This window comes from Scyliorhinus canicula, chromosome 22 (genome assembly GCF_902713615.1).
Source record: "Scyliorhinus canicula chromosome 22, sScyCan1.1, whole genome shotgun sequence".
Classification (NCBI taxonomy): Eukaryota; Metazoa; Chordata; class Chondrichthyes; order Carcharhiniformes; family Scyliorhinidae; genus Scyliorhinus; species Scyliorhinus canicula.
In genome coordinates this window covers 12,635,875-12,866,802 of record NC_052167.1, presented here as the reverse complement: position 1 = coordinate 12,866,802, position 230,928 = coordinate 12,635,875, and the positions used below count along the sequence as shown (strand labels likewise).

The window sequence follows — 230,928 nt, the reverse complement described above, 5'->3', positions numbered from 1 at the left end:
GGTGACCTTCCCTTCCAGATTGAGTCTTAAATAACATCTTTGTTGTACAAGAAGCTAACAGGTTGTTGTGAAAATGCAACTGGTGTACGAGTGTCCATGAGCAATCCTATAGTGCCACCTTTACCGTACCTGGTCTTTAAGTGACTCCAGTCCCACACAAGAGTGACTGATTTGTAATTGCCCCCTGAAGTGGCGAAGCAAGCCATTCAGTTGTATCAAACGTCTATAAAGGCAGCCCACTCCCCCACCTTCTCAGAGCAACTCGGGATGGATAATAAATACCAGCCTTTCTACTGTCATCTACATTCGGAGAAAGAATTAACAAAAACAGTATTCCTAACTATTCCTTCAGGGAATTTACTCTAATCAGGTCACGTTAATGGGTGATAATTTCTAGTTCTGATCTGCTGCCCTCTTTGAATTTTGTTAGCCTCCATGGGAATAATCCCTGGCGCCAAGAAGCTTTAAATATATAAACAAGAGACTCACTTGGCACATATTCCATTTCTATCAGCATCCTCACGTGGATGCTTTTGGAATGAGAAGGCCGGTCTCATTTGAGAACTTTCCTTCTTGTCAGGATTACATCTGCATCCATTTTTTAATAATGTTTTCAGTAGGATTTTTCTTTTTAATACAGAACAACGCAAAGGTGAATTTGAACATACACAGAAATACTGTACATCGGTTACCATTCATGTATCTCAGCAAGTACCGAGTTGTGACCTGGCCTCCTGATCCCAATTCCCTCCTTTCTTCCTGGTCCCTCTCCCCTTCTTGCTATCTGCCGTGTCTTCTTTGTTTGTTGGATCTTCTAACCTGGACCTGTTGGGGTAGCGAGGTGCTGCTTCGATTTAGGTATGGGTGGGTTCTGTGCCTCTTTGCTCCCCCCCCCCCCCCGTTTCCCCCACCTCTACTTTTTGTTTGTGTCTGTGGTTCTTAATCCGGCCTATTTGCTGTTGGCTACAAACAGGCTACCAACAGATTGGGTGAATGGCTCCCATGTTTTGTGGAAGCCCTCTTTCGACCCCTGGATGGTGAATTTAATTTTCTCCATTTGGAGAAACTCCGATAGGTCGGACAGCCAGTCTGCAGCTTTGGGTGGTGCTGCTGATTGCCTGTCGAGCAGGATTCTTTAGCGGATGATTAACGAGGCAGAGGGAAGGGCATCGGCCCCCCCTCCCCATAAAGAGTCTGGCTGCTCTGATACCCTGAAGATTGCCTCACTCGGGCACAACTCCACCCTCATTTCACTTCATTGCAGTGTTAATGTAAGCCTCCTTGTGACAGTAATAAAGATTATTATTACTACCATCGTGGACATTGAATAACCACTTTATTGGTCAAGAAGCTAACAGGTTGTTGTAAAAATCCAACTGGTGTACCACTTTCAGCTGTTCTAGACTTGGCCTCATGCAAGTGGAGGTGGAGTTGACCCTGTGCAGTGCTTCTCTCCAGGGTCCCCACCCTATTTCAAATCCTAGGTCCTCCTCCCATTTTTCCCTTGTCTTGTCCAGTGGAGAGTCACCCACACAGTTTCCCCTCCCGAGGATGTCCGCGTCTACTAGGTCTTCTAAAAGCGATGGTCGTAGGTATGTCTTTCGTACCCTATGTAAGAAGTCTTTAACTTGCGTGTATCTTAATTTGTTTACTGCCCCCGTCTGCTTCATGAATATGGAGAGTTCTTTCACCATATTGGAGATCCTCCCTATTTTGGGTTTGACCTGGGTGTTCGTGGGTCCTGTACACAATTAACGTCCCCCCCTCCATGATAAGTCGGTGTGTGTCGACATTGAAGAGTTCTGCCATGGTCTTCTTTATGAGCTCCGTGTCGTCCCAGATGGACACGTACACCTTCACCACGATTACCAGTGCCCCATCTAAGACACCACTGGCCATGCTGTACCGTCACCCCCGGATCCGTAACCGTCCTTATCACAGTAAACATCGTCCTCTTATTTAACAGTATGGCTACCTCCCTCCCAAGCTCTCGTCCCGTAGCAGGAATGGTAGGTCTGTCCCACCCGTCCTTTCTAACCTGCAGTCACTCCTTCTCCCTCGGGTGCTTCTTTTGGAGGGAGACGATGTCGGCTTTCATACTCTTCAGGTGGGGGAAGACCCTTTATTTTTTCACTGGGCCTTTAAGTCTCCTGACGTTCCAGGTGATTATTCTGATGGGGGTTCACCTAGGTGATTATTCTGATGGGGGTCCCCCCCCACCACCACTCCAGCGGATCAACCATACTTACCTTATGGATGGGCCCAGGACCACCTTTTGGATGGCCCCCTAACCGTTCTCAGCGTGAGACCGGATTCCTGCGTTCTGGGGCCCCCCCAATCGGCCCCCCTCCCCATAAAGACCCTGGGTGCTCTGATACCCTCTCTCGGGCATGACTCCACCCTCATTTAACTTCATTGCAGTTTGTCCAGGGGCCACTCAACATGGCCGCCAACTGTGGGTACGCCATCTGGGTGAGCCCCTGCACTCTGGGGTTTCCCTTTGTTCAGGGACCCTCCAAAGTTGCTGCTTGCGATGCCTTTATGTTCCAAGTTGCCTTGTGTGGCCTGTTGTAGCCAGTTTAATACCCTTTACATCCTTGTCCCTATGTTTCCCCTATTATTCTTTCCACCCCCTGTCTTCTCCCGCCCCCTCCCATTACTGTCTTCCCTCCCTACTCCCCTTTCGTCCTCCCACCCCTGTCTCCCCAGTGGTGTTGTACACACCCCCCGTTGCCAAGTGTTCTCTCCCCTGCGGGACACGCGGGGCGGCCTCCCTCATGCTTTTATCTCCTGGCGCTAGCTTTCCCGGTAGTGCGGCGGGCCCCCTCCTGGGGTCGGCTTGTGTCTGCCCTTCGCTCGCTATCTGGTTTCCCCTCCTGCCATCCTTCTTGCACTCTCCCGCTGCCCTCGCTCTTTCCTTCCTGCCCTTTCGTTCCCGTCTTCAGAGCGAGGTACTGCAGTCCCGCGCAAAGTGCCTCTCAGGTTGATTTAAGTCCCTTAGACCATTTTCTCACCGCTGTTTTCCCAGCCTATTCTCCAAGACAAATTTGTCCGCGTCCGCAGGGGTCATGAAGAAAAGCTCCCTGCCGTGGAATGTGATCCAGAGTTTAGCTGGGAGCAGCATCCCAAATTTTACTTTGCTTTTGTACAGGGCCGCCTGTGCCTTGTTGAGCTCCACCCGACGCTTGGCCAGGTCTCCCCCAATGTCTTGGTAAATCCTCATCTGGTGCCCTTCCCAGTTGCAGGTCCTTGTCTGCCTGGCCCAGCGCAGGTTTATTTCCCGGTCCTGGTAGTGGTGCCTTTTTGCAATTATCACCCTTGGCTACTCTCCAGCCTTGGGTTTTGGCCGGAGCGACTGGTGGGCTGTCTATTTCTAGCGGATTGGGGAAGCTTCACACCAGGTTTCCCAGTAAATGGGCCACATAGTCCGTGGGGTCTCTGCCATCTATCTCCTCTGGCTGGCCCTGGTTCTCCTAGTGCTCTACTTTCCCCTTCAGACTTCCCTGCGTAGCGACCAACCTCGCTATTTCTGTCTCCAGGGCGGCGATCAGGTTGCTCTGGTCGGTCGAGGCTTTTTCTAACTCTTTGATTCTGTTCCCATGGGCCTCCAGCCACCTCTCTGCCTTGCCCAGGGCTGACTGAATGGTTGCCGGGGCCTCGACTGCTGCCTTGACCGCAGCTTGGATCTCGGGTTTTATCTCTTCCCTCCGTTCTCTTAGTTCCCCCTCACTCGAGGGTGGACGAAGTTCCTCCGTCCGCCCTCGAGTGAGGGGGAACCCCGTGTGCGCTTTGCCTTCTCGCTCTGCTGTGGCCTGAGCTTTGTCGCCTCGTGAGTCTGCCCTCTCGGCCACTTGTTGCTTCAGTTTCTCATCTCCTTACGGCCTCTGGACTTACTGTTGTTCGCCATCCTCTTTTGCATTATTGCTAGCCAGGGTGAGAGGGCACGTTTTCCCTGTTTTAGCGGGCTATTTTGGGTAAAAGAGCCTATTTTTGGGTTCGTAGGAGAAGAGTGACCTGATGTGCGACCACTCAGCGCCCCCCCTGTCACCGGACGTTGTCCACCTGCATCCATTTTGACGCATACAAGCTTTAGTGCTAACGATATATTGCCTGACTACTGAGCATGGCTGGCTGGATGGGAAGCTGCCATTTAAAAGCTCTGCCCTACCCTGCAGGAATCTGACCAGCAGAATCTACCAGTCCTATATTGACCTGTGAATCCTAGCAGAGTGAAAGAAGATTTTTTTTAAATTATTGTTATAGGAACAACTAAGTATGACATTGAGTGCAGTCACTCAGAAAACATATCGTTTGCTGCCCAAAATGCTGCTGATTAGGTCAACTGAGAATTTCTAAACCGAGATGAATACAATTTTTGTTAGCAGGAGCACAGAGAGAGAACCAAGGCGGGGAGATGGAGCAAAAACAGATGGAACCACGATCTAACTGAATGGCAGAATAAGGCTCCAAGGCTTGGATATCGGTCTCCTGTGGCTTTGAACAGAATATATGGAGGCACGATCAAATCTGGAGAATACAAATAACACACAGCTAAATCAGGATAACTTTTTCTTCCTCTTCAGATCAAGTCCAAAGCAAAGCTTCATGACTAGCCTTTACTGGTTTGAAGCCTACTGCCTCTTGGATAGCCAAACTGCTTACCCAGCCGGTCCGTCTCAAATACAACTAATAGTGGAAAAGAAAACACACAAATGTCGGATATCAGAAATTGACCTTTATTCTTGTACTAATCAATTGCTTTACATTTGATACAAAGTAACATTCTTCTTTCAGCACAGGGAAAAAAAACATCAGTACCTGTTTGCTCTGTACCATTTCTGTCACTCTTTTACCGTGTCCTGCAACAACTTACACTGGCAGTAGGGATCAAGTCACCAGATCAGTGAGTTTGGATTTTCATATTGAGCCAAAACAAAAATTCCAACAGTATGAGTGGACACTTTGAACGTAAAAGGGAAGCTTCCTCACTGCCAGGCCAAGATATTGCAGAAATAATCGAATTGTCCGCAGAATGAATGTGAAGTCAAATTAATTTGAGCTGGCCAAATGTTAATTCCGGCCTCAATTCTAACTTCACTACAGTATCCATTTTGTTGTAAATCAAATTGTCAAAATGTGAAAACACTTTTTTTCGCTTCGAAATCGCGTGCAAGAAAACATCCCTTTTCATTGTAGAATGCAAAAAAATAAGCAATTTCTTTGAATGTACGGTAGGCTGTCATGCACCAGGCAATTTGTGAAATGTAAGGAGTTTTTCGAATGATTCAGTTGCATTGAAGTCTGGAGTTACAGTGGAGAACTGCCAAAAAGAAACATGACACAAACAGGAGGACCAAAAGCAACCCCGTGCTAGGCACACAGGATTCGCAAGTGCAATGTGAAAACAGAGGATATAAGTGGCGACAATTTGGCACAATATACTGGGGGGAGAAAAACATGACATAAGCATTGCATTGCAGATTCAATGACCAATTTCCAGACAGTGGCAACACTACAATTATTTACTCTGCCTCATAACTACATTTACTCAGGCAAAAAACCTCCAAGCAAGGGAAATAGTTTTTCAAAGTTAAATAAATCTATCTGACTCGCTACACACTCTGAATTTTACTTTTCTTTTTTAAAAAAAAACTGCTCACATATACTGCAAAATTGCACCAAGAATGAGTTTCTTCAATATTTACAGCTTTTAGAAAGTGTCATATCAGCATGCCAGGCCTAGCTAATAGCTCATTACCCCTTGCTACATTTCATTAGGCCCAACAATTAATGTATTAGTTTATATAATATGATCAGATACATTATGCTGTTTAAATATCAAGATCCATGCAGAAAAATATATTTTCGACAGACAAAAAGAAACAAACAAAAAATGCAGTGGTCTGCCCCTTACAGGAGTACACAAAAAAAATCATATTCACTCCAAACAGTACCAATCACAATACTTTTCCCAACTACATGATCACTCTGTACCAATTTTATTAGGTTTAACCTGCCAGTAGAATCACGGGGCGCTATCACGTAACCAGGTAAACACGTCTGTACACATGCACAAACTCCACCCCATTCAGGAGAGTTGTTTTATCCAAAATACAAAGAATAAGAAATAAGGATATAAACATTCAAGTAAACATTTAAAACAAATACTCAGGAAATATTACGTGTAAACGTGTGTTTCTAAGTTTTAGTTGCAGCATCACTTTTTCCAACTTTTATCTTTAGGAGGGAGGGGGAAGAGAAGGCGGAATAAAATATATATATATATATATATATTTTAAAAATCAGTCCTGAATATATTCAATTTGAAGGGTATTTTTTTAAACATTGCAGGAGTATAGTAGATGCTCGGACAACGTGTAAGTCGCATGTTTAACGGCGTTTATCCAACACTCTCAGACTGAGATATTTTCCTGCTCACTCTGTCTCATCTGCAATCTTCAGAATCTTTTACTGTGTACTCAATACAGCAATAATCAGCTTTAAAACCGTTACAGGTGCATTTTGTGAACTTTGAGCTGCCCAAGGGGGGGTTCTAGAGAGTTCCAGCTGGAATCCACAGGACTTTGTTTTGTTCTTGATCAACAATTGTCATGATCTGAGTGCAAATGTAGGGCAGGCTGCCTCCCTGGACAATACCTGCAAAAAGACACAGGATGATTAATAATGAGGAAGAGGCTGTTCATTTTGTCAGCTTTTCTTTGATCTCAGAAAGACACAAAGTAATGATACAAGGTTAAAATTTCCAGAGGCCATGACAAGCATAAAACCTTTTCAAAACCTTTACTTTCCGCCGGGTTATTAAGCCTATTACTCAACTTCCCTGCAACATATTTTTAAGCCATGCGATGAGATCGTTCCTATTCATTATTTGTATTTCGGAGGACACCACGGTGGCGCAGTGCTTAGCACCGTTGTATCACGGTGCTGAGGACCCGGGTTCGATCCAGGCTCCAGGTCACTGTCCGTGTGGGGTTTGCATATTCTTCCCCTGTCTGCGTGGGTCTCACCCCCACAACCCAAAGATGTGGATGGTAGGTGGATCGGCCACACTAAATTACCCGTGAACTGAAAAAAAAATTGGGTACTTCAAATTTAAAAAAACAAAAGTTATTTATATTTCAAAGGGACGTGATAATAGAAAATAAATGATGCAAGGAAAATGTAAAATTTCACAAGAATATCACTAGAAGTCCATCAATATAATCTTTACTTAAAAGGAAAGTAACTATCAAACATTTTTAAAGCTCCAATGTTCTCCGATTTTTGCTCTCTTCTTCTGAAGGCGATGATTCATTTGGCATTGCTCTGCTGTTACTGTGCCCACATTGCCCTTCTGTTACGCAGGAATCAATTTCAGGCAATTTTACAATGGGAGGCCCCACCAGGTCTTCAGGCAAAAAGGAAAAATGGCAAATGGAATGTAAGCTTTTATTGCAAAAGGACTGGAGTATAAAAGTAGAGGAGTGTTGTTGCGGTTGTATAGGGTGTTAGTGAGAGATCTGGAGTATTGTTTTGTTCTCCTTATTTTAGGAAGGATGTGGTGGCATTGGAGGCAGTTCAGAGAAGGTTCACCATATTGATTCCGGGGATGAAAGGGTTGATGTATGAGGAGTGTTTCTCTTAGAGTCATAGAGTTTTACAGTGCAAAAAAGAGGCCCTTCGGCCCATCATGTCTATGCTGGCAATCCAGCACCTAACTATTCTAATCACGTTTTCCAACACTTGGTCCGTAGCCTTGTATGCTCTTCTTGCAAAAATGTAGATTAAATCCATTAAAACAAACATTCTCATACAGAGCAAACATTTTGTAATGAAAACTAATTGTTACACATGAAGAGATTCAAAAGTGAAAGCATAGTTTAGTAGTCTGGTGTTGCAATAGTAACACATTGTGCTCGTGAACAGATTTAATTCTCTCCTTCCTCTCCATGATATTCATCGTTAACACAGTAAATCACATCAAGTCTGCCCAGTGCGAAATTACTTTCAACATTACTGCAGGAAGCATTACATGTCTGTGCAGGCAGAATATGGCACGGTGTCACAGTGGTTAGCACTGCTGTCTCACAGCACCTGGGACCTGGGATCAATTCTGGCCTTGGGTGACTGTGTGGAGTTTGCACATTCTCCCAGGTGCTCCGGTTTCCTCCCATAGTCTAAAGATGTGCAGGTTAGGTGGATTGGCCATGATCAATGTGCGGGGTTACGCGGATAGGGTGGGGGAGTGGGCCAAGGGAGGGTGCTCTTTCGGGGAAGTCGGTGCAGAATCGATGGGCCGAATAGTCTCCTTCTGCACTGTTGGGATGATTTTATAGAACCTAAGGCTATGCACCCTTGAATTACTACTGTATGTACCCTTTGTTTTTATTTTGAACCACTGAAATCAATATGAACAATTATTGATTAAACTTTATTATCTTTAAATGCCTGATGCCTGCATTTTTTGTTTCACAATACTCTAAAGCTGTGTACTGTAGTTGGAAATTTATAGCAGAATGGTATTGGGCACTGCCATCTGGTGTTACCATACTGTCTGTGCAGAGAATATGCAGTAGGCTAATCAAAAGTGCCCACAAAAAATGAAGGAGAAACAAAAATGGTTTAGAACTTAACTTCAGCCTTTGGATTGGGCTATGCCACAAGCAAGAATTAAACAGCCACATGGATGGTCTGAGTGTTTTGAGTCACTGCTTAAATAAAAACTTGTATTAAATGCAACAAGAAACTGCACGACAAAGGCCTTACATTTTCAAATGATTCTTCATGTGAGGATAGGATATCTCACTTAGCTTTTTTGTCACTTTACGTCTGGTAACTACATAAGCTCACTGTGCTGAAAGAAAGCAATGTCCTTATTTCAGTAATGTTAGAATACTAAATTGAGATAATTGGAGATTTTAAAGTCTAGATAATCCAACTCATTCTTACAAACCAGTGAAATTTAGCTCCATTTTATTTAATCCTTCCTCGGACAATGCCTGTGATAATGATGATGTGGCGATGCCGGTGTTGGACTAGGGTGAGCACAGTAAGAAGTCTTACAACACCAGGTTAAAGTCCAACAGGTTTGTTTCAAACACGAGCTTTCGGAGCACTGCTCCTTCCTCAGGTGAATCATTCACCTGAGGAAGGAGCAGTGCTCCGAAAGCTAGCGATTTGAAACAAACCTGTTGGACTTTAACCTGGTGTTGTAAGACTTCTTACTGTGATAATGATATAATATGGATTTCGATCGATTTTAAATTACAGATTAAGGGTGGACCCGAATGCTAGGTCTTGTCAAGTATAAAGCGGCTATTTTAAACTGAATGCGAGAAAAAGGATTCAAAATATCCAAATGAACAAACGCCAGAAGTAACCTGAAGGTAGAATTGAGATCATGTGTTGTTGACCATTTTGTAAATATTGATCAGGTCATAGTTTCAAACTGTGTAACAACTAATTGCCACTATGAGTCCTTGAATTTGCTCTTGGACCTTTAGAGAGATTTGGGACACTAATTGGTATTGAATTCCGATGCTGAAGTGTTCCTTGAAAAATATTTTGTACATTGAATTTTAATGCCATACAGAATGCTTCAACATGCATGGTGATAAGGTGTCATGCCAGACCCTAATTTGAAACTGGACCAGACCCCAACAATCCTGCAATTTGTCAAACTGTGGGGAAAGGATACTTTGCCCCAGGAATAATTCCACTGACGAATGCTTACCTGTGAAAAACTTGCTGTACTCCTGTTCAATCTTCTGAGCAGCCTCAAACTGTTCCTTGGAATGTTTTTTTTGTGTACCTTTATCCCGCAGAAAGATTGGGTCCTTTTGCTCTCTGTAAATAACAGTGCAAATCATTGGAGTTTGATGAAATCAGTGTAGTGGAATTCTTAAAAAGAACGAGGACATACACATATTCTTACAATGAAACAATATTTGTTTTTGGTGGTTTCTTTTAATGGGATGTGGGTGTCGCTGGTAGGCCCAGCATTTATTGTCCATCCCTAATTGTGATCTTTAGCTGCTGCAGTCCCTGTGGTGTAGGTACTCCCACAGTGCATTAATATTAATTTGACATGCCGTTGTAATTTCCTTTACTCAGGGAAAACAATAATGAACAGCACAATATACTGTATTAACAAAACTGATGGAAACACTCAGCAGGTCAGGCAACATTTGGGGAGAGAGAAACAGAGCTACTAATACCTGACTGGCTGTGTATTTCACTGTTCTCCAATTTTGCACCATTTACTCTATAAAAACATAGAATTACAGAATCTTTACAGTGCAGAAGGAGGCTATTTGTCCTTTTGTGTCTACACTGGCTTTCTGAAAGAGCATTCTACCTAATCCCAACTCCCCAGCCATATTCCTGTAACTTTATACATTCTGTATTTTAATGAAAGTAGTCTAATTCCTTTTTGAATACCTCGATCGAACCTGCCTCCACCATCCTCTCAGGAAGTGATTTCGAGACTCCTACTGCCCTCTGGCTGAAAAAGATTTGCCTGACATCAATTTTACTCCTTTTGCCAATCATTTTGACTCTGTGCCCTCCAGTTCTTGATGCTCTCTTGAGAAGAAACGGTTTCTCACTATTTACCTTGTCCATAACCCTCAGGATGGATTAAGTCTCCTCTCAAGACTTTTCTCTGAAGAAAACAGTCTGAACCTCTTCAACCTATCCTCATAGCTACAGTTCTTTATCCCTGGGATCATTCGCCTGGAATCTGCTCTGTACTCTCTCCAATGTCTACACATCCTTCCTCAAGCATGGCACCCAGGACTGGACGCAGTACTCCAGATGAAGCCAAACTAATATCTTGTACAAGTTCAACATGACCACCTTGCTCTTGTACTTAATGCCCCTATTAATAAAACCTTGGATACTATATACTTTATGGCTTGTCAACTTCAATGACATATGTACATTTACACTGAGGTCCCTCTGTTCCTGCACCTCCTTTAAGATTTTTCCCCTTTATGTTATATTGTTTTTCCATTCTCTGCCTGCCAAAATGAATCCCCTCACACTGCTCTGCATTGAACTTCATCTGCCACTTGTCTGCCCAATCCACCAACCTGTCTGTGTCCTTTTGAAGTTCAAGACTACCCTCATAGTTGGCAATATTTCCAAACAGCCAAGTATTATCATAGACCAATCCAATGGAATTCTATTGTCACCAACACCCTCTTGGGTACCTCAAAGGAGGGGGGGCAACTTTCCTCAACAGCAACGATTACCAAAACGCTTTCAAGTGCTCTTCTGTTTATTCTACAGTCTTATTAGATGTGAACAAAGAAAAATTACTGCACGGAAGAAATCATTGGGACTTGAAACGTTAATTCTTCCTCTCTCCACAGATGCTGTTTTTCTAGAATTTTCTGTTTTTATTTCAGATTTCCAGCATCTGCAGTCTATTGCTTTTAAGAAAAGCTACCTAGTCATTATGTTTTAAATAATTGACTCTACTCACTTGATTTGCTTCAAGTTTTTGTACCGTATGAATATGACAATTGGATAGATGTGAATTCGGTGTAGACGCTCAATGGCATGGGGCGCAATATCAAGCAAGCAGTGGCAGTCCTAGGAATAAAGTCAAAAACAAATGAAGGAAAACAAACATAATGGCAGCTAGTCACATTTTATATTTAGAACTGTCTGCACAGGGATTAGGTCTTGGCTCAGTCATAACTGAACACAGAATCCAGATTTACATCTCAGTGCAATACTGAAGGAGAGCTACACTTTCATCTTTCAATTCATTTGTTAAAGTATTCTATGATTCTATTAACATTCAAGGCTACGGCCCAAATGCTGGAAAGTGGGATTTGGTGGGCAGGTCAGGACTTTTCATGCATCGGTTCAGACTCGATGGGTTGAAGGGCCTCTTCTGCACTAGTATTCTAACTGAGGTCCCATCTGTCCTCTCAGGCAGATGCTAAGAATTCCCAGGCACTTCTTAAAAAAAAAGCAGGGGTGTTCTGCTGGTGGCCTGAGCAATATTTACATTTCGACTGACACCACTAAGGTTGGTTATCTGGTCAACAGCCTCACCACTGTTTTCAGAACCGTGTTATGTGCTAGGGAGCTGCCACATTTACTTATAACGGTTGTGAAGTGCTTTGGGACATCCTGAGGATGTGAAAGGTGCCATATAAATGCATGTTCTTACTTTTCTTAATGTCTTCAGGAAATTTAAATCATAGCTGCAATTACATTTTTCTTAAATTTCAGAAAAACTGCTAATTAGAAACAGATGTTAAGCACAGGACAAAGCAGAGTTTGGAACATCCAACTTTATAAATCATTAAGACATAGAGATGGCTCCAAATGGTTCTATATTACAGTAAAAAATGTTATGGGGAAAAGTTAAGGAACAATGACTCGATCACAAAGAATTGATACTGTAGATCAAATGATACAAGCAGCAATGACATCACAACTGTACTACATATTGTCAGCCGCCACCATATTTTAATGTATAGCAAAGATCTTGCAAGCGTTCCCTATCTAATATATAATAGCTATTGTGTGAGATATTTCTGGAGAGTGGAATGTCAGTTCCAAAGCATTCTGAGAGTTATCAACTAGCAGTCAAATTGTGTGTGCTTTCAAAGGCCTCATTCAGAATCTTATCAGATAAAAGTTCATTTAAAGAACTAATATAACCTTAAATAGTTTGCTTTACCCCCCCATTACGATTCGATAGTGGACTAATTTAATTCTGTAGCACATGGTGAGGTGCTGGTTGCCAGATAACTCAAAACTGCACTAGATGTAGGAACTGGGTGCAAATAATATATTGCATTGAAGTAACGAGAGAGGGGTTTCCAAGTGTAGTTATATGTAGCGCTGTCACATCAGTTTGGGGGTTTGTCTAAACTTCTGCTCTTAACATATGTGTCTTTTTCATGTGCTTATTCCTTTATGTCATGCATGATAAAATATTCGGGGCTTGAGACAAAAACAAAGCTTTCTTCAAATGTTTTTGTCTTGCTGTAAACACCTGGAAAGGAGGTTCTGGGTGTTCATAGAATCATAGAATTTACAGTGAAGAAGGAGGCCATTTGGCCCATCGAGTCTGCATCGTCCCTTGGAAAGAGCACCCTACCTAAGCCCACACCCCTACCCTATCCCCATAACCACACCCAATCGTTTTGGACACGAAGGGCAATTTATCATGGCCAATCCACCTAATCTGCACATCTTTGGTCTGTGGGAGGAAACCGGAGCACCCAGAGGAAACCCACACAGACACGGGGAGAACGTGCAGACTCCGCACAGACAGTGGTCCAAGCCGGGACTCGGGTCTGGGACCCTGGAACTGTGCTAAGCACTGTGCTACCATGCTGCTCCCAAACTTGAATTGTTCCTTGCGATTTCAGTGCTGGTCGATGGTACTGAATTTACGTTGCTTTGTTATTTGGGGAAAACATTGGCAGAATTCAGAGGGTGAGATAGTGAGAGGAGAATGGAGAATCCAAAACTACAGCACAGAAGGAAAACCGCATTGTCATTTCTTGGTTCTTCCGTATTGCTGCAAAAATACATTTTGTCAAAGATTTTCACCTTGTACTCACCAGGGCAATCAGAAGAATACCAATGTCAGGAGAAACAACAACTTTACACTGTATCAATTTATTCCCCCGACATTGGCATTCTTGCGATAGTCCTGATAAGTGCAATACAAAAAGCTTCAGCAAATGTCTTTTCTCAGCAATACTATACTACCAAACAACTACTTGTTTCTTTACCTTAGTTAGGCCACACTTGGAGTATGGTGTTCAATTCTGGTCGCCATACTACCAGAAGGATGTGGAGGCTTTAGAGAGAGTGCAGAAGAGATTTACCAGGATGGTGCCTGGTATGGAGGGCATTAGCTATGAGGAGCGGTTGAATAAACTCGGTTTGTTTTCACTGGAACAACGGAGGTTGAGGGGCGACCTGATAGAGGTCTACAAAATTATGAGGGGCATAGACAGAGTGGATAGTCAGAGGCTTTTCCCCAGGGTAGAGGAGTCAATTACTAGGGGGCATAGGTTTAAGGTGCGAGGGGCAAGGTTTAGAGGAGATGTACGAGGCAAGTTTTTTTTACACAGAGGGTAGTGGGTGCCTGGAACTCGCTGCCGGAGGAGGTGGTGGAAACAGGGACGATAGTGACATTTAAGGGGTATCTTGACAAATATATGAATAGGGTGGGAATAGAGGGATACGGATCCCGGAAGTGTAGAAGATTTTAGTTTAGACGGGCAGCATGGTTGGCTTGGCATGAGCTTGGAGGGCTGAAGGGCCTGTTCCTGTGCTGTACTTTTCTTTGTTCTTTGTTTAACTGAAACGCTTTATTCCTTCTTCATGTGTCTACCCGTTCTCCACATCATTTTATATTCTTTTCAAATACTTATCCAATGACTTTCAAATCATTATGTACTCCACCTCAAAATAGCTACTTGTGACATGGGATGCAAAGTTCTAATTACCCTGACAAAAATAATCTTCTAATTTCCTTCTTTGGTAATAATATGGAGTTCATGCCCTTTTGTTAATCAATGAGTGGAAAGATGTTTCACTATTTATCCTCTTAAAACCAACCCTAATTTAAAAATGTTTAATTCCCACAAAGCCCAAAAGTATTAATAGGCGGGGAAAACATTGAAAGAGCTCTCCAAAATCAAAAGTAGAAAGTAACTCTGCAGTGATAGCATTTTTGCAGAGCTAGTCACTGATGTTGACTGCGGCAGGAGAGAGTATTAGAAAACTAACAAAACTAGTCTTTCCAGCAGTCGTAAGGGCAAATTCATAACAGCAATTCTTCCGGTTGCATTATGTTACATGCAGAATGTTTGAAGTGCAAAGAATAAGGAATGACGCATATAAGATGACAAAAGTTATGGATAAAGCGGACGTGGAGCGGATGCTTCCGCTTGTGGGGGAATCTAGAACGAGAGGTTAGTCTCAAGATAAAGGGTAGGAAATTTAAAACAGAGATGAGGAGAAACTACTTCTCCCAAAGGACTGTGAATCTGTGGAATTTGCTACCCCAGAGTACGGTGAACGCTGGGACAGTTAGTAATTTGAGGAGATAGACAGATTTTTAATGAGTAATGGGTTGAAGGGTTCCGGAGAGCGGGCAGGATGGTGGAGATGAGGCCATGAATCCTATTGAACGGTGGAGCAGGCTCGAGAGGCTAAATTGTCTACTCCGTCTCCGAGTTCTTATGTTCTAAGAAGGAACAATCCTGTCTAATTCCACCTTGGGTTTAATGCAGAAAAGTGTGAGGTGATTCATTTTGGAAGGAGTAACAAGAAGGCAGAGTACTGGGCTAATGGTAAGATTCTTGGTAGTGTGGATGAGCAGAGATATCGGTGTCCATGTACATAGATCCCTAAAAGTCGCCACCCAGGCTGAGAGGGTTGTTAAGAAGGCGTACGGGGTGTTAGCTTTTATTGGTAGAGGGATTGAGTTTCGGAGCCATGAGGCCATGTTGCAGCTGTACAAAACTCTGGTGTGGCTGCATTTGGAGTATTGCGTGCAGTTCTGGTCGCCGCATTATAGGAAGGCTGTGGAAGCATTGGAAAGGGTGCAGAGGAGATTTACCAGGATGTTGCCTGGTAAGGAGGGAAAATCTTATGAGGAAAGGCTGAGGGATTGGCTGTTTTCGTTAGAGAGAAGAAGGTTAAGAGGTGACTTAATTGAGGCATACAAGATGATCAGAGGATTAGATAGGGTGGACAGTGAGAGCCTTTTTCCTCGGATGGTGATGGCTAGCACGAGGGGGCATAGTTTTAAATTGAGGGGAGATAGATATAGGACACATGTCAGAGGTAGGTTCTTTACTCAGAGGGTAGTAAGGGTGTGGAATGCCCTGCCTGCAATAGTAGTGGACTCACCAACACTAAGGGCATTCAAATGGTCATTGGATAAACATATGGATGATAAGGGAATAGTGTAAATGGGCTTTAGAGTGGTTTCACAGGTCGGCGCAACATCGAGGGCCGAAGGGCCTGTACTGCGCTGTAATGTTCTATGTTCCAGTTCTTAGTCTGTAGCCCTGTAGGTAACAGCACTTCAAGCACAAATCTGGTTTATTGATTAATAAGGGGATTTCTTGATTAATAAGGGGATCAGGGTTCAGGGGAGAAGGCAGGAGAATGAGGAAAGAAATTGCAGAGCTCACGCAATGGGCTGACTGGCCTAATTCTGCTCCTACATATTATGGTCTTATAAGTAATCCACCCCCCCACCCCAGAAATCTGCATTCTTCATTGAACAAACCACTTTGGAGAAGGCTTGCAAAGACAGAATTTGTATACCAAATCCGTTTATGCAAGGCACCTTGCAGAAACTGGCCTGAAAATGCAAACTGATGCTATCATTATATTTCCTTGCTAAATCGTAGGTGGAAGAGCAATAAAAAAAACAGAAAGAGATGATGACAATTGTTGAAGAGATAGAAGAAAAAGAAAAGTTCTCCTCCTGGCCATACGTTTGTCAATTTGCCCTATTATATTGAACAGCAATTGCTCAGAATATCGAAGATCGAAGTCCAGTCACAACAGTCGGAAGAGAAAGGGGAAACCAAAGTTAACAAGAAACTTTGTAAAATAAAGTTGATGAAAATGGAAGGTGTACAAAATGGAAAGGGTTTATGGCGCCTACAACATGTAACACCGTTGGGATCATGATTCTGGTGCATCAATGTGATCTGACACTGCACCCCATACCTTGATGTGCCATGTTATTAGAAACAATCTGCTTTCCAATTATAACAACACTGAGGTGTATTCCCAACAAGTGGCTAGGCTTTGCCATGTCACCTTCAACTTTTGATTTGCTATAACTCAACTTGATATCTCTCTTGAACTGTGATGCCAACCTGAAGTATAAATGATCAAGTTATATAAATCGTAATAATGAATAGAGAGAGGAACCTTCTCAGTTATTTCTTTAATGGAGGCAACAGTTGTGACGTCAAAATGGCCACTCCTCCTCTTGTAATCAATGAAGAGATAGTCTGCCACTCCTCGTTCAATGGCTTGCTGGGAAGCCTTCATAACCTCTGAATTAAAAAATGGAAACACAAATTAGTACGTGGAGCTAATATATTTGTCTAATACCAAACGGCTCATCATATAACGTAATCTAGTCAGCTATCGCCAAGGCTTCGCTGACATCTGAACAACTAATGAGATAGCAAAGCTAACAAGCAAGTCAGACATGAAAATGTTCATTACTCCTTCAAAAGAATACTCCAATTCAAGCACCAACAAGGTGTTAAAAAAACTGTGTTGAAAAGCTGAAATAAAGAACCAACTGTGCAAAAAGTCAATCAATATATTTTTTTAAACTTGTGACAGCCCACAGATTTCCAGCACAATGTGTCACAGTGAAATGTAAACACTCAACCTTGGGGTTACAAGTGCAACATTATTTACTATGGTACCAGTTAGTTCTCATGAAAGGTTATATCTGAAATACTGACATAACTTTATTTTTCAAATGCTGGAGCCTCCTGTGCATTTCCTATTAATATGTACTTTAAACTGCAGAATGATTGCACTGTTTTCATGTGGTAAATGAAATTACAGTGAAATTATACAAAATAATGACTACTATTATACGATCAAGACTTTTGCAAACAGCAGGGAAAAGTCAGTTGAAGGAAAAACTTTTTGATCTGATTTTAATGTAGATTAAAAACTAGCAATTTAATAATAATAATCTTTATATTGTCAAAAGTAGGCTTACATTAACACTGCAATGAATTTACTGTGAAAATCCCCGAGTCTCCACACTCCGGCGCCTGTTCGGGTACACAGAGGGAGAATTCAAAATGTCCAATTCACCTAACAAGCATGTCCTTCGGGACTTGTGGGAGGAAACTGGAGCACTCGGAAGAAACCCACGCAGACACGGGGAGAATGCGCAGACTCCGCACAGAAGCGACCCAAGTGGGAATTGAACTCGACAGCACCTTCCAAATCCCAAGACTTCTCCCAACTAGAAGGACAAGGGTGGCAGATGCAAGGGTACACCAAAACCTTAATTAGTTTCCCTTCAAATCGCACATCATCCGGACTTGGTCAAACGTTGGAGCACGCCCACTAACTACAGTGTGGGCAGACATTCACCGCATGGACGGCAGGAGTTCAAGAAAGTGGTTCCCGTCACCTTCTCAGGGGTAATTGAGGATGGGCACCATACGGATGCCCACATACCGCAAATGACTTTAAAAATTGTATTCACAACTTCAATTTGCAAACTGGTGGTGCTAGTACAATAACAAAGTGAAAGGACCACAAAAATTGAAGCAAGGTCAAATATGAACAGTAACTGATTTAAAAAAGTCAACCCGTGTATAATCTGACCTCATGGTTAGAGGCTAGCACTTCATCTGCACCCTTGCTGCTTATCAAATCATCCGAGTCTCCTTTTAATTAGATTAACATCTTGCAATAAATCTTAAGTGTCCACTCAAGCCTCCAGATATATGGGCACTCCCAAGTATTCTTTGCCCAGCTATATAATGAACAAAAGATCCTAAAAGGAACTCTTCGGGTTTAAAAAAAATGGCCAAATCCCATATTGATACAAGATAAACTTATTGAAAGGGGCTCAAACTTTGGGTTTGAATGAAAGGTCGCAACCTGAAACATTAAATTTGTTTCTCTCCCCACAGACAGCCAAATCCCGCTGAGCACTCCCGCACGATCAGCTTTGATTTCGATTTCTAGTAATGTCACTGTACCTCAACAGTTTCCTTTTCCCCAGCTGTTGCAGAGAGCACATTTTCAATTAAGTAATGCATCAATACTTTGAGGTATGAATGAAGACATTCAGATAAATCTCCGAAGAAACCACAAGTAAATATTTGAAAATTAAAGCAAATCTGTTGATTTACACTTACCTAGTGGGCATCTGCAGAACTTTCCAGAGGAATCTTTCACTAGCATGTCCTTCACAGCATCCACTAATGGTCCCAAGATAAGCACAGGCCTTGGCGAGATGCATTCTATCTTCTGCACTCTTTGATAAGCCAAACTTCCACAATCTAACAGCGAAAATAAATTCCAATATACAGTCAGCCTTAAAAAAAATATAAAATAGCAGTAATAACTGACAAATCAGAGCTGTATTTAGTAAGTGAGGCAGAACAACTAGATAAAGAATAGTTTGGTAAAATATGATCATCTTACATCTTTGAGAAGAGGCAGACTTTCAATAAAACACACAGCGCTGTAGTGCAGGGCATCAGCCAATACAGAGAGGTGACTGTCGTGGTGGGAACACCAATCACAGCCTTTGTAGCTCAAAATCTGCAGATTGCTCAGCAGCAATACAGTGGGTCCTGACTGGCGGACTCCCCTTCAGAACAGGAAAACCTTGCCAGATGTTGAGAGGCGAGGAGAGACTTAGATCAGTTCAGACACAGATCTCCTGAATTGTGAAGTGCCTGAACTTTCATTGAGTAAAGGTGCAAAGCAGTAGCCAGATTTCTGGCATCCGATCTGGCAGGCAGCCTGAGGCAAAGGTGAGATCACCGACCTAACATTGGGGTGCGGTCCTACCACGCCTTCAGTGAGGTGAGGAGAAGGTGATGGCCAACGGCTATTATGGGGAGACTTTTGTCCTCCAGGCCAGGGCTGAGCAGTGCGGGTGAGCAACCAAAATGAACAGAGACTACCTGGCCAAATAGCCAGCGGCAGCAGCCAGCCAGGAGCACATGTGGTCGTCGAGGGCCGAGGTCCAGCCATCCGAGCGAGAGGCCCATCCTCACACCAATTCTTCTCACAATTCCGGTAGACTGCCCCCTACAGCTCACAAGCTTTGTTTAATTTGTCACTGAGCAGCTTAGACAATCATCTGCTTTTTCTTAAGGAGGCTTCACTTGACAGAAGATTCTTTAGATTTATTGACGAATCGTTGAAATCAAGACCTAAATCTCCAGTCAATGTGGAGAGACACAATGAATCTGGAAGTCAAAAAAACGCAGAGGTTGAAGACGAGGCAGAGGATGAAGCTAGGCAAAAATACAATTTGGCACTTTACTTTAAAAGGTTTGAAGCATTGAGCAGTGAGAAAACTGAATATTGATCCTCAACAACAACATCCATAAAAGGTTTTGGTGACTTGTCTGATGTCATCGACCTGCCGATTTCCGGAGACAATATCTCTTCAAAAACGTGAACAAGATGTGGACTCTGAAATGGAACTACAAGATACTGCTCAAGCTCTTTGTCCTTCTGCTGCTGAAGTGAGGGGCTAAACCTACGCTGAAAACACTGCCTTATGGTCAAAATTTGTTCCACTGGGTATGATTGAATATGTTGTAATAAATAGACCAGAGAACATAGGTAACATTGAAAATTTGAGAAAAGATTTTGAGGTTCGAGGCCAAAAGCAGTTTAGAAGTCTTCATGAATACCATTTTCTGAGGGTGAAGAAATATGGTGTGACAGAAAGGACAAATTGTTTGATTTTTCAGTCGACTGATTTGTTTGCAAATTATTCCCTGACCCTTGTAAAGGGAAACAATCATTTGTTGACGGGTACTCAAACTGGAGAAATGTTGAAAGAGATATTGCTGATCATGAAACTTCCAAAAGTCATACTAAAACAATGTGTGCATTCCTTCAAAGATGTAAATTATCTGGAAGAATTAATTCTGCGTTATTTGAAATGAAGTATTCTTATTGAAGTAAAGTGCTGGGACGTGTTGTTGTCACAGTCAAACTGCTACCTTCCTTGGGACTACCTCTGAGAGGACATGATGAGTTATCAGTGTCAAGTCGAAGAGGTAATTTTTAAAGCCTGCCTTGAATATCTCAGTTAGGGCAGCACGGTAGCATTGTGGATAGCACAATTACTTCACAGCTCCAGGGTCCCAGGTTCGATTCCGGCTTGGGTCACCATCTGTGCGGGGTCTGCACATCCTCCCTGTGTGCGCGTGGGTTTCCTCCGGCTGGTCCGGTTTCCTTCCACAGTCGAAAGATGTGCAGGTTAGGTGGATTGGCCATGACAAATTGCCCTTAGTGTTGGGTGGGGTTACTGGGTTATGGGGATAGGGTGGAGGTATTGACCTTGGGTAGGGTGCTCTTTCCAAGAGCAGGTGCAGACTCGATGGGCCGAATGGCCTCCTTCTGCACTGTAAATTCTATGAATTTGATGAGCTTCTCAAAAAGCATTCGAAAACGTATCAGTTTTGTGACTCAGTGAAGACCAACTTTTTAATGCACTGAACCTACGATCACTTCATCACTATAATGACAGAAACCAATTCACTAATGAAGCCAAAGATGCCAAATACTATTCCATAATAGTACTTCAACATCAGATGTGAGTTACGTGGACCGATTAACATTAATTGAAAGATATGTGACCAGCGATGGTGAAGTTGTGGAGCGATTTCTGCAGTTACAAGCCTACACGTCTGGGTGCCTGAAGACTATGGTTTTGGATATCATTTCAAGTTTAGATTTGGACACCAAAAATTGTCTTGGGCAGGGCTTCGATAGTGCTGCAAATATGGCAGGAAAAAGTTCAGGTCTACAAGCAATATTGAACAATGGAAGCCCCTGTGCATTGTCCATCCCATGTTCAGGTCACTTCTTGAATTTAATCGGCAATGCTGCAACTGAATCATGTGAGGCAGCTGTGCATTTTCTTTTACTTTGTTCAAAACATGTATGCTTCTTTTCACCCATCAGTGGAATATGCAGCAATCACGCTTGGAGCAGGGACATGGAAAACATTTGATGGTCAAAAGAATTTGTGACACCAGGTGGTCCGCTCGTGCAGATGCTATTTTGGGTTTGAGATTGAACTTTGTCGATATAAAAGAACGCTTCTCAAACATAGCCACATCAAATTCAGCGAAACCGTGTACGAAAGTTGCAGCGTAATCCTTAGCAGAGAAGTCTGAAAAGTACACAATTGCAGTTTTACTGTTTTATGGAATGTTTACTTCAAAGAATTAACGCCACCAGACAATTGCTGCAAAATGGTGATACAACTTTATTGACTGTTTCACAATTGTTAGCCTCAGAAGCTTTGTCATGGAAATTTGAAATGACCATGCCTCAGTGGAAACAGAGGCACGGACATCAACAAAGAATATAGGTCCCTCTGAAGTTGAGAAGACACTGGAAGTTATTTTTTGGTGAAACTAGAGACAATTAAATCAATTTAAAAGGGAAAAAGATCATCATTGAGACTGTCAATGTTATTTATGACACAGAAATGAAATGAAAATAATGGTGCAAATGCAGGGTAGAAGTGAATCTCTGAAGAGGACCGTTGAATAATTTTGCCTGTTTTTTGATGTTGGATGAGAATGCCGAGAGCCGCTGCAGTATGAAGTTCTTGAATTTTACCGGGAGGACATAGACACAAATCTTTCTAAAGCTGAAGTGAAGCAATTCATTCATTTCATTAATAATTATGAGCTCTGTACTTCCAGATCATTAGCTGATTTGTACAGACTTGTACGTGATGGTTTGGAAGCAACCTTTCCAAATGTGGAAACCATTCTGAACATCTTTTTAATACCTGCCACAAATGCTTTCTTGTTGAAGAGTTAAAAATTATCTGCGAAGTACAGTGAGTCAAGACCATTTGAGTAGTTCAGCAATACTGACAATTGAGAATACATCCTCACAAGATTTTTCCTACGATGTTGTGATTGATGATTTCGTGAACTTATGAAAAAGTGCAGAATAAAAGCCTTCTAAGTTGCTATGCATTGCAAACAACTAATGAAGCAAGAAAATCTAAAAATGTGTCCTTCCACCATGTTCTCCAGTTAAACTCTGCCCTTCAAGAGAGGATGTAAGCTGGTCTCCTACTGTGGCTGATGGCCTTATGCAGACAGTCATAACAGATGAGTAACCGCCAACCTCCATGGCTCTATACAAGCCTTAGGGAGAAAATCTCTTATTATTCTTCTGCACAATTAAAGAATGGAATCCTGCCAGATAGTTGCCAGCACAGCCACTGATATTTGACTTGAACTGCACATCCCACTTTGTTGGGTGCACTGGAATTTTTCTGGCTCATTCTGTACTGTGCTCTCCTGCACTGTGCTGCAGTTATCATCGGCTAATTTCTCCACCCTGTTGCTCATCAGCCAGCTCATATTTGCTCGTCTCAAGACACACAGATCGCAATACTGACCATCTCTACTGCCATGCTGATGACAGGTAGGACTGGATTTCAATTTATCAATTAGTACAGGTTTGTTGTTGTCATAAGTTAAAGAGCACCACATCAGTCTGATAAGCAGTGATTTGGGGTTTCTGTGCCTTCCATCATTTGAGCTGAGGGTGGGCGGGATCAGGAGGGCATTAATGTCATGGTGGGCGACATTTTACACCATTGGGGTGCGCAACATAATTGGAAGCGGGGAGCGGCATCATTGGGGGCAGGCTGCCACATCACCAGGTGCGGAGTGTGACCCCAGCAAAGATGGAGGCGCGTGGGAAGCCCCCAAAAATGTCTTTCTTTGAGACTGCTGCTCAGGGTCCACCACAGTGAATTAAAGCTGATCCCACTTCTCACAATTCAATGCACTTGGGTGGCATGGCTACCAACACTCCCTCAGAAGTTGGGCTTTCCCAATCTTCTTTTGACATAAAGCCATGGCTCACGCTTAAGAGCTGGTTGCTCATTTCTCGATAAAAAATTAACAAAATAAATACCTTCCAACAAAGGGATAGAATCAGTGCTTATGGCATCGAGGGCCAACATCTCTTTTCCATCTTTTGAATTATTCCTTTTATGTTTCTGCTTTCGTCTGAAGAATGACCTTCGGGCCGCCGCTGACAGAGTCTTCACTGAGCCATTTTCATCCTTGACCTCTGACATACTATGTCTTCTGCAAAATTCCTGATCCATCCTGCCAGAATACAATTTAGCAGCATGCCATAGTTAAAAACTGAAATGAGAACTCTAAACAAAGAAGTGAATCCAGGGGCACAGGAAAACATCAAAAATTATTCTATTCTCCCTGTGTTTGCGTGGGTTTCGCCCCCACAACCCAAAGATGTGCAGGGTAGGTGGATTGGCCAGGCTAAATTTCCCCTTAATTGGTAAAAATGAATTGGGTACAAAGGTCACAGCCTACTTCCCTCTGGATTACTACAATTATAATAAAGGTCGTAACCTTCAAGGAGCCAGAAGCAGAGTGGGTGCACGCGAAAGAGGCCTCCTGCACGGGGACCTCCCTCCGGGCCTTCGCCACGGCAGCATTCCCATCCCCACCCAAAAAAACACTCCAGCAGCCCGGTGGTGATAGCCACCGTCCAATCCTGGAACCAACTACGGCAGCGATTTGGCCTGACCAAAATGTCAGACAAAGCTCCCATCTGCCACAACCATAGGTTCACACCAGCACTGACTGACGCCACCTTCAAAAGGTGGGGGCAGGATGGAGGGACACTGACAGTCAGGGATCTATACACGGACGGCAGGATCGCAACACTGGACGAACTGAGCTAAGGTATCTACAGCTCAAAAACTTCCTACGAAAGGAGACAAGGACGTACCCACAACCGCCACGACAGACACTACTGGAAGAACTACTGGACGCAAGCATATTAGATAAAGGAAACTGTAGTGACATGTACGCAACAAGAAAGAAATGGGAGGAGGACCTGGGGATTGAGATAGGGTGGGGACTCTGGAGCGAAGCACTGCATAGGGTCAACTCCACCGCCACGTGCGCAAGGCTCAGCCTGACGCAGCTAAAAATGGTACATTAAGCCCACTTAACAAGAACCCGTATGAGTAGGTTCTTCCCGAAGATGGAGGATAGATGTGAACGGTGCCAAGGAGGCCCGGCCAACCACGCCCACATGGTCTGGTCTTGCCCCAGACTTGCAGGGTACTGGACAGCCTTCTTCGAGGCAATATCCAAAGTGGTGGGGATGAGGGTGGAGCAATGCCTGAAAGTGGCGGTCTTCGGGGTTTTGGACCAGCCAGATCTATTCCTGGGGAGGAGGGCGGACGCCCTTGCCTTTGCCTCCCTGATCGCCTGCCGGAGGATCCTGTTCGTCTGGCGGTCAGCAGCACCACCCAAAGCTGCAGACTGGCTGTCCAACCTCTCGGAATCTCTCCATATGGAGAAAATCAAATTCGCCATCCGAGGGTCAGACGACGGCTTCCACAGAACATGGGAGCCATTCACGCAAGCGCGAGACGGCAGCGAGATCCGTCCAGGAGAAGCAAGCGACAACACCAACACCAAACCCATTCGAGTATTGCCCACTGTAATTGTTTCTCCGGCACCCAAATGTATATTCACCTCCCCAGTCTCCACCCCCCCTCCCCCCACCAACAGTCGCCCACTTATGTGTTGTAAATAATTTTGCCAGGTGTACAGAGTTGCTGCTGTTGAGCTGGTGCACAATACCCTACCAGTTAATCTATTTTATTGTATTTCTTTTTTTTTAAAATTATTTTTATTATTTACTATATTCTTTGGTATGTTTGGGTGTGCCCTTCTCTTCTATATATGTGTATATATATATATGTCTCTTATCCGGTGTACATAACGGTAAATATACTTTGTTCAAAAACACAATAAAAAACATTTATAAAAAAAAATAAAGGTCATAACCTTAAAATCAATACTGAACAAGGTGTAACAATCCTAAGTGATCCAATCACACACAAAATAACAACACAAAATAACAACAATCTGAAAGATTCTGGCATTCAGGCCACCATTACTGAAATCTTTAACAATATTGAAATGATCCCTGGCACGGTCTTTCACTCGAAAGAACATTGAGCACTCAAGACTCTTGCTTTCTTCTTATTCATCGTTAAATTCTGGATATGGTAATAATGTAATGTGTACTCAAGTTTAGCTGAAGGGGGCAATCACCTCCCTATTGGTACCACTTTATGTGGTCCCAAATCACGTGCCATTAAAAGCAACACAAAATTTTATCATTAGCCAATTTATCAGAATATTCCACTGGGATTTTACCTCTGGCAAACAATGTGTTTAGGCTGTACAATGATGATGTAGGTTGGTGTTGCTATACGCCTATTAAGCCTCAGGAACTATGTGCAATATTGTCAGTCACTTTTTTGACTGGATACTAAATTTAAAATGGCAAACTGGGACATATTTGGCACAGCATGCCCACAAACCGAACAATTCACCTTTCTACGATTTTAGCAGCAGTAAAGATACATGCTTCCCACCATATGCTTTCTGAATAAGCAGAAACCATCACGCACGCGGTGCATGTAACTTGAGCTAAAATTGAACTTTTAAAAAACACAGCCACTCAACGCCAAATCATCATTCACCGGGAATTTGAGTCTAGAGAGCTTGTGCCTTTTAATCATCCTACAAAATCATGAGAATGCTGTTTAGAAATCCAGGTTTCAATCTGTTATCCTACTTGCCAAGTAACAAATTCATACAGAAAGGTACAATACAAAAAATGTGACAGATTGAAACTGGCTGACATAGGATCCATTGTACTCAGCCAGGAAACCTTTTTTGTAGAGTGACTCAAAGTAACAGCCTTGAAAACATGAGGCATTCCTAGTACTGGGGCTAAAGCTTTATTTACTATCATGTCCAACTGCTGGACTGCATTGAAGTGCTTCAGTCTGAAATGCATTGTGGTCACAGACTCCGGGAACTGAGGAGACACCAAAAGATAGCAGCTTGTACGGACAGCTTTGGCCCCTGGAATTTACTTTAAATAGGCAGCACAAATAATTGCATTGATATAGTGCCTATTACATTCTCAGATTGTCCCAAACCACTTCACCTTCAATGTTCTTTTTAGATGAAAGAGTAGGGACGGTTATCATCTTAAAAATGTGGCAGCCAATTTGTACAAGGCAACACAATAACAGAGATAAATGTTTGCACCCTCCATTTTTTGATGTACTGATTGAGTGATGAATATTGGCTCAAACACCAGATAGCCCCAATGTTTCTTTAAAAAATGGCAATGGGAACTTTTACATCCATATGAACAAACAGAGCCTTGCCTTTAATATCTCATTCAAAAGTCTGCAACTCATAACAGTGCAGCACTCCCTCTGCCTAATTGTCAGACTAGACTAGAAGATGACCCCTGAAGCGACACTTACCACAACCTTCTGACATGGAAGCGTGATGCCACTGATACTTATATATTTTTAAAAACACAAGCAAAATGCAGTGCATTTCTCATTTTCAGAGTAAGCATTTAAAAAAAAACTTCTTTATTCACGCTCTCCTTTCAGCCCCTGTCATGCTTACATGTATTTGCTGGGGATTTGCCCTCTTTCCAGCTTCTGAGCATTTTCGTCCAATTGCCAGGCCATCCAGTAACCAAAATTTCCTTGTGGCAGAGTATCATCAACGTAAAGAATATCATCCTTCTTAAAACTTAGATCGTGTTCCATTTCTGCAACTCGATCATAAAGTGCTCTGGAGAAACAAGCAGAGAGAAATCCCATGCAACTCAAATGATTGCTGCCAATCTACATTATTCAGACACATGAGGGATTAGGTTGATGAGTAAAATTAAAACATGAACATCGGGTTTTCAAAATAAAGTAAAAAAAATGAAGAGATAAGACAGCTGAAGATAAAACGATTGTCAATTAAAACCCCACCACAGATGTCCCTGTGATTATACATTTGTACGAGGTAAAGTATTTGAAAAATAATACATAATTTTTTCAACATAGAAAAACTGGAATTAACATTGTTCTGTGTAAAATTATTGCATGTGTACAGAACTAACACGAAATAAAAGTGACTTAATGGCTGCTATTGCTACGTTACTTGACAGTCTTACTGTTACTATTGTTGCCGCTCAACCCTAATCACTTCTATGTATTCAGTTATAATTTTTGCTTGTCTCTACATCCTTCAGAATTTGTCCATAAAGTGCTGACTTTTTCCATGTGATGATTGTCAGAAACTTTCAGTTGACTTCCTCAAACAATACCTGATATAGAATCCATCTCCAGCTTCATCTCTGATCTTGTTGAATTCCTCTATCCTGTACTGAGCCTTCACAGAGATTGCCTCTGTGGGTTTTAGCATTTCAACATAGGCCTGTTCAGCTGTCACATTTCGCATGTCAGTGCCATTGTACTGTAATGAAAATGAAATATAATTACAATCAAGAATTAACATTGGCTTCAACTGAAATCCAGAAAATAGGGTGGCAATAAAACTTCCTGTGTCATTTTTTTTTAAAAATGGTGCATAAAACTGTCATGGTTGCTTGAAACTTCTCTGAAGTTGAATGTTTCAGTTGCCTCGCCAGCTCTCTCATTTCCCTGGGTTGCATACTGTTCCCTTGCTAATGCAGTACGGTGGCAAGAGTGGACTGCTCCTGCTCCAAATCATCTTAACAGTCACGATAAGCATATTTTCATGAGGTTGTTCCGCAAAAAGCCAAACTTTTATTTCACCACAACTTCTAGTGCTATGGTCAAACATTTAACACAAATATGGATTTAAACCCGAAGCAAAGGGAAACTTACACTTAGGAATATTGTTCCTATCCAGCTTTGATGCACTATTTATTGCTACTGAAATATACACCCCCAGAAAATAGTGAGTAATTCTATTGGCTGTGAAATTATGCCAGCAAGCTATTTAACAAAACTAGGTGGCTGTTATCATTGTACAAACAGAAAATATACATTAAATAGACAATTCCCTCCACCTGAGCCCCCCCCCCCCCCCCCCCCCCCCCCCCCCAGGTTGCTGCTGCTGACACTTTACCGCACCCCTAGAAAGTCAAGGAAAGGTTGCCACCGCCTGGAGAACGCCAGCAGGGACCCTCTCAAGGCAAACTTTATTCGCTCCAGGCTGAGGAACCCAGCCATATCACTAACCCAGGTCTCCACTCTTGGGGTTTCGGGTCCCTCCACATTAACAAGATCCGTCTCTGGGCTACCAGGGAGGCAAAGGCCAACACCTCGGCCTCGTTTGCTTCTTGCACTCCCGGATCCTCCGACACCCCAAAGATCGCTATTGTTGGACTCGGCTTCACCCAGGTAGCCAATATCCTGGACATAGCCCTTGCAAAGTCCTGCCAGAATTCTTTAAGCGCCGGGCATGCCTAAAACATATGGACATGGTTGGTCAGACTCCCTGCACATCTCGCGCACCTGTCCTCCTCCCCAAAGAACTTGCTCATTCTCGCCGTCGTCATGTGAGCCCAGTGTACCACCTTAAACTGAATTAAACTGAGCCTGGCACATATAGCTTGTGGTGACAAGCTATATTTTCAGTGGTGACAAGACTTTAAACACATAAAACTGTACGGCTGTATCAGAAAGACAACTGTTAGGCAAAATGCAACTGCAATCTATGAACTGCTATGTAGAATGACCACTTTTTTCTCAGCAAAAAACTTTAGAAATAAGATTTTTTCCTAACTATATGGTAAACAGAGGCCAACTACTTTTTCACAGGACATTGCCACAATTACTGCAGTGACCAAAATCAATATATTTGTCATACCTTCTCTAAGGCCTTTATGTTGATCTCACTACAAACAATGACAAACATAAACAAAAGGAAGGTATGAATAGTGCTATTAAAAAAAGCTGATAAATGCGCTGATATTGAGCAATGCCAACTGCATAACTTTACAAATTATTCATGCAGTTAAATAATCACCAAATGACGTCTGATAAAAATAAAATATCTAAGGCAAATGAAATTATGGCTTTGTCTCGGAATTAATCAAAGATGATAATAAATCACTAAAACGGAAAGCTTTAAATGTGCAAAAACAAGCAATGCGAAAATTAATCATTCTAAAGGGTTATGTCAATGTAGTATCAAAGAGCCATCTGGCCAGGCTACCAAGCGCTCACAGAGTGCACACAAAGACAGGTCTAATATCAGAGTGCAAAGTGAATAAATATAATTGTCCGATCAGTAGGCAGGACACACTGCTCCACAGTTAAGTTTTTTTATTTTCGGGAAAGTTATGTCTTACTGCCCCCCTGTGGACTGTACGGCCTGTTGTCAGATTAAGTAGAAGATATTTTAATGCATGAAAGTTGTTCATTCCAGGCACATTTTGGGCATCTAATAATAAGTCATAATAATCTTTATTATTGTCACAAGTAGACTTACATTAACACGGCAATTAAGTAATTGTGAAAATCCCCTAGTCGCCACACTCCGGCGCCTGTTCGGGTACACAGGGGGAGAATTCAAAATGTCCAATTCACCTAACAAGCACGTCTTTCGGGACTTATGGGAGGAAACTGGAGCACCTGGAGGAACCTACGCCGTCACGGGGAGAACGTGCAGACTCTGCACAGACAGTGACCCAGCCCAGGAATCAAACCTGGACCCTGGCGCTGTGAAGCAACAGTGCTAACCACTGTGCTTCCGTGCCGCCCATCTCAAGGAAGGGCAAAAATTACAAATATGGCAGTCCTCTCAAAAGTGAAGCACCCAGGTATCTTGACGCTCAACATGCAGAAGCGACTTGGGAGGCTCAGGCATTTTCACAGGATGGAACACAGTCACGTAGCTAGGATTTTTGTTTGGCAATGTGGCCAGAATGAGACGACCAGTAGGATGCCTAAAGCTCCGCCTCACGGAAGCTTGCGAGTGTGACATAAAGGCCCTAAAAATTATCCTTGCATCTGGGAGACACCAGCTGACAATAGAGGAAAATGGTAGCATCTCTTGCGGGCTGGCATGTACCACCATGACAATCAGTAGCTACACCAGCAGAGCAGCAAGTGCTAACACCGCAGACAATCTATAATGACACCTGTTAGCCACTTCCTACGTGGCTGAGCCTGCCTCTCATGGATTGGTCTTTTGAGACATCAGCAAATGTGCAGCCTATGAAGCTACCCTATCCCCCAACTGCATGTCCAACATCTTACACAGATGGAAGGATGTTGCCGACGGCAGATTTTAATGCATAAATTAAGTGTTCATACTTAAAATTCAAGTATGTTTATTTTCATTAAACATCTTTAGAAGCCCTTCATCATTTTTTGGTGGATGCTGGTGCAGGATGTGCCACGATAGCTTGCAGTGTCTATTTATTTATTTAGAAGTTCTGTGTATCCATGGTTGACACAGTCTGTTACATTGGGAATGCAGTGACTTTGGTTATGTAGGCAAATGCGGCAGCTATACTGTTGCAGCCTTGATGGGAGTTGCTGTTGTTTCACTTGAGGCAATATTCCTTTCAGAAGTTGTTGCATAGGAACTAGGGTAATCTTCCCCAATCCACAAGACAATGAAGCCTCACTGATGTGCAATTAACACTTAACCAGTGAGAGGCACCAGGGAATACTCCAAGTAAGAAGACTGATGCACAACAATAAACATGTACAAGCAGCATGAAGTCGGTGAAAGAAACAGGACAATCCTGAGGGAGTTTTGCTGGTGGAGGTTTAACCTTTTGAAAAATGAGAGTATTGATAGTCTCAAATTTTAATAACTTTCTCATTCATTCATTCAGTTTTCACTAACAAAAAGGAAATATTCACTAGTATAAAAACTAATGGAGCATTCTGATGACCTGGGCTCCATGCCAGCTTGGAGAACAATAATAGCATTGCAGTACATGCCCCAAGCTGTCTGAACAATAAGTCTTAGTAAAAGCACATTAATTGTCAGGTGTCTGCCTCGCAGGTGTCCGATGTAGGAGGCCCCGACATAGAACAGAATCATAGAAAGTTTACAGCACAGAAAGAGACCACTTGTTCCTGCGCCAGGTAAGCCCAAGAGGTGAAAACTAGACACACTAAATTCCAAAAATGTTGTAATGGGTGGTATTCAGCAGCAGAGGGGGTGAACTTCGCTAAGCAATTTACTAATCTCTACTCAGCGATGCATTTACTTAAAATCTTGTGCCAAAAGGAAGGAGACCACCGCATGGAGTACAAATAGAAAATGCAGGGAATCCAAAAATGAAACGCATGGGACATTCCCGAACAATGTCTTTGATACAGACGGCAAGATTATCACCTGGCTCATCAGAAGTTATCTTCTTCATGGGGAAGTGCCACAAACCGGTTCCATGTTGCTGTGATAGCATGTTCTATTTGTATCCGAAGAAATAAACCAATTATATTCTCTTGGAAAATAAACTTCAAATTATGTCTCAAGAGATACTGCTGTTAAACAGAACACTTGGAATGAGAGATATTGAGTTTGTTACTTGATAGTTAACTTAATGAATTTGTTCTGTTACTCCTCTGGGTACAATCAACTGGTTAAATATGAATTTGTGGACTTTTCTTTACCTCTTTTGTTGTAGGTGGGCATCGCAGACTAAGCCAGCATTTTTATTGCTCACCTTTAGTTGAGAAAGTGATGGTGATCCACCTTCTTGAAGCACTGCAGTCCATGTGATGGAGGTGCTTATAGGGCGGGAGTTCCAGGATTCTGATCTCGCAATAGCAAACGAACGGCATTAATTCCAAATCAGGATTCTGTGAGGCTTGGAGGAAAATTTGTAGGTGGTGGTATTTACCATGTATCTATTATCCTGGTCCTTCTAGGTGGGAGAGTTCATGGGTTTATAAAGTGCTATTGCAGGAACCTTAGTGAGCTGTTGTAGTGCGTCTTGTCGGTGGTACACATCTGCTGGTATTGAAAGTTGTGTAGAAGATGCCAATCAAGTGGGCTGCTTTGTCCAGGATGGTATCAAGCTGCTTGAGCGTTGTTGGAGCTGCATTTCTCCAGGCAAGGGAGAGTATTCCATTGCACTCCTGACTTGTGCTTTGTAGACAGGCTTTGGGTGTGGTCAGGAGGTGAGTTACTTGCAATAGAATGCCCAATCTCTCTCCCACTCTTGTAGTCACAGTACTTATACAGCTGGTCCAGTTCAGTTTTTGGCCAATGGTAATGGTCCAGGCTGTTATTTCATTATCTCTTCTAGCCTGAAAATGATATCGATCTGCTAGCCTAACCAAATTTCCAGGGCAACAGCCAAATTTCTATCCAATCATTCATATTTCTCACATACATATATATTAAACAGTAAACTAATCAATTAGATTCTGTTTGGTATTAAACTGATTGAATTGTTTGTAAAATGGAAATGTTCATGAGAGCCAATTGCATAAACAACCAGATAATCTATTTGGGTGATATTGAACTGGAGTTAAATGACAGGTCTCTGCCTAATTAATCTGCAAACTGCCCCAGGTGCACTCTGACGTAACTTGTTTCCGCTGCTTTCTTGTCTTGCAAGAAAAATAACTGAGCATTGTACCAGATTGATTTTTTTTATGGCAGCACAGCCACATTTATGATAAATAAAGTAAACCCACTGTGTTATCCACTTTTTGGTACCTAGCTCTGAAATCTCAGGTAACTTATTTTTCATACAATAAGGGTTTGCAAGGTAAGGAGGCAAGGTGCACTGTCCAGCAAAGCAAGCCAGGATCAACATTTCAACAGAGGAGTTATATAACACAGCAGAATTAATGAAAGAATAAGAACATTGATAAGGTTCAGGAGTCATTTGTCAAGTTTGGGGGAAATCTTTTGAAAGCATGCTATGCTATTTAGGAGGCAAGATAGTGCCTGACTGCATAACATTTTTAAGTGCTATTCGACACACTAGGGGTTAATGATAACCCTGATGAGAAGGGATAATCTATAGTTGGGTGAGGTCACCTCACTTCTTGGCTCGATGCACCACAAATGTGCAGTGTTTAAATGTGACCACTTACAAAAGGAAACCAGAGTGTGAAAGGTAAAGGGCAATTGTCACTTGGCTACTGAACTAAAATTGTTACACTCAAAAGTGTATGCAGTGTTATCACAACAACTCCATTACTTTACTGACTGCGTAAGCAACCCACAAAGCTCAAAAGGACCCATTTTGACACTGTGTAGAGTTGGATAACATCAGCTGGCTAGAATTAGCCTTTTCACTCCGAGATGACTTGAAGTTTCATCATTATTGGCTTGAATTTCATCCTTCCCATTCCCTGGTGAAAAAGCCTATGCTCTAACTCAGGGGTGGGCAAACTTTTCCGTGCAAGGGCCACATTCAGAAATTCACAATTCACAAAGGGCCGCATAGTATATTAAGTAAAATAATTACTTCACCCGGTTATGATTCTGGGCGCCTCATATAGAACATAGAACAGTACAGCACAGAACAGGCCCTTCGGCCCTCGACGTTGTGCCGAGCAATGATCACCCTACTCAAGTCAACGTATCCACCCTATACCAGTAAGTAACCCAACAGCCCCCCCCCCCCCCCATTAACCTTAAAAAAAAATTTTTTTTTTTTAAATTAAAATTTTTTTTTAATGACTTGGTGGGCCGCAGAAATATGCGGCCCGCGGGCCGTAGTTTGCCCACCCCTGCTCTAACTGCTCATGTGATTCATACGGGAGATTTTAATGTTCGAAGAATCATGGGCATTATTAAAAATCTGAAAAATTATGGGAATTTTGAGTGAATCGTTGGCGCTGAGTAATGCTGTAAATCCTTCTGCCTTCTTACCTCCAGTAACTTATCCCCAGGCACCAGCCCATCAGGGCCACTTGCTGGACTCTCATCTTCCACCTTTGCCACAAAAACCCCGTACAAATTTCCGCCACAAATTTGAATGCCTAATTCCATCTGAGTTTTCTTTAGGAAAAGAAATCTTGGCTCGGCAATTTGATTGGTTGAATCAACTGACTTTCTGTTGAATTAAAAGTACACAAAAGAAAAATAAGGAACATGTTTATCTGCAGGCAAATGTTGACACACGTAGAAGTAACTTGCCAAGAAATGTATGGAGTACACAATGATTTTTAAAAATCCTTTTGCCCAATATTAATTTTTCACTTTATATTTATTTATTGCAGATTTTTTAAGAGATCGCTTTCTGAAAACTAGCAACAGAATCACAGCAAGGTAGCTGTTAATCCTATGTAAATTCTTTACATCTCATCTTGTCAATTTTCTTCTTGCCTTCTGTTGAAAGACAATGGTTGCTTACTATGATTTTGCTCAACAGATTTGTCAGCAATTCTCCATTGACAATAGCAAGGACTGCGACACAGTTCCACACACATTCCCGTTCAACTAAGGAAAACACACAATCCAGCAAGGACTGGTGCAATAGGGCAATAGTGGTCACTCTGCTTGATTTACCCTCCTTTGATTAGCTGTACTGACTCCAATGGTCCTACTGCTCCAGCTGAGATCATTCAGCATAGAACTGAGATAAATCTGGGATATCCCTGGTCAATGTGGATCAGTTTATTTTGCTGGAAAAGAATAACAAGCCATTTTCCCATAACTTTTGTGGACCATCAAGTTCATCAATGCATTTAGCAGTATGTTTTGTCCCTCCCTCAATTATTGCCCCTATACCTAGAATACCATGTACCACGATAGGGTCCAGTTACTGGCACCGGTAGCCCCCCAGTATCTTGATCAAGGGGCAATTCTTAGTGCGAGCCTGGACAGTAAGGATTAATCATGGAGGCATCACAGCCAGGCCATGTCCCGTCTTCACCAAACGTCCAAACATTCAAAACTCTTTGAATATGATCTCTTCCTCCGGAAGAACGTTACCAACCAGGCGGAGTTTCCTTCGTGGAACAGTTTCATCGATCTTAATGAGACCACAATATTGAGTTGTCCAAAACTGAATCTAGATGCCTCTCACCAGACGAGAAAAAACAACAAGCTTTGCAAGGTAACTTAGACAAAATCTGAACTATAAAAACAAACCCGGGTTTAAAATAGAAAAATATGACATTAGCCACGGATATATAGAGCTGCGGAAAATATTTAGTTTTTCACTTAATGAATGCTGAATGAAAAGTATGGCACATTCTCTGCAATATTGTGAAAATTAATTGTTTTGAACCATAAATTTGCAACATTCAGCCGATCACGTCTGCACCGGCTCTCGGCAACTCACCTGGTCCCACTGCCTTTTACCTGTAACCCTGCAATTTTTTTCTCTCTCCTGATAACTATCCAATTCTTTTTTGAAAGCTACGATTGAATCTGCCTCTGCCACTCTCTCAGGCAGTGCATTCCAGATCCTACCATTCACTGTGTAATAAACGTCCTCCTGTCGACAATTCTTCTTGTGCCAATTACATTCAATTGGTGTTCTCTAGATTTCTATCCTGCCAGCAACAGAAGTCGTTCCTCCCTATCTACTTTATCCAGATGCCTCATAGCTTTGAATACCAGTAAATAATGCCCTGTTTAAACATTTTCTTGTTGTTTTGCTTGCCTAATGCCAAATCTGATCATTCTCTTCAAAGTAGCACAACTATTCTAACTGTGGTTCACTGACCAGGCAAAAGAAATAGGTGCATGAAAGCTCACAGAAAATCCACTTTGACCACAGTCAAAATCATCTGCGTTATCCGAATGCAGTAAAAAGGCCAAGTTTTATTGCTGCCCACATCTCAGTCATAGTGCCGTAGAACTGTTCTGTTCACAACTGACCTGATTGAGTTACGTGGGCTAGTCGTTGGGGTGGTTTGCTTTGATGGTGGGGTTATTGTTCCTTCATCCTGTTCACTCACAGCGTCAATTATGGAGTGGTTGTCGGGTGTTGTTGCTCCACTGCCTTGGGGAGTCGTCTGGTTGCTTATTGGTTCCAGACGAGAACTAGCAACACAAGAATCATACAGGCATCAGCTATCGGTCATCAAAATATCTAGAAGGGCTTAAAGGATACCAGCATAGAAGACTAGCAATAGTTATCGTACACATTCACAAGTCCCACAGTTACTAATCAATACCTTGGCCGCAATGAAGTGCAGACCCTAGCAACACCACTCCACAGTAAATTTCTCTTTCTAAAACCCACTGAAAATTACACACGGCAAATGGGCAAAAGCTGCAGTATCAACTTGGAAACAAAATGAGGGACAACATCCAATGTCAGTAGCATAATTAATCCATAAGCAGTATTTGTATGAAATATGTCATTAATACTCTAATTCACGTTATTTTATGACGCAAATTTCAGAAGAATGCACAAAGAACAAAGAAAATTACAGCACAGGAACAGGCCCTTCGGCCCTCCCAATTTGTGTCGATCCAGATCCTTTATTTAAAGCTGTCGCCTATTTTCCAAGGATCTACTTCCCTCTGTTCTCCGCCCGTTCATATATCTGTCCAGATGCATCTTAAATGATGCTTTCGTGCCCGCCTCTACCACCTCGCTGGCAAAGTATTCCAGGCACCCACTACCCTCTGCGTAATAACCTTTCCATGCACATCTCCCTTAAACTTTCCCCCTCACCTTGAAATAGCTTGTTGCTATCCACCCTGTCCATACATCTCATAATTTTGTAGACCTCAATCAGGTCCCCCCTCAACCTCCGTCTTTCCAATGAAAACAATCCTAATCTACTCAACCTTTCTTCATAGCTAGCACCCTCCAAAGCAGGCAACATCCTGGTGAACCTCCTCTGCACCCTCTCTAAAGCATCCACATCCTTCTGGTAATGTAGCGACCAGAACTGCATGCAGTATTCCAAATGTGATCGAACCAAAGTCCTATACAGCTGTAACATGGTCTGGTCACTCTTGTACTCAATACCCCATCCGATGAAGGCAAGCATGCTGTATGGCTTCTTCACCACTCTATCGACCTGTGTTGCCACGTTCAGGGTACAATGGACCTGAACTCCCAGATCTCTCTGTACATCAATTTTCCCCAGGACTCTTCCATTGACCGTATAGTCCACTCTTGAATTGGATCTTCCATCTGCTATTTCTCTGCCCAACTCTCCAATCTATCTGTATTTTGCTGTATTCTCTGACAGTCCCCCTCGCTATCTGTAACTCCACCAATCTTAGTATCATCTGCAAACTTGCCAATCAGACCACCTATACCTTCGTCCAGATCATTTATTTATATCACAAACAACAGTGGTCCGAGCACCGATGCCTGTGGAACACCACTTGTCACCCTTCTCCATTTTGAGACTCTCCCTTCCATCACTACTCTGTCTCCTGTTGCCCAGCCAGTTCTTTATCCATCTAGCTAGTACACCCTGAACCCCATGCGACTTCACTTTTTCCATCAACCTGCCATGGAAAACTTTATCAAACACCTTACTGAAGTCTATGTACATGACATCTACAGCCCTTCCCTCATCAATTAACTTTTTCACTTCCTCAAAGAATTCTATTAGGTTTGTGAGACATGACCTTCCCTGCACAAAATCATGCTGCCTATCACTGATAAGTCTATTTTCTTCCAAATGTGAATTGATCCTATCGCTCAGTATCTTCTCCAACAGTTTGCCTACCACTGACGTCAAGCTCAGAGGTCTATAATTCCTTGGATTATCCCTGCTACCCTTCTTAAACAAAGGGACAACATTAGCAATTCTCCGGGACCTCACCCATGCTCAAGGATGCTGCAAAGATATCTGTTAAGGCCCCAGCTATTTTGTCCCTTGCTTCCCTCAGTAACCTGGGATAGATCCCATCCGGACCTGGGGACTTGTCCACCTTAATGCCTTTTAGAATACCCAAAACTTCCCCCTTCCATCTGTCGACTTGACCTAGAGTATTTAAACATCCATCCCTAACCTCAACATCCGTCATATCCCTCTCCCTGGTGAATACCGATGCAAAGTACTCATTAAGAATCTCGCCCATTTCCTCTGATTCCATGCATAAATTCCCTCTTTTGTCTTTGAGTGGGCTAATCCTTTCTCTAGTTACCCTCTTGCTCCTTATATACGAATAAAAGGCGTTGGGATTTTCCTTAACCCTGTTAGCCAAAGATATTTCATGACCCCTTTTAGTCCTCTTTATTGCGCGTTTGAGATTTGTCCTACTTTCCCGATATTCCTCCAAAGCTTCATCAGTTTTGAGTCGCCTAGATCTTATGTATGCTTCCTTTTTCATCTTAGCTAGTCTCACAATTCCACCTGTCATCCATGGTTCCCTAATCTTGCTATTTCTATCCCTCATTTCCACAGGGACATGTGTGTCCTGCACTCTAATCAACCTTTCCTTAAAAGACTCCCACATTTCAAATGTGGATTTACCCTTAAACAGCTGCTCCCAATCCACATTCCCTAGCTCCTGCCGAACTTTGTTATACTTGACCTTTCCCCAACTTAGCACTCTTCCTTTAGGACACTCTCGTCTTTGTCCACGAGTATTCTAAAACTTACGGAATTGTGATCGCTATTCCCAAAGTAATCACCGACTGAAACTTCAACCACCTGGCCGGGATCATTCCCCAATACCAGGTCCAGTATGGCCCCTTCCCGAGTTGGACTATTTATATACTGCTCTTAAAAAAAAACTCTCCTGGATGCTCTTTAGAAATTCTGCTCCATTTACGCCTCCAACACTACATGAGTCCCATTCAATGTTGCGGAAGTTAAAATCTCCCATCACGACCACCCTATTGTTCCTACATTTTTCTATAATCTGTCTACATATTTGTACCTCTACTTCACGCTTGCTTTTGGAAGGCCTGTAGTAAAGTCCCAACAATGTTACTGCATCCTTCCTATTTCTTATCCCCCGCCACATTAGTTTAAAACCTCCCCAACAGTGTTAGCAAAAGCACCCCCAAGGACATTGGTTCCAGTCCTGCCCAGATGTAGACCATCCGATTTGTAATGGTCCCACCGCCCGCAGAACCGGTTCCAATGTCCCAAAAATCTGAACCACTCCCTCCTGCACCATCTCTCAAGCCACGTATTCATTCTGACTATTCTTGAATTTCTACTCTGACTGTCACGTGGCACTGGTAGCAATCCTGAGATTACTACCTTTGAGACCCTACTTTTTAAACTTATCTCCTAACTCTCTAAATTCTGATTGTAGGACCTCATCCCATTTTTTACCTATATCGTTGGTGCCTCTATGCACCATGACAACTGGCTGTTCACCCTCCCCCTTCAGTATGTCCTGCAGCCGATCTGAGACATCCCTGACCTGTGCACCCGGGAGGCAACATACCATTCGGGAGTCTCGTTTTTGACCACAGAAACGCCTGTCTACTCCCCTTACGATTGAATCCCCTATGACTATAGCCCTGCCAGTCTTTTTCCCGCCCTTCTGTGCAGCAGAGCCAGCCACGGTTCCATGAGCCTGGCTACTACTGCCTTCCCCTGGTGAATCATCTCTCACAACAGTATCCAAAACGGTATACCTGTTTTGGAGGGAGATGACCGCAGGGGACACCTGCACTGCCTTCCTGCTCTTTCTCTGCCTTTTGGTCACCCATTCCCTGTCTCCCTCACCAATCCTAATCTGCGGTGTGACCAACTCATTGAACGTGCTATCCACGACCTTCATGCGGTGTAACAGGAGCTGCAGCTGGACACACATCCTGCACGTATGTTTTCAATATTCTATAGAAACATGTCGAAAATTGAAGAATATGATTTTTTAAAAAAAATTAAATGTTTTTGATAATTTATACATCAGTTTAAGTGAATTGGAAACGTGCCTGATTAAAGTGCACTAAAATCACATAAAATGTTTAACGTTCATTTAAAACCTGGCTGACCTGGCAATAGCTGAAGATGACCCAAGGTGGGAGTACATATTCAAGAAAAGCTAAACATGTCCATTTCTAGTGCAGCCATTGGGAGTAAACCTACTGAATTGCTCAGAGAAATCAGTGTACACGTCTAGGCTCTAGTTCATAGGATTGAAGTCTCACCTGGAACGTGAGTGGTTACCCAGTTGATACATATGTGGGTTATATTGCGCCAAGATGGTGATAGTCTCGCATGGCTCTGTCTGTCCAATAATTAATCGGGCCTGTTGCTCCGTGGCATTCCTCAGATTAATACCATTGTACTGTTAAAAGATATTAAAACATCACCTCCACTGCTATGTATGCAACAAAGAATGCTTTCTGAAAACCGAACAGTCGACAACAAATTACAAAAACAGAAAGAGAAAAAGAACCTTCTTTTTGCTGCATCTTTCATGAAGGCATCACGATGCACTTCACAGACAATTAATTACTATTTCCATCAAGTAGGAAAACTTAGCAGCCCATTTTCATATAATAAGATACCACAAGCATTAGTAAGATAAATTACCCTGGGATCTGTTTTGCTGGTTGAAGATAAATAATGGCCAGATGATAGAAAGACAATATCTGGGATCATTCAATTCATCTGAACAGGTGGATGTGACATGAATTTAATCATTCTTTAAAGACAACTTTTAAAATAGCACACCTGCTCAATGAAGTTCAAAGTTTTGGTTCGAGGTTATTTGCAGTGGTGTTTAATCTTTTGCTCGATGGTACGAGTGTGACCACTAAGCCAAACTTACAGAACAATAATAGGAATGGTATAATTCAGAGTATTTGGAGCATCAACCCATCCTGCAATGGCAAATACTTCAAGCCCCTGGCCATTAAGCAGCCTGTTTCTGCTGAGTAGCTATGGGAGATTGGAAGAAGTAAAATCAGCAAGTGGAATGGGCCTAGATAGCTCAACAATATTGGTAATGCCAGCCAAAGCTCTTGGCTGGAGATAGTCTGGAAACAAATTCATAACCCCATTTTCTAGCGATGGCTCTGGGGAAATGTGCGGAAGCACAAAGTGTTTGGGAAAACAGGAAAATAATTGCACTGTAAATCAGACTTGGTCTCATGTGATTTTAAACATGTTTAAAGGGAGCACCAATACCATATTCGTTGAACCATCAGTACAAATTAGTATCTTTAAAAGCTTTGGAGGAATATGGGGTAGACAGTGAATGTGACTGTCATCAGCAAATAATGATTTCTGCAAAACGCCTGGTAGTGCATCCAGGAATTTTCTCAATAGCAACTTAGGAAAACAAAAGAAAAGAAAGGAGATGCAGTTCCATGCAATGTAGCAGTATAACCTGAAGCAAATAGAGATAAAGTGCTGTGGGAATATGGCAATCGGAATAGGTTATGTGCATCTTGTAATTGTAATTGCAAAGAAGTAACTACACAATTTGGGCCACCTTCATTGAGATCCCACTCACAAGGAACATCTCAACAACCCTAATAAAAGTGAAGATAATTTAAAAATGAGAGTCCTGTCTTAAAATTCCAAAATGAGTGATGACCCAGGCCAAGAGGACCCACCTGTCACCTTTCACTGGTGGCTGCAAAAATCTACTCCAATCCCACAAAATGGCAGACACACAAGCCCAGCCAAAACATTGAAGGATACACAATACTCTGTCAATATAATGCAAACTGACTGAACGGAATCGCAGTTGGATGTTGACATATACTGGGACGATCCCCTTCCCCACACATGTAAAATCTATGCAAAACAATAAGACTTCAGATGTATAAGATTTTCCTTATTCTCATCAGCTAACTTTGCTATCAGAATGAACCAGTCAGATGCCTTTACCTCAAGTAACTGGTCACCATATTCAAGTCCTGCTTGATGAGCGATGCTGCCACCAATTACTTTGGAAACAAATATCCCTCCATTTTCTCCACTTACAATCGAGATTCCAAGGGGCTCAGCTCCTTTCTGTACTGTCACATGACGGGGTTCATGTAGATAGGGCCTTTAAAAATAAAACCATTTTGAATTCCATTAAGTATAACATTCAATGAAATCTAAAGTTTTTATGGGAAATCAAACAAGGTAACAGAGCACCTGCATGTCAGTTCTATTTGTAAACTGATGACAAATTGAACTGGTATTCAAAATGGGATTTTAATCTGTGCCAGACGGACAGGAGTGCATTACAAGCGGAAAGGCTAGCACAGAAGGCTACATGACCTATTGTGGCATTGTTGATTAGAACATTAGACCTGAGGTAAACTGTACGGGAAGGAATTTTCTCATGTTGCAGACTTATGTCAATTCCCCAGGAGCAGGCAGGCGAAGCTGCATTCTTCACTCATATCACTGGAGAATGCCATGAAGGTAGCGGCACTACCAGCTCCAGTGAACAGAAGCAAGTCTGCTTAAGCAGCACTACTCAAACAAATTTCTCTGTTCACAACTTTTTTCATCCAATCGACTTAATTTTAATAAGCAGGAACGTACAGAAGAAAATGCTGTACATTCTGTACTTGGTTAACTTTTTAATGAGTTGAGCCCAAGGTAAATTGAACAGAATGTATACTGCATAGCACAGTGACAATCATGGTGGAAGGAAGCCGCGAGAGCAACAAATGTCATTGAGGTATCGGTGCCTATCCTGACAGCAGCCAACAGGGCAAAGTTATACTGGAAAATTTGTCTTCCACCAACTTCCAGCACAACCAATTTTGTTTAAAGTACATTATGTGCAACTCAAAGTTGCCATTTTGGTCATGTCAGTTCCACACCAGAAAGAATCAAAATATGTAATAGAACGAGAAGAAAAGCTGGCAGCTGATGCATACAATGCCATTCTCTTTCCAGTAGTAAAACCCTGAAAGATTTTAACATGTTTACGGGCTCTTTCAAGCTTTGGAACCAGCCTATGTAATTTGTGGTTGTGTGTATTGATATGCAACTCTAAAATAATCCAATCAGGCAATAACGTTTTTTTTTACATATTAAGTTAACTTATTTGAAAACGTTGATGTTAATAAGTTAATAAGCCAAAGGTTTTTTAAATGGCATGCACTGCCGGAAAGTCGTCAGCCTGAAATGTTAACTCCATTTCTTTCCCCCACAGACACTGTCTGACCAGCCGAGTATTCCCAACTCCTCCATGTGTAAATGCAAATTAAATTTTGCTTAATTGCTTTTATGCATGGCCAACAAAGTCAGAATAAATGTAGAGTTGGAAACGGAGCCACTAAAGAATATTCTGTGATTAATACAGCATTAATGCTAATTTATTTGGCTATCTGTTCTGTTTCAGTGCCTGCTGTTTCTATCCAACATATGAATTATGAGGTCATCCTCAAGTCCACTTACAAGGCATAGCAATATTTGCCTTTTGTTCCTCGTGCCTGTTATATTACTTGAAGTAATATGTGTTACTCATTTGTTTACGTCAAGAAGTTCTTAACTTTGATGATGATGAATACTTGAAGTCGTCCAGTGAAAACAAATAATTTATTGAGTAACTAATCAATTAACTTGTGAGTTTGATTCTTTAATACTTTTACTAGCTATTAAATTAAACAAGGTGGAATTTGATTAAACCATGAATATTATACTTGCACTCTGAGCTAACTCTACACTGTTCTCTAGTCACAACACACCCGAGGAGAGCGGTAAAACAGATTGAGCTTGTATTTATACCCCCGTTAGTGTTGCCCTCTAGTGATCATCTGACTGTACTGACTACACATTAACCCTTTATGTATATACATATGCAGAGATCACTACAGTGTCCTTGTATTATTGGGCATAACGACAGAATTACAGAAGTCACTTTTATTCACTTTCCAGACATTTAAATGTTCAATTAGCTGCTGTCAGGCAAACAAAAGGGCCTCAAGCAAACATCAACCTTGCATGGGATTAAAGGTGCCATGCAAGAGCTTCCAAAGCAGTCAGAGCGAAATGGGAAATGACACATTGAAAAAGCAAATCTTGAGAATCACAAGCAGGAAAGTAGAAAGCAAGTTAATTTGTAACAGGCCAACCTCAGACTCCGCAGTGATGAGAATCGAGGCCTAGAAGTGAGAGGAATTCTCAGAAAGGACCTATTACGGAATAGGTATCTAGAAAGAAGGGTCAGAATTAAAGAAAAACAGTCGTAGAGAAAGAAGTGTTCAAAAAGCCTAAAAATTTCACGCATTAGAAAGTTGAGTAAGAAATGAGAAAAATATAAGAAACAGTAATAAACACAAAGTTATTCTAAATTACAAACTTGTCCAACTTAATCACCTGGTAAGAATATGATCATAAAGTATAACTTTGGGACCTATTTAATGTCGTCTTTCAAGTAATAAAATTAACCTCAGGGAAGTAGCAGATTAACAAACACACATCACTATCCATAATACTTCTGCTTCTGAGAATCACAATTCACTTTGAAATTATGCCCATAGATATAAATGTTACAGTATTAACAAAATTAATTTACTCAACACCTCAAAAAAATCCAAATTCATGGTCTTTGCTGTTATTAAACCAATTCATCAAAACATTAGCATTGGAAGCTAAATTAGAATATTCTGGAATGCTGTAGACATAATACAACCATTACATTAAGAATTCTACTCATAGTTTCCCTCATAGTTGTGGATAAATCACACAATTGCTGCAATCTAGAAATCTGGATGTACTATTTAGAGGATATATCTAAACATTTCCATATTAAGCAACAAACTAATAACATAATTTGACTTGTTCTCTTGTAATTCAAGGAAGTAGTGGCTCTTTTGCTCTGTGGGTGCTGGACAAGTAGAAAGAAGATATTGTGTGCTGCCATGTGAGAGTGACTATAATCGTGAAGTGAGACAATATTTTTCAAAGACCGACCGCACGGCTTTGCTGCAATGAAACTTATATCAGTGTCATTAAATACAGGGAAAACATTAACAAACCTTTTCTGCTGGCTCTGGACAGTGATAAAAAATGATTGACTGAAAATAGAGGACATTAATGCTGCGTACATGAAGGAACCTGGAAATAGGGCTGGGCTCAAGTCTGAAGCAGGAATTTAAAGCATAATTCCACCACTACAGGTGGTGGTAAAACCTTTAGGCAAAGTATTTGAAGGTTTCAATAAAAAGTGTTCTTTCACTATTTTCAGATCGTGAGACATGCTGGCCTAACTGTACCAGCAGTTTATTTATATGTCTGAACATTTGGCTCAAACATATATACTGAAAACCAGTAACATCCCACAGTTTAGTTAGAATCACCATCAAAACAAGGAAAGGGAGGCACTTCAACTCTGCAATTACTGACAAACCATGTTTGTCAAAAACATGACGGTCCTCACTGCAGTCTCACTTTGTCACCTGATGTAGGTCAGCAACAGTTATCCACATGCGATTGTTCAATGTTTGATATAGGTACAGAGTCTGGTCCTTGCAGTGTCATGATGCCAGTTTGGACAGTGAAAATAAAACAAATACAATGGGTTTAATTCAAATCAGTTAAGTTTCTATTTGTAAATGCCAATGCTAGGATTTAATTTAGGACTCAATTAAAGTCCGAACCGAGGATGGTTTTGTCAGTAACATACTTATTTTATCTGAGTTACTTTTCGCAGCGATGGACTGACTTTCCAATCATAACACTTGTCGTCAGCCGTGCATTTTGATGTGCTGCTATTGAAAGGTAAGGCTGTAATCTCTTGGCAAAGTCAATTTATGTCACACACAATCCTGTGCTTACAATGCTCTGTGTATTTCAGTGAATACTATTAAGTGCAACCACAATAACAATAGGAAGGAAAGTCTTAAAATTTGAAAAACAAAATGCACAATAAGGACACACCATCCATACCTGTCTTTCCTGTGTTCTCCTGTTGCTACAGGGCTGATAGAGATCTTAGTTAGAGAAGAAATTGAACTCTGTGACTGGCTGCTGCCAAATGAAGATGTCTCCAGGTTCATTGGTGACTGTGGTGGTGTAATCAAACTGGGGCTGCTGCGCTCTGAACCTGATTATAAACACATTGACACGGGAGTGGGTTATTTAGAAATCCACTGTTTAAAATATAGAACAAGTTTCTCTATGTTCCTTGCAGTAATTGCCGAGCGAGATATTCAATTTAGTCTCAAGCACGTCACAAGCACCAACTCAGTTGAACATCTGTGATAGAAAATTTACGCAGTGTCTTCAACAGTTCGAAACACTTCTCAATATTTGAAAAGCAGCAGCCCTTCTTTTCTGTCAGGTTTCCGATTTGGGATAACAGTTTTTTTTGTGAAATAAAAAGGCAACTAAAATTTTAATTCTTGGATTCCTACAAAAGGTCACCTGAGGGTCAGTTTGAGATTTGTAACTTCCGGAGAGTGGTAATCGCCGGTGGATTTCCACTCTCGATAATTTGATCCTCGCTGGGATTCTGAAACTCCGTCTCGCCCAACCTTCCTCACTCAGGCTGGGTGAGACAGGATCAGCAAATTGCACCGACGGCAAGATCGTCGTGGAGTAATTGAGGCGCAATGAGTTAAGCCACTCCCAGTTTTATGGCATTAGCTGCAGTAAAGGAGAGGTTTAAGGATCAATTGAGACTGGGAAGGGCAGAGAGCAGGGGTGAGGGTGGGTGCTGGTTGGGCCAGGTTTGGGCCAGGGGAGTGGGGGTCAGGGATGGTGGATCATGTGTGCAGAGGTGTACGTGTGTATATAGAGTTACCCTGGAGTTAGAAGTGATTTTATTCCTCTAACTCTCTCAGAGTAACTATAAGGGCAAGACTGGCAGAACCATCCGAAGTTAACAATTTAGATCGCTTCTGTTGCATGGTTCCCAGCCCACAGCATTGTCCAGAGGAATTTAGCACTTCTGGGCAATTGCCGGGTAAATCCTTACATGGGAACTTTCGAGAGGGAATCCCCAGCCCATCGGTGTGGTACCCCCTAACTCCGATGCTAGGAACCATAAAGTTATGGGCCATTAAGTATTATGAACTCTTGAGTGACAACAATATCGGCAACTTTTATCTTTAAAATATTGTGCCATATTGCAAGTCAGAATCTACCAAACAAATAATAAGCAAATCAATCAACATCCAACATAGCACAACTGACTCTTCATTATATGTCAGTTTTATGAAGTGTTTTGTCATCAAACTGCGTTGCAGTTCTGGGTGGGAGGGGATGGTATACCTTGGCGGGGGGAGCCACCCGCGCTAGCTAACTAAAGTCGGCTAGTGAACGGAGATGAGGTGAGAGGAGGGCTGCGGACATTGGAGCCTGGTTAGCAGGTTTCAATGGGCCTATGAGGCGAGCAAGGGTGGGGGAAGGGATTGACGCTGGGAGATGTTTTTTTGAGAGGAAATGTAGGGGGGGGGGTATATGGGAGGGGGGGGAGGGGAAGGGGTTTGATGCGAATAATGGATAGGGGCGGGCCACGTTCATGGGGCAGTGCCCGGTGGTGTGATGATGGTGGATAAGAAGGGTTAGGATAGTCACGTGGAACATGAGGGGGGTTAGGAGGACCGGTCAAGAGGTTAAGGGTGCTTGCGCATCTTAAAAGTTTGAAAGCCGATGTAGCAATGCTGCAGGAGACTCACTTGAGGGTGAAGGACCAGGTGAGACTTAAAAAGGGCTGGGTTAGTCAGGTGTTTCACCTCTGGATTTGACGGAAGGGCTCGAGGCGTAGCGGTAATGGTCAGCAAAAGTGTACGCTTCCAGATGGAGAAGGTGGTGGCAGATCACGGGGGTAGATATGTGATTGTGACAGGGGCGCTGGAGGGGAGGTTAGTGGCGCTGTTAAGTGTATACGGTCCCAATTGGGATGATGTGGGATTCGCAAAGAAGGTGTTTGGGGCCATCCCCGACTTGGACACACACAAACTGATAGTGGGGGGGGGGGGACTGGAACTTGGTGCAGGAGCCAAGGTTGGACAGGTCACGGCCGCGCTCGCTGGTCCCATCAGGGGGGACGAAGGCGTTGGCTGGGCTAATGGTGGAAATGGGAGGGGTGGACCCTTGGAGGTTTCTGCACCCGAGGGAATGGGAGTATTCATTTTTCTCAGCAGTCCATAAGGTATACTCGCGGATCGACTTTTCCGTGGTGGGGAAGGCTTTGCTGGCTGGGGTTAAGGGGTCGGCATACTCGGCAATTGCAGTGTTAGATCACGCTCCGCATTGGGTGGATATGGTACTGGAGAAGGGGGTAGCGCAGAGGCCGGGGTGGAAATTAGATGTGCGACTTTTGGGGGACCAAGGGTTCTGTGACAAAATTGAAAAGGTAATTGAGGAATATGTAGGTTTCAACTGTACGGGTGAGGTGTCGAAGGCAGTTGTCTGGGAGGCTCGAAAGGCGGTGGTGAGGGGTGAGGTGATTTTGTTTAAGGCCAGGGTGGCAAAGAGGAGAGGTTGGAGCGACAGAGGGTAATAGATGAGATGTTGGAGGTAGATAGGAGTTATGCAGAAGCTGGGGACCCAGCAAAGCTGGAAAAGAGGAAGGAACTACAGGCGAGCTTTGACCGACTGTCTACCAGGAAGGCAGTGCGGCAACTGAGGCGAGCAAGGGGTGCAGTTTATGAACATGGAGATAAAGCGGAGCGTATGTTAGCAGGTCAACTCCGAAGGGAGGCAGCGGTGAGGGAAATTGTGCAGGTGAGGGATAGGGCAGGGAAGTTGGTGTTGGCTCCGGATCTGATTAACAAGGTTTTTGAGGAATTTTATGAGAGGTTTTTCAGGTCAGGGCCACCTGAGGGAGACCGTGAGATACAGGAATTTGTAGATGGGTTGGAGTGCCCGAGGTTAGGGGAGGGGGACAGGGCTACATTAGAAGGAGCGATAGGGGAGCAGGAGATAAAGGATGCGATTGGGAGGATGCAGTCGGGGAAGGTGGCAGGGCCGGATGGGTTTCCGGCGGAATATTATAAAAAATTCAAGGATAAGCTGGCACCCCTGATGGTGGGGATGTTTGAAGAGGCGATAGGGAGGGGGTTGTTGCCACAAACTTTGGGGCAGGCATCAATTTCCCTGTTGCTAAAAAAAGATAAGGATCCGACGGAGTGTGGGTCGTATAGGCCCATATCACTTCTGAATGTAGACGCAAAAGTATTGGCAAAGGTACTGGCGGGTAGGCTGGAGGAGTGCTTCCCGAAGGTGATAGGTGAAGATCAGATGGGGTTCGTGAGAGGAGGCAGCTCTTTTCAAACGTTAGAAGGGTACTGAATGTCGTTATGGCACCGGCAGAGGGGAAGGAAACAGAGGTGGTTGTGGCATTGGACGCTGAGAAGGCATTTGACCGGGTAGAATGGGGGTACTTGATGGTAGTTCTGGAGCGGTTTGTGATAGGACCAAGGTTTGTGAACTGGGTAAAGCTACCATATAAGGAGCCAAGGGCGAGTAGCCGCACAAACATCATCAGCTCAGGATTCTTTTCTCTCCACCGTGGGACTGGGCAGGGATGTCCAATGTCCCTACTACTCTTTGCACTCGCGGTTGAGCCGTTGGCCATCGCATTAAGACGTTCGGGGCTATAGAAAGGAATAGTGCGGGGGGGTAGAGCATAGGGTATCCTTATATGCCTATGACTTGCTGTTATACATGTCGGAATCGAGTGTGTCGATAGGAGAATAATGGAGCTGCGTCGAGTGTTTGGGTCTTTCTTGGGGTACAAAATAAATCTAGACAAGAGTGAGTATTTTGTGGTGTCTCGGCCGGGGGTGGGGGCAAGGGTGGGGGTTCTGCCATTCGGTAGGGCAGAGACTCACTTTAGGTACCCGGGGGTGCAGGTTGCCTGCCAGTTTTTTTGGGGGGGGGGGGGGGGGGGGGGGGCGCACTAATCACATTCATATGTTTTGGTCCTATCCAAAGCTAGAGGATTACTGGAAGGAAGTTTTTAGGGTAATCTCTAAAGTGGTGCACGTGAAACTGGACCCAGGCCCCCGGGAGGCCATATTCGGGGAGTTGGACCAGCCAGGGTTGGAAACCGGTGCGGAGGCAGATGCTGTAGCCTTCACCTCGTTGATCACCCAAAGGCGGATCCTGATAGGTTGAAGAGCAACCTCTCCACCCTGTGCCCTGGCGTGGCGGGGGAAACCTGTTGGAATTCTTGACTCTTGAGAAGGTTAAGTTTGAACTGAGGGGAAGGATGGAGGGGTTCTACAATTCAGGGGCATTATTCATTATGCACTTTCAAGAACTGGATAACATTGAACATTGGTTGGGGCGGGTGGGTGGGACGGTTGGGGGGGAGGGGGGCTGTGTGTGTTAATGGCGACTATGGGTGATCCTTAATTCCTTTTGTCATTTGTTTGCGTGAATATGCGGGCTAATATTTGGGGTTTGGTGGGATGATGGGATCGTTGTTATTGATATGGGGATTGACATATTTGTTCCTGATTATTGTTTATTGTTGTTGGGTTTACATTTGGGAGAAAATGCAACAAAGGAGAATTTTAAAAATATTTTTTTAAAAATGCGTTGTGGCACAGCAGATCTATTTAAAAGTATCTAGGCTGATTTTTTTTTCTTGCACAGGTGCCTTACGACTTATGTGTGATAGGAAACATTAGAAATGTTTATGTCATTACATTGGTGAGGCAAGAAGCAAAGTTTTAAGTCCGGGTCCAAGTTCTTAGAAGCCAAACATTGCCATAGCAACTCAAGACTAGACGTACACAGAAAGGATAACCAGTTATATCACATCCAATGAGAAAATAAAATGATTGTGAAGTACTAGAGAAGTAATTCCATTCCTTCCATGCACTGCCACTTGCACAACTTTAGAATTTGCTTCTGATGCACTAACAACCTCAGGGTTATCATTGACCAGAAACGGAACTGAACTAGCCATATAAACAGAGGGGCTACAAGAGTTCAGAGGCTTGAAACTCTGTGGGGAGTAAGTTACCTCCTGGTTCTCCAAAGCCGGTCCACCATCTACAAGGTACAAGTCAGGAGTCCACCTGCCTGGATGAGTGCAGTTCCAATAATATTCGAGAGGCTGGACATCATCCAAGATAAAGCAGCCTACTTGATTGCCACTCCATCCAACATGCTCAACATGCACCTCCTCCCTCCACCATTTGTGCACAGTGGCAGCCATGTGTACTACCTACAAGATGCGCTGCAGCAACTCTCGTTCAACAATACCTTCCAAACCCACAACTTCTACCACCTAAAAGGACAAGGGCAACAGGTGTATGGGAATACACCTGCAAGTTCCTCTCCAAGCCACGCCTCCATGCTGACTTGGAACTATACTGCCATTCCTTCACAGTTACTGGGTCAAAACCTGGAATTTCCATGTAACAGCACTGTGCGTGTACCTACACGACATGGGCAGTAGCTCTTCACCACTACCTTCTCAAGGGTAATTAGGGATTGGTAATAAATTCTGGCCTTTCCAGCGATGGCTAAATCCTGTGAAAGAATATTTTTTAAATATAGAAAAATTAAGAGTTAAATTGATTTAATTGATTTAAGGAAATTAAAATGCTTTCCCTATTTATTCAGACAAAATACTTAAACACAAGCATGTCCATCATCCTTCGGAGGGATAATTTAATTATTCTTAATTGACTAGGCTGGCAAGGCTGGAGGCCATTACTTAGGGCAATGGTTTGATGAGCACATCCAAATCATGGCAGCACGGTAGCATTGTGGTTAGCACAATCGCTTCACAGCTCCATGGTCCCAGGTTCGATTCCGGCTTGGGTCACTGTCTGTGCGGAGTCTGCACATCCTCCCCGTGTGTGCGTGGGTTTCCTCCGGGTGCTCCGGTTTCCTCCCACAGTCCAAAGATGTGCAAGTTAGGTGGATTGGACATGATAAATTGCCCTTCGTGTCCAAAATTGCCCTTAGTGTTGGGTGGGGTTACTGGGATAGGGTGGAGGTGTTAACCTTGGGTAGGGTGCTCTTTCCAGGAGCCGGTGCAGACCCGATGGGCTGAATGGCCTCCTTCTGCACTGCAAATTCTATAATCTATGCTGGACTGAGTCAGCCAAGTCACAAATCTGACTGAGCAAACTGGGTAGACAAAAGATCCTCAAGAACACTTGATTTAACTTGTTGCAGTTGATAACAATAGTACACTAGGAAGGTTATGAACATCTGGTGTAGTCCACACTGTATAGCTCTATTTATTTGGCAGACTCAAAGTAAAACCATTTCTGGAACATGTGCAAATAAACCTATTAAAATTAATTGAAGACTTTCAGCCTGAACCTACCCCTGGAGTGTTGCAGAGATATGAGCAAGCTGCCAATTGTCTGCAGTATCATAACTGAAGCAACATCAAAACAATTACTTTTAGTAATGCATGGTTTATAACCTGGGCATAATTCAAATAGCAAATTTACTTGCAATGAAACTCAAAATGCATCAATACAGACTTCTTTGGCCATAATTTCCCAACACAAACCCGTGGAAGGTGTTAGAAACTATTCTAGATGGTCATAGAATTACCGGATTTACACTGCAGAAGGAGCCATTCGGCCCATCGAGTCTGCACCGGCCGTTGGAAAAAGCACCCCACTTAAGTCCACGCCTCCACCCTTTCCCTGTAACCCCACCTAATCTTTTGGACACGAAGGGGCAATTTAGCATGGCCAATCCACCTCACCTGCACTGTTGGAGAAAACCAGAGCATCCGCTGGAAACCCACGCAGACACTGGGAGGATGTGCAAACCCCACAGTCACCCGAGGCTGGAATTGAATCTGGGACCCTGGAGCTGTGAGGCTGCAGTGCTAACCACTGTGCCACCATGCCACCCGGCAGTCATTTGCTGCAGTTGAAGAAAACGTAACCACACACACCATTCACTTGATATCTTACTCATTTCTGCTTCCTGTGCTCCAGAGGGAGCACGGGGGCTGGGAGTAAGCAAAATGACCAGAATGCGAACAGTTAAATCAGGCGTTACCTCTGTCGGAGCCTGTTGTCAATCGGGGGTATCGGGTATTTGATGGGATTCGAATCCGCCCACTTTTACTTGGAGCAAAAGCCAGGCTGTTTGATGAACCTGCTGAGAAACCAAGAGGGACGGTTCAATGGTCACCCTTCTGCAAAGAAATCTGGCAGTATTCCAAAAAAACAATCAAACGAGCAAGTGAAGAGTTACCAATCCGCGCACTGGCAGGCAGAGACTGAGTCCCGTGGGATGTTGTGCTTCTGGAGGACTCCGATAAATCACTTGAGTGTTTGTGATCTGGGCCAGTTAAGTCCAAGCTGTGATGGGCATGGTGTTGTGGGCTAGGAAGCAAAATAATAAGTTGAAGTCCATTCCCGTTTTTCATCAGCAAGTAAAATTGTTCAACAGTACAAACCCAAAACATTCATTTAGAAATGAGAATATTACATCAGTTTAACCGTCTTTTTGCAGTGTGTCCAAAGTCAATCATCATTCCATTTCTCCACCAAACAGTTCCAGAGATCTTATCTAACTGTTCCAACCAATTCTGTAGCTTCTGAGTAGCAGGAATGACCAGATCTCGTCGAGCAGAACTACTTCCTTGAATCGCTTCCCACTAAACTGTTGATCACTCAACTGTATCCCTGGCAACCAATCTAGTTGACATGTAAACAATTGTCCCATCTCAAATATTGTCCCTTCTCCCTTATAAGACTACCATCAACAGCCTCCTCATATTAGAAAGACTTCCTACCTTTGTCTCTTTGCACCTGCTGCTCAAACTCTTACCCATCGTTTTTCCAGTCTCAGCTATTCCATTGCTCCCTTCGCTGGTCCCTCATCCTCCATTAGATCCCAAAACAGTGAAGGAATGGCAACATATTTCCAAGTCAGGATGGTGTGTGGGCTTGCAAGGGAATTTGCAGATAGTGGAGTTCACACGTGTCCAATGGCCATGTCCTTTCACGTGGTGAAGGTCACAGGTTTAGAACAAAGGACAATACAGCACAGGAACAGGTCCTTCGGCCCTCCAAGCCTGCATTGGTCATACCAACCGTTGCCACTTTTAGAGGAGCTTGGCAACTTGCTGGCGGTGCATCTTGTGGATGGCACTTACTTCTGCCACTGTGTGTTGGTGGTGAAGAGGGTGGATGATTTAATGTGGTGTATGGGAGGCCGATCAAGCGAACTGCTTTGTCCTGGATGGTGTTGAGCTTCTCGAGCGTTGTTGGGAGCTGCACTCATCCAGGCAAGTGGGGAGTATTCCACCACACCCCTGACTTGGAGATGGTGGACAAGCACTGGAGAGTCAGGAGGTGAGTTACTCGCCACAGAGTTCCCAGCCTGTGACCTGCACTTGTTGCCACAGTATTAATAAAGCTAGTCTAATTAACTTTCAGGTCAAAGGTAAACCTCATCGCTTCCCCTCCCCCATTAAGGCCTTCCTTACAACCTCTTTGACTATGCTTCTGATCACCTTCCGTAATCTTCTTCAGCAATCATTTGCTTTTCGATTACATTTGTGAAGCAGCACAAGATGTCTTCAAGATTAAAGTTATCCTGTAAATCCTACGTTGTTGTTGTAGCAGAACATTCAATACTTTGTTATTTTAAGGTCCTATTTTAAAGCTGCTTCACACGATACACATTGTGGCATTTTAACTTTTTTGATAAGTCTGGTTTAGCCAGACCATACCTATACTGAACGTTTTAAGTATTCTCACCTAAAACTGTCAAAGGCATGCACAGATTCTGGGAAGCAAATTGCACTCTGAGGCCTATGCCGGGTCCGTGGAGAACCATTAAAGCTTTCAGTTGGTGAATGGTTCCTTGTTCTAATTTAAACAGGAGGAAAACAAACTGTAAGTGATTTTTAAAAAGTTTTTTTGACCCGATGTACAATACCTGTTCCAGAATTTGGTTCTAACGTGGTTTTTAATGTTGCACATGTCCTGCAAAAGGTTTGTACAATAAACTTCTCAGTTGCATATTATTTGAACATAATAATGGTTTCAAAAATTCCTGTTTTAAACTACTTACATTGAATTAAACCCTCAAATCTCGTGCCATAATCAGTGTTAAAATACACATATCTTTACCTAGTAAAGTTTCGCATTGCTGTACAGGCAGATTAACAGTTTCGTTTTTAAAACTTGTACAGAAGTACCCTTCTGGAATGTATGCTCGTTAGGAATCGAAAGTGCATTATTTGAGCACTTTCGTTATATTTCCTTTAACAAATTGCCCAGGGAATCTGGATTGCTAACTGAATCGATTAATACCTGTGCTGTGGATGGGGGTGGCACATCTGACTAGCCATGGAAGGATAGTTGCCACTGTGAACCATACGACTGCGAACCGTGAAGAAAGGAACATTTGGATTCCGCAGGACCGCTGTCACAGCTGGACAAGGCACAAAGTTTCGCTGCACACTGCCTGTGTATAAAAGGTAGAAATTAAATTTAAATGGCCACACCGCCAGAACAAACACCTTCATTTATATAATCGTAAATGAAAAGCAGGCGACAAGCTGAAGCAGAAGAAGTGAGCAATGCCCACAGGAAGCCAACAGTTCAAACATCCTGTTACTCAATCTGAAAAATATAATTACGGTACAGAAAGGGTGGCATCCTGTGAGAACTTAATGCTTGGTCCTCCTGCCAGTGGAAGAGCTTCTCCTTAACTCTATAAAACAAATCAATTACTTTGAACATCACTTGTCAAATTTTCCCTGCTCAAAGGAGTGCAATCTCAGCGTTTCCAGTCTCTCCCTGTTACAGACAGTCTTTGCTCTGGGCCACTTCTCGTAAATCTCCTTTGCACCCTATCGAAGGCTGTCACATCCACCCTGAAGTGTGTTGCCTAGAATTGGACACAATACCTTAGCGGAGGCCGAACCAGTGCCAAGTCTAACTAACTTGCTTCTGTACTCTCTGCCACTGTCTACAAAGTTGAAAATTCAGAAAGCTGATAACAGCCATATCCCCTTGTCCTGCCACCCTTAAAGAGTTGTGTACGTGAACCGCTCGATCTCTCTGCTCCTGCGCCCTCTTTCAAATTGCATCATTCAGATAATAGTGCTTCTCCCCGTTCTTCCTTCCAAAATGCATCTATAATAAATCTGCAGCAATAGACATTATTTCCAAGTTTTTTTATTTGAACTGAAATCCAGTTTCGCCTACTACATATAAACTGCTATAGGTGCAACATGTGCATCTGCATCAAAGGCTACAGATCTACTCTATCTGGTGATATTTGTTACGTACATTCCTTATCCAAAAGCCCCAATATTTTTCATCTCTACATAATTGCATTCAAACGGAGCATCCACTACTTTAACATTGGAACTTTGGCTTGCCAACAACATTTAGATTTGACAGAATAATTTTAATTTCCTGATCAACAATAACTCTCTGATCTTCAATTCCCTCTCCACAGATTTTGACGCCAGTTTAAAAAAAATGACATTTCAGAAAAGAAATGAATCAGGGATGCGATTCAAAATGCTAAAATGAAATAAATAAAAGAGGGAATAGGCACGTTTCTTAATATAGCACCAGATGTCCCAAATGTTTCTTTCTGTAAACCAACCTGCTGATGCTGGACCATTATAGACTGTTGACACATAGCCACCACTGTGCCTATGTGAGCGTTTTGGTGTGTACCGGTGCCATTCATGTAATTCCAAAGACAGGCACTCTTCACTTGTATTGTATTTGAGAATTGGTGAGCAAGATGCATGACTGTCATAGTGCGAGTGAGAGTCGACACTTTCCTGTGAATATCAATAACGGCACTCAAATTATCAATATAATTATCAGTATAACAATTCCTCATCAGACCACGAATGGGCTCCCAGGTTATTTTCTTAACTTGTTTTTTAAAAATATTTTACCTGCAGCTCGTTACCTTTTCTAGACTGCAAGTTCATCACTTCACCTTTCCGGCTCTCTCTCGGTGACACCAACGTTATTACCCTTCTAAAATGGGAGCCCATTCATGCCCGATGTCATTGCTTCTCTTCAACCAGCAAGTATGCGAGCATGACCCTGATTGATTTTACTCAGAATTACCCCCCCTTTCAATATTTGGAAGTTTCTGAACTTCCCCAGGCCTCTGGCCACTCTAGAGCTTAGTACAATGGAAGCCTATTTATGACATTCCTCCATCTTCCTCAACACCACTTCCATTACATCTTTGCAGCATGAATCCTTTTCTTAGTTCTTAAATGACCCTTTCAGAGAAGTTTGCCTGTTTCTTGTGCAGTTTTCCACCTGTAATCTCAGCTGCTTCCATGCTGCATTTTTCCAAGTTATTGCAACCAATTTGTATAACTTCATTTCAATACAAATCTTGCTGGCTATTGTCGTGCTTTTAAGTTGTTCTTGTGGGTAATCAATGAAGAAAGGGGTAATGAGTGACAAACTTTAAAATCCACCTATTTTTGCTCATCAATTTTTGAACAAGTATCAAGTATTGCTGATGTCATTGGGCAAAATAGTTACACAAATGTATGAAATATATCAATGTAAAGGAACAAAATTCAAACATAAAGCAGATATTAACTGCTTTGTAAAGCACTTAAGCTGTGGGCAATGGTGACCGTAAAGCTCCACTTAACTCAGCTCCTCTAGCTGCACTTAATTTTCTAGTTTCCCAGAAATCTACTTTTGACTTTCTTGAGGCCTCTCGCTCAAAAAAAAAGCCACGCTGTGCTTTAACAATTAATTATATAGAAATCGCTGCATATCTGAGAGTAGGTACAGCCTCAAAGGGTAGCTAGACAAGCACGTTTGAATAGGAGTTGCTATTTTCCTGTGGGATGAGGTTGCTCTTCCAGAGGGCATTGTGTTTATAAACCTCGTACAAAGAAGGGCATTGAATTTGTTTCAGTGCCAGTTTATCACTATACAGGGTACCTGTCGGTGGCACACAATTCTGAAGGCAGAAATTGCTTTATGGATGATTGGACATGAATGGATTACACTTCGTGTATTTCCAGCTCAGAACGCTCACTCACTGGTGCACAAACACATTTACCAAACTCTGGACACACTCAATTTTATTTTATTGCAAAAATACTTCATCACACCACATGACATTTATATCCCTGATTCTAGAGCATGAAGATAAACTTTGATAACAGGTCAGGTCGACTTCTACTGTTTAATCCTGCATCCCAAAACATCATTGTGAACAATGTGTAGAGTTAATTTTGAAAGTGAAATGAAAATTAAAGTTGCCATTGTGCCCGAGAGAGAGATGACTGGTGGTGGTTTAACCTGTGGGTTACCACATCTCAGTCGAGGGGCAAGGTTGAAAAGGTGGGACCTTCATGGATATCCTCAGCTGGTACGGGAATTGAAGCCAAGCTGTTGGCATTTCTCCGCATCACAAACAAACCGTCCAAACAACTGATCTAACCAACCCCCAAGCTCATTTCATACTCTGCTTAGATGGCAAAAGTTGTGTACCCTGCTGGAAAAATGTCCAGCCCTGATCTCCTGCTCGACTCTCCCAAATCCCTGCCATAATTTTAGCAGGAGATTGACTTTTAGGGCAGGATTTACCTCAGAAACCTGCTGCAGCGAGATGTGGCCCATCTTTGACCAGCTGCGGGATCTTCTGGCCCCACCATTGTCAACAGGACTTCCCTTTAAATGTACCCCTTGCCACCAGGAAACTCGCAGCAGGGGTGCGACATTGACTAGAACAGAAGATTCCATCAGCGTGAACGGCCAGAAGGTTCCGGCCTTAATTTTTCACTCCGCTTCTCCCGGTTATCTGATTTCCCACCACAGAATCCCTATGGAGGTTCTCGCAGCACACCTTTCACCTTGATCAGAATTAAATCCAAATATGTGAAGGTTGGGTGATTGGCCATGCTAGAAAATTACCCCTTAGTGTCCAAAGGTGTGCAGGTTGGGTGGGTTGGCCATGACTAACGCGTGTGGTTGTGGGGGTAGAGCAGACCTCTGTAGAGTACTCTTTTGGAGGGCCAGTGCAGACTCGATGAAGTTTTGCTAGATTGGTCCTGGTGTTTAAATAAAATGCCAAAATTCATTACCCAGACTCACAATGAATAACGGCTATATGATGAAGTACCATGGATAAATTGTACCTGTGGAACTGTGCCCCAACAAGGAATCAGCACTTTAAGGAAATGAGGTGGGGGAAGAACTTGGCAAGAAAAACAAATTATTTTGCATCTTGATCACATGTACGCATTCCTATCTCTTACAACAGCCCTTAAAAACTTCAAACCTGTCCAGGTATCACTATTAAAGTGATCAAAAAGATGTCAGGTACTATCCCCGAATGGTTCCAACACCACCTAGCTGTGCACTGTTGATGAAGCTCTTTCTTGTGCTTGTCACATCCCCTTAATTTGACATTGTCTGCAGTGCTCTTGATGACTTCAGTCTGAACAGCAACACAGATTTCTGACTCCATCTCCTCCAGTTGTTTCTGCATCTATACTGATCAAACTAAGGCAAATAGGTCAAATGCCCCTCTTTGGGGAAGTCAGTTCAAAAGTTTCCCAGGTAGATATTATAAATGAATTGTCTCTCATCACTGATCATTGCCAATGCCTTTACCCAAAAACAACACATGCATAAAAATAGGCCACATAAACCTATCCCACCATTCAATGAGGTCATAGTTGATCTGTAATCTAACTCTCTATCTACAACACCAACCACCCTAAGAATTTCAAATGTTCCCAAATTTTCACCTGATAGTAGCCATATGGCCTTTCTAGATGGGGATGAAATGAAAATCGCTTATTGTCACGAGTAGGCTTCAATGAAGTTACTGTGAAAAGCCCCTAGTCGCCACATACCGGCGCCTGTCCGGGGAGGCTGGTACGGGAATCGAACCGTGGCTGCTGGCCTGCTTTAAAAGCCAGCGATTTAGCTGGGTGAGCTAAACCAGCCCCTGTGTTTTGATTCTCGGTTTTAATTTTTCATCTAAACGGTTATCGATCACATTAATTAACTGGTTAAGATTACTCACCAAGTTTTCTTGTTAATTCACCTCCCCCAAATAATATAATATATTATGACACTCCTTTTTCATTATTTGGCAATTTTTTCACACACATGAAGACTCCACTCTTCTGAACGCTCGTAAGGAAATTGAAAATGGTTTGTCAGTGCTAGGTCTGACATTTTTTTTTATAAGGAGGCTTGACACCCAACATGCACCCCCTCAAGAGACATTAGTCTATCATTCAGGACATGTCTATACCAGTCCCTATTTCAATTATCTTTCCACATAAAACACCAGAATGGTAGCCTAAAAATGAAGATTGTGAATATCACATTTTTGACCACCTCCATTCATGGTGGTCTTTAGAAAGGCAGAAGTATGTAATTTAGAAATCAAATGCCGTTACGTACCTGAGGGGACAATCCAGAGATCAAGGGAGCAAGTTTGCTTGGTCTTAAAGCAGGAGCAGATTTTGGTCGACGTCTGTTCACTGGCTCTACTTCCTCAACTCTCTGTTTACCTTCCGCCTCCTCAGAAGTCCTTGAAGGCATTAAAGCGCTTCCCTCTAAGTACTGCGTAGGTTGATAGTGGCCTGCTTTTCGATCATGAGTTTCATGTGTTGTCTCCTGTTTTACTCTAACAGTGACAGGGGACTGAGGCCCCGTGGGGCTGGTTGGAGGTGAGCCAGTAGTTATAGTAGAGTCTGAGGCAGAGCTAGTTTGTTGTTTGTGTTTAAACTTGAATGAATCACTTCTCTTCGGAGGTGTGGGAGGCGTTGAACCGGATTCACCCTTTGAGGACTGTGAAGAATGTGTCTGTTTTTGTGTTGGAGAGAGAAAATCCATCTTTGGAGGAGTCTGTGGCCTTTTGAAGGTGTCTGAATCAAAGATGGGCTTTCTTTGTTTTGGCAGTTTGAATATGGAGAGTTTCCCAGGTTCAGAAGGTGAAACGTCCACCATTGTTTTTGGCCAGGTGCCACCACTGTGTTTAGAATTATGCCCTTTTTCTGCATCACTCTCTACCACCACACAATCCGTAACTGTCGGGTCAAAGGTGAAGCGTCTTTTACTGTGGTCTGCAATCCCATAACCTCGATCAGAGAAGATCTCTGGGCTAAAAGTACCAGCTTTGTGGTCTGAATAATTGTGGCAGGTATGGTCAGCTGTCCTGTGTGTATTTGGCTGCAAAGGACAGCTTGAAAATTGCTTGTGTTCACAATAAGTGCCATCTTCATGATCAGCTCTATCATTTTTGCTGTCAAGTATGCTTGAGTCTGTACTGAAAATGTCAGTCTGCGTTGAACTGTTGTGTTTCAAGTTTCGGGTATTAGGAACCTGTATTTCTGACTCATGAATCCTACAGTTACCAGATTTCTCAGACTCCTTTAGTGTTTCAAGTATATTCTGTCCACTCCAAGAGGAACTCTGAGGAACCACCTTCAAAGATGGAAAACGATAGACACACATTTTCAGTAATCCACAATACTCAACTAGATCCTCCTTTTAATATTTGTGCTCCAAAATGTTGCTTCAACAATTAAGGAGATTGCATCAGATATAATTAGATTAAAAATTAAGAGTAACAGAATATTTAAATGTAAATGCAGAAGGTAATTCTTATCTACTTGAAACTTACCAAATATTGCTATTGGCACACTAGTCTACCGAATGATACGTATGATTGCAGTTTAATCAGAATTAAAATGTTTACAATTTCTGAGTACAGATGGCACTGCTTATTGCCGGACCCTTAGTGTTAACGCCATTTGTCCACAATAAGTGCTGGACAATATCACTGGTGTTTCTAAACTTAATTAAAGGAGATACATAAGCTGGAAAAAATAGCCACGTGGTAATTCCTTCCGATCATGGCTAAATGCAACAAAAACGTTTGTTCTGAAGGAAATGACATCAAAAATATATTCTCAAAGCTCCACACTTCAGACAATAAATATCTAAAACAGTTTTAAAGCTCATATCCACATACAAGTATAAAATGCATGTACATACGCCAAACCAGAAGAACAACAGGTTTACTCTGCAGAAGTATTAAAACTAAGTACAGAGGATTGAGATAATCGCACTTTAGCAATCTGTAAATTTGACTAAAAAGCTGAGTCTGACCAAAATAACTGTTATACTTAATACATTGTAAGTGACGCCTTTGTAAGTGATTTCTACGACAATTCAAAACACTTATTGTTAATTGTCCCGTAAAGGCGATGGGTGGAATAAGCGGTGGAGATGGTACTTTAAAACAAAGTTACTGAAGTTCACAATTAAAGTTCCACAAATTTCAACTAAGTTACAATATGGAAGTTAACAGAATTATAATTTGTTCCTTGAAAAATTTGGTTTTGATGAGGAACTTATCTTTGTTACAGACAATTTAAATACAATGCAAATGATCTGTATAACCATCCAACATATAATGATGGCACACAACTGTGCTTTCAACATAATAAGACACATTACCTACGAAGGAGGGTCTTCCTTATTTTTCATATCAGTTCTTCACACATCATAACAGTAGTTTAGCTTGATAGTTTCTGGGGAACCATGTTCTCAGCAAATATACAGTGTTGCCTTCTGTTATATTGTACGCAGCCACAGGACCAACTATTGTTATATCTATTTACTCTGATCTAAAACAAAGCTGAAACAAACTACTACTCCAATGTTACACCCGTTGCAGGGTGAGACTGATGTATGCAGGACACATTCCAAGAGCAAAGGTAACCTTTCAAGACAAGCAATATATACTTTGTCTGGAGGCAGATTCCTCTTTGGTTGGAGAAAGGGTCCAAGCTTCCCTCGCCTCCCTCTAACTACAGGATAACGTGATGTCAAGAACAGGGGTTGGGGAGGGGAGGGTCTCGGAAATATATAAGGAATTGATGGAGTGGGAAGGGGTCCCAATCAGGGGGGTGAAGAGGAAGTGGGAGGAAGAGTTGGGAGGAGAGTTGGAAGTCGGACTGTGGGAAAAGGCCTTGAGGAGAGTCAATTCATCCTCGTTGTGTGCCAGGCTTAGCCTGATCCAGTTCAAGGTGGTCCATAGGACTCTTAAGACTATGGCCCGGATGAGTAGGTTTTTTGAGGAGGTGGAGGACAGTTGTGGGCGGTGTGGGGGAAGCCCGGCGAATCACCTACACATTTTTCGGACGTGTCCGAAGCTGAGGGGATTCTGGCAAGGATTTGCGGACATCATGTCCGAGGTCCTGGAAGGGAGGGTGACTCCGAGTCCAGAGATGGCAATATTTGGGGTGTCGGAAGATCCGGGTGCCCAGTGGGGGAGAAAGGCCGACGTTTTGGCCTTTGCTTTGCCTCCCTGGTGGCCCGGAGACGGATGTTGCTGGGATGGAGGGACTCAGAGCCTCCAAAGTCAGTGACATGGCAGGGTTTCTCAGGCTGGAGACGATTAAGTGGGCCTTAAGAGGTTCAATTCAGGGGTTTGGTCGGAGGTGGCAGCCATTCATAGACTTCTTTTAAGGAAAACTGACCGTCAGCAGAAGGTTGGAGGGGGGGGGGGGGGGGGGGGGGGGGGGGGAAAGAGGCATGGCATTGTAGAATAAGATAGAGATAGAGAAATACAGCACAGAACAGGCCCTTCGGCCCATGATGTTGTGCCGAACTTTTGTCCTAGGTTAATCATAGAATTTTGGACACTAAGGGCAATTTATCATGGCCAATCCACCCAACCTGCACATCTTTGGACCCAATAAGGATAAGGAATCTAATATACGGGCAGTCAGGAGGTAGGGCGGGGGGAAGTTGGGTATGTTATTGTGATGTTATTGCGGGTGTCGGACCGCACTGCTGTTTAGAAATGTTTAAATGTTAAAATTATAAATACTTCAATAAAATGTTTTCGAAAAAAAAGACACGCAATATATCTTGCATGGATCTTGCAGGCGGCACAGTGGTTAGCACTGCTGTCTCACAGCTCCAGGATCTCGGGTTCGATTCTGACCTCGAGTGACTGGTCTTCGTGGAGTTTGCACATTCTCACTGTGTCTGCGTGGGTTTCCTCCCGCGGTCCAAAGATATGCAGGTTAGGTGGACTGTTCATGCTAAATTGCTCCTTAGTGTCCAAAGGTTAGGTTGGGTTAGGGGAACTGGGCGGGGATTGGGCATAGGTAGGGAGCGCTTTCGGATGTTGGTGCAGACTCGTTGGGCCAAATGGCCTACGTCTGCACTGTAGGAATTGTATGAATTTGATAATTCAAGTGAGATGTTTGACATTTTCCACACAACTGAGCGCATGTTCAAGTAGGGTAGATTTAGAATGGGGAGACTCCTGCAGAATTGCTGTAACACCAGCTGTCAGGATTGATTTGCCAAAGCTTCAGTGATGCCTTATAGCTCAGTGTAGTAATTTCGATCAGTGTTTGAGAACTCCACCATCTACCAGCCTTGCATTTCCCATAAACTGGAACATAATGCCTTTTAAGCCTGGATTAACCTTTAATACACCTATGGTTCTTTGTTGGAGTTCTCGTTTCTGCACAGTATCCCCTCCGTTCATAAACCTACACTTGTATTTTTTTAAATAATATTTTATTGGGCAGCACGGTGGCCTAGTGGTTAGCACAACCGCCTCACGGCGCTGAGGTCCCAGGTTCGATCCCGGCTCTGGGTCACTGTCCGTGTGGAGTTTGCACATTCTCCCCGTGTCTGCGTGGGTTTCGCCCCCACAACCCAAAAACGTGCAAGCTAGGTGGATTGGCCACACTAAATTGCCCCTTAATTGGAAAAATGATTGGGTACACTAAATTTATAAAAAAAAAAAAAAAAAAAAAAAAAAAATAATATTTTATTAAGGTATTTGAAATTTGTTTTAACAGTAACATAAACAATGACATTGACATGGTAAAATAAACATTTCCCCCCCACTTCACGCACCTCAACCATACAATAACCCCCCCCATTGGAATACTGCATCTGCTGACATTTTAATTTTCCCCGAGAAAGTCGAAGAACGGCTGCCACCTCCGGGAGAACCCTAACATTGACTCTCTTAAGGCAAACGTTATTTTCTCGAGACTGAGAGACCCAGCCATGTCACTAACCCAGGTCTCTACACTCAGGGGCTTCGAGCCGTCTCCGGGCTACCAGGGAGGCAAAGGTCAAGACGTCAGCCTCTTTCGCCCCCTGAACTCCCAGATCTTCCGACACTCCAAAGATCGCTACCTCTGGACTCAGCACCACCCGTGTTATTAGTACTGTGGACATTGCCTTAGCAAAATCCTGCCAAAACCCTCTCAGCTTCGGGCATGCCCAAAATATGTGGACATGATTTGCAGGGCTTCCCACGCACCTCGCACACCTATCCTCAACCCCGAAGAACTTACTCATCCTAGCTGCTGTCTTGTGTACCCAGTGGACTACCTTAAATTGTATCAGGCTAAGTCTGCCGCATGATGAGGAGGTATTAACCCTGCTTAGGGCATCCGCCCATAGCCCCACCTCCATCTCTCCTCCTAGTTCGTCCTCCCACTTGCCCTTAAGCTCCTCCACCGGAGTTTCCTCCACCTCCAAAAGCTCCTTTAAATATCCGATGCCTTCCCCTCTCCCACCCAGGTACTGGAAACTACTCTCCTGTATCCCCCGTGGCAGCAGCAGCAGAAAGGCCAGCACCTGTTTTCTCAGGAAGTCTTGCACCTGCAAATACCTAAAACCATTTCCTGCTGGCAATTTAAATTTATCCTCCAAAGCTTTCAAGCTGGGAAAGCTCCCGTCTATAAATAGATCCCCCATCCTTCCAATTCCTGCCCTCTGCCAACTCCGGAACCCGCCATCTAGCCGGTACAAACCTGTGGTTATTATAAATCGAGGTCCAAATCGATGCTCCCTCCACTCTCTTATACCTCCTTCATTACCCCCAGATCCTTAGAGCCGCCACTACCACCGGACTTGTGGAGTATCGGGCCGGCTGGAACGGCAGAGGTGCCGTTACCAATGCTCCCAAACTGGTATCTTCACATGACGCTGCCTCCACCAACTCCCATGCCGACCCCTCCCCCACTACCCACTTCCTAATCATGGCGATATTAGCCACCCAATAGTAATTGCAGAAGTTCGGCTGCGCCAACCCACCCTCCCCCTGATTGCGCTCCAGCAACACTTTCTTCACTCACCGGGTTTTACTCGCCCACACAAAGCCCAAAATAATCTTATTCACCCGCTTGAAAAAGGCCTTAGGGATGAAGATGGGGAGGCACTGAAAGACAAACAGAAATCTGGGGAGGACTGTCATTTTCACGGTCTGTCCCCTCCCCGCCAGTGACAGCGGGAGCATGTCCCATCTCTTAAAGTCCCCTTCCATTTGTTCTACCAACCAGGATAGGTTTAACTTGTGTAGTACGTCCCATTTCCGGGCCACCTGGATTTCCAGATATTGAAAGCTCTTCCCTACCATTCTAACCGACAGCTCTCCCAGTCTCCTCCCCTGTCCTCCTCTTGCCTAGATCGCAAACATCTCTCTTTTCCCCATGTTCAATTTATACTTTGAAAAATTGCCAAATTCCCCCAAGATTCGCATTACTTCCCCCATCCCCTCTAATGGGTCCGAAATGTACAAGAGCAGGTCACCTTCATAGAGTGAGACCCAGTGCTCCACTCCCCCCCGAACCAGCCCTTTCTAGTTCCTAGAGGCTCTGAATGCCATGGCCAATGGCTCTATGGCCAGAGCAAACATTACCGGGGAGAGGGGGCTGCACCTGGTCCCTTGGTGCAGTTTAAAATACCCCGACCTCAGCTGGTTCGTATGCACACTCGCTACTGGTGCCTGATAGAGCAACCGCACCCAGTCAATTAAGCCCTCACCAAACCTTCCCAGCGCCTCCCACAGGTAATTCCACTCCATCCGATCAAAAGCCTTCTCCGCATCCATCGCTACCACCACCTCCGCCTCCTCTCCTTCCGAGGGCATCATAATAACATTTAGAAGCCTTCGAACATTGGTCTTGATCTGCCTGCCCTGAACAAATCCTGTCTCGTCTTCCCCTATCACCCCGGGACACAGTCCTCTAACCTTGTGGCCAGCAGTTTGTCATCTACATTCAGTAGAGAAATTGGACTGTAAGACCGGCATTGCTCCGGATCCATCTCCCATTTCAGGATCAATGAAATCGAGGCCTGCGACATTGTTGGGGGAGGACACCCTTCTCTCTTGCTTTGTTACATGTCCTCACCAGCAGTGGGCTCAATATCTCTGAAAACTCCTTATAGAATTCCAATGCGTAGCCACCAGCAAGGGCCTTGCCCGACTGCATGCCCTCCAGCCCCTTGATTATTTCCTCAATCTCAATTGGGGCACCCAGCCCCTCCACCTGGTCCTCCTCCACCCTCGGTAACCTCAACTGATCCAGAAATTGCCTCATCCCCTCCACCCCAGCCGGGGGTTCCGACTCATATAATTTACTGTAAAAGTCCTTAAACACCTCATTCACCCCCGCTGGGTCCAGGACAGTATTCCTGTCTCTACTCTTTACTTTACCTATCTCCCTGGCTGCCTTTCTTTTTCTGAGCTGGTGCGCCAACATTCTGCTGCCTTTTCCCTGTACTCATAGATCGCCCCCCTTGCATCCCTCAACTGTTCCACTGCCCAAACTCTACCTGTGACCTCCGCCGCTCCCTCAGTAGCCCCGCATCCGGGGCCTCCGAGTATCTCCTGTCCACCTGGAGTATCTCCTCCATGAATCTATCCCTCTCAGCCCGTTCCACCTTTTTTCTGTGGGCCCGTATCGAGATTAATTCCCCTCTGACCACTGCCTTCAAAGCTTCCCAGACCGTCGCTGCAGAGACTTCCCCCATATCATTTGTTTCCAGGTAGTTCTGGATGGACTTGTTAACCCGCCCACAGATCGCTTTGTCTGCTAGCAACCCCACATCCAGTCTCCACAGTGGGTGTTGCCCTCTCTCCACACTAACCCGTAGATCCACCCGGTGCGGGGCATGATCCGACACTACGATTGCTGAATACTCAGTATTCACCACCTTTGGTATTAGCGCCCTGCACAGAACAAATAAGTCGATGCGAGAGTATACCTTGTGGACATGTGAAAAAAAGGAAAACTCCTTAGTCTTCGGCCGTGCAAACCTCCATGGGTCTACTCCCCCCATCTGTTCCATAAAACCCTTCAATTCCTTTGCCGCAGCCGGCCTCCGCCCTGTCCTGGATTTTCACCTGTCCAATTCCGGATCAATGACTGTGTTGAAGTCCCCTCCCATGATCAGGTTATGTGACTCTAAGTCTGGGATCTTACCTAACACCCGCCTCATAAATTCCACGTCGTCCCAATTCGGAGCACATATGTTCACAAGTACCACTTGCACCCCCTCCAGCTTCCCACTCACCATTTTGTACCTACCCCCCTTGTCTGACACGATTCTCCCTGCCTCGAATGTCACTCGTTTGCAGATCAAGATCACTACCAGTCTTTGAGTCCAGTCCTGAGTGGAACACTTGGCTAACCCACCCCTTCCTCAATATCGTCTGGTCCGTAAGCTTTAGGTGTGTCTCTTGTAGCATTGCCAGGTCTGCCTTCAGTTCCCTCAAATGTGCAAACACACGAGCCCTCTTGACCAGCCCATTCAGTCCTCTCATGTTCCATGTGATCAGCCTGGACAGGGGGGATTCCAACACCCCATCCCCTGCCGACTAGCCATCACCCTTTTTAGGCCAGCCCCGAGCTCGCGTCCTCCGCTTCCTCGAGTCCCCACTCAGGCTGTCGCCATTCCCGACCTCCCATTTGTCCCCTAGTAACAGTTCCTCCCCTGTCAGCAAAGCAGCTCCGCCCCTCCCCCCCACCCCTTTAGCAACAGCACTAGGAACCCAATCCCCCATGTCAAGCTCCATCTTTATACCTGCTCACCCCCACAGCGCATCCGAGAGTCAGTTGGCCCATGCTGACTCGATAGTTCCCACCCCTGGCACCAAGCAGTCTGTCTCCCTATTGTACTCTCCTCTCTCCCCCCCCCCACATGAATAAACATTTTAAAAGCATCACATTGCCCAGTAAACAAACAACAGAAAAAAGTGAAGAAACAGTCACTTTAGAAAAACAGTCACCCATAAAGCAGAACTAAATTCAAAACCCATCCCCCCCCCTCTAACAAGGTCCTTGCAAGACAGATCAACCTTTAACCACCCACACAGCCCATTATTTCACATAGAGCTACTTAAATATATACAATCTAGCACCACAAATCGCTTCCACAGTACTTCTCCAAGGCTTAAGTGTCTTTTAACTCGCCTCCAGCTTCATTTCTTTAATAAAGGTCTATACTTTGTCTGGCATTTCAAAGTAGAAGCCCGTTCCTCATGTGTGACCCACAGACGGGCTGGGTACAGCATCCCGAACTTCACCCCCTTTTTTAAGAGGGTAACCTACACTTGTATAACTTCCGTCTTGTACAATGTATAGTGGATCAGTAAACAGTGGTTAAGTGGCCAAATGTACTAAATTTTCAGTCGAAATCTATAATTTGTCCAGAAAGACAAACAAGTCTATCGCTGGATGCCCCTAACTACTGAGAATGTATGAAAGATTCTCTGTATTAAACAAAAGTGTGGGTTGATCATTTGCCAAGGTGATCTAACAAGTAACTAAGAGACTTGATAGCTCTGTTACTTACCCAGGAAAATATTAAGCTGAACATGTAACCTAGTGAGTGAGCAGGTCAGGGAGGTCTACTGTGTAATGGAATTAGCTGTTGCTAACCTAGTCTTTCTATACCTACATAAAATAACTGATGTGTTAAATGGGCACTTCTATTTTCATTTGTCTTTGAGTTCACTTTTTCTGTACATCCACGCTGTAAGAGACACATCTGTTATGGCTGTAAAGGGCAGGAGGTTTAGAGGGGATGTGAGGAAAAACCTTTTTTATCCTGAGGGTGGTGCAGGGTTGGAATTTGCTGCCTGATAGGGTTGTGGAGGCAGAGACCCTCATGACATTTAAGAAGTATTTAGATATGCACTTGCGATCCCAGGGCATGCAAAGCTGCAGGAAAACGAGATTAGAATGGTGAGGTGGTTGTTTTTGATGGGCGCAGATACGATGGGCCGAAGGGCCTTTTCTGTGCTGTAAGGTTCTATGACTCTATTAAAAATTGCACATTGTTCATCTGTAACTACAAGGGCCAGGGTGAAGTCTCCTGACACGTTGAGAATTACATAGACTAGATTTGGTGAAATAGGTGGGCATATGAGCAAACAAAACCCAAGTAAATTAAACAAATCATCCTACAATTTTCATAGTATCACCTCTGCTGCCTTCTGAGAATCGGAATTTAAATAATTTATATATAATTCTTTTAGCTATACCTGAAATGGGTTGATATTTATTCTGCAGTGGCGTGCTTTACAAATAAAACAACTGAATGAATGAGCAAAGCAATGAAAGATAATTTACAGATGGAGCTTTTAAAAACAGCAAGTACTTCAGAAAGTACATTTTGGACCGGTCCAACATATCCCTCACAAAAGAATAAAATTAAAATAAATATTAAAAACTCTTCATGTGAACCATACCTTCATCAGTGAAAGACTGACAGAATCCCTGCAATTTCGCAACAAAACTTCACATTCTGTCAGTGACTTATTTTCTAGTGCAATACCATTTATCTGTGAAAGAAAAACATGAATTAATAATCAAGCACCGGGCATATTAATATCAACTGTGAGAGTCCACCTGCAGTTTACAACATGCAAGTGGTTCCACTAGCAGACAAATAATGAGAATTAAGTTAACGCATTAAGTATCCATGATAATTTGCCTGCTTCCTTCCATACCATCCCTTTATGTCTCAAGTCTTTCCTTAGCTTGTTCTCCAATGAAAATATGTTCAGAGTTGATTCTTTTTTCACTCTAAGGCACCAAATTATCCTGAATACTTTTTGCTAATTCTCTTTCTAAGTCATAGAATCATAGAATCCCCATAGTGCAGAAGGAGGCCATTCGGCCCATCGAGTCTGCATGACCATTTGAAAGACCACCCTACACAGACTCAATCCCCATCCTATCCCTGTAATTTCACCTAACCTTTGGACACTAAGGTGCAATTTAACATGGCCAATCCATCTAACCTGCACATCTTTAGACTGTGGGAGGAAACTGGAGCACCCGAAGGAAACCCACCAGACATGGAGAGAATGTGCAAACTAAATAGTCACCCGAGGCCGGAATCAAACCCAGGCTCCTGATGCTGTGAGGCAGCAGCGTTAACCTCTGTGCCACCGTGCGGCCCCAATCTAGATCCTCGGACACCGTACTCCGAAACTATTGTGTAGCCCTACTACACTGATCTGTACATTAGCTTATTAATAATTATCTCGCATTGACCAAATGCTTTCAGAGTGTGACAAATTATCACTTAAATCGTTTTCAGCTTCTTCAATGCAGACCGTTTGTGCTATGCACACATTGGTGATCATCTGTTGCTATATGTATTAGTCCACAAATATATTCCTTACCCTAATGTAGAGGGATGACTGACCTTCACCTGCTATCTCGCCCAGTAGCATACCTGAGATTGGAAACTTAGTGACATGAGGGAACAGAATTTGTGTCCTATTGCTTCCAAGGCACAGCATGTTGCAGCTCCAACAAGCTGTTGCGCCAGAGGGAAAAAACTGCATATATTTTAGACACAGTCGTAAATTTGGATTACTAACTGTAATGAGTCTATCTCCCACTGTTAAGGATCCTTCTCTTGCAGCAGAGCTGCCAGGAGCAACAGTAGCTACATATACTCCTGTCTCCAAGCTGATTCCAATGTCTGCAAAAGAGAAAAATGCACAATTAGTGCAGTATTAGCTACTCACCCGATATTCAAACATCAAAATAAGCCGTTGTACTTGAAATAACATCAAATGCTATTATCAAAAAACCCAACTTTCTCTTGTATATCAGCGGTCTCCAACCTTTCTTTGTCTTCATAGACCATTAGGCAAATGTTATGGTGACTCATAGGGCTCATAAAATATAACTGAATGTTCCCATTAATTTTCAAAGAGCTCCAGTTGGAGATCTAAAGATTGAGGCGTATTGATTTAACATTTCTCTAACAATGAGACAATTGCACTAAAAGCAGCCCTTCCCAACTTTTCAGGGCCAAAATCTTCAAACTGGACAAATCTGCAGGTAAGAAACAGAAGTGCAAATAAACCGAGTCATCAAAGGCTCTCGGACGAGATTGTCAGAGCTCATGGTGTGGAAAAGGATTAGAGTTTATAATTTTGACACCTCTGCTATATATGGGGGAGGCAGTGGCAAAACGGTATTGTCACTGGACTAGTAATCCGGAGAGCCAGGGTCATACTCTGGGGTCCCGGGTTTGAATCCCACCAAGGCAGATGGTGAAATTTGAATTCACTAAAAATCTAGAATTAAAAAGTAAATTAATCATGACCATGAAACCATTGCCGATTGTCGTAAACAAAACGTCTGTTTCACTAATGATCTTCAGGGAAGGAAACCGGACATCCTTAACCTGACATGTGACTCCAGATCCTCACAGCGATGCAGCCAACTCTTAACTGCCCCCCCCCCCCCCCCACTGAAATGACCTAGCAAGCCACTCAGTTCAGGGGCAATTAGGGATGGGCAACAAATGCTGGCCCAGCCAGCGACGCCCACATCTCAAAGAACAAGTTAATTTACAACATTTTGGCTGTTGGAATAATGTACTTTGAATTTGAACTGTTTACAACACAACAACTGGTCATTAGTATGTGTTTAAAATGAATCCTGCCTATTTAACATGTCCCAAGTCAGGGTTGCAAATGTGTAAATATATCATCAATGTAAACAACACGCATACCCTACTGGGCATTGTTCAGCAGCAGAGATACATCCCACTCCTGAAATGCACTTTAAGAGGTCTGGTTTAGCTCAGTGAGCCAGACAGATGGTTGGTGATGCTGAACATGGCCAGCAGAGCGGGTTCAATTCCTGTACCAGCTGAGAATTCTGAACTCTCACCGTGTACCCGAACAGGTGCCGGAATGTGATGACTAGGGGCTTTTCACAGTAACTTCATTGCAGTGTTAATGGAAGCCTACTGTGACAATAAAGGTTATTTATTTGTTGTGCTGATGAGAAAAACACAAATTTCAGGTAATGCAACTTGTCATAAATTTCATTTGCATTTGTTCCAAATACATGCTTAAAAACCACAATGCTCCGTCATCTGGATCAGCAGTTAATTAGCAATTGATGTGAGGTGGAGTTTTATTGGGGAGTTAGAAACTTCTTTGGACACAGACATCAACATTTAAATTACCTTTGTGACCCACGAGGTTGATATGAACTGAGGTGATGGCTCTACCGCCCAGGGATTTTCTCCTTCGAACTATCATATTAATGACCCCACCGCCATTTAGTACAGCTTTAATGACATGCTTTCTGTCCTTGTTGGTAAGATCTACGTCATTTATCCTGAGCAAGCAATCATTCACCCTAAAATAGAAATACAAAATATGCAGCAAACAAAAGCATGAAAAGGCAACTTTGGCACCATTTGAAATAACGTTGCTTTTCATTCAAAATGAGATCTTAGTCTCAGAAAATGAGAAATTAGGTAGTCATACCTTAACCTTCCATCTGCAATACTCCCTTTATCTACCTTAATAACAAATATCCCGGAGTCTCCAGGTAGATAAGGTTCATCAACCCCTCCAGCTACATCAAAACCTAAAGCCTTCAAATCCATGTCATCCTACACCAGGAAAAAGATTTGCAGTTTATTCCATAGGTCCTTGAGTTTACAACTACAAGATATGCAATGACAGATTCTTCAATACAAAAACATTCATCAGGACAGGGCAGAACATTTCCATCGCAATCATCTAGAAGGACAAGGGCAACAGATACATGGGAGCACCACTACTTGGAAGTTCCCCTCCAAGTCACTCACCATCCTGACTTGGAAATATGTCGCTATCCCTTCACTGCCGCTGGGTCAAAATCCTGGAGCTTCCTCCTTAATAGCACGGTCGGTGTACCAAAATGACATGATCTGCAGCAGTTCAAGAAGGCAGCTCACCACCACCTTCTCAAGGGCAATAGGGATGGGCAACAAATGCTGGTCTAGCCAGCGAAGCCCACATCCCGTAAAAATTAAATTAAAAAGTGCTGGATAATTCAAATTCATCTCCAAAAAACTCAGGTCAGATCCACAGCACACAGTTAATCATAATTCAGCACAAATTATACATCTCACACAGAGGCTATACTAAAAGGTCCACGGATTCAGTAGGGGCACTTCTCTCAGACATGTTATTTAAGCAGTTTTATTTTGTATATAGTGTGTCCATTCTAGTTTTTAGACTTGATCATTATTTGGTCTGGTCAGTAACGAGGGCAAAATTATCCCAGCAGTAATCGTTAAAGTCTATAAACACACCCTGTCCTTTGCAAATTCAACTACTTCGGTCTCCCATTCAAGGGAATCTGTGTCAATTGCTGAATCATGGGAATTATGAGCCATTAGTTGCCGAATCCGAGCCTCCTTCTCCAGCTGGGTTTCCATCTTCTCCCTGAAACAAAGGACGAAAAATTAGAAAATACAACATAATGGCGGGTTCAAAATATTAAATAGGAATTAAACAGGCTATTCCCCTCACCTCATTGTCTAAATACCTGTCACCCTGATGCCAAGAACTGTCTAAAACCTTTAACAGGTTTCTGTTTTGTGTTGTAGGTTTGTTGCATTGTCTGATGTGCAGATTTCTACATTTGAAATTATAAACTATGTTTATAATTATAAATTGTAAAATAATTGTAAACTATGATGCCAAAAGAAATGCACATCAGTTGGAACTTGCCACAACAGCAGAAAATTTAATTTGGAAATGTGGAAATTACAAGGAGCGAACTCCTGCAATGTCGAGTCCTCTCCTCAAATAGAAGAACACAAAATAAATCAAGTGATTTTTCCATATCGGCACCCTGAACAAGAGTCAAAATACGAAGGGAGTAACATTAACATAAGCTGTCCTGTGGGAACAAGTGTGGATTTGGTGAGAATCCTGTTTTACAGACCCATTGATTTCACTTTCCACTGAATGCAAAACAGGCATCTCACCTGAACCTGCCGGGTGAGTTAGATTTAAATTTCCCACTAATTCTCAGCAATAGAAAACTCTCATTTTACGGTCTCATCCAGCGCTAAATTATCCCTCTCAGTCCTTCATGCTGATATTACAATCCCAGGCCAGACCACAACAATGGCCAGGATGCTGGACATAAACTACAATATTTTATTTTATTTTGTAAAACTGTGAGGAAAGGTCACCTCACTCCAGGAGGGAGTTCACGCAAAACAGGGATATGGTGTACTAAAACAAACTTTATTACTAACACAGTATTAAAAGATCTTTGACATCGCAGAGAAATACAGTGCAATTAATTACCCCTTAAACAATGCTAATCAACAGTGACACAATAACCATTAACTGCTATCTTTATTCCCACTCAACAAAACCATCTCAGCTCTCAATCCACTTTCAAATATAGCTGAGATGTACAGAGATGTCTGGGTGTCAGTCAAATATTTCACTGGACTGCAGTGAGAGTAGATGCCTGACTTCTACTCACACCCCAATGTAAAACATAACTAAACTGCTTTTCTGCAAAATGCCTGGTACCGTAGCTCCTCTCGGTGATTACATCACCGTACCAAGCTGAAACACAGTGGACGGGATTGAAGCCCCCCGGGAGCAGGGGGGGCCCGCGTGCAAGAATCGTGCCACGCCGCCCTGACACCGATTCTCCGGCGCCCGCGGGATCGCCACCGCGCCAGTCGGGGCCCGCTGAAAGAGCCCCCCCCCCACCCCGGCGACATCGGCCGAGTCTTGCTGGCATAGGTCACGTATGGTCCCACATGGTGCGACTTCGGAGTTCTGTCTGCGGGGGCTGTCCTGGTTGGGGAGGCCTCCCGATCGGAGCCTACTGATCGGCGGGCGGGCTACTTCCGTGGGGGCCTATGTTCCTCCGCGCCGGGCCCCTGTAGGGCTCTGCCATATTGCCCAGAGGCTGGCGCAGAGATGGGAACCCACGTGCACGCGCGAACTCACGCTGGCCGCGGTGCTCATGCGTGGACTTGCAGCGGCAGTAGCGAGCATGCACGGAACTGTGCCGGCTGTGCCAAGCCGGCTGGAGCAGCTGAGACCACTCCAGCGATGACCCAGCCCCCTAGAAAGGGGTGATTACCTGACAATTGAGGACCGTTGACGCCGGAGTGGTTCGCGCCGCTTTTCACGCCGGCGACAGAACTTGGTCGCGGGATTGGAGAATCCCAGCCAGTGTATTTAATTAACCCTGAATGGAATTCCCTTAATCCAATCCATCAGTCCAAGCTTTAAAATGTTTTAATTGCACCTCTGGCTCCCAAAACCTTTCAAACCAGGATTCTTTAAAAACACACTGCAGCAGTTATACACACACTAACCCAGGTTTTTAACCCTCACTGCACCATATAATCATCACACAATATATCTGAAAATCCTACATTCATCACACTGATCTTGGAACTCCCAGCCACGTAAGAATTCAGTACTAAATCCAGATCTTTTTTAGCCCATGTGAATCACAATTTAAATCTAAAATAGAATCCCTTCTGCACTGAGGTTTCAGGTTTGATTTATGCAAAAGATTATACTTCAAAACAAGACCTGTAGCATAATGCAGATAATCAGTGTTCATTTTAAACTTTAAAATCAAAAAATACAACTTTGGTTATCACCTTTTCATGCATAATGTTTATATCTTGTCAGCTTCAATTGCTGAAATTTCACCACCCAGTCAGATGTTAGTGAGCGCAACTGCAAACCTGTGTTTGGATGCATACATTCTGAATGTGCAGCACTGTGAGTGCACCTACACTACAAGGACTGTCGCAGTTCAAGAAGGCAGATCACAACCATCTTCTCAGGGGCAATCTCGGATGGGGAATAAATACTGACCTTGCCAGTGAAGCCCACATCCTTCCAATGAATATTTAAAAAAACGAATCAGCAGTGGAAATTGACTTAAGATGTAACAGGTATATAAATACTGTGTCTACAAAAGCAGGTTGGAGGTTGAATATTCTGAGCTGAATAACTCGTTTACAAGGCACAAGTTAGGACTGTGATGGAATACTCTCCACCTGCCTGGAAGAGTGCAGCTATAAAATGTTCAAGAAGCTCAACAACTGGCAGGTCAAAGGAGCCCTCTTGATCTGCATCCCTTGAACATTTAGTCCCTTCACCATGGCTGAAGTGTGCACCATCTGCATGACACACTGCAGCAACTTGCCAACACTCCTTTGGCAGTACCTTCCAAACATGAGATCGCTACTGCCTGGAAGAACAAGGGCATCAGATGCATGGGAACATTACCGCCTGAAGGTTTCAATCTAAGTCACACACCATCTTAACTTGGAAATATATTGCTGTTTCTCCATCGCTGCTGGGCCAAACTCCTACAGTGTCCACATCTCAAGAGCAAATAAAAGAAAATCAGCAGGTACTTTTCTCTTTCATGTCTGCTATGAAGGACTAAGACTATATACAGATATGTTCATTGCTATTTCTAATATTTTAAAACTGAACAAAGTCTTACAACACCAGGTTAAAGTCCAACAGGTTTGTTTCAAATCACTAGCTTTCGGAGCACTGCTCCTTCCTCAGGTGAATGAAGAGGTAGGTTCCAGAAACATATATATAGACAAAGTCAAAGATGCAAGGCGATATTTTGAATGCGAGCATTTGCAGGTAATTAAGTCTTTACAGATCCAGAGGGGTAATCCCAGGTTAAAGAGGTGTGAATTGTCTCAAGCCACGACAGTTGGTAGGATTTCGCAAGCCCAGGCCAGATGGTGAGGGGTGAATATAATGCGACATGAATCCAAGGTCTCGGTTGAGGCCGTACTCATGTGTGTGGAACTTGGCTATAAATTTCTGCTCAGCGACGCTGTCGTTGCACCTCTCTTACACTCCTCAACCACCTCGTACACCAGCTCTACAGCAGACACCGCAACCTGGAAACCAAGATAGAGTCCATATTCTCAACTTGCGCTCAGGACGCAGACGACCAGTTGCGGAACATCGCCAAACAGATGGGACAATGATACTACGCCACCTATATGCACACCAAGAAACCCGGCATCACCACCTGCAGCAACCAAGCCTCCCCCGGTACCACAGTAGAAAACAATACAAGGAAATCTATTATCAACTTGTCGGACTACACCCTTCAACCAGACGAAATTGAAGTCCTCAGTACAGGGCTCAATTTCTGCACCAACACCAAAAAAATGGACCCCATCAGTCATGCGGCAGACACGGAGGAATTCATCAGGCGAATGAGTCTCCGGGGGTTCTTCCACAGACCGTAAGAGGCCGACAGCGAACCCAATGAGACGAAGAAAGGGACCTCGCACAACTAGATCACCAATTATTCCTTTCTCATTAAACAATACCCAGTCTAGGATGGCCTGTTCGCTTCTTGGTTCCTCAATGTATTGGTCCAGAAAACCATCCCGTATTCACTGCAGGAATTCCTCCGCTAAGGTATTGTCACTAATTTGATTTCCCCAATCAATATGCAGATTAAAGTCACCCATAATTATAGAGGTCCTAATTTCCTACTTAATGCCACCCCAACATCACTACTACAGTTTGGGGGTCTATATAAGAACATAAGAACTAGGAGCAGGAGTAGGCCATCTGGCCCCTCGAGCCTGCGCCGCCATTCAATTAGATCATGGCTGATCTTTTGTGGACTCAGCTCCACTTTCCGGCCCGAACACCATAACCCTTAATCCCTTTATTCTTCAAAAAACTATCTATCTTTACCTTAAAAACATGTAATGAAGGAGCCTCAACTGCTTCACTGGGCAAGGAATTCCATAGATTCACAACCCTTTGGGTGAAGAAGTTCCTCCTAAACTCAGTCCTAAATCTACTTCCCCTTATTTTGAGGCTATGTCCCCTAGTTCTGCTGTCACCCGCCAGTGGAAACAACCTGCCCGCATCTATCCTATCTATTCCCTTCATAATTTTAAATGTTTCTATAAGATCCCCCCTCATCCTTCTAAATTCCAACGAGTACAGTCCCAGTCTACTCATCCTCTCCTCATAATCCAACCCCTTCAGCTCTGGGATTAACCTAGTGAATCTCCTCTGCACACCCTCCAGCGTCAGTACGTCCTTTCTCAAGTAAGGAGACCAAAACTGAACACAATACTCCAGGTGTGGCCGCACTAACACCTTATACAATTGCAACATAACCTCCCTAGTCTTAAACTCCATCCCTCTAGCAATGAAGGACAAAATTCCATTTGCCTTCTTAATCACCTGTTGCACTTGTAAACCAACCTTCTGTGACTCATGCACTAGCACACCCAAGTCTCTCTGAACAGCGGCATGCTTTAATATTTTATCGTTTAAATAATAATCCCGTTTGCTGCTATTCCTACCAAAATGGATAACCTCACATTTGTCAACATTGTATTCCATCTGCCAGACCCGAGCCCATTCACTTAACCTATCCAAATCCCTCTGCAGACTTCCAGTATCCTCTGCACTTTTCGCTTTACCACTCATCTTAGTGTCATCTGCAAACTTGGGCACATTGCCCTTGGTCCCCAACTCCAAATCACGGATCCCTGAGGGACACCACTAGCTACTGATTGCCAACCAGAGAAACACCCATTTATCCCAACTCTTTGCTTTCTATTAATTAACCAATCCTCTATCCATGCTACTACTTTACCCTTAATGCCATGCATCTTTATCTTATGCAGCAACCTTTTGTGTGGCACCTTGTCAAAGGCTTTCTGGAAATCCAGATATACCACATCCATCGGCTCCCCGTTATCTACTGCACTGGTAATGTCCTCAAAAAATTCCACTAAATTAGTTAGGCATGACCTGCCTTTTACGAACCCATGCTGCGTCTGCCCAATGGGACAATTTCTATCCAGATGCCTCGCAATTTCTTCCTTGATGATAGATTCCAGCATCTTCCCTATTACCGAAGTTAAACTCACTGGCCTATAATTTCCTGCTTTCTGCCTACCTCCTTTTTTAAACAGTGGCGTCACGTTTGCTAATTTCCAATCCACCGGGACCACCCCAGAGTCTAGTGAATTTCGGTAAATATAAACACTCACTAACATTTTTTGCTCTTTGTTGTTTCTCAGCTCTACCCATAGAGATTCTACATTGTCGGTGCTAATAGCCTTCCTCAATATTGTGTTAATTTCCTCTTTAACCAGCAAAGCAACTTCACTGTCTTTTCCTGTTTGTCTATCCTTCCTAAATACGGAATACTCCTGGGTATTCAGTTCCCATCCCTGGCCATCGTAATCTCCGTAATCCAGACTATATCATATCCGTTTGCATCAATTTGCGTGATTAATTCATCCGACTTATTGTAAATGCTCCACACATTGAGGCACATAGCCTTAAGGCTCGTCTTTTTTAACATTCCTTGTCCCATTCCCATTATTTTTTCAGCGTGGCCCTGTTGGATTGTGGCCCTTCGCTGCCTATCACTTTTCTTATTCCCCTTTTTGTCTTTTGTTCTTATTCTTGTTTCCGCCTCCTCTGACTCCTTGCATAGATTCCACCTCCCTGCCATTTTTGTTTAAACCGTCCCCAACCACTTTAACAAGTGCCCACCACAGCAAATCAGTCCAGCTCTTGCCCAGGTGCAACCCATCCAGTTTGTACTGGTCCCACCTGCCCCGGAACTGGTCCCAATATACCAGGAACCTAAAACTCTCCCTCTCACACCATCTCTTGAGACAAATATTTATCTGATATATCCTATTTGTGCCCTGACTAGCACATGGCACTGGTGGTAATCCTGAGATCACTAACTTTGATGTCCTGCTTTTCAATTTACTGCCAAACTTCCTATATTCTGATTTTAGGACTTCATCCTTTTTTAAAATGTATGTCATTCATACCAATGTGTATCATGGCCACTGGCTGATTACTCTCCCCCTCCAGAATGTCCTATAGCCACTCTGAGACATCCTAGACCCTAGCACCAGGGAGGCAACATACCATCCTGAAGTCTCGACTGAGGCCACAAAAACGCTTATCTATTCCCCTTGCAATTGAATTAGGTAAGATAGGGAGAGACTTGAATGGAGTATGAACATCAGCATGGACTGATTGGGATGAATGGCCTTTTTCTTACTCTACACCTGTGCATAATCCTTGACTGATGCAGATTTATGACAGCTCCACAAACTGCTGGGGTGCCACTGAATCCTTCATAGGAAGCACTCTTCTTAAATAGGAAATTAAAAGATGAGTAGGCAGGAGGATGTGAAACTAAAAGCCTGTGGACCTAAATTATACTTGTGTAATTTCAAAACATGTTTTCAGGCTTGTAAATACAAAGCGCCTTTAATTTAAAGCCAATTTATTTTAAGGTCACCGTCAAGAAATTCATATTGAACACTAAACCCCCAATATTATGAAATATCAAGCATGCAAGTAAATGACAATAAGCACAACTAAAGCTTTAATCCTCCTTTGAGTTACGCAGAATTACTCAGAAACAATGTAAAGGCTTAAAATACTGATCTTTAATATCCAGCAGGATGTAGCTGTTACTTTAGCTTCTGGGTTACTAAGTTAAAAAGGTTTATTTCAAGTAAATCCTTATTTAATCCTCACAGAATCTGCAACACGTTTAAAGCCGAGTTAAGCTTTACCACATAATGTTTTATTTTGGTAAACAATGAATGTTTGTCTAAAATATTGCTGTTGCCAAAATCGCAGCATTCAGAATATGAAATCTGCTTCAGCAACATTACATTTCAGGATTTAAAAGAAAAGAAAGTGAGAACTATTTCTGAGAGGTGCTTTATTCATCTGTAATCCCATCAAAAAAAACAAATACATGAGCAACACTGTCTTAAACTGTAAAGAAATATATTTTATTTAAGGGCAAAGATTTAAGAACAAGTGTTGATGTTTAACTGCTACAAAATGGATATTGGGTGTATTTTTAACGCTGAATATTTGTCAAAGACCATCTCCTGAATTTCACTCTCTCCTGATGAACCAAAAAAGGATCCTCTTGCTAACATCACCAAAACATATCTAATTCAATGCTTTGCTGAGAAAATGGAGGATGAATGGGGCTCCATGGTCTTTCAACCTTCCAGACTATATACATTTTACCATTGTACTACATCATCTTGCTAATTTCATCTCCCCATACTCAGACAGTGTTCAATAAACTACTACGATCATTTCTTGCTACTGAAGACAATTTTTTAAAACTAAAAGTACCCAATTCTTTTTTTCCTTGTCGCTCAATTAAGGGGCAATTTAGCATGGCCAGTCTACCGACAATGTACATCTTTAGGTTGTGGGGATGAGGCCTACACAGACAAGGGGAGAATGTGCAAACTTCGCACGGACAGTGACCCGGGGCCGGGATCGGATCTGGGGCCTGAATCAAACCCGGGTCTCAGCGTGATGAGGCAGCAATGCTAACCACTGCGCCACAGTGCTGCCACCCAGAAAGCAATTTCAAGGCTTCAATTTAGCCAGCGTCTTTGAATGGATCTCTTTTAAACTTTGAAACTTGTCAGGCTATTTGTTCCGGCTTTGTAACAAAGACCCTGATCTTGAGTCTTCAAATCTCATTGTGGTGAGTTGAAGGAATATACTATCTGAAATGGTGGCGAAAGCAAAAAACAACAGTAACAAAACAAAAATTGGATATGGAGAAACAGCAGGGGAGTGTGATTAATTGAATATTTGCCAAAGAGGCAACGCCATAGGCCAAATGGCCTCCTATGCAGTATCATTCTATGGATTGTTTTAGCAATTATGCAATAGAGGCTTTTGTCAGTTAACTTTTCCTGAATATATTCTGCATCAATTCTTTCAATCAATAACCTTAAATCGATAATTTAAAAGGGAATATTTCCCTTTTGGAGGGCTGTGATGTACTTCCAATGCACACCCGGTTCCAATAAACATTGCAAGCTAAACTGTACATTACTCATAGAATCCCTACAGTGCAGGAGGCCATTCAGCCCAACGGGTCTGCACTGACCCTCCGAAAGAGCACTTTACCTAGGCCCACCTCCCTGCCCTATTCCCCGTAACCCACCAAACCTTTGAACACTATGGGGCAATTTAGCATGGCCAATCCACCTAACCTGCACATCTTTGGACTGTGGAATAAACTGGAGCACCTGGAGGAAACCCACGCAGGCCGGGGGGGGGGGGGGGGGGGAATGTACAAACTCCTCACAGTCACCCAAGGTCAGAATCGAACATGGGTCCCTGGCACCTGTGAGGCAGCAGTGCTAACCACTGTGCCACCATTAAAAGAAACAATGTTTTTTGTTAACCCTGAAAAGAAGAAGTACACCCCGTCAATCAATTGCAGACAGCTGGAAACTAACCTGGAGAGCTGCCAAGTCGTACAGCTAGAGTACTGTTATACTGACTTAGGCAATGGGCCCATTAGCACGTTTAGTATTATTGTAGAAACACAAACCTTCCATTCTTCCCAGCAATTCTAGTATTCCAAAACAACTGAACAATTACTCAGACATGGTTTGGGACACTGCGGCTGGTCACTTCCTTATCATTAGGCAAAAGAAAAGTTAGTTGAAAGCCAAAGATGTTATTAGGTGAGGTTCAGGACACTTGTTCGACCATCTCTCCATTCTAAAAATGAAACCTGAGTTAAGTGCTGTCCACTATTTTGCATCAACAGAGCAGAATGGCATCAATTAAACCTGATTTAAAGGTGAAGGCATCACTACTTACTTCAGTTCCTTCAGTTCACGTACAGCATCGTTCTTTTGTTTCATCATATCATCTAGATCCCGAAGAGCTTCAGCCAGGTCACTCACGGCTCTGTCCCTCTCCCGCCGTAAGTTATCACATAAAGTTCTACACAAATAATGTCAAACATCCTGGATGAGCTAAAGCAAAACTTCTGTCACACCAGTTACAGACAACACTTAGGTTAGAGCAAGATTAAAACTAGGGTCTGAGTGACAGGGCAAATCATGATCATTAAAAAAACAAAACTGTTGCCCAAGGCAATTTTTCAGCCTGTATTTCACTTCAACATAACCCTGGCTTCATATACTGGGGGAAGTTGCAACGATGCAGTTAAAATGCAGTGGACACTGTTGTGAAGCAGCTTCACTGCAAAAGCCCATTTGAAGATGGCAGAGGTTGGAGCACCGTGCATGGCCATCAGCAAAATTACACTATGCAATAAATCTGTGTGAGTGACAGAATGTGATTGAGAGATTAACAGAGAGAGAGGAAAACGAGAGGGTGGAAACAGAGTGTGAGGAAGAAGAAAGTTGGACGGGTGTGTGTGTGGGGGGGGAGAAGCAAGTCACAAAAGAGTGAAAAAGGAGAGGCAGTGCGAAAAAAGTAATGGCTACAATGTTATGTGAAATCATGACCAAAAAGTAAAAACGATTTAATAATAGAGCAAGTCATAAATCCGTTAATTAGTTAATAATAATCTTTATCAGTGTTACAAGTAGGCTTACATTAACACTGCAATGAAGTTACTGTGAAAATTCTATCCTTGTCAGTGCTTCTGGGGCTGAACAAAAAGGTTTTACAGCAAGATTTATCTCGCCTAACAATATTTTTTCCAGGTAGCTAGGATGTATTTAAAAAATATATACAATTAAGAAGTTTTGCCCCTCTGCAACAATGTGAATAGTTGAAGCATACAGCCTAAAAAGTCTTAATTTTAATTCCTAATCTGTGATACTAGTTGGTATCGACTGGAGTATGGACGCTAGCTGCAATTAGTCACAATAGCATAGGGCCAGGGAAGGAAAAATCAAATTACCCAATGACTCCAGTACATGAATATTAGATAAGGATAGGAATCTGAAATTGCTGACAATGGGCAGCTTCAATTAACAGAAGAAGGGCCCTTCTTTTTAGAGACTTCATGTTGAAAACTTCAACAATTTCATTTTTTAAAAAGTTACTCTATTGCTAAAACAGTCGATAGTTCCAATAGCCTGGCTGACTTGGTGAAAAGATTGGCTTGGTGGCAACCCAAGGTGTAAAGTGGACTTTGCTGTCATACTCTCTCCCACTCTCCACGCTGAAATGCCTGCCAGTAATCACTACCAAAGCTGTATTATAAACAATGGCCCAAATCATCCGGTCAACGTTGGAACTGCTGTGCCCGATGCTGACCAGACAGAAAGCTACTCACTTACCTGGACAGATTTAAAAAGGCCAGACTTCCAATCCACAATGTAGAAAATCTCCCTCAGCGAGGGAATCACAGAGAGAGAGAAAGAGAATCAGCGCAAAAGCCACACTCCCCCTTCACGGCACTAGCTGCCACGGGGAAGTTTAAATGCCTGGTGGGAATGTCAATGAATGGGTGAGAGGATGAATGAGCGAACTGGTAGCGCGGGTGGATGTGAGGGTAAGTACATAGGGTGGGGAGGTAAGTGGGTAGGTTGAGAGGATGGTGGGTGGGTAGGCTGGTGGATGTGTAGATTGGTAGGATGAACGACCGTGCAGGTGGGTCAGGAGGGGTTGTCAGGTCGGATCTGGGGAATAATTGGGTGGTGGGGCTGGTGGGGTTGTGTCGGGGGTGGTGTGGCTGTATTCAGGGTGGTGAGGTTGTGTCAGGGGTGGTGAGGTTGTGTCAGGGGCGGTGACGTTGTGTCGGAGGTGGTGTGGCTGTGTCGGAGGTGGTGAGGCTGTGTCGGGGATGGTGAGGTTGTGTCGGGGATGGTGAGGCTGTGTCGGGGGTGGTGAGGCTGTGTCGGGGGTGGTGAGGTTGTGTCGGGGGTGGAGGCTGTGTCGGGGGTGGTGAGGTTGTGTCGGGGTGGTGAGGTTGTGTCGGGGGTTGGAAGGCTGTGTCGGGGGTGGTGAGGTTGTGTCGGGGGTGGTGAGGCTGTGTCGGGGGTGGTGAGGCTGTGTCGGGGGTGGTGAGGCTGTGTCGGGGGTGGTGAGGCTGTGTCGGGGGTGGTGAGGCTGTGTCGGGGGTGGTGAGGCTGTGTCGGGGGTGGTGAGGCTGTGTCGGGGGTGGTGAGGCTGTGTCGGGGGTGGTGAGGTTGTGTCGGGGGTGGTGAGGCTGTGTCGGGGGTGGTGAGGCTGTGTCGGGGGTGGTGAGGCTGTGTCGGGGGTGGTGAGGCTGTGTCGGGGGTGGTGAGGCTGTGTCGGGGGTGGTGAGGCTGTGTCGGGGGTGGTGAGGCTGTGTCGGGGGTGGTGAGGCTGTGTCGGGGGTGGTGAAGCTGTGTCGGGGGTGGTGAGGCTGTGTCGGGGGTGGTGAGGTTGTGTCGGGGATGGTGAGGTTGTGTCGGGGGTGGTGAGGCTGTGTCGGGGGTGGTGAGGTTGTGTCGGGGGTGGTGAGGCTGTGTCAGGGAGGTGTGGCTTGGTCAGGAGGAGTTAGTCAAAGGTCGAAGGACAGTTGGGGGAGGGGGATTGGGGGCTTTAATGTCAGTGATTGGGGGTGTCAGTTGTATAGTTATCCAGGAGTCAGACGCGGATTTTTCTGACTAGCGTTTTCTTGGTAACCATCTAGGTAAGGATGTTGGAACTATCCAAAATCTCCGATTCGCGCAAAGTCCGGGACATTCTCGGAGGGCCCTGGTAACTGGGGAATTGCCTGACCGAAATTCAAGCTTCTAGGGCAATTCCCAGAGTCAAGATGTGTGACTTCCGTTGGGTTCCGATGCCCATCTTGGGCTGTTTGGTCCAGTCTCTGATGATCCAGAGACCCAAGATCTGGTGACTTGGCTAGAACATCTGGAACTATATCCAGGACGTGTTACTGCCTTCTCAGTAGAAAACTGGAACTCTTAGAGGAGAGGCATAAACGCGTAATTAATTTTTAAATGCAAATGGCCCACAAGTGCACTCACCGTATGCTTTCTCTTTCTGCAACTATCTTATCCCGTTCTTGGAATGCCCAATCTCGCCTACGTTTAGCTACTTCTGCCTCCTGTATTCCTTCCTTCAGTTCCTGGGACATTGCCTCACACTGTTTCCGAAGCATCTCAATCTCCTTACTGGCCCTTTCCATGTCCAATGTGGCTGAATCTTGTTTCTGTAAATTCAAACACTAAACAATTTGTGCTGCTTTGAACATTTTTAGTGATCTAAAAATCAACTATTGTGAATATAGAAAAACAAAACAAAAAACAACATGTGTACAATATGTCAAAAAATAGAAAAGAGTTATTCAGTGCCAGATGTGAGGGTATGCCAGATGTTCACATATTTTAAAAAATTAAACAGGGAGCCTATTGTAAAAAAACATTTAATCTTGCGAAGGACAAGATATTTTTATTCAGTCGTTCTTTGGTCACTGGTGTTAATTTTGAAGATTGTTACTACTGTCTTTATTAATTTACACCATTTTCAAAAGAACAATGAGACAGCTTTCCAAATGTTGATGTGGCACGAATCGTTGTTATATTTAGCCAAGAAACGGAACAAAAACTGTCATTTGTCTGGTGCCTTTCACATCTTCAGGAACTCCCCATGTGCTTTATACACAGTTAATTTTTTTTGGGAGAAAGACTGCTATTATATGCACAAACACAGTAACCATTTTGTACATAGCAAGACCCAGAAGCATCAAATGCAACAAATTGAAGGAAAAATAATTTCAATTGGGTTTGTTTTGGTTTTGGCTGAGTTTCGGAAGAACTGTAATAGTGGCTAGGCAAAATAACCACACCTATGTTACACCGAGACTGCGACAGTAAGTGCCTAATTGTATGATCATTGAGATCACACAATTCGTACTTAGTGATCACTTGAGGTATTTATTGTTCATTAACCAATGTAAGTGATTACTGATTGACCTAAACTACTTTTAAACATGGAGATCAGTGGATGCAAACAGCATTTGATGAACTTATGCTTACTGAAAATTCACAAAAAATTGCTTATTTCTTCTAATGGAACAATGTAATTTAAAATAACTGAATAATGTGACTGTAAGTTTTTACTTTTGCCTTTAAGGTAAAGGAAATGTTCATACTATTGTCACTTGAAGAGTGGAAGACAATGAGCAGGATAATTAAAAAGAAAAGCTGCAAATGCAGAAATCTGGAATAGAAATAGAAGATGCCACAAATACTCAGCAGGATTCCTCCGAATAGTAGTTCATGGAGACCAGCCTCCTCATCCTGCCCCACATTTGCAAAGAGGTGCTCCTCAAGCCATACATAACCAATTCTGTTTCTCTCTAAGGGTGAGAGATGCCTATGGTCCTTCATGGACTATGGCTATTAATTACCTACCACCTTCTGTGAAGCCAGGACAACAGGTGGTCAGTACGTATTCCACAGCTTCATCACCCTTGTCTACTTCCCTCACGGGTGGCAAAAAGAGTAGTAGAAAAATAAAAGTAATGCTCTTTAGACAGAGAAACATGATGAATGACAGAAGGAGGTATATCTTATTTTGGTTGCAGAGTGGCCACCAAATAGGAATGGGATGGTAGCAAAATAAAGGATTGCTGAATGTTGTACTGGTTATCAGAAAGCTGCAAAAACGTTTGCAAAAGGCTAAGCTAAAAATGGTACAGATCAGATAAAAAGGTCATGCTCCTTAATTGACCCATTGTTCAGCAGAAGGAACCCCAAATAAGATTGAATGGAAGTGCTGAAATAATTGGAAGCCCAGGATAAGGAGGAAAAAGGTCTAAGTTACCTGTTCTCCTGGTGAAGCTATCATCTAATGGGTGTCCATTAAAAGAAAACCCATGACCAAAGGATTTGAAGGCCAGTAATAGTATGAATCTATTCTAGAAAGGGCTACCCATCAAAACATTGCATGTAGAGTCAGTCACATTGGGATGCAAGAACAACTGGCATCTTCTATCCCTTCCATATTGCAAGGCAAATTGGACACACAAGTTACAGTTCATAAAGACTGAAAATTGCTCCGCAGTGGGCATCAAAAAAATTCTAGTTGCCTTGCAAAACCCAGTCCAATGATGACATGAATGCTTGGTTGTTAACAGAATTCCCTCAACACAATATCATTCCTGGAGGGTGTTCGGGAGAGGGTCAAGAGGAGACAGAAGTACCAGCTGCTATCATCACTCTTCAGAGGTTGCACAGGATGTCAATCTTCTGTTAAAACTCAATATCATATGATGGACAAAGTTGTTGTAGTCATAATCAACAATTCTTGGAAACAGCCACTAAGAGAGAATATAAAGCTTTCATGCCGTGCCCGCCAGAGACAGACGTGGACACGGTGTAAAACTCCATCTACAAGACTCACTCTTGTCCACCTATCAAAACAATTGTCAGAAACCATGAGTTGGAAGAAGGCAAGTGCCTATTGTCGAAAATTGACCAGGGACACCAGCTAATGAAGATAATGCCAGCACCAAAGACTCAGGGAAAGGGACTTCAAGAAGAGCTGGTGTTTCATAGTGGAGGAATATTGCACTGCAACGAGTGCAACAACAAAACAAACCCACACCCATAAACATCATGCTTTTAAAGCAGTGACAATGCATGCCAATGCTGAAGTTGAGATAAGTACTGTAACTTTTTGTCACAAGTATTATTTTCCTCTTCTACATTACTTCTACAGCGAAATACAGTGCAGTTCAAAGCTTTCTCATCTGGACTTAAATTTCTAAATCAGAAACCTCCAAACCAAGACTAATTCACAGCTTTGGGGACTCTGTCATGGGTTCCTACTCAATTTGACTTAGTTATTGTGAAGAAAGACTTGCATCTATTCAGTGACTTTCACAACCTCCGTACATCTTCACAGCCAAGGAAGCATTTTTGAAGTATAGCTACCACTGTGGGAAACACGGCAGCTAATTTTCACAGAAGGTGGTCACACAAACAGCAATGTGACAATGGCTAGGTAACCTGTTTTGGGGAGTAACTTTCTCTCAGTACTGCACTGGAATATCAGCCTCGATTTTGAGCTCAGGTTCCTGGAGAGCACTTGAACCCACAATATTTTGACTCAGAAGTTACCACTTGCTGAAAGACATTCCAACATTTAAATATTAGTAAACTGTGGGTAATGACTGTTGCTTCAGTTCAGTTACAATGGATATCCAATGGTTAGAAAAACAATTTAAACCATTGCAAGAGTGTTTCCAAATATATTGGAACATATGAACTGTTATCGCTTGCGGATTCACCACAACAGAGAGGCATTAGTGATAGATAGTGCCTGCATTACCACATATATATAAATATATATACAATATATTATATGTATAGTTTAATCCGTAGTCAGAGTGGGCAGTAACTCAACAAAGGAAAAGATAACGGTTGCTGAATTTTTCCATTGGTTTTTGTATTTTCCAATATGACTGCGGCCAAAACGTCCTGGCAGCCAATGTTTCGACTTAGCCAAAGGAGGACAACATTTTTTTGGATAATTTTTGACTAAACTGAGCAGAATTTCTGCCGTACTATTAGCTGGTCCCCTTCCCCAGGTACTTGACAGTAAGCCGCTCCCTGATGCTCTCGGCAGAATGAACAAGACTGTGGTGATAGCCAATATTCTAGTTCTACTTCAGAACTTTCATTTTCTTGAAAGGCAAATTCCAATTCTAAGAAACCAGCAATACATTACATCTGTGTAGTGATTTGCCAAGAGCTGAAATTCTCCTTTAAAAGGCGACATTTAAAACTTCTAGTTTTTATAATTCGTGCAAAAATGCAATGGGGTATTCAGGATTAAAAGGAAAGGTATAATAGATAGCAGTGAACGAAACAACTCCATACAAGGGCAAAATTCACCTGTCGGGCCTGGTAGTACTCCCGCAGCAACTGATCTCTCTGGATGATAGCTTCTGTTCTTTCCTTCCTAGCAACATCTCTCTCTTCTTTCACAGTCTCAATATCCTTACAAGCCTGATCAAGCTCCTTTTGAGCTTCTGCTTTGTCCTTCACTTCATGGCAGTATTTCTCCAGCAGTTCATTCCTCTCACAGATAGCATGATCTCGTTCTACCAACGCAGAATGAAGCTCCTGAAATTTAGTCGCAACACACAAATCACATCACTGTTTTAATCCAAGAAAGTAAAAACACTGTCGTGCACGTTGCTCCCACCTTGAACCCAAATATAGTTGTACTTTCAGACAATGCACTCTGCAACATTTCTGTGACCGTTTTAGTTGGATTCAGTTGTTTATGTCAGGAAGGGATTACTTTACATTAAACTTTCTCCCCCTTTTCAAGAGAAACGTGAATCAAAATATGTTATTGAAAGAGTTTGACATCTCATGCCTGCAAACATTTAAAGGCACAATGTGTGGTTGAATCACCTTGATAGCTATGTGAAAGACCAATTTGATTTTTCTTTTGTTTCTCTACTTTAATCTGGTGACCGTGTTTTATTTTTGGATTTCTTTTTACTCTTTCGATTTTAGCAATAAATAATCACCTTCAATTTCACGTCTTCCTTCTGAATATACCTCTCTGGTTGAGAGGCCATGTGCGTAATGCACTCAAACTGATGTGCTGTCAAACTGCTGGTGAATGCACAATGACTGGCCCTTTCCATGGTCATAGAGGGGGATTTCTAACCCTTGCCTCGGCTGTCAATACCACAACTAACCCCAGGAACAGGGAGATTTGTGAGCAAGTTCCTATTTTTTACTACTGCGCCGCACAGAGGACTTATCATTGTGCCATGTCTTATTTTACTTCAAAAGCATATTCTTTTAATCCTTTGATCAACTTGCAATTCCAGCAATTTGTTTAATGCCCAATTTTCTGACCAAGCATTATATTTCAATATTCAATATAATGCCATCACGCAGGTCGAATATTGAAACACATTAATCTGACAATTAATTTTATTACAGTGAGGTGGAACTTATTCAAGCCACTTGACTGTTTTGCGCTACAAACCTGCCCAACCATTGTGACCTAAAGATACATAATAACACACTCCTTTGTAACCTCCAGTTAAGTAAAGTCTATCACTACAGCTTGCATCATGAAATATAGCCATGCATGCCTGCCATTCATTCTAGTTTGCCACAATGTCCACTGACACCAAAAAGTAAAATAAAACTTGACTGGCATCTGCTCTGTAACTTCAGTTCATTGGGATGGATCTTGTTGGAGAAATAATGGTGTGTTAATGTTGCGTGTCATTATTAATATGCAAATCGGCCACAGAGTTCAGGGATTAAGAGGTAAACCATGAGTTGTGAATCTCAGGACTTGCTGACTGGTTTACTGCACTCTGTTATTTGCTTTGCACAATGAGCATTTTGCCCTTGGCCTCCATGTACTTTGAAGAACTTGCTGGGTTTGGACATCAATTGTCCATTAAACCTGTCATAGAAACTAAAGGAAGATAAAGAGCATTAAGTACCGTTCATGATTTTTTTTAAGGCAACCATTCAACCTCACTGGCCCAGAAAGGGGACAATCTTACTCCTACATGTAGTCAATTGTGGCGAGAGATTTTTAAAACATCATATTTTAAAATGTTTTCCTACTTTTCCTTTCCTCTACCTCGAAATCCAATTTTTCTTTGTCTCTTGATCTTGCTTTCCGTATCTGATTGGATTCTAATTCATTCTTTTTTGTCATTCCTCTTGTTTCTTCTCCAATTTTTCAATTCCATTGATTAAGGAGATATACTGTGCCCCCCAACCTTCGCAGCCCCCCCCCCCCTTCCTCACCCCCATCCCACGATCGAGACAGCATTTTGCCCTTGCCACATGTTATCAGCTCACACTTCCAGCAATACAAAAACAGATTTGAGCTGAGGGGTGCAGGAAAGTGTTGAACAACCAGGTTGTGCCATGAAATTCCCAATCCAACAAGATCCAGTCCAATGTATGGTACAGAGATTAACCGTGTCTTAAAGACTCTACATATATCAATGAGTTTGGATGGGGCAGATAACGGATGGAACTTTGAACAATTGCAACAAAATAATTTGAATGATTACATCTCATCAGCATTCCGGCATGAAGTTCCAACTAGCTCAGAACAAGTACGAGTAGATACGAGACCACAGACCAGCGATCAAATGTTCCTCCACATTACAAGACAAACAAAACTCCCCGAGTGCAAATAGCAAAATCTCCAAAATGCATATATCAAAATGTTTGCGCAGGCTGCAAGAGATGGCGTGGGGTGCCAATATAAATAAAATTGAGTAATTTTCAGCTTTATTAGTTGGGAAGAAACAAAACCCATCCAATTTCCATCCCTCTAATTTCAACGGGAATAAAATCAGGCGTCTTCTAAAATGGGCTGGTGATCTACAACCCAGACAGCGCAGTTCAAAGTGATCCCCAATGTTTGGCTTCAAGACTATGTTATTTTTGGAAGGTGACGAAGGATGGAGGCCATGTGATACTGCTAATATAAATTCGTTGGTTCAGTAAAGCAGAAAATATTAGTATGTACTTCTCAAAGTTCCCAACTAAATACCTTTCATGCAAAATCGCAGTAAGTGTCAGTGGAATGAGTCATAACTTAACTGAGCCACATTTTAATAAAGGCCTTTGCTAAACTGCAAGTAGCACACCTAGAATAATGCATTTGTTTTCCCTTAATCAATGCTCTAATGTCACAAGGCTGAATTTGGGAACTGGATATTATAAGTGCCGAAAAGAATTTCAAATTCTATGGCTCTAATTAGATGCTTTTATTTTGCCTGCTGCGTGTTTTACTAATCACAATGAGCTTCAGAATAAGATAAAGCACACTACATAATTTTTGAACCATACTATAATTGTTAGTTTCAACTGTTTGATTGGACAGTTCTCAACAATACTGGATGGAGTACTCTATTATAACATACTAACTATTTTAAAAAGATTAACCTCCACCTAAGTTATAATTGTGAAGAGGTTGAAAAGTCAATATCCTTGGGAATGCAAAACTGCTACTGTCAGAAACTGCAGATTGCTTATTCAGGGCTTGAAGATATAAGGATACCACTTTCCTTTGAAGTTGTCTGCAACAAGCTGCTCTACCTCATTTTTTTTACTTGATAATATATGAAGCGTTTTATTGAAAAAAATTGTTGGACCACAGCTGCTTACCACGGGAAATGATGAAAAGAGAAACTGGCGACTATTAGCTATCCAAAAACCTGAGTAAAGTACCACAGATTGATTTTCAATTCACTTCTTAAAATGCGTAGCATGAATGAGAACAACAAAACAGTAAAATATCACACTACTTCTTTTATATAGAGAAACCGAGGTGTGGATACGTAGTCAGAAAAATGGACTATCAAAGGAAGTAAGGAAAGAAACTGGGGGCGCATTGAAAGGATATCCTGTTTGGCCTTACCTGACGAAGAGCTTCAAGTTCTTCACCAGCCACTTTTCTCTCTGATGAGGTGTTCTTTAGATGACCCTGTGCCAATTCTAGTTCTGTCTGTAGCTTGTCAATCTCTTTGTGTACTTGGTCTCTTTCACTCATAACTAGGCGGTATTCATTCAGTACCGTATCCCTCTCTTCCTTGTATTTCTCTGCATCCTTCATTGCTTTCAGCTGTAATGTCTTGTATCGAGTCACCTCACTTTGTAACCGTTCCATTTCCCTTTGGAGCTCTTTGTTCTGTACCGTTGTTTTACTCAACTCGTGCTGGATTAAATCATACCTTTAGAAACAAAGTCAAAAGTAGAGAAGTTCATTTATTTTCCCAATTAAAACTACCACGAAGATCATTTTGCCGGAACAAATATGCGTATTCTTTACTTTTCCTTAAGCATTTCAAACAATAATGGAAGGTTCAGTGGAAATACAAAGAATTTCAGAATGGATCATCATTTCAGTATTTCATCTTTTAAATCTTGGCCTCCACTTCTTCTATCACTTACACTCCAAACACAATATTTAATGATAAAATCCTTGTAGTGAAGAAAGAGCCTTTATAGATGAATGCTCTCACAAACAGCATTCTTATTGCAATCATATTTCGTGCACTATGAAGAGACGGGTGGTTTTTAAGTTGGTTTTCACAAAATGCTTGCCATTCTGTTTAGAAAAACAGGATCACCTAGGGGGTGAAAAAACTCCAAAATCAGTACTGCAGCTCATACACCAATAGCAGCATTTATTCAAACCTGTACAATTTCCAGCTTCCTGCGGACTTTTATCTCCCTCACTATAAGCAGTAGTGTGAACTTTTGCTCTAACCCTCACAGGAGCAACATATCCAAGGCTGAGAACTCTGCTGTGCAAAATACCGAGAACCTGCATAACACCACTCCTTGATATCATATGTACCATTTACCACACCTCAAAATTATAACTTTCATTTGGGCTTCGCAAAACTCACCAAGTCTATAGCAACACATTTTTGCTATTACTCAATGCATATTTAATTTACAATTTTGAAAAATTGTTTTTTTGCCATCAAATTTAAGAATGGTAGGTCACTGGCAGGCGGAGTACAGGAGAATCTCCTAAGTTTAAGTTTAAAAAAATGAGATGAAGAGGCGGCACATGCAGTGATTAGCAATGGGACTATGGGGCTGAGGACCCGGGTTCGAATCCCGGCCCTGGTTCCGTGTGGAGTTTGCACATTTTCCCCGTGTTTGCGTGGGTTTCACCCCCACAACCCAGTGATGTGTAAGTTAGGTGGATTGGCCACACTAAATTGCCCCTTAATTGGAATAAATAAATAAAATTACTTGGGTACTCTAAATTTATTTTTAAAAAATGTAAATCATTTTTAAAATGAGATGAAGGGAGAGATACACTGGAAACTTGAAAAGCCACAATTGAATAAAATCATATGCTAAGGGTGTAAGTCGACTGTTTTTCTCCACTGTCCTGAAACTGATAGACATCTAAACAGTTGCGAAAATAAAGTGACTAAAAATAATCACACCATCACACTCACCTGTTCCATTACACAATGTAATCTCTGATACCACCCTCCCCTCTTAAGAGTTCAGTGTTCCAAAAATGCAATATTAAACATGCCTCAAAACGCTAGATTGTCAAAGATTGTCCTTGCGCCCTTTATAATGGATTCATATTCTGCCTTCCTCATACCACATTTTTTTGGGAGAGGTATATACAACAAATATTGTGTGTCAGGTTAGTCCTTCACCTCTTCAATGTAGATAAGTACTGTTGCTGAATTGATGTTTTCTCCACAACAGCAGCGTCCGTCTGCTTCATCAGCATCTCGTTCTGTTTCTGAAAGCGCCGATTCTCCTCTTCCACCCGCTCCAGACGGCTGAGGTCAGTGTTATGATTGGCAATCTTCTCATTGTACCGTTTTCTTAGTGCATCATAATCTTTCTTTAAACCTTCTAATTTGTCCATGGCAGTATCGTATAGTTTATTTAGAATCTCAGATGAGCCATTTTCCCTCATAACCTGCAAATAACCAAAGAAAATTGAATCCATTCATTCTGGCCCAAATCTCAAGAGCTACTTATGCTGGTGTCTTACTATTTTAAAAAGCTCTGACACTGCTGGTGGATTTCATCACGGTCCAACATATTTTGAACAGCCCTTTACAAGATATTGTGGCATTTTATTCTGCCACTGATCGGCCACATCGCAACAAGTTTCTGTTTCCCACTTAGCTTCCATACAAATTTTATGCTTTTTATAAACAATTGTTGTTAATGTGGCCTTGGTGTTCATAAGAGTGAATATAATGAAAAAATTACAGTCTGATGTGGCTCTGTTGTCCATCGTAACATGATTTTCTAGAGGAACAAAATTCAATAGGCATATTCCCACTCCTGCTCTGCCCTCACCAACTTACCTGCTCTTTCAAGCAACAAATACAAATAAAGAAAAAACGGGCCCAGAGCTATGAAAATATGTCAGTGGTAAACAAAATTCGAATTAAATTGAATGAAGTGTGTCCAAGTCTAACCACGGTTTAGTTAAAATTATTCCTCCTGGCTGAAGAGCTTTGGTCTTCATGCACCAGGAAGGTCTCAAGTTTTCTCCTTGGTTGGTGTTGAGTTGCCTGATCTCAACCTTGGGGTAGAGATCCCACAAATGACTGCAGTGCCCTGGTTAGGACAAATTGGCCACCACAGACTCCTAGTAGGAGTTGGCATGAGGAATTGTGCCCCATGTACAAAGAACAATACAGCACAGGAAAAGGCCCTTCGGCGACCATGGTACCTGCCTAAACTAAAACAGTCTGCACTTGCGGAGTCCGTATCCTTCCATTCCCACCCTATTCATATATTTGTCTAGATGCCCCTTAAATGCCGTGATCGTAGCTGCTCCAATCACCTCCCCAGCACCGTGTTCCATATATTTACCATCCTCTGTGTAAAAAACTTGCCTCGCAATTCAGTTCTAAACTTTTCCCCACGCACTTTAACCCTATGTGCCCTAGTACCTGACTCTCCTACAATAGGAAAGAGCATCTGACGATCCACTCTGTCCATGCCACTCAATCTCATAGACCTCTATTAGGTCGCCTCTCAACCTCCATTGTTCCAGTGAGAACAGATTGAGTTTATCTAACATCACCTCATAGCTAATGCCCTCCATACCAGGCAACATCAGTCAACAGGCATGTCGGAACCAGTTTGGAACAGGATCAGGGGCATCTTTGATGTATTCCACAGGCCTGCCGACAATGCCAATGTTCACAAATTAACAACAACTAGAGCAAAGGTCTAGTAAATGACTTGTGCACCCGAGTAAAAAACTCACACCGGATGCAAAAGGACGACGAGATTAACTGAGCAAATCAGATTTCTTTGGATGTAAATCTCCAAAGAAATATTATTCCGCATTATGGTTCTTTGAAGCAGATACTAATTCTGTGGGTTATTGCTAACCGGTCTGCAGCATTTTGTCTGGTTTGGTTTTGATCTATCAGCTACATTTTCCAACCCAGTCTTTTTTCTCACTTAAAACATTTGAAAACGTAAGCAGAACAAGCTGCCATCTCCTCCAGTTAAGGCTAAATTGGCTAAGGTTTTACAACGGTCTTAAAACAAAGTATCAGCTCTCCAATGCATTCATTTTCATTCAGAAAAACGCCAACTCTGGTATCTTTGCAGCATTTTGAATGATAACCACTGAAACAAATTGCTTCTTCAACTATTCTCATCTCTTAGCGTTGACCACAAACTCAGTCAAAGGTGTGTGCCTGGCTAAGGAGAACAACCGAGGATGCAAGTGTCACGTTTCGACACATGATATCAAACATATAGCAACAGTAACAATCCCAAATAGAAATTCAATCTGTTCAAGTAATGAACTGAGTTTTTAAAAATAAAACAGACGAGGTGCTTGTATTAGTATTTGATAACAACAATGACATTAATTATGCATAATCTGCAACCAGATGAATTAGGAAAATCAAAGTAAACCTCAATGTAAAATTATCTAAAGCAGTTGCAACATCTGCAGTACGTTTTAACCTGCGTATTGGGGCGGAAGCACCAAACTGACCTCTGTGTGTTGCGCTATTTTGTCTATAAGCTGTCTTGTACTTCCCTTCATCTTTAGGACTATTGAAAGCAGACTTAGAAAACATAAATCCTGTTTCCCCCACAGTCGCAGAAGACCTGCTGCCCATTTTCCAAACCAGCCTCTAATGAGTTTACAGGAGGCACAAGGCAGTGGGGGTGGGGGGTGCCAGTGTGATAAAGGCAAAAAGACAATGGCCATAACTTCCTGGTTCGCCGGCGTCCCACGTAAGGGCTTACCAACAACTGCCCAGAAGCGTTAACGTCCTCTGGACAATTGTGCTGGGCTGTTGATCATCTGACAGAAACGATTAAAATCGCTGAACTTTCAATGGTTCTGCTAATTTTACTGATAGTTACTCTGAAAGAGTACGGGCAGTACAGTAGCACAAGTGGCGGGCACTGTGGCTTCACAGCGCCAGGGTCCCAGGTTCGATTCCCCGCTGGGTCACTGTCTGTGCGGAGTCTGCACGTTCTCCCCGTGTCTGCGTGGGTTTTCTCCGGGTGCTCCGGTTTCCTCCCATAGTCCAAAGACGTGCAGGTTAGGTGGATTGGCCATGATAAATTGCCCTTAATGTTCAAAAAGGTTGGAAGGGGTTATTGGGTTACGGGGATAGGGAGGAAGTGAAGGCTTAAGTGGGTCGGTGCAGACTCGATGGGCCGAATGGCCTCCTTCTGCACTGTGTGTTCTATGTTCTATGAGTTAGAGAGGACAGAAATCACTTCTAACTCCAGAGTAACTATTTAAACACTCAGATCCAGCCTTGCACGGGACACCCCGCACAAACACGACTACCCCGGGGGATCCCCACCCGCCCCCGACCGAGCCTCCGCCCACCCATTCTAAACCCCCCCTACCCCTGACCTGACCCCCCTCCCTGACTGACCAGACATCCCCCCCTTCAGTCCCATTCTCTAAACGTTATAACTTCACTGCTCACTATAAATTGCCCCTTTAAACCTCCCGTATACGGCAGCTACTGTTGTTAAAAGGGAGATCTCTCTGGCCCCAGTTAGTCCATGCCGATGCAACTGCGAGTTCACTTCGCTGATCCTGTCTCATCCAGCCTAAGTGAGGAAGGTGGGCGTGACAGGGGCAGCAGAATCCCAGTGAAGGTAAATCTGGCAGGAGTGGCAATCCAGCGCAGATTACCACTCTGCGGATGTTACGAGATTGAGTTTCTGTCAAAATCAACTGAACAAAGGAAGAAGAAATAATGTCCTGCGTCTTTCACAACTGCAGGATGTCCCAAATCGCTTCACAATGAGGTATCTCTCAAGTGTCGTCGCCAACTGTTGTAATATATTTGGTTACAGCAAACTGACACAAACAGCAATGTGATAATGATCAGATAATCTTGTTTTAGTGATGTTGATCGAGGGATAAATAGAACAAAGAACAAAGAAAAGTACAGCATAGGAATACACCCTTCGGCCCTCCAAGCCTGTGCCGACCATGCTGCCTGTCTAAACTAAAATCTTCTACACTTCTGGGGTCCGTATCCCTCTATTCCCATCCTATTCATGTATTTGTCAAGGTGCCCCTTAAACGTCACTATCGTCCCTGCTTCCACCACCTTCTCCAGCAGCGAGTTCCAGGCACCCACTACCCTCTGTGTAAAAAAACATTCCTCATACATCTCCTCTAAACCTTGCCCCTTAAAACCTAAAAGAACAACGGAAAAAATATTAGCCAGGACACTGGGGAGAATTACTGTGTCATAGGACTTTAACACAGGACTTCACCTGAGGAAGGAGCAGTGCTCCGAAAGCTCGTGTTTGAAACAAACCTGTTGGACTTTAACCTGGTGTTGAGAGACTTCTTACTGTGCTCACCCCAGTCCAACGCAGGCATCTCCACATCATAGGACTTTAAAGTTTGGAATTGCTAAGGTCACTCACACCAAATGATCCATGCATCAATGCACTAATGTTAAAATATACTGGATGGAAGAAAAAAATGAATTTGGGCAAGAAATTATCCCAAAAACCACAGTAAAACTTGCAGCTCTCAAAATAGACAGCAGATGGTGCCACACTCAAATCAGTGCAGTAACCAACTTCAAAGCAGTAGAGGGCAGCATGCACTATAAGAGGACAGCCCAAATGTCAACTTCCCTGGGCCAAACTAAACATTCCTTTAACCGGCAGTTTCAAACAAGGCTAAAGATGTGGTGCCAGATCAGATGTGGCCTATTGAGATGTGATTGCACCGTCTGGTGCTCAGTACGTGGGAACAGCTCAAAATTAAACTAAAAATGACAGAAAAGAAACAATGTGAACAAATTTTCCAACGTCTGGATGTATCTGCATCAGCTGCCCGACACACAGAATGGTATTTCAATGAAGGCTCTCCCCCACAGTTCCACCTCATAAAGCCCCTTTAAAATCAACTATAATTCATCAATTACAATCTCAGCACTTCACAAATCATGCATTATTTTCTGTCTGCATTGAGCTTTTGGACTTTAATTCTTTGAATTTGGTTAGCTACAATGAAGCTCCATGCATTAACCTGGTGCACCGTTAAGACAAAAATGCTTATTCCTGTAAACACATGTCTCACTTTGCTTCACAATCCAAAGGCAGCTGTCTCCAAATTTGAGCGGCTCTTGAAAGGTTTCACTCACGCCAAGGATGGTGGAAAAGCTCTCACTCACATTAAGTATCTGAATAGGCTCGAGGGCAAACCCACTCTAAATGCCTGAAACCAGGAAGTGGGGATTTCAGATCTCAATTAAATGTTCCTATATTTTCCCCTTGTGTGTACGTATGAAAGTGAGTATAGACAAAGTACGATGATGATGAATATGTTTGTATAACGAGAAAATGAAGGTGTGGTATGCACTAAAAGTGTTTAGAGCATGTTTTTTATTCAAGGAGGGATGTCAGTACTTGGGAAATGGGACATTTGTTTTTTTTTCCTTCAGTAATTAGGGCCCAAGTTTACCCAATTCAAAATGCACCCATTGCAGAGTTAAAATCGGGCCCCCAGTGTTAGGAACAGCTAATTTCAGATGAAGGTTCCCATCTGCACCTCAATAATGTGCTTCAATTGCACAGAATCCAGAACACCACCTGTGTGAACATGTTAAACATCTGCAAGAATTCTGAATTAGATTTTCAATTCCACAGCACCTTGCAGCAAATTATGTGGATTATAGGCTGTCAGCCCAAATCAGTGGTAAATGGGTTAAGACAGAACCAATAAATATCAGATGATGACCGTGCGTCATTTAGAAAGAGCAGACCTCCATCCCATGTCATCTCAGTTACTTTCTTAGGAAGCATAGAATAACTACAGTGCAGGAGGCGGCCTTTTGGCCCAGCGGGTCTGCACCAACCCTCTGAAAGAGCACCCTACCTAACTTGCACTTCCTTGTATACTAAGGGGCAATTGATCATGGCCAATCCACCTAACCTGCACATCTTTGGACTGTGGGAGGAAACCGGAGCACCTGGAGGAAACCCACGCAGACATGGGGGGAAAGTGCAAACCCCACACAGAATTGAACCCGGATCCCTGGTGCTACAAGGCAGCAGTGCTAACCACTGTGCCACGCTCTTACAAAATCATATTTTTAAGTTTACATTTATAGAGAAAGAAAATGATCTTTCAGGCCCATATGTGCTTGCCCCTATTTTCTGCAAATCCCATCCCATTTGCTAGCCACCCCTTTGCTCCAACTCCTTGGAGAGGGAAAAGGAATACCTGTGGTCAATTAAAGAGACCTCTGGCAAACAAAAATCATCTCCAACTCCTCAAAGACAGCCAAGCCCGGGGAAATGGCCAACCCGCAAGCAATTACCCAGAAATAACTTACGGGAACTGGATGGTGACCTAATCCTCAGTTCAGTCCCTCCAATTGTGCGTTTCTCTCTTTATATCTTTCTCAGTCACGATTTTCTCCGTTACTCGTGACTTAGATTTTCCTCATTTCTCTCTGCTGCAGTGATTTTCCTTCACTGCCTTGCCTGCCTTTCTGCACCACCCACCTAAATTAAAGATGTTAATTCAGGGCCTGCTGAAATGTCAAGCACCAGCTGTAGTGCCACACAGAGAAGCAATAATAATCACGTCTGCGGAGTTTTGCCAGACAGGCTCTGAACCGGATCAATGTTGGTTTGGTTTACTTTGTAATTGATAATGGCTCTTCCTGAAAATCTAATCCAATGTCTAACCCAATATTCATGTAATACTGGTGGATTTGCAGTTTCTTGGGCCTGTATCATGTCCGGTTTTGAAAATAAGCCTAGTTCCAATCTACTGAGCCTTCTTATTGTTAATCAACTCCATCCTAGTTACTATTAACACTTCACAGACCTTAATCTTCATCTCTCAGAATTTAAAGATAACTATCATTTATTGTTGGGGATGTATTTGTTTTAGGCTACACTGGTCATTTAACCGCTTCATCTTAGTTACATAATATTTGTTAATTCTGCGTTAATTATTGCTGTTTAGAGAAAGCTTGCTGTTCGTGTCTTCGCCAGAGAACACATGGAGATACTTATCATTTAATACATAACACATTAAAAATTCGATGCTATTATTTATGCAAAAAGAAAAATATTTACCCAGTGTCCTAACCAACAATCCCCCCTCAAATCAATAACACTAAAAACAGATCACCCACTTTAGCACTTTGAACTATAAACAGCTTTAAGTGGCTTACATGAAGTGCTTTGAATCATTTCTTGAGATGCAATAAATAATTATAAAAATGAAAGTTCATTTATTCTTTAGTGAGCAGCATGGGTGGCACGGTGGTTAGATGTGTCAGTGCAGACTCGATGGGTTGAATGGCCGCGTTCTGCACTGTAGGGATTCTATGATTTACTTAAATCTCAAGATGCGCCTGCCGTATTCCTGCTTATTAAAGGTGCATTAAACTCTTTTGGGAACGTTGATACCCTAGCCCAAAAGTAAAAGAAGAAGCAAGTAGAAGATGCGGAACCATAATTTAGGGTGTGCTTATCCTGCTCGGCAAACCCTACTGGAACCAGAAAAGTAGGAAATGAAAATAATATTTCAGTCTCGAGGGCTTGAGAGGGGAACCTGGTCCATATTTTAAATCAGGAAATTTGCTTTACCAGAATAGTCTAACAATCTGCAAATTCGCTTCAAATGGGCTGGTTTAGCTCACTGGGTTAAATCGCTGGCTTTTAAAGCAGACCAAGGCAGGCCAGCAGCACGGTTCAATTCCCGTACCAGCCTCCCCGAACAGGCACGGAATGTGGCGACTAGGGGCTTTTCACAGTAACTTCATTGAAGCCTACTCGTGACAATAAGCGATTTTCATGTCATTTTCATTTTCAACTCTGTTTTAAATATTGGCAGTTTAATAAATTTCAACAATTGAGAATATTTTAGAAAGATTAGATAATAAAGATGGACACTGTTTTGCAGAAACCAAAACTATAGTTCGATAGCATTGAGAGAATATACTTCCAAGTTATCAAACAAGCATTTATGCTCAATTTATCCTCATATTAACTAACAAAGGAGCGCAATATCTGGTCAGCAATTAAAAGCCTCTGCATACTAGGCTGAGAAGACATTATGACAGAGAACAAGAACTGGAATTTTAATCATGAGGGACTGATTTGTCCGATTAAATGGTCACACTATCAATCTGAATTTGGATGTAGCCACATGTCAGCACTCATTTTACTTATAGGTTGGCAGATGCACTCTAATCCAGTAACTGGTTCTGAGGCGCAGGAAATTCTAAGAACACACTTATTAGTTTATCCCAAACCTTTCAGGCCATGGAACCCTTTTGACCTCCCAAGAGTATTGACGGAACCATTAAGAAACATTCTCATTATATTGGAAAGTCAAACCACAAAAAAGTGATTGTTTTGCACAATAAGTACAAATATACAAAAACACATTAATAAAAGTATTTTCTGTTTGTTATACTTATACATTTATTATAGTTATACATTTATTATAATTAATTTTTAATGGGAGGGGCTGGTTTAGCTCACAAATCCATTTACACCTCTCTCTCACACTCACCCTCTCACACACAATGACGCTGTGGGGTAGCAGTATTGTCACTAACACACCAGATACCTGGGTACAAGGGTTCAAATCCTGCCACTGCAGATGGTAAAATTTTAATTCAATAAAAATTTGGAATTTAAAAAAAAAAGTCTAATGATGACCATAAAACCATTGTCGATTGTCGGAAAAACCCATCCGGTTCACGAATATCCTTTAGGAAAGGATATCTGCCGTCCTCACCTGGTGTGGTCTACATGTGACTCCAGACCCACCGCAAGGGATGGGCAGTAAACACCCACGTCCCATGACCGAATAAAATGTTTTTTAAAAAGCACCCACACCTCTCGGTCTCTTGCACGCACACTTCTCGCTCTCCCTTGCACGCACCTCACTCTCACTTACTTAACCATACACACCTCTCTCTCACTCACACTGCTCTTTCCGCCCTATGGCCACTGCGCCATCTGCTCTCTGCCTCGTTCTCGCCCTAGCCTGGACCAAAGAAAACTTACTTTCTTGCTGTTTCCAATCAGGCGCTGGCTACTCACTGCTATAGCTGCTCATGGGTTCACTAGCTGGCTACCGCGAAATTGCCTGCATTGGGAATCATCTGAAAATGCGATTTAAATTGCAAACTTTGGATGGTTCCAACTGCGTTACATCACCCAGAAAGAGTTAGAATTAAATTCCACCTTCTGGGTAACTATTGTACAGATCCACACTCACACCACATTGGACTCCCACACATATACCCTGAACCTCCAGGGGACTTGCCGCACCCCCCCCCCCTCAACCCCCTCTCCACCATGGAACTACAATCCTCCCAAGAGACTCCCTCAACCCCGATTACTCCCCTCCCCCCCCTCCCCATCGAACGCCCATCAACCTCTCACTATCACATCCCATCCCTGGACTTACAGCCCCTTCCCATGACTGTTCGTCACCCCTCCACCCACTGTCTGACTCCCACTTCCCCTGATTTTCTACACTCACTTCCCCCAACTGCCTGACCTCCGCCGCCCTTCATTTTCCAACACCCCACCAACCATCTGTCTGACCTCTCCCTCCCCCAACTGTCAAAGCCATAAACAAAGTGTGTGGCCACCCTCTGCCCGAGGGGTTCAGGAATGCGCTGCCCCTTGCCATTCTCGCCCGCCGTTCAGGTGACACAGAGCAAAGAGGTTTTCCAGTAAGAAAGTAGGAGTGGCATGGCAATGTGACTGACTGACTTACTGGCCCTGATGTTCACGGAGTGGCAATGTTGTAAGATTTACTTTGCATGGTTTCAGATCAATAAAGAACAATCTCAAAATAATCCACTGCAAACTAATCAAGGTTTTTCTATCACATACAGCACAAAGTTTTTGTTTACACTTAAGAAATTAGTTATTCTTCATGTGCACTGGACCAAAGTTGCAATACAGACTCAAATTTGGTTAGATTTGATTTGTATTAAGAACTTGCATTGATAAAAATATGTAATTCATGCACTAGGCACTGAAAAACATTATATTGCAACTTCAGAAACTTTCCAAATGTGAATAACGAACTCTGGAAGGACAAAACCTCGCTTGTGCAGTTCACAGTGGTCTTTGACTTGTGCGCCTGTCAAGTGGTTACTCTGTTTGCAAACTCGGATTTTGATTCCGAAAGTTTACTTTTCACTGGGAGTTCAGGAATTGCTTTTTAGTCAAACAAAGTCAGCTCCACTCACACTTTTGCTTATTTTGACGTACAGCAGCTGGTTTTACAAACTAAGCTCTTTCCTTGCATCAAATGAACCGCAGACTTAACATTTCCAAGAACCTTTGCCACATCGCTGCTTCAGTTCTTTCTTTCCAAACCATGAACTTTTCTATAAAATCTACCCCTTGGAGATGTGTCAGCTAAATGTTTATATATAGTTCCAAAATGTTCACTTCATTCAATTTGCAAAGGCTTTCTTTTTCTAATCTGAACTTAAAAAGCATTCATCAAACAAGTAGCATTGTCCTACATGAATAGAAGCTGTGAACCTGAATAAGCAGGCTTTATTCAATCATTCCCTTGGCCTTTAAGTGTTTCAGGCCTGAAGGGAAAAGTCATCTATCTGCAGCTCCTCTAAAAACAAAGCTGATGCATCACTATTAGGAATAAAAACACCGCCCTTCACTATGTCAACCTTAAAGGCAGTATCTTTTGCCCTATTTAATGTTATGTCCATGTGTAAGTTTCAACACATCAAGCCAAGTAACCCTTCCAACTAATTCAGCGCATGACAAAAAGCCTTTAAGCCAAGCATGTGTTTTCAAAGATCATTACATTTAATGTAGAGAAAAATTGCATTTTCAGAATAATCAGCATATGGGACTCAGGAAATACCCATTTGTTCCAACAGGGATTTTTATAGGTAACGTGCAAAGAGAAGGAAAATCCAGATCTTTGTATTTTGGTCCTGAGCATTTTAGAGAGAAAAATATTATACTTACAAGAATCTGATTTCATGTCTTTCATTTTGTCAGCCACAGAGAGATCTGCTGTTCATATGAGTCATATGTTCCCCCCTCCCTGCTGGATATCACTGATGGATACTCTGCATCACCAGTTGGCAGTAACATTTCCACCGTTATGTAGGTCTGGATTGACTCCTGGACTCGTTTAAAGCAGTAATCTCCATTGTTTTTAATGGAGTGGTCATGAAGCAGCCACACATGGACGGAGCTTGGATTTGATTTGCAAAACTGGACTAAATTCAAGGCAAACTATGCAAAACACAGCGACAGAATTGGACTGGAAGCAAATTCTGCATGCAAATTTCAAACCCATGGGCCTCTCCCAGTTAAAATCATAAGTAAGTCTGAAAGAAAAGATTTAGGAATGATTTTTCTGGTTATCCTGGGAAATTCCAGCTCATGGGGTGGCACAGTGGTTAGCACTGCTGCCTCACAGCGCCAGGGTCCTGGGTTCAATTTTAGTCTCGGATGACTGTGCAGAGTCTGCATGTTCTCCCCGTGTCTGCGTGGGTTTCCCCGGGTGCTCCAGTTTCCTCCCACGGTGCAAAGATTTGCAGGTTAGGTGATTCGCCATGCTAAATTGCCCTTAAGTGTCCAAATATGTGTAGGTTAGGTGGGATTATGGGGTTGTGGGGATAGGGCAGGGGCCTGGGTAGGGTGCTCTTTCAGAGAGTCAGTACACGATGGGCCTAATGGCCTCCTTGTGCACTGTAGGGATTTTATGAGCATCTGTCATCTCTCGGTGGAGCTGCTACACTAACAGGCTACTCATGGAATAACTGGGAGGATAACACATTGGTAGAACTCAGGTTAATATCTGTTATGGCTACATGGCAAATTTGTGAATTTAGCCAGCATATGTTTGAGATGATCTAGGAACACAGGCAGTAAATGGAAAATCATATGCATGGCTTCCCAATACTCTGCCACCAACCTCAAGATCCCCCTAGTTTGTGTATTTCCCGTGATGGCCAAAACATGCTCTCAACAAAAAGGTCTGAATTATCAATGTTTAAAAACGTGCATTGTGGCTCATTTTAAAACATGTTTTTAACCCAAACAAAATAGTAAAATAACGGCATCAGTTTTATCCATTGTCAGCATTTCAACCAGGTCCTCACGTCCCTGTTTTTCACAGGTTCTCCCATCCCATCATAGATGAGTCTTTAACCTTCACATTTCCACAATTGACCAATGCACTGTCCACCCCCATACCTGCCTGGTTTTGGAAGCATTTACCCATTTTGGCCGTTCACAGTCGGCACTCTCCCTTCCCCATCTAGTAAAAGTCTAAGAATTTCCAGTTTCTCGAAGCAATGGTCTTCTACTGGAGTCAAGTAACAGCTTTAGGTAAAAGCTGAAAAAGTATTAAAATCGAAGCAGAAGAACATCAGGAAATGGGGTAAAAGCAAGATTCCAGACAGATAATTTTGGACATCAAATAATTTGTTGCAATGGGAATTCCTAATTTACCCCACAAAGTGGTAAAGAATCCATGTTTGAATGAACGACACACATTCCCCTGAGGTGGAGCCTGGATATGTGGGAGAGGGAGAGGAACAGGTGGGGAAGGAAGCAAAATGAACAAATCGCTAGGGCTCATTTTCACAACCTTCCTCGGAACCAACTGGAAAACTGTATTTACAAATGTCCAAATCCATTCCTTTAACCCATGAATAGTGTTGTGCACAAGGGCACCATAAAAAGGAAAATATTTTTCAGATATTAGAAACCATTCAAAAGTCAAAAGCAAATTTGCACAGATTGTGAGTAATTATAGAATTTTATTAAAATAACGTCAGGTCCAGTATATCAACCAGCGCCGTTCTCTAATGAATTATTTAAAGGGTAATTACAATTTGATAGATCAGACTTCTTAATAGAAGAGTGATTTAAAATTAATGCATTGTCTATTGTGCACAGATCTTCCCTGACACTTCATAGAAAGCAAACCCATTCTTTCTCCCATTATTCAGCCTCTACAAAAATGGTGCATTGAATTATTCAACTTCTTTCACAAAGAACAGGATTCTACTAAGTCCTAAAGTGGCTATACTTGGCAGTCTCTCTCAGATATATAACACCGCTGAAAAATAAAGCCTTTTTTCATAAAGCTGGCTAGGTGGATCACAACATTTAGCTCTTGAAAAGTACACTTAGGCATGTAAGAATACAAGGAGTTCTTCCATGGCAATGACCTATAGAAATGGAATGTAGTTTCTTATGGTCATCATAGTCTCACACAATCTAAACGCAATAGTAGTTCACCCATCATTATAAAGCAGCAAACTTAGTAACACAAGGTGAACATATTGTACACCTTACTAATACTGAAAGGAGGTGGAACTGCACCAACATTACTATTTACTTATCTCTTTACAAAACTTGTTTCCGATGCGAGTAACAGTTTAATATTCTCTGCTCAAAAACTCCTGATTCTCCGTTCTCAATATTGCCTCCAATGCCAAAGTTATTATTCTTGCGAAGCAAAGAAAGGAGATGGAATCATCTGGTGCTTTACTGCACTTTTCAATTGTCACAACTTGTTCCACAATTGCGGATGGCTGTATGAAATGTGATGAGAAAATCTGGTGGCCTATTTGCATACAGGAAAACTGTTTTTGGTTTTAGTCGAGGAAGCAATGTTGGTGAAATACAGCAAAAGCAATCGGGGAGAAAATGATGAGGTGGGGGGGGGGGGGGGGGTGTGTGTGTGTGTGTGTGTGTGTGTGGTAAAAGGACAACTCTTACGCTTGCATAGGACGCTGCCCTGGGAAAGGGATGGGGTGATTAGGGAATGGACCAAGGTATTGCACAGTGAACAAACCCTTCAGATTGCTGGAAATGATGGGAAGGGAGGAGTTGGTGGTGGCATCGTGTTGGAGGTGCAAATTTTGTACTCCACAGGAGGGGAAGAAAATGATAAAATCAAAGATTTTCTCACAGATACACATGTATATATTATACATATAAATAATATAAGGGCAGCATGGTGGCGCAGTGGTTAGCACAGCTGCCTCACGGCGCCAAGGTCCCAGGTTCGATCCTGGCTCTGGGTCGCTGTCAGTGTTTGTGTGGGTCTCGCCCCCAAAACCCAAAGATGTGCAGGGTAGGTGGATTGGCCACGCTAAATTGTCCCTTAATTGGAAAAATTGCATTGGGTACTCTAAATTTATATTTTTTACAAATAATATATAACACTAGGAGCTACAAGTTCCCAGGATGAAGACTTAGTTGACGACACACTGCTGACTATATGGAGCAGGACCCAAGCCCCAGTAATATAAACTGGCACATGCGCTAAAACTAATTGGGCATTGTTTCTTCAGTGGGGATTGTTTTAAAGGAGAACTTTAGAGTTAATTTTTAAAGAATTACATTATTTTTCATGTAGTAATTTTTGTATAAATGTATCTTTTCAGTGTGCTGAAAAGTGTGGGCGGCACAATAGTTATCATTGCTGCCTCACTGCGCCAGGGATACAGGTTCAATTCTGGCTTCGGGTGACTGCCTGTGTGCAGTTTGCATTGTTATGGGCCAGGGTTAGGAGAACCCCAAAGTGTATCCTGGAGTTCATCTGACCCACAACTTTTAATAGATTGTGGTACGGGGCGCACACGGCCCACTCGACAGGTGTGGTACAGCAGAAATGGAAAAGTATTTTTTAAAGCAAAACAATGTTTATTCTATCAACTCAAGGTAACCTTTTTAAAACATAGCAAGAAGTCCTACAACACCAGATTAAAGTCCAACATGTTTGTTTCAAACACTAGCTTTCAGAGCACTGCTCCTTCCTCTGGTGAATGAGGAGTATTTGAAACAAACATGTTGGACTTTAACCTGGTGTTGTGGGGCTTCTTGCTGTGCTCACCCCAGTCCAACGTCGGCATCTCCACATCATTTTTAAAACATAGTGAACATCTTAGCAACCATCAATTCAAATACAACCCCCAAAGAATACAACACTGAGTAATCTTTTAAGCTTTCCTTTTAATATCCATAAGACTTAAAAAACCTTCAAAACAGAAAGACATCAGGCTTAACTTCACTACTGAGAACATTTATAATTCTGAATTCCCCAAATGATCAAGAGATAAGTCTTTTCATGGCAGAGAGCTCAACGGTACAGCTGCTCTGTCTGGCTTCAGCTCCAACACTGAAAACAAAACTAAAACACACTCTGCAGCAAACAGCCTAAAACGAAAGTAAAAAGCTGACAGACAGCCCAGCTCCACCCACTCTCTGACATCACTGCAGTAGTAAACACCCATTTCTTAAAGGTACTGTCGCATGACAGCATTTTCTACCCATGGCTGTGTGGGCCTCACCCCCACAACCTAAAGATGTGCAAGGGAGGTAGATTCCCGGGTCCCAAGGTCCACACCTCCACCGTATCCCCATAATCCAGTAACCCCACCCAACACTAAGGGCAATTTAGCATGGCCAATCCACCTAATCTGCACATCTTTGGACTGTGGGAGGAAACCATTGGCCCCACACTCTCAGGGCCACCACCACCACGGGGCTGATGGAGTACCGTGCTGGCGGGAACAGCAGAGGCATAGTTACCAACGCCTCCAAATTGGGGCCCTTGCATGAGGCCGTCTCCATACGCTCCCACGCCGACTCTCCCCCACCGCCCACTTCCTGATCATGGCTATTTTTGCCGCCCAGTAATAGGTACTAAAATTTGGCAACACCAGCCGACCCTCTCCCCGACTCCGCTCAAGCATTACCTTCCTTACTCGCAGGTTCTTGTCCGCCCAAACGAAGCCAGTGATCATTTTGCTGACCCGTTTAAAAAAGGACCGCGGAATAAAGATGGGGAGACACTGAAATACAAACAGGAATCTCGGGAGGACCGTCAGCTTCACCACCTGCACCCTCCGAGCCAGTGACAACGGAAGCGTGTCCCATCTCCGAAAATCGTCCTTCATTTGGTCTACTAGTCGGGCCAGATTTAATTTATGCAGCCGGTCCCATTCCTGCGCCACTTGGATGCCGAGATACCTAAAGCTTCCCCTTACTAATCTAAACAGCAGGTCCCCCAATCGCCTCTCCTGTCCCCTCGCCTGGATCGCAAACATCTCACTTTTCCCCATATTTAGCTTATACCCCGAAAAGCAGCCAAATTCCCCTAGAATCCTCATGATTTCTTCCATCCCCTCTATTGGATCAGAAACATACAGAAGCAGGTCGTCTGCATAGAGCGAGACTCTGTGCTCCCACCCCCCCTGGACCTGCTCCTTGAAGCTCTCAGAGCAATTGCCAGCGACTCTATAGCTAGCGCGAATAACAGTGGGGAGAGGGGGCATCCCTGTCTTGTCCCTCGGTGCAGCCTAATATAGTCCAATCTTGTCCTATCCGTCCGTATGCTCGCCACAGGAGCCTGTTACAGCAACCTGGCCCAGTCAATAAAGCCCTGCCCAAATCTGAACCGTCCCAGTACCTCCCATAGATATTCCCATTCTACTCAATCAAAGGCCTTCTCTGCGTCCATTGCGACCACTACCTGCACCTCCCTACCTTCCGGGGACATCATGATCACGTTTAATAGCCTTCTTATATTGGCCACCAACTGTCTACCCTGAACGAACCCCGTCTGGTCCTCCTCAATAACGTCCGGGACACAATCCTCAATCCTGGAGGACAACATTTTGGCCAGCAGTTTGCCGTCCACATTCAACAAGGATATCAGCCTGTAGGACCCACACAGCTCCGGGTTCTTGTCCCACTTAAGGATCAGTGAAATCGTGGCCTGTGACATCGTCGGGGGCAGCACCCCTCTCTCCCTTGCCTCATTAAACATCCTCATCAACAACGATCCCAATATCCCAGAGAACGTTTTATAGAACTCCACTGGGTACCCGTCCGGCCCCGGGGCTTTACCCAACTGCATGGCCTTCAGATCCTCCAGATTCAGCCCCCCTAAGAAGTGCCTCATCCCCACCGGCCCTGTTGGGGGTTCACTGAAAGCATTTTTAATTAGAATGAGTCAAGTGGTTTGTTTTGTGGTGGTTTCTGATTGGTAGTTTTTTGAGCTGTATTCCCCTCTGTTGTTGCAAAGTGTTTCTTTCCCTATCTTGTGAATTAATGGCAGTGACATTTGAACCAATTAGCATGATGCACTCAACAAACAATGCTTTGTGGTTGAATTAAATATCAGCTATGGCAGCTACTCAGTTTTGCTTTGACTGATCTAAACCTCTGAGCTATGACAAAGACTCAAGGTCTGTTGGATCTGTGTTTTAATGGCATAGATTAGAGCACTTGGAGGTGGGACTCTGGCTGCGGAACTCAGCCTCACTCCCAGGCATCAGATATTCATCATCTATTCACCAACTCCATCACCATTTTTAGATGGAAACTGTTTTAAATTACTTTTCAGGCCTTGTTTATTGCGACAGTCTCCCAGGCACAACCTCAGGTTATGCCAGCCCCACCACCCCATGAAGAGTATAAGGACTCGAAACGTTAACTCTGCTTCTCTCCTAATAGATGCTGCCAGACCTACTGAGCTTTTCCAGTACCCTCTGTTCTCATTTTAGATTCCAGCATCTGAAGTATTTTTCTCATTTTAACCCCCCATTCACCGATGGCCCCTGATTTCCCAGACCTTCAATTCTCAATTTAATTCAACGTGTTCCAGCAGCTCCAAGTTTTTTACCTGCCTGATCTAAACTTACTATTCAACAGAACAGATGTTGTCCATCACCTTTTATCCCCTACCTGTGGGGTTTTGGGATTTCTAGTTTTTTTCCAACAGTAACTGTGCCCAAAAAAGAAGACTTTAAGTAGCGTACATTCTTACAAAATGTTAGCAGGAAATGAAACAAATTCACGGTAGCACAGCGTTTAGCACTGTCGCTTCAGGGCTCCAGGGTCCCAGGTTTGATTCCCGGCTTGGGTCACTGTCTGTATGGAGTCTGCACTTCCTCCCAGTGTCTGCGTGGGTTTCCTCCGGGTGCTCCGGTTTCCTTCTCCAGTCCAAAGATGTGCTGGTTGAATGGCTTGGCCATACTAAATTGCCCTTAGGGTTCAAAAAGTTTAGGTGGGGTTACTGGGATAGGGTGGAGGTGTGGGCTTAGTGCTCTTTCCAAGGGCTGGTGCAGGCTCGATGGGCCGATTGGCCTCCTTCTGCACTGTAAATTATATGATTCTATGATTCACCAGGTATTGCAGGAGAACGTCCAGGTTGCATCACTTGTCATCCTACACGCAACCCCAAGAATGGAGTGGTGTCACTGATTGTATGCAACTCCCAAAGTGCAGCTTAAGCCCATTTCCTTGTACTCTGACTGAGGCTGTGTTTACAAACTGAAAACCAGGAATCTTGCTGTTAATCACCATTTAGTGAAGTCATCCCATGTTCTAATTATAGAAACAAAAACTCTCCCAGATGTAGTTTCTGATTGGAAGTGAGATCCAGGAAAACAAATTCTCAAATGCCCACAGCACGCCATGCAGCTAGCACTTTTCAACAGGCAAACCTGGGAGGGCTTGCGAGTTATGTTTAACTTCTTAAATGGAAGCGATGGACCTCTCAAAGCACTTTAGGTGTCAGCTGTGATGCAAATTAGTGTAACTAAGACTCTTTGTTTTACTGTTCTAATGAATTATGAGTTTGCGCTAATGGTTAATAAGCTATTGAAAGGAAAATCACAAAGCAAAATCCATTGCCCCTCAAGGTTCGTTAAAATTATGTTCTGACCCCCCCCCTCCTCCTCCCCCCCTCCTCATCCTCCCCCCTCCCTCCCCCCTCCTCCTCCCCCCCTCCTCATCCTCCCCCCTCCCCATCCTCCCCTCTCCCCCCCCTCCCCCCTCTCCATCCTCCCCTCTCCCCCCCTCCCCCCTCTCCATCCTCCCCTCTCCCCCCCCTCCCCCTCCCTTCCCCCCTCTCAGGGCGGCACAGTGGCTAGCACTGCTGCTTCACAGCACCGAGGACCCGGGTTCGATCCTGGTCCCGGGGTCACGGTCCGTGTGGGTTTGCGCAGTCTCCCCGTGTCTGCATGGATGTCACCCACACAACCCAAAAGATGTGCAGGGCAGGTGGATTGGCGACGCTAAATTGCCCCTTAATTGGAAAGAAAGAGAATTGGGTACTCTAAATTGAAAACAAAATTCTGTCCCCTTACTCTTCAGCCTCTCAGTGCTCCACTCCCTGAAACCCCACAACATTTTCCAGCCTCTTTGTGCTCGACCTTGTTGCCTCAGGATAAAAGCAGAATAAATATCAGAAAGGTACTCAATAGCCCAGGACAAATGATCAATAATCCTTCAGAGTTCCAAAAGGAAGTAGCAGAAGACTGTCTTTTGGCTTTGCCTTATTACTAGGTAACAGAAATAATTACTGGCAGCCAGAGAAGAAAAATTCCATACCAAACTCCCTCCCCACCCTTTATGTGGCATTGGTCTGCCTTCTGCCCATTGTTCCAATTCTCTACCAGCACATTCGGGGGGGGGGGGGGGGGGGGAAATTCTAAACAAAATGGGTGACGGATGATCCCGACTGTTCTGAAATATAATTCATTATAATGGATGATAACTGAGAGGCAACTTTAATCATACGGTTCTGAAGAATATGCCTCATTGGATGGCCAAGACTTACTTGCTGCTGCTGACAGCGTAGGTCAGTGATCTCTTTCTGATCCTCCTCGTGGAGCCTCTTCAGCTCCTCGCAGGTCTGTTGGACATGATTGTGTTCCCGTAGCAACTGTGTGTTCTCCCTCTTGATGACCTCCATTTCTTCCTTGAGTTGTGACTGATCATTTCGCAGACGACTGTGCAATGTGCTGAAGGAGTAAGAAGAAAAGTGTTTTGGTAAGTACCGGGAAGATTTCCTTGCTACACCACCAATCTAACCTATTGTTTAATGGGTAACAAATTTAGAATACAATAACTGTAATAAATTTACAATTAATTAACAGTACCGCCTCCACTTTTCAAGCTAAATATGGACAAGCTAAATGAGATGTGTTCCATACATAGAAACATACATAGATAAATAGAAGCAGGAGGAGGCCATTTGGCCCTTCGAGCCTTTCATTATGATCATGGCTGATCATCAAATTTAATACCCTGATTCCTCACCCTCCCCCCTCCCCAATATCCTTTTAGGCCCAAGAGCAAGGCAGTGAATTGCACAGATTCACCACTGTCTGGGTAAAGACACTTCTCCTCACCTCAGTCCTAAAAGATTTACCCCTTATTCTCAAACTATGATCCCCACTATTGGGAACATTATTTCTGAATTAATCTTGTCTAATCCTGTTAAAATTCTATAAGTTTCTATGAGATCCCCTCTCACTCTTCTAATCTCCAATTAATATAATCCTAACTGACTTAATCTCTCCTCATGACAGTACTGTTATTCTAGGAATCAGCCTGGTAAACCTTTGCTGCACTCCCTCTACAGCAAGAACGTCCTTCCTCAGATAAGGACACCGTGCAGCGGCACGGTGGCGCAGTGGTCAGCACTGCTGACTCATGGTGCCGAGGACCCGGGTTCGATCCTGGCCTAGGTCATTGTCCGTGTGGAGTTTGCAAATTCGCCCAGTGCCTGTGCAGGTCTCATCCCCACAACGCAAAGATGTGCAGGGTAAGTGGATTGGGTAAGTGGATTGGCCACACTAAATTACCCCTTAATTGGAAAAAAAAAATCACAATTCCATGTGTGGCCATATCAACGTCTTGTACAATTGCTGTAAAACATCCCTAGTTCTATACTCAAATCCTTTTGCTATGAAGGCCAACATACAATTTGCCTCCTACACTCCGCAGCGAAGACTTGACGGCGGACCAGAGAATGAATGGAGGAGGTGAGCGAGACCCACCTTCGCAGACGAGGGCCCTTAGACACTGAGGCTCAGCGTATTGGACCTATAGCTCAATCAAGTTCATCGTTACAGGTAGTATTAGAATCTTGGGCAGGTAATATTTGGGATAATTTGGGAGGACAACTGTTGTATTGTGTTTGTGAATAAATTTGGGTTGAATCCTGAACATGTGTTGTCCTTTGTTCCTCTCGCAAATGAGGACACTTTTACTAATAAACTGGTTGAAGTGTCTGATAATTTACAGACATCACATTACTGTCTCCACAAGCCAAATCATTACCTAGGATGAAATCCATTCTTCCAGTAGGAAATTTAGGAATAATTCCCACTGTAACAATTACTTTTTAATAAACTTTACACAAAGAAACAGGTTCATCCCTTCTATTAACACCTCTTACTAATACCTCTTCCTTCAGAAAACATTCTGGAATACAAATTGTATCATCAGCTACAATCAATGGTTGATCTGCTCCCATATCCCTTGAAATTTAATTTGTTTACTTATTTTGTTAGATGAGTAATGGAAAACTTCTTCCTTTGAAACCAAACATCCAGACTGTCCAACAGCCTTACTTCTTTCACCAGTACGCAAATAATTTTCTGAACTATCTCGAGTTCTATCCCCTTTCTCATTGTCTCTGAAGGAGCATGCTTCGCCTGTACCACTGCTACGGTTTTAACAGCCATTTTCTTTTCAGGTGCCTCCTTTCCTATGACAGCAACTGGTTTTCCATTTAATTTCCAACAATCTGCTTAAATGTGTCCCACTTTGGTACAATGGAAACACTTAGGCCTCCGAATTTCATTTTCACCTTTGGCATCTTCCCTTTAAATCGAAGATGAAATGTGCTTACCATTCCCAACTGTTGCAGCTCTTTCTTGACTATTTGTTTTATTTTCTCCTTCCTACTTCCTATCCTTCTCGTGTTTAAAAGGACAACGGAAAAAATGTTCGGTTCTCTGGACCAGTTTGTAATCATCAGCTAACTCTGCTGTGTGTCTAGCAGTTTTAACCTTTTGTTCCTCAACATTTTATGACCAAAGGAAGTGAATCTTTAAATTCTTCTAAAATACACCTAAGAGGTTTGGCTGTGTCTCCACTATTAACGTCCGTGTCCAACGGTCAAAATTATTTTGCTTCACTCTCTCAAAATCAATATGAGTTTGTCCAAGCTGTTTTCTTGCGTTTTGAAATTTCGGCCTATATGCCTCAGGAACTAACTCATATACACAAAGGGTAGTTTTCATGACTACATCATAATAGACAGATACTTCTTCCTCCGACACAGACGCATACACCTTACTAGCTCTATCTACCAGTCTACTTTGTAAAAGTAATGTCCAAATTCTTTTTGGCCATTTTGTCTGTTTAGCTATCTTTTCAAAAGAAATAAAGAATGCTTCCACATCCTTTTCCTCAATAATCTCAATTTTCAATACCCCAGCAAATATTCTAATTCCAGTTTATCTGCCAATTAACCAACTCTTGGTTACTTTCTGTAAACAGGTCAAAGTTAAATGTTCCATCTTTAGGAAAGTCCTAGCAATTTCCATTGCCATTTTTGGATTCTAACCTATAGAACATACCTCACAGTATCTCCAATTCGTATGCCCAACACCTCAGTATCGTACTTACTCTTTAAGGGTTCACAGATCCCACCATTTAATAATAATAGCTTATTGTCACAAGTAGGCTTCAATGAAGTTACTGTGAAAAGTCCCTAGTCGCCACGTTCTGTTTGGGAGGCCGGTACGGGAATTGAACCCACGCTGCTGGCATTGTTTAACAATAAATCTCAGAGCAAGTTTTACTATTCAGTATCCTAACTTGCTTTCCACGTTTCAAAATAGCCCAACGAATTACTACTAATCATCATCCAATGACCCTTCCTCCATGTTTTGAAATCCCACAAGAGCCCCCACTTTTTTTTTTTTTACAATCCCAGTTCTTGGTATAACTGGACAGGAAGATTCCAGATTAGAACCCTGGCTCAAAAGACCATGACATTTACTTGTTTGTCATAAAATGTGAAGGAACAGAGACACAGGACTGCTAATTAGTTTTAACATCAAGAGAAAAAACATTTACTAAAGATTACAAAATGGAATTGTGATGCAACACATCTTTATTTCCCCCCCATTATCTTAACAATTGCACACAGATTTTAAAATTAATACAGATTACAAAGTACGCCTACAGCTACAATGGTCACATTAACACAAGCGGCATGCAAGTAGTCCCGAGTTGTTGCTTCGCCAGGTTGACACCTTATTTTTAGGTATGCCTGGTACTGCTCCTGGTATGCACACCGGCACTCTTCACTGAACCCGACATGTTTAGGTGTTACAAAAAAAAAATCAGACTGCCAAACAAAATACGCTGCGCTGATCCTACTTCTCAAAATAACTTCAGAAATTTAAAAAATGGGAAGCAAAACGGAGCAGTCTTAAACTGCGCACATTCTTCTATTTAAATGTGCAAAACTGCACCATGTGTGTAAAGTATCTCTCTCTGCTGTACTCCTAGGCAATGTAATTGCACAGTGAACCACAGGAAACGGTGTGATGCTGTTGTTGATGCCTGCAGCACTGGAAACTGTGAGACAAAGCTAAAGAGGTGGTTTTCATAGCAGCAATATAAACAAGAAGTAGACATTGTTTCTGGCTGTCTGTACTTGCTGGAAGTGCATTTTCTCTTGCTCACCAGCGACTGCAAATAGTACTACAGTCAAAAGCTGTCAAGTTGAAGTGGTTCTGTAGGGTCAATAATGTATTGTAACTTACTTTTGACCCTTTGCACAGTTGGTTACTCCTGTATGCGTTACACACACCAGCAACCAGCTGTCTCGTTGGATTAAAGTCAATTTTATGCAGCCCAAAATGTAAAATACCTTCAAAGACAAGTCTCAACTGTTATAACTCCAACAAAACTAGCACCAAAATATTACAAAATAAGCAAACAATCACCGTATTATTTTGAAAATGACCATAGCTAGTAACCAGATTCTGTCAATAATCACCTTCAAAGAAATAAATCTCTCACTACACTGAAAACACAGGGGTGGTGGGCAAATTCAGCCTCAAAAGCTACAGAAATTACTGAAAATTCACAAAATGTATAATACCAAGAGAATAGTCACCCCCATACAGATAGAGGAACTCATATGTAACTGCACATGCTCAGTATATTCTTTAGATATTCCCCACAGCATTATTTGCCACCGCTACCCCTAACCCTTTAACTATTCCCGCCCATCTGGTCCTTCCGACCCCCCTCTGGCTCACCAGCCCTTTTCATTTACTCTTTGTGGTGATTTTGGAAAGGCCAACATTTATTCTCCATCCATAACTTCCCCTGAAAAGGTGGTGGTGAACTGCTTTCTTGAACCGCGCAGTACACATAATAATAATCTTGACTTTGATATTGTTGGTAAAGTTGCACATGAGTGTACCCATGGGTCTCAACCATAATAATAAGAATCTTTATTGCCACAAGTAGGCTTACATTAATACTGCAATGAAGTTACTGTGAAAAGCTCCTAGACGCCACATTCCGGGGCTTGTTCGGGTACACAGAATGAATTCAGAATGTCCAAATTACCTAACAGCGCGTATTTCGGGACATGTGGGAGGAAACCAGAGCACCCGGAGGAAACCCACATGGTGTAGGTACACGCAGTGCTATTAGAGAGGTTACTCCAGGATTTTGACTCAGCAACAGTGAAGTAATGGCTATACAGTTCCAAGTCAGAATGGAGTAGGACTGGAGGGGAAGATGCAGATGGTGGTGTTATTGTACATCTGCTGCACTTGCCCTTTCATGGCACAGATTGCAGGTTTGGAAGGTGCTGTCGAAGGAGCCTTGGTGAGATGCTGCAGTGCATCTTATGGCTACGACACATTTCAGTCACTGTGCATCAGTGGTGGAGGGGGAATATTTAAGATGATAAGAACATAAGAACATAAGAACTAGGAGCAGGAGTAGGCCATCTGGCCCCTCGAGCCTGCTCCGCCATTCAATTAGATCATGGCTGATCTTTTGTGAACTCAGCTCCACTTTCCGGCCCGAACACCATAACCCTTAATCCCTTTATTCTTCAAAAAACTATCTTTACCTTAAAAACATGTAATGAAGGAGCCTCAACTGCTTCACTGGGCAAGGAATTCCATAGATTCACAACCCTTTGGGTGAAGAAGTTCCTCCTAAACTCAGTCCTAAATCTACTTCCCCTTATTTTGAGGCTATGCCCCCTAGTTCTGCTGTCACCCGCCAGTGGAAACAACCTGCCCGCATCTATCCTATCTATTCCCTTCATAATTTTAAATGTTTCTATAAGATCCCCCCTCATCCTTCTAAATTCCAACGAGTACAGTCCCAGTCTACTCAACCTCTCCTCATAATTCAACCCCTTCAGCTCTGGGATTAACCTAGTGAATCTCCTCTGCACACCCTCCAGCGCCAGTACGTCCTTTCTCAAGTAAGGAGACCAAAACTGAACACAATACTCCAGGTGTGGCCGCACTAACACCTTATACAATTGCAACATAACCTCCCTAGTCTTAAACTCCATCCCTCTAGCAATGAAGGACAAAATTCCATTTGCCTTCTTAATCACCTGTTGCACTTGTAAACCAACCTTCTGTGACTCATGCACTAGCACACCCAAGTCTCTCTGAACAGCGGCATGCTTTAATATTTTATCGTTTAAATAATAATCCCGTTTGCTGTTATTCCTACCAAAATGGATAACCTCACATTTGTCAACATTGTATTCCATCTGCCAGACCCGAGCCCATTCACTTAACCTATCCAAATCCCTCTGCAGACTTCCAGTATCCTCTGCACTTTTCGCTTTACCACTCATCTTAGTGTCATCTGCAAACTTGGACACATTGCCCTTGGTCCCCAACTCCAAATCAGCAATGTAAATTGTGAACAATTGTGGGCCCAACACGGATCCCTGAGGGACACCACTAGCTACTGATTGCCAACCAGAGAAACACCCATTTATCCCAACTCTGCTTTCTATTAATTAACCAATCCTCTATCCATGCTACTACTTTACCCTTAATGCCATGCATCTTTATCTTATGCAGCAACCTTTTGTGTGGCACCTTGTCAAAGGCTTTCTGGAAATCCAGATATACCACATCCATCGGTTCCCCGTTATCTATTGCACTGGTAATGTCCTCAAAAAATTCCACTAAATTAGTTAGGCATGACCTGCCTTTTACGAACCCATGCTGCGTCTGCCCAATGGGACAATTTCTATCCAGATGCCTCACAATTTCTTCCTTGATGATAGATTCCAGCATCTTCCCTATTACCGAAGTTAAACTCACTGGCCTATAATTTCCTGCTTTCTGCCTACCTCCTATTTTAAACAGTGGCGTCACGTTTGCTAATTTGTGATAGATGGGGTGCCAATAAAGCAGGCTCCTTTGTCCTGGTTGATGTTGAGATTCTTGAGTGCTGTTGGAGCTGCACTCATCCAGGGAAATGGAGAGTATTCCATCATACTCCTGACTTGTGTCTCGTAGATGGTGGACATGCTCCAACCCCTCTCTCCCTCACGTGCGCTGGGTTCCCAACCTCCTCCCACTCAGCACCTACTCATCTCCTTCCCTCCTGTTCAGTGCCCCTCTCCTGAACCTTCGTTCACAGTCAGGACTTGGGAGGAGGCAGCATGAAGGGCAGAAAACAGGAAACAATGAGGGTCAGCATCTGGGAGTGGATTGGGAGGGTCAGCGAGGAGGAGGGCTGAATAGCAGGATATGGTTACAGGAGGACCAGTGAGCTGGAAGCAGCGAGAAGGCTGGTGAGCAGAGGCATATACTGGCAGGAGCAAGTAATAATAGTAGAGATTTGGAAGCATATCGATTGATTATTTCTTTTGTCTTAAGTGTGTAAATTATACTAGTGTACAAAAGTCTTGCTTTCTGGTATCTTATAAACAGTTTGAACAACTACTGCGAACAACTTGAATTTTATGAAGAATCTACGATCATAGGGTGGAATTAACCACCTGTTCATGCCCGTGGAATATTCCGGTCCATTCGAAGGCGACGGACGCCTGGGCCGGGGGCGCAGTTAACGGGAAATCCTGTTGACAACAGCGGGACCATAAAATCCCGCTGGTGGGCCGCCTCCCCCGCCGAAAACCACGCGGCGGGCTGGATGGTAAACCTCGGCCCTTTGGTAGCTGTGCTATCTATCCAAAGGAGGAAAAATGTTCAACGCAGATATAGAAGGCAACGTCACCATGTGACTGCATCATCTAGTAAAGGAGTGAGCGAAAATGAAAATGAAAAAGGAGCCTCTGAAAGCCAAAGGAAAAACCCCAAAAATCAAAACGTAGCCCTCAAGAAAATTAAGACAGGCAGTGTTTTCCTCCCCGAAAATAGCCCTCAAAAATAGTTTTATGCCCTGCTACTACCGGTTGCCGACACATGCATAACCACTGCCTGGACAAGGCCCCCATGGACCCAGAAAAATGGTGCCCCAGAATGGGGCAAAAGATGAGAACACAGTTACTGCATGTATATATTGCTAATGCTCTCTCAGCTCCACAGCAGTTCCAAATAATTGATTCCAGATCAGTGTGCGAACAGTAGTCAATTTCTGTCATGCTCAACAAGGTAACACTTAGCAACACTAAAGAACATTTGATTACAATTCAATTTGCACCCTTAATATACCTTTGCAAAGGTAAAATGTGCAGGGCTATAAAGAAAGGGCAGGGTGTGGGATTAATTGGATAGATCTTTCAAAACATGCACGATGGGCTGAATGGCATTGTATTTGAGAAACTACCAAAGTTATCAAAGGGTTAAGAGAATGCCACGGTTCATTATTATAGTTGACCGAATGAGAACTTGCAATACATTACTATGGATAATTACAGGGAGTTGCAAACATAATTATGGGGTACTGCATCACAGATTAGTGAAGGAAAAGTCTAGCATAGATTTGTTTTATTTTGTAACTAGCATAAGGGAATGAGACTGGACTTGAACTTGTCAATGAACAATCTGAATGATTTGTTTATACACAGCACTACATACAGCAATATAATAATTGTGACTTCAGTATGCCATATTAACTTCAGAGCAGTATTTTGCAACTATAATTTATGATAAAATGACCCGACAACTAGATCGCTTCATGTTTTGACACTTGGAGAATTTGCACTAGCAAATTAACATATTAACATAATAATAATAATCTTTATTGTCACAAGTAGGCAATGAAGTTACTGTGAAAAGTCACCACATTCTGGCGCCTGTCGGGTACAGAGAGAGAACTCAGAATGTCCAAATTACCTAACAGCACGTCTTTCGGGACTTGTGGGAGGAAACCAGAGCACTCGGAGGAAACCCACACAGACACGGGGAGAAAATGCAGACTCCGCACAGATATTGACCCAGCCAGGAATCGAACCTGGGACCCTGGAGCTGTGAAGCCACAGTGCTAACCACTGTGCTACCGTGCTGCCACATCTTCCAAAATGAAAAAAAAGCACAATAATTATCGGGAATAATGGATAATTGGAACACGTTACCAAGGTGAATGAGGTCTCAAATGAATTTTAACCATTAAATGGACAAGTATACAGACGCCCCATACATATAAATCCAAAAACAAAGATCGGCCATGCACAATCTCACATACATACAGTAATCTCTCTCTCTGTCTCTCTCCCTCGAATTTAGTCACTCTGCACATAGCAAACAATGTTCCTTTCCTATCCATTTCAGTTTATTAAAAAAATGATCTACAGCTTATCAGGATTTTGTTAGCAATGAAGCTGTGTAACATTAGAATTCAAACAGTTTCCATCTGAGGTGCTAGGACTACGGAAATGTGGATTCAAAATATGAAGACTAACTACTTTATGAAGATATAACCATATCTTGGCAATTGTAGCAAAAAATTGAATTTGCTGGCTTTTGGCCATGCTGAATTTGAAGTCTCTCACCACAATTTGCATAAAATATTGGCAGCATTTCAGAATAGCTTTTTATGGATTTAGTCAGGATGTCACGTGATCTATTCTCTGTAGGGGATGTTAAATTAATGTATTCTGCCACAATTCTGACCTTAGTTTCACAAACTTCAGAAACACACAGGGACATTAGAGGAATACAAGAAATAAGTCAAGGAATTGAAAATGCCATTCAGTCCATCAATACTTACACTTCTGATAAATTCACTGAAAGACCAGCATTGAATCACATTTTCAATATCCTTAATGGCTGATTCTGTCACCTCACTTGGCAGGTCATGTTAAATGTTGATTACTCTTAAAAGAATTACTAGAGAGAATTTTTTCTAACGCTGGTTTTAAATGCATTTTGCCTTAGTTTAAATTGATGCCTTTAAATTGTGCCTTTAATCTGGATGTATTAGCTCGATTTACCTTGATGTAATATTCTGGTTTCCATTAATGCATACCATTTAGCAGTTTGCAGAAATTGATGAGATGCGCCTCTTTGTAGACTTTAAATTTATTACTACATTTACTTTTCTATATTTTTTCCCCAATTATACAGCCAATCTAAATTCTCTTTCACATTTAAAAAAATAAATAAACGTAGAGTACCCAATTATTTTGTTTTCCAATTAAGGGCAATTTAGCGTGGCCAATCCCTGCACATCTTTCGGTTGTGGAGGTGGAGACACGGACAGTGACCCAGGGCCGGGAGTGAACCCGGGTCCTCGGCGTCGTGAGGCAGCAGTGCTAACCACTGCGCCACCGTGCCACCCCTTCTTTCACATCATTAACCGCATTCTTGATTTAGGTCGCGCAAATTTAACACAGGCTCATTTCTGCAGCCAGGTCACACCCATAAATATAACAATTTATAGAGTCCAAGTTCTAACCCCATCTAACTGCTATTTGCCGTGACATTTTCCATGTTTATTTGCTGTTCACGTTTTTTGATCCAATCTCTTTGGTCACACATCTTAAGTTCAAACTTCCAGGAATTACTTTCAAATGAATGTATAATAGATTATTTGAAGATACAAATAAACTATATACAAGGTGCTCAGTGGTCAATTTAATCAATGACATACTTAAAGAAATCAAGGGGGTTTGCGAGATGTGGCTCTTTCCTTTCTCAAGCGATCCTCAAATTTTCAAAATGATGGTTCTCGTCAAACCTTTTGTTTTGAATGGTTTCCACTTCTTTTAAGCGAATAGAGCCGTCTTTGTTTCCTTTTCTTGAAATATTAAGTTTGGTTCCCAATAATCATGTGGAGCTTCATTTGTAGCCAAGGTAATCTGTATAACTTTCCTCAAGTGAAAAACGGCGTTGGATTGAATGTCCAGGGAATAAGGGTTCAAGTCTCTTCGTGGCAAGTTGTGAAACTGAATTTGATAAATCTGGTCATTTGTTGGCCGACACCAGAAAATATCACCATGAAAGCTGTTGTATTGTCGCGGAAAGGGATCTACCCAGTCTGGTTTATACATTCTGCACTATGTAGCTGACTCCCAATGCCCTCCAGGCAAGTACGAATAGACAATAAATAATGCCTTGTCACTATCATTCATATCCCAAGAACAAATTCAAATAAAACATGCTTGCCTTCTTAAATGTGTTTCCTTCATTTGCTCATTGCCTAGCAACCATGGATATGATTTCTACTGAGCGGCAATGAGGCCACAATGACATAAAATGAGATGTACGAGGTTAGCCAGTCATTATCACCTTACTGAAATATGCCCACACATTTTAAGTGGTAGTTCCCCCCCCCCCACCTGACAGAAAATAAGGCAAATATTTAAGCATGTGATAAAGTGGGTTAAGATACGGCATGGCAGCTTGCAAGCACATCTCCCATCAATTGGAATACATTACAAATATTGCCCAATATTTTATTTTTATGGACTTAAACCTAAATCCAGGGATCCACATCAACGGCCTCATGGAAGAGCATTTCCCTTCGTGGTCTTGCTTTTCTCATGAATATTACCTCATACTTCATGGGAGGGAAAAGGATGTCCACGATTTGAGCTTTAAATTTAAAGAAGGGCATTATGAAGGTATTATCAGGAAGAAAGACCTAGCTAAAGCGAACTGGAAAATTAGATTACGGATGAGTAGATGTGGTGGCAGGCATTTGAATGAGAAATTTCAGAATGCTCAGCATCGATACATTCTGGAAGGAAGAAAAGCTCCTGGGTAAGGGCAGTGGTTAGCACTGGTGCCTCACAGCGCCAAGGGCCTGGTTTGATTTTGACCTCGGGTGACCCACTGTGTGGAGTTTGCACATTCTCCCCATGTCTGTGTGGGTTTCCACCCACAGTCCAAAGATGTGCAGGTTAGGTGGATTGGCCATGCTAAATTGCTCTTCAGTGTCCAAAAGCCAGGTGGGGTTGCGGGGATGGGGGACTCATTGCTGGGTGAGGTGCTGTTTTGGAGGGTCGATGCGGACTTGAAGGGACGCATGGTCACCTTCTGCACTGTAGGGATTGTATGTATGTCTATGACACACCATCCAGGCCTAACTAAGGAAGTTGAAGATGGTGTCAAATTGAAACAAAAATTCTGTACAGTTCTGCAAAGTTCAGTGACAGGATTGGACAGAATATGAAGAGTTACTTTAAAAAAAGAGGAAGAAATTAGAGTATGAGTGAAAGTTAGCCAGAAATTATTAGCGGTTGGTAACATTTAAAACAGAAAAAAAAAGTAGAATGAGCATTGGTCCTCTAGAAAATGAATCTGGGGAATTAATAATGGAAAATAAGGAAGTGACAGTTGAATTGAAAACAGTGACAGTTAAATTGAAAAGATACTTTGCATCTGTCTTCATTATAAACGATACAAATAACTTCTCAGAAATAGTCAGAATCTAGAGATGAAAGGGGGGCAGGGAGCTTAAAACAATTATAATCACCAGGGAAAAGAGTACTGAGAGTTTACCATTTAAGAGGAGATTGCAGAACTCTGCCGTACAGAGGGATCTGGGTGGTCTGATACACGAATCACAAAAAGCAGGTGCAGCAAGCGATTAGGAATGATTAGGAGCGATTAGTCAAATGGAATGTTGTTATTTATTGCAAGGAGAATGGAGTATAAAAGTAGGAATATTTGCTCCAGTTGTACAGAGCATTAGCGAGACCACAGATTGAGTACTATGTACAGTTGTGGCCTCTGATTCGTGGGATAATGAATTTTTCTTATGAGGGAAGGTTGCACAGATTTCGCTTGTTGGGGTTTAGATGAATGAGAGGTGATCTTATTGAAACATAAGGAGGAGACTTGATAGGGTAGATAACTTGGTGGGAGAGGCTTGAACTCAGAGGCACAGTTTAAAAATAAGGAGAGAAGAAATGTCTTCTCGCTGAGGTTTGTTGGTCTAGAATTCTCTTCCCCAGAGAGCAGTGGAAGCTGGGTCATTGAATTTATTCAAGGCTCAGTGAGCTTCTAGATAGACAAGGGAGTCAAGGATAGATGCTGAAAGGATGCTTCCCCTTGTGAGAGACCAGATCTAAGGGGCATCGTTTAAAATAAGGGGTCTCCCATTTCAAATGGTGATGTGGAAGAATTTTCTTCTCTCAGACAGAGGATTGTGAATTTGCGAAATTCTCTTCCCCAAAGACCAGTGAAATATTTGTAAGGAAGAGGTAGGTTGATTCTTGACTAATGAGAGACAAAGGGTACTGGGGTAGACAGAAAAGTTGCATGGAAGCCATTATCAAATCAGCCATAATCTCATTGAATGGTAGAGCAGGCACGACTGGCCAAATGGCCCATGTTGCTATGAATTTGATTCTCCTGCTTTCCACTGATAGATATTTAATGTTGTGCCCTCCCAATAACTTTTCTGTTCATATTTTATTATCTCACACTGCATGATTTATTTATTTAATTCCACTGATGTATTTAATTTTTTTAAAACTTATTTTTCAATACTCCAAGGAGCTTTTCCATTGAAAGATATTTATTTCTCAGTAATTCTGAGATGTTCCAAGGTCTGCTGTTGTACATATCATTCCACTAAATCTAATCTTTTAGGTCATATGTATAATTCAATTCCTGGCTTAGCACTGACATTTATTTAGTGAAATTATTGAAGGATTACAGCGCTTAAAAATAATTTTATTTTAGTATAATTAATTTTTAATTACATTAATAAAGAATGATTTAATGCATCATGTGTTTACTGCAGGTGCACTGAAGGCTCTCAAATGGCTGGGGATAACACACTTATGTTAAAATGATTTTAATTAAGACTGCTTGTATTCTCTTGTTGGCCTTGCTGCTCCATTGCAGGTTTCATATTCAGGGCACCCCTGCCTCAAACATCTTGCCCTGCCCCAATCAATTTTCTCTCCTGCACTGGTTCCAATGAAAAGGCGAGACATACAAATTGCTGCATACTTTCAAATTGGAATTACAAGCTTGCCTGCTTGAGACATCAGCAGGAGGTTGAAGCAAAGCCTTGCTGTTGTGGAAAGTCTCAGCAAATGCGGATGCCGTCAAGTAATCACCAGACGCTTCACAGCCTCAGCGCCATATTTGGCTCAGAGATGAGCTTTGACTGCACTACGCCCACCGATTTCCATGTCCCCAACACCACCCCAAGTCCACCCCGTCTCAGTTCATCTGTTGCTGGGACTCTCACCCATGCCTTTGTTACCTCTGGACTTGACTATTCCTACACACTCTGGGCTGTCTTCCGACATTCCACCCTCTTTAACTTGAGGTCATATAGACCTCTGCCCATCTCTTAAGTCACATCACGTCCCGTTAAGCCATCACCCCCTTGTACCCACTGACCTATACTGGCGCTTGCTCAAACAACGTCTCAATGAGAAATTCTCATTTTCAATTACCTCGCTGTGCTCTAGCTCTTAATCTCCTCCAGCAACACAGCCCTGTGTTCCTTTATTCAGGCCTTTTGAATATCCCCAATTTTTATCATGTCACCATAGCTGGCTGAGCCTTCCAGACCCACAAGCGCTGGAATATTCTCCCCATTCCTCGCTGCCTCATTTTTCTCTTCTACACTACTTTTGATCACCTGCCCTAATCTCTCTTTTTGTGGTTCAGTGTCACATTATGTTTTGTAATGCCCCTGTGAAGTCCCTTGGGACATTTTGATACGTCAAAGGTACTGCACGAATACAGATTGATGTTGCACTTACTGATAGAAATCCGCTTCTTTGACCGCCTCCTCACATTTCTTCAGTGTTTTTGTGTGCTGGTTCTGCAGAGCCTGCAGATCTGACATGGCTTTCATGCACTGCATCTTCAATCTCTCATAGTCATGGCTCGGCTTTGGGCTGGGTCTGTTGAGAAAAAGTATTAAGATATTAGCAGCAGCAAAATCAAGGAATCACTCTAACGAAGACGGAAGAATATTATGAACGGGGGTGGGGGGGGGGGGGGGGGTTCATTATGTCCCTCGAGCAATTGGATCGTGACCTATCAGCAATTTCCCACCTTAGTTCTGCAATCCTGTACACCCTTTGCTAACATAAATTAAATGTTAGCACTCAAAGTCCGTCTCTCTCCCCCCCCCCCCACCCACCCACCCACCCAGGTACCAGTTGAATACAATTGACTCCCAACACTGAAAATTCACCTGCCAAAATTATGTTTGAATTTAAAGTTGACCTTGAATGAACAACACTATAGACTGCAGCATAGAATTTGATTTTTCTGTCACCAAGTGCCTTTCATGTTACACCCCATCAACGCTTAATACATTCAGTTAGCACAAGTGACATCTCCTGAAATAATGGTCCGAATGCTGAGAAATCTGTTCCGCTCCAGTATTATATCCATTGCAAGTGTGCGCATCATTTTTCTGCTTTCCAACAAAATTTGACACTCAAAATAGCATTTCAGGAGGTAATATCTACCAGCACTGTTAACAATGCTTTTCCACAAGTTGGTTAATTAAGGCAATTGTCCTGGGAAGACTCACAAATCTTGCACTGGAAAGTCTTACTCTTGCCTGGCAGCTCCTGGTGTTCACAAATAATTTATGTGATCGAGAGACTGATGTCATCCAATAGAAGTGGCTGACCGGCTACAGGTCTCGCTGTGGAATGAGTGGTGATCTTATTGAAACATAAAAGATCCTGAGGGGACTTGATAGGGTGGATAACTAGGTGGATATTTCCTCTTGTGGGAGAGACTTGAACTTGGGGGCACAGTTTAAAAATAAGAAGTTTGCCTTTTAAGAAGGAGATGAGAAGAAGTGTTTTCTTGCTGAGGTTTTTCGTCTAGAGTTCTCTTGCCCCAGAGAGCAGTGGAAGCTGGGTCATTGAACTTAATTAAGGCTGAGGTTTTTTTTGATAGACAAGGGATATACGGGCAGACAGGATCAAAGCTGGTGCAGCAGGGTCAAAGGATCAAATGGCCTACTCCTGCTCCTAAATCCTGCATTCCTATGACAACGTTTTAGATACACTAATTTTAATAAAAAATTGCCTGACACACTAGACAAGAAATTGCACTTCTTGCGTGTATTTAGCTAACAACGGTCGACCACCATTTGCTTCAGCACTCTCTTTCACCAAGATTTGAAATTCTGGCATGAGATCAAAGCACAGCTTCTGGTTTTTGGCCCGTAATTGCAAGTGTTGCTTTGATTTCATCAGGATAATTGCGGAGGAGGAGGATTGGCACAATTAGGTGTACCTGATCTAACCTAGCACTCTGTCCTGATCACAGGTGGGTTCTCTTTACTTTTCACCACAATGCGCCCGATTGAAACGGTTCATTATTGGGAGGGCCTGCATTCTTCAGCATGTCTGCAGTTAATGCCAATTGATTGAGCTGACTGTGGTGACAAACTAGACTCTTTGTTACCAATCTTTCTTTGATGATTCATTGAATCCGGTGTTTTCACCCATATTACACACTATTTTAGCAAATAATCAATCTAAAAAGTAAAGTAAGCAGATGCAACTCTCACGCTCAACTTTCCACCTTACCATTTATGAACGAATGCACAGAGTTGAAGCTGAGGAAATGTTGAAGTCTCTACGAATGCACCACCTGAATGACTGAGGAAGAGGAGATGAGAGGGGGTAGCTACGGATATGGTCAGTCATGGCACTGGTTGTGATCAGGGAAATGGGAAGAGAGACGCCACACAAGATGGAACGGTCAAGCGCTGTGAAAATGGGTAAGCTGAAGGTTATTTATGGGGCGGGATTCTCCGCCGGCGGGATGCTCCGTTTTGCCGGTACCCGTGGGTTTTTCGGTGGCATGGGGCAGCCCTACAATGGGAAACCCCATTGACCGGCCGGCGTAACGGTGCATCCCGCCGGCGGGGTGAGGCAGAAATATGGCGAGGCGGGGCAACCCGCCCATGATGTTTCCTAGAGTTTCTTTGGATCTTCACTTACCACAAGAAAATACACTGATCAGCAGGTGTCACATGATTCCAAGTAAAATCATTAACAAGGTAGAATTTGCAATTCTCTCTACCAAATCTAATATCGTAAAGAAAAGACATTTGAAAGGAATATCTCTTGTATGCATTACAAAGTGCGTAATCACTTAAAAAAATACAGATAATTATGTGCATTATCAAAACTGCTCTTTCGAGCTTTAAAGAACCTTCACCGAGTACACTTACGCAAGAGTCCAAGAATCATACCTGCAATCATCGAATGTAGACCCAGGAGAAGAAAGTGCTAGCTGTTTGCGTAATTCATCCCGTTCACGAGTGACTTGCCGAAGTTGGAACACTATTGCTTCTAACTTCTCACTCATCTGCCTAGTGTCCATGAGCATTGGTGGAGGAGAGGCAGCTTTCCCAGATGTGCCCGTACCTATTCAAGTCAAACGGTAGCAAAGACTTGTGTTTATTATTTCCACAGTCAAAACTAATTGAAAATAAATGCAAATGATTTGCCGAAACAACACTTCAGGAGCAATTTTAGCCCTGCCGTGGTAGAAAGTAGACGATCACCCAAGGGACTCCCCTGCTGGGTCTTGCTCTGTTCCAGCAGGCTACAATTTTAACCTGCTCTTCTAATCAGGATCAGTCTACTTTTCTTAAAGCTTAAACAGAGAATTGTCACTTTCCTGCCAAGATCACCTGGCAGGAAGTTAAATTAGGACCAGAAGCCCAATAAGGCAAGCCTTTTTAAAACTTATTTCGGTTGGACAGAGCAGTCCTCTGTGTGCAACAAGTTTAAGCCTCTCCTGCTCCATACATTCCCTCCCCTGGAGCTCAACCCTGATTGTGAGGTGTTTCCAATCTTACAGGTGGCACTCCCCGACAGTGGTCTCCAGTTGCCCAGCATTGCCTGTTTCAGATGGGGAAAAGATCGGAGATAAGTAGACGAGGCCTCGATTGATTTACTAACAAGGATAACTGCTTAGAAAAATGTTGACATATCTGAGGGTTAGATATCTTGATTTAGTCCGCTGGTTCACACGCTTATAATAAATACATAATTGTTGCAGTTCATGACTATTAAGCCAAATCTCGAGAAATTTTTAAATCCAAAACTTCTCTGAGGTGAATAATATATCAAGTATATTATAAAGCAAAGGGATAATAACCGATGGGAACTATTATGGTGAATATTTTGTGCTCAGTCCTTAATCAATCTCGGCTAAAATTCCGCCTTCAGCCATCAGATAAATTAATCTTATCGCTGTTTACAGGAAGTTGTCGGTACAGAATGGGCGCTTCAGTTCCCAGCGTTACCATTCTGGAAAAATTTATGTGAAGAGTTTGAGATATGATATGGTGCTGCATAAATACTAGCTTTCTTCTGTTTAAGTTCAAAGAGAAGCTATTCTTTTCATTTTTCTTAAGTTACTAGCATCACACAATATTTGTATTTGCAGTTGTAGAAATAAGATATTAACACCAACATTTCTTATACCAAAGCTTTTGTTAACTTTGGAATAAAAGATGAAGCCCTTTGTCAAATCTTTTAAAAAGAACAATCAAGATAACCACAATATAGTTGTCCCCTCCCACAATCACCCCTTGTAGACTTTACAGAAATGAGAGTTTGTTAACTTTGCTGGGAAAAAGTCATACTGCATAAAAACCCAAAGTCGAAATGTTACATTTATCATCAACTCTTCCCTTCTCAATAAGAATAATCATTATGGCATAAAATCATCATGTTCTTCAAGGGTCTTTAGTCCAAAAGATCCTTTATACTGTGCAGTGTTAAATGCATTCTATTGTGTTTCAACCAGCTGGTTTGCACAACTGCCTCAACTTTCAAATGTAGCTGCTTGTTTGAAATAAAATAATCTTCGTGAATTTACTTTGACTACTATCTTAGGTAGTATTTTTCTACGACAATTTCACAAGAAGCTACTTTGGTCTTTCTTTTTAAAAATGGCACACCAATTGATGTTACAGCTTTCCAACATCAATAAAGAGACAAGTTCAAACCATAGATGCTGCCTGCAAGGAAGTTTTTTTGAAAATCATTCCAGTTCATTAGTTAAATAGCAAAGTCACAGGGCACTGGATTTGAAAATAATAAGAAAATAAATATTCATCTTAAAATATACTGAATGTTTACTTTTCAATGGAAAATTTGTAAAAACAAAATCCTGTGACAAATTCACAGTGGCAGATCGACCTTTCATAAAATAAAATCGTAACAAATCACAGAATTTTACATTTTGTGGAGTGCTCCACTTGGTTACAAATCCCAGAGCATTCCCCACCAATCCTTCTTTTCCAAATATTTAACTACTTCATTTTTTTAAACTATTAATATGGGGTCAGATGCTGTGAACACAGGAGCGGCTGCGTTATTGCGAGCTCCGACTCTGCTTATATAGCATCTAGTACATAGAACATACAGTGCAGCAGGAGGCCATTTGGCCCATCGAGTCTGCACCGACCCACTTAAGCCCTCACTTCCACCTTATCCCCTTAACCCAAGAACCCCTCCTAACCTTTTATTTGGTCACTAAGGGCAATTTATCATGGCCAATCCACCTGCCCTGCATGTCTTTGGACTGTGGGAGGAAAGCAGAACACCCGGAGGAAGCCCACGCAGACACAGGGAAATGTGGAGACTCCACACAGACAGTGACCCAGCAGGGAAACGAACCTGGGACCCTGGCGCTGTGAAGCTATAGTGCAATCCACTTGTGCTACCGTGCTGCCTTATCTTTCAATCTTTATTTTTAATCCTGGTACATATCTCTTTTTTTGTCTTTTATTGGTCTGCATAATTTTTTCTCTGTACCGAGAGTTGTTGATCAATGCTTCAGCATTACTGATTCGAGATTAAATGCTTTAATAGAATGGAGGCTGGAGGGAGTTGGTGTGGAGCCGTGTCTTTAGTGGTGGAGCCGCTCTTGAGGGGATTCAATTGGTCAATTTCCCCTTAGTACTGGGGTTCTCGAGTATTGTTTTCTTTTTCTGCCATTTGGTTTTGAAGCTTTGGGCGAGATGCAAGTCTATAATGTTCCCTGTATTCCTGTTTGAGTGCAGATAGATCATTTACTCGTTGGGAATTTTGACTTTGATTCATCTGGTCCAATATGTTCCAAACTATGCAATGAGTATTGTTTTGTGTTGTACTTTATGCACATTGATACCTACAGTTGTCTTTCTGCTTTTGGTTGTTTGATCCGATTTTTTGTAGAAGAAAATTAATTCCAATAAACAGACATTTTAAAAAAACTATTAATATGGATTCTGCTTCTATCTGTTCGAAAATGTAATGTCTTTACAATCGTTTAGGTAAAAAAACTCCCTTAATTTTGGTAATTATGGAAATATGGAAAATCAATGTCCTCTAAAAACAAACACAATGATTAGTGGAAAGTTTTATTTTACAATTTACCTGATCAAAGTCTCTTGTAACTTTCTACTCTACTGTTACATCACTTAATTTTCTTTGTTCTAACAAAAAGAGTCCCAGTTTATCAGGCTCCTGTTTCATAAATAAAACCAGCCTGCCCTAAAATCATTCTCATGAATCTCTTCTACACCATGTCCACTTGCCTCAATATATTTTGCAAAGTAAAGCACCCAAAACTGGACCCAGAATTTGAACTGTAGTCAAGCCAAAACTTGGATTGGTTTAGCATTTTGTACTTGGTACCCCCGTTTATAAAACTGTTGAAGGTAGCTGTATAAGTGGATATCGAGCGACTAAATGGAGCTCACAGAACGATACAGCACAAAGCAGGCCCATCAAGTCTGGATCGAAGAGCAATCCAGTCCATTCCATTCCCATACTCTTTCTCTATATCCCTGCTTTTCTTTTCTTCTTCAAGTATGTGTGCAATTCCCTTGCAAGTCTAACTATTGAAGCTATATCCACCAACCCACCAAGGACTACATCCAAATAACTCATTGTGCAATAAAAAAAGGTTTTCCTCGTGTCGCCTCTGGTTCTTTTGCCAATCACCATCACAAGATCTGTGACATTTGAGTATTCAGCCATTGGGAAAGGTTTCTCCTGATTGACTCCCACAACTCTTCATAATCTGAAACACCTCTACCACAACTGCCCCATGCCTTCTCTGCCTTAAAGAATATAACCCCAATCAACCCAGACTATCCAAACAGCAATCCCTTATCCAAGGAGCCATTCTTAGAAAATCTGTTCTGTACCCTCTCCAGAATCTTCAAGTCCTTTTAATTGTAGAATTTGATTGGTTATTTTAAACAGATATGAACAATAAGAAGAGAAATTACGCAAGACCATAATCGAAAGGCATGGAGTTAGGTCAGGCAGGAACTACTTATTTTTTTGCCAAGTTATTGCCTTCTAAAACAAACTTCCAGAGCATGCAGTGTGATCGACAACAATCCTTTAAAAGGGAGCTTCACAACTTCTGAAAAAAAGAGTACATTTATCAATTGTGGAGTCTTTGGATGATGGGTAGTTTAAATTGTGATACAGCATGAAGAACTGTGGTTTCCTGGGGCCGTTTTAGAGTGAAAGAGCAATTTCCCACAGCTTGTTCTGGATTGGCCAGGTTTGTTTTTGTTTCTCTGAAGAGTTGCATCAGTAGGAGTATGATTACAGTTGACAGGGCCGCACCGTCTGGTGAATGGGTCTTTCTCACCCATCTTTTCACATGGTTGTATTTGGTCTGCATTTGACAAAGACAAAGTGACTGAGTAAATGAGCAGAAGAATCTGGACAACTACAGAGAAAGGGTGAGAACTTACCAATACTGCTGAGGGAGCTGCTGCTTTCTGAGTCGGAAGGCATTGTTGACAGCACACTGTAGGTAGACCCTGGAAAAGAAGAGTACAACTTCAGACTCAAAACTCTTCCTCCACAATAGATACTTTTGATGTACAAATGCTGTTGTAATATAAGACAATATTGAAGCTAACCAGCATCTCACAAACAATATCAAATTACTAGATAATCTGCTTCAATGGTGTGATTTTAGGAGTAAATGTTGGCCAGAGGATAGCAAGAGCTTCTCTGTTCCGCTTCCAATGATGCCATGGGAACATTTCATCAACCTGAGGAGGGAAGATATGGCCTTGGTTTGTTATTCCATTTAACAGTGCTCCTACTGAACTGCAGCAAAGTACCAGCCTACATTGCATGTTGCGACTCTGGAGCGGGGCTCAAACCCAGCACCTTGAGAGTCAAGGTATTATTACTATTAGCAGCTGCACACATTAATACCCAAGATAAGCAACATTAGCCACTCTACATATACCATATCAATCAGCTGAGTAATCTCATGTACTACTCAGGACACAGTGCGTAGATATTTTACTGCTGGCCATAAAATAATTGCAGGCGGAAGGCGGCGGCACGGTAGCTTAGTTTGGTGGCACGGTAGGACAGTGCTTAGCACTGGTGCTTCACTGCGCCAGGGACCTGGGTTTGAGTCCCTGCTTTGGTCACTGTCTGTGCGGAGTCTGCACATTCTCTCCATGTCTGAGTGGGTATCCTCTGGGTGCTCCGGTTTCCTCTCACAAGTCTCGAAAAGACGTGCTTGTTAGGTGAACTGGACATTCTGAATTCTCCATCAAGTATACTCGAACAGGCGCTGGAGTTTAGCGACGGGGGCTTTTCAAAGTAACTTCATTGCAGTGTTAATGTAAGCCTACTTGTGGCATTAATAAAGATTATTATTATTAAGTAAAATTCTGTAAACAGTGTTTAACAGCACAGCCACCTCTCAGCAATAGGAAGTTATTTATGCTCTTGTGCCTGTTTATATGGCGAACGGAAGTGTTAACAAGAAAACTCAAGCTTGTAAAAAGGAAATATACTTATAAAATGCTGCGTTCTATCCACTTTTCTGTCTGCCTCAGAAACGTGAGCAATGAGTAAAGATGTGTGGAAGAAAATAGAAGCCTGTGAAGTAAATACTAAGATGTACGCATTAAAATTCAATACCCAGGGCAGCACAGTGGTGCAGTGGGTTAGCCATGCTCCCTTACGGCGCTGAGGTCCCAGGTTCGATCCCGGCTCTGGGTCACTGTCCATGTGGAGTTTGCACATTCTCCCCGTGTTTGCGTGAGTTTCGCCCCCACAATCCAAAGATGTGCAGGCTAGGTGAATTGGCCATGCTAAATTTCCCCTTAATTGGAAAAAATGAATTGGGTACTCTAAATTTTTTTTTTTTTTTTAAAAAGGTCTATACCCAGACTATAAGGCAAATGAAGAGGGGGAAAAAAATAACTAAAAAGTGACATCCAGAAATTAAATTGTCAGTATTTCAGTCAATTGATCAGAGCCGATCAGAGGGCAAAGTGGAGGCAGCAGAAAGAGGGGTCAATTTGGATGTAGTTGCATTACGGACATCACAGATTGGCTGCAAGCGAGCTACAGTGGATGTGTGAGGATGACATAAGACAGACAAGCGTGACATACCGTGACAGCAGATCTGGTAGGAGTAGTTACAAGCCGTAGCAGAATGGCTAAAGTTCAAGCTATAAAGTTCTATGATGGGTTGTATTGTTGACTTGCGTATTTTTAAGTCATTGTCATATCTTAATAAGCAGGGAAGAAGCTGATTTATGGGCATCACCTGTGCATATTGCAGCAGAAGAAATCATAAACCAATAAAGATTTAACTTCAACCAGCTACTTAAATGATCGTTGTCCTTTTCTTCTAGTGGGCAGGTTTCGATAGCACGTTAAAGAAATTTTCTGTAGAAAATGTAAAGATATGTTCTGCTTCCAAGTGCCTTCCAAACTTACAACACCCAAGACTAAAGCAGAATTGGTACAATATATAGCACAGTTTCCAGTTCAACTCATGGTACAATCATAAACTGAATATCCAATAGCAAAGTACTTTCACTCAAACACTACCGTTGCATTTTATTTCACAACATTTCCAAGTTGTTCAACGAATGTACATTCAGCAGGTTGGCATCACGTATGCCACATCCTATAAACCATCACATACGCATCCACCAACTCCGGAGGAGGCAGACATGCACAGATGGCCAAATCAACCAAGATTCTATTTTGTTTATTCATTCATGAGATGGGTAAACATTGCTGTCAAGGCCAGCAGTTGTTGCCCATCCATAATTGGCCATGACAAGATGGCGGTGAGCTGCCTTGAACCCCTGCGCTCTATGTGATGTAGGTGCACCCACATTTTTGTTCGAGAGGGGAGCTCCAGGATTTTGACCCAGTGCCAGTGAAGAAACAGCAATATAGTTCAAAGTCAAGATGGTCTGGGACTTGGATGGGAACTTGCCGGTTGTGGTGTTCCCATGCATCTGCTGCCTTTGAGTTTCTAAGTCGTAGAACTTGTGTTGCCCTATTATGTATTTTCTTTTATTTCCTTTACTTTTCATCTACTTAATGATCTGTTGAGCTGCTCGCAGGAAAATACTCTTCACTGTACCTCGGTACACATGACAATAAACAAATCCAATCTAATCCAATCCAAGAAGCCACGGGTATGGAAGGTGCTGGCAAAGGAACCTTGATGAATTTCTGCAGTGCATCTGGTAATAGCACATATTGCTGCCACTGTGCGGCAGTGATGGAGGATGTGAATGTCGAAGGTGGTGGATGGGGTGGGAGTGAAGCTGGTTGCTTCTCCCTGGATGGTGTTGAGCTTCTTAAGTGTTGTTGGAGCTGCATTCATCCAGTTATACTCCTGACTTGTGCCTTGTAGATGGCAGGCAGGCTTTAGGGAGTCAGGAGATGAGTTACACGTCGTAGAATTCCCAACCTTTGACCTGATTTTGTAGCCACAGGTTTGGTATAGCTGGCCCAATTCTGTTTCTGATCAATGTTAACCCCTAGTATGTTGATAGTGGCGATTCAGTGATGGTTATGCCATCAAATATCAAGGAGAAATGATCAGATTCTCTCTTGTTGGAGAGAGTCAATGCCTGACGGGCATGTTACTTGCCACTTATCAGCACAAGCATCAACGTTGCCCAGAACGTTGGTTAAATGCATGGCTCCTTCCATTTAGTGCACTGATTCTTATGTGAAAGAGATGTGATTTGCCACAAGGGAAATACAGTTACCAAGATGAAGTAAATATTAATGCATTAAAGATGTCGATACAAGTCAGAATGATATAACCGATCACCTGGATCATGCAGCCAATCACATCCTTGAAAATTTCTGTCAACCAACAGAGATGCAATTAATTTCATAATTGCACGTGTAATATATTCATAATATTTACTTCCACATACTGCATAAATAAATGCACCAAAAAGAGCTAAGGAAAGAGTGAAGTCAATCCAATGATAGTGGGAATCCAATTTGTAAAGCAACGTACACGTTTGCAATCTATGATAAATTAAAATTACAAATTAAATTAATTAAAATGACCATATTCTCACCTGTGTGCATGGTTGGAAAGTTTGAATAGCATCAGTTGATGAAGAGCCTGAGGTGTATATGATCATCCCTATCAAAAATCCAAGTGACTGCATGATGCTTTCAGAATACTGAATGGCAAGGTTTCAATGAGGGGTCACAACCCACTATATTGTTTACATGTGCCCAATGATCTATCTCGAGGAACAAAAAGGACTTTATCACATCCAGAAGCTCACCAAGAATCAGACTGCACCTTGCCTTCACGCGAGTGATTCTCTTCTAACATAGGAAAGCTCCAAAGCTACTTCCTAGCCATAGTCTTTCAAGTGCATCCCTTTGAAGTGGACGCAGAAGGACACAGTCAGTTTGACAAAAACAACACACTGCTTTGGGCTGAATCAGAAGCAATTCTGCTTCCCATTCCTGATCCACTGTCAGTGGTAAGTCTATATGTGAACAAAATTCCCCATGTAAGTTTTGATACCAAATATCTGGAGCCTCCTGTAGCCCATCCAAAGGACATCCCTGCAGGTCTGGTAGCAACCCTGAACGTTCTGATCATTGGGCTGACCATTGGGACAAAGGACAAACACGTAGAAGTGCTGTGGTCACTCAACAGAAGCAATCTACCACGTTATCCATGAAAGGTTCACTCATTGACACAATATGCCACAAATATTGAATGTTGAGCATTGCGATGAAACAGCAAATAATATTTTTTTTAAATAGGTAGAGGTGCCATCTTAATGAATGTCTACCTTTCCTATCTGGAGCAAAAGCTCTCTTTCATTCTTCCAATCTGTACGCTGAACAAATTTAGGAGAAATAAAGACATTAGCTGCAAGAACCAGTGAAGAATGCACCAAAACAGGTCTTCAATAAATGATGGTGTTCAGGGTACACGGTTTAATCATGACTCTATTTTCTCTTTTCTTTCTCATTCCCTCTCATATGAACATCACTGGTGACAAAAAAAAACTTAACATCGTAACTGAAGAAAACACTTCTTAAACTACTGTGCGAGCATTTAAAATGCTTATGCCAATCCAGAAAAGTGATCATTTGGTCAATACTCTGGTTCTATTACAAGTCTGGTCAATCACACATTATCATTCAGACAATCCACTTCTACAAGTGTGAGACTGTGTTCATTAAATCGTTGACTTATAGATGAGCTTTTTGAGAATATCATGAAATAACTAACCAAATACTTCTTAGAACATAGAACATACAGTGCAGAAGGAGGCCATTCGGCCCATCGAGTCTGCACCGACCTACTTAAGCCCTCACTTCCACCCTATCCCCCAACCCAATAAACCCTCCTAACCTGTTTGGACAATTTAGCATGGCCAATCCACCTAACCTGCACGGCTTTGGACTGTGGGAGGAAACTGGAGCACCCGGAGGAAACCCACGCAGACACGGGGAGAACGTGCAGACTCCGCACAGACAGTCACCCAGCAGGGAATCGAACCTGGGACCCTGGCGCTGTGAAGCCACAGTGCTATCCACTTGTGCTACCGTGCTGCCCACGGTAAAGTAGCACTGTGCAAAATCCATGTGTATGTGGAGCTGAGGACAGAGTGTCGCTGTGCATGGTCCCCACTTCTAAATCACAAATTATAAGATATAGTAATTTTTGCCTCAAAAAGGGAAGATTGCACATTAAACCTAACTAACCTCTTCTTGCATATTGCTGAAAAGAGAGACAAATTGCTAAAGCTTTTAATCTTCCATGCATCAGGGCATTATTGTATTTGTCTGAAACAGTGCAAGACACAAACCTTCAGCAACATGTCTCTCTTTTCAGCCACATAACTTCTTCTGTAATATATCATTAACATAGCTTAACAATGACCTGTAACATCTTGCACAATGTACACAGTGCTGTCATTCCAATTTTGAATGCATTAGCAAACAAAGACTTCCTAGCCATAGTCTTTCAAGTGCATCCCTTTGAAGTGGAGGCAGAAGGACACAGTCAGTTTGACAAAAACAACACACTGCTTTGGGCTGAATCAGAAGCAATTCTGCTTCCCATTCCTGATCCACTTACTGTCAGTGGTAAGTCTGTATGTGAACAAAATTCCCCATGTAAGTTTTGATACCAAATATCTGGAGCCTCCTGTAACCCATCCAAAGAACATCCCTGCAGCTCTGGTAGCAACCCTGAACGGGCTGACCATTGGGACTAAGGACAAACACGTAGAAGTGCTCATTAACTCAATATGCCACAAATATTGAATGCTGAGTATTGCGATGAAACAGCAAATAATATTTTAATGCAAGCCTTTTATCATATTAATTTACCACCTGAAAGAAGAGGAAGATGACTGTATTTGAACAGGTGAACAAATTTTCCTTCACGGATATGTAAGAAAACATTCACATTATCTATTTCTCAAGATTTCAAATAGCAGCAATTTTCGATAGCATGGTGCGCATTTCCAGCATGTAGACGTGAGATAATGATTTCTGTTCCTTATAGTGCCACAATAGCTAATAACTTGCAATGTTACTTCATAAAACAGGTTTAAAGATTACATGGCTTCAGCAGGTATTATCTAAGGCTTCAGCAGCAAATACATTAGCCTCACCTCTGAGATGGATCAGATCTATCACAATGCCAAATTACTGACATTCACCAAGGCTCTTGTTCACCAAGTGAAATTAATAAGATGTGGACTCCTTGTCTTCACATTTAACAATTACCGACCACAGAGGTAGAATCATAGAAGGCTTACATCACAAAAAGAGGCCATTTAGTTTGTCCTTTCCTTGCTAGCTCACTGCTCGGTCAGTCCCACTTTCTTACCTTTTCCCAAAGCCCTGCATTTGTTTTCTCTTTAAAGTCCCCTTTGAAAGCCATGATCAAATGTGCCACCAGCACACTCTCAAGCAATTGCTTACAGGTGTTTCCTCATTTCGCCATTGGTTCTTATGCTAATCCCTTCTGCCAGTAGGAAGTTTCTCCTATCTCCTCTGCCCAAACACCACATGATTTTGAATAATTTTCGAGATGCTACATTTTTGAACTTGTTTTAATAAAATATTGCCTAGCCAGAGCTTAAAATGTTTAATTCTCTACACGAACAATTCATCTTTATGACAGAGGATACATATATTCAGTAATTAATGCCAAAAGCTTCAGGTGAGTCTTCCTTGTTCTTTTGGACAGTAGGTTTTGTCAATGAAGGACAGCAACCTCCTCATGCAGTGCTAGCAGCTTCATGATAACCAGCTTCCAGGAGCCTGAGAGTTTTCTCTGGACAAGCAGTAACAGCATCGTAACTAGCTGCAAATAAAATGTAAATGTCGCCTCAGTCCCAGAGGACCACAGGCTACTTTCCCATTTGAGAGCTAACTGGTGGTGATTTAACCTGAGCGACACCACATCTCAGACAAAGGGCAAGGTTAAGAAGACAGGGACTTAATGAATAACCTCAACCAGTATGGGAATGAACCCGTGCTGTTGGCGTAGCTCTGCATCACAAATGCACCCAAGTGCACAGCTTAACAGGGTCCACTTTAACTTCTGTACATCGCCACACAATAAAATGCAAGTATTAAATACCACAGCATAAATTTTGCTCTGCCTTATCCAGAAAAATAAGCCAATGTTGCTCGAACAATAAAGGTGTTATCGATGAACTCTTATTTATTTGCAAATCGGACAGCAAGTTCAAGGAATTAAGAGATACAATGAGTTGAGAATCTCCAGCACAGTCAATTTACACTATTCTACTGTTTGCTTTGCACATATGGAAGCTTGCCTAAGAACATATGAACATACAAATCAGGAGCCCTTTGAGCAGCCACATTTTGCCAACCTAAAAATTACCCATTTATGCCAAATTCCTGTTCCTTGTTAGCTAACCAATCCTCTACGTAATCCAAGTACAGCGCATCCATAGGTTCCCCTCCATCCATGTTGCTTGCTACTTCTTCTAGGAACTCCAATAAATTAGTCAAACATGATTTCCCTTCCATAAAACCATGTGGACTCTGCCTGACTGCATTGAGATTTTTTAAGTGCCTTGCTAAATCATCCTCAATAATAGATCCTATCATTTGCCCAATAACAGATGTTAAGATGACTGGCCTGTGGTGTCCGGCGTTCTGTCTCCCCCCTTTCTTGAACAGAGAAGTCAGACATGCTATTTTCCAATCTGATGGACCTTTCCAATGGATCTATTTTATCAGCTGCTTCATTTAAGACCCAAGGATGAATCCCATCAGGACCTAAGGACTTATCAACTTTTAGTTCTCGCAATTTTCTCAGTACCCTGTCCTTGGTGATTGCAATTGTTTTAACCTACCCATTATTTTTAGGAACTTGTTGGATTTGCACATTAATTGCTTTACAAACTCGCCACATAAAGCTAATTACTTCAGGGTGCAGGAACCTTAATAGCAAAGTGATAATTGTTAATGTCAATGAACCAGTCTGGCCCAGAATAGCGAAATGTTCAGTATCATTTCAACATGTAACTTATTTCTTGTCTTACTGTCCTTTCTCACACTCTTGTGATAATCCAGTGTCTCTTTCTTTGTCTTTATTTATCTGATTAGACTCTAATTTACTCTCCTTTTCCATTGTCCATCATCAATCCCTAATTCTCATCAAGGAGTTACACTATTGGTCCCACCACTTGCTAAGGTCCCAGATGCCCCATTGCCCGCATTGTGCTTTTATCAGCTTGCGCTTCGAGCAAGTTATGGCATAAATATTTTTGAACTGAAAAGTGAGAAAAATGTCCAATTGGGCACACCGCAAATAGCCCACCCCAGCAAGATTTGGCCGTTAAATAATTCTGTTGAAATCAACATGCAATGGTATAAAAAAATATATATACCGGTATATATATTTATTTAATCAATATACAGACATGTCAATGAATCCACTGTATATCACTAGCCTTCCAAGAAAACGGATCACAAAAGTTTAACCAATATATGTACAACACTAAATAATATCTACAGTGTAAATTGATAACACAGTGAAATTTTTTAGTTACCGTAGAATTTAATTCAAGTGGTACCTCCCTAATAAAGATATAGGGCAGGATTTAACTAAATGGGAATGAAGTCCCATAACAAACGCATTTAGCCGCTCGGAGCACCGAGAAACACAATGTTAGAAAACATCACCCGGGTTCGATAGGGGGCATCAGCGGGGAACAGGCGGCCGAGGCCGCACATAGCCCCCATTTACTGCACTGTAGAGCTCAGCTCGCTGGAATTCCTCAGTGTAGTGAGAGATGAGGACAACATTTAAAAATGGCGTCCCAATCTCTGGAGCCTCCAAAGCGATCCCAGACTCCACCCCCCCACCTCCCCAGTCTCCCGGCTCCTATCGACCATGCTGTGCCATGGCGAGCTACTTCACGGGTGCAGCTTGGCCGTTCCATCGCATCTAGAATATTAGTTTTTGAGGAAATTAATTCAAACTGTATATATTCTTAATACACATTTTCTTCAACAGTCATTGAAGAAAATCCTGTTTGCCTTTTTCAATTCAATATATATTTGCTCCTCCATAGGTAACAGTTCTCAGTTTTTCATTTGTCACATAGACCAGTTGCTGAGGTCTGGTGCTCAAAGCTTTAGGTGGCAGACAAACACTTCAGTTTACTGCATCTAGCTATCTATACACTGAATCAGCTGAGTTGGCAGCAGTGGGGTACCAGAGTGCAAGACTGAAACTGGAAGAGACCCAATTTACAAAGTCCTTTTACATTTCACCAGTGAAAACAATATGCCTGAACATCGAAGGCATCATATGAATTTGCCGCCCTGAACCTCATTGGTTGTTCTTTCCCATGGGTCTGTGTGGCCAGTGACTGTCAGAGAGGGCAAAGTTCACAATAAAACAATTACTTCTCCAGTATAACAGTATAAATACAAAAGAGGATAAAACTTACAAGAAGGGACACTTACAGGTGCAGCAATCTGCTACAGCACTACTTTTACAGCACCCTGCATAGAAATTTAACAAAGTATTTAGACATCAGTTTTCTCCTGCCACATTTCATGCATACACCATTCCCTTATGAATAACTTGTGTGTCTATCACACTTATTACAATTTGAAAAAGGAGCACCTTAATTGATGGAATTATACAGTAAAAGCCTCATGGGCATGGAAATTTCCCATCAACTGATTGCCACAGGTTAGGTCTTGCTTTAAGCAATCTTGCATATGTGTGATCCTTAAAAACAAACAGAGTTGCATTTTAGATTCAAACAAGGTTGGAGGGAAATGATAGGGCAAAAATACTAATGCCTGCAGCAATCATAAATCAATACAATGGTCTGTCACCCTTGCACAATTGAAAGGACACTTAATTCAGGTGGATGTGCCTTTACTTCATATGTGCAGGAATAAGTTAATGTGTTAAGAATGCACAACTGTTCTCCATTCGTTCCCAATGGCATTGACTTTGTTCAGTCACTGTGTTGTGAAGTGTGAAACCACTCTATCACCCTCTGTACCCTATGCTTTCAAAATAAGATCAGTAGCACTAGGGTTTTCCCATGTCCCCATTCATAGTGTTTTTCAGTCTTTTATTCCCAGGACTCACTTTTGCCAACCGCCGACCTTCGCGACCCACGCCACATTACCCTTAATGTGAAAGGGGAGCCCCGTTGGTCCTCAGAATCTCACTTGAATCAGGTACAAAGGAGGAGAGGGCAATGCACATTTCAGGTGCAGACTTTAGCCAGTTCCTTTGTGCCGTTTTCATTTGTCAAAACCAAAATCTAACCTTGTACATGTAGGTTGACATGAAGGGCAATAACAACAAAATGCTCGATTTACTCAGTACTGGATACTCTTGGGAGATATACTCCAGAATGCTGACAGCCTAATGGGCTTTTGCCATGTTTTTAAAATTATGTCACAGGTCAGGTACAGCAGCGTAGTCTTTTCATTTGGAGTCAGCTGTAAGTTAATAACTGACTTAGGGATCTCAACCTCAAAAGGAATTTTTCACCCACCACTTTTCTTTCAAAATCTGGAACTCTCCTCTCATTTGCCAACACTTCCCTGCATATAACACACATGGGCTTTGCATCCTTAATTGCATGGCACAGTTGACAAACCATACTTTAAGAAATCATCTTTATACTGCTTTATTCCTGAGTTAAGTTTCTGCTTTGTAGGTTGTTAATCAGAGGCCCTGGAACTCTGAACAGAGTTAACACTAGCACTGTTCTGTCCTGCCCTGGGTTCTCCTGAGCAGCTCTCTCCAGTAGATTCCATCTCTCTCTTGTAACAAAATGATTCATCTTCACAGTCCTCTTGCCTTGCTCTCCAGCAGCTAGAAAATGGAAGAAGCTCTCCTCCTTGATTTGGTACCAAAAGCACGTACATAATGGACGCTTGACATCAAGTATAGGTAGAGTGCGCGCGATGTGCACATTGCTGCCATTTCTTTTCATTAAAAGGGCGGCAGTGGCCGCCATTCTCAATTTAAAAGGCGGGAGCAGTGTTTGGGCGCTTTTCCCGCGATTGGGAACAACACAATCGACTGCTCCATGACCCTCCCGACACCCGCCCATGACCCACCCCTGGCTCGCGAACCCCACTTTGAAAAATCCTGCACTCGTGCTACCTCAAAATGAGTGGACATACAAAGTTTTTTTTAAAAATAGTAAAATACATTGCGTGATTTGTTTGGATGCTTGATATTAAAATATAGAAAATAATCAAATCATTACTTTGGGATTGTCAAAAATTAATGAATGGCAGGTGGACTTGAACCTCATTCATGTTAGATATTACTTGCCAGTAGTCCTACTTTACAATATACAGAAAGGTTGTTTCCATCAGATCAAACTCATCACTTCAGTACAGTACTAAGGGAGTGCTGCCCTGTTGGGAGATGCCAGCTTTTGGGTGAGCGAAGGCTATACAGGCTCAAAATGGGTTATTAGAAAAGTCCAGGAGTCAGGTATGTGAACATTAACCATATATTGACTGGAACTGAAGTCAAACTTACTGACCACTGACTGGGTAGCTGGGGAGAAACTGCTCCCACTCATGAAAGGATTAAGGATGAAAGGGCAGTAGTTGGCAAAATAAGTAAAGGTGATATGAGGAAAGCTTCTTCACACAGTGAGCTGTTATAGTCTGGAATGCACTACTCCAGTAGGAGTAGGTTCAATCGAGGCATTCAAAAGAGAATTGGACTTCTATCTGAAAAAGAAGAGCGTGCAGGATTATAGGGAGGTGGAGGCGGAATGACATTAGGTGAATTCCTCATTCAATGAGCTGGTGCAGATACAATGAGCTGAATGGCATTGTATCAATTTTGGGATCTAAAGCCACTTACACACTTATCCTGCTTTAGGTCCGATTCTGAAAAACTAAAGTCCATGAACCAGCTCCTTGCATTTAAGCAGCTAAATTCAACGACAAACTGGGTCTACAAAGTCAGTGTCGAGAATACATCCCCAGACTAGTATTCTGTTCAAATGAAATCAGAAGGGTTGCGAAGTACAAGTAAAGAGAGAAAGGCAGTCAAGTATGAACACTGGAAACAAAGAGCCAACAACCTGTCCTGGCAAAACTGAAGAAGAAATTGAGGCTAAATACAGAGATAGAAGAAGAAAAATGAGATGGGTGGATAACATTGAGTGAGATGCGCACTGAGGGAGGCTTGATGAAAGCCACAGAAGCAGCAAAATGATGCCAATGGCCCATTAAGTCAATGGTCAACAAACAAAATCAAATTGCATTGTGTCCCTATAGTCATTTCACTTATTTATACCATTAGAAAGTGTGTGGGGCACTTCATTTCATACTTTTCAGATCCTTTTCTCACCATAATTCCCTTAAAATACTTCTGCCAATTTCACTCCCAGGTTTTATCTTGAACAACTGTTTCAAGCTGATTTCTCAGTCTTTATGGGTAACTTGGTCAAAGACTTTCTGAATGTCCAGGTACAATACATGATAGGGCTTTTCACAGGCTCATGTTAGACCTCACTTGAAAAACTCAAGATTAATTAGTTAAGCAGTATTTCCCCTATTTGAAAGCTGTGCTACACTGTTTAACTTGTCTTATATGCTACCCTCTCCTTGCACAAAGTCTCAAGGTGTTGTCCATTTTTAGTGGTGAGAAATAGAAGAGAAGCCAAGGATACAATCTTTGCAGCGGTAAACAGGCTGAACCAGGCCCTGGGGTTTGCAGGGGTAGTAGAGTGCATGATCACACGTGGCTCTGCCTTTTGGTTACACTCACAATATTTTCACATGTATTCATAACAGCTTTTTTTTTTACCAGAACTGACCAAGTTAGGTTTTACTCCAGTATATGGAGAATACTCAAAGAGATTTGATGTTAGCTTCCCAATAACGCTCTCTGAGAGAGGGGTAGAACAGGGTAGCAAGTCTGAAAATCAATTACCATGTTTCAGCACCCAGCCCGAGAAGTTATGTTAAAATGTTTACTCCAATTTAGAACTCAGCCATAACTTTTCCTTTTTAAATTTAGAGTACCCAATTCTTTTTTTTTCTTTCAATTGAGGGGCAATTTAGCATGGCAATCCACCTAACCTGCACATCTTTGGGTTGTGGGGGTGAAACCCACGCAGACATGGGAGAATGTGCAAACTCCACACGGACAGTGACCCAGGGCTGGGATTCGAACCCAGGTCCTCAGCGCCGCAGTCCCAGTGCTAACCACTGCACCACATGCCACCCTTGTACTCAGCCATAACTAACGTAAGAAAAAGGAGTGGACCATACGGCCCGTCGAGTCTGCTCCGCCATTCAATAAGATCATGACTAATCTTGGACCTCAATTTCACTTTCCCACTTGATCGGGGCAGCACAGTAGCACAGTGGTTCGCACAGTTGCTTCACAGTTCCAGGGTCCCAGGTTCAATTCCCAGCTTGGGTCACTGTCTGTGCGGAGTCTGCACGTTCTCTCCGTGTGTGCATAGGTTTCCTCCAGGTGCTCATGTTTCCTCCCACAGTCCAAAGATGTGCATGTTAGGTGGATTGGCCATGCTAAATTGCCCTTAGTGTCCAAAAAGGTTAGGTGGGGTACTGGGATAGGGTGCAGGTGTGGACTTAAGTGGAGTGCTCTTTCCAAGAGCTGGTGCAGACTCAATGGGCCAAATGGCCTCCTTCTGCACTGTGAATTCTATGATCCCCATATACCTTCATTTTTCCTGAGGTGCAGAAAACTATTTATCTATCTCAGCCTTGAATATACTCAATGACTAACAAAATAAACTTTTCCTTACAGATGCTGGGAAAGGGGAACTTACATTTTTATTGGCATGAGGAGAAGATAGAGCGTGTGGACGCTCAGGGATTGTAGGGCCTTATCAGAGTCTATTAGTTTAAACAAATATTTTAATAGTCAAGTTGAAAAAACTGAAATACAAATTAAAAATAGAATACCAATGATGTAAAACCAGTTAAAACAACTCGGTCCTAACTTCTTTCGAGATCACTAATCTTTGCCTGTACTTGCAGACGTTCATAAGGTTGCTCACAGTGAGGAGTTGGGGACTTGAAAACAATTGGGTCATGATTAACTAATTACTACTGATTATAAATGCACAAAGTACTGTAAATTACAGTAAAACCACTAGGAAAAATAAAAAGGAAAGAACTGCACTGCTGAGAATTGAAACACAGCAATAGCTCAGCATCCACGGAGAGAACAGATAAGTTGCAATTTCATTATACACCCTTTGTCGGAACTGGAACTAGTTAAGGACAGACACCAAGGTAGAGGTGGGAAAAAACATAAATGCAGGCTGGCAAATCACGTGGTTGGGTGGAGGGCAAGAATGATTGATAGGCTGATATCAACACAATAGCCATAAAACAACAGACATTGAGGGCTTCTCCAATGCAGTGAGAACATGCGCTGGAGCAAGGGGGGGGGGGGATCATTACTCTACTTGCATCTTGGTGTGCTCAAATTGCCTGATATGCGTCAAGCTTAAAAAGCTGGGGGTCGGTTAGCTCAGTTGGCTGGACGGCTGGCTTGCGATGCAGAGGGATGCCAACATCGCGGATTCAATTCCCGTACCGGCTGAGGTTATCCATGAAGGCCCTGACCTCAACCTTGGCCGTCGCCTGAGGTGTGGTGACCCTCGGGTTAAATCACCACCAGTCAGCTCTCTCTCAAAAGTGGAGAGCAGCCTATGGTCCTCGGGAACTATGGCAACATTCATTTACGCTGAACAAGTACTTGATTGGTTGTAAAGCACTTTGGGACACTCAGAGGTTACGAAAGATGCTATGTCAGTGCAAGTCTGGCTTTAAAATGGGATAACTTAAGTGAACTATGCCTGACAGAAGTGCGTGCTATATGCAAAGCTTTTAATATATTACAGATAGCAGCCCAAATTACTGTGTGGGAAAAAACTATCTTTGGAAAACAGAAAACTCTCAGAAAATGATGGCTGAAATGGAATCTGACTTGGTCTGATTCTGAGTGACCTCTACTTCCCCAGCACTTTGGTTTTATTATAGTGTTACCTTCCATAGCCTTTTTAACAGTAATCTGCAATTATAAACATTACAAGGATTCTAGTTCACTTATCCAAATATGTAATTACACATGTGAAATGTAACTGGCAATACAAAGCTTGTTCTGGATGGAAACTGGTCAGTCTGAAAAGCACAGACGCATCTACTGCAAAAACAATTCGATAAATTGAGAAGAAGTGAATAGGCAAAGCTAAAATATATTTTCAGTGAGGTGAAAGCGGAGTGATGCTGCTATTATATACACAAATTTCTATTAACTGACACACATTGATTCTTTCCTTCTATGGACAACAACAAAATTAGTCAGCTCTGTAAGATCTAGATTGTGCTATAGTGGTGAGTGTAGCCACCTTCCAAGCTGTTGACCCAGGTTCAATTCCTGGCTGTTGCAGTTTGCTGCTTTACCCAGTGTGAAGAGGTAATGGGGAAGGAGGACGGCCTCCTCGTGAATCTGATCCTCAGCCTGGCCAAATGGGCCATAAACAGGTCTAGGCAGCGGGCGCCCCTCTACCACGGCTACCTTCACGGCCCTGCAAAAGGGAGCACGCGGGGTCCACCGGCACTGTCAAGGCCTTCTGTGTCAGGGGGCACAGCATTAACCAGTGTGCCTTATCAACCCCGTTACCACATTTTGGTTTGATGTTCCAAGTTTCACTTGTGACTTGTTTTTGTTTACGGCAGCATCCCTTTGAGGGGCTATCCCTTTAATTCGTCCTTCAGTTTGTTTGATTTAGATTCCTTGGTTATTTGATTTGCAGCAAAATAGTTGAATAAGCTGTGGAGAGCACAGGTCGATAAATCAGTAAACACCTCATCTCACCTGCACCAAGTGAAGCATTTTGTACGTGAGCCAATGGAACAGAGACAAATGTATTTAGGAACAGCAAAAAGCAGGACTGTAATGTAATGTTGGTATTCTCAATGTTCCAGTTAAGTTTAGTAGTGGTGGAAAAACAGAGTCAGCAACCACATGTACTCTAAGTTCTAACTATAACATGTAGATCATTAACAAAGATTTCCATCATTGTTCAGTTTACCATTCAGAGCTGGCAAATTTTAAATTGCACACGCTTCTGATTGTTGATGCAGAACTATTGATATTTTAACCATTTTAAAAAGTATTGTATCAACTTTGCGCTTCAATATTATATTTTGAAATATATAAAATTGTGATTCAAGGTTGCAGAGGCAGCTCTTCAAAGCAAGTCTGTTGTTTACAAGGATTGGCGTGTCATGCAATAGTTCCAGTGATTTGACTGAGACCATTAAATTTATCAAAAGCAGGCGAAATAGAATATGAATCATGGTTTGGCTTTGAATGTGCTGCCTTCTGGCTTGGCGATGAATGTTCTGAAGCTAAAAAGTTACTGTGCTCTTTATCAGCTACATTTAACCAAAATTGAATAACTGAATTCACTTTATTCTTACAACACCATTTTCATTCAAAGGATTAAAATCAGGCGTCCCAAAATTGATGATGCCACTACACAACTTGACCCTCAATGATTTCACTGACACACACTGATTATGAGATTTACATTAGACTCAGTGCCCAACATTAAAAAAAACAAGGCAATGGGCCAATCTCACTGCTGTATTAACGAATTTCAGATCATTAATTTTCACAGAGCTCTCTTCATCAATCCTAATTTTGATTGCAAGTGTTTAGATACAAGTTAATCTGCAACTTTGGTGACACCCTGGAACTCAAGATTACTGTTGTGAAGAATATATATCTCGGGTGCGAGAGGCAAGTCTTACCTTGTTTTATTTCACACGGGTGATTTGGTAGTGTCGGGTACATTAAGATCCAGAGGACATGTCTAAACCAGTACGCTGAGTGATGAACAAATTCAGACAGGCTACAATGCTTCCAACTACAGGGCCTCTCATTAGTTTCATTATCTGGACAAATTATTCCAAGAGATATTCAAGACAACTGTTATTTAAACTTTAAAGGCTCCACAAGAAGATAGTTTTCCGAGCCATCATTCTGTCAATAACATCAAAAACAGAGACTTTCATTCATCATTCCAAAATCTGCAAGTCTGGCACTGCAGAGATATGAAGCTTTAACTGGGTTATCAGTGTGTGTTGGAAAATCAAGCTGGCAGTCCTGTTGAGGATTTTACTATGAAACCTAATCCAGATCAATTGTCTCCAACAAACGGAGACAAATTAAAGAGATCCAGGTCAGCAAACTGCAAAAATGCAGAACATTAGCTGACCACAACGTCATTAAGGAAGAAATAAACCATGATTTGATATATTAATAAAGCTATTTGATTTCATACCTCCACGTAATCAAGGTTAATACAATTGCAAACAATGAGTAATCTGGTTTCAGAATTACAACAGCACATCTAGTGCAATTTTAAATAACTTTGTTCCAGCAGTAGAGCATCAGAACCGAGGAACATTTTAATAAATCGTAACTTAATTACAGCAATGTCTTAGTGAACATTAATATTCAGAATTTCAGGGATTACGATAGATCCTTCTCAAAATTAAGCTTCTGCAGGTTAGACAGCAGAGAAGCATGTATCATTAAAAAATGTTTATTTACATCGATAATTTACATTGTACATAACCTCTTATCAGTTTTCTTCCATAGGCACACATTTTTCTTGAGGTATATCTTCAGTGAAGTGGCCGAGTGTGTTCTTTACTAATTTGAAGGTAATTTTAACTTCCAGCTACATCACACATTTCTGGGGCTTTCTCCCACCAGACTTAACACTTGGATTACACATAAGCATTGTTACTTATGTCCCATCTCCAAACAGCTTTGCACTTCTGAATTAAAATTCTGACTGGCTTTTGATCACTAAGAACAGAGGTAACAGAATTATCTTAACTTAGCAGAGCAAAAGTATTATTGTGAGCACTCCTCAGCAAAGTCAGAATTCCAATGAAAGTTTTCTTAAACATTTCCATTAATTTTACTTGTTTGACTAATCTAATCTTTGTAAATTTCTTTTACCTATAGTTTATTAATGGCAGTTGGAGTGTACATTACTGTTGATGTCATCCTAAAGATGTAGTTACTCCCTCAGTCCATTTTTGTCCAGCAGAGAATAAACAGAGAAAAGTTCTTTATCTGCTAATCTTTGCTTATCTGTATCTCTTTTAGAATTAACAGGTCAGATATATTGACATGCTTGGGTACCCAAATTTTGTAATGAAGCTAGTACATATTGTTGATTCTTTCTAGATTAGTCTGCACAAGTTAAAAGCAATTAACTAGTACGACAAAAGATCAGCAATGCAACAATGTTATCAGCATTGTATGTATCCCAGCTCAAGACCTAAGAAAACTCTGGAGATGGATTTGCACGAAAAACATTATTCACACTTCAGACCACTCGTGCAAGAAAACTCTGAAAACACTCTTTACACTGTCACTGTCTGACTAGATCACAAAATCTTTTCCATCCAATATTAAACAGATGTCCTGGCTCAAAGTCGTGGCTCTACAGTGCAGGTCGTCAAGACTCACTTCCTTCCAAGAGTTGTGGCGTACTTTCATGGAGGCAATGGAGACTCTTACACTTGAGATAGCACTTCCCGGTGGGGGTCCATCTCCATATTATCGGGTTCCTGTTGCAAAGCCTGTCGCGCATACTGCTGGGTTCTGGGGAAGGATAGGAGACTGTAGAGGGGCATGCCACTGAGCCCAGTCTCTAGCGAGAGGTGGCGGAAGAGTCCCTGAGTGAGTTTGAAAATTGGCTTTCATGTTTCGTAATCTTGATTTGGAGGCTGGGGGCATCAGAGTCAATGGAGCACACAATATCCCATTTTCATTGACCATCTGGGTATTGGTGAGACAGAGTGGTGGAAGTAATGGTGTCTCATGCTTCAATCACAGGAATCCTTGAAAGACCCGGATGCTCACAGACCCTGTTTTATCCTTGGCTTTTGCTTTCTTTTGTGTCCGGGATATGTCTTTATCCTGAGGAATGCCCTGCAATTCAGCTGTTATCCTGGGCATTGATCCCTATTAATCATGTTTCTTGTTTGCTTGATGCTGTCTTTTTCCGCCACGGGAATGTGTAATATGGGCGCTGTAACCTGTAACGCTGGTTACCCTGATTAAGCAAGTTCATGTTTAGTCAAATATGGAAAATGGGGTGTGCGCACAGCTTTAATCCTTAATGTAATCATGCCTTATAGTATCTTATGATCCTTGTGGTTGAGGGAGAGGGGTGTACTTTGGCATCACCCCCCGGCTCGTTTAGAGGGAAGATGAGTAGAGCCAGAGCAGGGTGGAAGGTTGGGGTTGGTGGGGTTAATTCGCCCTTGCTGTGATCGTGGATAGCTCCCCCAGTTAAAGCTAATCCGTTTCAGGTTTTGTTTTTCTCTTTGATTTGAATTTAAGAATCCATGCTTTTATCGTTCATTGGCCTGTACAGACTTTTTGTTATCCTGGGGAGAACTGGGTTCTGTCCGATTCTTCCTTCAGGTTGAGGTTTTCTTTCCTCAGAACATGGGTCTCTCTCTTTCGCTGTCTTCAGTACTAGCAGAGTGCCTCGTCTGTTATTCGAGCAGACTGAAGTGGAGGTGCTATCCGTGGTCGAGGATGAGAGAGGAGGGTGACCATGGGTAGCTTCTGTTTGGCGGTGGGGGGGGTCTTGGATTATGGGGGAGGAGGATTGACCATTGCTCCCAGGATGCACCAATTGATGGGTGCCTTGATGGTTCTTTCTCCAGACTGGGGTCCCTTCCTGGCTAGGCTCGAGTATTATCTTTTCTTGCCTTATTTAAGTGCGAGTAGCGCCTTGCCCTAGTTGGGGTTGGGTAGGTGCGGGTTCGGCAGGGTATACATTTTGGGGTTGTGAGAGAGGTCCTGGGGACATAATTTCTTTCGCTATTGTTTTAGAATGGTACTGTGCTAGGTCAGGCACGACACCATGGTCGGTATCCTGTTATCCCTGACAATTAGGAGTGCTCTCTCCTGTGGACACCTTCAGTGGGTGAGGGCAGGATCTGGTGAGGCTGAGTTTGACACCCCACCCCACCGCCCCCCCAGGCACATGGAGACTTGGGATGGGCTGAGCGCTGCATGCACTGAGGTGACATCCTTTGTTCCTTGGAGTAGGTGCGATGCCCCAGTGTTGACTGGGTGGTTAGTTCTCCTCCTCGTTGGCATCTATTGGGCAGTAGTGTAGGGTCTGGGTTGGATGTTGTTTCCCTGTTATCTGCGTGATAGTTCTTTCTCTTTCTTTCTTCTTTTTCTCTTTTGGAAGGCCTCGAAGACCAAGTCGTTCACTGCATCTCTCACCTTATTTTTGTTTTTCCCCTGAGCTGTTTGGAAGTGAGGTTTAATCTTCTCCATGTTCAGACCAACCGAGTTTCTGTGTTCTTTTTTGTTATAAATTTAGAGTCCCCAATTCATTTTTTTCCAATTAAGGGGCAATTTAGCGTGTTCAATCCACCTACCTTGCGCATCTTTGGGTTGTGGGGGCGAAACCCACACAAACATGGGGAGAATGTACAAACTCCACATGGACAGTGACCCAGAGCCTGGATCGAACCTGGGACCTCGGCGCGGTGAGACTGCAGTGCTACCACTGCGCCACCGTGCTGCCCTGGGTTTCTGTGTTCTGACTGATTAGGAGTGGGTTCACTTTGAGTATTTGTTTTACCGAGGCACTGGCTTTTCTCCTGGGCGGACGTGTTTGGTGGGGTGTGTTCCATGGTGCCGCGGGAGAGGATGGGGTTGATCTGTTCTCCCAATGCACCTTTCACGAGGAATCCTGTCATCCCCGTTCTCCCTGGTGCGGGGCTCCCTCTTTGACCGTGTACAGAGTGATTATCCTTTATCAAGTTTTGGGCCCCATGGTTATCCTGTCGTTCCCCTTTGGGGCGTTTTATTTGCTAGTTGGTCGGGTCTCTTCCCCTTTGGTTGCTGGATGCTCCACAAGTGCTGTGATGAATCAGGACCTGGATTGGGTCCAAGTTCTTCATATCTGGAAGGTTGGTTTCTGGTAGCTCAGGTCTGTCCTCTCTTCTTCTTCTTCTAGGGGAGACCTAGAGTCTGAGAACAACTTGGACTTGTTCCTGCCGGTCATCCCTTCATAGTTTCCTGGCTATCTGATTGATATTGGCTCTCTTCTGGACCTGGATGGGGTTAGATTGCATTCTGGGGTAAGTATGTAATTTTTCTTAAAGCTGGGGTTCGCATGGATTTTCTTTTTTTGATGTACTCGTTCTTGGCTTTTGCACGGGTGCAGTTGGGTCTGATATCTGAGAGAGATGCTTGATCCCTGGGATGGTGCTGGAGCGGAGGGATTTCTGGGTTGGTGTCCACCCGATCTGGTTGGGGAGGTGCGGCATTGGAGGGTGCGCACCGTCCTGTCACGTTTTTATGGCTTTATCCTGCTCTTCCTTTGGTTTCTGGTGGGATCGCAGGAATATTCGGTTTCGCCCAATGAAGTACCAATGTAGTTGTGATGTTGTTTGCCTGTCCTATTCTGTTCCTAGGTTATGTTGAGCTGGTTTCTTTTTCACTTCACCTTATGTGTGCTATTAGTTGTAACTATGTTGTATCTGCTTCTAAAATGTTAAATCCTACTCAATATACGTTTTTTTTAAAACAGAAGATTTGGAACTTCTGAACTGTGTAAAATGCTGGATTAAGGCTATAACGGCCAAACTACAGCAAAAGCATTTCAAATCAAAGTATGTCTAGCAGAAATACATTCGGCAAATCTATTGAGATCTATTTTGTTTTCCAACATTTTTTACCAAACGTTAGCAGAGCGGTTTCATCCCCTGAAACACATTCTGCCCAAGGGCTGCAAGCACATATCTCACATTATTTGAAGTTTGCATTTAAAAAATTCAGACTAAGTTGAGCAACATGGTAACAAATGCACCAGTATCAAAAGGATTTCATCTGCATTATTTATGCAAAAGAGAAACTTGGCTGAATACGGCTGATGATTTTCGTCTGTTAAACAGTCTGTGGATAATTTTGATAACAACGGTGATGGCAGACAGCACTAGAAATTAAAGTTGATTTGATAATTACTCTGACGCCAATACTTTTTCTGCCTACCTTTGATGTCTTTTCCAACGTCTGACTGGAAATGTAATGGTCAGTATTTCACCAGTTAACGTGACTCTTTAAGAGCCTCAATAGTAGTAAGATGAATAAACAAAAAAACGGACAGCATAAACAAAGAAAGCACAGTACAGTTGAATCTTGGCACAAATTCCATTATTTACACAATTTTGAATTGTGATATACACAGCCAATATCTCATTGTGTATGACACGCATTGCACAACACAATAAAATAATGAACATCCAAATGCATTGGGAGGCCATGTCTGCTTCTCAGGTAAGCAGAGTACCCAACAACACCTGGGTTTGCTCCTCTCTACACAATGGTTCTTAAATAATTCGAAAAGTGTTTTTTAAAATTCAAACGTATTTTACAGTAAGCTTGTCCAGTATAGCGGAAGCCAAAATGTCAGTGCTTCTTGAGTATTCAGTGGCTTAGCACTGTGTGCAGAGGACTGCAATTATTATGCTAACTGGAAGGACTCCACATTTTATCGAAAGGCGTGGCTTGCGGGAACCATCAGACTGCCCGCTAATCCAGTTGAATCGGTTATTTATTCAGTCTGATTTGACTTGAAAAAAATCAATCATATATTGCTCAAACCTAGTTCGAAAGTTTCCAACTGCAATGGAAACTGTACAATATGCAGTCAACCAGTGGTCTTCTATTATCTTGTTCTTTAATAGCATTTTTCAAAAGTTGCAGCAGAGCCAGATAAACCATAAATGAGCAGACTAAACCCTGACCTCTTCCAACATTCAGTTGCACATTGTTTTAGCAGAAATTGATCATAAGTGGTAACTTTGCTCATTTCTGTCCCAATCCCTGAATAATTTATCTTAAAATCCATCCATGGGACGTGGGTGTCACCAGCTAGGCCAGCATTTGTTGTCTATCCCGAATTGTCCTCGAGAAGCTGGTGGTGAGCAGCCGTCTTAAACCACTGCAGTCCACGTGGGGTGCAGGTACACACACAGTGCAGGGAGGGTGTTCCAGGACTTTAACCCAGTGACAATGAAGGAATAGCGATATATTCACTCACTCAGGATGGTGACTTGGAAGAGGACCTCTAGGGGGTGGTGTTCCCAGGTATCTGCTTCCCTGACCTTCTAGATGGTAGTGGTCACTCGCTTGGAAGATGCGCTCTAAGGAACCTTGGTCAGTTCCTGCAGTGCATCTTGTAGATGATACACACAGCTGCCATTGTGCATCAGTGGTGGATGTTTGTGGATAGGGTGCCAATCAAAGAGGTTTGCTTTGCCCTGGTTGGTGTCAAGCTTGAACAGAGTTGGAACTGCACTCATCCAGGCAAGTGGAGGACAGTCTATTACACTCCTGACTTGTGACATTGGGACAGTGGACATTCCATGGGGAGTCAGGAGGTGAGTTATTCGCAGGATTCCTAGCCCCTGTCCTGCTCTTGTAGCCACAATATTTATATGGCAAGTCCAAGTTCCATTTCTGGTCAATGGTAAACCCTAGGATGTGAGGAATTCAACAGTGGTAATAACAGTGAATATCAAAGGGTGATGGTTAGATTCTCTTTTGTTGGACATGGTCTGGCAGTAGTGTGGCATGAATGTAGCATGTCACTTGTCAACCCGAGCCTGAATATTGTCCAGGTCTTGTTGCTGATGGACTGCTTCAGTTTCTGAGTCACAGATGGTGCTGAATCACAAATGGTGCTGAATATCATGCAATCATCAGCAAACAACCCCACTTCTCACCTTATGATGGAAGATAGGTTATTGATGAAGCAGCTGAAGGTGGTTAGGCCTAGGACACAACCTTAAGGAACTCCTGCAGTGATGTCCTGGAACTGAGAGGAACACCTCCAACAACCATCTTACTTGGTACCAGGTCTGAAGGGTTTCCCCACCGATTCCTATTGAGTCCAGTTTTGCTCGGGCTCCTTGATGCCATACTTGGTCAGATACTGCCTTGGTGTCAAGGGCAGTCACTCTCATCTCACTTCTGGAGTTCAGCTCTTCTGTCCATGTTTGAATCAAGGTTGTAATGAGGTCAGGATCTGAGTGACCCTGGCAGAATCTGAACTGTGAGCAAGTTATTACTAAGAACTGCTTGCTGAAACTTGATGACCCATTCCATCACTTTAATTATGAAGAGGAGTGGACCAATGGGGCAGTAATTGGCCGGGTTGGATTTGTCCTGCTTTTTGTGTACGGACATACATGAGCAATTTTCACATTGCCGGGTAGTTGCCAGTATTGTAGCTGTACTGCAACAGCTTGCCTAAGGATGCTGCAAGTCCTGGAGCACAAGTCTTCAGTACTACTGTTGGAATATCGTCACGGCACATAATATCGATTAATGTCCAGTGCCTTCAACTGTTTCTTGATATCACATGGAGTGAATCAAATTGGCTGAAGATTGACATCTGTGATGCTGCAAGCCTCTGGAGGAAGTAGAGATGGATCATCCATTCGGCACTTCTGACTGAAGAGTGTTGCAAATGAGTCAGCCTTATCTAGGTGGGTTAGCCATGCTAAATTGCCCTTTTGGGTGGGATTGCAGGAATAGGGCCTAGGTAGCCTTTCGAAGGGTCGGTGCAGACTCGATGGGCCAAATGGCCTTATTCTGCACTATCGGGATTCTATGAAGTTGCTCATAGCACGAGGTCCATGTGGCTGTAATGGCAAGTTCATTTGGAACATTGTGAAGACCTTGCAGTGGGTGAGCGATTTTATTTCTAGACAGTCACGCAAACACATCTTTTTAGAGTCATGTCTTTGCAGTTTCATAATTCTATAGCTGTTATTACACAGATGCAATGCCTCATTTTGTTTATTGCGTTTTGATGTCAGCTAGTGTCCGTGACTTTGGCACATTTAGGCTCACATATTGTTCAGATATTGTTCAACAAATTTTCCTTCATACCTAGTTGGACTGGCTGCCAGCAATGGATGTCACAAAAGATAATCCACTGGGTTGAGCTGGCCTAGTTGATACTTAATATGCAACTCGTACTCTTGTAGCTTGAGTAGCCAACACTCTATTTGAATGGATGTTTCGCTATGTGGATTGTTTAACAAGCTATTCAGTGGTCTGCGATCAGTTATTACTTCAAACTCACTTCCATGCAGGTGGCGATGAAGGTGTAAGAACCCCATGTGATAAGAGGTTGCTTCTCTCTCTGTCTGCGAATAACATCGCTCTAGGGGCATTAGTAATCTGCTTGCCACTGCATCGATTAATGGGTTGCCCGCCTTGACTTTCAGCGCGATAATTGCACCTAGGCCAGTTGGGTTTCTATTCACAACTAGCTGGGTGGCTTTCTCAGGTCAAAATAGGCATTTATGCAACTTGGAACAACATTGCTGACATCTGATCTGGTGCACATGATTCACTTTGTACGATTCACTTGGTGGTCTCTTTTGTCAGATCGCGTAAAGGGCAGAGGGGGAGGTGTGGGGATGCAGATAAAGTAGCAAAGTCAGGAATTAAGCAACTACAATATATGATCAGTCCTCACATCTCAACACTTCCTGCATGTTTGTAGGGTCCACAGCCTTTTACAATGGCTTCAACCTCCCACAGATTAAGTCATGCTCTTTCACTGTTGAACATATGACTGAAAAATCTGATTCTGCTTTGAACGAACAAGCTTTTGTATTTGTTCAAGGTGAGTTTAATCACTAAGACATTGTAGGTGTCCACATGTTCATTTTCAGTGCGACTGCAGATGAGAATGACCTCACTGATGTTCAACATGCTTTCAAGTTCTTGAAGTGCAGACTAATTACGTGCTGAAGTACCTCAGCTGCTGAAAAGACTCTAAAGTTGAGCCTCTTGCATCGAAAAAGTCCAATGTGAGTGGAGAACACCAAGATATCTCAATTCTTCTGCAAGCTCAATTTGATGGTGACTGGCATAGAGGTCAAGTTTGGGTACGGTATCATTGATTGTCAATATCAAGTACCTTTCTCGTTGTATGAGCTTGGTTTGGTGACCGTAGAGCAGTGCAGATTCTAATCTGTTTCTCCTCGAGCTTCTTAATGACTTGTATTGGGCTAGTTATAGGGCAGCACGGTAGCACAGTGGTTAGCACTATTGCTTCACAGCACCAGGGTCCCATGTTCGATTCCGGCTTGAGTCACTGTCTGTGCAGAGTCTACATGTTCTCCCTGTGTCTGTGTGGATTTCTTCCAGATGTTCCGGTTTCCTCCCACAGGTCCCGAAAGACGTGCTGTTAGGTAATTTGGATATTCTGAATTCTCCCTCTGTGTACCCAAACAGGTGCCGGAACGTGGCGACTAGGGGATTTTCAAAGTAACTTCATTGCAGTTTTAATGTAAGCCTACTTGCGACAATAATAAAGATTATTATTATGGTTGAAACCCATGGGGTATACTCATATGCAACTTTACCAATAATATCAAAGTCAAGTAAGCACTGGAGTTCTTTCTCTGCCTGCTTTCTAACATGAAATGGGATTTGTCACTTCTGATGCACGACTAGGGGCACATTATAGTCTACATGAAGCATGCATGGAACACCTTTCAGTTTGCCAATATGAGTGAAGTGGGCAACATGCAATTTGTGAATATGTTGGTATGCTTATTCCGATCATCAGCCACTACATTGGCTACATTTCCTTGCCCGTTTGTAGTGGTACATATGGTACTCTACAGGTGGCATTGGTCTCAGTGGTTGATTTTGCTGCTGAATGAGAAAAATGAGAAAAGTGGTTAGATTTTCCACAAGCTTCACACACCGTTTGTGAGTAGAAGGGCTAATTGTGAATAAGCACCACCACTGTGGAAACATTATTTGAACTAGTCGCATCTCTATTTGTGACACTGCTGTTGTTGCTTTGTAGGTGGTTCCCTGGCATTTGAGCGATGAACAGTGTTCACAGGCGTTTAACTGGGAATGTCGTAGTTATTTCAGTACCTCCTGACTCTGAAAGCGATCGTGATCTCACGAATCCCGGCAGCTCCGACAGCTTTCTGTTTTTCACGTTGTCTAAAGAAACAACCTTTGATAATTTGTAATGAAAGCAAAACACCGCGGATGCGGGAGATGTGAAATTAAAAAGCCCAAGTGCTGAATAGCATCTGTGGAGGCAGGAAAACAGAGGACTAAAGAATATTTGACTAAAAACGTTAGTTCTGTTTCTCACTCCTCTGATGCTGAGATTTTCCAGCACTTAAAAAGTGTTCAGTTTGATTATTTTTGTTTTGATTTCTGGTTTGATGTGTTCAATATTACCAAAGTCAGATTTAGTTACTAGTTGCCTCAATTGCTTGCAATACCGATCAATTGTCTCATTTGTTTCTTGATTACTATGTTGGAAGACAATTGTTTCGTACATTGTTGTTTCCTTGGGCGTGAAGTAGTTAATCTTTTGCTGAGTTGTAGTAGTTTTGCTCAGGAGTAACTGTCTCCTCTATGATTGAGAAATCGACCACTGCGCCTTTGAAACATTGCAGCCACTTCTGCCAATATGGGAATATAGACGATGGCTCTGAGTGCCCATCAAAACCTTGTCGATTGGGCACAGACAACGTCACCTGGATCAGTAATGCAGTAACAGTGATCACGCATTGGGATTGTGTTGCTTCTAAAGAAATACTTCTCGGTAATGATCCAAGATTTTCTTTTTGATTGGATGGTTAATTTTGAGAGATCAGCGTGTCTACATGCTCCCTCCTGCTAATCCCAAACTGGAATACCTCAATGTGTTTGACAGTACAGCAGATTTGCAGGAAGGACCAATGATGCCATACCATTATAAATAATTGCAGGAATAAACTGAATCCACATAAACATGCTTGAAGGGCGATATAATCATGAATTAATCTTGTGTGATTTCAAGACTAGACTATATAGACCATTAACAGGATTCACTGTCCAATTTAGATACAGAAGCAAACAGGAAGTCTACAGAGATAAACACTTTATAGTTCATTCAAAATTTGTTTACTGAACACTCTGCAGCTATTGACGCTTTTTCCTTCAGGATTTCATTTGCTCAATCTGCCACCTCCACTGAATACACTCAGTTCCCCTGCAACAGTCAAGAAAGCCCAATAACGCCCCTACTTCTTAAGGAAGCTAAAGAAATTCAGCATGTCTGCATCGACTCACAAACATCTACAGGTGTGCCATTGAGAGCGTCTTATCCGGCTGCATCACAGCCTGGTATGACAACTGCTTGGCCCAAGATCGCAAGAAACCGCAGAGTGTGGTGAACTCAGCCCAACGTATCACACAAGCTTGCCACCCTCCCATTGATTCTGTCTACACCTCCCGCTGACTCAGGAAGGCAGACAGCATTGTCAGAGACCCCTCCCACCCAGGCTTTGCCCTCTTCCAGACCCTTCCATCAGGCCGAAGATACACAAGTCTGAAGACCTGCACATCCAGACATAGGAACAGCTTCTTCCCCACAGCTACTAGACTCAACAACTCTCCCTCGGACTGATCTGTTCCCTGTAAGAACACTATTCACGAAGCCCTATGCTGCTCTTGCTCATGTATTTGCTTTGTTTGGTCTCTTGTTCTGCACTGTAACCAGTTACTGTTTGTCAATGTACTCTATCGATTATTCTTTTTGTCTACTATGTGCGTACAGTAACATCTTGACATCAACAAAAGACAGGTAAAGTGCTAACATGTATCAAAATTATATGTAGGGACCAAAGAGAAAATGCTGGAAAATCTCAGCAGGTCTGCCAGCATCTCTAGGGAGAGAAAGAGCTACCGTTATGAGCTAACGTTTATGATATGTAGGGAGTTTGGTTCAAATGCACAAAGATCACACTCCCCTGTCCAGCACTGTGGCACAGTGGTAAACACTGCTGCCTCACAGCACCAGAAACCCGGGTTCAATTCTGGCCTTGGGTGACTGGCTGTGTGGAGTTTGTACGTTCTCTCCATCTGCATGGTCCTCAGAGTGCTTCCGTTTCCTCCCAGAGTCCAAAGATGTGCAGGATAGGTGGATTGGTCACGCTAAATTGCCCCTTAGTGTTCAAAGATGTGCAGGTTAGTTGGGGCAGCACGGTGGCACAGTGGTTAGCATTGTTGCCTACGGCACTGTGGACCCGGGTTCTAATTCCAGCCCTGGGTCACTGTCCGTGCGGAGTTTCCACATTCTCCCCGTGCCTGCGCGGGTTTCGCCCCCACAACCCAAAAGATGTGCAGGATAGGTGGATTGGCCACACTAAATTGCCCCTTAATTGGAAAAAATAATTGGGTACTCTAAATTTATTTTTAAAAAGATGTGCAGGTTAGGAGGGGAAACAAGGATAGGGCAGGGGAATGGGCCTTGGTAAGATTTCAGAGGGTCTTTCAGAGGGTCGGTGCAGACTTGATGGGCCGAATGGTCTCCTTCTGCACTGTAGGAATCCCTTGTTTCTGAATTGGCAGGAAGACCAATGATGATTATTAAATTATTGAATACTTTACCAGACTGTAGTTAAGGCAAAGATCATTTCATTTTTTGAGGGAAAGTAGATAAATAGTTAAAATAAAGGAAGATGCATGACGATAAGGATAATAAAATTGGTTAGATTGCTCGAGCAAAGAGCCAGCAGAGGCAAAATAGGCAAGGGACCGTCCCTCTGTGTTTTGAATTTCAAGATTAAATGGGCAAAATGGATCTTTTGAGCACCTTCCGAACAAAATCTAACAGTTTCTTGTTCATCTGATTGCCAGAAACTATTCGTCATACATTGGCAGGCACATCAAACAAGCAGACAGTCAGGAAGTAGGCACGTATGCTTATTCAAACTCAGTGACTACGCTTCATGTCTTTATTCAGCCCTGATCTAAATAAAAGGCAGAAGCTGAAAACCATCCTTTATATGCACTGATCCTCAGCGTATGTAGCAGGAACACTGCTTGCCATCAGAAGCTGGAACAACATCAGAAAATAAGCTAGCAAGAGGGTGTTTCATGCAAACGAATTCTGATCTGCTGCAAATATAATACTTTCTACCACCAGCCAATAGAAATCTCACTTAATTCAATTTGAACTGTTGATATTTTTAGGTTGTCGTTGTATTATTTCCAGTCCTTTCTTCCTGCAAGAGTTGTATATTTAATTTCATTTTTATTCTATCATAAGGAAAAACTCAAAGTTCTATCCATTCATTTAGTAAATTTAATTTCATGGAAACAAAGCATGCAATGAGAAAAGCCCATTCAGTGAATTAATCCTGTGCTTTCCAACACATCAGGTACTATTTAGAATCACACAGCACAGATGGAGACCATTCAACTAATCATGACAGTGCCAGCTCGATGGTGGAGCTGTCCAATTAATCACACTTCCTGCCAGTAAATTATTCTCCTTCAACTGTTTATCAAACTCTCTTTTGAATGTTACTACTGAGTCTGGTCCGACTATCCTTTCGGCAATTTATTCCAGATCACAAGTCTTGAGTAAAATGTTGTTCAAGCTTCATCCTTCGGACTCACTGACACCACTCCGCACAATTCTTAAGTATAAACTGGTTATCAAGTTTGCCTTCATAACCGTGACTGGAGGGTATTTGGAAATCTTTCGAAGCAAATAGCTATAACTTCCAAGATGATGCAATGTAATCATTTGGAAATTCTAGGATTGCAATCAAAGGCAAGAATTCATTGCTTAGCTCAGAACTGTTGCATTCTGTTGTCCCAAAGATCTGGGCCCACAGCGCTCATTCACCCATCAGTTATTGATCCAAGTTAAAATCTCCAAAAAATGTTACATTTTTGTTGTGACATTCATTTTCATTAAGACAAGGAGTGTCATTGTTTGGAAATTGAATACATTGCATTTAAAACATCCAGATGCAAAACCAATTAATCACATGCTCCTTTAGTCCACTCTTAGAGGGGCTAGTTTAGCTCACTGGGCTAAATCGCTGGCTTTTAAAGCAGACCAAGCAGGCCAGCAGCACAGTTCGATTTCCGTACTAGCCTCCCCGGACAGGTGCCGGAATGTGGCGACTAGGGGTTTTTCACAGTAACTTCATTGAAGCCTACTCGTGACAATAAGCAATTTTCATTTCATTTCATTTCGTTAGGTGGATTGGAGATGCTAAATTGCCCCTTGGTATCCAGGGGGTTACAGGGTTGCGGGGATAATGTGGGGGAGTGGGCCTGGGTGGGGCGCTCTTTCAGAGGGTCGGTGCAGACTCGATGGACCGAATAGCCTCCTTCAGGACTCTATGATTCTATAACTAACCACCTTCAGAAAGTCCATACCCTCTACCTGCTTCAACACCTCCAATAGAAAACTGTCATAAATTCATGAATATCAAAGAAATGAGTGGAGAACAACATCAGTAGCTTGTGGAGACTGTTCAATAACTCTTTATTAGAGAACAATTGAAATATCCAGAAGACCCAAATGCAGTGTGCAGGGTACACAAATACCTGTAATCATCAAGCACCAATGAAGCAGGAGTGCAAATGGATTAACATATCAAAAGCAAAATAATGAGAAAAAAATTAGCTCTGCAGCTCCTCAAAGGAAAACATGAGAGGGATCAGTAGGATGGATATCAGAACATGCTAATATGGTCAGAAGTGCAAATAGAGACAAAGACAAAAATGGACAAACGCCAGGTGAAACAATGAGAAATTCTTTCAGTTTCAAGAGGTAACAAGGAAATGATAATAAAAGATGCAAATAGGTTCAGAACAGCATGAGCACATAACAGCAAACATTTAATAAAGATACAAGCGACATGCCCTCTACATTGTTCTTCCAGGAAAAATGAATGAGTGTAGATGAAAGACACAATACAGAATGAGGTGGACAAAATATGTACATAGTCGATGAATTGATTCCGACATAAAGTATCATATATTGGAAGGAAAATAGTGAAAACATATATTCTACGAACAGTGCTCCATTGCTTTCAGGTCTGTCGGTCATCCAACTGTCCCAAGCGTGTAAAAGTGCAGGCATCACTGCTGTCTGATAAACCATGGTCGTAATCTTGGGTTTCAGATCCTGACCCTCAAATACTCTTTATCTCAGTTGGTCGAAGGCTGAGCTGGCACATTGGGGACGATGATTGGGTTATCTATGTCTGCCATTGTCGAGAGGAGGCTCCCAAAATATGGAAAATGGCCACAGTTTCCAGAATCTCACCGTTAGTATTAATCAAGAGGGAGAGATGTCATGCTGTCCGAGGTGGCTGGAGGATCTTAAATTTTTTTCGGGTGATTATCAAAATGCCCATTTTCTCGTATCAACAATGACTATTAGTCTCACTTGCACACTGAAGCTTAATTAATGAAGTTAGTTTTGGATTGCAGGCAGATTGTAGGTTGAACAGTTTCCTGTCTGTTCTGTAAATTATCTCCATGCCCGTCGGTAATTTGCTGGAGGTGAGGCAAGTAGATGGAGAAGACATGTTCAATATCACAGCCTCGTTCGACCCCAGGCATCATCGAGAAAGGGTCTGGAGCGGTTCCACGGGTGATGATCAAGACCTACATGTCATCATGGAGTAGCCTGAGTGACAAATTTCTGCAGGCAGCCAAACTTGAGGAGGATAGTCCATGAGCCTTCAGGGCTGACAGAGTCAAAGTGTTCTATGAGGTTTACTGTGCAATGAGGATCATTTCTCTGGCGCCTCTTGATGGACAAAAGCCACTCTGAAGGGAACTCTTTGCCACTGGGAGTAGGCAGTTGAGAAGGATCCTTGACAATGATCTTCTATGTGGCAGACAGCAGGAAGACTCCTCTGTAGTTATTCCAACTGGACTTGTCTCACTTCTTGTATACAGTCACCATCACAGCGTGCCTAAGATTCCCATGGCAGGCACTCCTTTTCCCAGATGAAGGGATATGAAGTTGTACAGCCTTGTCAGGGGTATTTCAAAATTTCAGCAGGAATTCCCTCTACTTTGCTGTCTCTCAACTTTGCTCTGGACCATGGTGGCGCAGAGAGACGGAGCCAGACGGGATATTGAGGAATCAAGTGATTTTCATTCATTCCTGGGGTGTGAACATCGCTGGTTGGCTGGGCCAGCATTTATTGCCCATCTCTAATTGCCCTAGAATGGAGTGGCTTGCTCGACCATTTCGGAGTGCATTTAATTACTGTGGATCTGGAGTCACATGTTGGTAAGGTTGGCAGATTTCTTTCCCCAAAAGGCATTAGTAACCCAGATGGGTTTTTATGACAACCAACACTGGGTTAATGGTCTTCGCTAGACTTTTAATTCCATATTTTAATCTGCCATCAAATTTCACCATCTGGCATGGTGGGATGTGAACCTGGATTACCTGTGCCTCTGGATTACTGGTACAGTGAAAATACCCCTATGTCACCACCTCCCCGCATTCAAGTCAATGAAGAATTCTTCAGAACATTCGCTCTGACAAACACCACCTGCCTGACCTTGATGAGCTCCTCTCCATGCTTGTGTGCTCGTCTCTCAGCAGGCTGGGCCCTTGAACACTCAGGCTAGAGGTCATCTTGACAGCATTGAAGAAATGACTTTTGCCATTTGTATCTGTGAGTTGTTTGATCTCTCGCACTCTTTTTATCCACCATTTGTTTCTTATGTCATAGGTTTCATGCTGCAACATTGCCTTCAGGCACCTGTGGAAATGCTATTTTTCTCTTGAGATTTGGTGAAGTTTCAAGTCTGTGAAAGCTTTGCACTTAGGCTTAATTAGGTTCTATACATCTTGCTCGCTTTCATCCAACCAGTCACACTGTTTCTTCCTCACAAGTGTTTTCATAGTGGACCGTGGAGTCGACCAGGCACCAAGAGCACACTATAGCGCCTGGTGGCTAGAGGTTGGAAGTGAATGACTAACTAAGAGGAGCCACTCAGGGAGTTCTTTATGCATTTGGTGTTAATTTTCTTGTCGCCTGTTTCCTGTTGTTTGGGGGCCCAGCTGATGGAGATGATAGATCTGACAAAGTGGTGATTAGTTCAGCAGTCGTCGTTGGCACCTGTCATGGCACAGGTCATGTGGACATCACTGCGGTCCCTTATTTAAACAATGATGCAGTTGAGCAGATATCAGTGTTTGGGCCTGTGTGTTGCCATGAGGTTTTGTGCTCGTCACTCTGGTAGAATAGATTGTTGGTAACGACAAGGTCATGCTCCAGACATTTTGTCAAGAGGAGGACTATGTTAGCATTCCTTTCCCTACTCATTCCTTGCCAATCAAAACCTTTCAAAGATTTGCAACTTTTGCAACTCTGTTGTGAAATCTCTGGATTGGAGGCAGTGCATAGAAGAGCCATAAGGATAATTCCTAATGGGTCTCTCATTAAAGTAAAGACTGAAGTAACTCGAGAGCCCTTCAGCTTTGAAAAAGGTCTCAGAAGGGCGGGACGGTGGCAGTGGTTAGCACTGTTGCCTCAAGGTGCCGAGGATTTGGGGTTGACCCCGGCCCCGGGTCACTGTCTGTGTGGAGTCTGCACATTCTCCCCGTGTCTGTGTGGGTTTCACCCCCATAACCCAAAGATGTACAGGGCAGGTGGATTGGCCGCACTAAATTGCTCTTTTATTGGGTAACAAAATGAATTGGGCACTTTAAATTTATTTTTAAAAAGAAAGATCTCAGAATTGATCCTAGAGGTTTTTAAGATAGTTACGGAATCAGTAAATGTGGTAAATTGGTTTAGATTAAAGCAGGGGAAACAGGTTTAAAGTAGCAAAATGCAAATTTAGGGATGATGACAAGAAACCTTTCTTTACGTGAAAGCTCAACAGCCAATTGGATTATGTAATATGGTTCTTCAGGATCTTTGATAGATGAGATGAGATGGCTCAAGAGGCCTCTATAAAGAGCTCGACCAAAAATCTCTCAGATTGAATTTGAACCCATGTTTCTCGGTCTCACAAACAAAAAACAAATTTAAAAACTACCATCTATATCAAACATTCCTCTCACCATTTAAAATCACATCTCTTCATCTTCTTTAGTAAATATCAATCTAGGGTTTCAAAATCTTATAAATAGGAAGTTTAAGTTTTAAAGTCACCTGATTAATTTTTTACTAATAATTTCTCTAGTAAATCCATGGATTTTGAAGATATAGCCTCAGCAATTATTGGAGTGAATTATTACAAACTCCTTTGATTTGCGACTAGAAATGCATCTCAACCTGATTTACCTAATTCACAAATATTTTGCCTTTTCGATATCAAACGTAGATTCCCTACCGTGCAGAAGGAGGCCATTCAACCCACCGAGTCTGTACCAGCCCTTGGAAAGAGCATCCTACTTAAGCCACCCGGCCTCCACGCAACCCAATAACCCCACCTAAATGGACACTAAGGAGCAATTTAGCATGGCCAATCCACCCAACCTGCACATCTTTGGACTGTGGGAGGAAACTGGAGCACCCGGAGGAAACTCACGCAGACACGGGGAGAAAGCGCAAACTCCATACAGTCACCCAAGGCGAGTATTGAACCCGGGTCCCCGGAGCTGTGAGGCAGCAGTGCTAACCACTGTGCAACCATGCCGCCCATAACAATGGAAACTTATACATTGTATACAGCCCTGGGCCAATATTAATTACTTTAAACTTCTCCATATTAAATACTATCTGGCATTTGGTTAACCAGTTTACAATTTCTCTAGATCTGTTTATTTTCTATTTCTAAACTGCACACCGGATCCCGTGTCTTGGTGCCATCAGCATCATGCAGTTGTATCCAAATATCATGCAAACATAAAGGGTTAGCTCATGTTGTAAATTTGTGCACAACACTACAATTTCAATGTTGATGAAAACAGCTTCCATTTTGCAACACCATTAAACATGTGGCATAAGTCTGGAACCAGAGTCCAACACGAGAGTCTCCCTGTGACAGCTGGTGTCATGAACTCTTAAGTATGACACTGTGTGGATCATAACTTGAGACGGTTAATGCGTGCGTAATTTTCCCTTGAAGATTCTGGCTACTTTGTAACTTAAACGTAAAGTTAAAAGTATTTACGCTCCAGTGAAACCTTGCAAACGGCGAAATCACAAATGGCAAACTGACATTACAATGAGAGTCAGGTAGATAGGTTTCAGCAATGCAAGGGCAGCATTGGTTTGTGCAGTTACTGTATACAAATTTGTGGAACATGACAGACGGGGAAGCCTCTGTGTTCTATATTGTAATAAAACAAGCCAACTACAGACCCATCTATTCTTTTAGCATCCAAGCTATGTTGAGCACGGTGGCGCAGTGGTTAGCACTGCTAACCTCACGGCGCCGAGGACCCAGGTTCGATCCTGGCCCCGGGTCACTGTCTGTGTGACATTTGCACATTTTCCCCGTGTCTGCATGGGTCTCACCCCCACAACCCAAAGATGTGCAGGGTAGGTGGATTGGCCATGCTAAATTGCCCCTGAATTGAAAAAAAAATTGGGAACTCTACATTTCTAAAAACAAAAATTTAACAAAAGCATCCCAGACATGTATTGAAAATTTTAAAAAGAGACGATCCTCATTTAAGAATCACCTCAAAACTGGCAGACAAGCATCAAGCATAAAATAATTTCACTGAAAAAGTAAAGTTCTTTCTGACTCTGGCTATTGTGCATTATCATTTCTTGCGTGTTTTACCGTATTAACTTTTGATGGATTTACATAAAAGATAAATAAGTTGGCAAACATTTCCTAATTGAGCAGAACTCTAATTGCAGCTCTGGAGCAAGAGACTCAGGCACTTCCAAGTCAATTTCTCGGTGGCACTTCAGCAGCAACCATTCCAGGTGCTGTTTCTCACCCTGGTCAGCAAGGTGCTTTAAAAAAAGAGAAGTAAATGTCCACAGTCAGGACCAATGGAAAGAATCCACTTCCACAGACTTCGACAGCATCACCCTATGAAAATGTGCAGAGACCTCTGCTCTGTCATGACTGCCGTCTGCACGGCACCAACCGCCACATCCACCCAGAATAGAATTAATAAAATGAAATAAATTGAGGGGCGGCACGGTGGCGAAGCGGTTAGCACTGCTGCCTCATGGCACTGAAGACTCCATACTCTTATAGGGGGCACAAAAGGTTAGCAGACAATCTGGGAAGCAAAGGGCAAGGATTGGAGAACAAGAGCAAAGAAGTCTTGCTACAATTGTTCAGGGCTTTGATGAGACCGCACTTAGAATAGGGTATACTGCACTTCAAAAATACCACATTGTCTGGGAAGTGCTTTGCAACATCCCGAGGATGTGGACGGCACTACATAATTGTAAGTCTTCGTTCCTCATTGTAGCAGAGTATCAAGGCACCACTATACACAGTACATTTACCCATGGGTCTCCTTTCTCATTCGCAAAGTAATCTTTGAAACATGACTCCATAGGATAAGCTGCACTTGGACAAAGGGAGCAAGTTAGAACATTGTATTTCATTGTATATAATCAGGTTTGGCCTTAACATCTCAAACTCTGCTAATACATTACTCATACTTTGTGAATAAAGGGAACAAATACATAGAGGTGATCCTCTCAGCATTCACCAAATGATCATTAAGTTTATTTACCTACATAATTAAATCCATCCTTCTGCCTTCATCACAAACTATGGTAAATAGTTTTTATAATACAGGAGCATCAACAAAACCCTTAAATTTTCTATTCGAACAACAGCCTGAACAAGCGGTGGTGCTTAAAGCAACAAAAATATTATTACAGGTAGGCTTACATTAACACTGTGAAAATCCCCCTAGTCGCCACACTCCGGCGCCTGTTCGGGTACATCGAGGGAGAATTCTGAATGACCAAATTACCTAACAAGCACGTCTTTTGGGAATTGTGGGAGGAAACCGGAGCACTCAGAGGAAACCCACGCAGACACGGGAAAACATGCAGACTTGACGCAGACAGTGACCCAAGCCGGGAATCAAACCTACGTCCCTGTCGCTGTGAAGTAACAGTGCTAACCACAGTGCTGCCATGCCATCAAGGGTCCAGGATTTGGGGAGAGCATATATTTGGGAGGGTTATGGAGTTGGAGGAGATTACAGATTTGGGGAGGGGCGAGTCGATGGAGGAATCGGAAAACATGGATGAAAATTTTAAAACTGAGGTGCACTGTAACAACCTTGCCAGCGCTCCCCATTCCTGGGAGCACATAAAATAATTCCCAGAACTGAATGTAGATTGTAACCTTCAAAACAGAAATAATACTTATTTAAATATGCCATCATTTCATCAAACAGAAATGTTAATTAGTTTTTGCAGTATGAATTTCTAACCTTGCATCATTTAAACATAGCTTTGCACTAAGTAACATGCTGTTTTAAATCTATTGCAGCTGTGCTAAACATTCAAAACATGAACAACAAATACAGTACCCACCAACACAATCCTCAGCCATGCTGCTTTTACCACATTCTGCTTTGGTCTGGGAAGATTCAGGTTGCAACTTTCCGATTTCTTAGTGTAACAGTAGTGTCATTCATGCTTCTTTCTGTAATGAAATCGAATACAATGTTATCTAAAAACTGCCTCTAAATATATACCAAAGCCAAATAAAATGAAACCACTGGATTACTAAATTACTCTTCCAGTTAACACAAAATCTACTTATTAGCAAGTGATTTACAATATACTGGGGCATCATTCAAGAAGCAAAGTTTCATATATGATGCAATGGGACTTGTCACAAGGTGATATATGTGTAAAAATAAGCAATGGTTTCTATGATATTCTCTGAAGTTACAATACTTGGTATTATGGGGGTTTAGTGTGGTTATGTGAGAAGTGCAACTCCGAATCAGAATAGGAGTATATCATTGAGATTTTAAAAAAAAAAATTTCCAATTAAGGGGCAATTTAGCGTGGCCAATCCACCCGCCCTGTACATCTTTGGATTGTGCGGGGTGCCACGTGGAGAATTTGCAAACTCCACACAGACAGTAACCCGGGACCGAAGCCTGGACCTCGGCGCCATGAGGGCTGCGGGTGACGGCATCTTCTTCGTATGAAGACTAGAGTGGAAATAAAAAATAGCTTCTACAAATCTTTGCCCTGGATTGTGGTAAATTGGAGAACATCCTAACTTATGGGGAAGAAAAAAAAATTATATCTTCTTTTCCACAGTATATTTACTAAGGTGTTACGTCACGGTAGCATTGTGGATAGCACAATCGCTTCACAGCTCCAGGGTCCCAGGTTCGATTCCAGTTTGGGTCACTGTGCGGAGTCTGCACATCCTCCCCGTGTGTGCGTGGGTTTCCTCCGGGTGCTCCGGTTTCCTCCCACAGTCCAAAGATGTGCAGGTAAGGTGGATTGGCCATGATAAATTGCCCTTAGTGTCCAAAATTGCCCTTAGTGTTGGGTGGGGTTAATGGGTTATGGGGATGGGGTGGAGGTGCTGACCTTGGGTGGGGTGCTCTTTCCAAGAGCCGGTGCAGACTCGATGGGCCGAATGGCCTCCTTCTGCACTGTAAATTCTATGATAAGTTACGTCAAAGGTGAGCACTGGTTTCATAATTCTTCTTTTATTTTCTTAAATAATGAACACCTACTGATATTCATGGCTCCAATGAGCCACTGAACCAAACGCACAAGAGCACGTTCTTGATAAATGATCAAACTACGTTTTTACAGCTGGTAGGAAAGTAATTTGAGCCCCATCACCTGGATAACTTAGGCAAATAAAAGCACGTGGAATTCAAATTTAAATTTACTTAAATGGGAAAAGTGAATATACAAAGGCTTTATTCCACAATGATCTCCATAATTCAGGTGGATGGCAAGTTCAAAATTCATCACTGAAAATCATACAGGTTGATTTGAACTATACAAGCAAAACCAATACACTACCAGGCCTGATACCTCAACCCACAGCATAACACAAATACAAAAATATTCCTTCTTTTTCAATTATTTAGTTATGAACAGAGAAATATTGTTTTTACAAGTTCAATACAATCATGCCCAGTGCTATCAAACTCCCCATGGCAGCTGTGTTGCTGTCACTCCTTAAGCCTGTTTTTGGTAGTCATTCATGGCCTAGCGCAAAGCAGTGTCGGCTGAAAACACATCAATTGTCTTCTCAGCAGCAAGTGTTATTGCAAAGTTCCACCAGAGAGAGGAATTTGAAAAGTTTTTGACCAATCTGCAACCTAGTGTACATTTGCCATATGCCTGTCATAACACCCATTGTTACAAAAGTAACCTAGAAACTGCTGTAGTGTATGTATATATATATATATATTTAAATTTAGAGTATCCAATTCTTTTTTTCCCGATTAAAGAGCAATTTAGCGTGGCCAACCCTGCTTGTGGGGACGAGACCCGCTCAGACATGGGGAGAATGTGCAATCTCCACAGGGACAGTGACCCGGGGCCGGGATTGAACCCGGGTCCTCAGTGCCGTGAGACAGCAGTGCTAACCACTGTGCCGGCGTGCCGCCCCATGTCTATACAATATATAAAACCAAGCACAACAGAAATTACGATCGGTGACAAATAGAAATGGTTCAATTTATGCTTTTACATTAATCTGAATCCCTCTGCAAGATTACATAAATTTACAGACAAATGCTTGGGAGAAAATACAAATGATATTTTTCTTTTTTTAATATGCCATAGATTGAAAAAAGTTCTATTTGAAGTGCATGAAATGCCAATACTTTAAACTTACTATAAAATAACAAAAAGGTTTTATCTTTCTGCCAATTCTTCACATCTCATCCCAAAGATCTTTAAAAGTAGTAAATCTTACTCGATCAGTTCAGATAATATCTGCCCACAACCTTTATCAGAAGCACTAATGTTAACCACAGGAAAATATGTGGTGTAGTTTTGAGCGGAAGACATAATTAACCACAGTCTTTGCTTACAAGAAGAGGGTTATTAGGTACACACAAGGAGACCACAGCAACACTGACAAGACTTCAGTTCCTTGTAAAACGGTTAAGTAAAACCAACAAAAGGCTTGTTTACTTATTTTAATGTACTTTGCAGATTGCTAAGATAATTGCAACACCATTCAAAAGGTCGAAGCGATAAAATATAAAAGCCTCTGCCTCCATGAAGTTATTCATCTTAAAAGGTGTATCAGACAAAGAAGGTAGGAACTATATCAAGTCCAGTACACAGTTTGGTTTGTGCTCCAAGCTATTGGTTGCCAAGAGTGAATCGCTTCCACTGTTTGGTTTTCAGTGTGTACCTTGGACTCTTTTTATTGACCCTCATACCTTTTCAGTTTTCATTATTTGCCATCATTCAATTATAGAGAAAGTATTTTTCTCTCCTTGTCCAAAGACCATATTGACCGTAATCCATCAAATTACCATGTGGAATAATCAAAGTACACAAATACATTTTAATCTCTTCATTTGCTGAATTTGTGTCCATGCCAGTATACATTCTAACACCAAGAGCATTTTCCCAGCTTTATTTCCCCAAATTGTTCACAAAACTACCCCCATATAATCTTGTTTTGGAGGAAGCTGTCTGTGCTCCACTGGTCAATCATTTTTCAAAACTGCTGGCCACACGTCGGCTGCACTGAAATTGCTATTCGTGGAACACAAGAATATTCCTGCAACAAACTCTGTTGTCCAAATGGGACAAGGAATAACTCCTTAATTCTTACCAAGATAACACTGAAGTTGGTAATTATGTCGAGGTTTGCACGCTTAAATTCTGATTTTCCTGCTGTCATTCTTGTGATATTGGGTTGCACGGTGGCACAGTAGTTAGCACTGCTGCCTCACAGTGCCAGGGATCCAGGTTCGATTCCTGCCTTGGGTGACTGTGTGTGTGGAGTTTGCACATTCACTCAGTGTCTGCGTGGGTTTCCTTCCACAGTCCAAAGATGTGCAGGTTAAGTGGATTGACCATGCTAAAAAAAAATCCCCTCAGTGTGTAAAGATGTGGTTAGATGGGGTAAAGGACACAGGGTGGGAGAGTGGGCTTAGGTAGGGTGTTCTTTCAGAGAGTCGATGCAGACTCGATGGGAGGAATGGTCTCCTTCTGCAATGTAGAAATTCCACAGATATTGCACATACAATAGAAATTGTAACCATGACAAAAGTATTTGCTTTGTTTAGTTATGGCTTTATACCTATTCCCTGCAAGGAAGATAAGAATTTAAGATCCACCTGCAGCCACAGTCTTGGACCAAGCTTAATTTCACTCTTGCAAGTTTTATTTAATGGCCTGAAAAGCTTGATGGAAAAGCCAGGTGGCTCTGGAATACGCAGGCTGTATAATTTATTCCAACGTATGTATGACAGTCAGCTGTTTCTTAATGTGGTCATAAGTTATTCAAAAGTAAGGAAGCATCAGTAATAGCTATCAGCTATATTTAAGGATCAGTAATTGTTGAAAGTCAGCTTGGTGTTATCACGAGTATCGGACGGTATCAGCTTCTGCAGCAGAAAGAAATGAAAGACACTGTAGATCTTGACATATTCTCCGAATCACATCACTATGATTTGGGCACTTGTCACTGTTCCATTATTGTAACAGCTTCACATCCTGGTACTCCCTATTGAATACCAATGTGAGGGAATAATCATCACAAAGACTGCCATAGTTCAAGCATAAAGACCACCACCTTCTGAGGGTGACATTGGCAGCCTCTGAGACATCCCAAGAGCAGACCCAGAAAAAAAAAGAGGTAAACATTAGGTGGCAATACCTTCTGTTTTATTTCCCATGAGCCGAGTAAAATAATTTTGTATGTAACTATGTAGGCATACTTACAGCAATATTGGTTTATTCACATGCTCGCCTTTACAAGAAATTGCACTTATGTAGCATCATATGTAGAAAATGAATGATGTTGAAGGAGGATGTGTGACAGACCACATCAAAGGTTGCAAAGAAGTGGGAAAAGACAAAGAGAGATATTACATTATGATCACGCTTAAAGAGGATGTCGTTCGTCACTCTGGTACGGTTATTTCATGTTATGGCTGCTGAGTAAAGCTTATTGGAGCGATTCAAAAGAAGCTGCAGGAAAGAATGGCATGATGGGAATGGAGATGAAAGTACGCATCTTTGGGCCTAAAGAAAGCAGTCATTCTGCCACACTTGTAAATGTAAGTAACCACTTACAATTGTTCATTTTTAAGGTTCCAAGAATATGGGAAGATTGTATCGTGAATATGATGGGCAGTTTTGGTGTTTTTTAAGGAAGGATGTAAATGCGTTGGAGACAGTTCAGAGGAGGTTTACTGGATTGATAACTGGAATGAGTGGGTTGTCTCATGAGGGTTGGTTAGAAAGGTTGGGCTCGTTTCCACTCCAGCTTAGAAGAGTGAGGGGTGACTTGATTGAGGTATATGGTATTGACAAGGCAGATGTGGAAATGATGCTCTCTTTTGTAGGTGGGTCCAGAACGAGTATAAAATTAGGGGTCGCCATGATAGGACAGTGATGGGGAGAAGTTTTTCCTCTCAAGAGACTTGTGTGACTTTGGAACTCTCCATCTCAGAATCGGTGGAAGAGGGTTCGCTGAATATTTTAAAGACAGAGGTAGATAGATTCTTGTTGAGCAAGAGAATCAAGTGTTATTGGGGGAGTAGGTGAGAAAAGGAGAACTCAACTCAATAGAATGGCCTACTTCTGCTCTCATTTTGTAAGAAAAGTATCCTTACTGGAATATTCACATAGAACATCTACCACAAAATGTTTGAAATTCCGATGGTTGAGTACTTTGCACAGAATTATTCTTCCTCCCTCTTCAAGATATACCTGAAACAATCTTACCTGTTAAAATATTCCTTCCCATCACTATCCACATGTTGCCTGCAGAAACATGTAATTCCTACACCATTTGTATAACTTCACCAATCTTGGGTACCACCCACCGAAGCCAGAATTCAGGAGCATGATCAACAAATCAACAACATAGTACTTACTTCAACACAACATAATAGTTAAACCCACATATATACAACATCCTCTTGTCAGGCAAAACATTCGATACACACAGATGTTTGCTCACAATTTTTGACTGCATTTTTTATCTTGTGCTTGGCTTCTACCATTCTTTGCAGTACAGCCAACCCCAGTAAAGCAGTTAGCAGACGGCTGCACACAGTAGCACAACTTGTGTTCAATATGGAAATGACTGGGCAATTCTGCCCCACCCCATCAGTCATGTCTTAAGACCCCATCCCAACTCACTGGCTGGCAGAGTGGAGTTAATTGACACTGAGAAAAATACTGTGTAGTTAATGTAAATAACTGAGGAGACTGGGTGATATTATGAAGAGTTTAGGACATTTGCAGGCTCGAGTCATGACTCCTTCCTCCACTTGGAAACTGGGACCTTGTCACCATTTAAACCACAACGCTATTTATTCTTGAAGAGTTTCAGAATTCAGATGCACCGAGGAACTGCGGTATCAGTTCAATGTGATATGTAAAGTTTTAAACTGTACGATTTGCAGCCTGAAGTGGCAGCTAAATTCCACTCAAGTAGTGATGTGACTGAGTTGACCTCTTCAGCAACAACTTTGCCGCATCCCTGTAACAGAGCTCTAATACTCTGACTAAAGCTTCAAACAAAGGGACTGGTGCCATACAACATGAGCATTTCAATAAGCGGGGTTTTACATGTTAATTGAGGATAAATTTAAAAACTATAAAACAGGTAATCCATTTGTCGACACGACTATCCACGAGGACCGCCAAATCAAAATCAGGATGTCTATGCATTGTTGTGCAGCCACAAGATCTCGAAATGCAGCCACATCAGCACAAACTTGATGGATTTTTTTTTCAGACTGGTATTGAAGCAGACTATCCAGTGAGCCTCCCAGACCGCCACTTATCTTATTGGGACAATCATAGCTTAGAGATCTTTTTTTGACTTCTTTATTCTTTCATGGGGTGAGGGGGTCACTGCCAAGGCCTACATTTATTACCCATCCCTAATTGCCCTTGAGCTGAGTGGCTCGCTCGGCCATTTCAGAAGGTAGTTACAAGGCAACCACATTGCTGTGGGCCTGGAGTCACATGTAGGCCAGACTGTGTAAGGACAGCAGATTTCCTTCCCTAAAGGAGATTTGTGAACCCGACGGGCTTTTATAGCAATTGCTGATAGTTGTCACGGTTACCATTACCGAGGCTAGATTTTCAATTCCAGATTAATTGAATTTGAATTCCATCAACTGCCATGGTGGGATTTAAACCCATGTCTCCCAACCATTAGGCTGGGTCTCTGGATCACTAGTCCAGTGGCATTTCCACAACATCACCATCTCTGCACACATACCACCGACTCCCCATCTTGCAGTGATTTTGCAATGCATGGTAATGACATGACTACTCTGTGCATGCACGTTGATCAAAATATTCACGCTGTCCTGCAATCTTACAAAATGTTGGGAACCAGAACACAGCCACATAGGAAGACCAACAGCATGCTAAATGACTATGTATGTGACAGCAACTTAATTAGCTCACTCTCCTATGACTAAGAATTAATTAGCTTTTTCATACCCTAATCCGGGTAAACATGACAAGGCAAGTGTTCAAGTGACAATGTGAATTTATGCAATAGGGAGCCGGGACATCTTTGCAAAATTACACCAAGTCAAAATCTACTGGTTAAATCAAAAGGTTAGCAATACGGATTCTGATAAAATGCAGAAATGATAGGACAAGTGTGTGTAGCAGAAAATGAATTTTGGGATTTATCAGAATGCAATTGCTGAGAATTGCAGAATTATGCAGTGTAATAAACGACCATTTGGTCCAATTGGTAAGAGCTGGCTCTTCGAACAGCTATCCAATTAACCCCACTACAGTATCCTGCTCTTTCTCCACAACCCCTCAGATGTCTTCTTTTCAAGACTAAATCTAAGTCCTCCTTGAAAGTTACTAACTTTCTCTGCTTCTGACATCTTTGTATTCCAGATTCTAACAATATGCTGCATAAAAATGTTTTTCCTCATCTTTCCCCAATCTTATTTGCGAATCATCTTAAATCTGTGTAATGTGGTTGCCAGCTCTCCCCTCCTGCAAGTGAAAATATTTGTATTTATTTAACAAACCCCACAGTTTTCAACCTCTGAATTAAAGCATGATAGCGCAGTGGTTGCACTGTTGCTTCACATCGCCAGGAACGCGGGTTCGATTCCCGGCTTGGGTCACTGTCTGTGCGGAGTCTGTACGTTCTCCCTGTGTTTGCGTGGGTTTCCTCCGGGTGGCGACTTGGGGATTTTCACAGTAATTTCATTGCAGTGTTAATGTAAACCTTAATTGTGACACCAATAGATTATTATAATAATCTTGCCTCAACCTCACTACTCTTAAGTAGAACATATCCAGTTTCTCATGGCTCTTCACAGGTGAAGTTTGCCATTCTTGATACCATCCCAGTAAATCTCCTCTACAAATACAAAAAAGTCCTTCATGACGTGCGGTGCCCAGAATTGGAGGTAATGCCCTACTCGCTGTGTATAAATAGTATATCCAGAGAACACCAGGCATGCCCTAAAATGAAGTGCCAACCTACTGAAGCCACAACACAGGACTACATGCAAGTTGGACATACTACGGGCAGAGCTAAGCAATCCCACAACCAACTGATCAGACTATTCTGCTGTGGCCTATGTTATTTCTGATCTGGAGGTGCTTGATGCTGACTCTAGCTGTCCAAGTCAAAAAATTATCTGTACAGCAGTGGTACCAGGTTTTAATAATGACAAGTCCATTGTTAATAAAATGCCAATACTCATTCTGTGCCGCTCTCACCGTATCTTTGTATGCACGTATTCCAGTGTTGATATTGTGCCTTGAATTGTATAGTAATAACGTGTACAGTCAGTTGCCATGGTGACAGGTAGGATACCGAACGACCATGAGGATACTCAATCGATAGGTTATGTCAGCCGCACTGAACAAGTTCTATTGTAGTTTGAGCACCACAGAAATCAGAGTAATTAGGCTCAAGTTACCATGGTTACTGCTGCCACTGGATGGTGTAGCAAACAAGTGCACAAAGGTTTGATTTCTTCTTCCACTTCTGCCAGCGGCTCTTTGCAGCATAATAATGTCCCTCAAGTTATTATCTCATCCACATGGAATAACATTTGTATTCCAATATATGATAAATGGTTATCACATTACTAGAAACTGAGGAGTAAATAAACAGAATACCATAGCTCCATTAACAACTACTAAATGGTCATTCAATTTTAACATATCCAAAACAAAAATGGCAATTTCCCATTTTTCTACCCTCCCCATTAACCATGTAGAGGTACATTTTCAGGCACTGGATCATTTGTTGATAGTCCATTTGATCTCCGAGTGCACTTGGGACAGCTAAGTTTAGACAAAGGTCTGTTGTTCCAGGCCAGCCCTTCCATTTTTCCAGTGGTAGAACCTGTTGGCCCACTACTACAGAGCAACCCTGTGAAGCAACAGACACTCACTATGACCTTAGCTAGCAATTAACAAACTGGTGTAGAATTACAACTTTCTGATGGGGCGTGTGGAGCCTGAACTATTGCACATATAGCCAAGTTCAAATTTTATATATTTTATCATAGTTCAATGGGACCACTTACTTGGGACTTTATGCTGAAAACAAAAATCGCAAACCAATTATTCCACCTCCACCCTCTCAAATGAACATGACCACAGCTAGGTTACTTTTAAGTGAGGCTGGAGCAGTCTGTATTTGAAACTGTCTCGTGCTGATAATAGTTTCAATCCTTCATGTGCAAGACGAGAAAGTTGCTCAAATTTAAACCATCAACAAGCTTACAGTAATTCTTGAGAATTGAAACATTGAAATCGGCATGCTATGATTTAAGGGGAGCCAGATTTATGGCAGACATTAAACCGGCTGGGAATAGGAATCTTACCAATTGCCCACACTTGTCTGGCCGTTTGCACATGACAAAATACCCTGTATTTTAAAACTGAACTCACATTGTCTGATTCGCTAGATCTTAAACCTATATACAACTTTTGTTATACACATACTGCCAATAAAAACTGCATTTCAATAATTTAATAAACATTTAAATATTTCTTTATCAATATTTTACCCATTTAGTTTTAGTCCTAACGACTTAACGAGTAGTTTAGCTTGTCTATATCCTTATTAGTCCAAGTTGGGAATGATAATAAACATGTAAATTAAGTCTACTGCTTTTAGGGTGGCATGGTGGCGCAGTGGTTAGCACTGTTGCCGCACAGCACCAGGGACCTGGGTTCGATTCCAGCCCTGGTCATTTTCTGTGTGGAGTTTGCACATTCTCCCCGTGTCTGCATGGATCTCACCCCCATAATCCAAAGATGTGCAGGGCAGGTTGATTGGCCATGCTAAATTGCCCTTAATTGGGAAAAAAGAATTGGGTACTCTAAATGTAAAAAAAAATCTACTGCTTTTGTTCCTTCATCATACTCCTTGAAAGGATGCAGCAGGTATAGGGGAGGCTAATTCCATGACATCTGCACATTTACATTAAAATTCCAGTTTCTAGGGCAACACAGTGGCGCAGTGGTTAGCACTAGGACTACGGCGCTGAGGACCTGGGTTCGAATCCCCGCCCTGGATCACTGTCCGTGTGGAGTTTGCACATTCTCTCCTTGTCTGCGTGGGTTTCACCCCCACAAGCCAAAGATGTGCAGGTTAGGTGGATTGGCCACGCTAAACTGCCCCTTAATTCGAACAAAAAAATAATTGCGTACTCTAAATTTTTTTAAAAGTCCAGTTTCAGTTAACAGTATAGCCACTTGCGTACTTATACAGCACAATATTATAAATGACTAAATTGCAAGCAGAACAAATTGCAAGCAAATCTGAAGAACAAAATTTTATACGGACAGGAACCTTTTGATAATAAAACTCACGGCAACTTTACAAAACCAAGAATGAAAATACTCAAATATATTTTTAATGCAGTGTGAAATATTGAAAACTCAAAATTCCTACTTTAGCAAACCAATTCAATCATCTCATCCACCAACGCCCACGATACATTCAGCTGTTTGCTACACTTCATAGAAGAAATTTATCCTGATGCCTGTCTTACTTTTGCCCTTCAAAACCTAATCTGAGGACTTGATGCATCGATTAATCATTTTTCACAATTGCTCTCTTGATTTATTCAGGTCTAGGCAATCCATTATGAGCTATGTTTTCAAGAAAGAAAAGCTCTGGTTCATCAACAATGCTCAAGGCTCTAGCAGTCAGAGTGGACATCAGTCTCAATGAACTTCTTTGCACTATTGCTAAGGACTGGGTACCATATGTAAATAAAGAGGCACATTAAAGATATAGGCTAGATGACAAAACAGACAAGAACGCAACTTAGCTCAACTTGGAACGACGACTATTACATATCATAAATTAAAATAGAAATGCTGGAAATGTTCAGTAGGTAAGGCCACATCTATGGAGAAAGAATATAGCTAACTATAGCTAACATATAGTTTGATGACCATTCATCAGAACTGGGATGATGTACAAGTAAGGTAAAGGTAAAGTTGAGATAGTCCCAGATGACTATAGGTTGCTTTCCCATTTGAGGGGAGAGCTGGCTGGTGGTGATTTAACCTGAGGTGATTTAACCTGAGGATCACCAAACCTCAGGCAAGGAACAAGTTTGAGAAGGCGGAGCCTTCATGAATAACCTCAGCTGGAATGGGAATTGAACTTGCGCTGGTTGGTCTCGCTCTCATCACGAGCCAGCTGTCTAGCCAGAACAGGTATTATGGATGCATCGCATATCGATCTACACTAACAGTCTATCTTGCAAGTAATTAATTTACTTTATGTATCCCATGCGCTATAGATAAAGGGGAGCTTGTAGACATGCTGTGCTTGGATTTCCAGAAGCCATTTGATAAGGTTATTGTGGAATTGTGTTATTGTGGAATGTAAAAGCTCATGGTGTAAGGGTTAACATATTGGCATGGATGGAAGATTGGTTGGCTGGCAGTATGCACAAATGAGTCTTTTTTTGATTGGTAGGATGTGACGAGTAGAGTACCACAGCACAACCTTTTTACAATTTGTATCGATTACTTAGATGCGGGGTGGGGGCGAGAGAGAGAGAGAGAGAAAGGGGGGAGACTGAAGGCATGGTAGCTAAATTTTCAGATGGCACAAAGATAGGAAGGAAAGTATGTTGAGGAGAGGACACGAGGAGGTTGCAGCCGGATATAAATATCTTGAGTGAATGGGCAAAAATATGGCAGATAAAGTATCATGTGGGAAAATGTGAAGCTGTTCCCCTTGGCAGGAAGAATTAAAAAGCAGAGTATTAAGTCCAGTTATACAGGCCATTGGTGAAACCAATGTACAAAATTGCTCTCCTTATTTAAGGAAGGATGTAAATGCTTTCAAGGTGGTTCAGAGGAGATTTACTAGATTGGTATCTGGAATGAGTGGGTTGTCTTAGGAGGAAAAGTGAGGCATACTGGACTTGTTTCCGCGAGTTTGGAAGAGTGAGGGCTGACTTATTTGAAGTATAAAAGAACTGGAATGGTTTTGATAAAGAGGATGTGGAATGGATGCTTCCCTTATGGGTGAATCCAGAACGAGGGTTCACTGTTTTAAAATTATGAGTTGCCCCTTTTAGGGCAGAGATGATGAGGATTTTTTTTCTCAGAGGAGTGTGCGACTTTGGAACTGTCTGCCTCGAAAGACGGTGGAGCTGGGATCGTTGAATATTTTTAAGGCGGTGGTAGATAGATTCATGTTAGGCAAGAGAATCAAAGGTTATTGGGGCAGATGAGATTTTAAAATGCAAACAGATCAGCCATGGTCTTATTGAATGGCTGAGCAGGCTTGAGGGACAAAATGGCCGACTCCGAAATCACCACATTGAGGAAATACTACTTCAACAACTTCAAGTCAGTTACTAATTAGCGGCACGGTAGCACAGTGGTTAGTGCTGTTGCTTCACAGTGCCAGAGTCCCAGGTTCGATTGCTGGCTTGAGTCACTGTCTGTGCTAAGTCTCCACGTTCTCCCTGTGTCTGCGTGGGTGTCCTCCGGGTGCTCTGGTTTCCTCCCACACGTCCCGGAATTCATGCCGTTAGGTAATTTGGACATTCTAAATTCTCCCTCTGTGTACCTGAACAGGTGCCGGAATGTGGCGACTCGGGGCTTTTCACAGTAACTTCATTGCAGTGTTAATGTAAGCCTACTTGTGACAATAAAGAATATTATTATCGTCACAGGTGGGAATTTGGCTTTTGGAAACATTTTTTATACTGGGGTAGAACGCCCAAGCAGATACCACAATATTTAGTCAGGGAAATCTCCGTTCCATAATCATGCGTTTGGGTAGAAAGATCTACAGATTATCATAAAATATCAGGATCTCGGGGTATTGTACTTGCGATGTGGAACTCACACCTAATTACTGTGATCTGAGGTAGGTTCTTTACCCAGAGAGTAGTGGGGGCACGGAATACACTGCCTGTGGAAGTAGTTGAGTCGGAAACGTTACGGACCTTCAAGCGGCTATTGGATAGGTACATGGATTATGGTAGAATAATGGAGTGTAGATTGATTTGTTCTTAAGGGCAGCACGGTAGCATCGTGGATAGCACAATTGCTTTACAGCTCCAGGGTCCCAGGTTCGATTTCGGCTTGGGTCACTGTCTATGTGGAGTCTGCACATCCTCCCCGTGTGCGCGTGGGTTTCCTCCTGGTGCTCCGGTTTCCTCCCACAGTCCAAAGATGTGCAGGTTGGGTGGATTGGCCATGATAAATTGCCCTTAGTGTCCAAAATTCTATGATCTATGATTAACCTAGGACAAAAGTTCGGCACAACATCGGGGGCCGAAGGACCTGTTCTGTGCTGTATTTCTCTATGTTCTATCTTTTGGCCCATTTATTTGATTTGTGAAACTGGGTACAAATACACAGAAAATTCCAGGCACAGTCGACAATTACAGGAAAGACATAGTACATACTTTGAATGCATGACTTTCACAGCTGATTGGGAAACCATTTTACAAAACTTTGAGGGGGAAGCAGAGTCAATAAAGATTTTACTCTCCATTCCTTCCTTCCCCTGGCCCCCAACAACAGGTAACATCTACCCCATCATCGTCATCAATCTTGACCCTAAAAAAAGATATACAATTCAGTACTAGATATATATAGAATAATTCCAATAAATGTGTGAACTTAATTAAATTATCTCAACCTTAAAATGCAAATAACCCCATCTATTTTGGTACCCCAAATACAATTTAATTTACGGAAACATTATAGACCAGCCTCCCCCAATAATGTATTCAATGCTAGATTGGATAAAGCAGCATATCTGTGACTCATAGCTTGCAATGCTATTATTATCCTGTATTAAAAATCATGCATGACATTCTTCAACGCTTTTCTATCACTGCAAATTTATTCTAATATAGGCAAAAAACAAATCTACCACAACTGATTGCATTATTCTTCCTACATGACTGATTTGCAGTCGACTTCCACTTTCCAAAGAACTGCAGCAGACACGCATACATGCAAATAAGGCAACAGAAAGAGTAGCTTGAAGTTAGATAGGACGGTTTAAACAATAAGTCTTACAATTAGTGCTGTTACTGCATGCACTTAGTTATTATTCTTGCAGATACAAAGCAATGCTTTTGTCCAAAAACTTGTAGGTTCCACACAATCTTCAACTTAATTCACCTATTAATTAAATAAACCCAGAGTTCTCATCTGCAACCCGATTCATAGGTGAAGTCATTATCATTTCAACATAACAGGACTAAATAATCACACCTTTAGCCTTAATGAAACACCTAACTATATTCTATTGCTCCTGTTTTACACAACACATCCCCTGGCTCACCATGAGCAGCAATGAGGAACATTCACTCGCACAGAGAAAGGTATCAAGCACATACCCATCAAAAACCTAGAAATGATATAGCAATTTGCCAGAAAATAGAACAAAATTGACGTTATAAATCAAGGTACAGGGCGGTGCAGTGGTTAGCACTGCTGCCTCACGGCACCAAGGACCTGGGTTTGATCCCGGCCCCAGGTCACTGTCCGTGTGGAGTTTGCACATTCGCCTCGTGTCTGCGTGGATCTCACCCCACAACCCAAAAAGATGTGCAGGATAGGTGGATTGGCCATACTACATTTCCCCTTAATTGGAAAAATAAAATAAAAATAAATCAAGGTGTAAACACTGACAGGTCACAGTACAAAACACAAAGTATACAAGTCCAAATTTCTTGAAGACTTGAGTCAATTGTTGTAGATTATAGCTAAATACAAAAACGGTCGATAAATGACAAATACCAAGAAGTAAATTTGTTTGGCTCATCGTTGCTCCTTCATTCTCGTACCAGCCTCCCCGAACAGGCGCCGGAATGTGGCGACTAGGGGCTTCTCACAGTAACTTCATTTGAAGCCTACTTGTGACAATAAGTGATTTTCATTTTTTTTCATCCAACAGATCCTAACAGTTCTATCATCCAGCTACGGCATCCAGTTTTTCCTGAAACAATTAGTTCTATTACCTCCATTCGCCAATCTCGAAGATGTTTTAAAAAACTGAAAAGGACCTTATAAAGCATGGAGATACTATATGGTGCCTTTAACATAGGAAAACATCCCTTGGTAATCAGATAAAAATTAACAACCAGCCAAAGGGGATATAGAAGAGAAATAAAAACAGAAAATGTTGGAAAAACTCAGCACATCTGGCGACATCTGTGGAGAGAGAAACAGAATGAATGTTTCAAGTCCAATATGACTCTTCTTTGGAACTCCTTGGTTCTTGTCTTTGGACATAGAAGAGCTTGCATTTATTTAGTGTCTTTCACGACCTCGTGACATTCATTGGCGTTTACGACCAATAATTTGAATTTGAGGCACTGGTAAACCAGGGGCTAATTTAAGCCCACAAGCATAGATTTGATAGGTGAATTTGGAAGTAATGGATGAGCACATTGGAGCAGATTGGGATACAAGCAACAGAAGTTTGCTTGAATTCAAGTTTATGGAGGAAGAAAAATTGGCAAGCTAACCAGGAGATTTTAGAATAATCAAGTCTAGTGGTAACAGAAGCACGGAAGAGGATCTCAGCATCAGTTTGAGTGATACAAGGAGATAGTGGACTTATTATGGAAGTGGACTTGGCAGTCTTTATGAAGAGACTATGCATGAGGAAGCTCAGCCTAGTCAAATGGACCAGAGGTTGCTGACTCATTTCAGTCTGAGGTAGTGACCAAGGAAATATATGGAAGTGGTGGCATGGGAACAGTGTTCGTGCCAGAAGAAATTGCAGCCCTTCCAGGGCTGAATGTCCAACATGGAGGGTGTGCAAGGTGGTGATGGTGGTGAAATAGAGCTGGGTGCCATCAGTCTACATGCAAATGATGTTGCCAAGAAGAAGGATATAGATGAAAACGTGAGGGGCTAAGGGTAAATCTTGGGTTCTCCGAGTTATTGTGAGTAGCTCTCTGGCTACAACTGAATAGGTAACAGTGGGTAATCCTCTCTGTCAGACAAAGAAATGTTCAGAAGTATAGGGAAGGACAATACACCTTCTGCACAAATACTGAACATTTTTCTGTGATTTCAGTTCGGGCTCTTTCGGTGCTAAGGCACGAGGGTGGATTCAATAGGTTTAACTTTGGAGCTGTGGGCAAGTTGGGCCCCAATTTGTGTCGCTCAACAAATTTGGAAAATAGGTTAAAGAGAAGAATAGCTTGTAAACACAGTCAAACATTAAAAGATGCAATTCCAAACTACTGCACTATAATAATTCATGGTGTGAAGAGCTCTTTTGGACACTGAGATGTAACAAGGTACTGTGGCAAGGTTTACTAAATCTGTTAAGTGTAATCGCAACATGTGTTTCTTGCATGACGAGGAACTGGATTGGGACAACTGCAAAACACTCTTTTTCCATTTTTATTGGCTGGTAATTCGAATGCTCCATATTTAATTGTATTAAAACAATGTTGCGAAATTCCCAAAATGGCGTAAAATCATGCGGTCTTCAATCTGAGTCCAATTAGATTTTCTGGCAGTGAGCGTGTTAGAATATGAAAATGCAAATGATTTTGAAATAAGATTAAAATAGAAACTGTCTTTCCCCATGAGGCCAGCATTAGAGGGTGTATATGAGAAACAGACCAAATTGTTTGACCTGCTAATTCATCACTTCAGGGCTGTTGATACATTAACCATATTTAGCAATTCTGAATTATACAGGATCTGGGCAAGGTACAGATCAATGCTCTTCATATGGTGTCATGTCCAAGATGCTGAATGTTGCCTTTAAAACTACCTTGGCTCACAGCTCTGAGCTTGGAGCTTTACCCGTAAATATTTAAACAATAGGCCATTTCTTCAACTGAAACTTATTGCCAAGTCATGATGATATTTTCTACATGTGAAATATCTGTCTAAGTCGACCCCATCTCAAACTAAAGCTACATCAAATTTTATTTAACTTTCATTTTTCTCTGTAGGAGTCTCTAACTATATAATTTCAGATGCCCAGCAACTTGCTCTCCAAAACCTATCAATTCTGTTTTGAACCCAGCCAGAACAAACAGAAAGATGAGTCAAGATGAATAGCCTCCACTCTCCCCGGGCAGCACAGTGGTTAGCACTGCAGCTTCACAGTGCCAGGGACCCGGGTTCCGATTCTGACCTCAGGTGACTGCCTGTGTGGCGCTTGCACATTCTCCCTGTGTCTGAGTGGGTTTCCTTCGGGTGCTCTGGTTTCCTCCAAAAAGTTAAAAGATGTGCAAGTTAGGTAGACTGGCCTTGCTAAATTGCCCCGAAGTATCCAAAGGTTGGGTGGGATTATGGGGCTGGGGCGGGGATTGGGCCTAGGTCGGGTGCTCTTTCGAAGGGTTGGTACAGACTCGATGGGCTGAATAGTCTCCTTCTGCACTGTCGGGATTTAATGATTTATGTCTGTCCCATCCACCCCTAAGTGGCTTCAATATAAAAGGTCAGGTAATGGAACTAGAGTTGGATGACTTTGGTCTATGTCCAGCAGCTTGAATGGATTGAACAGATAGCATGACAGGTATTTAAGGTAAAACCGTATTAACATCAAATATTGTGGGATCATTTTCAAAAGAACATAATTCTCTTTTAATACACATCTAAGGAACTTCTGGGGGGAAAAAAAATCAGACCTGGTTAAAAATATTTACGAGTTCTTTTTAAACAATGAAAATCATAGTAAAGCACATCAATTAAGTGTTTCATTGAAGAAACTCTTTGTAATGTTCTTCTCAGGAGACTAAGTGTCTAAGAGCCTGAAGGCCAATGAAAACACAAAACGCAGGCTCGTCATTATAAAAAGTGATGCCAGAGAGTATGACATAAATCAAGTCAGACCTTGTGTTATAACTTTAATAAATGCCAATGGCATAATTATCAAATTTCAGCTTCCATTGTTACAGACTGAAACACATAAAAGCAATATGGTAATCCAAGTTTTTCCTTGAAAAGTTGTTCCCTTAATATCTCTGTGCTCAAACTTGAATAACGCAGAACCTTAATAGCAATGCTGCTTACTGACAAGCGTCCAGATCAATGACTTAGTTTGTCTGCCAGCATCAGAAAGTGCTCGATAGAGCCCTTCAATATATTTTTAAGACAATAGATGTTTTGTTAGTGTACTGTATAGTACCTATGTTTCAGTTCCAAGTTAAACCCACTCAGTACACTTCAGTGAACAATTTGGCATTCTTTTCCATTGCATAATTTGTCCATTTGCAATATGCGCCGAGTCCTTAATCAAAGACAAAAGATGAATCCCTGCAGCTTTCTGCAATTAGTTTAGCAGTACTACTCTAAGCTGCAAATGGGCATTTGACCCAGTGTTGTTCACAGTAATGAATAAACCTTCTCACTTCACTAGTTTTGGTAATCATCAGCTTCTAACACAGCGTGTATAAAGGTTCCATTGGAAAAATAAATTTCATAGTATCGCATTTGCCGAAAATGGGGACATTTTGCAAAATCCATCTTCAAGTGAAACCATAGAATTTACCGTGCAGAAGGAGGCAATTCGGGTCTACATCGGCCCGTGAAAGAGCACCCTACCTAAGCTCACATCTCTACCCTGTCTCTGTAACCCAGCAACCCTACCCAACTTTTGGACACTACAGGGCAATTTAGTATGACCAATCCATCAATTTGCACATCCTTGGACTGTGGGAGGAAACCGGAGCACCCGGAGGAAACCCACGCAGACACGGGGAGAACGTGCAGACTCCGCACAGACAGTCACCCAAGCTGGGAATCGAAACAGTGAAATTCTTCATTTGAATATTTAGGACAACATCTTGGTTACTTTGAAATATTAAAAAGTGCGATGGAAAGAGAAAACTTTTCCCAAAATGCATCCCATTTCCCATCAGAATTCTTCCTTCTTTGTGGAAAGTTTTCAATCACGTTCTACCCACAGCCTTTAATCTGACTGCCAGCCAAGCACTTGTTTAAATACAGTATCCCTCTTCAAATCGCCCATGACAGTGGACATGCAGGCTGGCTGGTTGAAGTGATGGAAGTGGAGTTTCAGTATCAGTTCGCCAAACGTTTTGGAAGGCATTGGAAGAAGATGATGGCCTCGCTCAAGGAGTTGGTGAATGATACCTTGGCTCCGATAAAGGAGGCTTTGAGAAAGACGCCAAAGGTGGTGCAGGAGCAAAGAGAGGTGCTGAAGGGAGTGGAGGAGACATTTCCCGGCACAGCGACCAGGTGAGGAGCTGCAGAAGGTTCAGGAGAGTAATAAAGGGCTGAGATCCAGGGCAGCACGGTGGCGCAGTGGGTTAGCACTGCTGCCTCACGGCGCTGAGGTTCCAGGTTCGATCCCAGCTCTGGGTCACTGTCCGTGTGGAGTTTGCACATTCTCCCCATGTTTGCGTGGGTTTCGCCCCACAACCCAAAAGGTGTGCAGGATAGGTGGATTGGCCACGCTAAATTGCCCCTTAATTGGAAAAAATGAATTGGGTATTCTAAATTTATTTATTTTTTACATAAAGGGCTGAGATCCAAAGTTGAGGACTTCGAAAACAGGTCACAAAGGCAGAATCTGTGGATCGTGGGACTGCCCAAGGGGCTGGACAGTCGGAAGCCGACGGAGATGTTCGCCAAGTGGTTGGGGGAGGAGGAGGACCCGTCTCTCTATGAGCTGGATAGGGTTCACCTGTCACTCCGGCCAAAGCCGAAGACGAATGAGCCACCCAGAGCTGTGATAGTCTGTTTTCATAGCTACCAGAGGAAAGTGAAAGTGCCGAGATGGCCGAAGCAGAATCAAGAAATGAGGTGGGAAGGCATTGGTATTGACATATCCCTGGATCTCACGGCAGAGCTGGCAAGACAGCCTGCGGTCTTTGGTAGGGCGAAGGCGGCGTTGTACAAGAGCAACATGCAGTTTGGAGTGGTCTACCTGGCTAAGTTAAGAGTTACTTTGAGATGGTGGAGGAGGCGGAAGCATTCGTGAAGGCTGAAGGACTGGGTATGGACTTTTTTTTTTCATATTGTGGTCGGAAGGGGATGGTTTGGGGACATTGGGTTAATGCGGTGGGATTTGTTTCCTCATATTTAAGGGTCTGTTTTGTCGGGATACTGGAGAGACTGGGTGGGGGGGGGGGGGGGGGGGGGGGATTTTTAGGTTGGTGCTTTTTGGTATTTGGCCTGTGAGGGAGGAGGGCCTCTGGCAGGGGCCACCTCACTAGTACACACAGGTCGGCTAATGAACGGGAGCAAGGTGGAGGAAGGGGCCAAAGCTGTTGGAACCTGTGTGGACAGGTTTCAATGGACCTGGGATGTGTTAATGGTGGGGGGGGGGGGGGGGGGGGGGGGGAGGGCTTAGGACTATGCAGGGACAGGAGCTTTCAAGAGAAAGTGCCTGGAGGGCTTCTGGGAAGGGTGGGGGAGGGGGTAGTTGGCAGACGGTGATCAAAGGTAGCTTATTGGGCAGGGCCAGGAATAGTGACCACGACTGATTTGGGGATGGGGGGTTGAAAGACCCCCGGTCCTTTTGGTAAAGTGGAACGTGCGAGGGTTGGGCAGGCCGATGAAGCGAGCAAGAGTCTTCTTGCATTTAAAGAGCTTGAGAGCTGACGTGGTGCTGCTGCAGGAGATCCATCTGAAGGTGAAGGACCAGCAGAGGCTTCGGGAGAGCTCGGTGAGTTAGGTGGACAGCAGGACCCGGGTGGTAGCGATACTGGTGGCTAAGAGAGTTATGTTAAAGTGGAGAAGATGGTGGCAGACCGGGAGGTGGGGCAGGTACGTTATTGTGACGGATGTTTTGGAGGGGAGGTTGGTGGTGCTGGTTAGCGTGTATTCCCCGAATTGGGACAATGTGAGGCTTATGATGGTAGCTGCCATGCCGAATTTGGATATGCATCACTTAATTATGGGGTGAGAACTAGAATAGAGTGCTGAATTCGTAGGTGGATAGATCTAAGCCGCCGCACTCATTGACCTCCTGGGGGGAAGGGGGGGTGCAAGGATGTTGGCTGCATTTATGAAGGGGTTAAGGGAGCGGAACCATGGAGGTTTTTGCATCCATGGGGTAGGGAGTGTTCTTTCTTTTCGCCGGTACATAATATGTATTCAAGGGTTGACTTTATTATGGGGAAGTCTTTGATGTGGGGGTGAGGAAAGCGGAGTATTCACTCTACGATTGTTATCTCGGACCACAGTATCCTGGAGAAGGGGCCGGCACAGAGGCCAGCATGGAGGTTGGATATAGGGCTGCTGGCGGATCTGAAGTTTTGTGTAAAGACTGGAAAAGTGATTGGTGACTATGTAGGGTTTAACACGAACAGGGAGGTCTTGCCATCAGGGGTCTGGGAGGCGCTGAAGGCGGTAGTGAGGGGCGAGATCATCTCGTTTATGGCTCAGGTGTACAGGCAGGGCCAGAGGGGAGCAGCACCACAGAGGGGTGGAGGAAATTCTGGAGGTAGATGGGAAGTATGTGGATGATCCTACTCTGGAACTCCTGATGAGGAGTAAGGAGTTGCAGACACGGTTTGACTTTCTGTCCAAATGGAAGGCAGTTCGACGGGTGAAGGGATTAACGTATGAATATGGGGAGAAGGCCAGTCGTTTGCTGGCAGGCCAGCTCTGCCAGCAGGCAGCTGCACCAGAGATTAACACTGTTGCTTCACAGCGCCCGGGTCCCAGGTTCGATTCCCGGCTTGGGTCACTGTCTGTGCGGAGTCTTCATGTCCTCACCGTGCCTGCGCGGATTTCCTCCGGGTGCTTCAGTTTCCTCCCACAAGTCCCAAAAGGTGTGTTGCTAGGTAATGTGGACATTCTGAATTCTCCTTCAGAGTAACCGAACAGGCGCCGGATTGTGGTGATTAGGGGCTTTTCACAGTAGCTTCATTGCAGTGTTAATGTAAGGTTACTTGTGATAATAATAACAAAAAGGTTAAGAGATTGTTTGGATCTGGAATGGGGCGAGGGAATTGGTGGTGATGCCAGATCAGCTGAACAAGGCATTTGAGGAGTATTCTAAAAGTTGCATAGGTATGAGCCGCCAGGGGCGAGTCGGATAAGAGGGTTTTTTTTGGGGAGGGTTGGGGGGGGGGGGGGGGCGTTGGAGTGTCCAAGGGTAGAAGAGGACGAGAGGGCAGGGCTGGAAGGGTCGGTGGGGATGGGGGATGCTCGGGCGGCAATTGGGAAGATGCAAAGGGACAAGGCACCAGGGCTGGATGAATTCCCAGTAGAGTTTTAAAATAAGTTTTTGGATAGGTTGGCGCCGCTGTTGATGGAAATGTTCAAAGGTGCTGTGTTAAGGGGGCACTCCTGGAGACGATGGGATAGGCATCCATTTCATTGTCATTAAAGGACAAGGACCCAGTGAAACGTAGGTCGTATAAGCCGATATCTCTGACAAATGTGGATGCCAAGATCCTAACCAAGGTACTGGCTGTTAGTTTGGATGAGTCCCTTCCTTAGGTGATTGGGGAGGATCAGACAAGGTTCGTAAAGGGGAGGCAGTTGTCTTTGAACGTGCGGCATTTGTTAAATCTGTTGCTCTCCCCATACGCGGCGGGAACCAACTGAGTGGTGGTGGCGCTGGACACGGAGAAGGCGTTTGAGTGTAGAGTGAAGCTAATTATTTGTGGTGCTGGAGAGGTTTGGAATTGGGCCTACCTTTGTGGCGTGGAAGGGGATAGTGAGGGGGCGATGGAGCATAGGGTGTCTTTGTATGTACATACGTTCTGATCCTGCCCGAACTTGGAGAGATTTTGGAGGTCATTTTTTAGCACCATGTCAGCAATCTTGCTTATGGATTTGGGACCTAGACCCTATGGGGTCATATTTGGGATGTCAGGCTTGCCTGAGCTGCAGACGGGAGCAGGGGCAGATGTTTCAGCCTTCGACTCGCTCACATCCTGTTTATTGGGGTGTTTGGGGTTGGGGGGGGAGGATTTTATTGTGGGGTTTTGCTTTGTTGGTTTGCATGTTTAAAATATTAAAAATCAAATTTTAAAAATTTGAAAAAAATTAAATAAAAACATTCCAGTGTACTTTTCCCATCTGTATTAAAAATTAATGTCAACACAAAAGAATCCTCCGCTTACAATATGATCTGGCAATAATGAAAGGTGAGCTTTTGTTAAACTCCACTCACAAATGATTTCAAATGGAATTTCCTGCAAGATCGCCTTACATTTGTTGTCGGAAATGTAAACAGACAGTGTAAGAATCTGTTAGCTTTACTGATCAGAGCTAGTACAACACGCTTTGACTGAACAGCAGCAAGCTGTTAGTCGTAATTTTAATTAAAACAACTCTCCATTAAAGTATATGCCTGTGAGGAAGAGGAAATGTAAAAGGGAGAAAAACATTCCTGGCTAAACAAGGAAGTCAAGGAGGACACAAGAGTTAACTTTTCAAGTTGATCTTTCATCAGAACTGGAAACAGTAAAGATGTAGTTGCTTTTAAGTAAGTACCATACAAAGGCAAGGGGGGGGGGGGAGTATGCAACATCAGGAAAGGAAAGTTGGCAGATGTCAAGTTGATAATACAAGTGTGAACCAGGCTGAATATAGAAAGTTCAGAGGGAAAGTGAGAAGGGAAATGAAATAGGGGGTGTGTATGAGAATAGACTGGTAGCTAAAATAACAGTCTTCTCTCAACATCTAAATAATAGGAAGTAATAAGAGGAGGATTGGGACCTATTTGGGACCTAAAAGGAGATTTAGGCCTTCATGCAAGAGGACATGGCTGAGTTACTAAATGAGTACTTTGCATCTGTCTTTATCAAGAATATGCTGCCAAAGCCACAGTGGAAGGGAAGGTAGTTGAGACATTGGATAGGCTACAAATTGATAAAGAGAACATATTAGAAATGGTGGTACTGAAAGTTGGTAAGTTTCCAGAACCAGATCAGATGTATCCAAGCATATTAAAGGAAGGGTGGAAATTGCAGAGAGGCTGATCATAATCTCCCACTTCTCTTTCGCGCCACAAGAGTATTGCACCTTTGTGTCATGGGAATGTCCCTTTAAGAAATGTGTATTTATCAAATAGCTTCTGTGATGTCACTGTGTGGGTGGAGCTGGGCTGTTCTTCTATCTTTTTACTTTCGTTTTGAGCTGGGAGTTGTTTGTGGCTCTGTGTTTTACTTTTGGTTTAGACAGTTGGGAGCTGCATTCAGACAAAGAAGGTTTTTTTTGGTCTCTCTTTCTATGTGTTAAAAGGTGTCCAGTTCACTTGATAATTTAAAAGTAATACCTGTTTTCTGTAAAGAATTGAAACCTACTGTTTTGTGAAAAAGGGATTGTCTGATTTATGGATGTTGTTACTTGAGTGAATCAGAGAAAGGGAAGTTATCAAGAGTACTGTAGCTGTGTGTGGGATGTATGTTTGTAGTTGATAAAAATGCTTAGTGTGTGTGATTATAAAATGTTAACTGAATTTGTAGAATAAACTTTGTTTTTGATTTAAAGTATTTGAGGCCTCTGTTGCATAACACCTGAAGAGTAGGCCCTTGTGCAAAATCTATAAACAGTTGTAGCTCAGGTGAACTCCATGATATACTTTGGAGTTTTCTAAACCCTGGCCCATAACGCTTGTTCTAGAAAGGGTGTAAAGAAGGATAAGGCCAGCAATAACAGGCCACTCAGTTTAACAGCTGCGTTAGGAAAGCTTTCTGAAATGATAATTCAGGTCAAAATTAAGAGTCTCTTGGACAAATGTGGATTAATTAAGGAAAGCGTACACAAATTTAAGCTTTTTGAAAATATATCAGAGGTGGTTGTTGAGGGTAATGAAGTTGATGTGGTGTACAAGGCCTTTTGAAAAGTGTTTGAGATTGTGACACATCATAGATTTGTCAGCAAAGTTACAGCCCATGAAATGAAAGTGACAGAAGGCACCAATAGAAAGCTGACTGAGTAACAGGAAACAATGTAGTGGGGCCAGTTGTTTGCCAGGCTAGAGGATGGTACATAGTGGTGTTCCCTGGGGTTCTTAGAACTATTGTTTTTCTAGATCAATATTAATTACCTTGGGTACAATTTCAAAATGAATGGATGATACAAAACTTGGATGTTTTGGGAGCTCTGAAAACATATACAGGCTTGTGGAACACAGGAATCTGGCAGATCAAATTTAATGCAGAGAACTGTGAGGCCATACATTTTGCTAAGAAGAACAAGGAGAGGTTGTACTAATTAAAGGGCACATTCTAAAGGAGGTACAGCAGCAGACAGGCCTTGGGGTATATGTGGACATATCATTGAAGGTCACAGTGCAGGTTGATAAAGTGATTAATATGGAATACAGGATCCTACGCTTTATAAATAGATGCACAGAATACAAAAGCAAGGAAGTTATGCTCAAACTGTATGAAACATTGGTTCAGCTTCAACTGCATGGTGATGTCCAATTCTGGGCATCACAGTGTAGGAAGATGTGAAGAGAGGGTGCAGAAAAGATTTGAGGAATGAGGGACTAAATAATAATAATCTTTATTGTCACAAGTAGGCTTACATTAAACTGCAATGAAATTACTGTGAAAAGCCCCGAGTCGCCACATTCTGGCACCTGCTTTGGTACACAGAGGGAGAATTCAGAATGTCCAATTCACCTAACAGCACAGCTTGAGGGAGGAAACCGGAGCACCCGGAGGAAACCTACACAGACACAGGGAGAATGTGCAGACTCCGCACAGGCAGTGGCCCAGCAGGGAATCAAACCTGGGACCCTGGAGCTGTGAAGCAACAGTGCTACCCACTGTGCCACCGTGCTGCCCTACCATGCTGGACTACAGTTGCATGGTTAGATTGAAGATGGGGTGTGCAGTGTAGAGATCATCAAAATCACGAGGGGTCTGGGCAGAGTAAATAGAGAGAAAAGGTTCCCATTGGAGAATTCTGTTTCTACATCATGAATGGTTAGGATGTGGAATGCACCACTTGAGTGTGAAATGGGTGTAGATCCAATTGGGTAGCACAGTGGCTAGCACTGTTGCTTCACAGCACCAGGGTCAATAATAAAGAGTATTGCGGCTTTCAACAGGGAATTAGATAATATCTGATCAGAATTAATTTGCAGGACTACAGTGCATAGGCAACGGAATGGGACGAGCAGAGTTACTTTTGCACACACCCTTCATGGACATCAGAGGCCAAATGGCCTCCTATGTGCTGCAACCATTCTATAATATCATTTTTCAGAAATTACTTACTTAACTTGCAAAACACAGTCAAACTCAAGTTTTTTAATTGTGCTCTGATTTCTTGTTATTTAACAAGAAAGGAAGGTCCAAGTGGCAAGTGTGCTCAATAACTCACAACTCTTGGTCATAATGAAGTTTTAAACTGCAGAATATTCACGAGAATGACAATAACAAGATTCCTACAATTTTGAAAGATCCCCGAACCATAAGAGAGCTTACCAGTAAACCAATGGCATTTCAGATTCAACCAGAAATACTGAACATTGCAGGGGTTATCTGTAAGTAGTTCAACCACAGATTTAAATCCGTATAAAATATAGTATTCTCATCGCAATGGAAAACACCAATTGTTCTGTACACACAGAGAATCCAACTTTGCGTCGATGTTTGCTATATGGTAGCACTCCTGTCTGAATCAGAAGGTTGAGCATTCCAGACCCAAGTCACTGATTTGAGCGTATAATCTAGGCTGACACTTCAGTGCAGTACTTAGAGAGTGTCCCGCCAAAAGAGGTACTGTCTTTCAGATGAGATACTAATTGGAAGCACCAAGTGCCCTCTCAAATGAATGTAAAATATCCCATTTCTCAATTCAATGTGGAAGGGGGCAAATTCTTCTAATGCCCTGGCCAAATTTATCATTCAACCTAAACGACGAAAGATTATCTGCTCCATTTGCATGCCCTTACATTCCAACTGCGACCAGCTTCAAAAGTACTTATTTGGCTCTGGAGCACTTTGGGATGTCTGAGGACGTGAAGGACACTATTTATAGTAAATGCAACTTCTTAAAATATAACAGAATTTACACACAAAGAAGTATATTGCAAAAGAGATCTAGCATGCCAATTCTTGAGGAACCTCATGCTTCAGTGAAAGCAAGTTAACAAATCAGGTATGACTCCACACATGCCTCCCTACTGTGTCACTCAAGTGAACATTACTGATGTGTACACCAGGACAATGCACATTAGCAAGCTATTTAATTGTATATGCCTTCACGAAAGAGCACCATCCTATCTGGACATTTATACATTAGTGCTTGTGGGAGTTTGCGGAATGCAAAATTGTCCGCTGTGTTTACATTACGACAATGACTACAATTCTTCCTTGGCACTGGTGGGCACGTAATGGAGTATATAAATGCAATTCTTCATTTTCTGTCCTCGTTCACTGGTCAAGCATCATGGTCCCACTGAATGCCAAGCAAAAGCATTTACATCTTTAACCCAGGGGTACTGAGCAAATTCAGAATCATAGAATTTACAGTGCAGAAGCAGGCCATTCGGCCCATTGAGTCTGCACCGGCCCTTGGAAAGAGCACCCCATTTAAGCCCACACTTCCAACCTATCCCAGTAACCCCACCTAACCTTTTTGGACACTAAGGGCAATTTACAATGGCCAATCCACCGAAGCTGCACATCTTTGGACTGTGGGAGGAAAGGGGAGCACCCGGAGGAAACCCACGCAGACGCGGGGAGAAGGTGCAGACTCTGCACAGACAGTGACCCAAGCTGGCAATCGAACCTGGGACCCTGGAGCTGTGGAGCAACTGTGCTAACCACTGTGCTACCGTGCTGCCCTCTCTAACTGAGACCATCTCATCCAAAGCACAACATTCCTGGCCAATATAGATCAGATATTCATTGTGTTTACTATCTAACCCATTCTGGGTGTGCTTAATCTCTACTATATAAATTCAACAAACTGCTTCTCTAAAGCTCATGTGAATTCTCCCAATCACAATTTTCCAATTTGCTCTGTAGCTTCCTACCTGGCTCCTGTCAGCCAAGCATGTCATCATTTTCCTGTACATCTTCACATGTGAAACAGAAAAAGGGCAAAATATTAAACTTTTCATTGCTTACTAATGTGAAATAGATGCAATATATTAATCACTTCAGCAATGTCTAATGGAATATGATGGGGCTATTAAAAAGATCTTAGGAACACAAATGACAACGTAACAATTTTTGGTTTCTTTTTTAAATTCGCAATTTAATTAAATCAACGTTTACCATTTTGCTAAATTTTAATTTGTTAAAAATTCGGAAATTGCTAAGTGTAAACTGAAAGTACTGCTGCCATTTTTTTTGTTTTTTTTATAAATTTAGGGTGCCCAATTCATTTTTTCCAATTAAGGGGAAATTTAACATGGCCAATCCACCTAGCCTGCACATCTTTGGGTTGTGGGGGCGAAACCCACGCAAACACGGGGAGAATGTGCAAACTCCACACGGACAGTGACCCAGAGCCGGAATCGAACCTGGGACCTTGACGCCATGAGGCAGCAGTGCTATAAAGTACCGCTGCCTTGAGATCCTCATGATCATGTTAAGGAAATTTAATGCAGAGGACTAAGCCATACTTGGTTAGTATTTTTAAAAATTGAAGCAGAAACAAAAAGGGAAGTTGAAATTTCAAAAGCAAGACTTACACAATAAACATTGTATCATTGTAATCATCATTTGAGCCATTTATCAAGAGGTTTGTGGCATTTTCAGTTATAAGATTGATGAAGCTCAATATGTATGTAATTTCTTACACAGTATTTTGTCCCTGTATCCTTAATTTCCAGGAGCAAATGGAAGCCATAACACTTGGAATGAGGGGGAATGAATGAAGAAAACCCAATGACATTGCACCCGTTTCCCACTAGATCAATCAATTTGGGTAATTTGAAACAAAATCTACCTCCACTTCACTTTCTCTAAATGCAAAATTTCCAATAAAAGACCTTCAGTTGACGGCAGCAAATAAACATCTCCTTTCCCCTCGTTCTTTCTTCTTTATTCCTCTTCCAGTCTGTATTATTTTTGTCTTTTCTATTGCTTTACCTTTTTCTCTTCCACCTTTTTCCCCTGTGCCCACCCTGCACCCTCCACCACTTCATGTACCAATCATTATGTTAGATAGGAAAAGGAATAGGTCACTAAAGATATGGTCCATGAGAGATTAAAAATGGTGTATGAATGGAAAAACCCACCAGCTTTCAACAGCGCTTCTTTTTAAAATGAATTTAAAGTACCCAATTCATTTTTTCCAATTAACGGGCAATTCAGCATGGCCAATCACTTACCCTGCACATCTTTAGGTTGTGGGGGCAAAACCCACGCAAACATGGGGAGAATGTGCAAACTCCACATGGACAGTGACCCAGAACCAGAATCGAACCTGTGACATTGGCGCCGTGAAGCAGCAGTGCTAACCACTGTGCCACCGTGCTGCCCTTCAACAGCACTTATAACATTGCTGTTGAAGCAATTCCCCCACAAATGCCTTGATGAATATGTGCCAGCAACAGACTGTGCTTTATAAGAGGAACGGCAACACTAAAACAATGTTAACTGATGTTGAGACTCCACCACAATGTGCCAAATGGCCTGAAGCAGTTCGGTAGCTCTCTGATCTCAGAGCTTTAGAAAATTTCACAAGATAGGCAAACCTCATTCTATAAAAAAAGGATAAAGATGCCAGATTAAAGACTTTCAATTATATGGTCCATCATCATGTCACTCAGAAACATACAACGCATGTCAAATATAAATGAATCACCTTTAAGTGCAGTGACTTATTTGCACCAGCAAATGTGGAATGATTTGCCATTAGAATTTACATTTTCAAACAGAAAACAACATGAGCATCCAGTAGAGTGGGGACAACACATATATCATTGTGTCCCACGTGCTCCAGGAAAATGAAGCTTTTGAACACTTGAGAGGGATGCAAATGATGCACCATTTTGGTATTCATTGGGGAATTGTTTCCCTTTATGCAGCCGTAGCATAAATAATTGCAGTCTAATTGAATAAGGATCAATATGGATGTATAAATATGGATCTCCACCACACAAATAATGTTACAGCATACGATTGCAGAAGGTTCTATCCAACTCCACCAATGGTTCAATACACTAAGCCATGTAGACCATAAGGTTTAATCCTCAATCTTGTTGAGCTAACTGTCTAGATAGTAGCAAGGGAAGAGGTCTTTGGCGCAGTAGATGGCATCCTTGCGTCTGAGCCAGAAGCACCTGGTTTAAATTCCACTCCAGAACATGATGGCACAGAAGCTGTGGTCATAATGTGGTCAAACCAGTTAATTATTAGCCGGTTAATCCCTCCGATATGTCTATGGAAGGCATTAAGAGCAAGAGTCAACTGGAACCCAGCCTCCCCACGTTAAAAGACTCCACACACAGGTTCTTTACACGGGCTGTAGACTGTGGAAAATGTCCTCTGCGCTTCAAGGGACTACCAGAGAGAGAGAAAAAGAGAGAGAGAGTAGCACGCATGCTACAATGAGCCTCTGTGCATGAGATGCTACATTTAAGCACTGTGCTCCAAGGGCAGACCGAGGAAGAAAGAAAAGGCACCACGATTGCTGCTTTCAATTGCTATTGATTCCTGCTGAAAAGTGCACATATGTGGACTTTGGCAAGAACAAAATTCAACTTGGCCGTGATGCCTCTGTGATTGGCACGCCTGCTGACATCACAATTGAAGAGTGGCCACTTGGCAAAATTGAGAGGGCTGCCAGTAAGTTCAGAATTGCAACCAGCACAAGAGAGCACGCTGAAGAAGAAAACACATCCTTGTGAATAAAAGCAAAGAACTCATCAAATTAGCATGGAAAGCTAAATTATTGGTAGATGCTTCTCAATGGGAAAACACAACCGTGGAAAGATTAATTTGTAACGACCATTCATGTAAAAAGTGGAGAAAGCTGCTCATATTTTAAAATATGAAGAGCTACTGATTGAGAAAACATACAAAATTGTGTCCATTTGTTAGTGCAGCTGGAGAAAAGGAATAAGTGAACTGATCGGAGCCAAGAAATAATAATCTTTAGTTTCTGTTAGTTTGTTTTATTTTATATCTTATTTTTCTTCCCCCGACCCAGGTTGTGTCTATTTGATTGTGTGTGTAGTTTTAATATTATTGAATCTTCCAATTCCTGAAGTCAATATTTTATGTATATATTAAAAGGGGGTCGGGTATTTTGGTAAACATGATTATTTCTAACATTACTTGGAAAAGCAAAAAAATATAATCAACAAAAATAACTTAGCGGTTATTCACAAACAATATGCTTTTCTTCAAATCAAGTTATCCAAAGTGTATCTGCAGATGTCCTTCAGCTTTGCATTTGGGTAATCCAGGAACTGGATTTTGTGCATAATTTCAGTAATTTGCATAGATATTATAATTTTAACATAGGGATTTTCCATGCTGTGTAACTGTGGGGTTTTGGTAGAAAGTGGGGAGCAGAATTAAAAATATAATTGAGCCAAATTGTAGTTTCAGTTCAGATGATGCCGTAATATAGTTAAAAATATTAAATGCCTTAATGATACTAAAATATCAAGACCTGCTGTTTGACACCAGAAATAGCTCAACCCCCAGCAGCAAAGCTCTATCCCAACTATTCAATTGGACACACCAGAGCTTGCATCATCAGAAATATGTCTTTAACTCTTTAACTGTACCCTTTCTTAAAATCACAAACTCCCTATTGAGGATCCTTGCATCCTTTTCAAAATCATGTTCCCCATGTTTCCCGGTTTGAAAGTCAGTTTCACTCTAAAATATGTTACGTTTGATATTAAAATGAAGCAATTTGAGAAACCCGGTAGGTGAAGTGTTGTTTTCCCATTCCGCGCATATGGAATAGCAATTGAACAATATTATTCTTGGCGGTACAGCAGGGGAAGAAAAAGATATCTGTACTGCTTCCCAACCAAGCTATAAAATGTACTTTCTTATTTATAATGGAGAAAATAATCTTTACAACAACCCTCAAACTGTGCCTCACAGCCAACAGAACGTTCTTTGTACAATCAAACTAGTGGGCATTGATCGGCTCGAGTTTCAACTAGCGACTTATTCAATGTCTGCAGTTGTGCTTAATTGGAGCACGTCCTAATTCATTGTTATTCTTCCAAAAAGAGTGGAGTGAAGATGCTGCACCGAGATGTCCTATTCAGCAAGATCTGGGTAATGTTGGGTTCTGGGAAAGAGCAGAATAGGTAAAGAGTAAAGAAATGAGATACAAGAGAAAAAACATAGGTGGACAGGGGAAAACATGAGAAGCAGCGAGGGACGGGAAAGGTTGTTTTCATTGTCCATAAGCATCATCATGAAAAGTCAATGAAGTGTTCTGACTCAAATCACAGATTTGCAAAGCACAGAAGAGGGCCATATGGCCCATCATGCTTCTGCTGTTGCTTTGAAAGTACCATCCTGTTCGTTCAACATTTGTGCTCTTTTTTTCCACAGCCCTGCGCTGCCCCTTTCTTCCTTTTTAAATACCTCAACTATACCCTGAATCACAAAATAATGAGTTCATACATATTTTTTTTAATTGTTCATGGGATGTGGGTGTCGGGGGCCAGCATTTATTGCCCATTGCGGGGGAAGGTGAGAATCAATCACATTGCTGTGGGTCTGGAGTGACACGTAGACCAGACCAGGTAAGGACGGCAGATTTCCTTCCCATGGGGACATCAGAGAACCAGATCGATTTTTCTGACAATGGTTTCATGGTAATGATTAGACATTTTTAATTCCAGATTTTTACTGAATTCAAATTGCAGTGGCGGGATTTGAACCTGGGTCCCCAGAACGTTACTCTGGGTCCCCAGAACGTTACTCTGAGTCTCTGGTTTACTAGTCCAGTGACAATCCCACTACGCCACCACCTCACGTTCTTTTTCAGATCTCAGTACTAACTGCCAAGATTGGCACACACACTCATCACAAATAATTTGTTTCACCAACATCTGCACTTCTGAGTCCCAACTGTTTTTAGATTCCAGAAGCAGGCCACATGTGAACTTCATCATAGCACACACCTGGTCATAATGCTCAGAATTATTAACTCTTGAGGACTGCATTATAATAAGAATGAAGCCCTATTTGGATTCAATCTGAAATGCTCCGAAACACGCAACAATCATTAACGTGGTCAACTCAAATTTAACAAATTCTATCAAACTGGATTTAAGACACAATGGTGGCAAAACAAATGGTCCAGGCCCCATTGGACTTTATAATGCAAAAGTTCCCCATCACATTATATTCCAAAATACAATCGAACAATTCATTTTTGCTTTCATGATGTTACTTTGTCACACCACAAGCACAGTTTCCGATACAAGACAATAGGTTTAAATTTGAGACCATGCCTTCCGGAATCAAAAATTAGTTACCATAATTCTAATAATAATAATAATCCTTATTGTCACAAGTAGGCTTACATTAACACTACAATTAAATTACTGTGAAAAGCCTCTAGTCGCCACATTCCGACACCTGTTCAGGTACACTGAGGGAGAACTCAGAATGTCCAAATTACCTAAAAGGCATGTCTTTTGGGGCTTGTGGGAGGAAACCGGAGCACCCGGAGGAAACCCACGCAGACACTGGGAGGAAGTGCAGACTCCGCACAGACAGTGACCCAAGCCGGGAATCGAACCTGGAACCCTGGAGTTGTGAAGCAACAGTGCTACCCACTGTGTTATAATAAGTTGATTATTTCAGAAATTATTCCTAAATTTCAAACCTTCAGATTGTAACGGCTGCAGGTTTCAACAGAACAAAAAATGTTTAACAAAGTACATGCTATTGGTTTCAATTAAGCAAGCGCAAATCTTTTAGAAATAGACACTAATAAAAGACACTGACTGAAGAAAAGAATCCTTTCTAAGAAAGCATTTGAAATGTTCCATTCTCACAAATAATTCCCAGTTCATAGTCACATTTAAAAAGTACAAGGCTCCAAATTCCCCAACGCAATCCTATTACTATTTGCAAATTAAAGGCAATGATGTGTGGTTTCGAAATCATGGCAAACGTTCCTTAGCACTGCTCCCAAATTTTGGAGAAACCTGTTGAAGTTAATCAGTCTAATCAGGTTTGGAAATCTTTTCCGATGCTGATTTTCTGTTCCCCCATTATTTTTGCTGTCTACCCTTGTGGCGGTGGGATTTATTTCTACAGGAGTTCGTCACCCTCTGGTACCCCATCAAACTGCATATTAGTTACAGGTGAGCCTTGACAGGTGTATGTGTAGGCTATTCAACCGTATGACAACACCTATGAGGGGCACAGATAGGGTGGATAGGAAGGAACTTTTCCCCTTAGCGGAGGGGTCAATAACCAGGGGGCATAGATTTAAGGTAAGGGGCAGGAGATTTATAGGAGATGTGAGAAAAAACATTTTCCTCCAAAGGGTGGTTGGAATCAGGAACTCACTGCCTGAAAGGGTGGTAGATGTGGGAACCCTCACAATATTTAAGAAGTATTTAGATGAGCATTTGAAATGCCACAAAACAAGGCTATGGGCCAAGTGCTGGAAAACGGGATTAGAATGGATAGATGCCTGATGGTCGGTGCGGACACTATAGGCTAAAGGGCCTCTTTCCATGCTGGAAAACCTGTGACTCTCTATGATTCTATAATACTATAATAATCCTTCCATTTATATAGTGCATTATCAGATTGAAATATTTCTGAGTGCTTTCAAATCAAATAGTTTGAAGTGCGGTAACTATCAAGTGGATAAATTAAGTAGTCATTCTACATTAGCAAAGTTCTACAGTCAGAGATCAATGATCGGTTAATCTAACTGGGACATGCGCACAGGATCGCGTTTACTCTATCAACTAGGGAATGATAGCTTCATCAATACAACATTCTCTCAGTGCTACACTAGAACATCAGCCTAAAACACAAGCTAAAACACACTTACTTCTGACTGATGCTTATGAAGCCCAACTGGCACTGCTGGTACGTACTATAAAACACTACAGATCTCCCAATGCATTTGCTGTCTTCAGCTTGAGAGCAGGACTTCAATCATAAGTATTAGCCCAAACTTGTAACCCGAACATCATGGAGGTTTATTCAGCTGTGGATTTGAAATATCATGTAACGTGACAAGAATATTGGGCAGTTGTCTGGAGTGCCGCATTATAGAAAGCATATAAAAGATGCAGAGTTGATTCACTTGGAAGGAAGAAAAGCTTGCATTTTTTTAATGCACCTTTTACAACCTAGGGCATCCCAAAGAGCTCATCAGCCAATTGGATCACTTTTTGAAGTGTTGCTGCTGCTGTGGCGCAGGAAAGGTAACACCCACAAGCCACAATAGAAGATGGTCATTGGTCAAGGGTTACATTTTCACCAAGAACCAAGGGTCTTCATCTCTGAAATTGTACCACGGGATCTTTTATGTCCACCTGAGAAGATGGACAGCTTTCATTTAACCTCTCATCTAAAAGACAGCAACTCCGATACTGCAGCACCCCCTCAATACTGCACTGGAGTGTTACACCTAGATTTTGTGCTCAAATTCCTAAGTGGGACTTAAACCCGCAGCCTTCATTCTATCCGAGGCAAGAATACTACCCATGGCTCCATCGTTACCACTGAAATGTGACATGACAAGGAAGATGGGTTACGATTAACAAGAGAACTGAGAATTAACAACCTCTTAAAAATTGTGAAGGTAAAGAGATGATAGAGGTCTTCAAGATTCAGCAGTGTTATGATATGGTGAGGAAATCAATTAATTATTTCCAGTGGTTAGCAACAGGAGGGTACAAATTTATGGTTGCAAAAATAACTAAAAAGATATTGTAAAAAAACAGCTTTGCATAGATGGTGCTGAGAATATGGAATTTTCCATCAAGTTGTAGAAGCAAATCTTTGAAATCTTCGACTACAAATTGGACAGTTGTTTGACAAAGAGAAATTTAAAGGTTTAATCGGGAACAAGCACAACAGATTTCAACTCAAGTGCCTCATATGCAGAAAAACACCAGGAAAGGTGTGAGAAAAAAAGGGACCTGTTTCTGTCTTGTAAGATTCTATGGTTATTTATGGGGCGCTAAGATGTACTCAAAACATTGTGCATTTTAGAATTAGATTTTAAAATAAAGATCAATAGAAGAAAAATAATTTCCAAAATAGCTTGACGTGATGTGTGCCTCTTAAGTTAAAACAGTTTGAAGATAATTATTGATTCTGAAGCAATTTATTAAAACTGTAAACACAGCTGTTATAGACTTCATCCATAAAGCACAAAAGAAAAGTATCACGTTACATTAAAAAAAATTCAAACGCACACTTACAAGAGCAGATCAGAGTGAGGGCCTGTACAGTGCTGCAATAGTCTCACACGGGCTGTGGGTGGAATGTTAACCAGTGTGTTTGCACAAAACCTTCCTCATTAATCTCAGGCTTCCAATAGCAACTAATGTGCTGTAATAGCGTCATTTCACAAAGACTTTATTCCTTACACTGAAAGAGCCTTAAATGGAACATTTCTGCGCAAAAATGAATTAACCATGGTGATGGTGACTAACCAGATAATAAGGATGTTCTGAAATAGAACATATGGCTCATGAACATTGGTTTATATGGGTTGATACAAAGACAAATTTAGCTCGCTACGGAGGTTGTAAAAGATAGCACGATTCTAACCTGCTTCAGAAATCTGTGTTTTGCTCTGCCAGAATTGCTAAGAGAGCAATTGTATCTCAGGAATCCAGGTGAGCTGGTGGCACAGTGGACTCGAGCGCCTTGGAGCAACGAGACAAAGATATGGCCTTTCCCTCCCAGCTCTAACATGTGAAAGCCCTCAGTCAAGATGTCAGTCTTCTCACAAATTACAGCAGGTGGAAAGAGATAGCGACACCTTGCATACTTTCCACTAGCTGGGCCTTGTGCACGACAACAGTTGTGAAGATGAAGTAGTATCACTTACTGTCAGTTACTTATTAGTTTAGGACTTGAGGAACCCCAAAGAAAATCAAAGGAAAAGGAGAATTTTGTTTTCTTCAGGAAGGCGAAGAACATAGGTACAGAAATCGCCCAGCCAGCTAGTTCTGGTAGGTTCCATATTTCTTCCATATTCCTTAACATCCTGAATTCCAAGTAGCTTCCTCTTTTGAACATGTCAATTGATTCTGCATCCACAATTTTCTACAACAATGCGTTTCACCTTCCCACAACCCTTAGGCATGTAGAATATTCCCCAGGATATGCTTCGAACCAGCTTAGTTGAAGTATTATACATATCCCCGTGTTTCCCAAATAGAGAGCCATTCCCTATTTCCTCACAATTTCCTTTACTACTTGAAATACTTCAACCAAATCCACCTTCACTTGCAGCACCACAGAATATGCTGTTTACTTAATCTGTCATGCTGCAGATTTTTGCTGGATCTAAGATTTTATAGCTTCTCACGTGAAATTCGGCAATATTCAAATGAGATCTGACCAGCTAATTACATTTACTCGTACCTTCCTTGCAAAGTCATTGACACATGAGCACACTACACAAAAAAAATCAGTGCTTAGAATCTTATTCGCATTCACATGCAAGCAAGAAAACAGGTTCCCTACCTCCCTGTCTCTCACACAGCCGAGAATGCAATCTCACACTCTTCCAAAGGTGGGCAGTTTCACGCACTCTCTCTCGCTCTTTGACAAATGAAATCATATCTTTGTAAACAAAAAGAAGCAAACACAAAGATGCACAGTTTCAGACAGGCATATCCAGACATGCACATTTTCTGTTTCATTCACGGTTCCATTCTCTCACATGGGCATGTAAACGAAGCACGGAAGAGTGGATCACTCCTGTGTAGTGTCAGGTAGGCACGGACAGTCAGTTACAGTCTCACATTTTGCATGTGGAAACAAGCAAGTACACACACACACATGCAGGTGTACAGTCTCATTTCGAGACTGACTGGCTGGCACATAACCTCTTTCACACAGACATGTGTGCAGGTAAGTGCAAAGTCTCCCTTGCAGAGTCTCTCTCATACACATGCGGATGCACAACTAACTTTCATACAGCTACGCACAAGCACAGAGCCAGGAAGACGTGCATGGAAAAAGACAAAGTCACACACAAAGACACAGCCAGATTCAATTATTTGGTTCCGCACACAGACTCACATACATAAGAGATGCAAAATCACACACAGACAGATACTTACTACTGTCACAAGCTAATTGGCAAAACACTTAATTCTCTCACGAGGTGTGTACTTCCACTGTCTCCTTCAAGCATACAGTCTCACTTGCCCCACACAAGAACTCAAAAGATTATTCCCACAGAGTGCAAGATCAGGCAATCAAACACTGTAAATTTCATTCTCACAAAGGTTAAATCCTTCACATAGACAAGCAGAATCACAACTGCACTCACTCCCACATGATCATACTAACAGGCAAAGATGGTCTCTCATCCTCTCGTGGATAGAAACAGACAGACAGTTGCATAAAAGACACAAATATTCAATCTCACTCTCATGAAAGCAAGGTACCCAATCAAACATGAGGGGTTAAATTATTTTTCCCGGCCCCGAGAGGGCATTATTGAGGTGCAGATGAATCTGGAAAGAAGGCGTCAGGCTAGTTTACCAAAGAGTTCCAAATTCCTGATGCTTTTACCTGGAATGGGTTTGATTTGACCTGTGTCTGGATCCCAATGAAGACGGTTAGGTGGCTAATTATCAGCAATTTTAACACTATACTGCAATTTTGCCGGCAGAGTGAAAGGAGGTGGCTGCAGTCGAGGTCAAGACTGCATTAAAGCTGAAAGAGGTCCAAGAATTCCCAGCAGAAAATGGCAAGGTTGCTGCTTCCCATGTCAAAACCTTACCACTGAGTGTGGAATTGCAGCGATGCACGTCTCAGATTGAGGCCTCAGTCATTCCTCTGATACTGATGGCAGCTTCACCTGGTGGCTAGGGCCTCAGTAACTGGTCACACAGCGTGCTGCTGGCCTTCCTTACAGTAGACGCTGCTGACTGTAGCTCCTGCCTCCAGAACCTAACTTGATTGTGAACACAGAGGCAGCCTCCTAACTGGCCACCTCCTGTAAGATTCAATCAGAAGAAACATAACCGCCTCGAGTGGATTCATGACCTGGAAATGACCCTGATGTCGGTTCCTGATGCTCGTGGCAAAATTCAGCCCAGTGAAGGGTTGAAAGCAAATTGTCAAACAGTTCCATTCCCCCTCATTGGCAGCTGTACACACACCCATACAGGTATAGACACAGACAGCTGTATATATCACTCATGCAGCAAATCATATACAGACAAATCACTCCAGAGACACCTACGGCTGGATTTTCATTGCAAGGTGGGTTTAGAGGCGGACAATTCCATGCTACCTGTTGGGATGCCATAATGTCAGCACGTTCCTACCTCCTGGACCATTTTTAAGGAAGTGGGCTCTGGGAGGTAACAGCAACTTATCAGCCAGCAGCAGAAAGCCAATTGGGTCAATTAAAGCACCAATCATGGGCACTCTTCGCTTCGCATGTCGTCTGGACTTTCCAGACAGCAGACGGGAGCCCCAAATGGCTGGAGCCTACAGATGGCATGGCGGGTACCTGCCCAGTGGTAGAGCAGGTGGGGTAGGGTAGAAGCATATCCTGCAAAGCAGCCCAGCATGGCTTTTGTGAAGGGCCAGAACCTCAGGCCATTCTGTGAAGAGATGCCCCTTCCACTACGATAATAATAGTCTCTATCAGCATGACAAATTGGCTTACATTAACACCACAATAAAGTTACTGTGAAAAGCTCCGAGTCGCCATATTCCAGCGCCTGTTCGAGTACACTGAGGGAGAATTCAGAATGTTCAATTCACCTAACAAGCACGTCTTTCAGGACTTGTGGGAGGAAACTGCAGCACCCGGAGGAAACCCAAGCAAACACGGGGAGAAAGTACAGTGACCCGAGCCAGAAATTGAACCCGGGTCTCTGCGCTGTGAAGCAACAGTACTAACCACTGTGCTACCCTGTATTAACCCCCACTCAATCTTGCAACTGCAGCAGCAGCCCCTATCACTCCCAATAGGAACTGCAACCACCCAGAGGCACACGCACTCCCACTGATCATCCTAACGCCCACCAGCCATAACCAAACAGGATTCCTGTAGGCAGCCTGGAAATGGGCTCCTCCTCGGAAATTCCTCCAGGGACCGACCATAGCCTATTCCCAGCCGGGAATTCAGCGCATCAAAAGGATCGAGGCCCTGGAGCCCATCGCCTCACATACAAACTCAGTCTCAAACTCATGTCAATAATAGCACATCTGTCCGACATCCCACACAAACATGTCATTTCAAGCAAGCAGTCGCTCTCTCATAGGTAGCCTTCCAATATGACATGCATAAGTGGATAAAAAAGGCAAGGATATAGTTTCACAAATCCAGCGGCAGAGTCAGCCACGTGTAAATCTGTTATACGTGCATGGGAAAATACACACATATTCAAACAGACAGGCTCAGTCTTACAGAAGGGTTTAGAGTGACATACAGATACACACAAAGCATAAAACATGTGGGGCAGACTTGGGTGGGCGGGGCAGACTCGGGTGGGCGGGGCAGACTGGGTGGGCAGGGCAGACCCAAGCAGGCAGGCAGACAGGCTCAGACAGACAGAGACACAGACAGGTAGGCAGACACACATAGGCTCGGTCACACACACATACAGACAGGCTCAAGACACACACACACATTCAGGCACGCACAGACTCAGGCGCGCGGATTCAGACACAGGCGCGCGCACACACACACACACTGGCTCAGGCGCGCGCACACACACTGGCCACTGGCTCAAGCACGCGCACGCACACACTGGCTCAGGCGCGTGCACGCACACACTGGCTCAGGCGCGCGCACACTGGCTCAGGCGTGCACACACGCACTGGCCCAGGTGCGCACACACACGCGTACTAGCCCAGGCGCGCACAGACTCGGACACACGTGGAGAATCAGACACACGTACAAACAGACCCAGACACACACACAAACAGACCCAGACACACACACACAAACAGACCCAGACACACACAAACAGACCCTGACACACACAAACAGACCCAGACACACACACACACAAATAGACCCAGACACACACACAGACGTACGTACACACACAGACGTAAACACCCACAGATGTACACACACACACAGACGTACACACACACAGACGTACACACACACACACAGACGTACACACACACAGACGTACACACACACACACACAGACGTACACACACACGCAGACCCGGGCATGGACACGCAGGCCCAGGCAGGCAGACACACAGACACGACCGCAGGCAGGGACTCGGGCAGGCAGGCAGGCAGACACTCAGACAAGCAGACTGACACCCAGAGAGGCAGACAGAAAGGCAGGCAGCAGACAGACAGACAGGCAGACAGACACTCAGAGAGACACTCAAGACGGACAGGCGGGCACTCGGACAGGCGGGCACTCGGACAGGCGGGCACTCGGACAGGCGGGCACTCGGACAGGCGGGCACTCGGACAGGCGGGCACTCGGACAGGCGGGCACTCGGACAGGCGGGCACTCGGACAGGCAGGGAGACACTCAGACAGGCGGACACTCGGACAGGCGGACACTTGGACAGGCAGGGAGACACTCAGACAGGAAGACAGACACTCACAGGCAGACACTCAGACAGGCAGACACTGAGGAAGACACTCAGACAGGCAGGCAGACACTCAGACAGGCAGGCAGACACTCAGACAGACACCCAGAAAGGCAGGCAGCAGACAGACAGACAGGCAAACAGACAGACACTCAGAGAGTCACTCATAGAGGCAGACAGACAGGCGGACACTCAGGCAGACGGGGCAGGCGGACACTCAGGCAGACGGGCAGGCGGACACTCAGACAGACGGGCAGGCGGACACTCAGACAGACAGGCAGGCGGACACTCAGACAGACAGGCAGGCGGACACTCAGACAGACAGGCAGGCGGACACTCAGACAGACAGGCAGGCGGACACTCAGACAGACAGGCAGGCGGACACTCAGACAGACAGGCAGGCGGACACTCAGACAGGCAGAGGGACACTCAGACAGGCAGAGGGACACTCAGACAGGCAGAGGGACACTCAGACAGGCAGAGGGACACTCAGACAGGCAGAGGGACACTCAGACAGGCAGAGGGACACTCAGACAGGCAGAGGGACACTCAGACAGGCAGAGGGACACTCAGACAGGCAGAGGGACACTCAGACAGGCAGAGGGACACTCAGACAGGCAGAGGGACACTCAGACAGGCAGAGGGACACTCAGACAGGCAGAGGGACACTCAGACAGGCGGGCACTCAGACAGGCGGGCACTCAGACAGGCAGAGGGGCACCCAGACAGAGGGGCACCCAGACAGAGGGACACTCAGACAGAGGGACACTCAGACAGGCAGAGGGGCACCCAGACAGAGGGGCACCCAGACAGAGGGACACCCAGACAGAGGGACACCCAGACAGAGGGACACCCAGACAGAGGGACACCCAGACAGAGGGACACCCAGACAGAGGGACACCCAGACAGAGGGACACCCAGACAGAGGGACACCCAGACAGAGGGACACTCAGACAGAGGGACACTCAGACAGAGGGACACTCAGACAGAGGGACACTCAGACAGAGGGACACTCAGACAGAGGGACACTCAGACAGAGGGACACTCAGACAGGCAGGGAGACACTCAGACAGGAAGACAGACACTCACAGGCAGACAGACAATGAGGAAGACACTCAGACAGGCAGGCAGACACTCAGACAGGCAGGCAGACACTCAGACAGGCAGGCAGACACTCAGACAGGCAGGCAGACACTCAGACAGGCAGGCAGACACTCAGACAGGCAGGCAGAAAGGCAGGCAGCAGACAGACAGACAAACAGACAGACACTCAGATGGGCAGGCAGACACTCAGACAGGGAGGCAGGCAGACACTCAAACAGGGAGGCAGACACTCAGACAGCGAGGCAGACACTCAGACAGACACCCAGAGAGGCAGACACTCGGACAGGGAGGCAGACACTCGGACAGGGAGGCAGACACTCGGACAGCGAGGCAGACACTCGGACAGCGAGGCAGACACTCGGACAGCGAGGCAGACACTCGGACAGCGAGGCAGACACTCGGACAGCGAGGCAGACACTCGGACAGCGAGGCAGACACTCGGACAGCGAGGCAGACACTCGGACAGCGAGGCAGACACTCGGACAGCGAGGCAGACACTCGGACAGCGAGGCAGACACTCGGACAGCGAGGCAGACACTCGGACAGCGAGGCAGACACTCGGACAGCGAGGCAGACACTCAGAGAGTCACTCATAGAGGCAGACAGACACTCAGCCAGGCAGACACTCAGCCAGGCAGACACTCAGCCAGGCAGACAGACAGACCCCCAGGCAGACAGACAGACACTCAGGCAGACAGGCACACAGGCAGACAGACACTCAGGCAGACAGACACTCAGGCAGACAGACACTCAGGCAGACAGACGGACCCTCAGGCAGACAGACAGACACTCAGGCAGACAGACAGACAGACACTCAGGCAGACAGACAGACACTCAGACAGACCCTCAGTCAGACAGACCCTCAGTCAGACAGACCCTCAGGCAGACAGACCCTCAGGCAGACAGACACTCAGGCAGACAGACACTCAGGCAGACAGACACTCAGGCAGACAGACACTCAGGCAGACAGACACTCAGGCAGACAGACACTCAGGCAGACAGACACTCAGGCAGACAGACACTCAGGCAGACAGACACTCAGGCAGACAGACACTCAGGCAGACAGACACTCAGGCAGACAGACACTCAGGCAGACAGACACTCAGGCAGGCAGACACTCAGGCAGGCAGACACTCAGGCAGGCAGACACTCAGGCAGGCAGACACTCAGGCAGGCAGACACTCAGGCAGGCAAACACTCAGGCAGGCAGGCAGACACTCAGGCAGACACTCAGGCAGACATACAGACACTCAGGCAGACAGACAGACACTCAGGCAGACAGACACTCAGGCAGACAGACAGACACTCAGGAAGACAGACAGACACTCAGGCAGACAGACACTCAGACAGACAGACACCCAGACAGACAGACACTCAGACAGACAGACACTCAGGCAGACAGACACTCAGACAGACAGACACTCAGGCAGACAGACACTCAGGCAGACAGACACTCAGGCAGACAGACACTCAGGCAGACAGACACTCAGGCAGACAGACACTCAGGCAGACAGACACTCAGGAAGACAGACAGACACTCAGGAAGACAGACAGACACTCAGGAAGACAGACAGACACTCAGGCAGACAGACACTCAGGAAGACAGACAGACACTCAGGCAGACAGACACTCAGGCAGACAGGCACTCAGGCAGACAGACACCCAGGCAGACAGACACTCAGGCAGACAGACACTCAGACAGACAGACAGACACTCAGACAGACAGACACTCAGACAGCCAGACAGACACTCAGGCAGACAGACAGACACCCAGGCAGACAGACACTCAGGCAGACAGACAGACACTCAGGCAGACAGACAGACACCCAGACAGGGAGACACCCAGACAGGGAGACACCCAGACAGGGAGACACCCAGACAGGGAGACACCCAGACAGGGAGACACCCAGACAGGGAGACACCCAGACAGGGAGACACCAGACAGGGAGACACCCAGACAGGGAGACACCCAGACAGCAGGCAGACACCCAGACAGGGAGACACCCAGACAGGGAGACACCCAGACAGGGAGACACCCAGACAGGGAGACACCCAGACAGGGAGACACCCAGACAGGGAGACACCCAGACAGGGAGACACTCAGACAGGGAGACACTCAGACAGGGAGACACTCAGACAGGGAGACACTCAGACAGGGAGACACTCAGACAGGGAGACACTCAGACAGGGAGACACTCAGACAGGGAGACACTCAGACAGAGAGACACTCAGACAGGGAGACACTCAGACAGGGAGACACTCAGACAGGGAGACACTCAGACAGGGAGACACTCAGACAGGGAGACACTCAGACAGGGAGACACTCAGACAGGGAGACACTCAGACAGGGAGACACTCAGACAGGGAGACACTCAGACAGGGAGACACTCAGACAGAGAGACACTCAGACAGGGAGACACTCAGACAGGGAGACACTCAGACAGGGAGACACTCAGGCAGACAGACAGAGACACCCAGACAGACAGAGACACCCAGACAGAGACACCCAGGCAGACAGACAGAGACACTCAGGCAGACAGTCAGACACTCAGGCAGACAGTCAGACACTCAGGCAGACAGTCAGACACTCAGGCAGACAGTCAGACACTCAGGCAGACAGACACTCAGGCAGACAGACACCCAGGCAGACAGACACTCAGGCAGACAGACAGACACTCAGACAGACAGACAGACACTCAGACAGACAGACACTCAGACAGACAGACAGACACTCAGGCAGACAGACAGACACCCAGGCAGACAGACACTCAGGCAGACAGACAGACAGACACTCAGGCAGACAGACAGACACCCAGGCAGACAGACACTCAGGCAGACAGACACTCAGGCAGACAGACACTCAGGCAGACAGACAGACACTCAGGCAGACAGACAGACACTCAGGCAGACAGACAGACACTCAGGCAGGCAGGCAGACACTCAGGCAGACAGACAGACACTCAGGCAGACAGACAGACACTCAGGCAGACAGACAGACACTCAGGCAGACAGACAGACACTCAGGCAGACAGACAGACACTCAGGCAGACAGACAGACACTCAGGCAGACATACAGACACTCAGGCAGACATACAGACACTCAGGCAGACAGACAGACACTCAGGAAGACAGACAGACACTCAGGCAGACAGACACTCAGGCAGACAGGCACTCAGGCAGCCAGACACTCAGGCAGACAGACACTCAGGCAGACAGACAGACACTCAGGCAGACAGACATACACTCAGGCAGACAGACACTCAGGCAGACAGACACTCAGGCAGGCAGACACTCAGGCAGGCAGGCAGACACTCAGGCAGGCAGGCAGACACTCAGGCAGACAGACAGACACTCAGGCAGACAGACAGACACTCAGGCAGACAGACAGACACTCAGGCAGACAGACAGACACTCAGGCAGACAGACAGACACTCAGGCAGACATACAGACACTCAGGCAGACATACAGACACTCAGGCAGACAGACAGACACTCAGGCAGACAGACAGACACTCAGGCAGACAGACAGACACTCAGGAAGACAGACAGACACTCAGGCAGACAGACACTCAGACAGACAGACACTCAGACGGACAGACACACAGACAGACAGGCAGTCAGACAGCCAGACACTCAGACAGACAGACAGACACTCAGGCAGACAGACAGACACCCAGACAGACAGACAGACACTCAGACAGACAGGCACTCAGACAGACAGACAGACACTCAGACAGACAGACAGACACTCAGACAGACAGACAGACACTCAGACAGACAGACACCCAGACAGACAGACAGACACTCAGACAGACACCCAGACAGGGAGACACCCAGACAGGGAGACACCCAGACAGGGAGACACCCAGACAGGGAGACACCCAGACAGGGAGACACCCAGACAGGGAGACACCCAGACAGGGAGACACCCAGACAGGGAGACACCCAGGACAGGGAGACACCCAGACAGGGAGACACCCAGACAGGGAGACACCCAGACAGGGAGACACCCAGACAGGGAGACACCCAGACAGGGAGACACCCAGACAGGGAGACACCCAGACAGGGAGACACCCAGACAGGGAGACACCCAGACAGGGAGACACCCAGACAGGGAGACACCCAGACAGGGAGACACCCAGACAGGGAGACACCCAGACAGGGAGACACCCAGACAGGGAGACACCCAGACAGGGAGACACCCAGACAGGGAGACACCCAGACAGGGAGACACCCAGACAGGGAGACACCCAGACAGGGAGACACCCAGACAGGGAGACACCCAGACAGGGAGACACCCAGACAGGGAGACACCCAGACAGGGAGACACCCAGACAGGGAGACACCCAGACAGGGAGACACCCAGACAGGGAGACACCCAGACAGGGAGACACCCAGACAGGGAGACACTCAGACAGGGAGACACTCAGACAGGGAGACACTCAGACAGGGAGACACTCAGACAGGGAGACACTCAGACAGGGAGACACTCAGACAGGGAGACACTCAGACAGGGAGACACTCAGACAGGGAGACACTCAGACAGGGAGACACTCAGACAGGGAGACACTCAGACAGGGAGACACTCAGACAGGGAGACACTCAGACAGGGAGACACTCAGACAGGGAGACACTCAGACAGGGAGACACTCAGACAGGGAGACACTCAGACAGGGAGACACTCAGGCAGACAGACAGAGACACCCAGACAGACAGAGACACCCAGACAGAGACACCCAGGCAGACAGACAGAGACACTCAGGCAGACAGTCAGACACTCAGGCAGACAGTCAGACACTCAGGCAGACAGTCAGACACTCAGGCAGACAGTCAGACACTCAGGCAGACAGACACTCAGGCAGACAGACACCCAGGCAGACAGACACTCAGGCAGACAGACAGACACTCAGACAGACAGACAGACACTCAGACAGACAGACACTCAGACAGACAGACAGACACTCAGGCAGACAGACAGACACCCAGGCAGACAGACACTCAGGCAGACAGACAGACAGACACTCAGGCAGACAGACAGACACCCAGGCAGACAGACACTCAGGCAGACAGACACTCAGGCAGACAGACACTCAGGCAGACAGACACTCAGGCAGACAGACAGACACTCAGGCAGACAGACAGACACTCAGGCAGACAGACAGACACTCAGGCAGACAGACAGACACTCAGGCAGACAGACAGACACTCAGGCAGACAGACAGACACTCAGGCAGACAGACAGACACTCAGGCAGACAGACAGACACTCAGGCAGACAGACAGACACTCAGGCAGACAGACAGACACTCAGGCAGACAGACAGACACTCAGGCAGACAGACAGACACTCAGACAGACAGACAGACACTCAGGCAGACAGACAGACACCCAGGCAGACAGACACTCAGGCAGACAGACACTCAGGCAGACAGACAGACAGACACTCAGGCAGACAGACAGACACCCAGGCAGCCAGACACTCAGGCAGACAGACACTCAGGCAGACAGACACTCAGGCAGACAGACACTCAGGCAGACAGACACCCAGGCAGACAGACAGACACTCAGACAGACAGACAGACACTCAGACAGACAGACAGACACTCAGGCAGACAGACAGACACCCAGGCAGACAGACACTCAGGCAGACAGACAGACACTCAGGCAGACAGACAGACACTCAGGCAGACAGACACTCAGACAGACAGACATTCAGGCAGACAGACACTCAGACGGACAGACACTCAGACGGACAGACACTCAGACGGACAGACACTCAGACGGACAGACATTCAGACGGACAGACACTCAGACGGACAGACAGACACCCAGACAGACACTCAGACAGACAGACACTCAGGCAGACAGACACTCAGGCGGACAGACACTCAGGCGGACAGACACTCAGACGGACAGACACTCAGACGGACAGACACTCAGACGGACAGACAGACACCCAGACAGACACTCAGACAGACAGACACTCAGACAGACAGACACTCAGGCGGACAGACACTCAGGCGGACAGACACTCAGACGGACAGACAGACACCCAGACAGACACTCAGACGGACAGACACTCAGACGGACAGACACTCAGACGGACAGACACTCAGACGGACAGACACTCAGGCGGACAGACACTCAGACGGACAGACACTCAGACGGACAGACACTCAGACGGACAGACACTCAGACGGACAGACACTCAGACGGACAGACAGACACCCAGACAGACACTCAGACAGACAGACACTCAGACGGACAGACACTCAGGCGGACAGACACTCAGGCGGACAGACACTCAGACGGACAGACAGACACCCAGACAGACAGACACTCAGGTAGACAGACACTCAGGCAGACAGACACTCAGACGGACAGACACCCAGGCAGACCTGAACCCTCTCAATGAGCTGCTTTTTCCAGCAGTACAGACACCTGTTTCCCGGTGTGGGCCAGGCCGGGGTCGGGGCTGAGTGAATGCTGTCTGATCCCGGGGGCAGGGACCCAGCGCCCGCCCTGCCGGATCCGCGGACTCCCCGCCGCTTCTTACCTCAGCGGTGCCGGCAAGCGGCTGACTGCACGGCCTGGGCCTGGCTCCGCACCTCTGTTATTTGTCGCATGGGGTGAAGTGGCGGAGGGGAGCCGGGGACTTTGTGTACCGGTCAGGGAGGCCGCTTTTCGGCCCCATTCCCTCTCCCAAACCGCTCGGTGTTTTTTTTCCAATTACCCCGCCCCCTCCCCCTGAGAGGGGCCGTTGCGTGACGCCAACGCCAGGTGTCCAAAGCGCATGCGCCTGGGTATCCCGGGGCGGAGGCAGCGAACTACGCCTGCGCGCCCGGGGCATACCGTCCACTGGATCTGCCTCACTGCGCCTGCGCCCTCAGGACGGTCCTGCCGCTGAACTGCCGCAGTGCGCCTGCGCTGGTTCTCCCTCACTGCGCCTTCGTATCCACATGGTTAGGGTGGGTATTGGCTTGCGGTGGAGGCATTGGGCTAAAACTCTTTCCAAGAGCTGCTACATACTCGATGGGCCAAATGGCCTCCTTCTACACTGTTGATTCTATGAGAGCTGACTGGTGGTGATTTAACCTGAGCATCAACACACCTCAGGCCAGGGGCCTTAGAACATAGAACAGTACAGCACAGAACAGGCCCTTCGGCCCTCAATGTTGTGCCGAGCCATGATCACCCTACTCAAACCCACGTATCCACCCTATACCCGTAACCCCCCTTAACCTTACTTTTTTTATTAGGACACTACGGGCAATTTAGCATGGCCAATCCACCTAACCCGCACATCTTTGGACTGTGATGAATAAACTCAGCCAGAACAGGAATGCCAGCAGCATGGGCCTTACCACCAACCAGCTGTCTGACGGAGCTGAACCGGTCCATCCACAGTGCTGTCAGGGAGAGAGTTCTAGGATTTTACCCCAGCAACAGTGATGGAACGGCGATATGGTTCCCATGTCAGGGTGGTGTGTGGCTGGGAGAGTAACCTGCAAATAGCACAGCTGCCACCCATACATCAGCTCCTCTTCTAGGTGTTAGGGGAAGGTGTTGTCAATGGAGACTTGGTGAGCTGCTACAGTGCATCTTGTACATGGTACGCACTGCTGGCAGTATGTGTCGGTGGCGGAGGGAGTGAATGTTGAGAATGGTGAATGGGCTACCAGTCAAGCGGGCTGCTTTGTCCTGGATGATGTTCAGCTTCTTGACTGATGTTGGATCTGCACTCATCCAGGCATCTGGAGAGCATCCTATCATACTTTTGAATTTGGCACTGTAGATGGTGGAAATCCTTTCAAGAGTCAGGCGATGAGTAAGTCACAGCAGAATATTTCATGTCTGACCTTTTCTTTTGGCCACAGTATTTATGTGGCTGTTCCAGTTAGATTTGTAGTCACTATTGACCCACCCTGCCCCCCATGATGCTGATTTTGACGATTCAGCAATGGCAAAAGTAATTAAGGAAATACAACGCGACTATCCTGTTTCTCATTGTCAATCTACCTTGTGTGCATTTTAATGCCTTGTTTTGCTAGGCCCTGTATATTGGAAGTCAAGAACAAGTTTAGAGATCTTGTTATTTACTTAACCATTATAAAAAGCAACATAATTACAGTAACATATTGTGAATGAGATAGTTGCATGTTATTTATTTGTTAGTGATAAATCATTTGTCAATGAGATGTTCTATTTTGGTTTCAGAACCAAAATTACTGCGATATTAGTTTTATATTTGAGAAGGTGGTGGTAGAGCAATCAGTAATTATAATATTTTCCAGACTGGTTAATTGCAACTTTTTTCATGATTGCTTAAGTCACTAGAAAGAGGAGTATTACAACCATTAAAGTACCTTTTGAAATATGATAACTGTTATAATGCAGGGGGCAGCACGGTGGCACAGTGGTCAGCACTGCTGCCTCACAGCGCCAGGGATCCAGGTTTGATTCTGGCCTTGAGCAATTGTGTGGAGTTTGCACATTCTCCCTGTGTCTGCATGAGTTTCCTCCGTGTACTCCGGTTTCCTCCCACGGTCCAAAGATGTGCAGGTTAGGTGGATTGGCCTTGCTAAATTACCCCCAACTGTCCAAAAGGTTTGGTGGGGTTATGGGTATAGGGTGGGGGCGTGGGTCTAGGTTGGATGCTCTTTTGGAGGATTGGTGCAGAATCGAAGCGCCAAATGGCCTCCTTCTGTACTGTAGGTCTGTACTATGAGTCTAAATGTGGCAGCCAATTCTTGCACAGCAAGGTTTCAATAACACCAATTAGATAATGACCAAATAACCTGATGTTGGTTAAGGGTAGAGACTGATGGGGACATCTCCTGTTGCTCTTCAAATAGTGCTCTTAGATCTTTTTTACACCCACCTGAGAGGGCATGATGGGGCATCGAATTAATCACTCCTCGATGGTGTCAGCCGAAATTTTGTGCTCATGTTTCTGGAGTGGGACTTGAAATCGATTTCTGATGCAGGTGAGCACTGATCCAAGGATGCCTCCGGAAGATGGCAAGGCAAGATGCAAATCAGCAAATTGAAATTGAAGGATTGCCATCTGTTACTGTTTGTATTGGCAAACGTGAGAAATGAAACAAAGTATTTTTCATTGTGTTCTGTAATGTAAATCTGTAACAAGCTGATACTAAACAAACATCAGACTTACAAGTACAACTACTGCAACAATTGTTTTATAGAGACAAACAAGCGAAGATTAAACTTAGGAAGTTACCAATTATATCATAATATTTATAATCAACTTTAAAAATATTATTGATCTGGTAATCAAAGCAATTGTAGGCCAATTGACCCCATTGTGTTTGTTATTAAAAAGCAGGCAAACACTAGGTGACAGCTTTCGCACTGATCACAAGACCATTATGAGTAAAACATATTTTTCCCATCATAACTGATTCATCTCTGGAGTTTTTTTTATTTGTCATGGGATGTGGGTGTCACCAGCTGGGCAGCATTTATTGCCCCTCCCTGACAGCATATCAGAGTCAACCATATTGCTGTAGGCCTGGAGTCACATGTAGGCCAGAGCAGGTAAGGGCGACAGATTTCCTTCGCTAAATGACATTAAAAATAATCTTTATTGTCACAAGTAGGCATACATTAACACTGCAATGAAGGTACTATGAAAATCCCCTAGTCGCCACACTCCGGCGCCTGCTCGGGTACACGGAGAATTCAGAATGTCCAAAATACCTAACAGTACATCTTTCGGGTTTTGTGGGAGGAAACCGGAGCACCCGGAGGAAACCCACGTAGACACAGGGAGAATGTGCAGACACCGCACAGACTGTAACCCAGATGGGTTTTTACGACAGTTGACAATGGTTTCATGGTCATCAATAGACTTTTATTTACAGATTTATATTGAATTCAAATTCCACCAACTGCTCGAGTGGGATTCGAACCCAGATCCCCTGAGAATTACCCTGAGTCTCTGGATTACTCACCCAGCGATAATGCCACTATGCCACTGTCTCCCTAATGTTCTCCTAATTTAATCTCACAGTCTGTCCCCTAGTACTTGGCTTTCCTACCCTAGGAAAGAGCATCTGACTGTCCACTTTGTCCATGCCACCCATAATCTTGTCGACCTCTATCAGGTTGCCTCTCAACCTCTGTCGTTCCAGTGAGAACAGACAGTTTATCAAACCTCTCCTCGTAGCTAATGCCCTCCATACTAGGCAACATCCTCATAAACCGCGTCTGTACCCTCGCCAAAGAATCCACATCCTTCTGGTCGTGTGGTGACCAGAATTGTACAAAATATTCCAAATGAGGCCTAACTAAGGTGCTGTACAGCTGCAATATGACTTGCCAATTTTTATACAATGCCCCGACCGATGAAGGCCAGCATGCCATATGCCTTCTTGACCACCTTATCCACATGCGTTGCCACTTTCAGTGATCGGTGGACATGCACGCCCAGATCTCTCTGTCTGTCAATATTCGCAAGAGTTCTACCATTTACTGTGTAATTTCTACATGCATTGGACATTCCAAAGTGCATTACCTCACACTTGTCCGGATTAAACTCCATCTACCATTTCTCCGCCCAAGACTCCAACCAGTTTACATCTTGCTGTATCGTCTGACAATCCTCTTCACTATCCGCAACTCCACCAATTTTTGTGTCGCCTGCAAACTTACTAGTTAGACCAGCTATATTTTCTTCCAAATCATTTATATACACTACAAACAACAAAGGTGCCAGAACTGATCCCTGTGGAATGTCCCTTACTGGGTCTCAATTTTGTTTTAGCCTGCCATGCATCATGATATTATTCTGGTTTGGTGTGAAGAATGTGCAAAATTTTTATATAGATTATATTATATATGTGTTGCAGTAACAGTCCGGTTTAACATACACGCGAGCAATGTATGTCTGCTAGGGTTGTAATTAATGTATCGTAAAAGTGAGGTAATCATTCCAACCATATATTTGTTTACCTATATGGGGTTTAGAACATAGAACATAGAACAGTACAGCACAGAACAGGCCCTTCGGCCCTCGATGTTGTGCCGAGCAATGATCACTCTACTCAAACCCACGTATCCACCCTATACCCGTAATCCAACAACCCCCCCCTTAACCTTACTATTACACTACGGGCAATTTAGCATGGCCAATCCACCTAACAGTTTATGGACTGTTGTGTATATTGAAAGGTTCCCTGTTTAATAAGGACAGAGTAAAATAAGAGACAAAGTTTTATTAACACAAACAATATGAAAACAAGGGATCTAGGTACCTTACTGTTGGTACCTTACTGGGCGATCTTTTTATACATTGGTTAATTGAGATTCCCTAATGGGGGAACTCGTACTCCGCGAGGAACGAGGAAGACGAGCATTCCCGCCCCTTAGGTCCATGCGGAATATTGCATCTGGGGTGCAATAGATAATTCAGGGGTTCTGTTTAGCCTTAGTTAAGATGGTCTTGGGACAGTTAATGGGATAGACATGATGTAATTAATGGGAGAAGCCAGGTCTGTAGCAAGCAGTTTAGATGTAGGATATTTTAGTCTGACAAAGAGAGAAGGATTTTCAGGTTGTGCTTTTCTGAAAGGGAATATCTACACAATAGTACAGCATGTATTCCTGTATTTGCTAAGTTTATCTACACGTGGCTTTTGACCTGCAATGGGCTTTGCTTAATTGGAGATAGAAAATGTATATTTTAGTAGTTAAAGTGTTTCCTTTTATTTTAAGACTTGTTTCAACTGTCAATTGTAAAGCTATTTTCTGCGATGTTGATGTGTTTAATTCTGTGTTAAAAATAAAGTTTGTTTTCCTATAAAAAGATCTCTATTTGTCAGTGGAATTACTTCTGGGGTGAAGTATCCTTTCCCCACAGATTTACAAATTGAAAAATTGTTAGGTTTCTCATCCGCCTTCCTAATATAATTTGGGGTCTGGCCCGGTATCCTGTATGCTGCTTTTTAGGGTGGCACAGTGGTTAGCATCCAGATCCCAGGTCACTGTGTGCGTGGGGTTTGCACATTCTCCCCGTGTCTGCGTGGGTCTCATCCCCAAAACCCAAAGATGTGCAGGGTAGGTGGATTGGTCATGCTAAATTGCCCCTTAATTGGAATTTCTTTTTTAAAATGCTGGTTCTTAGATACCTTTCCTACTGATGTGACGACAAAACAGATGGTTGCATCCACAGTTACCAGGGGCGGAATTCTCCCATCGGGA

General features: G+C 43.2%; 1 protein-coding gene across 16 annotated transcripts; it reads right to left on the bottom strand.

The window, feature by feature from the left end:
- Positions 1 to 4,715: 4,715 nt before the first annotated feature.
- dlg5a (discs, large homolog 5a (Drosophila)) lies at positions 4,716 to 225,494 on the bottom strand. Of its 16 annotated transcripts, none has more exons than XM_038783226.1 (37): positions 225,263 to 225,493; positions 213,532 to 213,630; positions 175,826 to 175,937; positions 137,335 to 137,403; positions 132,811 to 132,985; positions 130,340 to 130,483; positions 115,952 to 116,135; positions 96,492 to 96,763; positions 94,718 to 95,030; positions 91,186 to 91,416; positions 87,310 to 87,509; positions 84,209 to 84,334; positions 74,812 to 74,944; positions 73,997 to 74,124; positions 73,690 to 73,865; positions 72,080 to 72,183; positions 70,937 to 71,029; positions 60,811 to 61,836; positions 56,999 to 57,182; positions 55,690 to 55,843; positions 55,132 to 55,242; positions 53,618 to 53,748; positions 53,420 to 53,521; positions 46,370 to 46,526; positions 44,554 to 44,631; positions 42,362 to 42,524; positions 40,669 to 40,808; positions 36,462 to 36,626; positions 34,503 to 34,686; positions 27,982 to 28,130; positions 27,285 to 27,455; positions 23,710 to 23,906; positions 18,921 to 19,064; positions 16,945 to 17,072; positions 11,489 to 11,598; positions 9,734 to 9,846; positions 4,716 to 6,657 (listed from the first exon to the last, which is right to left on the bottom strand). In XM_038783226.1, exons 3-37 carry the CDS (start codon positions 175,842 to 175,844, stop codon positions 6,554 to 6,556), a joined length of 6,078 nt encoding a protein of 2,025 aa, XP_038639154.1. In that variant the 5' UTR covers positions 175,845 to 175,937; positions 213,532 to 213,630; positions 225,263 to 225,493; the 3' UTR covers positions 4,716 to 6,553. The 16 variants fall into 16 exon arrangements, with proteins under 16 accessions (XP_038639154.1, XP_038639155.1, XP_038639153.1 ...); XM_038783227.1 differs by having other exon boundaries at positions 213,532 to 213,609; XM_038783225.1 differs by lacking the exon at positions 213,532 to 213,630 and adding an exon at positions 203,895 to 203,936.
- Between the last annotated feature and the right edge of the window lie 5,434 nt (positions 225,495 to 230,928).

What these genes read in the sequence shown, in the direction of transcription:
- dlg5a (XM_038783226.1), bottom strand. An exon ending in TCAGTCTTTCACTGATGAAG is followed by an intron (nt 61,837 to 70,936) that starts GTATGGTTCACA and finishes CCATCTTTGAAG; the next exon opens with GTGGTTCCTCAGAGTTCCTC. An exon ending in TCTCTGGATTGTCCCCTCAG is followed by an intron (nt 57,183 to 60,810) that starts GTACGTAACGGC and finishes TGATATTCACAG; the next exon opens with GAAAGTGTCGACTCTCACTC.